The sequence below is a fragment of the Ctenopharyngodon idella genome, chromosome 12, assembly GCF_019924925.1.
Source record: "Ctenopharyngodon idella isolate HZGC_01 chromosome 12, HZGC01, whole genome shotgun sequence".
Taxonomy (NCBI): Eukaryota; Metazoa; Chordata; class Actinopteri; order Cypriniformes; family Xenocyprididae; genus Ctenopharyngodon; species Ctenopharyngodon idella.
In genome coordinates this window covers 27,113,803-27,402,160 of record NC_067231.1, presented here as the reverse complement: position 1 = coordinate 27,402,160, position 288,358 = coordinate 27,113,803, and the positions used below count along the sequence as shown (strand labels likewise).

At 36.3% G+C, this 288,358-nt stretch overlaps 3 protein-coding genes across 4 annotated transcripts in view; 1 reads left to right on the top strand and 2 right to left on the bottom strand.

Annotated features, from left to right (window-relative positions):
- ppp2r2d (protein phosphatase 2, regulatory subunit B, delta) overlaps positions 1 to 22,682 on the bottom strand; it is a 23,055-nt gene extending 373 nt beyond the window's left edge. The window contains exons 1-10 of the mRNA XM_051913818.1: positions 22,465 to 22,682; positions 22,155 to 22,229; positions 10,735 to 10,832; positions 10,462 to 10,627; positions 9,976 to 10,088; positions 6,960 to 7,137; positions 5,543 to 5,707; positions 4,478 to 4,647; positions 4,169 to 4,260; positions 1 to 1,843 (exon numbers count right to left, since the gene is read on the bottom strand). The exon at positions 1 to 1,843 is cut by the window's left edge and continues 373 nt beyond it. Coding sequence (XP_051769778.1) covers positions 1,564 to 1,843; positions 4,169 to 4,260; positions 4,478 to 4,647; positions 5,543 to 5,707; positions 6,960 to 7,137; positions 9,976 to 10,088; positions 10,462 to 10,627; positions 10,735 to 10,832; positions 22,155 to 22,229; positions 22,465 to 22,474 — 1,347 coding nt within the window. The 5' untranslated portion in view covers positions 22,475 to 22,682 and the 3' untranslated portion in view covers positions 1 to 1,563. The remainder of the gene's footprint in view (positions 1,844 to 4,168; positions 4,261 to 4,477; positions 4,648 to 5,542; positions 5,708 to 6,959; positions 7,138 to 9,975; positions 10,089 to 10,461; positions 10,628 to 10,734; positions 10,833 to 22,154; positions 22,230 to 22,464) is intronic.
- A 23,621-nt stretch (positions 22,683 to 46,303) lies between these two features.
- On the bottom strand, positions 46,304 to 115,536 carry LOC127524151 (histone-lysine N-methyltransferase SETDB1-A-like). Of its 2 annotated transcripts, none has more exons than XM_051915552.1 (14): positions 115,345 to 115,536; positions 75,088 to 75,160; positions 74,908 to 74,959; positions 53,684 to 53,900; positions 52,452 to 52,763; positions 52,244 to 52,373; positions 51,181 to 51,536; positions 50,575 to 50,691; positions 49,467 to 49,636; positions 49,173 to 49,385; positions 47,945 to 48,025; positions 47,658 to 47,857; positions 47,450 to 47,538; positions 46,304 to 47,046 (listed from the first exon to the last, which is right to left on the bottom strand). In XM_051915552.1, the coding sequence occupies exons 5-14, from the start codon at positions 52,613 to 52,615 to the stop codon at positions 46,881 to 46,883; spliced, it is 1,686 nt and encodes a 561-aa protein (XP_051771512.1). In that variant the 5' UTR covers positions 52,616 to 52,763; positions 53,684 to 53,900; positions 74,908 to 74,959; positions 75,088 to 75,160; positions 115,345 to 115,536; the 3' UTR covers positions 46,304 to 46,880. The 2 variants fall into 2 exon arrangements, with proteins under 2 accessions (XP_051771512.1, XP_051771513.1); XM_051915553.1 differs by having other exon boundaries at positions 46,865 to 47,008.
- Positions 115,537 to 126,658: 11,122 nt separating this feature from the next.
- On the top strand, positions 126,659 to 221,124 carry tcerg1l (transcription elongation regulator 1 like). The gene is made up of 14 exons (XM_051915416.1): positions 126,659 to 127,179; positions 128,043 to 128,370; positions 132,865 to 133,011; positions 134,713 to 134,893; positions 152,141 to 152,317; positions 195,231 to 195,356; positions 200,411 to 200,493; positions 204,303 to 204,391; positions 211,200 to 211,342; positions 212,759 to 212,834; positions 213,881 to 213,977; positions 214,179 to 214,268; positions 216,116 to 216,234; positions 218,360 to 221,124. The coding sequence occupies exons 2-14, from the start codon at positions 128,107 to 128,109 to the stop codon at positions 218,514 to 218,516; spliced, it is 1,749 nt and encodes a 582-aa protein (XP_051771376.1). The 5' UTR covers positions 126,659 to 127,179; positions 128,043 to 128,106; the 3' UTR covers positions 218,517 to 221,124.
- The last annotated feature ends 67,234 nt before the right edge of the window (positions 221,125 to 288,358 follow it).

The window sequence follows — 288,358 nt, the reverse complement described above, 5'->3', positions numbered from 1 at the left end:
ATCTGTATGTGATCTGTTTAACTTTGATTGACTGGAGGAAAACCAGTTGTCTCCAGAGGCACTCAACACATCGGTTTCAATTTGAGTGTTCTACGCCGGTCACCGACCGTACGATATCTTGTATATTAGTGTCCAAATACTAAGCCGCAAGAACCGTAGCAGCACATGAACGGACAAACGGAGTGCTATAAGGAAAAATAATGCATGTAGGAAGAATTGTGGGTAAGGTATCCGGGCGACTTGGGATGTCGAGATCATCTAATCCTCAAGGTTATCAGGTAAGGATTATTATAGGACAGACTTAAGGCGGTAGAATCCCTTTATAAAAATGAAAAAACAAAAAAAACAAAACTAATATCAAAATAAAAACAGGATCTAAAGCGAATCAGACGGCAATACTGATGCTTATGGCCAATGTCCTCAATCAAACAGTGCAACTGCAAATTCAAGTAGTACAACATGGAGATTTGCTTCCCAACCGGCTCATTATCAGGGAATTCCTTTTGGTTTGCTGTCGTCTTCAGACTCGTCCGACACACAAGCAATTGAAAAAGTAAAATCAAGGCCAAAAGAAATGTTTTTTGTTTGCAACGAAAGTCAAACGAATCATTTCATTTGGAAAAATCCATGGTTTTTGTCGTTGAATTCCCCAATAATGCTGCCGAAACAGGTTCAGCAGGATGATTTCACATTTTAACCACTGGCGCTCCAGATCTACATGCAAATATAGAACATAAAATTCATACATACCTGCTCATAATGTAAAAACGCTTTCTCTTTGTAGTTATGTTACTTTTATTAAGTGGTTTGACACCAGATGGTGTAATATATAGATACAGTCAAGTGAGTAGATATTATGCATAAGAAAACAAGGAGAAAAAAAAAAAAAAAAAGTATAAAAACGGAACAAAAATAAAAACGAAAGAAAACAGAAACAAGAAACTGTCCACTGACCAAATTGGAGACCTGTTTTTAAGTGCTTAAAAAGGTAGAACATCAAGGCCTGAGAGTTGGGCCAGGGGAAGGAATGTTAACAGGCAATAAACAAACGCTCATGAAGGCCTGAATTTCGAAGTCAAACAGCAAGTACATACGATTGACAGCGAGACGTTACTCATCCTGGTGCGTTTCCGTACTTTTGGTCGTCAAATCATAAAAACGTAAGGCTCAGCCGAAAGACGAATACATGTACGACTTTTGCGAAGTTGATCTGGTCTTAATGCTGATTGGTGCCGATTCCGTTGTTGGAGGGATGGTTGAAATTGGCCTTCTCCTGTTTTTTTTTTTTAAATTATTGACACCCTCCCAAAGAGGGTTTTTTCCAAAATATACGATCTGTCTCTCAGCTTCCTTGTCTACATGTGAAAAACAAGTGCTTCACTTCTTTGTCAGGACGACAACGGGGCCATATTTCTCTTACAGATTTAACGACTAGGCTTATCATTGCAAAGTACAAGATTTCTTGAGCGCCCTCCGACCTGGGCCGGAGGAAACGGGGAGGAGGGGATGTTTCTTTTTTTCTTGATTTTTGTTTCTTCTTGGTTTTTAAATCACTCTCTTTTTTTAATTAACTTTGTCCTGGAATATATACAGGTTGTTGGTGGCGGCCACAGCTATGACGTTCTCTTTTGGGTGCCAGGCGGTGTGTAGGATCTTCTTGTTGAAGTCCAGGCTGTCCACGCTGATTTCATCTTTCTTCCGTTTGCCGCCGGTGCAGACCTTGCGGGGTTTGAGCATGGCACGGGGTTTACTGTTCTCCCTCGACGCCTCCAGTGTGATGTCCCTGCGTGTGTTCCTGTCGAACATCCTAAAGAAGTTGTTGTAGGAGCCCGTCATAATGGCACTGAAGAGGAGGGAAGAGCAGGGCCGATGAGAGAGGAGGAAAAGAATAAAGATTAGTCACCATTTACTTACTATGAGTTTTAGGTTACCTAAACGCAGTCTCCACAGGCTTTTGAGTTTGAGAACTTCTGCACCACCAATTGGAAAATAATGACTGTTTTCAATCAGTCTGTTTTCATCTTAAACACGGTTAAGCATTTGTTTTGCTCAAGGACCAAACACCTGATTTGTAGGTGTGAATGGTTTCAACTATTTTGATTCAGTTCAAGTACCACTTCATCAACACCAATCAGAAATAAAAACTTTATCATTAATATTATTAAAGTAAACATTATCACCAGGGCTTGACATTAACTTTTTTGCTCAGCAGCCACTGTGGCTAGTGGTTTTCCAAATTTTCACTGGCCACAATTTTGACATCGATACCATGGGGGAAAACTGCCATAGATATTTTTAACATCTCATAATTTGGCAGCAGGTTTATTAGGCTGCTGTCACATTAAGACCTGACGCACAGATCCATTATACTGTTACACGTGCGTTTTATCTCTCAACTGTTTATGTTCACTTAAAACATAATTGACTGCTTACACGTGAACACTCGCCAAGACCAGCATTTTGACATTATTTTGTGTTTATTTGTCTGTTTAAGCGCAATAATCAGCGAAAAAGAACTAAATTTAGTACTGAGAGGCGACTTTGTGTGCGCACTTTAGGTGCAAACTCAAAATCTGTAAATTTGTGTGCAAACTGCGCAATCCCACGCTGAAATTCAAGCCCTGTAACATCAACAATATTCATCCAGAGCAAATGAAACGAGCGAGTGAGGGGAGGCGGGTTTGTCTCAACTCACTGTCGGAGAGATGAGAGAGAGAGAGAGCGCGAGAGAGCGAGAGAGAGAGAGAGGCTGGTATTGTGAATCTATTCTGTGCAAAATGAGTATTGGAAGCGTTTCAGATATTTCAGTGAAAAAAAGAAAGAAAAAAAAATTGTATTTTTGACAACACTGCATTGCGTTTAGTTTATTATTTTAGATGCCTTTTGAAATCTTTGATTTACAATTGAAAAATGAATTTCATATATAAAATTCAACCCAACAAAATGTCTGGTAGGAGTGACTGCGATACATGCCACCGCTGAAATCCACCCGCATTTAGCGGGTGTTAATGTCAAGTCTTGATTATCAAAATGATTCACTTTTTAACATAGAAACTATGGGTTAAAGACTTACCAAGTAGCTTCCACTCAATTTTTAATGAGTAGTTTCATCCATCAAATATTTCACAAGAAACCTACCATTATCCCGTCTTTACAAATATGCACAAATAATTTGGCATGTGTCATCCACACAAATTGTTGTGATTACTGTAATGATGACAAATAATAATGACAAACCTAAGATAAATAGTATAAAAGAAAAAGTAGACTTGCTTCTTCCACCCTCCAAAGAACAAAGTTCTAAAGGTCTAATATATAAATAAAAATAAAACTAACACTATGTATGTATGTATGTATGTAATATATATATTATATATATATATATATATATATATTTATATATATATATATATATATATATATATATATATATATATATATATATATATGAGAGAGAGAGAGAGAGAGAGATTACAGTCAAACCAAATTAATACATTAATTAATAGTTTATTCACTATAGTTTAAAAAAATGGTAATAAAATATGACAAGATCTCAGAGTTAAACTGTGTCAGAAATATCTTAATTAAATCTTAACACTTAAGCAAAACATGGTCAGGTCAAAGTGTCTGAATAATTTTTGGTTCAATATTTTTAGCAATTTTACTGGTAGTCCACTGTATGAAGAATTTTTAGGTATAATATGTCACAGTTTACTTTATTTTCCTATCCTCACTTACATAAATTAACTATAGTGTCCCACTAGTAAAAATATAAAAAAATGTCTGAATAATTTTTGGTTTGACTGTGTGTGTTTGTATATGTGTGTGTGTGTGTATATATATGTGTGTGTATTATATATATATATATATATATATATATATATATATATATATATATATATATATATATATATATATATATATATATATATATATATATATATATATATATATATATATATAAAAATGTTATACACACACAAAACTCTTTCTACTCCCACACATAAAGCAGAAGGGGAGGAAAAGTGTTGTCACATTATTGGGAAGAATAAACTGCTTTAAGATGTGGAACTGTGGGAATGGGACTTCAAAAGAGCATGTGGGAAGATGTGGAAAATTTTGTGAGAACATAGACCTCTACATTCATCCTCTTAAAATAGTTCCGCACCTGTCTGAACCGTTCCAACAGCACTCAAACTTATCGAAAATGCAGTCGTTCTCGTAGAGCGAGCACAACTTGCTACGTAGGTACTCGTGAACCTGAAACAGAAGCACATGTGAATCAGCAAAAAACAAAGTCATATCAATTGCAAAATAAGACACATTTAAGCACTGTGTGAAACTTTGGGGAGGTGCCGGCACTATTTGAAGAATGTATTAATCGAAGACGTGAAACACCATGTTCTGAAAACAAGCCAAACATGACGGGACACGCTCTGGAATGCCAGCTGTTGCAATAATCAGATCTCTACTGTACCTGGTAGGTTTCTACAGGCCGGTTCTCCATGTTCAGGTCCCAAACCTTAACGGAGAGGTAATCGCGGGTCATCATGTATCTACCACTGTGGCTGAACTTGACATCGGATATGGAGGAGATGATTTCTGAGAAGAACGACCGGCTGCTGGGATCTTCTGGCTCCTCAAAAACTTTGGAGAAACAAAACCACAACATTTTTGATGACATTTCTCACTTGCAGCTCAACTCAAACAGCTTGTTTGAGTAGAAAATGTAAAAACGTGAAGTGCACAATGCACATGTACACTACCATTCAAAAGTTTGGGATCAGCAAGATTTTATTTCTTGAAAGAAATTAATACTTATATTGAATAATTCAATATTAAATGCATTAAATTGATTAAAACAATAAAAAAAAAAAAAAATAAAAAAATAAAAATAAAAAAAAACATTTATAATGTTACAAAAGACTTTTTCAAATAAATGCTGTTCTTTTGAACTTTATATTCAGCAATCTACTGCTGCTAAACTGCAGGATGTGCTTAAACAGTGTTATTAAAAGCACAGTGAGCCACAAAAGAGATGCTGTTCCTTAGGCGGCTTTCTGTGCCAATAATCGTGATCAAAATAACTGTGATAATGATTTTGGCCATAATCGAGCATAATACTGCACAGTATAAAGTATAAGGCAGTAGAAAACCAACAGTGCATTTATTCCATCCAAACACATTCCAATTTCATGCATTTGCAGTCTGTTTTTAAACGAACGGATTCGACAGGAAGTAAAGTGACCAGAGTTTACTGTTTTGCTTTGTTGATCTGGAATGAGGTCTAAGTTGAGAACAGAACGTTCGATTAATTACATAACCCAGTGATTATGTAACATAAGGCCCTGCTGACATTAAACACTGCAAAAACAGACCAAGTGGGAACTTTCCACAGCCTTTTAAAAAGAGAGTCTGATCTTTTTTTGTTCCCTGACATTGCGTCAGGGAACATACGCAGAAAGTTCAGACTCTCTGACCGATATATACAATAAAGGGGAAAAAAAAAAAAAAAGACATTGGACTGACTTAAAATACTCACATTTACTATGTCTATCACAGAGCGCGGCGGCCCTCATGTCACACAGGCGGATGGTTCCTTTACTACTGCTGTATACAAAGACGTTACACTGGTGTGGGTGACACTCGGCTGCTGTTATCACCTCCGTCAGCTCCTCCATATTGGCTGGTTTTATATCTACAATGTCTGAGGGGGGAAACAATAAAGGAAACCAACAGAAAGACGTTCAAACACTTTAAAGCGGCTGAGATGTCACCGCTGCAGGCCTTTACTTGAGGGTTTGGCTTTTGAACAAAAACATGGTTAAAAATGTTGATTGGAGGATGTTTTCTAATTCTTCAGCTGTTGACTGACATTTAAAATATATTCCGATGCCTTCAATATTAAAAAAATGTTGTATGTTTTACACTAAAATACAATTGTTAAAAGGGTTATATTGTTTCACAAACCTGTCACAGTGTAATTCAGGCTTTGAAAAGAGCTCATTATTAAAAGGTGCAGTAAGCGATTTCTGAGAAATGCTTCTGAAAATTTAAATCACAATTTTGTGAATATTTCCTAATGTCCATACTGTGTGAGTGCTGAAAAAAAAAAAAAAAAAAAAAAAAAATTGTGTTTGTACATAGTCCTGGCTGTCTAAATAGGAAAAAAAAAAAAAAAAAACAAACAAAGAGGATCGGACCGATCCATGGAGCACCTAAATACTCCTGTAGCCAATCACCAGGGGCGTATCTGCTCATGAGGGGGGAGGAGAGAGTGTGAGCAAGCGGGACATTTGTAGAAAGACTGTAGAAAGAGAGATAGCCGAGATATTACCAAAGAGGAAAAGATCAGAGGAATATAATTGGAAGAAGGAGGGTTACAATCAGGTACGAGCGTTAATATTGGAAAAGCTTTCCAGCGCTGGAGACGTTAGAGAGCAGGAGGCACTATGAAAACGGACGCTAAGGTTGCTTTGTTTCTGCTTGATACGCAAGTAACATTGCTGTTTCACATGTCGTTGAATCACAGCCGATTCATCCATATTTGCGTGAGTCACCTAATGCGGCAGCTGTTAGTGATTGCCTGCGTTCCATTTGTTTTTTGTGGGTGGAGCAATGAAGGGAGGGGTGTGTTTGTTTGGGTGTTGATTTCAAATATCAACAGTGTTTCTCAGAAATCACTTAGCACACCTTTAAAAGGTGGGCAAGTGCACAAACCCAAGCACTTTACCGTATTTCACATGCATTGAGAATGTTTACATAAGGTATAAAACAGCCAGTTTAGTTCTAAAGGTGGAGAGTGGTCATGAAAACTAAATTATGACTACTGCTTAAGCACAATTAGAAATATATAAATAAACACCTTTAGAGCAAAAAAAATTCAGGGAGGACATATTTCAATAAAAAAAAAAAAAAAAAAAAAAAAAAAAAATTGTCACGGACCACGTAAAGGATACTAAAACTTCTATCTGTGATTTCTAAATGCCAGAGGTTTATTCTGAGGTCGTCTGCAGAAAGGTATGTTTCATAATCACTATTTACTGAAATGGAATTGATGTGATATGTATGTGCGTTTGCAAATATTCTGCGTGGGCTGGCTTCCACCATCAAGTCCATTGGCATCAGCACAGGAACCTGCAAGACAACCAGAGTTACTTAATGAAATATTAAACCACCACCAACAAAAAACATTTAAATGTATTAACATTTTAAATTTCTTTTTCATCTTGTCTCTCCCATCCTACATTAATTTCTAAGGCTGATTTTGGAACGTTAAGTTGGATAAAGTAATCTTTTCTCAACCATATTGTGATGCACTAAAAATAAGCAAACATACGATTATAACTGGTTCCAAAGAGAGTTTTGAACACTTTACATTTAAGGTTCTATGATTTTAAAATAAGTTTGGGTTAGGGCTGCATGATTTATCGCACAATACGAAAAATAACATTGAACTTAAATGCGATTATCGCTTAACCGTGATTCTTAATGTGTTAATGAAATCGCCAAGGCTGCGATTATTATTATTTTTTTTTTATGTGCAGCTTGTCAATGAAGTACGGCTCTAAATGCTAATCCATCTGAAAGCACAGAGTTTGAATTGCTTATAATGTACATTTGAAAAAGCAACACGCATCAAACATCTTTCCAGACATGAGAAGCATTTATTAACATCTTGTCCAACAAAAGAACATTTAATAACATGCTTTTACTCCAAACTCACTTCATAACGACAGTTGAGCATCCTTCTGTGACATGATGTGGCATCTTACACAGAACAAGGCAGTCGTGTGTTTATTAGTCATGATTAACCAATCAAAGCGTTTAAATCTTCTGTTTATTCAGCTACAGCGATATTAAGCATGTTATCTTCTTCTGCAGCAGGGCATATTTAGAGTTTCTGCACAAGAGCGCCCTCTGGCTTTCAGATGGAGAAGCATTTACTACTGATCACAGAGCCGTACAGCTCTGACAAGCTGCGCATAAAATAATCGCAGCCTTTACCAAATCGTGTGCGGTTTAACCACGAAAAATTGTGCAGCCCTAATTTGGGTTTTCGAAACTTTTGTCAGCCGAACCCCTTTGACCCAAAACATTTTCTTGAAGTTTAAGTTAATGTATCCATAATTTAACAACACATTTGGTTCTCTGATGTCAGTTAATGGTTACCAGTGTTGGGGGTAACACATTACAATTAACTTGAGTTATGTAATCAGAACTTTTTTCAAGTAACTAGTCAAGTAACAGCCCAGGTGAGGAAAAAGTAAAGCAAAAGTAATGTAACCTTACTTTACATAAAAAGTAACTACGTAACAATTATTTACTTTTTTTTAACGCGACATTGTAATGCATTACTTTTAAAAGTAACTTTTAAAGTTACTTTTTTTTTTTAGTTTTTTAGTTTAGTTTTTTTTTTTTTTTAATTTGTTGATTAGAGCGTACAGCTAATGAAAGTCCAAAATCCAGTATCTCAAAATATTAGAATATTTACATTTGAGTTTCATTAAATGACCATCCCTACAGTATAAATTTCGGGTATCTCTTGTTCTTTGAAACCACACTAATGGGGAAGACTGCTGACTTGGCAATGGTCCAGGAGACAATCATTGACACCCTCCACAAAGAGAGTAAGTCACAGAAGGTCATTACTGAATGGGGTGGCTGTTTACAGAGTGATGTATCAAAGCATATTAAATGCAAAGTTGACTGGAAGGAAGAAATTGGGTAGGCAAAGGTGCACAAGCAACAGGGATGACCGCAAGCTTGAGAATACTTTAAAGTAAAGCCGATTCAAACACTTGGGAGAGCTTCACAATGAGTAGAATGAAGCTGGAGTCAGCGCATCAAGAGTCACCACACTCAGACATCTTCAGGAAAAGGACTACCAAGCCACTTCTGAACCAGAGACAACGTCAGAAGCATCTTACCTGAGCTAAGGAGAAAAAGAACTGGACAGTGAACAGTGGTCGAAAGTCCTCTTTTCAGATAAAAGTAAATTTTGCATTTCATGTTGAAATCATGGTCCCAGAGTCTGAAGGAAGACTGGAGAGGCACAGAATCCAAGCTGCTTGAAGTCTAGTGTGAAGTTTCTGAAGTCAGTAATGATTTGGGGGGGCCGTGACGTCTGCTGGTGTTGGTCCATTGTGTTTTATCAAGTGCAAAGTCAATGCAGCCATCTTCCAGGAGATTTTGGAGCACTTTATGCTTCCATCTGCTGACAAGCTTTATGGAGATGCTGATTTCCTTTTCCAGCAGGACTTTAGCATCTGCCCACAGTGCAAAAAACACTTCCAAGTGGTTTGCTGACCATGATATTACTGTGCTTTATTGGCCAGCCAATATGCCTGACCTGAATCTATGGGATATTTTCAAGAGAAAGATGAGAAACAGTCGATCCAACAATATACAGATGATCTGAAGGCTCAATAGTGCCTCAGCAGTGCCACAGGCTGATCACTTCCATGCCACACTTCACTGATGCTGTAATTTGTGCTAGGAGCAAGTCATTTGCTGTAATATGTCCTGCCGATCAAGTATTGAGTGCACAAAAGAACATACTTTAAAGAACTTGAACTTTTCTGTTTTGCAAATCCATTTTTTGATTGATCTTAGGAAATATTCTAATATTTTGAAATACTGGATTTTGGACTTTCATGAGCTGTACGCTCTAATCATCAAAATTTAAAAAAAAAAACTTTTGAAATGTTTTACTTTACATGTGGGGAATCTAGAATATATGAAAGTTTCATTTTTAAAAATAATTTATAATAAAAAAAATGAACTTTTTGATGATATTCTAATTATATGACCAGCACCTGTATTTATGAATTAACTTTAACCATTATTAAAGGTTCACAGTTGTGCAGATGTTTTTTTTTTTAAATTTATTAACTAAAAACCAGTGCTTCACCACACAGCTACTGGCTGCACTTGCAACTCAGAATGTCATGGGAACAAGAGAGACAGACTAACCCGTAGTGATGTGATTCGAAACGGATCTCGCAGTCTTCCGTCTTCGTCTTTAAGGTTGTATCCTTCCGCTCGTTTGTCCCTTTCACTAATCTTCCATAGTTTGATGGTTTTGTCTTTTCGATAAGAGAAAAATATACAAATCAGTAACAGACAAACTGCATAAAATACAAGTTTTCCTTTAATCAGCACAAAATATGTCACCATCTTTTTGTCAGGATGATCACAATACTGTCAAGGTAGGCAGCTCAAATATTTTTGGATCAGCCACAGGTAAACTACCGTTCAAAAGTTTGGGGTACGTAAGATTTTTTCATTTGAAACAAAAGTATATTATGTTCACTAAGGCTGCACTTCCATTTAATGCATACTTGCTGAATAAAAGTATGAATTACTTTAGAATAAATAAATCTTACCGACCCCAAACTTTTGAATAGTAGTGTAACAAAAGACAAAAACAGAAGCAAAAGATCAATTTCCTCTTCATACCATTTGTAGACAGGAGAAAGTGTGCAGCGTTCTGTTGCGGGAGCCATCTGATTTTATTGATCTTCTCCTCTATTTCTAAACTTTTCAAGTAATCAAACTCAGGCTCGTGACTCTGAAAAGTGCTGTACACGTTGTATTCCCCTCTTGAGAGTGGGCGGTTTTTACTCTGTGAAGAGAAACATTGAACACACTAGTTAACACACTTATTGCGTCACTTTCTAAAAAAAAAAAAGAAAAAAGAAAGAAACCACAAAAATCTTTGGGTTGCATTACCTCCTGTTCTCTCTGAAATATGACGACTCTTCCCCCTTTGTCTCCTGTGGCTAGTAATTCCCCAGAATAGTTAAATTCAACGGTTGAGATAATGTCCGCTGTATGTCCGAAAGGAAGAAAGAAAGATGAGACAATCATTTATTTCATACATTCAACATGCACAGCTTTAAGAAAGTAGAAAGGTTTGACACCAACAATTGAGCCAAGTTACTTCCTAAATACATGTTCTTGGTCTTAAGGCTGATTTATACTTCTGCGTCAGACCTACGCCGGAGCCTCTGCGCCGTAGGCTATGCGTCTGTTTTCATTTATACTTCTGCGTCGTTGTCCACATCGACATGCATGCAGACCACTAGTAGGCAGTGTCCACGGTCATGTTGAGTATCAAGGCAAAAGCCGAAGAAGCAGCAGCTCGTCATGTACGTTGTCAGAGAAGCGGCAGAGAAGCGACAAATAGGTAACGACTTGTTGCAGTATGACTGCATGTTTCATTCCTATGGAAGTTGAAAACGCTCGCTCTTCTCTTATTGCTCCGTGCCAGTTTTTTGACCCGAGGGAGGGGTTCTAGCAGACCAATCACAGCGCTTGCGGTCCGCGTAGAATTGATGCGTTGTTACATTTTTGAAGAGGTGCACGTCAGGCTACATCGTAGGCTACGCGTGGTACAAACAGCCTATGGCGTACACTCGACGCAGAAGTATAAATCAGCCTTTACTGTGCAAGACTGATCATCGAATGTTGTGCCAAAGACAAACAATGCTTGCCTTTCTTAAAGGGTTAGTTCACCCAAAAATTACGCTCATGTTGTTCTAAACCTGTTAGACCTTCGTTTGTCTTTGGAACACAAATTAAGAAATTTGATGAAATCCAAGAGGTTTTTTTATCCTCAATAAAAAGCAACAAAATTACCACATTCAAGGTCCAGAAAAGCAGTAAAAAACATCGTTAAAATAGTCCATGTGACTGCAGTGGTTCAACTTTAATGCTATGAAGCAATGAGAATACTTTTTGTGTGCAAAAACAAAACAGAAATAATGACTTTAATTCAACAAATTCGTCTCTCCCCTTTCATTCTCATCGCTTCATAATATTAAGGTTGAACCACTGTAGTCACGTTGACTTTTAACAATGTTTTTAACTACCTTTTTGGACCTTGAATGTGGTAATTTCATTGCTTTCTATTAGTGTTGTCAAAAGTACCGGTACTTCGGTACCAAGTACCGGTAGTACCGAGAATCTGGGTATATTCGGTACCCACTGATAGCGCTGTGCCAGTATTTACTTGAATATGACACGAGTGAAGCACAAAGCTTTGTTTACAAAAGAAATAATAGGTTAGCAATTAAATGTGACATCGCAGCCATTGAAAACATTTTGGTTCATGCCGAATGAGAGAGGTGCGCGAGTCCATAAATTTAAGCTTTGTATTCTGTTTTGCGAATCACGATCTGGTCACCCGATTAGCAGAGAATTTAACACTATTCCATTAGTTATTCCACTGAACATGAAATCTCTGTTTCTTTTCCCAAATCTTCACTCACGCAGGAGACTATAACGTTTCTTCCTTTCGTTCGCTTTTAGGCCTATTATAGGCTATTCGCATTCTTTACTGTGGTAAAGTAGAAAAAACACCGTAGGACAGGAACCTTTTTGCTTGCACGTCAGTTTCTATTTAACACAGTTTGCGCTTGTTATTAGACTTGATAAGGCACGTCAAGTTTATTTATATAGCACGTTTCACACACGCTGGTAATTTTTACTTTCGCTTTCCCTGGCAGCACTAAATCAAATATAGCCTGAATGTGTGAAGATAAAACTTGCTCTTCAGACCTTTTACAACAAGTGTCAGTTGCTTGTAACATCAGGAGATAACATGAAGATGTTATTAAAGCGAAACGGTCTCTTTCCTGCTTGTGTCCCACATCCCTCTTAAAGAGCAGAGCAGTAGGCTATATGACGCATCTTTGTGTAGAAATAAAAAACGAATGTTTTTTAAATAATATTTAACTTTCTTATTATTTAGGTTACCATTATTTACCGATATTTATTTCATAGTTTTACAGGCTGTAGTGTGTCATTTCATTCAAGGAATAGCTCAAATAAACACGCACGTCTGTTACAAAATGGATGTTTGAGCATTTATTTATTTTTTTTTTATATTTCAAAATTTATTTCATTGAGGTATATATACACACACAAACATACACACACGCTCCAAATATTTATATGTATGATTACCATATTTAATGTTTTTAAAATAGGCTATATAAAATAGTAAAATAGTTCCAACAGATTTTGCTGTGGTACCGAAATCCGTAAAATTTTTATGGTATTGGTACCGACTACTGGAATTTTTGTACCGTGACAACACTACTTTCTATTGAGGATAAAAATAAAAAAAACCTCTTGGATTTCATCAAAAATATCTTAATTTGTGTTCTGAAGATAAACGTAGGTCTCATGGGTGTAGAACGACATGAGAGTGAGTAATTAATGACAGAAATTTCATTTTTGGGTGAAATAACCCTTTAAAGTGTTCCTAATACACTCTTTTAAATTCTCCTAATTTTGTTTTGGAGGTCTCCTACAATAGGTTTACATGCATCCAATATATAAAAAAAAAAAAAAAACACTTTAATTTTCAAGTAATATACACTGCACTTCACATCTTTTCTCACAGTGACTAAATGATTCTGTCTCTCTATACCCCTCCTTTCCGAGAGCCTGCTGACTGGTCAGACGACCCAGTCTGTTGTGATTGGTCTACCTCTTACAGCATGTTTTGGAAACGAAACGGCAATTACTATATCTGAATTTCAGCTCTGCTGACTTCCTCAGCACTTGTATACACCGAGATACAAACAGTAACAATGGCATTGGTTTTCCCATATCAATTTGAGCCCAAATCCTCATTCTTTGAAAGTGGATTTGCTTTTGCAGCAACATATCGACAACACGAAGCAAACTCTTCCAGGCTTCTGCAACAACTACAGTGTTTGATCAAAGTAGACGTTGTTCGCTAGCAGCCAATGAAATGACAACTCGTTTGGGAGACAACAACTTAATTTATCAGCACTTTGATTTATGAAACTTTGCAGACCTTTTATATTCACAAACAGCTATATTACACACTAATAGGGGCACTTTAAAATATTCATTATTCAAGTCTCGTCTTCATACACGCAAGTTCCCCCAAAAATGAAAAATCCGTCAGCATTTACTCACCCTCAAGATGTTCCAAACCTGTATGAGTTTCTTTCTTCTGTTGAACACAAATGTTGGTAATGTTGGTAACCAGACAGTTGCCAGTAGCCATTGACTGTTACCATACCATCTTGTTACCAACATTCTTCAAAATATCTTCTTTTGTGAGAAGAAAGAAATTCATACAGGTTTGGAACAACTTGAGGGTGAGTAATTGATGACAATTTTCATTTTTGGGTGAACTATCCCAACTATATTGAGATGTTTTAACCTGAAAAACAAAATCTTATGTTCAGTGTGGATCATTTCCTCTCGCCACCCCTGCCGCTTCACCTCTCTGATCTCTCTCGCTCGGAGGGAAGGACACGGGGACACAAACAGAGGCATGATTCAGTGTTCCTGAAACAGAACAATTAGCTCAACGCACACAAACCTGGGCTTCGTTTAGCCGACGGTTCACATGCCAAAAACACAGTATGAGATATAATCAAATGTCTCTTGTTCATTTATAGAACTGAAACAAAGCTAATGGTCATTTGGTTTCTTTACTGTGGTGGATTTGATGAGGAAACTCTACATCAGGTGAGAAACGCTGATGAGCAACAAAATCAAAATGGAGAAATCCGAGTAATGAAAAACTAATCAGTAGGGCCTTTTGTCTTAGTGCACAGCTGGTTTTAGCTACAGGTTTTGTTACATGGTGTCTGATTAAAAATGGTAACAGTTTACTAGTGTCTGATAAAAAATATATATAAAAAAAAAAGGTTATGATATGATAACACTTTGTTTCTGTGTTTTCAGTTTACACAGAAAGAGAACGGTTCACAGAGTACCACCCAAGCCAATGTGAGAATGCAATTTACTCACCCTTATGATTTCATGTGGAAAATAATAATACATATACTAACATGGGGGGCATTAACGCGTATATACTCTTAGAGACGATGAGAGATAAACCTAATTTTTCTTAATATTTCTCGTGGCCCATAGTGAAAAAAATTAATATTTTCATGAATTGAGAAGTACTTGAAATGAGGAGTAAGCTATCTAATCTTTTATTATCCTCACAGAGTGTCGGTTATGCGGCGATGCACTATGAAATTATTGTGGGGCAAATGAACTGTAATATTTATTTAGTAATAAAAGTAGCCTAATAATAATAAAAATAATTTAATATGCCCTGCGTGCCCATCTGCTATGCCATTGTGAAGGGCTAAACGGCGTCCACGCCATCAAAGCGAACGCGATTAACAGTTTTATCCAAATTTACATTCAATGTCCAGTACTGCAATGTCCGAGAGTCTTTCCTGTCTCATGGTGTTTCTCATGAATGTTTTATATACAATGCGGTGTTCGTCGACACAGTCAAAAATAACGTAAAGAGGCTGCCAACGTTTACTAGGCTGTGGACTAACTTTGACTCTCTAAACATTGAGTTTTTCTTGCTTGTGCCCTGAACGGGCCATTCATGTGGATTTGGATCTCGCTCATGAAACGTGCTGTCTGTGGAGGCCTGGCTCAAGTCCATAGTATAGTATACTACGGCCGTCCGCGTTCTACGACGGTCCGCACAACATAATTTTCACCATCAGGAAGGTCCAGCGCATGTGCTAGTGACTTGAGCGCTTGAAAAAGTCCACTAGAATGTGTCTTTCTGCGCTCACGGCCAAAGGAGTATACTTTGAAAGGCTTGCGAACTCAACTGTGTGGAAAATGAAGTATACCCGGGTCTTAACAGCTCCAAACTGTAGGGGAGCTGATGGCTCACATGGGAAAACTCCATGACTACAATAAAAATGGGGGGGATTGGCCCCCGTTGCCCACCCCAATGTCGTTCATGTATACCAACTATATATGCTATGCTACGACTTAATCTGCCCACAAATGAACGTGCCACATGAAGTCTTGAGTTGGAGAACATACTTTAACATCCAAACTAATCTGACTAATCTTTATTCCATTTCAAGCTGACTTTTATATAACTTATATTATATGATTTAAATATATAATTAATAAAAACGTATATCAATTCACAAAACGAAATGTGCAAAATTTTATTTTAGAAGGACAAGGGGAAATAAAGTGTCTGGTGTAGCTCAAGAGGCTGAACTGTTGGAAAAGGGGCTCCAATTAAAGTTAATAGTTTTCCATATTTCTCCTTTTGTAAAAACAAATCGAAACACAACATGAGGGTGAGCAAATGATTATTTTGATTTATGGAAGCCAGAAAGTCATTATTTTAAAGTCACAAATAATCATGATTACAATATTGACCAAAATAATCGTGATTATGATTTTGCCATAATCCAGCAGGCCTATCCAATAGAAATCCTCGGTTGAAGGATCAGCTAATGAGCAACAAACACACAAAGGCCTCAGTCTCTGTCCGTGTGTGTTCTGAACCGTCTGATTAATCAATCTCTAGTCACACCAGTGACAGAATCTGATGACTCAGAAACATCAGCGGGTGAACCTCACGAAACATAGCAAGAGCACGCCTGCTCATATTTCACTCCAAGATCAACAAAAATAGATACCATTATTTTAGCATACAGAAAATGAAGACTATTTTGGGGACCATTACAGTTGTTTGTTTTTTTTTTTGCATTGTGACAGTACTACAGCACACAATTAAGCACATTTTTTCCACTTTTATTCCAGTTACAATAATGTTTAAGATATTAAGCAAATAAGATGTGCACAAAAAGTTAAGTCACATATTTAATACATTTAATATTTAAAATAAATATTAAATACTACCGTTTATCTGATTATATTTGCATATTAAATAAAAGTAGGCTAATAATAGCATTTTGTTATCAATATATTTTTAATATAATATTTAACAATAAATTACAATTTAATAATAAAAGATTAGAAAGATTTAAAAAGATTAAAGCAACACTTATTTACATATTTAATAAATTCAATATTTTAAATATTACATGTCTTTTTATACATCTACATATACTATGTCATAAATTTTATTTTATTGTAATTATTATTATTTAATATAATGTACAATATAATATATTACATTAAATGAGTAATGTTACAATTTAATGATAGCAAATCACAAATTAACACCAATTCAATATTTGAAATAAATATTAAATACATTCTTGTGTATTCATAAATAATAATAATAACAATAATAATAACAACAACCAGTTTATCTATATTAATACAATAAAAAACAGTTAGTGCTGATACAGAAAATCTAAATATGGTAAAACATATGACTCATATACTGGTTTATTAAATTCTCACAGTAATGACATATCTTGCTTAAAGTTTAATTGCCATAAAAATATATAAATGCAAAACATCTTACAATAAAACAATTTTATTTCTGCAAAATATACACATTTTTTTAGTCTTGATTTTGGGGTGTTGTGTGACCTGGATGTGTTTTTGTGAGATTCACTTTAGCGAGGAGAGCTGTGATGGTCATTAATTAACCCGATTTTCATCCTGTGCATCTGAACAAGACGCGAGTACAGATCCAGAGGAAACACCACTGTACTGTATCACAACACAAACAAACAGCCGCAGAAGCAGCGGGGGAAGCGTAGGCAGGTACATGACCACCTCGTAAAAAAACATCCGAGCAAACGTTAACGATTCGTCCTAAAGCTGCTAACGTCCACCTCGGACATCCCCCACAACATTACATCAGCACCTCCCGAAACGAGATCAAATTACAGCATCATACAGTAACCCAAACAACACGTTAGATCACAGAGGAGTCCGTTAACGCTAGGAAAAGCAGACCAAGCCTGACCTCGTAAGCTCAAAAACAAGCGGAGCACCCGGCGTGAGAGGCAGACGGAGATAAACGAACACATACCCATCCTGAAAGGTAGGGAGAGGCCATTATAGCACAGTTCCAGGCTGTGGCTGTCAGCAGCACACAGAAGACAGCAGAGGAAGATTTAAGAGCCCTGGAGAAGCTGCGGTACGGACGGCGTTGGCTCGCCTGCAGGGAGGGTGAGCGAGGGGTGCCGTGTGGCCATGTCGGACAGGTAAGATCATGAGGGTAACCCCCGCACCCCACACAAGCACACTTAACCGGGACTCTCCATGTGACATCCCAACTGAATTATGGCCTCATAAAAACGAGCAAATAACTTTTAAGGGAGTTTGCAGTGCAGTTCTTCCCACAAATTACTCACTTCCTGTTTGAAAGTCATTCAAGGCTGAAGAAAAAGCACACAACCAACTTAAGCTGGACAAGATGAAAAAATTCACAATATATTCACCATGATTTAAATACAAATAGAAATTTACATAATATCCAAGTTATTTTAACACAAACATGATGAAATCCGAAGATATTTTTGATGAAATCCGCCATTAACAGCAAGATAATTAACACTTTCAAATGCCCAAAAAGGTATTAAAGACATATTTTAAACAGTTCATGTGAGTACAGTGGTTATGAAGCGACGAGAATACTTTGTGCGCGCCAAAAAATAAAATAAAATAAATAAATAACGACTTTTCAACAATATCTAGTGATGGCCGATTTCAAAACACTGCTTCATGAAGCTTCGAAGCTGTATGAATCTTTTCTTTCGAATCACTGATTCGAAACAAAAGATTCATACAGCTTCGAAGCAGTGTTTTGAAATCGGCCATCACTAGATATTGTTGAAAAGTCGTTATTTTGTTTTTTTGGCGCACAAAAAGTATTCTCATCGCTTTATAATATTAAGGTTGAACCACTGTACTCACATAAACTGTTTTAAATATGTCTTTAGTACCTTTCTGGATCTTGAGAGGTTCAGCGACATTGCTGGCAATGGAGGCCTCACTGAGCCATCGGATTTCATCAAAAATATCTTAAATTGTGTTCTGAAGATGAACGACGGTCTTACGGGTGTAGAACGACATGAGGGTGAGTAATAAATGACAGAATTTTCATTTTTGGGTGAACTAACCCTTTAACTGATGAGTCAAACAATCAGTATATGACATGAAATAGCCAATATGATTATGAACCCTATTTTGCACATTCAGTCCAGTAAAACATATGCAACAAGTTATTATAAGAACCTCTTATGACTAATCCTTGGGTCCCTGCTCTAAAATCAAAAGCTCCACAAGTAAATTTAAATGAAACCGGATGTCTTCACACTTAGGAATTACTTAGATGGAAAACACATTGGCTGTGAGCCTGCGACTATCTCAGAGCTGTGTACTATGTTGAATGTAAAAAAGTCAGTCCGCATTTATTTCTATCTTTGCATTCTGTAAGCCTGAAAGTCTGCTAAAAATATACACAATTCAGACAATACTGTAATTGTATTTTGAATCCAAATTAGCATGCATCATCACTACGGCCTACAAATTCCCATATTCACAGAATTCAGTGGAAAGGAAGAAGCAGTCACACTTCACAGTCTAGCTAGAGATACAGTGATCCCTAAATAACCTTCTCTTCCACATAAGGCCCAGTCTGCTCAGATGATATTACACAAGTCAACATGTGTTGGTTTCCTAGAAATCCGTTTTATTTTTCACAGAGGGCAAAGTGGAGACCTGGAAGAGGCAAAAACATCAACAACCAACCACCACCATACAAACAACATTCAACAAAGTCACTGTATTTCCTTAAAGACATAGTTCACCCAAAAATGAAACTTCTGCCATCAATTACTCACAAACGTGCCGTTTCAAACCCGTAAGACTTTTGTTCATCTTTAGAGCACACATTAAGATATTTTTAATGAAATCTGAGAGATTTCTGACTGTCCCGTCATTGAAAGTCTATTCACCCAAAACTCAGATGCTTCAAAAAGTTCATAAAGAGATCTTAAAAGAAATCCATATGAATCAAGCAGTTTAATCCAAGTCTTCTGAAGAGACATGAGCGCTTTGTATGATGAACAGATTGTATTTAGACTTTTATTCAAGTAAAAACATTGATCAGAGAGCGTACACAGAGAACTATAATTTGGTAAATGAAAGCTCAAAGATGCTTGCTTGATGTGCGACAACCAATGATGATCGTTTGAGCTTCCGCAAAAACCAATGAGGTTTGTTCTCGAGCATCAAGCAATTACGGTTGAGCTTCCGTTTATGTTCACGGATCAATGTTTATGCGTTAATAAAAGCCTTAATTCAATCTGTTCACCATATAAAATAGAGAATACTTGGATTAAACCAGTCCTTTCATATGGATTTATTTTACGACCTCTTTATGAAAGTTCGAACAAACTTTCAATGAAGAGACAGAAATCTCTCAGATTTCATTAAAAAATATCTTCATTTGTGTTTCAAAGATGAATGAAAGTCTCAAGGGTTTAGAATGACTTTGAGAATGTGTAAGTGATGACAGATTTCCCTTTAAGAATCTCTCTGAACTGAATACAACAGTGTCAAATAAAAAGCTATTGCATTTTGTTTCATACAAAGCGACAAGCCACACACAAACCGGATTCAGCAAAAATATTTAATGAAGAAGCTACAAAAAAAAAAAGCCTCCCAAAAGCCTACTTGGCCGAAAGTGCTCAACAACAGGAGATAAGCATGGATGGTCTTTATAACTACATTTATATACGTATATAAAAGAGACTATATAAAAGCAGAGAAAAACTGGCAACAAAATCTCAACACCACAACGAATGTCAATTTGCTTTCTGAGATTCATAAGCACAACCGTATTCCCATGCCTCACTCACTGATCTCTGGATGGAGCGCACCCTCGGACACGACACATGGATAATGTGAGCTGGTCGGACCAGTTGGACGTGCTTTCCGCCGTTTCAAAGACAGGATGTGCTTCCCTACTGGAGCCCCAGAATGCAACACACATGCTCACTGACGCCCTTACCAGCAGACACATCTATCAATCTATAAAGTGTCTTCATGTCATATTAATACATTTTTTGGATTTATTACTACTGTACTATGCCAACTGCTCATTTGCAAACACTTGCCTTCATGATATTAAAAACTCACAAAATAGTATGCCGAACAACTGTGTTCTTTCCCACGGTGACATACTTCCTACTAAAACTGACATATTGTTCTCCTTAAAAAATAGTCAATCAACTGCTACTCGTCATTGCTAGTCAGAGTTAAGGCAAGACACTACAGGCAAAACCATTGTTTTTCTTTTTTCTTGAGATTACAGGCTATTTTGTTTCCATAACATCATCTTTCAGGCTAGTGGAAAGATAACATCCAAATTACACATTTACATGTTCATTTTATTACACATCTTTTTGCATCTGTGGATTTCAAATACAAAACATGTATTTAAACACCATTTCTGGAGTCAGAAATTTCCAAATCAGTAGCACTTACATACACCAAACTTTACCGTTTTATTCCAAACTTATTCTGGGAGGTTTTTTTTTTTTTTTTTTTAAACAGAGGGGTTTGTTCATATCATGTGCCTGATTTATAGAACATTTTTTTCTTTAAACATGGTGAAATGCATTAATACATCATACATATATAAATGCATCTGATTTATGTAGTGATGTACAAAATCCCCTCTGTAAAAACCTCTAGTCAACAAAAAAAAACATTTGAACCTGCTTTATCCAATGTTCAGATTTCTGTTCTGGAAATATATTTAGTGCATATTAATTAGATCATGGCTAATTTGCATATTTAAACATAACATTTTGGAAAACTCGTTATACAAAAGATTTGTCTTAATGTAATGACTCAACCGGGAAAATATGGTTAGTTAAAATTTTTAGCATGTTCTCCTGTAGCATCTTGCCTTAAGTAGTATATGGGGTGTGCATTTGATTGGACAACAATATGGATTTTATATATACATACACATATATATATATATATATATATATATATATATATATATGACACACACACATATAAAATGAGCAGCAAACTGAGCATTATTCCTGACATCTATTAGCAGGTGGTTTTACCTTACAGACGAACAGCACAAGCAATCTGTCATACAAGACCCAACAATATTTACAGTACTGCAATACAAAATTAAGTACAAGACCTGTCTATCGCCTTCACTCCATATATTTGAAAAAGTGTGGGAATACTTTTTTGGACAGGAATGTGTATCTTTGAGATGAATGTATACATTTTCATGGATTTACAACACTCCATCTCTTCCTATCACACCTCACTATGCATGCTTTTCCATACAAAACTGTCCTCATCACTCATGCATACTCACCCAAGGGTGTTTAAGACCAATGCAACCCATTATTTACCTTCTGCAACATCTTCATCTGTGGCTCCTTTGACCTGGGAGAAGCACCACTGGAAATCATTGCCTCCACCAACCCCTGCAACAACAACAACAACATAACTGCATTTAAATGCATGCACAGATCAACCTCCCAGAAGCATTTAATCACGCTGAACTCGGAGCCTTGCCCCGCACGAGCATGCATACTGAGATAAAGCAGTGGATGTGGGTTTGATTTAGTGTCAGTTAAGGGGGCTGGTTTGATGTTTAGGCCGCACTGCTGCCGCTCGCGCCCCCGCCTACCAACACAACCCCCAGCGCGGCGCGTTTACCTGCCATCATCGCCGGTGCCTGTGCCTCGAGCCTTCAGTGCGGCTTATCCTCGAGCTCAGCCGGGCGGACGGTGTGAACGAGCGCGGAATGAGAGCGAGCGGAGGCGCGCGGGATCAGCGAGAGCGGGATCTGCCCGTGATTTGCTTTCGCTTCAAGATGGCGCACACTGCCCGTCGACATGACACAGTGACGTCATTTAATCAAGCGCGCCTTGCGCCCGGCACGTCCTCGCTGCGCTAAGGTTTGCGCAGAGACAGGAGGAGTTACGCAAATACCAAACGCCCTTGTTTGTTTGTTTATTGGGTGGATGGGGTGGATGAATGTGTTATACACACAAAGTATCTCCAATCGCAGACTTTCAATCTCAATACAATAGTGAATAGAATATTTTATTGCTTGTCATTTCAAGCTGCGGTTATTTGTCAAATGTATGCAAAAAGTGTGAAATATTATTTAATAGGCCTGTGTGTGTGTTTAGGATACATGAAATGCTAACTCTAACTGGTCCATTCCAACAATAAACAGTAGGCTAGGCCTATTGAAATGTGGTGGAAATTACATTTGTTCATGAACGTTCAGAGATTAAAAAAAAAAAGGAAGAAAAGGGAAATGTACATCCAGCATTGGACATCAGAAGAAAAAAAGTATGAAAAGTTTGTTCAAACAGAGTTAGAGTCAAAAATAGCATGATTGTTAATATTTACAATATTTGTACGTTGTAAGTAACCTACATAAAATGACAACATATACAGTGGCAAGAAAAAGTATGTGAACCACTTGCAGAATCTGTGAAAATGTTAATAATTTTAACAAAATAAGGGAGATAATACAAAATGCATGTTATTTTTTATTTAGTACTGTCCTGAGTAAGATATTTTACATAAAATATGTTTACATATAATCCATAAGACAAAAAAAATAGCTGAATTTATTAAAACGACCTAGTTCAAAAGTTTGTGAACCATTGATTCTTAACACTGTGTGTGGTTACCTGGATGATCTACGACTGTTTTTTTGTTTTGTGATGGTTGTTCATGAGTCTCTTGTTTGTTCTGAGCAGTTAAACTGAGCTCTGTTCTTCAGAAAAAATCTCCAGGTCCTGCTGATTCTTCAGTTTTCAAGGATTTTTTTGCATATTTGAACCCTTTACAGCAGTGACTGAATTATTTTGAGATCCATCTTTTCACACTGAGGACAATTGAGGGACTGAAACACAACTATTAAAAAAGGTTCAAACATTCACTGATGCTCCAGAAAAAAACATGATGCATTAATAGATGGGGGGGTGAAAACATTTGGAATTTGAAGATCAAGGTAAATTGTATTTAATTTGTCTTCCGGGAAACATGTAAGTATCTTCTGTTGCTTCTGAAGGGCAGTACTAAATGAAAAAAAAAAAAAAATGTTATTCAAGCGAAATAAGAAAAATTTGGACCTCTTCATCCTGTTCAAAAGTTTTCACCCCCTGACTCTTAATGCATCGTATTTCCTTCTGAAGCATCAGTGAATGTTTGAAACTTTTTTAAAAGTTGTGTTTGAGTCCCTCAGTTGTCCTCAGTGTGAAAAGATGGATCTCAAAATCATTCAGTCACTGCTGTAAAGGGTTCAAATATGCAAAAGATGGTGGAAAACTGAAGAATCTGCAGGACATGGAGGATTTTTCTGAAGAACAGAGCTCAGTTTAACTGCTCAGGACAAACAAGGGACTCATGAACAACCATCACAAAAAACAGTCGTAGATCATCCAGGTAACCACACACAGTATTAAGAATCAATGGTTCACAGACTTTTGAACTGGGTCATTTTAATAAATTCAGCTATTTTTTTGTCTTATGGATTATATGTAAACATCTTTTATGTAAAATATCTTACTCAGGACAGTACTAAATAAAAAATAACATGCATTTTGTATGATCTCTCTTATTTTGTTAAAATTTTGCACATTTTCACAGATTCTGCAAGTGGTTCACATACTTTTTCTTGCCACTGTATATATATATATATATATATATATTGTGCTGTCAAACGATTAATCACATCCAAAATAAGTTTGTGTACATGCATGTATATATTTAAGAAAAAAATGTTATATTTATATAAAATATAATTATATTATATATTATATATAATATAAATTATATAAATATATATACAGTATAAACATGCAAATATTTCTTAAATATATACATGTAAGTGTGGGTATTTAAATATATAAAATAATTATACACAGTACACACATATTATGTAAACACAAACTTTTATTTTGGATGAGATTAATTGCGATTAGCCCTATACTGTATATATATGTTACACTTTTGACATATTTTAAATATTACATATATGTAATTAAAATAAATAAATATAATTATATATAATTTATATATATATTGTAAATTAAAACTAAAGACCAGAAGGAATAACGCTAAGTAAAAAAAAAAAAAAAAAAATACAATAGGAATATCAATGTGTTTTTAATCATTTTTACTGTAAGTTTACCTTTCTGCTATTTTGAAATTTACTTGACGGGAAAATTTACTTTGACTTGAATGTATTGATTGGCTAGCAATTCAAATTAAAAGCCCTCCAAATTGTCAAAACAATCTGTGTCTGTGTAGTATTTTTGTTTTTGAGAGATCTATTTCTCTGTAAAGCTGTTAATGTAGTCCTATTAAATGTTTGAAATCCATTTTAATTTCTAAATAAATCCTCAATAAATACACATCCTTTTTAATGTTAGGATGATGTGTCATTCTCTGATGAAGGTTGTTGACAGTATAGTTCATTACAATGTTATGGCTATTTCATAAGTTCGCCACATGGAGGAGCCAAAATATCTGTGTGAGTATGTGCTGTATGTTTGAAAACACTTGATTTAGTGTCCTTTTCAATGCTATCAAATTAATTAGTTAATATGATCAGTCTGTTCATTCATACATTTGTGCATTTACTTGTGTTATCATGTGATTAAAACTTTATAATAATCAACAAATAACTGTAAAGCCAATTTGGCATTCATACCATATATATATATATATAATGTAGTTTCTTTGAGGAAATCACTTTGGGTGCTTCATAGAAGAACATAAATAAAGCATACAGAATAATATCAAAATGAATAATTCATCTGTTTGCAAGACCCATGTGGATATGGCAGATGTCTTTAAATCAATGTTTTACAGAGAGCAGCGCAGGACAAAATTAGAGTGTATATCAACAGAGACATCCTGCAAACGGGAGTCATTACCATGAGCCATTATCACGGCTCCAAAACACATCGTACCGCACTACTAATGGGAAATAGAATAAGTGAGCAGTGATTTGAAATACAAACGAGTGCTTCTCTACCACCTAATTAATGCATAATATATGTAATTAATTCACTCATGATTTATTAATTAGCTACTGGCCAGCAGTAATCTGCTCTGGTATTCCTGTGTGTAATTCAGAAGATTAGGTTTTGTTTATATTTACATTAACTTTAAACAAATCTGAGGGATTATCATGAATATTCATATCGAAATGGTTTTGCTGAATTATTCTGCCACCCATTTCAGAAACACTGGGAATACGAATTCAGATGTTTCATTTCTCTGAAAGCAACAGAACATTTGCACATGCATTATTTTATTAGACCTTTATTAGTCACATTATAGATGAAAATTTGTTTTCAGGTCTGACCAGGTCCTATGATGTTGACTGCCACATAAACTATTCACAAATTTTAAGTGGGGATTGGTTGCACCCTAATTTAGTAGGCCTACATTATTTACTGTAATACATAATGCTTTAATGACCAGCAGATGGCAGTCTTTAAATATAAATGGGCTTTTTTTCTTTCTTGACTACAGCCAACAGAATTTAAATGCAGCTGCACTGTTTATCACATCCAGCACTGTGTAAACGGTAATGATATAATGTGTCTGCCTCAGCGGCTGTATAGGCATCAACAGTAATTTAAAGGTCTGAGTTGGTTTTCAGCAGCCCGAGTCAGAGTTGGATTACAGTGTCTAACACATGCAGTGCTGCTTGTCTGCAGATAAGAGGCAGGCAGAGCATTCTGTTGTGGTTATTTAACATAGCTTATTGTTTAAGTCATCTACGCTGCATTCAGTGCATAGGCAGAAATCTATGACTTACAGAGTGATAAATGATACAAAACTGACGTTTATTTCTGAAGACTGTTCATGACACTTCATAACATCATTTTTTTGTCCAAAGGCCTTAATAATAATAATAATAAAAAGTTATGATATCCAAAGTATGCAAGGTAGTACAACTAGATCTCTTTTATTGAATCCAAAAGGTTTTAATTATATTTTGCTACATATAAAGGTATTTTAAAGATTTTGAAGTGTCAAAAGGTCATTCGGTTTAACCGTCCAAAGGCCAGCACAGTCATTTCATTTGTGATTAAAATATATTCAAATGTACAAACCCGATTCCAAAAAAGTTGGGACACTGTACAAATTGTGAATAAAAAAGGAATGCAATGATGTGGAAGTTTCAAATTTCAATATTTTATTCAGAATACATCAAATGTTTCAACTGAGAAAATGTGTCATTTTAAGGGAATAATAAGTTGATTTTAAAATTTCATGGCATCAACACATCTCAAAAAAGTTGGGACAAGGCCATATTTACCACTGTGTGGCATCCCCTCTTTTTAATAACAGTCTGCAAACGTCTGGGGACTGAGGAGACAAGTTGCTCAAGTTTAGGAATAGGAATGTTGTCCCATTCTTGTCTAATACAGGCTTCTAGTTGCTCAACTGTCTTAGGTCTTCTTTGTCGCATCTTCCTCTTTATGATGCGCCAAATGTTTTCTATGGGTGAAAGATCTGGACTGCAGGCTGGCCATTTCAGTACCCGGATCCTTCTTCTACGCAGCCATGATGTTGTAATTGATACAGTATGTGGTCTGGCATTGTCATGTTGGAAAATACAAGGTCTTCCCTGAAAGAGACGACGTCTGGATGGGAGCATATGTTGTTCTAGAACTTGGATATACCTTTCAGCATTGATGGTGCCTTTCCAGATGTGTAAGCTGCCCATGCCACACGCACGCATGCAACCCCATACCATCAAAGATGCAGGCTTCTGAACTGAGCGCTGATAACAACTTGGGTTGTCCTTGTCCTCTTTAGTCCGGATGACATGGCGTCCCAGTTTTCCAAAAAGAACTTCAAATTTTGATTCGTCTGACCACAGAACACTTTTCTACTTTGCCACAGTCCATTTGAAATGAGCCTTGGCCCAGAGAAAACGCCTGCGCTTCTGGATCATGTTTAGATATGGCTTCTTTTTTGACCTATAGAGTTTTAGCCGGCAACGGTGGATTGTGTTCACCGACAATGTTTTCTGGAAGTATTCCTGAGCCCATGTTGTGATTTCCATTACAGTAGCATTCCTGTATGTGATGCAGTGCCGTCTAAGGGCCCGAAGATCACGGGCATCCAGTATGGTTTTCCGGCCTTGACCCTTACGCACAGAGATTGTTCCAGATTCTCTGAATCTTTGGATGACATTATGCACTGTAGATGATGATAACTTCAAACTCTTTGCAATTTTTCTCTGAGAAACTCCTTTCTGATATTGCTCCACTATTTTTCGCCGCAGCATTGGGGGAATTGGTAATCCTCTGCCCATCTTGACTTCTGAGAGACACTGCCACTCTGAGAGGCTCTTTTTATACCCAATCATGTTGCCAATTGACCTAATAAGTTGCAAATTGGTCCTCCAGCTGTTGCTTATATGTACATTTCACTTTTCCGGCCTCTTATTGCTACCTGTCCTAACTTTTTTGGAATGTGCAGCTCTCATGAAATCCAAAATGAGCCAATATTTGGCATGACATTTCAAAATGTCTCACTTTCAACATTTGATATGTTATCTATATTCTATTGTGAATAAAATATTTATGAGATTTGTAAATTATTGCATTCCTTTTTATTCACAATTTGTACAGTGTCCCAACTTTTTTGGAATCGGGTTTGTAATAAATGTATACATCTTTTTATCCTGGCATGATTTTATAACATCATATATCAACATAGTGCAACATGGCATTAAAATTATGTGTAGAAGTCGTTGCTTTGTTATGAGAAAGAATGTCCAGAAAAATAAATTTTATTGATGTCATTCAGAGTAACCAATATAAAGGGACCATTTTGGATCAAGTCATGCGTTTAATATCATGTGACAGGATGGGACATCAATCAGACACTTGCAAAGGACCACATGGTTGTGAAGCAAAGTAACGAACTCTTTTTTAACCATTTGAAAAATTCACGTTTTCACTCGCTCATACGCATGTCCCGAAACATCAGGTCATTCGGTACAACCGCTATAAAACATGGAAAATGTTGTAATATTTCAAAAACTTGTACTAAATATAAAATGTTTGTTTGTCCTTTCGGTATAACCAAAAGTGTCATTTGGTAAAACCGAAATTTTGCTTAAACCGAATGACTTTTTAGGTGACAAATTTTGTCCATCTTGTAAAAAATGACAAAAGCAGTGTTAATTGATTATAAAAACCACATAATCTCATTGTTAACACTTAATAAAACTTCAAAATTAATTATATCTCCATTATGTTTTTTACACTTTTACAAACCTTATTCATCAGTTTGTGGTCCGTAAGATTCTTTTTTTTTTTTTAAAGGAATTAATACCTATTTAAAACTGCATTAAATTGATTTAATATAAAATTCATATATGAATTTATATATATATATATATATATATATATATGTATATTCACATTAATCATTTTGCATATTGTTTGGGCTATGCAGTTCATATAGGCCTAAAATAATACTAATTATTTTCACTTGATTTTAAGCACATTTTTAGATCTATTTGTACGCTAAACAACATTAGAGCTATGTTGGGCAGTAGGGCCTATAGATACCAGAAAATGGGAAATGCATTCATCTCATATAAGGGAGTGTTTCTATGTCCTTTAATGAAACAGACACTCTGAAAATAAAAGCCTTTGCCAGCGATGTGGGAAGCAGCACAAGCTTTTAAGTGTAATAAAACAAATTAAATTAGCTTGGAAATCACACAGAATATACCCACTGCTTAGGAAGAGGAAGAAAAACAGGCCTTCATCTCACTCACCTTAATTATTAGGCCTTTATTAGTTCACCACAGACTAAATGTAAATTATAGGCGTACCACTTACAGCATGAGAGCAATTTCTCATAATTCTGAATACACATTAGCTGGGAGGTTTCTTTCAAGCGCTCTTTCAAGTCTAGTTACTGCTGTCATTGGATCAGTGTCCTTTGAAAATGAGTTCTGTTTATTTTATTCTTAAATTCAGATGCTCAATCACAAGCTTTTATTCTGTAAGTACCTCAAAGAAGAAGATGCAAATGATGAATTGAATCGTTGGTAATCATTTGCTGACTTGTTTTTATAGACCACTATTCCAGACTAACTTACTGGGGAAAAGCAAATCCAACTCAGTATGTATGAAATCATGGAGGTTTGGATTGATGTGACGGTGAGTAAATGATGACAGAAAGTTCGTTTTTGGGCAAACTAACACTATAGCCTGTTAACTGCAGGACACATGACACGCTTTTTTCCCTATAACATATTTTAATAATCATCATAAATTAGGTGTCATTCGAAAGCTTAAACACTCAAAATTCATCCTGTGAAAACGGTAAAATTGGACATTGCATTACCATGAAAATAGTACTTTAAAACCTTTTAGCGAGCTCAATTTTTGTGATATTAACCTCAATTTATGGAACACAATTTGATAAGACATAAGGCTTACATTTTCTAGCAATTTTAGAGTCGAAATTATTTTGTAAAAAAGTTTAGTTTAGTACATATAACTTATACACTTTCATTTTTTGAAGGGGCTTTCACTTTTGCAATAATCTGTTTTAAGGGGACCTATAATGCCCCTTTCACAAGATGTAATATAAGTCTCTGGTGTCCCCAGAATGTGTCTGTGAAGTTTTAGCTCAAAATACCTCACAGATCATTTATTATAGCTTGTCAAATTTGCCCCTATTTGGGTGTGAGCAAACACATGCCATTTTTGTGTGTGTCCCTTTAAATGCAAATGAGCTGCTGCTCCCGGCAGCTTTCCAGAAGAGGGCGGAGCTTTAACAGCTCACGCTTCAGTTGCTCAACAACAACAAAGCTGGAGAATGAGGATTGTCAGTAACAGTGTTCAGCCTTACATTGTTCAAACCGGAGTTGGACACTGATAGAGAGACTCAGGAAGAAGTTACAACTTTTAGAATGAAACTGGACGTTTCTATATGGTTAGAGGATAAATTTATGTAGTTGCTGTGGAGTTGATTCAACTCATCGACTAGCATGTGTCGTCATGTTAATCTTTTGTGCAAATCCAGCGTTGAATTGACCCTTCGTTTGTGAAGCAGTCCGGCGTAAAATGACGACATGACAACAACACTCTACTACAACAACTCTTCCTCTTCTCTAAAGCAGCCCAACATGGCCTCACCCCCTTTGTTGCGTGTTCTCGGGGGCGGGGTTTATGTAAATTTTGGGTTTTGTGGACCCCATTAATGTCTTGTTTAAAAAGAAAGTTAAAGATGTTTTATAACTCAAAAGTATCATCTCAATATACTTTGTCCAACAGAAGTCAAGTATCACAATGATATGCATGCTGCAATGATATATGTTGCTCCTCCATTTTCTTCTCTCTCCAGTGACCGCTGCTTCTTTTATCTTCTACCCCTTTACTCTGATTTCATTAGTTCCATTGATATTCAGCCCTACTTTTCCATGTTCATGAAAAATTGATAACACTTTTTTTTTTCACTGAACTACTTATACGCAGATCAAACTGAGTCATGGGAGTAATGAGAACAGGCCTTTTAAACCTTAGAATCTCAGCTGAATAAACAATTGAAAAGCAGATGCTCTGGATAAGAACCCGAGCTATAATCTCTGCAGGACACCAGAAAGAATCGAAATACAACTTTATCCAGTCAATGAATAAATGTGTTGTTCTGTGCTGTGTGAGTTGCTGTTATTGGCTAAATAGAAAGCTTCCAAGACAGCATCTGAGCCATCAGCAACTCTGCGCACTGGCCTCCGATTTGGAACATAAAATGCTGTCTGCTGGCAGCTCTCTATGTTTTGGAACAATGCTTTTGTATTATGTTTGGTCGAGACATCTCACTAGTGTTCAGGAGGAGCTGGAAGAGATTGATGTTTGTGATTACATTGTGTTGTTTTGATGTGATGGCTCTTTACACGGCGGGGGAGAGAGAACGTGATGATTCGTCACAGCAAGAACAACAATAACAGGCACATGACATCACCTTCAAATTAAAGCATAAGGCAGCACATAATTGAGCTGGGATGATCAGACACTTAGATGTCATAACACAGTGGTTTACAGTGAGGATATACAGCATGCTCGATTCAAGAAGTGTTTCTGGCTTTAAAAATATAAATGCTTATTTTTTCTAGCTATAGTGGCTATATATATATATATATATATATTTTACCTTGCTCCAAGTATGTTGGTTTACATTGAGTTTCATGCCTGACATACTTTGTGGCTAGTAAGGGCTTGTGTCCCAGTGCAGTTTTAATTGAGAAGGTATGTGCATGTTTTGTCTTGCACAATTTTACATTGCATAATATTATATTGACCATTTCCTCATTCTCCAAAAATATACTAAAAGTTGTAATTAAAATATATTTAATTTATTATTATTATTAATATTATTAATGGAAGTTTAATTTATATAGATAGATTTAGAATAATAATAATAGTAATAATTATTGTTATTTTAATATTAATAATAATTATTATTGTTGTTATAGATACATGTATTTTATATAAATTAAACATTCATTAATAATAATTTCAATAACAAAGCATGTTATAATAATAATAATAATTATTATTATTAAAATATTAATTATTATTAATACTGTTATTATTATTAAAGTTTAATTTATATAAAATATATAGATTTAGAATAATAATACATAATAATTGTTATTTTATTAATAATAATAATAATAATAATAATAATAATAATTATTATTATTATTAAAATAAAATATTATTATTATTATTATTATAAATGTATACATTTTATATAAATTAAACTTTAATTAATAATAATTTCAATAACAAAGCATGTTTTAATAATGATGATAATAATAATAACAATAATAATTATGATTATTATTAAAATAATAATTATTACTGTTATTATTATTAAAGTTTAATTTATATAAAATATATAGATTTAGAATAATAATACATAATTATTTTAATTATAAATGTATATATTTTACATAAATTAAACTTTTATTAATAATAATAATTTCAATTACAAAATATGTTCTAATAATAATAATAATAATAATTATACATGTATATATTTTATATAAATGTATCTTTCTTTAATAATATTAATTTCAATAATAAAGCATGTTTTAATAATAATAACAATAATTATAATTATTATTATTAATAAATGTATATATTTTATATAAATTAAACTTTCATTAATAATATTGATTTTAATAACAACACATGTTTTAATAATAATAATAATAATAATAACAACAACTATTATTATTATTATTGGAAATGTTTGATATATATATATATATATATATATATATATATATACACAGTTCTGTGCAAAAGCCTTAGGCCACCACCAACTTTGTTGTTTTAGCAGTGTTTTAATGACCATCCATATTTAGTTTTCAGTTCCTAACGCAGGAAATATGTACACAAAATGTAAAAAAACAAAAAAAACAAAATCAGAACAAAATAGCTTCTTTAAGCAAAAATCAGTGTTTAGTGTGACCTCCTGGACTTCTGCCAGTTTCTCAAAGAAGTTTTCGTGGCCTTCCAGTGCTTTCCAGTTTCACTTAAGAGAGCTGGATCCTGCTATTGCTCAAGTATAAATGGAGGTCACTAAATACTTGCCACTTTAGCATCTTGAAGCCTTTTTTTCTTTTTCTTTTTTTTCTGTTTTTTAATACTGCATACAAATTTACTGCATTTTCTGGTTATATTCTAATAAAGAGACTGAGAAATAATTATATATGGTCATTATATCATTGCTCAAACAACATCTAATGGTGGCCTAAGACTTTTCCACAGTACTGTATATAACTTTACACTTTACAGTCAGCTTACAGTTATACATGATAATTCCATTCATTCATTCCATTCCAATAAATAAATTCAATTAATAAAAAAGTGAAAGATCAAGGCAGCCTGGTTCTGTTCTCTATAATGATGCATGTAACATGTATACAAAAAGTGTTCTGTCACAACAGACTGCATTAGAAATTACTGCTGACAAAAAGCCTTGGAATAGGGTTGTTGAATTATTTAAGGCATAACAAATGCCGATGCTCCGCGCTCATCCCCCCAGTGCCCTTTCCAGGGCTGTAAACCAGCCGACTCAACACAAACCTGACTGGAGCTCTTTCCGTATGCACCGAGGCTTGGGATGTAAATTGAACAACAACTGATTGCTGACCTCCCAAAACAGTTAATTAGGAACTTGTTTGAGTTTTGCAGACAGTTTAGGTTGAGCACATTTTATCAGCTTAATTGTTTGTATTTCCAGCCAAGCGTGTCGGAAATACATGGAAAAATCAAAGCTGATAGGTCTGAATGACCTCCCATCTGCCCTAGTGAAGGGTGTTGTTATCCTCATGCAAACACTGCAAACTTCAGCACTGAAAGATCTTTGTTTTAAAGACTACAGGAACAGAATATAGCTGGAGAGCTGGAATATATTTTGTCATATATGGTTCGTCCCTAGGGCTTTCCCTGTATAGAGTCAAAGAAACTATGAAATGCTTTGAACTAGCCTATATGAGACAATATTACACGACTGCCATGCTAGTTTAATTATAAGGGAATAATTCACTCAGTGATTATTTACTCACCCTCCCTCACCCTTTTTTCCTGTATAGCTTTCTGTCTTTTTGAACTACTTTTATGGAGCTAGATATTTTGGAATAACAAGTTGAGTATATAAACTCCAAACTGAGTATATATATACTCAGGTTGAGTATATAAACTCCTCCTTAACATTTATTAGGTAAAACATTCAAAAACCATAATAATACATTCAATTTAAGTGCTATATTGAGGACAACATTTCTGACATTCTGATTTTCGGATGACCGAGTTTTCTCAATGGATGGTTATGGCTGGCCTCAGGCATTCTGGAGTCTGAGAACTTTATTTGAACATGATTTAGGACACCGTCACTTTTTAAAATTGAGTTGAACCCTTTCCAAACATATGAATGCAATTTCCTTTATTATGACAATCTAGTTTTTATAAGCATAGGTTCCATACAATGCCTGAAGCCAGAGAACATGTTATGACTTTTGTATACCTGAGGCTGTTGGAGACATTTTAGGGCACCTGGCAATTCAACAGTGTCCTCTGGCTTATCATAAACTACTCTGGAGCTACAGGTAAAACAAACTAACTAATATGTTATAAGAAGAACACCGTAAGAAGAATAGCAAAATTGTTCAATGACGAAGTGATTTGTTGAGTTTAAATATCAATGAGATATCAACACCAGGGGCAGTAAGCGGGGCAGTTGTACCCATGCATGTCAATTTCTGCATATTTAAATGTTGCATGACAACAAAACGCGCAAAATTTAAATTTCTTATTTGTAACAGAAAGAAAACATTTTTTATTCAGAATATTTGTAATTCAGAACAGGAAGCCTATACGACTTTTAATAGTACTTACTACTTTTTTACAGCATTGCCAACTTTTGAGTATTGTGATTGTCAAAACATTTGGTAACTAAACAGAATTTTATTAAGTTTAGTGACAACACGTCACAACGTTTTCATATCACAATAACTGATAGCCTACTGTTTTTATTAGTGCTTGACACAAATTTCACAATTTCAATTCATAAGCTTGCAATACTATTCTATGGAAGCTTGTTTCCGCTACTGAATAAAAAATAAAAAAGGTATAATTGCAACTTTTTATCTTGTAATTCTGACCTTTTTCTCAGAATCGCGAGATATGAAGTCACAATTGCGAGTTATAAAGTCAGAATTGTGAGTTATAAAGTCAGCATTGTGAGATATCAATTCGCAATTCTGAGAAAAAGTCTTTTTTCACAATTTATAACACGCAATTGTGTTTATAACAGCCAATTGTAAGTTTATAACTCGCAATTGTTAGTTTATAACTCACAATTCTGACTATTTCTCCCAATTGTGAGTTTATATCTTACATTTGTGAGTTTATAACGTGCAATTGTTAGTTTATAACGCACAATTGTTAGTTTATAACTCGCAATTCTGACTATTTCTCGCAATTGTGAGTTTATAGCACAATTGTTAGTTTATAACTCGCAATTGTTAGTTTATAACTCGCAATTCTGACTTTATTTCTCACAATTGTGAATTTATAACATGCAACTGTTAGTTTATAACGCACAATTGTTAGTCTATAACTCGCAATTCGGACTATTTCTCGCAATAATGTTCATATCTTGCAATTGTGAGTTTATAACGTGCAATTGTGAGTTTATAGCGCGCAATTGTTAGTTTATAACTCGCAATTCTGACTTTATTTCTCGCAATTGCGAGTTTATATCTCTCAATTCTGACATTATAACTCACAATTATGACTTCATTTCTCGCAAATGCGAGTTTATAGATGTAAACTTGCAATTGCGAGAAATAAAGTCAGAATTGTGAGATAAAAAGTTGTAATTACCTTTTTTATTTAGTGGCGGATTCAAAATTGATTGATTTGGATAAATATCAGGTACAGTAGCTACATGTTAATTTTTCTCAAGGAAAAGATCTCTCAACTAATGCTGTAAACAGGAAGCCCTCTCAGCTGGAATTATTATGTTAAAATTAGCAATTAACAACTGGAATTAATAATAGTTATCGCTAAGCTGACTGAGTCTTTAGAGCGTGGAAATTAATTTTTGCTCTTTATTTCCTTTTCTGTTATACATCCTGTTGTCACTGTGTAAATAATTAAATTCTAATGGATAAAGATGTACTCAAGTTAATCAGAGCTAAAAAAACAACAACAATCTACTATATAAAAAGAATAACCTCTGCCCCTTCACTAAAGTCTTGATTAATAGACTCATTTAAACATTTTTGTGAGGCTATCAAGTTAACTTGTTGAATATTCCGAGTCTGTTCCCCTTGCGTTATTAAAATTACAGCAGGAAAATATTCTGACACAGCAGTTTATTACTCTTTGATATTGCTATTCATTTTCAGAAGAAATGAACCAGAGAGATCTATTTGGATCGTAGCGCTTTGCTGACTTCCATTCATTTAGCGTTATCATTTGTTCTCCGGGGCTTGTTGATTAAACATGTTAATGCCAAACGATAAGAAAAACCCAGAAAAATCCTTGCAGGAAAACAGTGAAAACACAAGCTAAAAACTGTAGTAATAACGAGGCCTACATCAGCTTACATTTCCGCTGCGGTGCTGCTGACAAACTTTAACCCCTGCAATTAATTGCTCGTTCCAGCCGTATTTGGATTGCACCGGGTGTCTGAACCCCTATCTGGAGCCTGCAGACCCCAGTGCGAAAGCGAAGAGTGATTTTATCAGCGGGCTTACTCTGTCAGGACTCAGCTAGCTTTCGCCCCGTAATACCGTGCGACAGAGTGATTTAACGCAGTATGGCTGTTGTCACTGGCTCCTAAATGAAAGCTGACAGGATCATGGGGTCTTCCTTTGCCTCCACAAACTGCCTGAAAGAGGAAATCAAACACCCAAAGAGATAGAAAAGCTAATAACATTAAATACTCGCCATGAGGTTGCCTAGTTGAAATAGTCTATTCTTGAATTACTGGCATTAATGCCATGCTAACAGCATGTCTGATTGGTAGTTAAACCGCAAGACCATTTCCCCAGCCTGGCTGCTGTAATTCCAAGGTGATTGTGTTTTTTTGGGTTTGTTTGGCTCAATCAAAAATTGTTAATATATCAATTTGTTACAGCGATGTTTAAGTCGCTTGAAATGTCAGATTCGCCACTCTTAACACTAATCTAATAAGCGGCTTGTAATTAATCATCCGGGTAGTTAATTAATTTAAAGTTCCCTGTGATTTAGAGGCGGAGTGAGAAACCTCACTGCTTTTATCTGTGTTCTGCTCAAACTAAGATAGAAAGGTAACACTTTATAATACTAGTAAAGACTCATCCTAGTGGAGTTTAGGGTTATCTACTGTAGCTTAAAGTTGACATACTGTAAGATGACCTTTGCAACCCATTTCCCTATGTAATGATTTATTTCTGAAGAACACAGGATATTCAATTTGATTTTATCCATCAAGAGTTCACTGGATTGTGAATAGTCAACCTGATCTCACGGGAAAACGTAACTATGTTATGATCTGGAAATTTTGTTGTGAATTCGTACAATGTGAATCATACAAAAATGGAAGACGAAGGTCCACCCCTAACCTAAACATACTCGTCACTGTGGTGAAAGCAGATAGTATGAAAATGTACGCATGAGACTGTATTTTTACAACCATTTGTGTTTATGAGAAAAAATCATTAGGGATGCACGATATATCGGCCACCATATCGGTATCGGCCAATATACAGTATGTTCGTTTTTAATGTTATCGTTATCGGCCAGATAAGAACATTTAACCGATATATTAAATCTGATAAATAATGGATTATTTCCTTCAGCTGAGACACTTCAGATGCGCACCGTTCACCATGATGGTTTTGAATTGCTTGAAATATGATTGAAATCATGTCATGAAATCTCACATCATGAAATCTCATGTCATTCTACACTCGTAAGACCTTCGCTCATCTTCGGAACACAAATTAAGATATTTTTGATGAAATCCGATGGCTCAGTGAGTCCTCTATTGCCAGCAAGATAATTGACATTTTCAGTGCCCAGAAAGATACAAAAAACATATTTAAAACAGTTCATGTGACTACAATGGTTCAACCTTAATGTTATGAAGTGACGAGAATACTTTTTGTGCACCAAAAAAACAAAATAACGACTTTATTCAACAATATTTAGTGATGGGCGATTTCAAAACACTGCTTAATGAAGCTTCGAAGCTTTACGAATCTTCTGTTTCGAATCAGTGGTTAATTATCTTGCTGTCAATGCAGGCCTCACTGAGCCATCAGATTTTATCAAAAATGTCTTAATTTATGTTCTGAAAATGAACGACATGAGGGTGAGTAATAAATGACATAATTTTCATTTTTGGTTGAACTAACCCTTTAAAAAAGGAAAATACTGCAACATGCAGCGCAAGTCTGTCATATAGGCTACATAAAATTATAATGAGTACATTATAATTGTGTGTTTGGGGGATGACTTTTAATGGTGAGACTTTTGTTTTTGTAATCAGGCTCTCAAAAATTATATAAAAATTTTGATTTAGATTTTTCGGCCAATATATCAGTTATTGGCTTCCAAATACAAAGAATTATCGGTTATCGGTATCGGCCAAAATTTTCATATCGTACTATCTCAAAAGTGTTTTAACTTTTGTAAAAAATTTAATTATCCCCTATTAAACTTTTAGCTTTCAAAACTTCATACTTTGTACCTATGCATCACCCCAGCATATCCCAGAGCAACATCTCTATTTGGAGAAGATTAGCAAGTCATTTCCCAGCGAGATCCAGCCTGTGGCATACTGCCGTGCTTGATCCAGTGCAGTCGTTTTTTGTGTTCAGTTTAGTATGCATCTCCTGTTGTGACGGAGCGAGCTTCAATATGGTGGCAGAGCAGAGGCACCAAGGGCCAAGAGCTCATTGGCACCAAACAATCATCTCTCAAAACTCAACAGACTGTTTCTCAGGCAGTGCTGTTTAATTGGCGCATTGTCGACCCTGTGAGCGCAAAGGTTCTGCTAACAGAAACCGCATGTTTATTAAACTGAGATAGGTAGTGTCCAATTCTGCGTTCATCTGCCTCACCTTTATTTACAGGTAGGCAAGTGCTCCATCATGTTCACTGAATGGTATAGCGGTAGAGCTCTAATGATTCCCAGCGCCTATTAAATCAATGGAGATTCACTCCTGGGAGTGATACTGGAAAGAGAATAGCAAATGGTGCTCACATACTGTGAGTCTATTAAAACCCAGTGACAGAACACAATGAATAAGAATTATGGTGAGCGCCAAGCTAGCAATTATGAGCAATTCTGTGGCCTTCAGATTTTGCATATTCTAGAGATGCTTGCAAATGAGCAGGACCATTGCTATTGCTATTTCTTGTGAAACATGACATTAAAACTGACCACAGTACGAAGACCTAAAATGTAAACTTCTGTATTAGCAAATGTTTTTTGTCAGCTGAACCCCATGATCTCAGTTATTAGCCCCTGATTTTTAAAAACTATTTACCTTTAAAAATATGGCGTTTACACCTTTGCATGCTCACTGCAATGTTTCTGTTAATTCAGCGCTACCCTCACAGTGCATTATGGGTATTCTCTAGCCGATCGGTTGTATACTCATTATTGCGGTGCATTATGGGATTGAATAAGTGCACTCGATAACGTCCACTATGGTTTCGGACACCACTACAAATGGCTTTTCCCTTAAATAGTGGCCTATTTTAAGACCAAAGTTTACTTCACTTTTTACGCGTACGCGAGGGTTAGCGTACAGTGTGCGTGACGCAGATTTCGTCATCAGAATAGTACACATGTACTGTAGGTGCACCACTGGATCTATGCACGCATGCATTTTTTTTTTGCAGTAATTAGTTTATCCACAAGGTGGCAACCGTGCCCTGGGGGCATCAATTCACAAGGTACAGTAGTTGAAGAAAAACTGTATAAACAGAACAGACCGGAATGGTAGTGATAAATTGGGTCCCCCCTCCCCCGGATCTCCTTTAGGACCCCATGCGATCCCATTGGTTCAAATTGCTTTTAATAGGTACTCTCTTTAGCACCTGTTTACAATTCCTACAAAAATATGTTATGATAAATGCTGTTTCAACTACTTTATAATGACCATTTATGTTTGTATTAGTTGGCTTATATAATTGGCTTAGTTTATATAATAAGCTATATGGGTATTTTAAATTAATATAATTCGTATATACTTAGGATAATCATTAACTGACAGTTTGAGGAGACCTGATTTTGAGGGAGGACCTGATTTGTCATGACACCGGAACGCATGCAAGCTACAGCGACAATGGAGGCCTACTTAGATGAGAGATTGTGCGAAGAGGTTAGAAAGTACCCTCATTTGTACAACTCTAGCATGAAAGAATACAAAGATGTTTACATTGGTTGTAACTCGTGGCGTGTGCATGCGTCAAACGCCTGTGTACGTGTACGAGTCAAATGAAGTGTACACTGCAAGGCTGGGCGTTCGACTGTGCTCATACGCTAGAAAAAAACGAAGAATACTTTCTGCTTAAGGGTATAGGAAGCGATTTCGAACACAACCCTTCATTTCATAGAAAGAGATTTACTTGGAGCTGTGAGTCTGACAATGGGCCCTATCATACATCCGGCGCAATGCGGTGCCAGACGTGACGCAAGTGTTTTCTGCTAGTTTCAGCCCGACGCAGTTATCATTTTCATGTCCTGTGCCACGTCGTTTAAATAGCAAATGCATTTGCGCCCATTTGTGCGCCCATGAGCATGCTGGTCTGAAAACGAGGTTATTGTGTGCATAAAGATAAAAATGCTTTGGTGGAATCCGGCTTGTCCCGTAGATGGTCTGCTCACACGCTTTAACCTCGCGCACGAGCAGATCCGTTTCCTCGTTAGAGAAGTATTTAGTTTTCCTGCGTGCAAATTTCGCCATGTAAATAGCGAATCCGCCATGGCGCGAGCGCAACTGGCTTTTAAAGGGAATGGGAGATCAGACTCTGATTGGTTTATTGCATGTTACGCCCAAAACACACCCATGACTCATTAAGAGACTAGGTATAACCCTTTTTCCCGTCGTTAAACTAGCAAAAGTGGATTCGGACTTTAACTTCAAAGCCGTGCGCTTTAGACCATGTGCTTAGATCGTTAAAACAGGGCCCAATGTGTCAAAATGAACTGAAATGGCCTGCACATTAATTATAATGCAATCTGGAAAATGCTGTTTACTACTGACCTCAGTAACAGTTGGTTGTGGTTGCCAAACACTGCAGCAACTTGGCACTTTACTCTGAATGCATGTCCTGTCTTCCAAAAAGGTGACTTTGTCTAATAACATAACAGGTGAGAGATGAAAACAACATAGTAAATTATAGGCAGCATGTTTTGAGATACTGTGATATAATGCAGTGAAGTCATGGAGGCAGGAAAAAACTATTTGGTGTCATAATACAATTTTCAATTTTAAATCTATGCCCATAGTTCTCTCTGGCTGAGAAAAAACACTCAACAAAACACAAAAACATTTTTTTTGGACAGCCAATATTTTTCTTCTGTTGTCTAAAGTTACCATGCCTATCTATTCTAACTCTAGGTTGTTGATTTAGAGTTTACATGAATAACAAATGCTTACACTGTGGCTGTGAGATTAAGGGCAATTGTAACAATAGTTAGGAAAAATACTATAGTATGACTGAAAGCAATTAAAAGATCTTAAACATTAGCGACACATTTAGAAACTTGGTGAAATACACATTGATAAAGTTATTCCTGTTGAAAAAAAAAAGCTGGTTCCTGGTTTTAGGAAGAGCTTATGCTTTTTTTTTTCTTAGAATTTACAATGTAGGTACTACTTAAGACTCATATTCATATATTCATACTTGATAACAAAGAGAATAACTACAAATGTGAATAGAAAAACTAGTATATTACTTACTAAAGCAATGATGTTACTTTAATTTGTGGTTTTATTTGAGATATATTATACTGTAAGTCTATTACTGGAACAGTTTTGACACATTTAAATGTTTCTTAAACCAAAAGATGGCCGGTTATAGTAGTCTGATGGGAGAGTTATGAAGGTAAATGTAAAAAAAAAAAAAAAAAAAAATTGTTAAAATCGCTCCTGGTCATAGTATGAGGTGCGACAAGAAAAGGTGTCCCTCTAGTCTATCAGTCAGTTCTTTTACTAATGACTGTCCTGAGGGGGGCAGCTCACATACATTGGTGTCCTACATTCAGATACGAGCAAGGGCGAAATCAATAGCCCTTACCAGAGGTAATATCTCTCACAAACAAGACTTGATTTAAGATTGGAATAAATTCTCTGACATTACAACATCAAAGGACCTAAAATTGTCTTTATAAAATATTACGTTCTTAAAATAAATAAGTATTCTCATTTTTTTAAAAAAAGATTAAGATTGATTACAGTGAAATCTTGGCACAGTCTGCATGTAAACAGCTTCTTATTTTAACTCCTATATGGACTCGCAGTGTTGTTGAGCACAGAATTAATTGGTTTCCATTGACTCAGTCATTTATAGTAAACATTTAATTAAACAAATCTTTGGGGGTACGTTGATAGCCAGGGGAATTAAGCCTGAATGCTCTGTGCCAGTACAAAAATCCATTATAAATGAAGCATCGAGGGTAAAGAACTACTAATTGCATCATAAAACTGGGCAGTGGTGATATGCTGCTAATTGCAATAGATTTGTCATAAAGAGAACCAACATAATAAAGCTCTTAGTTCCGATATGAACGTCAGCGTCCCAGAGCTTCTTTCTAGAGGAATAAATAATATAAATCATAATTTGATAATAAATATAGTTTTTCATTTACCAGTTTACTGACAAAAACCAATACAGATTGTCAGTAAATAAATTAGCATTAAAACAATAAAAACAATATGCATTATGAATATTTTGAATAATAATTATTATTTCTCTCTAAAAACTGCTGGGTTAAAAACAACCCAAGTTGGGTTGAAAATGGACAAACCCAGCAGTTGGGTTAAATGTTTGCCCAATGTGCTGGGTAGTTTTATTTAACTCAACTATTGTTTAAAAATTACTATATGGCTGGCTTAAAATGAACCCAAAATAGGTTGGAAATTAAAAATCTACTAGAGGCAACAATAATAATCAAAAGAGGAACATTTATTAATAAGCAATTTAATAAATGTTTATTGTTGAATTATTATTCATTAAACTTATTAATGTTCATTTATTTATTTTCTAACATACTTTGGGTTCATTTTAAGCAAACAATAAAGTAATTTTTACAACAATAGTTTAGTTAAATAAAACTACCCAGCACATTGGGCAAACATTTAACCCAACCCAACATTTTTTTTAGAGTGTATACTATCATCATTGATTTTATTATCAGTCTGTGGCATTGCTAGTGCCATGCTTTAATGTAAATATAAATATTAAAAATACCTCTCAGTTATCAGAAGACTTGCAATAGCACAGAAGTCCTAATGAACTACTTACAGTAATGAAAAAATGATTCACAATTTATTTTTGTGTTTTTGGGCCCCATAGCACAATAAAGTATGACAGACCACAAACAGCAGTTTTCAGAAATCCCCATATACTGCTGGAGCCACTTTCGCAGATCTTGGTGTCGCTCATTTAGGCTTATTTTGTCAGGCAAGGTTTCTTGTTTTTCTAACGAGATTTGGCATCCCTGACATGGTTGTTTACTTGTTCTTTTACACAATTGTGATGCAGGACTGAATTATCCGCAAGAAGCACTCACATCACCACACATGAATCAGTAAATACACCTTAATGGATTTGTTTGAACTACTATGGATGCACAGAAAACTAAACCAATCTCTCCAACCTCAGAGGCGAGATTTGATTCTCAACCAGCTTTCAGGACTCCTGCCCATTAGTGTTGTTTACCTTAATACCACCAGACACATACCTGACATCTTCCTGACATCAACTTCATTCTTTTCACGTCTCCAGACATAAATGGGCTTTCAAACCTGCCCAATTATCATGTCCTGCACGTGGTGTCAAGGGATACAACATTTTTACTCCACATTGTAACCCATATTGCATCAGCTCTCGAATAGCTGCTAGATTTCATTACAGGCGTTAAACGGGCCTATTAATTAAATGATAAACTCTGGACACGACCGTTGTCGCTCGCGTCCACACGGGGCACGACAAAGCGACCATTGCAAAGCATTTGTCTTTCATGTCAGTACCTCATAAATTGAACGAGGCATCAGTTTACTGTCGGAAATTTGTCGTTCGCGTCGCACCGCATCCATTGTAGACAACATCACTGATTATAACTGGTTATTGTCTTTTGTCGTTTGGTGTAGACACGGTCTAACCAGAAATTCCAATAGACCTTATGTCAGGACAGGTATGAAGTGAGGCTTGTGAGGGATAGATTTGTTGTTTTCAATGGCATCCACTTTAAAAAGCTGTAAACCTCCTAAATCACATATAATTTTCCACAGCTCATTTTTGTCTATATTGAAATTACCTGGAAAGATATTTTTTTTTGCAGTGTTTCATAAGTAGAACAATCCAAAAACGTTAAACAACTGTACAACCCACTGAAGAGATGTCGATCCCTCACAGCCTCGCTTTCATTCCCGTTAAAAATCAAAGATGGCGCTGATGTAAATAAGGTCTATATTAATGTATTTTTCAACATAATTTGCTGAAGGTTAAAAGTTTACACAAAAATGTAAACCACAATAATTATTGCTGTTATTTCTCTTTCACAAACAACAGTTCATTGGGATCCTTGTTACCAAAAACAATATAAGCCCACATGAAAAAATACTGTAGTAATTTATAGTAAATACTATAGTGTTTTTGAACCATACTATGGTATATTGTAGTATACTGTATATATTATAGTATTTACAACACTCTGTTAATGAATGCTACAGCATACTGTAGTATTAACTATAGTGAACTAATAAACTGTAATACTGTAATGTACTTTAGTTTGTAATACACTAAACTGTAGTGTATTGTAGTATAATATACCCTATAATTGTAGAAAACCTAGTACAGTATTGGGTAAAGTAATTTGTTAAATAAATGTAGTCCAAATGACTGTACGCTATATTGTGAATTTATAAGATAAATTTGTAAATGACAACTTTTCCCTCACACAAATGACTTCAGAAGACTCGAAATAGGAGTAGTGTTTTATTTGATAAGTTTTATTTGTGAGTAAACTATTGCTTTAAGAAAATTTATAGCAGTTGATGTTTCAGAAAAGCATTTTCTACATGTTCAAACTCCTTCCTGCTGAATTTATCTTTGAATGTGCACATGTATTGTTCCAGTGCATTATGTTATGATGTGCATGTTTATTTTTAATGAACAGTTTGTATTGTAAATATGATGAAGACCAGTTCAGTGAGTGCGCTGGGAACATGTACGAATCTCTAAAAGAGGCAATTCTCAGTGGAAATGATGAAATGCTGAAAGACACTTAAAATCAGTCTTTCATTCTAAAGTATGATTTATTTTAGAGTCAACTTCCGACCTTGCCAATGTCCTTTATTAGAGGAAGAAAGGGTTGATTATATTTCTACATGAAACCGATTAGAAGATTATTTTTAGCGTTATTATTCATTTATGTCAGGAGGACACTTTATCCGGCAACTAGACCATTGCATTATTATTATTATTATTGAAATGAAACATTACCGTCTCAAATGTCTAGAAATAGAGCTTCAGTTAGTTACATTTTTTTAAGTGTTTGCAGATAAACCTATATCATGTGACCGTGAAGGGCACAGGAGAAATATTGGACTATTTATGCTCTATTGAAAGTCCAGATTGTTGCACATCATTGCAAATGTAATTATTTGTTTGTTAGCAGAAATCTTATATTAATAACTAGACATCTTACAAACAGAAAATCACTGCACCTTCAAAACATTCTGAAACTTTATATAACGATCCTTAGATGGTACAACTTGCAATATGATAAAAAAACTTTTTCCATGCCAAGCTTCTGTTTCTGTAAAGATAAGAGCAAAGCTGACAGGTCATTGAAACACAGAAAGCTTTGAAAACAAACCAGGGTATTGAACATCGTTTTCACTAGAAAACCATTATGCTTTAAAGGTTTATCATGCCATAATGACAAACATATAGAGACACAAATTCCCTTTTAAATGTGTGGCTGCTTTTGTGACCAAATTGGAATGCAGTCTTGCTGTTTCTTGGGTTTTTACTCAAAGAAATCTGTCAGAAGAAGAGAATAAAGCTCGTACACAACTTCAACAATAAGTTGGGAAACTGAGGCAAGGCAAGAACTTCTTGACATATGTGGCTCCCAGCCACATCCAGACCAGCCATTTCAAATGCTTCTCTGAAGCCATGATTTCAGGGTTGTCTTTGCTCAGATATGTTTTTCTCTTGAAATGTGCAGTGTCCCCACAAACCCTGGTGTAGCTTTTGAAAGGATGCATGCTGGGTATGAGAGCTGACCATCCTCAAAGACCTTCGTTAAGAGCATCCCAGGATGCAGCAGTGCTGGGAAACATCAGGATAACAACCAGTTGTTCCTGAAAGCTCGAAATGCTCATTCAGCAATAAAGGATTGGCTGGTGAGACTGTGGGATTCGTCTCACTGTCTGTGTCAGGGGAAACGAAAAGCATCCTAAAGGGATCCCTTACAAAAAAATAAGTATACTTAAGTAAAGTTCAAGTATATTTTTAAGTATACTTTATGTAGTAAGTATACAGTAACATATACTAGTATACTTATATAATATCAATATACTAGTTTACTTGTACACTCTAAAAAATGCTGGTTTTTTTATAGGTTTTATTTTCACCCTATAATTGCTTATTGACTGAAAAAAAAGTTATTTGTCTAGGGTTACATAGAAAAACAAGGAAAAATTTGTGCAGTGGAATAGAAAAACACATTCTATGTGAACGGCCCCTAAGAATTTAGTTAATTAATGATTATGAATCATGTCAGGGATTTCCACTCAGTAAACATCACTCATTTTTAAGTATATCAACACAATTCAAAAGATAACCAAGCTGTTACAAATCAAGGAACTGACTTGCTGGCAAAGAACGCCACCCATGGGAACCGGAGATCATGAGTGTCCACAAAGACGTTCTGGACAAACAAATTTGGATTGCAGCTATGCTGTTGAGAGAGGCAGAATTAATGGTAAAACAAAAAAATTTGAAAACTCTAAAATTATCTAAAATTTTTACAAACTCATATTATTGTGGGCACTTCATGAAAGGCTGGGTTTAGCTTACATTGATGTAGCGGCCGAGGTTGCCTTCTTGTCTCGCATCAATGATGTAACAGGTCTCCTCGCCATCAAACAGTCTGCGGGTGTTGGCAGGCAGAGCTGTCCTCATTTTCTTATTTTGTGCTTCAGTGGTTTCTGGTGGTTTTACTCTTCTCTGGCAGGACTTTATGGCAAAGTGACGCTTTGGACCTGAGTTCTCTTGACCTAGAGACAAATTATAGACTCAGCAAATTCAATGGAATGCTAAAAGCATAAAATGAATAAAGATTCTTCAAGAGAATTAAAACTGACCGTCCTCTCTCATTTGTTTGGTTACTTTCTTCTGAGCATCTTTAGATGCTTTATGTGGCTTATGGGATAGTATTGTCTTGCCTAAGGACTCATCACAGACAAAACAGGTAAAGAGGACAGACCAAGAAAAACATCAGGCAAGATTGCTACATAATAGAGCAATAGGAATGATGCAAAAAAGTTGCTAGATTTCAACCTACTGTAGTTACCTTATTGTCCATGGCTGTAACCCAATTTGCATGCTATGCATCCTAAATTGGATTTAGGATTAGTTTGTCTTGTATCAAAGACAAAGCTAAAGCCACTACATGAGCATTTAAATGTTGTCGGACATGAAGTAATAATAAAATTATAAGCTACATGTGGCTCATGTGTAGATCATGGTGCTAACAATGCCAAGGACATGGGTTCGATTCCAAGGGAATGAATGCATCAACTTAAAAAATGTAAAACTTGAATGGAACATGAATTAGTTAAAAGTGTCTGTCAAATGCATAAATGAAAATTATATGTCAATTTTAAGGTCATGTCAACACTTACATCAAACAGTTTGGAACAATGCGGCCTGTTTCAACACTTTATGACCTAAGATTTTATGATGCACACCTATAGTATGCACTAAAATTTCATAATCTTTCATTAGTTACTAATATGTATGTGGCAATCAGGACGAAGCTGAGGGCCAGGAGAACAGCGCAAGGCCGGTGGGGTGATTGATAATGGGGGTGATTGATAACGAGCGCAACCCATGCATCACACCGGTCTCGTATCTCAAGGAGGATTTTTAATTTATTGAAACAAAGCTGAAATATAATAAAACATAAGGTTTAGTTTTTCATCTAATATTTAACAAAAATTTGAAATGTTGCATTGGTAACTGGAAGCACTAAAATTACTAACTGGAAATAAATAAAAACTAAAATTAAACTAAAACTTAAATTATAAATCAAACCTAAATAGAAAAAAAGAACTAATAAAATTACTGAATAAAAACTGAACCTATAAAAATAAAGACTAATTTAAAATATTAGTAAAAACAATAACAGTATATAAATGACACTAACATCACAACACTGCATCTTATCACTCTTTCTATGAAAATAGAATAAAAATAAATAAATAAATAAAAACAGAAAAAATTCAGATACACAAACAACTGAAAAGACACACAATTGCTTGGTTATATGTTCAGTAATCGTAAGGCTGGATAGTTACACACACAACACACCTTCACCATTGCTAGAGTCTTCTTGGTAGAGAGTATTTACCGTTTTCACGGTTATGGTCTTGTTGCTTTCGACCTCTGTGTCCGAGCAGTACACCTCGCTCTCATAACCCTCTTTCAGGTTCTCCACCCCCTCAATAAAGTCAAGGTTGGCCAAATACTCATTGCCGGACATTGTGTCATCTTCATTCACTTCGTCTTCATTTACTATTTTACCTGTGAGGTGATGAATGTAGGTGATAAGTAAGTCAATGTTTTGGTCTAAAAAATTTTTGGTTCAAATGCATGATTGCTTACCAGTGATAATGCACACGAATGTGCCCTTGGCCACATCATCTCTGCAGCGGGTGCCCCACCCCTTTTGCCGTGTCATGAAGAGCTCCAGCCACAGCTGCAGACCGTGCTGAACCAACCTGTTGCTGCACATTCTCGGGTCACAGCGGCACAGACGGTTACACTCGTACACCCTACAGGGATGGAAAGAGAGAAGAGCGAGGGTGTTTGAAAACGTGTAATGTCATTTTTTTAGTGTTGGGGGTAATGCATTACATATAAACACAAGTTAAGCAATCAAATTATTTTTTTCAGGTAATGAGTAAAGTAACCCATTACTTTTAAATTTAATATCTTTTTCAAAAAAGTAATGCAAGTTACTTCGTTTTCCCATATATTGACTGACACCTCTCCTGTCCCCATGTTGACAGAAATCGGGAGTAAGTGCAGAGGTCTTGTGTGCGTTGTGTGAACATGATAATTATTTTAGTTATAGGCTAAATCTGAGCAAACAAGCAAGCCCAGCCCAGGTGAGAAAAAGTAATGCAAAAATAATGTAACGCATTACTTTCCATTAAAAGTAACTAAGTAACACAAATAATTATTTTTTAGGGAGTATCGCAATATTGTGATGCATTACTTTTAAAAGTAACTTTCCCTCAACACTTATTTCTGAGGTGAGAAAATGATACACTACCATTCAAAATTTGAGGTAAGATTTTTTTTTTCCCACAAGGTCAGTAAACATTTATAATGTAACAAAACATTTATATTTCAAATAAATACTGTTCTTTTGAACTTTCTATTTATCAAAGAATCATTAAGATAGAAAACCATTACTTTAAATTGTAATAATATTTCATAATACTACTGAATTTTTGATCAAATTAATGCAGCCTTGGTGAGCATAAGAAGCTTCTTTCGAAAACATTTAAAATTATATTGATCACAAACTTTTGAATAAAAGTGTATCCAGTTATGCACTGACCTGGACCAGATCATGATTATAATATTTTTTTTTAAATAAAATGAACACTGTAACAATGCAGTACATCTGATTTTGGTGAGGCAATTCTGTTGTAATCAAACAAGAATTAGACAGACAGAAAAACAGACAGAGGTTGTTTCTAACCCTGTTGGCAAGCTTGCTGGCAACCTCTTATGTGTGTATCCAGCACTAACATCAACTGGACCGCCACTGCATAAGGACGTGGCCTCAATGGTCAGTTGGTGGCATGCGCACTTTGACCTGTCACACATACAAATACAACGTTTATTAATGATATCCATAATTTAAAATTCAATCCAATTTATTTTGTCAAATAATTATGACTTGTTGGTAACCTGAAATAAAACTTTCCAGGTAAAAACAACAACAACAAAAACATTTTATCTGTAAAGCCATATTTAGTGTATGACATTTCAAGAATTATGATTGCTGGTTAGGAATCGGTAAACACATAGACAAACTTCTGTGTCTAAATCAGGGATGGGCAACTTCGGTCCTGGAGGGCCACTGTCCTGCAGAGTTTAGCTCCAATCCTGATGAAAACTCACCTGCCTGCAGCTTTCTAATAATCCTGAAGACATTGATTAGCCTGTTTAGGTGTGTTTGATTAAGATTTGGAGCTAAACTCTACAGGAAAGTGGCCCTCCAAGGCCAAAGTTAAACATTTCTTTTTTTTTTTTGCAAATTTGCACACAGAAATAAAGACTAAAAAAAAAAAAAAAAAAGCACCTGTCCCAACAGCCATCTGTGCAGTCACAGCCGATCAAGAAGTCTAAGCTTGTATTGATGGAAGCTGGAAATCTGTCTTTGGTGTAAGAGACGTTAGGAGTAGGCTTATTGTCCACTTCATTAACACAAGGCAACGACAATGCCTCCCTACCCTCTGAGATGTCCTGCAGGTAGAGGTGAGGCCGGTCGGATGATGTGGAAGGGGGTCGGGTGCAATTCACAAGGACAAACGGGACCATACAGAGCATATCCAAGAAGAGGAAGTCACAACGTGTTTCAAACAAGTATTCTTGCACTTCCTGCATGTCACACAGACTCCGCCCACACGGAGAGAAATCGAAAATGTGGGAAAACACCTAAAGAGAGTGAATAGGAGACATTATTTCTCTGCCATACAGAGAAGCCCCTCGACTCAAAAGTTTGGAGTCAGTTTGGAAATTAATACTTTTATTAAGCAAGGATGCATTAAATTGATCAAAAGTGACAGTAAAGACATTCATAATGTAACAAACTATTTCAATTTCAAATAAACGCTGTTGTTTCTTTCTTTTAATCAAAGAATCCAGGAAAAAACCATCACGGTTTCCACAAAATATTAAGCAGCAAAACTGTTTTTAACATTGATAATAATAAGAAATGTTTCTTGAGCAGCAAATCAGCATATTAGAATGATTTCTGAAGGATCATCTGACACTGAAGACTGGAGTAATGATGCTGAAAATTCAGCTTTGCGTCACAGGAATACATTACATTTTAAAATATATTAAAATAGAAAACAGTTATTTTGAATTGAAATAATATTTCACAATATTCCTGTATTTTTGATTAAAAAAAAAGCAGCCTTGCTCAACACAAGAGACTTCTTTCAAAAGCATTAAAAAAAATCTTACTGACCTAAACTTTTGAATGGTAGCATACATGCAGTGCAGTTGAATGCCAAATGGATCAACTTCCTCACCTTTCCTTTTATGCGCCTCCGAGCAGTCATTTGTCGAAACTTAAAAAGCAATGGGATAAGAAGTGGATTTTGACCATGATGCATATTGACCTGAGACAGTCTTACCCTATCCAAACATGCTGAACAACAGCGATGATACAAGTTTATGGACTTGTACTGGTCTTGCTCTGAAATGTGCTCTTCTTCCTCAGAGACATACACCTCTTCCTCATCAGGGGCAGGTCGTTTTGCATTTCTGGAATGTAGTGTGAGATGGTTGGTGGTTAGTATTCCATCCCATCCCATATTTAACCAGTACAAGCCCATTACTCACCTTAAATTTGAGGTACTGATAGTTGTAGCAGATTTTACAGTTTGAATACAACCCTTCGACACACCAACAGCTGGTAAGACGGGTGCGAGCATAGACAACTTCTGGAGGATGACCTCCATAGACAACTTCTGGAGGATGACCTTTGGCTGGAAAGCTGCCAACATGATATTTTGAGGAGAGATAGATGGTGTTTTGGTGACTGTGGTATCAGACTGTCGGGTGAGTCAGGAGAGGTGAGAGTTGTTGAAGCAACAGACGCTGAGGCAACTTTGGTCGAGGAGGAAGTTGTGTTGTGCTGAGGCACAGCATTTTCTGATAAACAAGAAGCAGAATTGGTGATAAATACTAATACAAAAAAATGATACACAATAAAAATGTATAAAGTTAACCAATTTTGCAAAAGTGCAAAAGAATACAACTATAAAGAATCAGAACATTTTCAAGCAATATGCAGATTTCCCTAAGTCTCTAAGTATTTATGTATTTGATATCATTTGATAAACAGTGAGTACAAAAAACTAAAAGGCTCTTTGAAAATAGTTAAAAAGTTCTGACTTTCTTCTCTGAGACAAGTGGGTGTCAGAAACAGAAAATTGTGCAGCGCTGCTTTGTGTACAGGGGTAACCACTGTATTTATTCTTCTCAATAAGCTTCACCTACTGAACTAATGAAAGACAGTGAATATGTATTTTCATTCAGCCTGTCTGTCATTCTTATTCTGACCGAAGCGAAAACTGGACCAAGTTTTTATAGACCATTATAATATACGCAGAATTAAGGCATGTTCACACCAAGGACGATAACTATAAAGATAATGATAAAGATATAGTTCTAAAAATCGTTCTCAATATTAAAGAATAGCAGACCACAGCTACACAGAGAAACTATATCATTGGAATCACTTTCAGAATGATTTTATCCAGCTGATGAATGATAAAAACATTGACAGCCAATCAGGATCCATCCTGCTGTAACAAGTGATAGAAAAGCATGCGCTTAGAATAAACAGAATGACATAATCCGCTGGTGTGGACGCTAATATTATCTTTATAGTTATCGTTCTTGGTGTGAACGGGCCTTAAGTCACTGTTTTTCAAGTGCCCAAGATAACTATAACGTGCACGATAAATATTGCAATATACCATATTACTGAACACGGACACATGTCTAGTTGGGAATGTGCATACAAGAGGCAGGAAAAGTGAATGAATCACAAACAAAAAAAAAGGTACCAGTTTTATCAGGTTGTTGAGTTTTCTGTGGAGGTGCTTGTTGCGATTTCTGTTGAATGGATTGTTGCGTTTTCTGTTGAGGTGACTGTTGCGCTTTCTGCTGTGTTTTCTGTAGAGCAGCTTGTTGCGGTTTCTCTTTAGAAAGACGTTTCTTGATATTTGCAATGTGTTCCAACAGGTCTGAGCCTTTATAATCCCACTCTTTTTGCTTGTCTTTCTGAAACAACAACAACACATTTATCAGCATGATGTCTAAAAATCAATGTGATACAGCCTTTAAAATTCACCAACAAATGTATCTCCAAGATCAGAATTTCCTAAAATCTGTCACTGGGGCTTGTCAAGTGAGTTGACTGTGCTACTGGGAGAACATTTATGAAATGCTCTTTAGAATATGAAATATGCTGCGACATTCTCAATAAGTACCCACTGACTTTCATGTCCCTTTGCATAAGGCACTAAATTGCTATAAAATTACACTACACTAAATTTTTCAACAGGTAGAGATTTTGGACTATTGTCCAAAATCTCTACCTGTTGTAAAAGTAAAAGTACTGTTTTTTGTTTTATTAATGGACACTCATGGACATTTTACCCAAGTGCCACGGATTGGATTTATCTCGCGATCGCTATTTCATTATAAAGGTATGAAGCCCCGTTTGATTTTTCATGTTGTTATTTGCACACCCGACACAAATTACAATTACTGGTGTTGGAGCATCTATATTGTAAAAAAGACACTGTATATTGACAGTAAACCTTTAGAACTTTCAAATGATATAACTTGTTATCTTTATTAATATTTCAGGAATCAGGAATATGTTTTAGGTTGAGGGTGCTGTCTTATTTGCTCACCACATTTGGAAACAATATCGAGTCTATAAAACACGAAAAAACTCCATGAAGATGTACAACAAGCGTATCGGTGAGAACAGTCGTTTAAACAGCAAACACACAGGACATTTCACTGCACATTTGACATTATTGATACTACTTGCAATTGCAATGCAACGGACGGTCTACGGGACATAAATTAAGCCTTAAATAAAAGGGTTATCGAGCGGTTTACACTGTTATATACAACAAAAGAGCTTTCAAAGCGACAGGAAATAAAAAATGAACACAGAAAACCCAACTTATAATTGTTTATTACAAATAAATGACTTAATGCTAAAAATTATAAATTTAAATTAGCTAAATTTTGTTCACAACACTAGTGTGATTTACTGTGCGTCGCCTCAGCATCTCATTTTGACTTCCCATATCGCTCAGAACTATAAAAAATTAGGACTAACGTTACGTGAAAGGATTACTATGAAAATCAATCTGCCATTAAAGATGCAAGACGTTCCAACATTTCTAAAATTATTATATAATAAATGAAAACAGATTCCTTAATGTTTTGTCTCGTCACATTGAATTACATTAGGCTATGTAGGCTAAATTATAGGCTAATTCTAAAGGGTGAAATCAGACAAAAGTTTATTAGTTTGCATACCTGGGTATTTCTGGATATTCAATGTCCAGAAAAGTAGTTAAAAACATAGTTAGAATAGTCTACGTGAGGTGGTTCAACCTTAATCTTATGAAGTGATGAGAATACTTTTTATGCTCAAAAACAAAACAAAAATAACGACTTTATTCAACAAATTCGTCTATCCTCTGCTACGCAATTTTCGTTGCAGCTTCCAGGTTCTACGTTTGAACGGCGGCTCAGTATTGGCCGACGCATGTTTGCATGAGCAGTGTTATGCTGACGCAGGAGCTGGCCAATAATGAGCCGCCATTCGGACGTAAACAGGGAAACACAGCACTGCACCAACTGCTTAATAGACTGACAGGGAAGAGTAAAACTCATTGAATAAAGTCATTATTTTTGCCTTGTTTTTGTGCACAAAAAGTCTCGCCTCGTCGCTTCATAACATTAAGTCACATCGACCATTTTAACGATGTCTTTAGTAGGGTTGCACGATTTATCAGATCGATTTGTCAGAGCTGTACGGTTCTGTGATCAGTAGTAAATGTTTCTCCATCTAAAAGCCAGAGGGCGCTCTTGCGCAGAAACTCTAAATATGCCCTGCCGCAGAAGAAGATAACATGCATCATATCGCTGTAGCTGAATAAACAGAAGAATGAAACGTTTTGATTAAACGTGACTAACGAACACACAACACCTTATTCTGTGTAAGAAGCCACATCATGTCACAGAAGGATGCTCAACTGTCGTTATAAAGTGAGTTTGGAGTAAAACATCATTAAATGTTGTCTTTTGTTGGACAAGATGTTAATAAATGCTTCTCATGTGTGGAAAGATGTTTGATGAGTGTTGCTTTTTTAAATGTACATTATAAGTGATTCAAACTCTCAGTGCTTTCAGATGGATTAGCATTTGGAGCCATACTTCATTGACAAGCTGTGCATAAAAAAAAAAAAAAAAAAAAAATAAAAAAAATCGCAGCCTTTGCGATTTCATAATTGCACCAAGAATCGCGTTTAAGTGATAATCACGTTCAAGTTCAATGTTATTTGTCGTATTGTGCAGCCCTAGTCTTTAGTACATTTCTGTACATTGAATGTACTAATTTTGTTGTTTTCAATGGAAGAGAAAAAAACTTCTCAGATTTAAAATATCTTAATTTGTGTTCCGAAGATGAACAAAGGTCTTACAGGAGTGGAACAACATGAGGGTGAGTACTGAATGACAGAAATTAAATTTTTTGGTGAACTAACCCTTTAAAGGATTAGTTCATTTTAAAATGAAAATTACCCTAAGCTTTATTCAACCTAAAGCCATCCTAGGTGTAAATGACTTTCTTCTTTCTGATGAACACAATAGGAGTTATATTAATTAATATCCTGATGCATCCAACAAAGTTTGTTCTCGTCCATCAAGCAAGCACAGTCCTCATAAGTCCACCCTAGAAAAGATAGAAGATATTAACTCTCATCATACCGGTGAAGGCAGATGATGGCAGAAGCATTCAGATGCATCTTTGACTGATATCTGTCTTCTCCCTGTGTCTTCTTTAGCGGGAGAGTCACATTAGGAGATGAAATCTCTCTGTTGATGGGACAGAAGAAGAGAGGGATGACCCAGTAATAATATCTTGACTTAAGTGTGAGCGATCGCTCACTCTGGTCCACGTGCATTGCTGAGAACAGCGAGATTACTCCTCATGATCTTCCAGAGCCAGATTCATGGCAAACATTTGTCTTTATTCTCCGTCTTTAATCCTGCAGAGTTCATGGAGAGGAAGGTCTCAGTATGTGAAATGTTAATGTTTACACTGCACTTAAAAAGAGAGCAGATGTGCTTTATGCTATGCAAACATGACCTTATTAACAGCCAATTTCCAAGATAACCTCTGAAATATCAAGACTTTTTGAGGTGCACAGTACAAGGCCAACTAACAAGTGAAGAAGTCACTTCCCATTGGTTTTGATCATGTATAATGTTAGGGAGTAACGAACTAAAGAAGTTAACTACATTTTTCAGAGGCTTAGATGTTTTCAAAACAGTGGAGCTTCTCCAGTAACAAGCTGCTTTTTCCAATGAATAGCAGTACGTTGTTTTTTGTATCACGTTGTTGGTACAAGTGTTTTTATGTCACTGTTAAAATGGAAAAAGAAAAGCCGTAGACGGAAAGTCAGATTCATCTGTTAGTAATTCGGTTCATTCAGACTGTTCACTGTTTGATATGAATACTTGAATACTCAATCAAACAGTTCATTTTGTGCTTCTGTGTATTCATATACACAGCCAGAAGACTATAAGGCAAATGTATTTCGCCTTCTTTTACAACTTTTTCATAACTTTTGTGATTCGTTTTTCATTGTTCACATTGTTATTCTACATGAACATGAACTATCTCACAAAAAATTCACAAAAATTGAAAGATTCATTTGAGACCCTGAGACATTTTACATCTTTTTCTTTTTAATCGCCGTTTTCTATGGAAGTTTGTTTCCGCCACTGAATAAAAAATAAATTTTGCGACTATTTTTATCTCACAATTTCTCAGAATTGCGTGATATATACTTACAATTGCGAGTTATAAAGTCAGAATTGTGTGATATACAGTAAAGTCGCAATTGCGTGTTATAAAGTCTTAACTGATATAAACTTGCAATTTTGACTATTTTCTCAGAATTGTGAGTTTATATCTCACAATTCTGACTCTATAACACGCAATTGCGAGTTATAAAGTCAGAAATGTTAGATATAAACTCACAATAAAAACAAAAAAGTATTTTTTTACTCAGAATTGGACTTTAAAACTTGCAATTGCGAGTTTATATCTCAATTCTAAAAAAAAAAAAATGTCAGAATTGCAAGATATACACTCGCAATTGCAAGAAAAAAGGTCAGAATTGCAAGAAAAAAGGTCAGAATTGCGATTTTATATCTCGTAATTCTGACATTACTTCTCGCAATTGTGAGTTTATATCCTGCAACTGTTTATAACTCGCAATTCTGACGTTATTTCTTGCAATTGTGAGTATATATCTCGCAATTCTGACATTATAACTCGCAATCACAAGTTTATATCTCGCAATTTTGAGAAAAAAAATTCAGAATTCTGAGATAAAAAGTCGCAATTACCTTTTTTATTTTTTATTCAGTGGCGGAAACAAGCTTGCATAGTTTTCTGTTCAAATTTAATAATTTTAAAAATTAACTGACTGTTATATTTAACAAGATATTGCCTCCCTAAAAGAAAATGACAATCCTATCATTATTTACTCATCCATTTACTCATGTTGTTCCAAACCTAGGCTATGACTTGATTTATTCTGTGAAACAAGAAAAATCAAAGTCAGTGTGGTCCAATGTTGATTTGGACCCATTTGACTTTCACTGTATGGACAAAAACAGCTGACACATTCTTCAGATTATCTTCTTTTGTTTTCCGCAGAAGAAGAAAAGGTCATAAATGTTTAGAACTAAATGAATGCAAGTTGACAAATGATTTTAGGTGAACTATCCCTCTTTTAAATAAATGTAACATAATTAGCTACTTTTCTGTAGAAGCTAAAATCACTGCAGCTTGACCTTAATTCAACTACTTTAAATTACGAGTCGATTGTAGCTGCCACTGATGGTGTAACAAACCTGATTGTCCAAACCTCAAGAGAATCATAGTTTAATATTTGCAGAGCTGAATCCTCTTGACTGTCCTGTTCACAGATGCGTAAAAGAAGGCTCTTAAATAGCTCTTGACCTTGACAGCATAATCTACGTGTGTTGGCCTGTCATAAGAGTTGTGTATAAGAGTTTACGTCATTGCCTTCTATAGCACGGACCGCAGATAATCAGGTTCTTTTTTCACAAGAGGTGTGTGACTGTCCCGATGGAAAGGAAAAATGACCTTCCTTTCCTTTTCATATGGAAATGTTTTACAGCTACCATCATGCGGGCTTAATGGAGCGTGACTATTTGATCTAAAGCTTAGTTCAACACAATCACTCACACCGGCAGTGAATAATCTCCACTATTTTCCTTTCTCTCATATTTCTCCTGTTTATAGTTCACTATTGTGGCCCAGAATGCCTCTTCACGCCGGAAGCTCATATTAAGGGTTAGTGATCTGAACAAACTGCTTATCTGAAGTATTAAACTTCAGTGCATAACATTTGCGCTACAGACATGAATAACACCTCAAATATGTTTCTTGAGGAGAAGTGTATGATTACTTTTCCTATATATTATAGGTGGGGGGATAATGGTTACATTTCCAACACAGTAAAGCAACAATCAGTAAAAAATACTGTATCTCTTCCATGTTGCAGTACATTTCAGTGTTTGACCTAATTAGCTGTGACCATGACATACAATTGCTTAGTTTCTGTTTGTGTTGTCACACTGAGTTTGCTTTCAGTGTGGACAGATTTAATTTAGGCCGACACTGTCTTAATTATCGCACCCTAGCAACCACCCAGAACACCCGCACTGTATAAAAATATTTTCATGATTTGTTATCACATTTTTTTCTCTTGTGTCAAATCAACTTAGATAATTAATGTGGTTCAGATAACATACTCTTTTGAGTTTCTGTTGATTAAACCAATCACCTTCATTGTATTAAATTCAATGAACTCACATAACTTACTTTAAGTTAAACCAACAATTCTTTTTTACAGTGTAGCAACAAATGAAAGGACAGGCAAAACACCTTAACAAACTGCACAGCATCATGGCAGCGAGTTTTGTCTGTGCAAAAAATCAGCATAATATTATCTACTTCACAACATTCATATCATACTTATACATCCAGTTTAGATTAATGTCCAGCTAAATGAAATGATAATACCAGTAAATGACGCACAGTAAGATGTCATATAGCCTCATTTAGAAATGTCAAGACTGGAGGAGAATTTGATTACAGGACCATAAAGCTGTAATTTATGGGATAATAATATAGCTCTTTGGATTTCTGTCCTTGGTCTTCAATGCATCTTCCACTTATGCTGTCACCTGGAGCGGTGATGACAAGAAAAAGCAAAACAAATGATTACAATTTTGATCGCAAACTACCACACTTCTTGTTTGATCTGTCCTACGGTCAGTTTGGGATGTAAATGTACTCATTGTGTTGCTTGTCAAGGTACTATTAGATTAGCACACAGCTCCTATCTGTTCCCAAGCACTAATGATTTTACAACAAACAGCTCCATAAAATATCCCCAAATCTGTGTTTATGCTACAGACAAATTATGCATACAATTCCCCCATATATAATGTGTTGGTTAAGCAAGCCAAGTTTGTTTATCAAGCACATTTCATACACAATGGTACATTGAGGAGCTTTACATATATGCTAAAGGAAATAAGACAAGGACACGTTTTAAATCCTTCATTATGGTCATGAGGTAAATAAAAATGCACTTAAAATGCTATTATTACCTAATGACTTTTGTTGATGTAATTTAATGTAGTCAGGTTAATTAATCATATTAAATGACATTTTGACTTGAATAAAACCAATTAATTTAGTTACCGCATAAAGTACATTTTTAGGTTATGTAACAGGACATTTTTTACAGTGTGAATGAAAACTGAATAAGAAAAGGTAAAGAAAAAGGTTAATATAAAAATGGATTAAAATGCGTAATAAGCAAAGAAAAATACATTGAAATAAAGCATACGCTGATCATCTGAGCTCGAGTCACAGTGTGGTTCAATGTTATAAGCATTCCCGCAGGATTGCCTTAAGCAAGCATCATTTGTGTCAGTGTGAGATTTACAGGGTGGGAGGAATATCATTTACATATAAATGTGCAAAATCATACACTTCCACTTCCGGAAATCACACAAAATCTGCACGCAAGTAGTGTGATTGAAAATGAAGCGAATGAAGCAATTGAAATTGAATATCCACTTTTGCATATTTTTTCTAGTGTCTCATTTTCTCTCAGTGTTTTAGCTCAAAACATTAACCCCAAAATGCATACATCCAATTTTTGGCTGTATTTTTTATATGAAAAAAAAAAAAAAAATCAATTTAAAACCCAAAAACATGAATTAGTTACCAATGAAAAAGTTGATTTTTGGAACTGACACAACGTATATAATCAGTTTCCAATAATCTCAAAATCTTGATAACAGTGTAGAGTGACACTTCATGTTAAAAAAACCCTGATCTAGCAAATACTAAAACTGTGGCCAGTTGCATAAACCGCTTAGACTAGTCTTAAAAGTTAGTCATCTAAATTTTTTCTTCAAGTCCTAACTTTTTAAAGTCAGTTACATAAAAGGGTAGATCGGTCTAATTTGAATTGGAAAAGACTAATTACCCCTTGGTTAAAGGTGCAGTGTATAAATTTTAGCGGCATCTTGCAGTGAGGTTACTTGACTTACACATTGCACCATTTTTAACGGCTAGTTAGTCAAACTAGTTCTTAAGACACAGTCTTAACATAGTGGCTAAGTTTATGCAACTGGCCCCTGCTGGTCTGATTCAAGCCTTTACAACAAGTCATTGGTTGTTCAGGTCACTGATTGGACGCACACATCTCAGCAAACATACTCACAGTAAACCCAGCAAAGAACTGAAATGAGTTCAATCTGTTCCAGTCTATAGTAAATGAAAAACTGGAAAGACTGCCTGAATACAGGCAAAACAGAGAGAATCTACTCCATAATCTTCAGAGAAAGTTTCAATGAAGTCCTCTGCCACTCTTCGCTTTTCTCACCCCAGCCAAGGCCGACTGGAGAACCCAGGGAACCAGAGCTGCGGTGCAGAGATATGTTTGTTTGCTGAAACACATTAACATCTTCACAATCGTTTTTCGTCATTGTCTTTGACGTTTTCACTGTCACACATCTCTGCCTCTCTCCCTCTTTCCTCTGATTCAATTCACTCCTGTCACAAACAGCGGGTGTCTGGAATTAGCACGTCGCACCGAGGTTGTAGGCCAGGATTACTTTTGCAGTCACACATCTGCGCTTTTCTCCAAAGAGGAACCATAATCCAAATGCTTCTGTCAGGACTGTTATTACTGGGGCTGTCAATTGATTAAAATGTTTAACCCAATTATTCAACCTTTTTTCAAAATCTGCTGACCAAAGCCTTCATAGAGTGGCAGGTCTTTATGGCAGATGAGTAAAGCATTGAATAGACATTATGAAAAGTGGCTTTAGAATCAATATTTTGTTTATTTCCACACACTTTGTCTTGTGTTCCAAATACCATTTATTTTATTTGACACACACATAATAAAAGCAAATTAAAATATAAAATAAAACATCAAATATTAAAAGGTTAGTTCACCCAAAAATGAAAATTCTGTCATTTATTACTCATCCTCATGTCGTTCCACACCCGTAAGACCTTCGTTCATCTTTGGAACACAAATTAAGATATTTTTGATGAAATCCAATGGCTCAGTGAGGTCTCCATTGACAGCAAGATAATTAACACTTTCAATGCCCAGAAAGCTACTAAAAGCATATTTAAAACAGTTCATGTGACTACAGTGGTTCAACGTTAACGTTATGAAATGACGAGAATACTTTTTGTGTGCCAAAAAAACTAAATAACAACTTTATTCAACAATATCTAGTGATGGGCGATTTCAAAACACTGCTTCATGAAGCTTCGAAGCTTTACAAATCTTTTGTTTTGAATCAGTGGTTCGGAGCATGTATCAAACTGCCAGTCACGTGATTTCAGTAAACGAGGCTTCATTACGTCATAAGTGTTTCGAAACGTTTCGAAATTTCAATGGTTCACGTGACTTTGGCAGTTTGATACATGCTCCGAATCACTGATTCGAAACAAAAGATTCGTAAAGCTTCGAAGCTTCATGAAGCAGTGTTTTGAAATCGCCTCATGCACCATGGCAGATTCGCTATTTACATGGTGGAATTTGCAAGCGGAAAGACTGAATGCTTTTCCAGAGAGGTGTGTAAGTCCCTGTGTGTGTAACAAGCAGAGTGTATGCACGTTGTGCATATTACTAATGCGCCCTTTAAAAAAAAAAAAAAAAATTCTGTGCCATTGACTTAGACCAGGTTTTTGTTGGTCAATGGCGCAGTCGTTTTCAGATGCCTCAAAAAAGCAACACGCCAACAATGCGCCTGAACACACCTCGTTTTTCAGACCAGCACGCCCATGAGTGAACAGATTGCCCTAAGTGCATTTGCAACCTGGGTGCTGGACGTGAAACTAGCTGCTTCCATCCACCTATTTTTCTGCACATTTTGGGATATCACATAAAAAAAAAAACACTGGATGGAAACTCCAATATGCGCATAGATTCTAAAAATACGCATAAAAAACGTATGCGCTCAAGTGAGTAGGATACATTTTTTAATGCGATACGAAAACATGCGCATAAACTATGATGGAAACACTTTTATCGAATAAATTGCGGGATGCGCATCAAAAAAGACATGTGACTGTGCGATGGGACGGCATAACTGGACCAACCAGCAGAACAATCTAGTTGCACAGCATCTGAAATGCTGTTTTGGTCATTCTGTGATGCCTGAGCAAAGTGTCGTTAAAGTCTGTATAATTCCCTCCCAGAAGTGCCTCACACGATCGCGTTTTTACAAACACCAGACATCTGAATGCAAGATAACATGACAACGTTTATTGCGTTTCATCTGCGAGCTCTGAGGCGCTAGTAATTTATTATATACGAATATATTATCTACTGCAGCAACTTCCATTTTTCTTAGTGATATTTAGCGCCAGTTTATCAGGAAGTGACGATTTTGACTCACTGGATGGAAACAGCGCTTTATTCACAGATGTTTTATGCGATATTCTATATTGGCGCACAAGTTAAATTCGAAACATAGCTAATGATAACTGTGTCGGGCTGAAACTAGCAAAAGACACTTGTGTTGCGCCTGGCGTTGCATTGCGCCGGGTGTATGTTAGGGCCCATAGAACTCTAACACATAGTTTGTTGGGAGTGTGAGTTTGCTTGATTGCTCATTAAATGTAATGAATAATTTGTGGGTCTGATGGGTCCAGCCGTAAGATTTATGCTTAAAACAAGAAAAAAACACAATTTGCCAAGGGAGAAGAAAAATAAACTTAATTTTTTAGATACGTTCTTGTGTCAGTGTCTCATGGGCAATTATTTATCACATTATTTTCCTTCTAATTAATCGCACTAAGTAAACATATTAAGCTGACAGCTCTAGTTATTAGTGCCGTTGCAGAGGCCTGTGTGAGTCTGCCTGATAAACCGCATAAAAACAGTTCCCTCTGACAGCAGATGATTGTTTATTGGTTACCGTGGCCTCAGCTGGAGAAGTGGAGGCTCTGTAAATTTGCTCATTCTTTTCGCTTTCCTCCATTATCCAGGTGTCTCAATATTTTCTCCTCCTCCTCTGTGGATATTGTTCCCTTTGCGCAACACACATCTACTACACGTCCTCTGCAGCCAACTGATAGCACACCATCTTCCTGAGATGGATGCCATTCTGTCCTGAATTCACGAACAAGAGCAGATGCCCTTGGAACACTAAATAAGTTACTGAAGAAGAAGAAACATGGTTCTCTGTATCAAAAACGACAACTCGAGGTGCCACGGGTCACTCCTGTTACATAAGAAACATATACTTTTCATTAATTCATTAAATCTCATGTTTCAGCTCTCTTAATACACTCCGACGGCACTGCAGCTAATCACCATAATGATATTTCAAACACTCAATCCCTGTGGCCCTCCACCTGCGGCTCAAGACGTGGAACAACTTTGCTAATTAAAATGCTGCCTGAAGTTAAGCCAATACACTCCACCCTACTTTAGTTCAGATAGTGCTTCAATTATGGTCATTAGCATGTTTTAGCTCGCCTTGATCCATGGCATCTTGGATCTGAATGTCTGGTCAACCGAGTAAGCTTATATGAGACAAGTCCTGAACCATTAGACTCCGTGAGTGCATTAGCATTTAGCTACAGTAATTAGATCAAACTCCCAGGGTTTTCCACCTCCCTTCCTGGAATCTGAGAAGGTCTCAAGGTCATTTCTTCGAACGGCAATGATAAAAATCATAGTTGCAGTCGAAAAGTACCTTTTTAATGAATAATGACAAACTTGGAAACATACAGAGAAAAAAACCCCTAAAAAACTACACTAAAATGCTGGATTAAAAACAACCCAAGTTGGGTTTAAAACGGACAAACTCGGACAAACTCAAACTTGTTTTAACCCAGTGGTTGGGGTAAATGTTTGATTTACAGTTCATTTAACCCAACTATTGTTTAAAAATTACTGCACTGCTTGCTTAAAATGAAAACAAAAAAATAATTTTGTAATTTGGAAATTAAAAAAATTGGAAATTTAGAAATTAAAAATCAGCACACATAATTACTAGAGTCAATAATAATAATCAAAAGATGAACATTTATTAATAAAGCAATTTAATAAATGTTTAATTATTATTAATTAAACATATTAAGAAATGTTCATTTCCAACACACTTTGGGTTCATTTTAAGCGAACAATACAGTAATTTTTAAACAATAGTTGAGTTAGGTAAAATATTTAGTTAAAACTACTCAGCAGGTTGGGCAAACATTTAACCCAACCCGCTGGGTTAATTCACTTGGGTTGTTTTTAACCCAGCATGTTTTAGAGTACTTTCACATTTAACACACTGAATTAAACTGAATTACATTTCTTGTAAAACATTCCAATAATCCTTGAAACTTGGAAATCAGAAATTGCTATTATATTTCACCATCAACTAAAGAAAACCGCAAGTAACACATTGAATTAAATGTGAAATTTTGAAGTAGAAAGACTGAAATAGTATTTTCTTGTAAAACAAACTCCGATGATCTTTGTTTTATTTACAATTTTCACACCTCAGGCTAAAAGTGAACTTCAAGTGAACAGAAATACTTTATTTGGCCTGAAAGGGAATTTGTCTTCAACATTTTTCTTATTTGTATCAAACCAAGCACTACATTGCATTAAAAAGCTTAAACCCATCAGATACCTAAAATAAAACACTGGCATTTATCTGCACCATGTTATTTAGCATGCTCTCCTTCACACTTTTTCACATGAATATTTCAAAATGCATCTCCTACAAGTGGACAACCCTCAACCCTCCTGACTGTTTGAATGCATTTCCCCACTGAGCCATGGCGTTCCCCCTTTCTACCTTGACTTTACAGTGTCTTTATGCTTTTCTAAAGAAGTCCAGGCCCAAGAGCCAGTGGGATATCAGCCAGCTCATTCCCTTTCAGCTGGCTTTTCAGAAGAAAGAAACAGCTGTGCTTTCCCTACATGTGATAGCAATGCTTCATCTTTCTGGGTCAGGTGGAAGGATGGATGGATGACTGAATGAAAATAAGGAGGCAGCAGGTAGATGCTATGATGCCTGGATTCCAATTTCCCTTAGTATCCGAAGTCTTAATTTTCCACAGTCTGGCATACGGCCCAACTGATTTCAACACATAATTGGCAGGTGCTTTATAAAAAAAAAACATATTTGTATCACTTAATAGTTCTGCACATTGCTGGACAAGTGTTGGGCAGTGACTAGCAAACTTAACTACATTTTTCAGCAACATGATGGAAACTCAACTGCTTTCAAAATAGAGCAAATCTTTCTGGTTTCCAGCTCGTTCAATTTTTTTTTCCGAAAGAATCCAATAGTGCCAGTAAAGACATCCAAAAGTGACAGTAAAGACATTTATAATGTCACAAATTAGTTCTATTTAAAATAAACGCTGTTCTTTTGAACTTTCTATTCACCAAATAAAAAGTATAAATAAAAAATATCATGGTTTCCAAAAATATTTAAGCAGCACAACTGTATTTAACATTAATAATAATAAGAAATGCTTCTTGAGCAGCAAATCAGCATATTGGAATGATTTCTGAAAGATCATGTGACACTGAAGACTGTTGTAATGGATGCTGATAATCCATCAAAGGAATATTTTACATTTTAAAATGCATCCAAATAGGAAAAAAATATTTTAAACTGTAATACTATTACTGTTTTTACTGTATTTTGATCAAATGAGCAAAAATCTTACCGACTCCAAAGTTTTGAACGATAGTGTACACTAGTCAAAACTAACAAAATGGTTATCAGGAGTTGGCATTTAATAATTATTACAAGCTTGATCGCATGAGGTGGATCACAAACCCAAAAGTTACATTATTGGGATTCATGAGTTACTGAATAGTTACCCTGCCACTTCCAACATCTGACCAATAAAAATACTGTATATATACTGTAACCTGTTAATATTTGTGTTTGGTTAGGAAACAGAGTTTAGACTATTAATAGCTGATGACCCATTGAGAAGGACAGTGCATCATTGGACATTGTTGGCTGTACACGGAAAGTTCTGCTGAAGTCAGAGGGTCTAGCTATATTATCCACAACAGATGAACATTGGCCGAGGATCACTACCTTAACAACAGACTATGACTCATTCTTCTGAGTTTTATTGTTGTTTTTCTCTTTCCGGATCTCTCTCTTCTCTCTGTCTGTCCATTTCACCACCTCTCTACTTCCCATCTCTGTTGTTTTTCAGTAGTCTATTTATGTCGCCTTAACACACATACAACATGTACATCACTAATGGATAGCTATAGGTCAAGATTCTCCACAAAAACATTCTGTAATTATGCTTTTTTTTTCAGAAGACAATGTTAATAGTTAGAACTGCAAAACCTATTATCAGAAATGTAGCCTATGCTACTAACCTTCTTTCTTGGAAAGTGGTTACAAGGATTTTGCCAGTGAAAAATATCTATAAATGAGGTTGCATGTTCTATGAAACTACAGACTAAAACCAAAAATATGTTTTTGAAGATTATTTCACTCTTGCATTAGAGACTAGCACTTAACAATTAGATAATGTAATGCTCATAACCAGGGCTTGACATTAACACCCGCCAACCTGCTAAATGCGAGCGGATTTCAGCAGTGGCGTGTAATGTAGTCACTCCTACTAGCCACTTTGGTGGGATACATTTTATATAAATTTTTTCAATTGTAGTCTTTTAAAAAGACATCTGAAATAATAAACTAAGTGCAATGTAGTGTTGTCAAAAATAATGATTTTTCTATACATATCGATACTGAAATATCTGAAACACTTCCGATACTCATTTTCCGCAGAATAGATATACGGTACCAGCTGCGTTTTCTCGCTCTCATTTCATTTGATCCGGATGAATATTATTGGTGTTACAGGGCTTGAATTTCAGCGTGGGTTTGCGCATAATTTTCTCATTCCCCTGCAGATTTTGTACTCACACCCAAAGTGTGCACATAAAGCCACCTCTCAATACTATATTGAGCTTTTTTCCCTGCTTATTGCACTTAAACAGTCAAATACACACAAAATAATGTCACAATGCCTTGCTTGGCGAGCATTTACGTAAACACAGTCAGTTATGTTTTAAGTGAATGTAAACAGTTGAGAAAGAAAACGCATGTGTAACAGTATAATGTATCCCTGCGTCAGGCCTTAAAGGATTAGTTCACTTTCAAATGAAAATTTCCTGATAATTTGCTCACACCCATGTCATCCAAGATGTTTATGTCTTTCTTTCTTCAGTCAAAAAGAAATTAAGGTTTTCGATGAAAACATTCCAGGATTATTCTCCTTATAGTGGACTTCAATGGACTCCAAATGGTTGAAGGTCAAAATTACAGTTTCAGTGCAGCTTCAAAGCGTTCTATACGATCCCAGACAAGGAATAAGGGTCTTATCTAGTGAAACTATCTGTCATTTTCTAAAAAAAAATAAAAATTATATACGTTTTAACCATAAACACTTGTCTTGTTTCTTCTTCTCTATTAGAATTCCGGCAGTGTAGACGCTGCTAAGTGTATTACTGCCCTCCACAGGTCAAAGTTTGAACTAATTGTTATTTACTTGCACTAGCATATTGTATATGACACCTTAATTTCTTTTGAAGAAAGTCATAAACATCTTGGATGACATGGGGGTGTGTAAATTATCAGGAAATTTTAATTTGAAAGTGAACTAATCCTTTAAATTGACGGCAGCCTAATATACCTGCTGCCAAATTATAAGATAATATTAAAAATATCTATATGTCAGTTTTCCCCCATGGTATCTTTGTCAAAATTGTGGCCAGTGAAAATGCTGAGTGGCTAGTAACTTTGGAAAACCACTAGAGACAGTGGCTGGTGAGCAAAAAAGTTAATGTCAAGCCCTGCTCATAACCTAGATCCATATAACACCTATATTTCACAACATATCTTCAGACATAACACCTTAGACATCAAAAAGACATGGATGATGCATCGATTCTCTGTCATGTATTGCAATGCCTCATTACAATACTATAATACAATACAAAACCATTCTAATGCATCTACTTTGTGCTGTAAGACATTTCAGATTAAGTAAACTGACTCCCCTTTATCAAACTGAAAAATATCCCTAAAGGCAAAAATAAATAAATAAATACATAAATAATAAAATAAAAATATAGAGACCAGCATATGTCTGCCTTGGATAATATAGAGTGGCATTGTTTATTTTCATTATTTTCTGTCTGCCCATGCTGTGACCTTTCATACTGTCGCACAATGTCACCAAATGAGCTCAGACTCCTGCAGTGGCTGTTCTGACATCACCGTCAATAAACACCTCAGGTGTGTTAAAGCTTCATATTAATGCCAAATAACTCGCATCAGTGTATCTCTATATAACACCTGTGCTTCACAACTTATCTTCACATTTAACACCTTAGACATAATAAAGACATTAATGTATGCATGCAATACACATTGTTTACAAACTCAAACTCAAACACCTGCCTATTAATATTAATTAATTAGGTTCAGATAATCAGCTGACAGCAGTGAGGGTGTCAAGTTGCTTTTGGTGTCAGTATTTTTTCTCTAGGCCAATCTGTAAAAAATAACTTTTAGTTAAACTTTCATGAAACACAGTATCTTAAAACCAGGGTATTTGTGCATCGTTGTGGTACTGTGTGGGCCTTCCTTGTTCCACATCGTTGCTCAGCCGTAAGATAACATTCATATTTGACAGCGGTATATCCGCTACACTGAGAGCAAACAGAGCACAAACCTCACAAATCTCAAGAGCATGCGATAGAGCAGTCGCTGGAATTAGAGCCGCTACACTAAAGATTTACCCTCTTGTCAAGATCAATTCAAGGTATTCGGACTGTTTTATTGAATTAGTAATGCTCTGTTCTTCTGCAGGTGGAACAACAAAGTCAGTAGCCACAGAACAATAATGGGAACTGATGGATTTTCGTTTGGATGCGTTTTATTCTGTTCTCTAGATTTGTCAGGCTACACAAACTGATCCTCAGATTTAAAGTTAGACTATTTATTTATCTTTCGGTCTTACAACAGTGTCCAATATTATATCCACATAATAAATACTGCAACACCGGTTGCACTTTATTTTACAGTATGTGCACTTATGTGTACTTACAGTGTACTTACCTAAGAAAGTACTGTGTAATATAAGGTTACTACATGGGTTAAGGTTAGGTTTAGAGGTAGGTTCAGGGTTAGTACTGTACCCAGTTATTATAATATGTCTACTATAATAAGTACATAGTATGTACATGGGGAATAGGACTGTAAAAGACAGTGCTATACCACAACATCATTAAAAAAAAATTCTGACAGGATTGTAATGATTCATCAAATTCCTCACAATGCTTAAATTAAAAATCCTGCTCATGCAACTGCATCAATTGCAAAATATGAGTTTAACATAATTGTCAATAATCACTTTAAAATTATACAATTATATGAATGAATAATGACTAATAGCTTACAATGAGAAAAAAAAAATACATTTACACAGTTACAATTTACACAGCAAAATATATTCAAATTATACATATACCAAAAATACCAAAAATATATATCAGGGTTCAAGCGTTTTAAGGCCTTTACGTACATGCGTAAAAAGGTATGTTTTAATTAGCTGTAACCATCTCGATCATAGATGGAAAAGACCACTTACGGCAAATACAGGCAATTTACCATAGAAAATATATAGTTTTTAAAGCTTTTTAACAGTTATCAATGCTGAGCCAAAAACTGAGGAAATTATGTCTGATAAACCGATTGAAATTATGTCCAATATTTAAAGAACGTTTCAGTGGACAGCGGCAGTCCTAGAGGCAAAGTTGCTCAGAATGAGGAGTTCTACCTATGTGATACGAATGTCGTGGGCGTGCGCAAAAAATTGTGCGATACACAAATCCTTTACATGCATGAAAAACGTGATGGCGCACCCCGGTGGCTGATTTCTTTCGAATTTCTTACAGGCCTCTAGGGCCGTGAGTCAAACAGGCAGAGCAAGTGATAGCTGCTCAAAATTCATTGGCCGATGGCGGACATGTTTTTTGAGTTATGTCAATGTCCTCATAGAAAATCATGGCATCTCAGAAGAAGACACTGCATGCCAATTTTCAAGTCAATTGGACTAACGGTGAAGTAGTTATAGCTGTTTTTATGATTTTTTCATGTTATGGCATCACCAAGTGGCCAGTCACTGTGTCTTTTTATAAAACTACCACAGAATGAGCTCTTACATAGGTGTGCTGAGTTTGGTGAAAATATCTCATTCCGTTCACAAGTTATAGCCATTTTAGTAAAAATGGCTCCATCCACTACTACTTTGAACGTTTTGGCGGCCCTTAGGGACCGTGAATCAAAATTTAAACTTTTCTTTGATAATTATTGACAATCGAACTCCGGAGAATCTTGCTGAACTGGTTTGGTTCTAATCGGGCCAAAAACCTAGGACTAGTTTGCAAAAGTAGATTTTTCAAAAAAATCCAAAATACCCAAAAATTTCCGAGGCATGCATTTTGACATAAGAAATTTGAGCCTACGCCTAAGTGTCTACGACTTACGGTCTGGTCTGCCCGATCACTTTTAGGGTAGAATGCTGATCCTTGGAAAATTACATGCTTGAACCCCTAAATATATTATTATATCCGTGAAAAAGCTATTATTATAATTTTAGTAATTAATCATTTCTACTTGAATGCATTTTAAAATAACCGTCCAATCTTTCCTTTCTAATTTACCTTTGGTGCATTAAATGGTTTGAAGTAGATTGTTGTTGTTTTTTTCTTGTCTAAGACTAATACAAGTTTTATGAATCGTTTCATAGCATTTTAAAACTTTACTGAATCAAATCTCTTTTTAGCGTTGTCAAATAAAAAAATCGAATCATTCTGAATGTACAAAAATTGGTTTTAAATTGAATCCCTGTCAACTCAAAGAATCACACCCCTAATTTCAGAGTATACACATTTGTAGAAATATATGTTTTGGCTTTTAGATACCATAAGGGAAAACATTTCCCAGACACAACATTCAACGTGACAGGTTGTTAAAAGGCTGACAAAGGCTCAAGGTTCAGTAATGCAAGAATCTCCTCCAGGTCATATCTGCGCGTCTTTCACTCAGTCTTGAGAACCAAACATTACCCTTTTATTTTAAAGCAGAAAACATTTGTAATTGTTGCATTGTTAAATGCTTGTAAGAGTCAATATTTTTTAAGTTCTGTTTGGTGCTGCAGCAATCGCACACTTCACTTTTACAGAACTGCTATGGGCTGCTGATATTTATTCTGAATGTACGTATCTACAGAAATACTGGAACGTTACTGTTGTTTGCAGACTGTCAAATCGCACAAAGCCACTTAGTGTGGTCCTCCCTACCAAACAATGTGGCACTGAAAATCCTCACAGACTGGCACTGTGAAAGCCTGCAGCCAAAGCTGCTGGCCGAGTGATTAATGACACTATCAAGACCCAAATTTACTTGCAGGCAGATGCATCTATTGTGCCTGGGTCGCGAAAAGGGCCAATTAGGTGAGGTGAGACTCTGAATATCGCTCTATATAATCTGTTAGTGTCAAAGGGATTTATTTATTGTAAATGTATATGGTTATAAATGACCATACTGTATGGTCTGATATATTTTAAGATGCACCAGGACACAAGATTTATAGTCTGTTTGCACTGATACTTTTTGTTACTTGCTATGCAACTAATTACTGCATTTTCGTGGATGCGTTTCCCAAAGTTGGTAGTGTATTTTTGGCTCTGCAGAACATTAAAGCAATGAAAGAAACCATTTCTCATTACTGTGCACATTCGGAATGACTTCAGATGTAAGGAGAAAGATAATCCAAATACATGCATATCAAAGAAATGTGTTTGAAACGCAGCAGTGCAATCCTCACATATGCAAACTCGTAATTCTTAAATCCCCCGTTTCTGAGGAGCCTCCAAAAGAGAGCCTGTCACCTTCGGGTTGATTTTCAACATGAATCTGTAATATTATAGAGACGGTGTTTTAAATCTGTGCCAGTGGGCTAGTGTTATCCACAAATGAATGGTTATTCTGCCAGATATCATTGGGTTTTGATATGAAAGGCTTCAGTGTGATCTCAGACAGAGCCCTGAAATAATAGAGTAGAATTCACTCAGTCTCTGTCTCTTGACAAACTCAAATCCTGCTTTTAATTAGAAAGATCTCATTTAAATCTGTGGGACAGCTGTGAGTGGTGTTTCAGTTGACACTTGTACGTAGCTTTAGGAAAACAAGTGACAGAAGATAAACAAGTGATTTCTGGGTAATACATTGAGAATTGTCTTTGATAACAGCCACAAATTATAAAATAATGAGGTAATGCTAACAACAAACACAATCATTATGGAATACAATTAACATCAGTATGGAAATTCATTTACACAGAACAGAAACCAAATCCCAAACTGTATATGGGTCACTGACAAATAAGGTTTTTAAAAGTATAAAAAAACATAATGGAGATATAATTAATTTTGAAGTTTTATTAAGTGTTAACAATGAGATTATGTGGTTTTTATAATCAATTAACACTGCTTTTGTCATTTTTTACAAGATGGACAAAATTTGTCACCAAAAAAGTCATTCGGTTTAACCAAAATTTCGGTGTTACCGAATGACACTTTTGGTTATACCGAATGACGATATTTTTTACAAGTTTTTAAAATATTACAACATTTTCCATGTTTTCCATGTTTTATAGCGTCTGAACCGAATGACCTGATGTTTCGGGACATGTGTATGAGCGAGTGAAAACGTGAATTTTTCAAAGAGAGTTAGTTATTTTGCTTCACAACCATGTGGTCCTTTGCAGGTGTCTGAATGATGTCACATCCTGTCACATGATATTAAACGCATGACTTGATCCAAAATGGTCCCTTTATATTGGTTACTCCGAATGACATCCATGAAATTCATTTTTCCGGACATTCTTTCTCATAACAAAGCAAAGACTTCTACACATAATTTTAATGCCATTTTGCACTTTGTTGATATATGATGTTATAAAATCATGCCAGAATAAAAAAAAATATATATACATTTATTACATTTTAAGACATTTTAATCACAAATGAAATGGCTGTATTGGCCTTTGGACGGTTAAACCGAATGACCTTTTGACACTTCAAAATCTTTAAAATACCTTTATATGTGCAAAATATAATTAAAACATTTTGGATTCAATAAAAGAGATCTAGTTGTACTACCTTACATACTTTGGATGTCATATCTTGTTTTTTTGGACAAAAAAATTGACCCGTCATGTCATTGACCCATATATAAACTACTTAAATCTGAATTCATGTTTGATAAATAAAAAGAAAGTGTTAGTGAGGCTCAGTGTTAATAGGCTCAGAGATATTGTACTCACAGTGACGCTTCTGGGACGCAGCACCATGCTGCTCATGTGGACAGTGTGAATGCTGTAAAATGTAAATATAGAGACCAAAATAAATATGCGCCACTCACACGTAGCAGATGCAGAGTGTGTGAAACAGGCCTTAGAGTTTGGCAGCCAATTAAACAAGTAGAAAAAAAACTATAGACTTACATTGGAAGAGGCCCTTGAGCCAGCAACTGCATAGCAACGCCCTGGCAACCACCTTGAACACTGTAGCAACATGCTAAAAAAACACAGTAAACACAATGGTAATGGCATAGCAATGACCTGGCAACCATCCTGAACAATCTAGTAACATGCTAAAATGACTGAACACATTTGTAACTGAATAGCAATGCCCTGGCAACCACCTTGTACATATAAAAACACACTAAAAACCATAGTGTACACAATAGCAACTGCATAGCAATGCCCTGGCAACCATGATCCTGAACAATCTAGTAGTAACATGCTAAAATGACTGAACACTGAATAGCAACACCCTGGCAACCACCTTGTACATATAAAAACACACTAAAACCATTGTGAATACAATGGTAACTGCATAGCAACGCCATGGCAACCATCCTGAACATTCTAGTAACATGCTAAAATGACTGAAAACATTTGTAACTGAATAGCAACACCCAGGTAACCACCTTGTACATATAAAAACACACTAAAAACCATCGTGAACACAATAGTAACTGCATAGCAACGCCCTGGCAACCACCTTGTACATATAAAAACACTAAAACCATTGTGAACACAATGGTAACTGCATAGCAATGCCCTGGCAACCATCTTAAACAATCTAGTGACATGCTAAAATGACTGTGAACACATTTGTAACTGCATAGCAATGCCCTGGCAACCATCCTGAACAATCTAGAAACATGCTAAAATGACTGTTAACACATTTGTAACTGCATAGCAACGCCATGGCAACCACCCTGAATGATCTAGTAACATGCTAAAATGACTGAACACTGAATAGCAACGCCCTGGCAACTACCTTGTACATATAAAAAAATAAAAAAAACACTGGTAACTGCAACACGTGAACACCCTAGCAACAAGCTAAAAACTACTTTGAATATATTGGTAACTATGAAGTTACCAATGCCCTGGCAACCACCCTGAACATATAGAAACAAACTAAATTGTGAACATTGTTAACTGCATAGCAATGTCTGTCAACCATCCTCAACACCCTAGCAACATACTAAAATGACTGTGAACACATTAGTAACTGCATAGCAACACCCTGGCAACCACCCTGAACACCATAGCAACATGCTAAAATGACTGTGAACACATTAGTAACTGCATAGCAACGCCCTGGCAACCACCGTGAACATGTTAAAAACCACTGTGAAGACATTGGCAACCAAATGAAAACCTAGTTTTTCAAAGTTTTGTTTATATAGCGCCTTTCCAGGGCTCAAGGACGCTTTACAATGTACATTTAACAAGGAAGACATAATACAAGTAGAGTAGACAGTGATGACAAACAATAGTTAGAAGACACAGTAAAGGAACATTATATGGACAGGGCAGCATACAGAAGAATAGTAAACAAAATACAAAACATACCTTAAGAGACATAACATAACATTCAGAGTATTATTAGTTAAATAATCAATAAATCAATCCATCAAGTCAGAGACATAACATTCAGAAAATAAGTGAGTTTTGAGTAATGATTTAAATTCATAAATATTATTAGCACAACAGAGTGAGCAGGAGAGAGAATTCCAGAGTTTTGTAAGCGTAAAATGAATCTGAAATCAACAAACCAATACACAATATATCATTTGAAATCAATAACAAAAGGCTGTACACTATAATGGCTGTTTAGCCTGGAGAGTATTGGTGGAGTTCACCTGACATGACCTTGTCAATAGCATTATTTGTGTGGATGTATAGATACTGGGTTATGTTATTAGTTATCTGCCGCTGTGTTTCTCTTCTCTTCATATCTTGTCTTTCCTTGTTCATTCTGTCCTTCACTCTCACTCTCTCGTGCCTCACCGACTGTCTGCAGACATTTGAAACTAATCAGCAAGGCCAGAAATGTATTGAATATCCAATAGAATACACTCAATCGAAGCTCAGAAATGGTATGTGTTATTGGACAGCTTTGGGGAATGTAACTTTGCTTTACAAATTATAAAAATAAGCAGGTGAAAATGACATTTTCATAAATGACTAGTCAGTAATCTGAACAGTTAGCTGACTATTCAATCATCCTATATAATTATTAGGGCTGATTTAGGATGTGTTCACACTTGGCAGATTTGGTTCGATTAAGACAAACTCTGGTGCAATTGCTCTTTTAGTGTAGTTCATTTGAATTAATAAGTGTGAACGCTGCCATCCGAACCCTGATGCACACCAAACAAGTGGGCTGAGATCACTGAAAAGGTGGGTCTCGGTCCGCTTTCAAACCAACTCTGGTGTGCTTCGACTGAAATATGAACGCAACACAGACCAAAGACATGTAAACAAACCAAAAACAGGACATCATGTCACAAGATGCGACCCTAAAAAAGGATAAAATGCTCAAACATACCTGTTTTTTTCATCATAGTCGTAATGTTGCCATCACAGTTCGCTACAGGTGTCAGAACTGTGTCTCCTTGTAGCAGATCTTCATTTGTTTGTGTGATATAGGGATTCCTGCTGCTGTTTTGACTCCTTTACACTTTTTATAAGCTCTTCACGAGTTGTCAGCTCCATCATATATACGCACATACAGCAAGCACATTTAGACCAGCACATAGCATTGTTTTGGATGTTCGACAAATAATATCGCAATATCGATGTCATAAAAGCCATTTTTTTGTTTGATTTTGTATATTTAGGTTCGGTGTTAAAAATGACAGTGCGAATACTAAGTAAACCAGGACTAAATGTATCATTTACGTTTTTGGTCTAGACCAAAAGAACCAAGACCACTGAACTGCAAGTGTGAACACGCCAGCCAGAAAAAACACCCAGCCAGAAAGCAACAGAATGAAAAAGAGTGCAGATAGTTGACCTTAACTCATTTCTAGTCAAATTAATTGACCATAGCCGTGTTTCCACCGCAGGAACTTTCCCCAGGAACTAGGGACTTTGGGGTGGTACTCTGTGTGTTTCGACCGCAGGGACCAGGGTCTTAATCAGGGGTGGGGAACGTTGATCCTGGAGGGCCACTGTCCTGCAGAGTTTAGCTCCAACCCTCAAAAAAAAAAACTCATCTGCCTGTAACTTTAGTAATCCTGAAGACCTTGATTAGCTTCAGGTGTGTTTAATTAGGGTTGGAGCTAAACTCAACAAGGACAAAGGCCCTCCAGGATCAACGTTCCCCACCCCTGGTCTAAATGAAGTTCCGGGTAAAAATTTCCCCATCAGGAAGTCCCTGCTCACGAGGTAGTACTTTTTCAAAGTTCAAAAACTGAACGTGAAACTTGGGCGCTGAACATGATAATTGGTTGAGTTCACACAACATTTTGATTGGTTGACACAGAATTTTATTTCAACCACCATTTTTAAAAGTCTTCTGCGGTGCATGCAGTAAGAGTTGTTTGCTATTCGAATCGAGTTTAAAAATATGACAGATGTACCGTTGACGAGGTTTAGGGTTTATTAAGCTTATATGCGGAGGACGAAATCCAGCGGGAACTGGAAAGTCGCACACAGTCCTACGTCAAGGGACTAATTTGCCTAATCTTCAGGGTACTTTAGACCGTGATGGAAGCGCAGACAGCAACAGGTCTGGAGGGAAACTTTTATTAAATTGTCTTCATGTTTCCCCAACAAACAGAAAACAAAATGTACAAACTCTATGACTCTTAATTATAATGAGTTTATGGTCATTTTGATGAACAACGCTTTATGCACAAATAATTAGCAAATTTACCAAAGCTTGTTACCCGTAGTTGCTTCCAGTGGCAGTGACTTGTCACAATGAGAAAAAATGAGAAGGAATTATGTGCCAATATGTGGCATGAGGAGAGACCCTCCATCCCTGATCAGTACAGCTCCACCTGTGGGCTGCCTTTTATATATCTATACATGAATTATGCATAGAATATTTAAGTTTCATAGCCTTCTGGTATCTCTGAAATTTGTTGCCTGAAGACAGCGCAATACTCTTCAGGGCAAATGTTCAGAGCTCAAACACACCCCAGGTGTAGCCATTACAAAACCGCCCAGCAAAAACTGGCTCTACGTGAAGACAATACATCATGTTTGAGATTTATCATGGCAAGCTTTGAATCTAATAAAGCAAAGACAGATGCTTCCATTAAGGGAAGCACAGATGTTTAGAAAATGGTATAAATAGGATGAACGTACTCATTCAATCCACATGTTTACAAAAAACAAACAAGCTCTTTGTGACGGCCATTAAAATGTACCGTATCTGAAGACCATCAAAATGACATCAAAAGCAGTAATTAAATCTGTCCTATAGAAGCCAACACAGTGCACAGGCGTACTTATGCATTCAGATACTCAGTGCATAATTAATAACAATTAGAGAAGCCAATGATGTTCTCAGCAGGGGACTAACATGGCCCAGGCATAAATGTCAAGAGAAAGAATAATAATAAAAAAAACGGGCCAATTTTTTTCCTTAGAAAAGGCAATTGATCCACTAGTCTATGAAAACAAAACTTAAAGATTAATTAGTCCTTCCAAACAAGCTTTATCTTACTTTTCAAATTGCAGAATTAATGGAGGTAAGCAGAACAGCATGTTTATTATGCAAATTTGAAGGCTTTGTGTGTAATTTAAACGTGCTAAGGCAAACATCACTATTACTATTGCTCATGTAGGGATTTAATTATAAAAATATGATTGATTCCTCAAATCATCTGTCTTGTTTAGGAGAGGTGTCCTATTTTACAACTTTCACCTGGCGGATATTAAAAAAGTAAAAAATCCTGTACTTAGATTGAGGATTGGAACCAAGCCACAAACTGACCAGAATAGACTTTAGAGTGGACTCTTTTGATGAAGTAAGAAACCACCTAGAAACCATCCAGTAGCAAGCATAGCAACGCCCTGGCAAGGAGGCAAATCTTTGCGAAACATCTCTGTTCAAAGGAACATCAATTCAGACCAATAAAACCACAAATTTAAACTTACAATATTTGGCAGACTTTTTACCACCCAAAGAGAACCATTATCAGAATTTATGTCTAGCTCTCCATCTTCACCTGTTAAAATACTGTATGATTTAAAGCAAAGGTGATTTTATGCATGCTTCCACTGAAGGATATTTTTTACGTTTTTACAGTGATGATCTTTCTTCTGTCATGTATATTTAATCGGGTTTACGTTCAGGCCAACAACGATATGGTTTCATTTCATTGCGATTTTTCCCTGGATACCAATGCTCCAGAAAACTGATTATCTCTCTATATCAGGACACCGACACTGGTTTTATGCTCATAAGTTTTTGATGATGCTTCTTTATGCATCGGATCCCCCACAAATGCTGTTGAGATTCATTTGTCTCTGAGTGAATCCAGAGAATCTGAGATCAGCCTGAACATATGCAGTACTGGCTCTATTCACACAGGGCCTCCCTCCTTCTTTGAAATGTATGGGGACATGTATTTAAAATAGTCTTACGTAATGCAAATCATAGATTTTTGAGGGAACAGCAAGAAAACTACAGTAGATATCCACTTGCAAAACAGTACATTCTGCTCTAAAATGCTCTCTAAAATGATCATTAATTATTACTTTCGGTGGGCAGAAATTCTTTTTACAGTCTATACACAATTTCACAATTTATATATATATATATATATATATATATATATAGAGAGAGAGAGAGAGAGAGAGAGAGAGAGGGAGAGAGAGAGAGAGAATCACTTTGTTATTCAGAGAGTTTCTTTCTGTATTAAAGCGGTGAATCGCTGTTTTCCACCCAATTTTACTTCAATAATGTGATATTCTTCTTAATTAAACAGTATGTTCGTTGTGAAATTACTTATTAAACTGACAAACAATAATCTGATTAAAATTTCCTGTAAACTAGTCCCATCATTCTAAGCTGAAGTTAAATATAGGAGCTGTCTGGTGTAAACATCAATTTTACCAGATTTCATATCTCACAGCTGAAATGTGTACTAGCGGGAGGACTCTGATATATCTTACCCAGCAGTCTTTCCCTTCGGGAAGGCTCAACATCTGACACTTTCTAGCTCTAAAGAGACTTCACAGGAAGAGACTGGTGTCTTCTGTTTCTCAACCGGCCACTTCTCGGTGAATGCTGCTTAATTGTAATCAATGAGTTTAAACAGGGTTAGTAGCTCTGGGAATTGAAAACCGCTGCTTAAGGTATGAGAATAAAAAGAGAGAGATAAAGATAGGGAGGCCAATTTGCAGCATTTCCTAGTTTTAACACTGAATTTTATGTAAAATATAAACCCCCACAGGCGCAAGGCTGCATCTGCAGCTCCAGGACATGGTGACACACTTGCAGAAGCAGAGGCTCGGTGCTGCTGCTTCTTTTCATTCAAAAGTCAGAAGCCCTGACTGTCGCTCTCTCAAACTCTTACTGTGCAACTCACCAAGAGAGCTGTCTCATCACTGGAGCTCTGTTCCCAACAGAAAGTTAAACAAACCATAATGGGAGAATGAGGGTTGTTAAGCAAACAAACAGTGTCCAGGATATTAATTAAGTTTAGACACTGGTTGTGTGAATCTGCATTAGAAGCCTTGAGTTTGGATGATGTTTTTTGTGAGCTGTGCATGACAATCAACACCATGTGTCCACCAAAGTGTTTTTTCCAGTGGTTAGCGTATTTTCCAATTGTTTTCAATGGGAGCGCTGTGTTTTTTAAACGCCAGGAGCATTCAGTGTTGCCAATTTAGGGATTTTGTCATTAGATTTAGTGACTTCCCCGCCTCTTTTGAGACTTTTTTCAAACGTTTAGGGACAAATCTAGCAACCTTATCTAGATTCTTATTTTGCCCACTGATCTCTATTCATATTTATATAAATCAATGAATTTGCCATTATGATGTCATCTAGTGACATTTAGCTACCAGTTTTAGCTACTTTCAATTGAAACCAGTTGGCAACACTGGCGTCTTTTTCGTGCTCATGCACTGAGTGAGCGCTCAGCGTTCTTTACCGGTCGCCGAGAGTTGAAAGAATGTTCAACTTTGGATAAAATGCTGCGCTCATCACTGTCACTCTTTACCCAGCCGTCCAATCACAATGGAGGAGGGGCGGGACAAATACAACACTGACCAACCGCCACTTTCTGCTTGTACAACGTCAACAGATGACAAAAACAAGCATAATAACGGAACAAAATAATTTAAAACAAGAATCAGAGCAAATACTTTACATTGTATTGACATTTTTATATAGAAACAATACAGAAACAAACTATCTGTGAAATGAGATACTAGTAACACTTCTGCGGATATTCTGTATCATAGCAAGCAAAGCGTCTCAACTGAAAAAAAAATGCTGCGCTTCCAAAACGCTCTCGAGTGCCCACAGCTAGGCCTTTTAAGCTGGCTGAAAACGCTTTGGTGGACATGCGGCCTTATGCTCATTATCATCTGCCAGTCAAAAAATGTGATTCTAATCACTAATAGTACTTCTGCTCAAAAAGCCGTATGATTTGAGGTATGGTGGACCAGTTACGTGACCAAGTTTAGGGTTTTTGTGTCCTAACCAGACGCGATGCGATAAGATTCCAGTGGCAAGCAATTAATTTGTCCACACCAGACGCAACAAGACTACGAGACGTGACAAAATCAATCAAAAATCACAGACAATCAGAAGAGCATATGGGCGGAGTGTCTCTGGAAGTGAACTGCATTCACAACGAAATGTTGTGAGTGCAGTGCAATTCATAAATATTAAAAAATGTTAACATTAATGATCACTCGAGATCAACATTCATCATGATTCTGCGCTCACAGGAGTCTATTCAAAGATTTTACATACCCAACGTTATCAAGACAGTTGCAAAAGGTAGTCAGTAGAAGGGCAGTAATGTGTCAGAGTATTACAGAAACAGCCTGCGCATAATTTCACTGGCTTTCGCTTACTTTAATGCCCTCAGTGTTTACTTCCGTATGACAGCGCTCTGTGTGTGTTGCGAAGTCTGCGATTTTCCTGCAGATTGGGTTACTTTTTCACTGTTGCCGTGGGTTGTTTTCCAGCTCTGTGGGTTGACGTGATATTTAACCCCCCGAACGCGATTTTTACCTAGATACCCCATGGAACGCAATTGGGCTAGTTTTGGACTAGTTTTGAGAAGCAATTGAGTGGATTTTGTGGTAAAAACCTGGCAACCCCATGATCTGTTCACATTGGAAATCTCATATTGACCCCATTTAAAACAACAATGTGAACAGCTATACAAAAAAATTAGATCTGAGCAAAAATTGAGCATTAAGCCTCGCAGTGTGAACGTAGCCCAAAAGTGCATATGAAGCGTGCCATTTGGGACAGGGCCTAATTAACATGGAAAATATGCCTTTTATTGAGTGTTGCGGCGTCACGTCACATCTGGTTAGTACACGGTGTTGGTAACGCTCAGCTGTGCTGATCGAGATCCTGTGCATTATATGCTAATTAAAGGAGAATGTCCTTGTGAGATCTGACGAGGGACAGGCAGGGAGCAGGCTTTATGCTCAGAGGAAGGCCGTGTGCTACAGGCGGGCAGCTCATTAAGTTCCGGCTAAGTGTTCGCTCCTAATTTACATAGATTAATTAGTGATGCGTGGACGCAAGGTTTGAAACACTGCAGCCGTTGAGTGCGTCCTCAGTGCACCGTCATGCAAGCTTTTCTCTCTCTTGCTGCTTCTCTCTCCATTGCTCACCAACTCTCTCGCTCTCCAACAGCCTGTTTATATATTTCTCTCACACATGCCTGTCAGATCAATCCATCCATCCACCTCCCCACACTCACAGTCTTCCATGAGAATGCACATTAAAAGGTGACAGGCAGAGTTACCCTTCCTGACATGTGTCACATCTGTTTCTGCCCCCTCCCGGTGAATAAAGTAACTTTCTGTTGCAGGATTTATTGGAGGGTGTGTTTGTCAGGGCACAGTATAGACCGTTTATTTTGCATTATTCGTATTCCAGTGAATTCTGAGGAATAGTTCACCAAAAAATGAGTCATCTTTTTCAAACTTTTTATTTGGTTTATTTCTTCTGTAAAACATAAAATGAGATGTTAGGCAGTATTTATACAGCAAATGTGCTGTTTTTTTTGTTTTGTTTTACATCTTTTGCACTTAAAGAAGAAAGAAAATAATATAGGCCTATAGTTATAATGAAAACAAATTACATTTTTGGGTGAACTTTTTTTAATTTTAATGATAAAACAAGATGACATTCATAGTCATGCGGATAGGCTGCATGGTTATTTTATTTTGTGTTTATATGCCAGCCTGTGGTTGCTTATTTTGTGGCAAAAGACATAGTTATTTTTCTACAGACTTCATCTCATTATCTGATTTCAATTCCATCTCTCTCAATATTATGTACATGGGTTCTAAAAAATTCAATATTTTATTGATTTCTTCACGCCGCCTGGCAGGAAGTGCCATGCGTGAGCTTTCAGATGTTCTGCGGCTGATGTTTGAAGAGCAACCTTGAGATATTTCATTTCTCTTGCACTGGTTTGTTCTGGACTGTTCTGCTTTCATGCCCTTATCGATCTGTTGACCTATACAGTATTCTAACTCATTCTGGGAAATACTTACTAAATTGAATGTGCTTCTATTAAAAACCAATCACAGGAATTCACGTCCCTTCCAATTATATACGCACAATCACTTGGAGAAGGTACCTTTAAAAGCACTGAGAGATTTTAAAAGCATGAGTGAAGTTAAACGTTGGGAGTGCTAGTGAATTTGTGCTGTTTGTTGGCACAGTGAGCGGTATAGGATAATGTTAGCAATTTCCTCCAGAAGCACAACAGCTCTTCCATCATGTGATGTCTATAATTTCAGCTCACATAATAGATGTACGGCAGGTTCCATGAAGGTTTCCGGAAATGTGTGTGGAGAGCAACAATGCACAGAGGTCATCAAACTAACGCTTACAAGATGAGAGGTGTGACATTCCTCCTTTCACAACTCATATATATTCCGTAAATAGCACTGTTGACAAGTGCATCGATTTTAACATCGTTCAAAATCTGAATAGATAATAGTTCTGTTTCCATAAAGATAAAATTATGACTTGAGAGACACAAAGAGAAAGATAGCTAGAGAGAAAGACATCTTCAAATGATAGTCATAACATAACCTCAGTATGCATGCACAAACAATTACTGCTGTACAATAGAAAGAAAAATGAATATGGTTTACAATAAAAACAGGCACATTCAAAACATTTGCAAAATTTAACTAGTTCCTCCCAAAAAATCATACTTTTTCTTCACAACTCTAAAAGTGTTTACAACATTTATGTGTATAAGGCATGGAAATTGAAAGGACCCATTTCTTCTTCTAAAAATAATAATAATTGCTACTGAATCTACAACGAGCAATGAATATACAGCACAACCAGTGTTGTCCAATTCCCAAACAAATGACTCTTATGAGCCAGTAATTTATACTCAGAGGTGTAAAGAGTACCTGAAAACCATACTTGAGTAAAAGTACTGATACCTTACATTGATAATGACTCCACTACAAGTTACAAGTAACCAATTCCAATACGACTTGAGTAAAAGTCTTAAAGTATCTGATTTTAACAGTACTTGAGTATTTTACTCATGCTGAATGTAGGCTCAGAGATGCACTAGTCCTGAGAGACATGCCAGTGAAAATAAGAAACAATTGATTTGTAAGATGAGAAAAGTTTATTTTCTAAAATCAAAATAAAATTGAACACCTCAATGTTGCATTAAATCAAGGTCGACACAACAACCTTTTAAACGTCTACAGACTACAAGTCTCAGTTGAGCTCAAGTGCACAGAAAGGCCATAAGTAAACCAATATCCTTCAAAACGGTCTTGTCAATATAGCGGATAAATAAAACAATGTTAAGTCAAATTAAATAGTCAAAGTCTACTGTATGTGCTGGTTTGAACCTCATCACCAGCTGCAGTCATTTCCTCATCTAATAAATCAAACACCTGCGATCAGAAACTACCTGCTAATGCACTCACATTCACATAAAGTATCCTTGTTGACAAGTTTTGGGGGAGTGAAGGCAAAATGCACAAGATATAGTACCTTCAATGCCCTTAGATGGCGATATCGCTTCTTTATAGCAGAAATAAACTGCTGCAGAAAAAGTTAGCTACCATGAAAAATGTAATTTGTAACTGCATTACTCATCACAAATGTAGTGGAGTAAAAAGTACATTTACTTGGTGGAGTAAAAAGTACATTTACTTGCTCAAAAATGTAGTCAAGTAGAGAGTAAAAGTTGCTAATATCTTTGATACTCAGTACAACTACAAAGTAGCCAAAAAGATACTTAAGTACAGTAGCTAATTACATTTACTCAAGTACTTTACACCTCTGAATCAAATCCACACTGAGTGACCGTTGTAGTCCGATTGCTGAACAAATTACTGAGATGTTATTGTTAATATATCTAAAACATGTTGTCTGATTCATAAACGAATGATTCTTCTGAGCCAGTTTTTCACAGTGAATCAAAAACATACACAGTGACCGGTGTATTCTGATTCCTAAACAAATTACTCTTATGAGCCATTTCTTCACAGTGAATCAAAAATATACAAAATGAACGGTGTATTCTGATTCCTAAAAAAATAACTTGGTCCTACTGTATATTAAATGTCTTTAAGTACTATGTACTAACATTTAATTGAATCATTTGATACAATGCTCTTATTGTGAACATGTTTTTACACTGTACTTAATATCTGCATGTAATTACAGCTGTAATTAATTTCTGTGATTACATCTATAGTAATTACACTATTGACCCTTCCCTTACACCTTAACCCATCCTTAAACCTTAGGGCTCCACAATAAATCGCAATTAACATGAAATCACGTTTAAACCATTTTGGCTTAGTGCAGTTATGAAATCGCAAAGGCTGTGATTATTTTTTATGCGCAGCTTGCCAGTGAAGCACGGCTCTGTGATCAGAAGTAAATGCTGCTCCATCTGAAAGCACTGCGAGTTTGAGTCGCTTATAACTTCCATTTGAAAAATCAAACGCGTCTTTCCAAACATGAGAAGCATTTATGAACCTCTTGTCCAACAAATGACAACATTTAATAACACGTTTTTACTTCATAACATCAGTTGAGTGTTTGAAAACATCCTTCTGTGAGATGATATGGCTTCTTACACAGAATAACACCGTGTCCTAACCAGACGCGATGCGATAAGATTCCAGCGACAAGCAATTTGACTGTCCACACTAGACGCGACACGACAGTGAGAAGCAATAAAATCAATCAAAAACCACAGCCAATCAGAAAGGAGTGTGGGCGGGCTCTCTCGGCAAGAGCACAGCGGACACAATGAAATAAGTGCAATGCAATGCAAGTACATAGTAAAATTCATAAATATTACACCATTTAAACATTATTTAAAGTACATACGGAGTGACTGAACCAATCTTTGTCACAGAATACACTGAGTTGCATTGAGTTGACAGTTTGAACGTTCTTGTGCCCATTTATTTGTTTTCAAGATCTGAGGTGAATTAGCCAGTGTTGTTTTCATTACAGCTAAAAAGCTGGAAACACAGAATGACGCTTTTAACATTAAATAAAGCACATAAACAGTACCTGATATTATCATTGCCATACTTTGTGTTGCTGTTTCAGCTGCGACGTCGCAGGGAAATAAAAAACGTTTCTTAGGACAAAAGAAACGCTTAGGTTAGGACAAAAACTCAGATTAACATGGAAAAAATCCCTTTTATGTCGTGGCGTCGCGTCGCGTCTGGTTAGGACACGGTGTAAGACACACAACCTATTATTTCATAGTAGGATAAAGGATATGTCAATTAGCACTGAAGTATAGATATACTTTATTATCATGAAAATAACCAAGAAGGTTTGAAGAACTCAGATAAAAAATATATATTTTCATAGTTGTGTGTTTTTTAGTCATGTTTAATCAATCAAAGTGTTTCAGTCTTATGTTTATTCAGCTACTGCGATAGTATGATGGCCATAGGGATTTCCTGGTTTTACATGCGTTATATCATACTTCTGCGGGGCATATTTGGAGTTTCTGTGTGAGAGCGCCCTCTGGCTTTCAGATGGAGCAGCATTTACTACTGATCACAGAGCCGTGCTTCACTGAGGAGCTGCGCATAAAAAATTGCAGCCTTTGCTAAATCGCATGCGGTTTAATTTCGATGAATCGTGCAGCTCTAAACCTACTTATACCACCAAACCCGTCTCTAACCTTACCCGTATCCCTCCTCAATAGCAGCACAAGTGTTTTGCAATACAGTATGAACATTGTATCTAAAAATTAATTTTTTTTTTTTTGATGTAAGTACATAGTTAAAGACACCTAATATTAAGTGACCAATGACTCTTATGAGCCAGTTTTGTACAGAAATCAAAAACATACAATGCGACCAGTGTATTCTGATACCAAAATGAATTATTCTTACTGTATGAGACAGTTTTTCAGTGAATCAAAAACATACAACATGACCTCTTCATATTCCCACTTCTGTCACTTCTTTGAGGCAGTTCTTTGGCTCAACACACCAACGCCCACAATTAAAACTGAGTTTAAAGTTAAAGTTGCACTCACTCAGCTTTGTTGTATGTACACAGTCAGTCATGATTAATTCAGTCTGCAACTAAAAGTGTCTGGTAACAGGAGTTTACTGAGATAAAGTGAGTAGTGTTCAAATGGTCTCAGTCGGCTCCCATGGGGCCACCTACTGCATGTAAAAAAAAAATGCTTTTTTAGACTACTAATGTGACTGGAGTGTTCATCTCATGTGAGTGTACAAGATTTTAAACATACTTCCCCACAAGTAATATTCATTTATTTAGGTGTAAAATGTTTTAAATAAGTAAAAATTACAGAATGCATTTTTAAGCTATCAGCTGTGAAAGAGAAACCTCTGAGAAAAACTATTCGTTTGAGCAGACATTTAAGAACAGACATTATGTCCCTGTTTCTCCACCTTTTTTTATTTTGCAGATATAAATAGCAAATTTATCCTGCTCTACAACAACACGTAAAAGCTGAATTTTCATTCTTTATTCATGGTTGTACTTTACTTCTAAAATGAAGCACTGGGGAGAGAAAACCGCTTTCATTCTCACAAAAACGTCACTGGGGACCTTATATAAGTGTTGTCCTACGGAGAAAAAGAAAGGGCGAAAAAAAATCTGTTCAAAATCTTGGGATTTGTGCACATGTGCACACTTGCCTTGTTCAAAGCCAACACAGTTGCCATCTTGGAAGAAATGTACTTTAAGATGAGGACAAGGACAAAATTTACTCCCTAACATCACATTAGAAACTTCACTAAGGTTGATGTTTCTTCAGCAACTTCTACCCTGACTTTCTGAGCATCTGCATTACCTGAAGGTCACCGTCCTTCGCACTCATGCCTTTTTTCACAGTTAGTTTAGTAACATTGACATGGCAAGCCAAAAGATTTCCTGCTCAAAACACTTTTTAAACAGGTGTTTTGAGTGGTTTAAACAGGCAACACTTCTGACTGACCCACATGAATAAAACATCTTACCTCGGCATGCTCATCAGAAATATATTTAAACAGTATTTCTGTTGCTCAAACAGCAGCGTATGGTGCTAGCAGAGCCAAGGTCATGGGTTTGATTCACATGAACTGCTAAAAGAAATTCCTTCAATCCACTGTAAGCGTATGACAATATGTGCATTAAATAAATAAAAAAATATAGCAATGCTAAAGAAGCTGATGTGCTTTCAAGATCAACTTGTTGGCAAGTTTGACAGACAGATAGATAGATAGATGGTTAGCCTGGTTACAGGGCTACAACTCTGTTAGTTGGAGTGACTTTTTTTTTTGAGTAATCAACTTAAAAATTTGTGTTTATACTACAAATTATTAAGTTCCTCTAACTAAATGTAGCTTTAAAAGTCATAACTCAAAAAAACTGATGCAAACTGATTTTTTTTTTTTTTTTTTTTTTTTTTGCGGCCAGCACATTATTTTTTAAAAGTGCAGGGTGGAACAACACTCCATTTCCCAGAGTACATTGCTTGTGCAAATCGCACAAATATTTCTTTTAATTTTTTTATTACAATTATGTTTTTACAATTCAATGATCAACTTGGGCTAATTAAACTCTAAATTTTGCAATTTTGCAGATTTTCAAAATGCGAGAGACCACAAACATGAAGACAAAAAAAAAATCCTAGATTTAAACATTTTGCTCCTATAGTGTGTGGTGTGCCGTGATGTGACAAAGACAGCACACCACACACCAACAGATTTTCAACCAATGTCCCGTCAATTCTCTCAAGACTTCAGAATAAACAAGTAGACGATAGGCATGAAGAAACTGCGATGATGATGGATTTTGACAAAAAATTCACAGAAAAAAAAGAAAAGGGTTTGGGTGAATACGTGGAGATGGCGGGAACATGGTCTTTACTTTGTGCTGCGTCATGACTGTGTTTGTTATGCTTTCGTCTTCTGTCAGCTCGCTTTCTGATTGGATATTGTTTTGTTTCACGTGATAATCTCCACGGTGTGCGCGTGTTTTTCCTTGGGGTTCCTCCGACACATCAGGATTTCTGATCGTAAATATTCAATGTTTCACGACCGGGGTGGCTCCGACGTTATTCCGGGCAGATTCAGTAACTCTTAACACACCTCACACCACAGGAAAATCTGATAATACAATCTGTAGAACCATCAAGATAATCGGGACATTACCTAGGATTGTCGGAAGGGGAGAAATCGGCTCAAAATCAGCCCAAATATCTTGTGGAATGTACCCAGTTCACACAGTCATCCAAAAACATATCTGTGCCATGTGTGAGGTAAAAATATCAAAATTTAGTTATAGATTGCAATCTCCTAAAACATGCAGCTCTGACTCTTTTACATGATTCAGTGTAATCACAAATTCTGCTTTTCAGGGACACCTTCAGATGTGAGATGTCTCCAAAGGCGTATAGTGAAATTGTCACAGCTCATAGTCTGTTTGCACAGCAAACCACTAAACTCAGAGATCTTGCCAGCTTGTGCCTTTCATTGAATTGAGCTTCAGTACTCTATATAAAAAGTGTCATTTTGTTGGTTGTTTACATGCTTCTTGCTGGACATAAGGGCTTTAACCATTGCAAAACAGCTTTAGAGAAGTGGAAGACATAAACACAGCCTGAGGAATAAACAGCTTCAGGGCATGATATCTCCTGGTTCACACAGCCAACTTTTATCTGTATGCCCCAAAATGTCACTCTAAACCTGTTTGGAAAGTGTCAATTTATCAACATGTTATCAAGTCAATTTCAGAGGACACGTGAGAACATCTTACGTCATTGACATCAAATCTGGCATGACATGTCTTGAAGCTGCTAGTTTAAATGTGCATTTCGCAAATGAGATTTGAGAGCTCTGCCTCGCTATCTACAGCCTACATACAGTAGGCAGCTGCCTTCTAAGACTGAAACTAAACCTCGAAAGTGACCAATTAGGAACGCTCTATTTAGGCAGGAACTTCAAGCATCATAAAAATACTGTAGCACTTTTCACACAAAATTCAACAGTCAATTTTAAAATGTTATTGAAAGAAGTCTCTTATGCTCATCAATGCTTCATTTATATGTTCAAAAATACAGTAATATTATGAAATATTATTGCAATTTAAAATGAACGTTTTCTGTTTGAATATATTTTAAAATGTAATTTATTCCTGTGATCAAAGCTGAATTTTCAGCATCATTACTCCAGTCTTCACATGATCCTTCAGAAGTCATTCTAATATGCTGAATTTTATTCTCAATAAACATTTTTTTATCAAAGTTTGAAACAGACTTTACTGTTAAGGTACCTTAGTACCTTACCTTTTCACAAATTTAATGCAGCCTTACTGAATAAAGGTATTATTTCCCAGGTAAAAACAAACAAACAAACAAACAAAAAATATGTACTTAATGTGCTCTATTTTCGTGCACATATTTGTACTTAATATACTAAAAATTCTTCTTTAGTACTTCTTAAGAACATCTAAGTGTACTCAACTGTGCTATTTTGAGACACCATGAAATATGATCTAAAATGTGCTTTTAATATACTTTGTATTAAAAAAATGTATTTAGTTACCACTTGTAGTACACTATGGGTTCAAGTATACTACAAGTGGTAACTAAATACATTTTTTAAATACAGAGATGTTAAAAGCACATTTTAGTTCATATTCATGGTGTCTCAAAATAGCACAGTTGAGTACACTTAGATGTTCTTAAGATTATCTTAAGAAGTACTAAAGAAGAATCTTAGTATATTAAGTACAAAATTAGTACGCGAAAATAGAGCACTTTAAGTACATTATAGAAATGTACTTTTTTTTCACCTGGGTTCTCAAACCAGACTTACTGAAAAAACATTCCTGTGACATTTCTGCAAAATAGTATTACGTTGTTTGTTGCACATTTTGTGACACTTTCAAAGTGAAATGTGGTGCTAAAAATGTGAATCTTGCAAGTTTTATTATATTGGTTATTGTACATCGCCGCAGTTCGGAAATGAAATGTCTGGTGAGTGCCGCCTAAAGGTTAATGCTTTTGAAATCAAGGTAATCGAGTTTGAAAATAATGTAGCACCTACAATAAACCCTACTCTAATCCTAACCAATAGCAAATGTTAGATAAAACTGCATTTGCTGAAGCAACCATGCCATTTTAGCTAGCTTCTTTGTTTTTAAACTATTTTTTTGGTGACTTGTATTTCACCTGAGTGCTTTGCATTGGAAGTGCAATGCTGTACCAGGTTCACAACACTAGAAAAGCCATATGGACCTGATTGGATGATGTAAACATTAAAATGTATTAGTTTATAAATCACACTCTTTTTGAAAAACTGTGTTTTGAGGTCTTTTTGAGTATTTTGCAAGGAACCACACAAAAATAAGTCTTTATAAATTGATAATCTGCCCATATAATATTAATTTGTGTGAAAAGGAATAAAATGTTGTTGGTGTTCATTTCAGCTGGAAACTGCAGTGAATTGTAGGTAGAAGCACATTTTTCCAATGATCCTGGTTGCAATTCCTTTATAAAAAAAATAAATAAAAAAAAATTACTAACCCAAAACTTTTAAATTGCAGTATTTATTGTAAAATACACCGTAATTATGGAGCTGCTTTCACAATAGGAACATGCCTACTGTTTCTTAAAATGCTGCCTATGTAGGCTGCTCACTATATTGTGGAACAAACCCCGAGTCATTCATGCAGATGGAGAAACAGGTTTGAAAAAGAATTGTTTGGCTATGTGAATCACAGCAGATGTGACATTAGGACCACAGGTCCCCTGCGGTTGACTCCAAAACTGCTGGATTGAAATTCTGCCGCCGTAGCATTTAACTGCTGTTGTGTTTGCCACTAAACACACACTAAACTCAAATCCTACACCTATGCATGTAGATCTTTGGTTGTTGAAATAGGTGACAACAAACAGCATAATTATTAAATAACTTGCCACGTAGCAACATGTACAGCTGAAGCACGGTATTCTGATGCATTGACAATGAAATCCATGAACACAAGCTCTCTAGGTCTCCATGCTGGGCAGATGAGATGGAGGAACAGAGGAATATGCTTCTGTTTGTGTTGACAGATCGAGTCATAGGTAGAATAAACCTGAGAGAGAGGTGGAACACATATGTGAGGCAGATGGCAATTGTTGTGTTTCTATTTATGAGTTCCCAGCATTCACAGCTGCTCCTGTGTAAAACACTGCCCAAACACTGACTCTTTCTCTCTTTTTGCATACGCGTATACAAACCCGCATTAATAAAATATGCAGCCTTTCTATTTAAGGGATATCTCACCAAATACACTTACACTAGTCATTCTCATGCAGTTTTCCAGATCTGTATTATGGCTTTTTTTTGTTGTTGTTTTTTTTAAAGATATAATTGCTTGACAAATAAAATTGATAAAAAGTCTTTGAAGACATACAATAATTTTGTGTAATGAACAATTTAAAGATGCATTCTGCAATATGTTCATTAAAGACATTTTACACATAAATAAAGTGTTTACACATTCACTGCCATGTACGATTTTTTGTTTTTGAAAAAGTCTCTAATGCTCACCATTTATTTGATCAAAAATACATTTAAAAAATATTGTGAAATATTAAAAAAAATTAAATAATAATAATTCTTATTATCAATGTCGAAAACAGTTGTACTGCTTAATATTTTTGTGGAAACCTTGATACGTTTTTTTTTTTTTTTTTTTTAAGGATTCTTTGATGAATAGAAATGAAAAAGAACAGCATTTATTTGAAATATAAATCTTTTAGAAAATAATCTTTTAGCCAATATTGATTCTTCTTAAAATTCTACTTTTGTGTTCTACAGAAAAGAAAAAAAAACAGCATACAGATTTTGATCAACAATGATTGATCAATTGATCAAAATGACAGATATTACCGTTTTAGGTATATTATTGCTTTAAATTTTAGAAATTAGTTTCACCTCTCTCTCTCTCTTTCTTTGTGGTTTACTTCCCACACAACATTTCAACAGCAACATAAACCTCTCGCTCTCTACTCTCTTTATGCCTGTTTAATTGCTGAAAGGGTTTTTTAATAAAAACTTGTGACTTTCCCATGAGTCTAGGGTGACACTTTATCAGCTAAACTCAGTGTGCGAGTCTTTGGGACACTCTGACAGCCTGACACCCCTGACAGTGGTGTGTATGTGTTTGTGAGAAATGCCTTCGGTTCATTGCATAACCAGACACGGCGCAACCGTGTTGCTGACATGACGCTGTATGAATTAATTTAACTTTTCTTATGTGTGAAGTAAAAACTAATGCTGAAGAAAAAGTTCACAGAAGAGCAATACACTTTAGATGTGAAAGTCTTTGCACTAGACTAGACTTTGCAGATATTTTCAAGCATTTTTGATATTGCCACTAGGGCATGGCTGGACTCTTTGCAGTACAAGTTCTTTACATACAGTAAAGATTTGATATCAAGGCTTCCACTATGTAAGATAAGGTTACTTTTGAAATTTCCATAGCAGTACACCAAGGTCACTGTTTGATAAAATGTAGAATCTCAACTTGTGAAATCATGTGTAGTTTCTCAAGAACATGCCAATAGCAGAAAGCTCTCCTGGTGGACCATGACCCTGGACACCAATACAATTATTATGATCTATGGTGACAATAAAGCTACAGTTTTAAATTAAACACATGACATAAATGCTATGAAGTGGCTAAAATGGTACTTTTCGGACACTCACTTTGTCACTGGATGAATCATTATAACAGCTTGGGGAAACACATTCCATCCAAATTATGTCGAAATTAAGGGGCCGTTTACACAACACCATTTTCAACTAAAAATGGAAAACTTTTTATGCATGTTGGCTGTTCATTTACATGACAATGACATTTTGGCGGTCTGAAAAAATCTGGTTTCAAAGTGCAATTTTATGAAAACGATACTGTTATCGTCTCCATGTAAACAACAAAAACGCAAATTTGTGAAAATGGTGACATCATGCCTATTACATGTTCAGTCTATAGTTACGAAAAGTTTCTATACAAAGTGACATCGCCAGCTACTAACTTGGCAGCATAATACAGCGTTTTTAATTGTTTTTGCGGATCTGTGTGATTGTTTTGGCAGCGTGGTTGTCTGTTGGCACAAAAAGCAAAGGAAAAGCTTTTCGATTTTTTTTTTTTTTATTACACGGTTGTTGTGTAAACATACCCTAAGACTCCATCCTAATTAAGAAAAGATTTAAGAACTCCATCATCAAATGTTCTGTAACCAGTTCAGATTCCACACTGACATTGTGCAAAGGAACTTTCACACAACCGAGCTCAACAACTGACAATTTCTCAGTCAATAAAAGGCTGAGATTTTCCTGATCGCAACATAATGTTGTTGTGTAAGTAATGCTATGGCAGCCACCAGATAATATATATATATTAATAAAAAGAGAACAAAAGGCAGAAATGAGGAAGCAGATATTAAATACCTGTCAGATTAGTCCAGATTGTTTCTGACAAGAGTGTTGATGAATGTGGAGCCAATATTTGATTCAAAATAAATAAACTGTAAAGTAAAAAAAAATACAGTATAATCAAAAATCCACATTACCATTATCAAAAAATATGCTCCTATAAAACTAAAAATATCACTGAAAATAAACTAGCCCATTTTATGTATAAATAAAAAGCCCATTTCCGACCCTGACAGCTGCTCACTTCTGGCAAAGACCCATAAACAAAACTGTTTCTTGTGTCTGTTTAGGTGAGAAAATGGTTTATGATTATTGGAGGAAAGTCTTGGCTCAAAGTATACTGAGAAAAAAAAAAAAAAAGAATGAATGAATGAAAAAGACATTCTATGCTAACTGTTAACGAGAAAGCAAACTGGTGAAAATTGTCATTAAAAATGTAACATTAGTTTAAAAAGCATTTATTTGATCAAAAATACAGTAAAAACAGTAATATTGTGAAAGTTACCATTTAAAAGAACTGTTTTAATGTTAATATATTTTAAAATGTAATTCATTTTTCCATGATTTTTGATTAATAGAATGTTCAGAGAACAGCATTTATTTGATGTTTTATTAATGTTTTATAACATTATAAATGTCTTTACTGTCCTAGCTCAATAAAAGTATTTATTTTTTACTAACCCCAACATTTTGAACAAGAGTGTAAATGAACCACAGGCAAAAAAATATATAAAAATCATAAGTATATGATGCCATTAAAACATTACAAAAAAAAAACAAAAACAAAACAAAAAAAAAAAAAACAACAACAACAAAAAAACAACGTGATGAATTGCAATACAGCTGTAAGAAAATCCCATCTTTACATTAAAATACCCAGTCTAGATCAACCTGACAAAAATCTATAACTCTATTACTGTCAGATTTCATTGCTGATTTGACATTTGTTATTAAAACTAACAATCTTTGAGATAAATAGGAGCTGTGCTTACCGGACTAGAAAATGGCTGCCAGGTGGCTTTGCCAAGATGGCCATCAGTTGCACTGACTTGCCTTGCAGAGACTTTGTTCACAAACTTCAAAGACACACTTACAAGACTGGAAAACACTGGAAAGCACATCCAAAATGGCCGCCATGTGAACTGGCTGGCTTAAAGGTGCTGTTTGAAACTCAAACTGAAGGCAAGCCCAATGAGGATACTTTGTACCAGCCAAAGAATCAACAAGGATTCTTTGAGATTTGGCTTCTAACAAGCTGTTTTGTCAGATAAACAGACTGTGTTGATAATTATGATGTCTTATTTAATTAGCCACACTACATAGTTTAAAACAACAACATAAACACATTATTCACTTAGAATGGCGTAGCAATAAGACACACCTCAACATCTGCTGAAATAGCTACAGCACATAGATTTATTAAACAGGATTATATTAAAAGTGACATATTGAACACTTTGCAGCATTTTCCCCCAAATTCCTCTTTTTATATTAGTCAAGGCTTCTTGTACTAAAACAGTAATCATTTAGTCTTACATGACCATTTCTGCCCTCTTGTCCCTTAGAACTGAACAGGCTGGTTTTGATCCTGTAGTAGTTTTAAGATTTCTATGTAAATGACTGATCTTATGTTGTATGCCAAAACTGAAAAGATCTGGTGATGATATGTTGATGTGCTCATGGCTGATGTCAATATTATGCTGATTTTTGAATAACCTGTTTTGACAGTTCAGGTGGACTATGGGGGTTTTGCATTGAGAATTTTAAAGTTTTGCTGGATTTTTAGAGTTTGTACTGTATTCAGTGAAGAATTCTTGACTTTTGAAGTGTGTTCTTTAGGTTTGCAGTCGTGTAGCAGAAATAACTTTCAGGACATCTGTCATCTTGGTATTGTCATTTGACTAGGGATATAGTTAGCCATATATTATACTGTGTATTAAACAAACAAAAATGGGAAACACAGACTACTTTTGATAAAATGCATAATGTCTAGGCTATCTTTAAAGGGTTAGTTCACCCAAAAATGAAAATTCTGTCATTAATTACTCACCCTCATGTCGTTCAACACCCGTAAGACCTTCGTTCATCTTTGGAACACAAATTAAGATGTTTTTCATAAAATCCGATGGCTCAGTGAGGCCTGCACTGCCAGAAAGACAATTAACACTTTCAGATGCCCAGAAAGCTATGACATATTTGAAACAGTTCATGTGACTACAGTGGTTCAACCTTAATGTTATGAAGCGACGAGAAAACTTTTTGTGTGCCAAAAAAACAAAATAATGAAGACGATTTCAAAACACTGCCAGTTTGATACACGCTCCGAACCACTGATTCGAAACAAAAGATTCGTAAAGCTTCAAAGCTTCATGAAGCAGTGTTTTGAAATCGCCCATCACTAGATATTGTTGAATAAAGTCGTTATTTTGTTTTTTTGGTGAACAAAAAGTATTCTCGTCGCTTCATAACATTAAGGTTGAACCACTGTAGTCACATGAACTGTTTTAAATATGTCTTTAGTAGCTTTATAGGCATTGAAAGTGTTAATTGTCTTGCTGGCAACGCAGGCCTCACTGAGCCATCTGAAGATGGACGAAGGTCTTATGGGTGTGGAACGACACGAGGGTAAATAATTAATGACAGAATTTTCATTTTTGGGTGAACTAACCCTTTAACTACATGTTGTCATATGAACAGCCAGTCAGTATACTGATTTAAGTCTCAGAGTTGTTAGCTGCGTGTGTTTGATTCACTAAGAAGAACTGACTCAATATAGAGTGGTTGTGCTGTAGGTTTCTGATTCACTTTAAAGAATCAACTCACTAGTCATTTGGTCAGGAATTGGTCTAAACTTGTTGCGCTGTATGGTTTTGATTCAGTAAAAAGAAGAGCGGCTCCTATCCACTTTATTTTTCATGTTACGTAAAAGTGGGTGCAACCATGTGGCATGTGGTGTCATCCAGTTATTTTTAGCTGTAAAAAACAGCTCGTTATGCCGCTTGATATTGCAAATTGGTATTTCTTAGCATATTATTGTAATGTATTGTCCCAAGTCCTGAGTCTTTCATTCATTTGTCATTTGATAAACGCTAAGAAATGAATTGTTCATGAATGACGATCCAATTGACGATCACTAGGAGGGCGATTGCTAGAAGTCATTCTTTCGGGAATCGGACTGATCGTGCTGTAGATTCTTTAGTGCTATTGAGGTGCCAGTGAAAGTGGTATTTTAGTTCAATGTTCTTCTGACCACGCGCATGTGTGCAAACCATTAACATCATTCCTCTAATTCCTCTAAACATCAATGTCCTCCAATTTTCCGCATCAGAATCTTAGCAGATGCATTAGGTTGTCTAGGTATTGTTCATCTGCTTCGTACCGAGCATTTGGACTCATTTGACACTGCTTTTTGCATATCATATAACCCAATTAGGTGATTAAAGCTGAATGAAGAATGTTAGATGCTGTGTTGGGGTCCCTATGAGCAGGATTTAAAAATACAGATCAATATGAATTGCACTTGAGCACTGAGAATTGTGGGAGAACAGAAGAGTGTGTGGTAATGATAGGGGTGTATTTTGCCCATGGATGTGGGCAGACCAGAGATATCATTAGGATTATTAGCTCTCTAGACACAAAAACACAAACATTTCCCAAGTGTCATCTATAAAGACAATGTTCAAATGCTGTATTCCACTGTGCAGCACTCCTTTTCCTAATTTCACTGACACGATAATGTGAAACGGAAAGAAAAAAAAAAAACATTAGCAAAGTTAATTACATGGTGTCGGAAAAATTGTGAAACGTAATAATTATATATGCACATCCATCTGGACAGGTGCTTGAAGCAGATTTTCAGCTTATAGGAAGATTTGAAACCTGCCTACTGACAATCTGCATCTCAAAGTCTCAGAGGGACTGAAATATTGTTTGTTCACATCAACAGGATATTTGAGCACGTTTGTATTCTTTGTTTGATTCAATATGTCTTAGCTAAAGAAGGACATATGCATATGCAGTCTTAGACAGAAAGATAACAGGTGAACTTGTGGATTAGAATGCAGAAGATGCATAGAGACCTTCTCAACCTCTCTTTTTCTCTAATTCAGTCTTGCTGCTGCCCTCCAGCAATGCTCACAGCCACCCAACTTGAGGTGAACCACATCTGCACACCATCTGACTTTCTGTTGGAACATGAATATATATTGAGTAGGACTGTCAATTAATGTTTTTTTTTTTGTTTTTTTTTTTGCAGTAATTAAATGATTAATTAATTTAATTTGTCACATACAATCACTTTATTAGGTACACCTGTTTGCATGTTAGCACAAATATCTAATCAGCCAATCACACGGCAGCAATGTAGACATGTAGGCATGTAGACATCTGCTGAAGTTCAAACTGAGCATCAGAATGGGGAGGAAAGGTGATTTAAGTGACTTTGAACATGGCATGGTTATTAGTGCCAGACGGGCTTATCTGAGTATTTCAGAAACTGCTGATCGACTGGGATTTTCACGCACAACCATAGGGTTTACTGGTTCAAGCTGATAGAAGGGCTACAGTAACTCGTTGCAACCGAGGTCTGCAGAAGAGCACTCTGAACGCACAAGAAGTCAAACCTTGAAGCAGATGAGCTACAGCAGCAGAAGACACACCGGTGCCACTCTGTCAGCTTAGAACAGGAATCTGAGGCTAAAATTGGTCAAGAGAAGATTGTAAAAATGTTCCCTGGTCTGATGAGTCTCAATTTCTGCTGCGACATTGAGATGGAAGGGGCAGAATTTGGCGTAAACAACATGAAAGCATGGATCCATCCTGCCTTTTATCAATGGTTCAGGCTCCTGCTGGTGGTATAATAGTGTGGGGGATATTTTCTTGGCTGCTATGATTAAGTGTTTTGACTTTTAGTTTAAATGGAGAACTTTATGAATTAAAGTTCTATGAATTAAAAATGAAATTGTTAAAATCATTTGCTATTTTTTTTTGAAGAATAACTGCTTTGATGATCAGTATATTTGCCAATTCCTTCTTTTTTTTTTTTTTTTTCACTTTTTTGGATAAAAATGAGTAGCCAAAATTTTAATAAAAACATGTCATCAGATAGTACATCAACTGTCCCAACAAATAAAAATGATTTACAGTTTTGCACAATTGATTATAATTTATTTTTGGAAATGGCACTCCAAGTCTACCACAACCTTGCTAAAGACAAAAACGCAAAGACAGAAATCATGTAATTTGAATAAGGACTGTTGACAGGGATTTCTGCAGGATGAGCTTTTGAAATATATTGTTAAAATATTTAACAACGGAATGTGTTTGAAGATATTACACATGTCAGAGGCCCTAAAAGACAGTTAGGGGGTTTTTCGATGTGTTTGTCTCTAAAAATAAAAGGATTGCTGGGGTATTTGCACATCGTTTAAATAAACGAGTACACATCTACACAGTTGAGGTTAGTCAACTGCTTAAAACCATGAAATAGCAGAAGTTGATTAGTGAGTGAAGACCGTCCTTTTAAACTGCAAATGACCTCCTGAGATTCCCTGCAGATGAAGGAAAGGTCCATTCCCTCTGAAAGCTGCACTCTGGATGTTAACAGGAGTGGGCACTTCAGGCACTGACCAAAGATGTGGTCTCGCCTGGCACAGACTGACCGTAAATGTGATTTCACAGCAGGTTTAAGCTCCACTCCAGAACAGAACCAGTAATATTATCTTTCCTCAGGCACCTTCTTTTTGCCTTTGAGAACCCTAGTAAAAAAATCTATACCAAAATCTATTTAAAATACATTTATATCATACTACTTAAAATCCATTAACATATTTATTGACATATCACTTAAGACTTACTAATATAAACTTTTATAATTAAACTTTATTTGGAGTATTTCTTTATTGCACAATGCACATTTCTTAATATTACACCTAAAAAGTGTTTTAATATCACTATTAATAAGGACTGTATGATCTTTCTGTATTATGAGTTCTTTAATGCAAGATATTTAAAGTGTACTTGTAATAGTTCCACTTTAGCACAATCAAATATACTTCAGTATATGTTTAGTTGAATCTCAGCACTACTTACGCACAATTAAAGTGCATTAACTACAAAATTAGCTGTTCCAATTTAGCAGACTTTAAGTATACCAGTTTAACATATCAAAAGTACAATTACAGGGTATTTTTTAGCACATAAATGTATTTGTAGTATACTTAGCACAAAATAAATGTATTTCAAATACATTTTAGCATATTTTTTTTCCGAACTGGACTGCAGCTTCTGTTAATTCATGCTTTGTAAGATTTATTTTTGTCCAGGAATTAGTGAGGCAGCAGAAAGCTATAATTATAGTGCCACAAGGCAGGGATTTATTCCTCAAACATTCTTCTGAACTTCCACAATTAATTCAGCTGCTTAACGTAAACGTAAAGACTTCATGTAGGTCAATTTAGTCTTTCACAAGCTTTGTAATCATAAGAAATGTAAAGTTATACCCTTGAATTGCATTGATAGATTGTTCAACCCATTCAAATCAAACCAGCATTGATGATGTCATCATAATATTTGCATACTGAATCGTGATTGGTCTTCTTGCATACATCTATTTGCATAATAAATTGTGATTGTTGTTTTCATTCCTACATCTGCCTTTACTGCATAGTTGTGATGATGTTGGCTTTTCACAAGAATCAACATATAAGACACAAATGCCATGTCAAATTGCGTTTCATTTAAGCAGAACCAAAACCTAAATTTATCTAACACTTTAACACTATTCTTTTCTTCTGGAAGTTCTGGCAATGTAAATTGAGTTAATTTGTGTTTAAAAAAATGCCTAGACTATTAAACATGGTGGGATGCAACACAAAGGTTGTTTTTGATGAAAAGCAAAGAAAAAAATAGTAGCAAGATCGTTTACTTGCGACATGAACGTCTCACAATGCTTTTACACAGGTAAATAATTGAGAATGCCAGAGGCAAATCATTCCAATCAAGGTGCACTCAGCTATAAAATACAATATTAGTTATTCTTATATTGTTTGTTGATTCCTACTTCAAAGTTTTAATCACACAATAGCATGGAACTCTCATATTTCATTGCAGATCATCTTGCATGAAATATTTAAATTTTACGTTGATTATTTTGAACAGCACACTAATTCTTTTTCACAGTTGTGTCCCTACTTTTGTCAAGACCATCAGATATTTCTGGAAACATTTTTAAAATCAGGCAGTATGACAGTCAGCCTTGAGTGTGAAGGCCTTTTTTGCATATTTCACCTGCTGTGAGTTCAAGAACATTACAAAGGCTAAGGTGATATTTATAGTTTTTATTATATTACTCTGTCACCTAAATTGTGAATATATTTTGTGAGATCTTTAGATAATTTCTCTCATTCTGAAGTATTTTTTTATTCAAATTTGGTTACACTTTATTAGTCCACTTTAGACATTCTACTAACTAGCAACTACATGTCAACTAACTGTCATTCATTTGCAAATACATGTGAACTAACTCTCAGTGTACTGGGACACGGTTAGGCTTAGTAGGATAAGTTGACATGTACTCGCAAAGTTACTTATAGTCAGAAGAATGTCTATTGGGGAGCATCAAAATAAAGTGTTAACCAAATTCTGTCATTAATTACTCACCCTCATGTCGTTCTACACCCATAAGACCTTCGTTCATCTTCAGAACACAAATTAAGATATTTGTGATAAAATCCGATGGCTCAGTGAGGCCTCCATTGACAGCAAGATAATCAACACTTTCAGATGCCCAGAAAGCTACTAAAGACATATTTAAAACAGTTCACATGGTTCAACCTTAATGTTATGAAGTGTCGACAATACTTTTTGTGCACCAAAAAAACAAAATAATGACTTCATTCAACAGTATCTAGTGATGGGCGATTTCAAAACACTGCTTCATGAAGCTTTGAAGCTTTACGAATCTTTTGTTTCGAATCAGTGGTTCAGAGCGCGTATCAAACTGCCAAAGTCACGCCCCCCAGTGGTGAACCATTGAAATTTCGAAACTTTTCGAAACACTTATGATGTAACAAAGCCTCGTTTACTGAAATCACGAGACTTTGGTAGTTTGATACACGCTCCAAACCACTGATTCGAAACAAAAGATTCGTAAAGCTTCGAAGCTTCATGAAGCAGTGTTTTGAAATCGCCCATCACTAGATATTGTTGAATGAAGTCATTATTTGGATTTTTTTTTTTGGAGCACAAAAAGTATTCTCGTCGCTTCATAACATTAAGGTTGAACCACTGTAGTCACATGAACTGTTTTAAATATATCTTTAGTACCTTTTTGTGCATTTGAAAGTGTTAATTATCTTGCTGTCAATGGAGGCCTCACTGAGCCATCGGATTTTATTTGTGTTCCGAAGATGAACAAAGGTCTTACGGGTGTGGAACGACATGAGGGTGAGCAATTAATGACAGAATTTTTATTTTTGGGTGAACTAACCCTTTAAGAATAACACGCTCTAAAAAATGCTGGGTTAAAAACAACACAAGTTGGGTTGAAAATTAACAAACCCAGCGGTTGGGTTAAATGTTTGCCCAACGTGCTGAGCAGTTTTATTTAACCCAACTATTGTTTAAAAATTAATATATGACTGGCTTAAAATGAACCCAAAATAGGTTGGAAAATAAAAATCAGAAACATAATTACTAGAGGCAACAATAATAATCAAAAGGTGAACATTTATTAATAAGCAACTTAATAAATGTTTATTGTTTAATTATTATTCATTAAACTTATTAATAAATATTCATTTTCATTTTAAGCAAGAAATTTTTAAACAATAGTTTACCCAGCAGGTTGGGCAAACATTTAACCCAACCGCTGGGTTTGTCCTTTTTCAATCCAACTTGGGTTGTTTTTAGCATTTTTAAACAACCCAACCCAGCATTTTTTAGAGTATAAATTGAATAGCCAATAGCGTGGTCAATATAATGCTGTTATATTATAAATAATATAATTTAATGTTGGAAAGGATACATCAAGTGTATGTATATTGTTCTTTTACTAATAAATGACAAGTAAATATAGACATTTTATGAAAAAAATCATAGGTGAATGTTTAGAGATTAATCCAAAGTAATTGCTTGTACATAAACATTTCTCTTTTTGAAGACATGTAGCCTTTCTTCCAAGTACTGAAGAATCAGCAAGCACAGTTTCTAAACTTCTTTATTATTGCCTCCAAACCTGCACATACTGTATTCTGCAGCGTCAGGCCCATTTTGCTTAGATATATTATTTTGCTCACGGAAACTGCCAAGAGCCAATGTCTATAAGCATTTTCAGCTGTTGTTATGTGAAGCTTTCTCCTCAAAATTGACCGCACGGATTTGCCAGTAACACCGCTACGAGTCATCTCAAACATTCTTTTGATGTAAGTCTCATCCGAAACATCAGCTCTCAGAGTTAATTCCGATCTTTGAAGGTGGCATGCACTTCAAAGAGAAGGAAATGAAACAGGAAGTGTGAGGGAAGTCTTTCTTTATGGGCAGAAAAAAAATGAAAAGGTAATGGAGACAGACGGTGTCAAAAACATGTCTACTGTTCTACACTTCAGCGTCTGTCACAAATATGGTTTTGGCATTGGGAATTTTTGTCGATGTAAATAAATTAAGTGGTGCTTTTAAAAACCTATTTCCATGCATGATCATAGACTAGTCTTGTGACAGGAAGGTGGCCGGTCAAAATACAAACTATCACAGCTGGTTAAGGTAAAGCAGACAGGCTCTGTTGCCTTCTGTAGCTCTTGACTCTGATCAGGATCAACAAGGCTGATTCATGATTCACAGGAGTGAGTTTAGCTCGGTCCGGTGGGAGGAAGCTATGAATTTTGATTTGGCAGGTTATTTTGATGTTTTTTGGCCATAGACATGTTGAACACAAAGAGCTTTTGGAAGTGAGAGAGAGCCGTGACGGGGACAGGGAGGCTTTCGCTGTTGTAAGATGTAATAGGACATGACAGAAGTTCAAAATGTGATTTCTTCTTTCTTCACCTGCCTGTGGTCTTCTTTCCAATTAAAAGATGAGGAACGTGAAGTAGCAGCTATACAAACTACAATGCATTCCCATTTTTGTTCATGTATCCATTCAACCTTCCATCTGTCCTTTAACCACTCTAATTTGTCAGTAACATTTACAGGCAGTCAGCAAACTCTGCCCCACAGCTGATTTGAAAGATTTCATTGGTCATGTCAATCACAATGCTGATTGCTTACACAATGCTACAACAAATACTAACCCTTAACCCTACCCTACACCCTAACCTTACTGCAGAGCGGGATTTGCCCTGAACTGGTTTTGGGGAGAATGCTTCCCACTAGGCTTGCCGGTGTCACTTGCACACTTCGCCCATTTCGCCTCACTCTTGACTAACAAGACGATGGAGGAATGTTTGGTTTCAAAGCGAAATGTAAAAGCGCCTATTTAAGCGAGTTTGTCATTGTACTGTTTTGTTGTTTTAGTTTTTCATTAAGAATAATAATGAACCCCCCATTCAAGCAATTGTCGCCTGCCTAATTATCGCTAATTTGAAAGCGAAAGTAAAATGCGCACGGGCATTCATAACAGTGCGTGTCCACTGGCGCGGAGCAGAGCGTTTCTATGGAAGCTCGACTTGATGAGCTGCTGGGTTCATGAATATTAATCACGTTGTCAGCGTTCGCTTGAACTGATTTGCTGAAATCAAAGCAGGGATAGTAATAGATGAGCGCCAGCCAATGAGATTGCCATTTGCGCATTAGTCCCGCCCACTACAGGAGAAACTAGCATCTCTTCTGCTTGTTCTTAAAAGCTGAATAATTCCAAATGAACTGATTGAAATCCTATTAATCCTACTGCAAACGAACTCTGGAGTAGTTCGCTTGTGGTATGAAAGAAATCTGACCCAACGGATCAACGACCCAAACGATATCATATTTCATAGTGGGAAATGTGTTATATAAATATAAATGCAGCAGTGTTCGATTCTGTGAGTGAGCACATTAGTTACTGCAATTAAAAAACCAAAGAGCACCTTATCATCTTAAAATGTTGTATCCGTGCAAGAACGCTGTCCTGGCGAAGCCTTGATTCTCGATCTTGCTGCATTATGAAATTCATACAGTGTTTCCACACTGTCTCGACACTGTTAGCCTAGACAGCGATGGGAGATACAAAGAGAGCGCGCTTGAATTAATATGAATATAATTTAACAGAAGGAATGACGGCTACATTCGTATAGTGTTTGCGTGTCTCTCGACAGTAAAAAAAAAAAAAAAAAAAGCCAATATGCTCATGAAGCGAACTTGTCAATCATTTTAATGAATGATGCTGAGAAAACTCTGACCAATAAGGGGACAGTTGTACACGCATGTGACTTGCATAAACACATGTGACATTTTTTTTTTTTTTTTTTACAATGTAATAATTATTTATGTTGAGCACTGTTTCCACTGATGGCAACTGAATTGAACAGATGCCAAGTCACTGTCTTCACTCCCGCTGGTAATGGCTGCATCATATTGCTTTCTATTTGCATAAAGTTGCATCACAGCTGGTGTCACTCATGTCACAGGTCTGAAAATCACCAGCTCTAACGGAAATGGAATGATTTTTGGTCGCTTTTCATTTAGCATGCAGGAGGACCTGGGTTCATGTATTATGACCGTGACTGTTGGTGATCACCGTGCATTTTCATTGCATAGAAAAGAACAACTTAGACATTTTGATTATTTTCTGTGTTCCATCAGAAAAAAACAATTGCAGAGTTTGTCACCTGAAGGTTTATAGAGTTCATTTTAAAGAGAATGATTTGCACATGGTGCAACTTGAACGGACCAAATGTAGACATTTTAATGTGACTTTTTATTCTTTAAGATGCAATTGTTTTTGGAAGTTGCATTCAAAATCCATTGTCCATGATGGTCTTGAACAGTTTAACATAGTTAAATTGTCTACATATGTTTGAGTTATCTGGCATAAAGTTAACATTAACATTGAAAAAAGTCAGGTTTAGAATAACATAAACGCAGTATTATTTTTAGTATTATTTATATAGTATTTATTAATCATTTGAATTAGCCTTTTTTTTTTTATTTTAAGTTTAGTTTAAGTTTTAGTCAATTTATGTGCTTTTGTCACTTTTTTTTTCAGTAACACTTCAATATGGGGAACACATATTCACTAACTATGACTTTTGCCTCAATAAACTCTTAATTTGCTGCTTATTAATAGTTAGTAAGGTAGTTGTTGTAGCATTTAAGTTTAGGTATTGGGTAGGATTATGGGATGTAGAATATGGTCATGCAGAATAAGGCATCAATATGTGCTTTATAAGTACTAATAAGCTGCCAATATGCAAGCTAATAAGCAACTAGTTAAAAGTGAGAATTGTTCCCCATACTAAAGTGTTATAAATGTTTTTTTGTATTTAGCATTTTAGTACTTGAACTTATTTTATTTTAGTTAGGGCACTATTTCTAATTTTCATTTAAGTTTTGTAAGTTTAAGTTTTTCATCTAATATTTATATTTGATCATATTTCATCTTTATTTCAATTAACAAAACTGATTTATTAGTTTTAGTTAATAATAACAACAACTGTCATAAATGTGAGTAAAACTGTCCCTTTAAATCAAATCCCCTGCATATATAAATATTCCAATCTGGGTTGTCTGCTTTCTGTCTGCAATCAAATGCAAATTTACTTAAAATCATGGAGTGATAGCAGCTCCTTGTATTTGCTTCTGCCTGTAATAATATCCCATGCTCTCTGCACTCGTCTGAGCTCTTGATGAGGACTGATTTAGCATAAAGTTATTTAACTGCACATCTTTCCATTGATCGACTGTCATTATGTGCTAAATTGTGAACCAGTTACCTGAAAAGTAGAGCATCCCTCATTTTTTTGGGCGAGATGAGGTAAAATTGCTTTTAAATCACACACACAAACTAGTAGTAACTAATGAAATAGTAAACTGAATGAAAAAGTTTTTGATAAACATACACAAACCTACACTATTCAAGTTGACATTTGAAGTGACATATAGCGTTTCTGACAGAGTTGCTGTTTTCCTATGACACGAGTGATAACATCCATTACCGTAAATGTTCAGCAAAGTGACAGAAAAGTGCAACTCAATGCAATGCATCTATTTTGTGGTCATATTTTCTAAACCTTTAGTAGTTGTACAGCCAAAAATACTCATCAAGCAGTAGCAACGCACACTATAGTCAACAATACAGCATAAATGTAGTGTTGTTTGTGTTCACAAGGCTTAAGAAGGTAGTCTACATAATCGGATATTATTCTCTCCCTCCTCTAAGTTGGTTGCGAAGAAAGTCTGCTCTACCCTGAACTCCAGATACTGTTTGAATCATAAATGGTTGGTTCTGACAATGCACATGGCCCAACTCTCCAACCCCTGGGCAATTTAACTAGCACAAATGGTTCAGTGGGCAAGACTTCAGGAGCAAGTTTTCTGATCCCTTCTGCCCTCGCTCTCCGGCTTCCTTCGACTTTAACAGCTGTAGCTGCATCTTTTAAACACACAGTGGGGATTTAGATCAAAGTCCATGTTATCGCTGTCAAGCAGAGCCGTGTGCTGTCGGTGTGCTGTGTGGCCAGTGGACAGGGCGCAGCTTTGAGTTTCACTCCTCTGCGGTCAGTCAAACATGTCACTTTGACTGGGGCTGCCTGGGGAAGGGTGCTGATATTCCTGCTATCTGAGAGACTGGCGAGACTTTCAGCTCAGCACCACCTGAACAGCTATTTAAAGACGAAAATCCTCCGATTCTTCTTGGCTGCACGCAAAAATTTCAGAGGAGGCCTTTGAACTGCATTTAATTCTTTTTTCTGTCTTCTTGCTTCGCATCTGGGACTGGCAAGAACTTTAATTTGTGAGGAATTTCAGATAACTATGCCTTAATGAAAGCTTGCTAATGATATGTAAATGAGCCATCCAATTATCAACTGTTTTTCATTTCAATTCTGTAAGTGCCCTTGATTGAATTTCTTCCTAACCTAAAAAACAACTCACCATGATTTTGCCACTTTACTAATAAACAAAATTTTAATTTACTTTCACTAGTGTGTTTAGAATGATAATAAACAAAGGAGGAATGATTCAGATATAGTTCCCTTCCTATACATAAAGAATTTAATGGTTCTGATTCCACTGAACAGTTCCGTTAATAATTCTTTTTAGAACTCTTGAGGAAACACTAATTAATTAACAATAATTAATCTCTTCTATTATATCCATCCTATAATATTCTATTGTATATGGTTTTGTTTATATATTTATAAACAAAAATACAATCTTGTGTTATTTTTTTCTACCCAAGTAGAACTAGGTTGAGCCTTTTGGGTCATATTTTGGGGTTATTTTTCCAGTGTTTGGGTAGTTTTTGTGTTACCCAGATCCTGGTCAGACATAACAACCCAGGTGTTGAGTTATTTATCGCAGGCTTTTTGAAACCTCTTCAGGAGAAACAGTGCAGCTCCATCAACTTGGTGCATGTCTTCGGTAAAATACAGGTTTGTGTAAGTTTTTTTTAATCTAAAAATTCGTTATTGTTCTGTATATTGTTTAATTTTATGCAGTGCAGAATAGAGGGGCGCGATTTGAGTCACCTAAACAAGTCTTTTCGCGTGATGGAAACGCCTGATACCTTGCATAAAATTTTCTGTATTTATTTAAAAATACAGAATATAAATACTTAAGATGTTAAAATATGTTTTCAAAATTGTACACTGATTATTTATGGACAGGTCATGGAGTCAGTTTTTTTGACTACGAGTGAAACGCAGGGTGGCAGTTCCCACCATCTTCGAGCCATCTCCGGCACGAGATCCAGCGCCGTTACAGTCAAAACAGGACAACAGAGACAGGTCGATTACACTTGAATTACTTCTAAATTTACTTCTAATATTCGTTATACAAGCTTAAATGCAGGCAATATGTATTAAAAATGATATAAAATATGCTATACTATAAAATATGATCGAAAATAAAGGAATTATCGTGCAAACCAGTGGTTGTGTGGAGTATTTAAAAAAAGTTGAGAGGATTTAAAGGGATAGTTCACCCAAAAATGAAAATTCTGTCATAATTTCCTCACCCTCAGGTTGTTCCAAACCTGTATAAATTTCTTTGTTCCGTTGAACATAAAAGAAGATATTTTGAAGAATGTGGGAAACTGAACAGTTCTGGGACACCATTGACTTCCATAGTATTTTTTTTTCCTACTATGGAAGTCAATGGTGTCCCAAAACGGCCTACAAACTTTCTTCAAAATATCTCCATACAAATTTGGAACAACTTTAGGGTGAGTAAATGATGACAGAATTTTCATTTTTGGGTGAACTATCCCTTTAAGTTAATCCGTAAACATTAATTCATGAATGAAGCCAAAAAAAAAAAAAAGTTAATTAGTTAATATTAGTTAATATATTAGTTAATATAATAGTATAGAGTTAATATTATAGTAAAAATGAATCGACCCATTATGCAGGGGTTAAATAAAGATCCCAATTTGCTGGGTAAAATTAACCCAACATGTTTTCTGTCCAATGAAAACAACCCAAATTGGGTTGTTTTTAACCCAGTGTTTTTTAGAGTGTATTACAATCATTTGTGAGTCATTTTGACTGATTCATTAAAAAGATTCAGGGTCATTTGTCCATGGATTGCCGTGTGTTTGCTGCTGTGTGCAGCATTAACTGCTTATTTTTAGGTTTGTTTACCTAATGTGTATGTGTGTTCTAGAGCAAACAGTCCAGGTGATACATTTATCAATAAGTCGACTGGCTTTTTTTTAACTGAAAGCCAAGAGCGTCCACTTTTAATTACAAGTCTGTGGCATTCATTTGTCTAGTAATCTAGTCAATATAATCATTCCGACATGGCTTTAGGAAAGCATGAGTGTGTCAGTTCAAGAATTTTCACAAAAGCTAACTGAATTATTACAAGAATATTTGTTAATGATGACAGTTTGTATGCATTTTGTACAAATAAAGAGTAACAATGAAGCTAGCAACTAATTTAGCTCATTTTATGAGCTGACAGGCTTGATTAAAAACTACATTTCCCATTAATTTCTGTGCCAACCAACACACAGATAAAGCATCAGTTACACATGCACATTCTTTTTTCAGATTATCACGCTAGCTTTTTGTGTAAAAGGTAAGTTTACTTGGGTCTACGTGATCTCAACAAGTACAACCTGTTCCTGGATCAACATCTTTGTTGATTCTGGAACAACATTCCAATCAACCAATCAGATTTGAGGGACAAGTTTACAGTTTATGTCAAGTTTAGGCTTACAACCAGGGTTAGGTGATTCTACATCAGCGTTATTCACCTATCATTTCCCTCTGATTTTATGTTATACTAAATATGTTGATCCAGGAGCATGTCTTGCTTGGCAAAATCACTATGACCTCCTAGACATAGTGATAACTAAACATACAAACCACTGATGTCTCTTGCTAGTAATTGGAAATACATTGACACAGTGCAGTGAAAATATCCAAGATATGTCACATTTCAAAATGAAGTCAAGAATCTGGAGCATCTATGAGATGTTAATTGCCTGTAAGGAGAAAATACATCAACCACACATAACAAGCTAACACGGCAGGAGGAGCTAATATTTTACCACAGAAGCTTGAAAATACACTCTATCTGTCCAAGGTGACTTTATCTTCAAAGTGAGATGCTTTGTTCATAACATTTATCAAATTCTTCATGTCAGTAGCAAAGCATAAATGATTACAATTAAACCAAGGTACTCGTCTGCTTTTTAAAACCATCCTTGAAAGAATAAAAGCACCATTATTTGCCGTCTTGAATATTTTGAAAGAGCTGGCTAAGTGGAGCAGCCTGTGATATACTCACTAAACATTAAGGAAGTGTGTTCGAGACTCGCTTTAGAGCGCTACCGAGGGATTGTGGCAATGAAAACAAAATAAGGTGGGCAATTATATACTCTCAGAACAAAAAGACTGCACTGACTTGAACAAAAAACAACAGCAGTGGCATATTGTTGTTCTCGCTTCAGCTCTGTTGAGTTTTATTTTATCTGAGTGAAGTATAAACGGCTCTCAGCTGTTCTGATTATAGAGATGTTGAAGAATCTGTCTGTGACACGTCTCGCATTGCCTTTCAAAAACACTCGAGGGGGTTCACTGCCACAACAGTGCAATGTTGCTATTGAAAGTAAATAAAGATCCTTTATTTGCTCAGAGATTTACTGAGTCAAATACTCAGTCTAATCTAAAACAGCAAGGACTCTTGAGAAGAAAGAGTTCATTCGTAACTGTTATTTTTCTGCAGACCACACATTGTCCAGTGGGTTCGCATATAAAGTCTACCCTGAGTGTTAGTTGACATCTAGTTGCAAAGTTATGTATAGTTAGTATAATGTCTAAAGTGGATTATCGAATAGGGTAACCCAAAATAATGGTGTCTTTGTATAGGTTTATAGATCTCCTGTGGTTTATCAGGATGCAGTGCAGTATAATTCGTCATGAATATCTCTACAAATATTGGTTTCTATGAACCTTTGAGAATCTCAATATAATAAAACCAGTAAATTATGCTCTACATTCAGTGCCTTTATACGTGTAGTATACATTACAGTATGTGAATATACTCTGTGTTATAATGTAAGACTGAATCCTACTCTTCTGACATGATTATCTCTCATTATGAGGAGAGGTAAAGATTTCTCTGTTTTTCTCTGATACTTACAGCATACAATGGTATCCGATTTTATTCAATTTTACTGCAGAGCTCTGAGTACAAGGCCAATAAAATAGCCTACAGTTAGCACTTAAATGCAAGTAGCAATATATTATTTAAATAATATTGTCTAAAAATGCTGTTTTGAAAAGAACTGCATCCCCTAAAGACTTTAAGTTAAGCAATATCACACTATCAAGAGTGCTGTTGTTTTTAAATATCATCCGTGTTTGCGATTGTAACATTGATTTTTTATTTTTTTATTACAGCTCTCTCTGGAATACTTTATGCCGATTGTTCAACCGCAGCATTCAGAGATCAGATAATTCCTAATTTTCACCATTGTGTGTACAATGCTATCTATCAGACCACACCGGTGCTCACGCTCTCTTGTTTCACACAAATGCAACCATCAAGTTACTGATTGCAGAGACAATCACCTCTGATGAAGTAATAATATAATAATTTTAAATAATAATAATTTTCTATACCGATTGTTTTGTAAATTGTACTGGGCTTTTTTTCTAAGTGGAAGTTAAGATAATATACAAGTAAAAATATGAAATCATTTAAACAAAATATTAAGTCCACGTATTGCCAATTATATTTGAGGACTGAGCAAAACAGTTTTATAAACTGAAATGCAAACTGTCAATGTGTAATTTTCAAGTATTTCAATATTTTGTACATAGTACACTTCAAAAAAAATGCTGGGTTAAAAACAACCTAAGTTGGGTTGAAAATGGACAAAGCCAGCAATTGGGTTGTTTTAACCCAGCGGTTGTGTTAAATGTTTGCCCAACCTCCTGGGTAGTTTTATTTAACTCAACTATTGTTTAAAAATTACTGTATTGCTCACTTAAAATGAACCCAAAATATGTTGGAAATTTACATTTATTAATATGTTTAATAAATTAACATTTATTAAAAAGTTTAATGAATAATAATTAAACAATAAACATTTAATTGCTTATTAATAAATGTTCACCTTTTGATTGTTGCCTCCAGTAATTATGTGTCTGATTTTTAATTTCCAACCTATTTTGGGTTCATTTTAAGCCAGCCATATAGTCATTTTTAAACAATAGAGTGGTGCAGGTATGACGTCACTTTGTAGGCCAGTCGGCAGTTAGCATCACACTGGTTCCCTCGACAAAAACCCAATGGGATTTTCCATAGGCTTTTGGATTATGGCAAAAAAACAAGCTCTGTGATAAATAAAGGTTTATGGTACTTACACGTTTTGTCCATCAAGATAATTTTCACAGATGAACATAACTTTTATGAAGTTTGAAGACTAAATGCAGTCGCGAGAAATAAAAAGTTAAAGGTAGGCTATAAACGAACTACACCACGGTCGCTCGACTTCAACGTCACCATCACTTCGCTTCCGACAACTATTTCGGTTTTTATCTAAAAATCTTTTTGAGTTAGAATAGTTTATAAGAGTACAATTATGAGCATAATGAGGCTGTAAAAGCAGACTGAGTTTACCTTTTCGGCGTGATGACGTTTAATATCCCAGACAGTCTCTGTAGTCCCATTTAGTCACTTGTTAGCAACCGCCTTTTTCAAGACACATAACAGCTTTGAAAGGTAATACTGATGTATTTTATGTCGTAGAATAAAACGTGAAACTGTCTTGAGCTTGCGTTCACCACAGACCTTCTTTCAGCCATTTAACCAAAATCCCATTCAAAAAATGGGATGGAACCGGAAGTGCTAAAATGCTAACTCACTTCCACTACAAAGTGATGTCATACCTGCACCACTCTATAGTTGGGTTCAGTAAAACTGCCCAGCACATTGGCCAAACATTTAAAGTTGGCCTGAAATCAAAATTGACAACTCTTATTTTTTTATGGAATATTGTAGTATTTATTATCAATAATTTATCCATGCACTTCATTATTTTTTTTAAAAATTCATGTGCCCTCGTAATCTTTAATCAAAAACATAAACCTGCCCTCCCACTCAAAACGACTCATCGTCTCTTCCTGTCACATGCTATGGCGCGAGGGCGGAGCTATCTGGAACTGCCAGCAGATCCAGTGACGTAAGGAGAAAATGCTGTTGCTGGGGCTGATGCCAGTCATTGGGGTGCAATGACTTAGCGACTTTTCAGACCCCTTTAGCGACATTTTTTCAAAAAAGCGCCTAGCGACAAATCTAGCAACTTTTTGGACAAACCTCAGTAACTTTCCAAATCGCCAGTACTGTCCCGCGAGCGCGAGGTCTTGCTTTCCCGCTGCAGTCACACCTCTCTCTGCGGCTGCTCTGTTCAGTGAGTGGCTGAGAGGAGCAGCACCACATTCTGTAGTGCACACAGCATCTGTTATGTGAATGAATGAGCTACACATGAGCACACAGTGTTTCCACAAACCAATCACTTATCTGCTTCTCCTTTGTTTTATATTTAAAGAATTTAGTTTGATCATTTTGATTTCCATTCTTCTTGTGTGCTTATCACTTATATTACTCTATCACAGAGCTTAAATATATAGGAAATGAGAACAGCTTTATTGGACGTTCGGCTATATTATATTATAATAATGAGGCAAAAGTTGTAGTTAATAGTGAATGTGTGTTCCCATATGCTGAAGTGTTACCGGCAGGCAAAATGCAAGTACGACGTGATGACGATAGATAGATAGATAGATAGATAGATAGATAGACTGATTGATTGATTGATTGATTGATTGTCCCACCCACAGGCTTTAATACAATGATAAAGACTCCAGCTTACAGATCCCAATCGGCTTACATTAACCCCCTTTTGGAGTTTATTTCCTTCATTTTTTTCCTCTCTAAGCAGTCTCATTACCTCTTTAAGGTGTGTACATTATTACAGAGTTGAGCTCGAAGCATAATAAATGGTCTTGACGTGGTAGGTCAAAATTCATAGTAAATATAGTGAGCAGTCTTGCTATTGTATCGCTGACAGCTTTAAAAGTAATAGTTTTGTTTGTTTACATTATCATTTTTCTTTCCACGTGTGTTTATCTGTTTATTTTAAATTCTTTCCATCATAATTTCTTTTGCTCTTGTCAGCTAGAACATAAAGCACTTTGAGTTGCTTCTGGATATATGAAGAACGTCACAGAAATTGAAAGTAATGTGCAGAATTTGTTGGAAAGCCGTTCATCGATGCGCAGATTCATCATTCGAATGCTGAATACTAATATAAGAGGCAGGACAAACGCATTATCGTTTTCCTAGAAGATTAAAGCAGTGTCTCTTCAGAAAGTGGGCCACGGGCTCTTCCAGAGAGCATTATCGATCTCCAGAGTTGAGCTCCGCTGGTTCCTCCGTTCAGCTGAGGAGACTCATCACAGGCTCATTCTTACCGGGTCTTCTGTCGCCTTGATGCTGGGTGCACAGGGATAGAGGGGCGGTAAAAAGCCCGCCATTTAGTATGCAGCATCAGCAGCGTTTGCCTGAAAGAGCAGGCAGCGAAGAGATGAGCCGGAATGGGATTGGATTATTTCAGAAGCATTTTTATGGCAAAGAAATTGAATTTGCCTTGCCCAAGAGCTCATGAGACATTAGATGCAGGCAGTCATCAGCTGAATATTATTATGCGTTTAGAACAGAGACGGCTAATGGGAAGCTAGTGGCTGCCAAAGGAAGAGCGGAAAGCTGCACATAGCCAATTATCTCATTAAACTAGCCTGCTTATTAAAGCAGTATACAGGCGAAACCATGTGTGCCAGTGTCGTCTGCATTACACCTTATCACCTCTGTGCTTTCTGTATTTAGATTTGGGACTGACTCCAAAGCTTCTTGTTTGTTCCTGCAAGTATGTAAGGCAGGATGTCTTGTTCCAGATGGATTTTCTCTGGTATAACAAGCCCTGATTCCATTCAATTACACAGACAAAAGATAGGTCTGCTACATGACTGAGAGCAAGTCTAAGCTTATGCAGATCAGGGGGTCAAGATTCAGCTGGTTAGATTGTGTTTGCCCCTGCTGGTAGATGCTGGAACTACATAATTATGCAGGCAAAACAACTTCCTCCATTGATGATGACATGTAAAGCAACTTATACACTACCGTTCAAGGGACAGAAGTTTTTTTGTTTTGTTTTGTTTTGTTTGTTTTTAAAGAAATTAATATTGATCAAAAATTGACATTTTATAATATACAAAAGATTTATATTTCACATAAACACTGTTCTGAGAAAAACAATCACAGTTGTCACAAAAATATTAAGCAGTTATTAAACTGTTTTCAACACTGATAATAATCAGAAATATATCTTCAGCAGCAAATCAGCATTTAGAATGATTTCTGAAGGATCATGTGACACTGAAGACTGGAGTAATGATGCTGAAAATTACCAAGCCCAAATGTTTGAACTGTAATGTATACATTTAAAAGATTTCGGTGTTGGAAGTGCATATATATATTAACCTGCCAATATGCTTCAACTTCTAATACATCTAATATTTATATTTTATTTTATTTAAAGGTGCAATGTGTAAATTTTAGGAGGATCTATTGACAGAAATGCAATATAATATGTTTTCAGTGGTGTATAAAGACCTTACATAATTGAACCGTTATGCTTTTATTACCTTAGAATGAGCCATTTCTATCTACATACACCACGGGTCCCCTTACATGTTAAGTCACCATTTTGCGCTGGCTTGTTTCTACAGTAGCCCTAAATGGACAAACTGCTTTACAGAGCGCGTTTGATTGACTAGCTACTCTCTGCTGTCTCAAAAGATGACATATTTGTCCTGTGTTGGCCACTGTAGCTTCTCTATATTGCAATTCACAACCTCACCACTAGATGCCACTAAAATTTACACACTGCACCTTTAAATTAACAAAAATGTTTTTAATGGTTTTAATTATAGTTAATGATCAATAACCCTGAACCCCACAAGCAAAAAGTCCTATGCTATGCTAACCAGCCAGACCTTGACCTTTTGGGCAGCATAAAGGTTGCACAATTTTAGGGCTGCATCTGCCGGCCGAGCAACTGCTATTGAGATAAAAAGTAATGCTAACAGACCGCTTTATGCAGATATATACATACATTTATGCATTTGGCAGACACTTTTATCCACAGTGACTTATATTGCATTCAAGGTATAGGAGCCTACATTACTTTAGACATCCTTTCTATAGGCAACTGAATCTTGAATATACAACATTACATAAAAATGTGTTCGTTCTGAGAATAGCTTTTGCATCATTTGTTGCAGAGGCCACTTGCTTTGATATTCAGACATTTTAAATGTGACTTAAGTGTCCAAATACTTCGGGCCACTGAACGCAATTTACAATGTGTAACATTTATGTATATCTTTAATTTCATAGCCCTGGCAGCATCAGCAATGAAGCATCAAAGTGTCTTTTGATTATGGTGAAGATCAGAAAGGAAATCTAGGTCATTTATAATAACTGCAAACCCATAGTTTTGCTTTTGGGTCTTTTTTTTTTTTTTTTTTTTTAATTTTGTCTAAATGGAGCATTACTAGACGCTCTTTGGCTGGTTGTGCAGACGCCTGCTTCTTTAGATGAAGTGTGACAGAACCTGAGTGAAAGGTAGAAGTTGATTTGATCTGAGGCTTTATGAGACTCTTGGGGGCTGAATCTACTCTGCCAATTCCAGTAACAGAACTCCCGTATGACCACTATCACAGATGTGCCAGGGTCTACAGGGTATCATGGGTAATTGTAAGTGAAATAGACCAAGCTGGCTTCATGATGGAGTAGCCCTTGACTCCACCGGTGCGAGATAGAGTTTAGAGATGGAGCGCTGAAGGAAGAAAGGAACAATTCTCTTGATTTAGTTATCAAACCTGATGGGTAAGTGGGACAGCAGTCCAAAAAATGTATGGTAATTTGTGGCCTGTCTTGAATTTATATTGCACAAGTCAATGAACTACTGTGAGAAATGGGTAACTCAAATTTTCAAATCTTTGTCACACACCATGCAACATGGATTGTATTCAGATTTAAAGGAATAGTTCACTTAAAGGGGCTAGAAGTAAGAATTTCCATGTATTACTAGCTTTTTTTTTTTATAGCCAATTCCTAGGCTGTATATGAAAGCATGTAGACTGATTTTTATGTGAAGGACTCGGGACGTTTTTGCCGCGAAAATCAAAAGGATGTGATGCGTATGCGCGCTTCCGTAAACCTCTCTTCCGTTTTAGGACACATGAAAGGAATGCTTATATTCTGTAATGTCAATGTGTCATGCAAAGAATAGGGATTAATTAAAACTATATTCTCACATAGCCAGATCGTATGAAATATAGCCTACTACTTTAATCAAACTATCATAACAATGTAATTTTAATTAGGCCTACCTCATGTCGACATGATGCCGGTGAATTGCAGAGCTGATGCAAATATATCCTCATTTATTATGCTGTCATTTTTTGTTGTTGTTTTTATTTTGTTATGGAGATGAAAGCGTGCAGATATTCATGCTAAAGTCCCTCACAGCAGCGTGGACGGCGTCTGGATGTTCGTTAAGCCTATCGCCGCAGAGGTATTTCCAATTTCTTTTTACTTCTAAGCAAAAAACGAAAAAGAACTTCGCCGTGAGTATATCGGGGAACTGAATTACGTTCAGTCTCTCTCTTGTATGTTATGTGTGTGAGCACGAGCAGTACGTCGCTGGATGCAGTTCACTTAATGGCCACTGGTGTCGCTAATAACAAGGGTTTCTGAATTCTACATAGGCCTACAGTAGCACCTTTAAAAATGTAAATTGTGTTGTTTAGTCACCCTTCCATACCACGCTGTGCCATTTTGAATGCAGAATGGAGAAGTAGATTAGAGAGCAGCAGTGGAATGAAATCAAAGCAAACGTCTAAATAAATGTGAAGTATTTATGTATTTGTTTATTTAAAAGTTAAAAAGTTTGGGGTCAGTAAGTTTTTTTTTTTTTTTTTTTTTTTTTTTTTTTTTTAATAATTTCATTCAGCAAAAATACATTAAATTGATTGAAAGTGACAGTGAAGACAACTTTCTATTCATGAAAGAATCCTGACCCAAAAGTTTTCAGAAACGTATTAAGCAACTGTTTTCAATGTTGATAATAATAATACATTTTTTTGAGCACCGAATCAGGATATTAGAATGATTTCTGAAGGATCATGAGACATTGAAGACTGTAGTAATGATGCTGAAAATTCAGCTTTACCGTTACATTTTAAAACGCATTAACATTTAAAACAGTTGTTTTAAATTGTAATAATATTCCACAATATTACTGTTTCTACTGTATTTTTGATCAAATAAATGTTGGTGAGCAGAAGAGACAGAAAATTCTTACAGAAAATTCTTACAGACAACGTTTGAATGATAGAATACTTAGATAAATGCAAAAATTAACATTTTTTTTCTATGACAAAATTAAGGAGATAGCAGTAACAGGTCATACATTTAAACATGACAGTTTTACATTAGTAATCTTTTGAAATGTTGAAACTTTTCTGTTAAATTTAAATTGATTTTGACCATTAATCCATCAAACAGCATCTTCAAACAGCAGAAAATTAGATTTTCTTTAGATGTTTTTTTTTCTTTCTTTTTTTTCTTTCTCCCCTGTGTGCAAAATACAGGTGGTCGAACAGCAGTTTGGTGTGACATGCAGACAGGATGTGATTCCTTTAGGGAGATGACAATGTGTCTGACACCTTAAAACACCACAGCCAAACAGAACACAAATCCAAAGTGTTTGTGTGTGCGTTTCACAGGTAGTTCATTTATCTCCATTTCTTGCTTAAATAAAGCTTGTTTAGAGACAACATTCTAATGCAGTTCATGTTTGTAACTCTGTTTTTTAAATGTGTCAACCTTGTAAGAAAACATTTTACTTTTTTATTATACTTTCATTATCACATCTCAAAGTTTTGGTGATGTTCAAGACAAATTCCTACCTGCATACCTGTACCAGTTTGCCATTTTCAGGCAATTATACATAAAAAAAGAGGACAGTTTGGAGGAAATGTGTTTTGTGCAGATAACTGCTTTAGTGCTTTTCCATATCCCTTGCCAATTTGAACAAATTGCAGCCCGACTCTGTTTGGGGAAGGTAGGTGGCATTGCCCGTACACCTGCCCGTAACTACATTACCTATTGTGTTTAGGGCCGCAGTCGATCTCTGAGTGGTCCTTGACTCCGAAATCTAGGTGACACCTTTGCCATGTGGAAAGACAGGTTTGATAAATGCATCCATTAGGAGTGGGAAACAAAAGGGGAATTTTATCCCATGCAGTGATGAAAGTGAGGAAATTATGATTCAGTATAATTATTAAAGTCATAAGGGTAACGATGCACATATTTGTTTTTGTGTATTCCCCATTGAAAAGATCTGCTGGTTAGTTCGGATAGTTCTGATAAAAAAATACAGTAAAAACAGTAATATTGTGAAATGTTATTACGATTTAAAACATTTCACATGATTACATATACATAGATACTGTATATACATACATATATGGTATATAAGTATTAATTTCTTTCAATTTTATTTTGCAGAATGTTTTATCCAAATCCGCTTGAACATAATCGCAGGGAGCAACATAAGGGTGAGTAAATTATAGTATTTTTTTTTTTTTTTTAATTTTTGGGTAAACTATTCTTTTAACTGCGACAACACAACACCAATCCCTCCAGTCATTGTTTTCATCCTAGAAGTCACAGGATCCTGCCTGCACAATCAACACTTTCCTGAACAGGAGAAGCGCTACATCAATTTTCTAGAGCCTGCGGCAGCTGTGGTATGAACAAGCACTTTTGTAATACAGCACAAGTGATGGGAATATTCTTGTCCCAGAATGGCATGACAACAAACAAGCAGAACACAGGGAAAACCTCTGACTATTTCCCAAGTGAGGTCTAACAGAGGTTTGTGGATAATCAGAGCACACATGTAAATGACCAGATTCAGGAACAGTGGTATCCCGAGGCTATGACTCCATCAGGGATTGTGAACCGCAAAATGAGTGACAGATAAACCCATTATACACATTTGCTTGTTTTTCAGCTGTTATTCAACTTTTTTTTCATGTTAATAGATTTAAATAATTAATTGTGATTCATTTGTGATATTCAGAAAATAATTTTAGCATTTTGTTTTAGCATTTTAAATTATTTTAGTATAATTTACAGTATATTAAATAATTTGGGCCCCCTAGGAGGCCCCCTGCTTTAGATAATTTTAATAATTGTAACTTTAAATTACTGCTGATATGTTGGCCTGTTTTCTTAAAATGACAAATATTACCCTGAATGCATTGTTTTATGGTATATTACTATTTCAATGGAAAACGGTATTTTGCTGTGTAAATTTGTTTCGTTTTTTAGTTATATTTTAGAGTGTACTTGAATATTTATTTATTTAAGCTTTTATAACTTGAAGCTTTAATCCTTTGTTGTATCACAAAATAGACATGCACTTTTTAGTTGATTTGCATCAAATGCTTGACAGAAAACCTAAAAAACTGACCCATAATGCTTTGGATGAATAAATGTAACAACTTTAAATGGTTTTCCTTGAATGTCATGAAGCTCTTTTACTTTTAACCCCTTCTCTTCCACTCTATTCTGGTCTGTAACATCCTACTTTTTTTCCTCATTGAATGTTTAACTCAACCAATAGCGTTTCAGTCAAGACGCTTTATTTGTCTGACCAAATAAAGATGAGAAAAGTGTTGGGAAACCTGTTTGAAAATAGTCATTTTTTTCCAATTCCAGTTGGTGATGCTGGTGGTGCAGAAATCACACACTTTAGCTTTTCATACAGATTATTGTTTATATATTATTGGTTATAATAATAATGATAAAATTTTTTATTTTGTATAGCGCCTTTAAAAGTGCTTTCTCAAAACGCTTCACAACATAAGCAAACACAACAAAATAAATTAAAATGCATTAAGTACAGAGCAAACACACAGAGAAAAATAAAAACATGGAATAACACTGAATAATTAAACAACAAAATAATAACAAAATTAATCAGTTAAAAATCCTGAAATAAAAAGTTTTAAGACGAGATTTAAAAATACCTAATGAATTTGCTTTCCTGATGTCAACCGGGAGAGAATTCTACAATTTTGACAAGCTGGCATCAAAAATTTATTTACTTTTGTAACTCCAAGACAACACCATCAACAGACAAAGCCAAAGAACCAGCGTTACGCAATTGATAGGGAGAGTCACGAAGCATAACTTCAACTTTGGAGCTATTCAAGCAGAGGAAATTGTTAGACGTCCATATCTTAATCTCCGAAATACAGTTGGAAAGATGGGAAATGTCCACACCTTGACCAGGTTTTGAGTGAATGTAAATCTTGGTATCATCAGCATAAATGGTAGTTAAGGTCAAGAGATCTTAATAGTTTACAGAGTGGAAAAACAAAAAATGGTAAAAAGCAAAGGACCGAGAATTGAGCCCTGGGGGACACCAGTACTAACCGGACCAACCTCTGATCTGTGCCCATCCATAAAAACAAATTGACTGCGATCAGCAAAATAAAATCTGAACCAGTCCAGAGTAGTCTCTGTTACACCAAAGACAGATTCAAGTCGACTATGTAATAGCATGTGATCTAAGTAATAGCTTGCACTTACGTCCAAGAGAATACCAAAGTATTCCTACTCATTCATATGAATGAGTTCTGCTGTGCATTAAAGAATCTTAAATCACCCAACAGTAGTAATTGTGTCCAGGCCAGGCCATAAATACACCAGCTTGACCCTGTAATTAACCTCACCATGTGTTCTGTCTCAGCATAATCATGCATCCAGCTGTGAGGGGCGTTAAAATACATGTTTTCTCTGAAACAAATAGTCCAAAGCCTTTCGATGTCAAGGCAGTATGTTTCAATAGTATTGTGGGCTAAGCCGGTTACTCTGGGTAAGACACCATTTACAATGGATTGTCTCTCTTTTTAATACTATTAAGATATAAATTAACGTCCATGGTGCCAAATTTTGCTATAGCCTTTGCTGTTGCACAGGTAACCAATGTGATGATTGTGGCACCTGTTTTCTGAATATTCTTGTAATGCTCAAAATATTCTGACATGCTTTCCTCATGCTCACAGAATCTAAAGTAAGACCGGCCTCAGGCGTTAGACACGCTGTGTGATTGAGGGTAAGGTTTTAACCAATCAGAAATGGCTGGAAAATTTCATTTCTGCATCCAGATATTCCCTTCAGAGAAATAGCGGTGGATGATCCAAACAACTCCTACGGCAGACCCCAAAACTGAAATATCACAACAGAACAGCCCCAGTCAAATAATCTCTATCGCTTCGGCACTGGCAGGGCCATATTCTGTGCCACGGACAGCCTTGGGTATCCAGCCTTTCTCTCCGACCAAACTAGGAGGACGAATGAAAGGGGCAACAGTCACTAATTATAAGCACAGATACATTTTTAAAAGGACATGAAACAGAGCCTAGGGTGAGAGACTGCACAGCTCTGTAAATCAAGATTTTTGTTGGAGAAAATTAAGAAGTCATGGCCTAGGGGTTCCCTCAATTTCAAGTCAAATTGTTGAGTTCTCTTTCACTCCAAAGAACTCATGAACCTACCCTAGTTAGAAATTGATTTGGACCGCTTACCATCACCATAAATGATAAATAATTTCTAAAAGTCACATGAAGAACTGGACTTTTGGCTTAGGACACATGTTGCGTTGAATGATTTTTAAAACATTTAAAAGTTCACACAAAAAGTCTTTGTCTACTGCTATACAGATAACACTTTAGTATGGGGAACAATTCAAACTTTTAACTAGTCCCGAAAGCATCGCCAACTATGATCACAAGTTCTGTCGTTACCAATAGAGTTCAATGGAACTTGCGACCATGGTTGGCTAACGATGCTTTCCCCAGATCCTCTTCGTCATTTCACACTTCCAAGGCTCTTCAACCAGATTCCAAACCCTAGTCTTTAGGAACTCAGACTGGGGTGTCAAATCCACTTTTGGTATCATTTTTTTGTTTGCACCCAGGGTTTTGTGACATTCACAAGAGTCATGGCTGATCCACTCACAACAAGACACCCCATTGTGGGCAAAAGAAGAAGAAAAAAAGAAACTTTGGATAACCTCAATTTCCCTCTATATGGTTGTTCAAACATACCCCCTGGCGGTATAAGAAAAATATGATGACTTGTGCTTCAAAGTCACCACAGAGGATTGATTGATAAGGAAAAAAGAAAAGAAAAGCTTTTTGACTCCGAGGCCCCCCACTGACCGAGGCAATATTCGAAGGCTCCCCATGTAGACTAAGATATTTCCTCTGAAATGCTGACAGATCTGCTTGTTTCATACTTTTTATGAACAGAAACTGACAACAGATTACAATAACCAATATTTCAGACAATTTTTTAGCAGTTTTTTTAAAAAACAAAACAAACAAACAAACAAAAAAACATTTTTTAATTAAGTTGATTTAAATGTTAATAATTATAATATAATAGGCCTATATTAAAAAAGCCTAATATATTGATATTTTCCCTTGACATTTGCCCTGACGGAATCAAAAACTGAAAGATTATTTATTTAATCTTTTATAACTGATTGAAGCTTCAACCTTCAAATGTGTCATGCACTTTTCAGATTTGATCTGTCATCCATTCTAATTAGGTTTTGAAAAGCCCCTGGGGTCCCTAAACAGAACATGAGGGTCAAATAAACTCCCACATAGGTTTTAAACAAGGTAAATCATGTCACTGTTAATGGATCAAAACAGTTGTCACATTATTCTAATCATCCCAGATCATCTGAGGGCGAGTTGTGCGTCTTTGCGCGTCCTGACGCACTGTGCTGCGCACGGCGCCATCAGATCCACTCAGAAAGCAAATGCACCCGGTCTGGACTGCCAGGACTTTGAGCTGAGCAGAAGCACAGTCGTATCTCTTCATCAACGAGGATTTTCTACACAAGTTCTACAAGCATGCATAAGAAACAGAGGATTATATCGTGATGAGGAATGATTTCGAGATTCTTTAGGAGGCACCATTGCGGGTGGCTGGAGAATCATCGGCTTGACAGTAAACAGATTTCCACGAGATTCCCACGGAGCTCTTGTGAGCGAAATGAACAACCCGCCGCTGTGATCGTGCACATGGAGAGTGCGATCCAAGGCGCGTGAACGCACACACGTATTCTCTGCGCTTTGGACACTTTGGACACCTTTCTTACTGGATATTTTTATAAACCTTCGTCTGCAGCTACAGTTTCATATTTAATCTGTTTATAGTTTGCATTATTTGTTTATTCCCAGCGAAACACTAACAGACTCATAAATTATGTTGAACTAAACGGTTTTTGAACCCTCATAGGTGAGTTCGCATGCATTGTTTGGTTAAAAAAAACCCGTCAGAATAACTTTTCCGTTTAAGTTACACAGAAAAGCTTTCTTGATATTGTCTTGCATCCACCTGTTTAAGTCCATGCATGTGCTGCAGAATTTTGGGAGGGGAGCCTATTTATTATGTTTCAATGGGCTTTTTCTTTTTTTATCAGATTCTAATAGTAAGCTATTCATGAACGTAACTTAATGAAATGTATATGTTTAGGATTATCAATTTGAAAATAGGCTCATGTAACAGAAGTGTTGTGGTGATATTTGAGTCCTGGTAATAATTTACGCATGTGTAATTAGCCTTTTATTGTTTTTGTAATTTGTGCTAAAATGTGCATGAGCAACTTTCAGGGACTTTTGGACAGTGCAGTATAACAAAACATAATTTTTGGCAAGTTCATCTAGGCGCTGTCTTGTTATGGTTTATATTAGTGAAAGAGAATAACTTTTCCATTCAAGTTGCACAGAAAAGCTCTCTTGATAATGTCTTGCATCCACCTGTGCATGCGGATGCATGTGCTGCAGAATTTGGGAGGGGATCCTGTTTATTGTATTCAGTGAGCTTAAACATGTAGGAATATTTTTTTATTCTGATTCTGATTCTTTTATTACCTGAACTAAATGAGATCTGCATGTTTACAGCAAGATTCGCTAACACAGACTCCCTCAGCCATGCAGTTAAAAAATAAGCATGCATAATTATGGAATGTGTGGTGAAATATGGATATAACTTTGACATACTTTTGACGAAACATTATTGTTGACATCTAGCTATTTTTTTATCAGTCGGAGACGCGGGTAAATGTGCGATATCTATCTGTTTTTTGTTTTTTTTTCCAGTGTCCACTGCACGGGCAGCTTCCTCAGTCTCCATCCTTCTTTCGAGTTATAGGATGCAGCAGGAATGATCCCGGTCCAGCGCGTTAAAGCTCAGCCTCAGCTGTGGCACGTGAGCGCGGAAGCTCCTCCGTGGCTCTGGATGGTCCCGACCACCTCCGGACTGTGTAGGGTGGGTTCTGCTCCTCCGGTGCTCATCTCCTCTCGTCCTCCTCCGGTGATTCAGGCGGTCTCGGGATGGCAGATGTCCTGCGATCCGTTTGTGCCCGTGATGCGCGCTGCCGCCGCGGAACCCGCGACCATCAGTCAGTTCAGTCTGCCCAGTGTTCAGGTAACAGGCTTTTATATGCAAATAACAAAGCCCCACTTACTCTACAGAAAGATGTATAGAGTTTAAAATAGCTATTTAATGAATGAATGAATGAATAAATGAATTTGTTTATGATCCGGTAGTTTTAAAATACAGAAGGGCCTCTTCAGCTGAATATTGGTTCATCTGAGGGTTTCTTTTTACCCATTTTAGGGAGATTTCAGAGATGCAGAGCAACCATAGAAAAGTCTATGTTCAGTCCCCCATGGTTTTGAGAGAGATTTGTTACTTTTCCAAGACCCATGCCTTTTGTTATATGGAATTTTTATACATATATTTGATATGATATGCATTGCAATATGTTAAAAAAAAATCCAGTGCATCTTGCGTTCAGTTTGTCAAATCAAGTGGCTTTTCTTAGTAAGGTCTTTTCACTATGACTAGTTGAAAAGTTGTGTTGCACACAAACATTTTTTTTTTTTACCTCTGTTGCTGCTGGGTTAAGATGATTATAATATAGTTTATGCCATTAATTCATGTTCTGGCTGCAAATGTCCTGAAAAGTATGAATTCTTAATGGAGATTTTAACATTTGAACTTGTTTAGATACATTACTGTTGAACTTATTACTCAATACCCTGTTGAATATTTGTATGAGTGAATAACGTGTGTATAATGTATGAATGTTGATGTTATTGAAATTGCAATAAAGCAAATATTGATCTCTCATAAAATGCATTAAGACATCACCTTGATGCATTAAAGACCTCATGGCTTGACAAGTACCCAAAACTGAAGGGCTCATGCTTTTTAAATAGCCTGAAGCCTTTGCATTACACATAATATTTTACTACTTGCTTTTGTGATGTTAGTTAGAGGAACATTCTCATTCTAGGGAGAATTAAACTGTATAGCCTATAGCCCTGTGCAAAACATGAATCATAACTATTTTTAAATATTACATGAGTATATTTTGTGAGCTTGTAGGAGAACACTATCATTCAGATGATCTCAAAGGACAGACTAAAATCCACAAAACTCCAATTTTTGTTATGTTTGTTTATTTTTCTAATGGTTCTCATTTTGGCCAGAGGTCAGAGGTCATACACCACATACAAATTATAGTGTGCATGTGGTGGAATAATGCATTGCATACTTAATCTATTTACTTTTCTATTATTTTTTGTCAAAACATGAGATTTATGTGGTATTAGACAATGATCTTATGGTCATTTGTGTATTGAGATATGCAGCCACCATATGCTGACTGTGCATAGATGTAAAAATATATATTGTAAATCACAAAACTAATTGAGTTTTAAATGCTTAGTACAAAAAGAAAAGGTAAATATGCTGTACATTTTATACACATGCATACTTATAAAGCTAAAGCTATGTGGTTTTTATTATTTATTATTATTATTTTTTTTTTTTTTTTTGCCTAATTACGAGTGAGTGTCTTGTTTTTGTTAATGCTTTTATTGCAGTTTTGTTTCTTGGGCTGTTTACTCTTGAGCTGAGCATTTTGACTTGCTGTAATATTGAATTAATCAAATCAAGATGCCTTTCCAATGAAGTTCTTGAATAAATCTTGAAACAGATTTGTTGAAAGGTTATAGTCGACTGGTGGCTGCTAGAATATGCCTAATAATTTGGACAGGAAGGATTGAAATGTGCAGGACAGGATTTGATGTTGATAACATTTTATCAGCATCACTTTTGGTGAACAGTTAAAGCTGGAAATCAAAATTCTGTGCATCATCTCCCTTCAGTTCCTCTGTATCACCACTAGAGGCGCTGTGCTCAGGATGACCCTCACATCCGCGGCTGCATCCTCCTCACGACTCAAACTCGGCGTGACATTTAATCTGTGTGCCGGGCAGAGGCATGATCACCACTGCTCCACATCCCCAGCGTTGAGAACTTTGTGCTTTCACTTCATTAAAGTGCCGTTCAGAGGAGGCGGCAAGCATGAACTCAATAGCACTGTACTGGAACCAGAGAGGGAGAGAGACAGAGACAGTGGGTGGAACGGGTATATTATTTAAACAGAGACTTTGAGTTGCAGACAGCCTTCAGAAGCCTTTGATTGACTGCTACTGCAGAGAGGCATTGACGCAGAGCCGAGCATGATTGAACAGGATGTTATCCTGAACACAAAAGAAACAGATACACTATAATCTGCAGAAAACTCCGCTTTAAAGTCAACATGTAATGATGTCCACAACCAAGTTTCCTTTCGTAATATGATGTGTTTTGAAGAAAAATGTACATGTACATACAAAACAGCTCATTATGCTGCTTGATATTGCAAACTGGTATTTCTTACCACATTATTTTAAAGGGGTCCCATTATGCCCCTTTACAAAGTCTTGATTTTGTTTTTAAGGCGTACTAGAATAGGTTTTCATGCTTAATTGTTCAAAAAATGCATTATTTTTCATATATTTTATATTATTATTACAGCACCTCTCTTCACAGTCTGGCTTGAACTTGTCGTTTAGTTCCTGCTTCGATGAGGGCCCTCCTTCCGAAATACGAAATGTGCTCTGATTGGTTAACTGGCCCCTGTGTGTTGTGATTGGCGAACCACTTAGAGCGTTTTCCGGAAATGTCACACCCCTTGCCATAACAGCGAGTTTCATCTGCTCAGGTATAAATCAAATGGTAACCTCCCGGTCTCTCTCTTGAATCTAACACGGAAGTGACTTAAACTGCAATTCATCGACTGACCACTAGAGACAGGATCCAAAAGGGAGGCAATCCCATAGACCCCCCCATGTTAAAATGCCCAACTTCACAGCAGAAAAAAAAATGTTTACAGCCTGGTACAAAAAGTGGTTTTGGTCCATATAGCTAATTTTGCCCTTCATGCCAACTGTGAGGGGGTTGATTTTTATTTTTTTTTATAACTCATCCATTTAAATTATATTAATTATGCACACTGTCATTCATCTTGAAATCATATGATTCGATTTGATATGCGTCTTCTGATTGGTTCTTCTGTGGACTTTTGCCGACAATGGGAAATGGTGTTTAGCAGTTTTTGCCAACAAATCGGTATTTCTGAATGGGCTGACGTTGACATTTAGGGGATTTGAAGAGAAAGTGTTTGATGAACGTATACTATGTGCGGAGAGCATTCGCTCAATATCAATATATTAATTTTATCAATATATTTTCTCATTTTTGACGGAGGTGCGTTTAGCGGCTTTTGCATCTGAACTCTTCATATGTATAAATCTATATATAGACTAGCAACCTCTATGCTACCAGTAGCATATAGCATTAGCTCCTTAGCTTGAGCTAGCTTGATCACGTCGAGCTAGGCGGGTGTGGTTTCAGCAACCAGGCACCTCAGCTCCACCCACATCCCGCCTCTTTGCCCGTTTTTGGTTATTCGGGAGTGACGTGCAGTGACGCGTTGCCAAGATGCCGACGGCCAGCTCCGCCCACTTTGGACTTCAAAAATGCTCTTCAGAAATATGGTGTAAATCTATTCAGATCTATGGTGTAAATATTAACGATGGCATCAATTTCAAACCAATTCAAGCCCAGTTTAGACCCTGAGAATATTAACAATCAAGGGGATTGTGCAGAAATTTGTTGGAAAACTATGGTAAAACAGACAGTAATCGATCACAAAACCATGGTTAATTTTCCAAAGGGGCAATGAACAGCTTACAAAAGCTACAGTAACCACTACATGAAATGTAAGCTAGCAGGTTAGCGGAGCCAAACAGCTTTTCCATTTGTTTACATCATAGCAACAACGTAAGGTTGGAACGCTTAATAAAAAACACAACAGCAAATAATAAAACATACTTACAAGATGTGATCCATAAATAACTGATTGTCCCGACAAAGTAGGAATGGCTCCATCTTTCAAGAGAAGCTGGCATTGTACTCTCTTAGGTTCTTGAATCTGTCCTCTGTAAAATGTGCAGCACAAAAAAATAAAATTAACCACTCAAGTTTGTCCACCTTAGAAAGGCCAAACAAATGAGTTTTGCAAAAAACAACAACAACAGCAACAACAACAACAACAAAAAAAACAGCATCTCTCTGACATAGCAATAACACTCTCAACTGTTTTTAAGATTTAGCCAAGATGAAATAAAAGCTTTTTAAAAATAGTTTCTCTACATGATTCGAGTGCCTTGGATCATCCTTAAGTTTACAAGTTGAATTATCCCTTGCATCCAAAGAGCACCGAGACGGAACTCACACCCCATGCAGCACTTCTTTTGCATTTCTTTTGCTTTTAACCTTGTAGATCTTTTTTATGCTCAAACAGCAACATTACACACTAATGTTGCAACAGTGAAAAAGCATAATAGGACCCTTTAATGTATTGTCGTTATTATAAACACACTGGTCTGTAGAGCAAATTGTTTATAGATCCATACATCCCAGCCAAGTGTCTTATGATTCAGTTCTTAACTTCTTTTCAATAAGATGGATCTGAAAAGATCTCAGTTGTAATTTGACTTCTCTTCTGCTTGTCTATCCCAGTGGGAGATGCCATCCAGGCCTCATGTGTTGGGTTTCCAGCCTTCTGCGAGTGTGGATCTACTTCCAGTGTTTCCTCATGTATACCGGACGGTCCTGCCTCCACACTATGGCAAGGGCTGGGTGGAGAAACGTGTACCTGACTACAAGGTGAAGGATGCATTCACAGTAATTGATTAAACTCTATCTATCTATCTATATGTAATGGAGGACAGCTAGTAGTCGCTGTGCGAGTAAGCCGCACTCCTCTGATCTCAAGAGATGCTCTAGCGACTTACACTAGAGGTTGCAGCCTTTAGCCTCCTTGTTAGTGCGTCCGACTCCCACGCCGGAGACCCAGGTTCGAGGCCTGCACATCTTAAATGAAAATGTCACAATGCAAAAAGTGTGAATGTCTAATGATTCTAAAGTGGTCCTATTAGAAATATAATTTTTTATTTAATCTTTTCATGAGATGTGTTTGACCAAAGAACTGATGTATGTTTGCAAAAAACGTCATTGCTACTTATCAGCCCCCCCATACATTGTAAATGCAGTTCTGGTGTACACCGATCAGGCATAACATTATGACCACCTTCCTAATATTGTGTTGGTCCTTCTTTTGCTGCCCTGACCCATCGAGGCATGGACTCCACTAGACCCCTGAAGGTGTGCTGTGGTATCTGCCACCAAGATGTTAGCAGCAGATCCTTTAAGTCCTGTTGCTAGGTAGAGCCTCCAATGGATCGGAGTTGTTTGTTCAGCACATACCACAGATACTCGATTGAATTGAGATCTGGGGAATTTGGAGGCCAAGTCAACATGTTGTTGTGCTCCTCAAATCATTCCTGAATAATTTTTGCTTTGTGGCAGGGCACATTATCCTGCTGAAAGAGGCCACAGTCACCACGGAATACCGTTTCCATTAAAGGGTGTACATGGTCTGCAACAATGCTTTGGTAAGTGGTACGTGTCAAAGTAACATCCACATGGATGGCAGGATATTACCCTAAGCATCACACTGCTTCCGCCGGCTTGCCTTCTTCCCATAGTGCATCTTGGTGCCATGTGTTCCCCAGGTAGCGACGCACATGCACGCGGCCATCCACGTGATGTAAAAGAAAACGTGATTCATCAGACCAGGCCACCTTCTTCCATTGCTCCGTGGTCCAGTTCTGATGCTCACATGCCCACTGTTGGTGCTTTCGGCGGTGGACAGGGGTCAGCACAGGCACCCTGACTGGTCTGCGGCTATGCAGCTCCATACGCAACAAACTGCGATGCACTGTGTATTCTGACACCTTTCTATCAGAACCAGCATTAACTTCTTGAGCAATCTGAGCTACAGTAGTTCGTCTGTTGGATCGGACCACACAGGCCAGTCTTCGATCCCCACGTGCATCAATAAGCCTTGGCCGCCCATGACCCTGCTGCCGGTTCAACACTGTTCCTTCCTTGGACCACTTTTGATAGATACTGACCACTGCAGACCGGGAACACCCCACAAGAGCTGCAGTTTTGGAGATGCTCTGACCTAGTCATCTAGCCATCACAATTTGGCCCTTGTCAAATTCACTCAAATCCTTATCCTTGCCCTTTTTTCCTGCTTCTAACACATCAACTTTGAGGACAAAATGTTCACTTGCTGCCTAATATATCCCACCCACTAACAGGTGCCGTGATGAAGAGACAATCAGTGTTATTCACTTCACCTGTCAGTGGTCATAATGTTATGCCCGATCGGTGTATATTTCATGTGATGTGAAGCACAAAACCTCATATCCATTCGTGGGCAAGAACAACTGTTTTGGGGAAACTTTCAGTTTTTTGCCATTCGGTAACTTCACAGAATTTCTGTTTTCTCATTTGCAGTTTTATCTAAACAACACTTTGGCTCTTGAGACCACCTGGATCAGTCCAGAGGAAATGGGAATTTTCCAGCGTCAGGAAAAGCCACTGCTGAGGACGAATCAAACGGCGTTGAGCATATGTAGGCCAGCTGCAGCCTCCAGGAATATCCACACTCTACTTTTGACACCTAGGCGCATTTCAGGTAGGAGGGAGAATTTACGTTCCCAGCACCCATTTTCCTACCTTTGTGATTCTGGCTCGCTGTTTGGCTAACATTCATCAGAGGGCTGTTTTTTTTTTTTTTTTTTTAAATAAAGCTTTCTATTTTCTATTTACTCCCTAGACTATTTCAGTTTCTGCTTCTAGTTTCTTTTTAAACAGCTTATCCTTTGTAACTTTAATCTTCTTATTTAACTTGATGTAACAATATCAAGTTTGTCAACTGAGATTTTACGGAGCAAAAACCGAAGCGAGGCTGTCACTCTGTTTTAGTGTTTGTGTGTGGGAAGAGAGGCGGGTTGATTTGTGCTTATGAAATGAAACTGAAATTACTTCAAACTTTAGCTCATTTTCAATCATAGTGTGGTTTAATCAACTAGAGCGTGCAGTGAAGACTGCTTAAGAGTGTGTAATGAAGACCCATAATGAGTATGCAGTAAAAACAAATTATGTCATTTGATTCTGGTAACCTGACAAATGTATATGACACACTTTGTATGCATCTTAGGGTCATTCCTGTTTTGCAGTATCTTTTGAACTCTGTACCTTTTGAAAAGTTAATGCATGTGTTTAAACTGAAGTGTTTCAAAGAAGTATAGAGGACCTTTTTTTATCCCTCTCAGGCTTTTATTATGCATTATAAATAAGTTTTTTTTTTTTTTTTTTTTTTAAATATTTCCAGAGTGCAGATTTTTTTGTGCATAGCAGAATTTTGTGAAAAATTATTTTGTGTGTAAAAATTACACATTATTTAAAACATCTATTTACACAAGGGCAAGAAAATGAACAGAATGGAAATAAAGAGCCTTGGACTGACAGTGAGTTTACATGAGGACAGCAACTTGAAGTTCATCTAGCATTTTTTAACAATGTTTTAAAACTTTAAGTATTATCATACAGATTTCTGCATTTTTACCAAACAGTTTGTAGCATCTATGCATTTAAGTTGTGTAACTTTTCAGCAAAGCTATTCATTAATGCTACATTCCAGACAGCTCAGAAGAATGCCCTTGAAAATAATGACTGAAACGATGCTTGAAGTCAGACATTCGACTTGTTTTTGCCATAACTGGCATAAAAACACAAGATGTTCTTGTTAAGTCATGGTGCTATCTTTTGGTGTTGGGCAGGGGTTTTCAGCCTTTTAGGACATCCGTCCCCCTACGTTTATCTAATGTTCACACTGCAGGCAATAGTGGCCCAAATCCAATTTTGTTGTTGTTGTTGTTGCTCATATGTGACTCAGATCTGATTATTTTATAACGGTGTGAACAGCACAAATCACATTGAATCTGATCTTTTCGATTCTGATTTAGGACACTTCCATATGTGGTCCTAGATGCGATCCAAGTAAGATATTTTGCAATGCGACCTCAGTCTGAAGAGACATTGGAATTCCTGTGACTTTCACGTCACTCTAGATCGACATTTGTTACAATTCTGCACTGATGGACATCATTCCAAAGATTTCACATGCCGGCAGTTCTTTGAATATGGAAGATGGCAGTGAAGTTCGTTAGTGGACAGGTACTCGCGCCCCCTTAATGGGTTGAAAACCCCCTACATGTGACAGTATTGTGTGATTCACTTGAATGTGTTAAAGGGGACCTATAATGCCCCTTTTACAAGATGTAATATAAGTCTCTAGTGTCCCCAGAATGTGTCTGTGAAGTTTCAGCTCAAAATACCCCACAGATCATTTATTATAGCTTGTCAAATTTCCCCCTTTTTGGGTTTGAGCAAACACATGCCATTTTTGTGTTTGTCCCTTTAAATGCAAATGAGCTGCTGCTCCCGGCCCCCTTTCCAGAAGAGGGCGGAGCTTTAACAGCTCACGCTTCGGTTGCTCAACAAAAACAAAGCTGGAGAATCTCACGCAGCCAAAATGAGGATTGTCAGTAACGGTGTTCAGCCTTACATTGTTTAAACCGGAGTCGGACACTGATGGAAAGACTCAGGAAGAAGTTACAACTTCTAAAACGCATCTGGACGTTTCTGAATGGTTAGTGGATAAATTTATGTAGTTGCTGTGGAGTTGATTCAACTCATTGACTAGCATGTGCCATCATGTTAATCTTTTGTGCAAATCCAACGTTGAATTGATCCGTTTGTGAAGCAGTAAAATGACGGCATGGCAACAACACTCTACTACAACAACTCTTCCTCTTCTCTAAAGCAGCCCAGCATGGCCTCACCCCCTTTGTTGCATGTTCTCGGGGGCAGGGTTTATGTAAATTTTAGGGTTTGTGATGTCACTAACCCAGGAAGAAGCTCGTTGTAGTCCCTACCAGCCGTTTGTTGCTGTCCTTAAAAAGCTATTTCTGTAAAGCAAAATATCTCCCTTTGGATTGTAAACCAGATTGTTATAGCTTACAGGACGTTTACGCCACGTAGGCTACATAAACTTTGCTCCTTGCCAAAAAACATCAGCATACAGAATTTTTCATAGCGCCGCGATCCAAACATGAGCTAGCAATAGCGTGGGAATAGTAGATCAGATACATTTTGTGGAGACACATACAGTATATGTGGCAAAATGTGAAATCTGCACACCCAGCAATCCAATTGATCAAAACGCATGAAGTGACCCCATAAAATATTCTCCAAAGTTAAATTTACCCACAGTGAACAAGTTAAATTGAAAACAGGCCAGGGTACCTCTCAGATACAGCTGAGAGGTGTATCATATAAAGTTCTGCATTTAATTCCAAACGCTCTTGCCCTCCAGCAGAGAGTCAGTGTGCTACACCTGTGCTCTTCCCTGATCATAAGTCTTTAGCTGCAGATGCTTTCAGGTAAGTAGTGATGAATTAGATTGCAGATGCACTCATGTGCCGTTCAAAGATTAGTCCTTGAGAGATGAAAAGTTCACTCCTGTTAAGGGTTTTCTGTCTTTCAGACCGCAAAGTCTGTAATGAGTGGAAGTGAATGGAATATTTTAGCAGCACAGATCCTGCACAAGCTCTCCGAGTCTGAACTGATGGTAAAAAAATGACCTTTTCTGCTACTCTTTTACATGTTTAACACTTCAAGTGTGCTTTAGAATAGAGTGAAGGTTTGAAAAGCGTTAATAAAGCTAATAGACATTCTGAACATATTGTAAATGTGAATGTAAAACTCCCTGGTATCCTTCAGTTCATCTTGTTGCAGCTTATGTTTGTCTTGCCATTTGGACTGTAATTAAATTAACAGTAAGTTTTCTTAGTGGTTAAAAAGTTGTACATCAATTTTACCTTAGTGCTGTGGGAGTGACTTTAATGCCTTAAACTGCAGTCGGTAGGGAGTTTATTTAGGGAACAGAACTACTGAGTAGTATGTATGTGTTCAGTCCACCCAACTATGTCCAATATCCCTTATTCTGTAGATTGTTCTATTTCTAGTTCAAAGGCAAGCAGAGGCTATTCGAGCGTTTATTCTGACAGTATGAGAGAGACTCTGTATATACAGTATATGTTGCCTAGAAGGAAGTGAGTCATGGACGCTATACATTCTTTCAAATTGTAAAGTCTCCTATTGTGTTTCCACAGAAAAGTATAACAGTATATTTTAATTTTGGCTGAACTGTTGCTTTAAGTGCGCACCATATCGGCAACAACATGGCAGACAAAAAATTACGAATCTCTACACGTGAGCAGGTTGTCAAGCTTCAGCCTTGCAGACTGTGCTTTTGCTAACCCATTGAGGTTTTTGTGGAATTGAGGTGACAAATATTGTGATGAAAATAACAGATGTGGGTGTGGAAGTGAAGTCTGCTGCCATCTGTCAAACACTTCTACGGTTCGTGGTTGCCTCTGTACGCTTCATAACCCCAAAATCATATCTCTACACCCCATAACCAAAAAAAAAACAAAGCAGTCTGTTTCTGTGGCTGAAAAATGTTGAGATGGGAGAAAATTACTTGTTTCTCATGCATGTATAGATGCAAAACCATTTGTTTTGACTGATGTTTTTGTGATGTATCCTGAGCATCTTATTTAGCTCCGTGCCTACTGGGTTAAAAATTGGTGTATATATATATATATATAGTGATATTTATGATTAATATTACGTTCTTGCATGCAGCTGTGAAGGTCATGAATGAGGAAACAACTTAAATATTTTATGGAATGGAAAGTTCTCTGGTACATTCAGGAATAGGCCATCTACATGGAGTTTAAAAGGAGCATCAGAAGTGATGTTGGCAACTCAAAACTGTTCTTTAAACATGCAAAACTTTCCTTTTACAACTCTTTTGGGGCATAAAATAAGCATTCACCCCGTCTGTTGCCTGTCTGTTTCTCTAGGCCACAGGCAAATTGCCTGAGAATTAGAAAGTTGATCTTTGATCTGGAGAATTACAAAATCTACTTGATCTTTGTCTTCACCTTTGATGAGCCTAGCTCGACATAAAGGTGAAAGGATCAAACCATTTTTTTGAACACACCTCTGCGTCAGTTACAAAGCGATAGTTATTCACTCTCAGCACAACAAAGCTTTGGGGAAAAATTGAACTTCAGAAGTCTGTGTCCGGGAATCAGCTCTGGAGTGGTATTGAGAGTTGTTCTTACAAAGTCATCCTCACAGGCTCGAGCCGTTGATGAGCGTTAGCCTAGGCAGTAATTGGTGCCAGAGGGTGTGCGGCGTTCTCAAAATCGAACACTGTGAGGAAGTCCAATTTGTGTCCTCGCAGTCACACTTCCTTACCGCAGGGAAAAGGAAGTTCTCGACGTCTGCAAACACATCCACACAGGTCAGCACCAGTTTAAGAGCTTTTCCCTCAGGTAACAGCGTATTTTATTAGGGCTGTTTTCGTGATAAATTGATGTGGTGCGCCCAGCATTTGCCTTTTGTGTTGTAAGACTGTTTTTTTCTCTCATAGTGCTGATGTCTGTCATACTATGGTGTTTTCCTCAACTTTCTCGATTTTAATAAGCCTGCAACTACAGTCTTAGCCTCACATGTCACTCCCACAGTTCTTTAACTGACTTTCTTATGCACATTGCACACAAAACTGGCAGCTACAATCCAAAAGTTCCAATCTGCTGTCTGGTACTAGGTTGACATTAACGTTTTTGAAGAACTAATCACAAGTTTTAAAGGTTAGTGGGATCAAATCTTGCAAAGATATTCAGTAGCCCCTCACTGCAGAACACACGAGATCCAGGGGGCGGAGACGGGTAGGTTAAGGGAGACGTAAAGTGGGAGGAGTTGGATCCAGATCCAGGGGGCGGAGACGAGTAGGTTTAGGGATATGTAAAATGGGAGGAGTTGGATCTAGATCCGCCCCCTGGATCTTGTGTTGAGAATATGTTGAGGACTATCTCAACATATTCTGATATAGCTGAAATAGATATCCACAAGCAGAACTGTATATTCTGGTATTATTCAGCTATAAACATGAAAACTAAAATTGCTTTTCTGCTGAAAGAGACAATTGGCAGATTTTTCACCTGAAAGAGAATTGGCAAATTCTTCACTGGACAGTTTACCTGAAAGAGACAAATGGCACATTTTCACCTGAAAAATCAAACAAAAGAGACAATTGGTGGATTTTTCACCTGAAAATGTACCTGAAAGAGACAGTTGGCACATTTTTCACCTGAAAATTCAACTGAAAGAGATAATTGGTGGATTTTTCACTTGAAAATGTACCTGAAAGAGATAATTATAACATTTTTTTCACTTGAAAATTTACCTGAAAGAGACAATTGGCCCATTTTCACCTGAAAAATCAACCAAAAGAGACAATTGGCACATTTTTCATCTGAAAATGTACCTAAAAAAAATTGGCACATTTTTCACCTGAAAATTCAACTGAAAGAGACAATTGGTGGATTTTTCACCTGAAAATGTACCTGAAAGAGATAATTATCAAAATTTTTCACCTGAAAATTCACCTGAAAGAGACAAATTGCAGATTTTTCATCTCACAATTTATTTGTTTGGCTGTAGAGTATTGTACATTCCAGTAGCTCAAACTGTATAACATGGTGCTAGCAACACCAAGGTCATGGGTTCAATTCCCAATTCAATGTAAGTTAAAATAAAAGAATCTGCCGAATGCATAAATGTAAATGTAATGTACAAATGTAGAAGAGAAAAATGTGCTCTTTAGCTCCTCTTATGGCAACAGTTAAAATGATACAGTTACTTATGTTTTATGAACTTCAGTTTGACATTTTGAAATGATGCACAAAATCAATTTGGGTGGCTAGAAACATAATTTAATACAAATTATTTTTTCCATAATGCAAGACCAAAAAAAAAAAAAAAGCATTGAAAAGAGGGTATGTTTGGAAAATTATTGTTGAAGGTACAAGCCTGGAAATGTGAACATACAGTTGTGGCATAATGAAAACAGAGCAAATCAATATCTGAAGCAAATAATTTCCTGGGTATTTGGGCATTCCTCATCTACCCAGCACAGAATCTGCCGCTAGCCATGCGTTCCAGGTCCATCGTTAATAATCTGTGCTCTACAGTGTTTACATCTAACCAAAGGAAATAAGAAATATGTTCAGTACAAAGTAAAAAGGCGTAATAGCTCAGACATACGTTTCCATCTTCAGTGCAGTTTCATCCTTCAGGGCCATTAAACTCCACCTTTTGAAGGTTCCCATATCTGTTCTGAGGTAAGATAGGTATTGATCCATAACACTACTCCTGCTGGATGTCATATACCGATAAACCAATATTTTATGCTGATTTATTTGTCATGTTTTCATCCTTTTTGATTCGCATCAGTGTGAAAATCAATAAGTGCAGTTATATGGTTTATGGAATACAACAGTGTGCTGTCTCTGAGGGATATTTTAGCCTCTATGTCGATGGAAAGAGTTAATAAAATTGTTAGAGCTCAGTGGAAACAATGAAATTTAATATATGAGCATAAATAAAAGAAATCAACAGTAAATGATCTATCATGAATTTTCATTTTTTATGAGCAGCATATACTGTATACACTACTATTCAAAAGTCAGTAGATACTACTTTTATTCAGCAAGGATGCATTAAATCAATCCAAAGTGACAGTAAATACATTTATAATGTTATAAAAGAGTTTTATTTCAAATAAATGCTGTTATATAGCAATGCTGCAGCATATACAGGGCTTGACATTAACTTTTTTGCTCACCAGCCACTGTCACTAGTGGTTTTCCAAAGTTACTAACCATTTAGTTACTAAGCATTTTCACTGGCCATGATTTGACACTGATACCATGGGGAAAAACTGCCATATAGATATTTTTAATATTATCTCATAATTTGGCAGCAGGTTTATTAGGCTGCTGTCACTTTAAGACCAGAAACACGGACCCATTATACTGTTACACATGCGTTTTCTTTCTCAAATGTTTATGTTCACTTAAAACATAACTGACTGTGTTTACGTGAATACTGTACAAGACCGGCATTTTGACATTATTTTATGCGTATTTGACTGTTTAAGTGCAATAAGCAGCGAAAAAGAAATCAATTTAGTACTGAGAGGTGACTTTATGTGCACGCACTTTGGATGTAAGCACAAAATCTGCGGGAATGAGCACAATTATGCATAATACGTGCAATTATATATTATATACGTGCAATAATATTATATATTAAAATTCAGCCCGCCAAAGTGGCTTGTAGGAGTGACTGCGTTACACGCCACTGCTGAAATCTATGTGTGTTGATGTCAAGCCCTGTATGTGTGTGTATGTATATATATATATTTATATGCTTACATTTATTTTTATTTTTTTTATTAAAACTAAGCAATCAGTCCAAATGTGACGTTAGTTTTGTAGCAATTTATGAATATATATATATATAGTTGGAGAAGGAAAAATGCCTCCAAAATAAATGTTTTAGGCAACCAAACTAGTTCAGGCTTTATTTGAGCTCGCTCAGGGTCATTCATTTATCATCTAATAGGTGGAAGCATTGAAATGCTTCCTGAGGGCTTTCCTGAGAAGGGCTCATTCTGTTGTGTGCATTTTCAGGTTCTACAGTGTGGTTTCTAGGCCAAAAAGTCATTTTTACTTTAACCCACCATTCCTCTGCTTCACAGACCCACTCTGAAATCTCATTTTTCATCTTCATGAATTTTAGCCTGGTCTTATTGACAGGACCTAATGGAACGTGAAAAGTCACTCTGGTTGCCTTGTCAAGAAATACGCAGCTTCTGGAAAATAGAGTTTAAAAGTTGAGCAGGCGATTTAGAAGTGCGCACTGAAGCGTTTTGGCCCACCTTGAATGGATCATGCCAAAGCTCTCATGGGAACTTTAATGAGGCTTTAAACACCTCCACATGGAACTTGTCATGCTTTTATTTTGTGCCACCATGAGATTCATAACCAAGACCGAACATTTGAGAAATGGTTTGATCTCATTAGAGATAAAGGCTGAAATCAATAACATGGCATCCACGCTAGCACATCAAAATGTGTAAAGAACAGAAAGAAACTCTGTTTACTTTAGCTGTGCTAGAAGAATCCACTGCGGTGCAACAGTCACACGCTCCTTCGCATATGACTTGAGCTAGTTCAAACAGAATTCTTGCCACATTTGAAATAAGAAACATTGATTTGTCTGACACACTCTCACTGCAGACTGTGTGTGAATACTAATTATACACTGTGGAACTTCACATTTTTATTTGTGTATTCCAGGGTGTGAATTAAACAATGACTTTCAGGGGGTTAATGTCTATAAAAGAGTTTTTCGGTCATTTTCAAGGGCACAATCTGTTGAGCAGTGTCTCAAGCAATCCCTATTTGGGCAAATCGTACTTCACATCAGCCAAACCCACAGGAATTATATTGGTCATAGATTGCTCTTTTAATAGCTCAAGAGAAATAATGGAGCTCTTAATGTTTATTTGAAGTATATCAGCAGATGTTTCCCTTAAAAATGACTTGGAAGTAAAAACAGACAAAGATGGGACAATTGTTGATGTATATTTGATGTGTTTGAGTTTTGACTTTTGATTGCATACTTGTTGCAGAATCTGATTTCACAGAGTGCAACCTGTTCATAGATCAACATCTTTGTTGATCCTGGAGCAACATTCTAATCAACTAATGAGATTTGAGGGACAACTTTACAGTTTAGGTCAAGTTTAGGCTTACAACCAGGGTTAGGTGCTTCTACATCAGTGTTATTCACCATTCGTTTCCCTCTGATTTTTTTGGGTAGGGTTAGGTTTAGGGGTAGAGATAGGACAACATTTTCGGACAGAAACGTTGTTCCAGGATCAACAAAATATGTTGACCCAGGAATGCTTCTAACTCAGAAAAATGAAATACATATTAACAATAATTAGGATATATAGAAATTTGCGAATGTGCGTGTTGATCCTTGCGGGAGTTGGCGCTGTCTCTTCAAAAGTGTTGGTCATCTGAGGTCTTCTTAAGAGGCTGGATCCTAATTTGCAAGACATTATTGAGATGGCATCTGCAAGATGCATATGAGTTTATTTTGGTCTTTCTCTTAAGGCTGGTACACACCAAACTGACGTCAAAGGTCTAGCGGCCAACAGAAGTCCGACTAAAGCCGATGTGCAGAACACACTGCAGAAACTTGCTTGACCAACGCTTACCAACTGCCCGATTATGGCCAAAAGTGACATTTCTGTCATTAAGTACTCACCCTCATGTTGTTCCAAACCGGTTAAGACCTTTGTTCATCTTCGGAACACAAATTAAGATGTTTTTGATGAAATTGAGTTTTTTTTTTTTTAATCTCCCACAGAAAGCAACAAAATTACCACATTCAAGGTCCAGAAAAGAGGTAAAGACATCGTTAAATAGTCAACGTGACTACAGTGGTTCAACTTTAAAGGGGACCTATTATGTCCCATTTCACAAGATGTAATAGTAATAGTCTCTGATGTCCCCAGAATGTGTATGTGAAATTTTAGCTCAATATACCCCACAGATTTTATAGCATGTTAAAACTATCACTTTTGGGGGGTTATTTTTGTCACTTTTGAGTCGTTATTTTTGTTTTGTTTTTGCACACAAAAAGTATTCTCGTCGCTTCATAACATTAAATTTGAACCACTGTAGTCATGTGGACTATTTTAGCGATGTCTTTACTACTTTTCTGGACCTTGAATGTGGTAATTAAGTTGCTTTCTATGGGAGATTAAAAAAAAAAAAAAAACCTCAGATTTCATCAAAAATATCTTAATTTGTGTTCTAGAGATGAATGAAGGTCTTGCGGGTTTGGAACGACATGAGGGTGAGTAATTAATGACAGAAACTTCATTTATGAGAGAACTAACCATTTAAGGGAACATTCCATTTGATCATTTTGCAGACATTATGAACATTATTTTGAATGTTTTCTGAATTTTCTGTAGTAGTAACATTAAAAAAAAAAAAAAAAAAAAAAAAAAAAAAATGTTAAGAGTAACATCCAACTAAAACGTCTCCAAAAAACGCTCCATGAATGATGTATAAATAACATTTTGAGAACATTAATAAAGAGCAGACAACTTTGAACAAACGTTATATTAATGTTACTAGAAGAACGTTTGTTCATATCTTTGAGTTTGTTCATAGCTTTGACCCTGTGTTATGATACATTTTTATCATAACACAGGGTCAATTGGTATTTACATTCGATAAGTCACTTTTTTTGTTATTCATAAAATCCATGCAATAACTTTCATTGATTAAAAATGTGAATGCAGAGCATGCTACAATACTTTTGCCCCCAATTAAGACATCAACCAACCAACACAATTTCAAATCAATATATATTGGCAACTGTTCATATCCCAGCAATGCATTTTACCTCAGCCAAAACCCCTAAACCTACCTGGATTTCAAATTTAAATATCTAGAAAGCAAACTCAGTGCCAAAAATCACTGAATTTGTGCTATAGATAGGCTACAGTATGCATGAGCTAGAGACTGGGTTGGAAAAATATGAAAGTGATTTAAGGTAAGATCCAAAACATTCTCCTGCCTTTTGTCGTGCACTGATAAACTAATATTTATGCTGATTTATTTGTCATGTGGTGTTCTTGATTCACATTAGTGTGAAAATCAAAAATCGGAGGGATTTTTAAGCTTCTGTGTCGATGGAAATGTTAAAACACACAGAAAGAGTTGATGAAATGGTCAGAGCTCAGAGAAAACAGTGCTTTACTTATGAGCATAGATAAATGATGGTTATTAGATTTCCTGTTATTAGAAATGTAGTTAATGGTACAGTAAATGGGAGATAAATTAACACAGATTTTATTTTTTTGAGAAAAATGCTCATTTAAAGTAATGTCAGAGGCAGAGAATGCTATTAGATTTAAAGGCAAACATTTTTTTTTCTAACGTGGGCGGATGAATTGTGCAAATTGCGATCATGAACACCCATTAAAGGGATTAGTTCACCCAAAAATGAACATAAGGTCATTATTTTCTCACCCTTGTGTATTTTGAACCCTGTACAACTTTCTTTTTTTCATGGATCACAAAAGTTGAAAAGATTTCATTGTTCTTTTTCCATGTATTTACAATGAATAAGGGTTAGTTTTAAAGGATGCCAAATCAAAAGTATGAGCCACTTTTATAGTGCTTTTGAGAAACCCATGAGTAAAGGAGTGAATGTAATGAGTGAATAGATTTTGATGTTTGGTTGAACTATTCCTTTAAGAAAGTCATGTTGACTTCAAAACCATGTTTACTAAAATTGTTGTGCTTCTGCCAAACTTTCTTACTCAACTCAACTCAACAACTTCATAAATTACTGTTGAAAGCCTCTTCTTCAGGCAGTTACTTTCAATCCATGTTTACCCTGAAAAAAGGTGCTTAGTGTTATTATCTGGCCTTTGTTACAGGAGGAGTCTGGGGAGGCTGATGACATAATTCAACAAAATAAGCTGTTTTCAAGGAGACGGTATGAAGTAGGTGGTTTGTTAACCAGGTAAATGAGGTAACAGTGGGAGGACAGCATAGTGAGAGAGACAGAGACTCTGACACAGAGCCTCTTTTTGGATCAAGATGATGGCAGTGTAGTCTGAAGCACACATAAGTGGTCGAAAGTTTCATAAGTGCAATCACTCGCCTTTTCAGCGCCGCAGCAGGATGGACAGCTCCACAGCGCTGAAGGCTCCCGCTACATTTACCCTTGTCTTGGCCTGAATCTTTCTGCTCAATTTCTCTGAAACAAGACCCCCAGAGAGAGATGGGAGAGATTGCTAGAAACATGTCACACTCAGATGTGAACACACACATATATAGGGGTGTTTCTGCAACTATTGGCACTTTTGACCCTGTGGACTTTTAGAAAATAAAAGTTTTAAAGGTTTTCTTAAAACACTTTTTACACTCTCAATATTTTATTTATATATATATTCTGTCTACTGCAGTGTCATTTCCACCCAGTGTTATTTCGGAGAATGTATATACTTACATATAGTACATATTCATATTTTCAGTATTTTTTATTTTTCAATTAGTTTTCTTTTTAATTTTAGTTTATGTGCCTTTGTCATTTTTATTATTTTTAGGTATATATCTGTTTAGCTTTAATTTATTTTAGTTTTAGTATTTTATTTTAGTACTTCAGCTTCAAATTATTTATTTTAGTTAGCTGCCAATGTAACATTTATAATCTTTTTTTTTTTTTTTTTTTAAAATGAGCTTTTTTGTAAACTCTAGAAGTTTTTTTAAACTTCTGAGAAATAATGTCTTTTGTGAGATATGTATAAACTTGTATGTAAATACAAATATGTATCTGCCATTTTTGTCTCGCAATTGCAAATTTATATCTCACAATTCTGACGTTTTTTCTCATAATTGCAAAATATAAATGTGCAATTGTGAGAAAAAAGTCAGAATTGTGAGATAAAAAGTTTCAATTAGCTACCTTTTGTAATTTTTTTTTTTTTTTTTTTAAGTTTGTGGTGGAAACAAGCCTCTATTTGCATAATTTGACCTTTAATGTTTTTCTTGTCTTATATTAAAGCAATAAGCCCCAAGAAGCCGTGGTTTACAGTAAATTCAGCTAAGGGGTGTTGTTAGGCACGACGCGGAGCGGAGGCTTATCACACAATACAAATATTAAAGCCAAAAATATATATCAGTGCAACTTTCATGAAGTAAAATCATTAAAAGGCTTCCCTCCGCTGGAAAAAAATAGTCCCTGACCGTGAACAGCAACAGAAGTTACATTTGTTACGCCATTAGATGGCGGTAAAGATTGTCTTTATGAGCAAGTCAGTCAGTCGCAAAGACTTTTATATTGAAACTTGTGAACACAGAACAAGACGCAAATGACGAATGCTTTGACTAGCGCTGTCAGTGTCAGCAAGGCACGGGAAAACCCATTAACGTTAAATGTTAAAATCGCAGCGGACATTCAAACGGATTTTTTATTACGATCATAGGACTGACCTGAAGGAAAATGCTAAATCTGAATGCAGGTAATACACTCAGTCACTCGATCTCTCTCACACAATACTCTTCTACATAATGCAGTAAACTTCAGTGAACAAAAACAATTGAGAACAAACATAGGCCTGTTTACATTGCTGAGTGGTTGCTAAGACAGATGCAGCAAAATACACACTCAGTGGCGCATCGATACTTACGTAATGCGGTATGTTTTCGGGAATTTTACAACAGCTTCGAACGCGGCTCAACCAATCAGAATCAAGGGCCGGAACTATCCGTTTTATAATTGTAATTTTATAACTTTTGATAAAATGTTATTAGCGCCCAAATTGTTGCTTGTGACTAAAGAAAAGATGTAATTTATGTAAAAATGCCTATAAATATTTATTCACAAAAAAATGAAATAAAAAATACTTTTTGTTTTGATGATCATTTTTTAATAATTAATATTTTTATGATATACAGTATATAAAATATTTATTATTTAAATATTATAGTATATTACTTCTGTTGAAGCATCTGGGACAAAGGAAACAATCAAATCAAAAAAGATAAATGCTCATAAAACAAATTAGTAAAAAGTTTCCATTTTAGATTTAATGCAGCATTCTGTAACAAAAAGAAACATTTCTGGGACAGTTCATACTGTATAACTCGAAGAATCACTGAGATATACTGTATACTATCATGGGGGACATGGCTGAGGTGTCAAAACCAACATTGGCTGTGGTTCAAACGTAACTTGAGAAAGCATAAACTGTAAGGACTTGTTTTGAGGACTCTTCTTAGGAGCACAGCAATAATTGCTCCCCTGGAGACCAGGAAAATGGCCTCATTCCTGCAGCCTTTGGCCACCGTAGTATTTATCGTGTTTCTCCTTCTTTGTTAAACCTGTCAAGAGGCAACATCCAGTGACCAAATAAAGAAAGATGATTTTTTTTTATATTATATCAAGAGTGCTTTTTTCTGAGTGCGTCGCTTTTGAGGATTTACCTCTGTCAAAGTCACATGGTGTGCTGGGCTGGCTCTCAAGAGAAGCCCCCAGTGGATGTATAATTCACAGTTTCTATTTCACATCATGTCCACGGAGAGCGCTTCCTGATGAACGATGCATTGTTTATGTGATCTGTGCACCTGTCACTTCATCTCCAGCGGTTAGGTATTTAAGTCAAGCAGTTAGAGACACATTTATCATTACCATCAAGCTAAAAGGTTAGTAGAGTTTAATCCACAGTCCCCATACCCTTTGCTTCAGCTGTCAGATGACAGAGTATTCCTTCCCCACCAACCCTCTGTTTTCCCGCCTTCTAAAACGTTCTCGCAGTATGGGAGAGTGGATGTGCTGGAACGGCTCCATATGATATATTCCCCGGTGGCCTGATTTCCAGTGCGGTACATGTGCATGCTAACTGCTCTGGTTGGCTCTGATCCGCCCACTCAGTACCATTAGATAAAGTGTTTCAGCTGCTCAGCGTGGAAGAAACACCCCGCCTGCTCACTCCAAAGACCTCTTCAAGGTTTCGTTAAAAAGCATTTCTCTCGCTCAGTGGAGGCAGGCGATGAAAACGGTGGAGATGAGACGAGCATGTGTGTGTTAGCTCATCCAGGTGACTAATAATGGATCTTCATCATGGTTTGGTGTGTTGTAGAGCACAACAATGACTGTCCACTTTGGCTAGGCATTTCAAAAAGATCTGCAGTAAAGCATTATAAACCATGAACAAAAGCAAATCACCCTGAAAACTTAATGTGAGCCAAAAATATTGTAGAAATCATGAAAAACAACAAGGCGTATACACCGTAAAAATGATTAACCCTTAAATGCATGAATGTTTTGCCAATCATTATTACATATTTGGGTCTTTAGTTTTAGCCATCTATATCTAACACTGATGGATCTCTACCTGTCGCGATAATATAAAACTCTTCTGATATTAGAGTAACAATTACAGAAGAACAAGATACCTTATTATTATTGTTACCTTTTGGAGCTTAGAAGGGTTCAGATTGAGCAGATGTTTTATACTATCATCACTGTCCTCATCAGAGCTCATTTCCCAGTACATTCAGCATCTGGCTCATATTCGCGATCTCAAACATATTCTCAGAACTATCATTTTCAACATCTTCAAAATCAACATTTTGATCGCTGACAGCAGATCCATTTTTACGAAAAAATAACGGGAAAACAGGCATTGCTTAATAATTTTATTCTTTTTTTCTTATTATATTGTTTATAATGAATTGATTGAGGGATCCCGGGTCACTAAAGATCCGCGATAAGGGTTAATGAAGTACATTTCACAAGAAAATACTATTTCAGTCTTTCTACTTCAAAATTTTACATTTTAATTCAGTGTGTTACTTGCTGTTTCTTTTGAATTATTTGTGAACTTTGCTAGCAGTTTGAATATTCAATATAAAATCCAAAACTATTGACTTTTAGTCATTGATTATAATGTAAAATACAATATAATTGTGTAGAAACAGTTTTTGCTCAGAAATTGCTAGTAGATTTCTCAAGTAATTACAAACAGCAAGGATCACATTGTATTAAACGTGAAATTTTGAAGTAGAAGTAGAAGACTGAAATAGGATTTTCTTGCAAAACATACTCTAATAATCTTTGTTTTATTTACTTTGAAAAATATATATTTTTTGCAGTATAGTTCTTTAAAAAAATCACACTGTACAGAAGTATGTACTAAAGTAGTAGAAAATAATTTTGAATGAAATGTTATGGAAATTAGGATATATGGAGTTGGTAGAGCTACACCAGGCATGGGTTTGATTCCCAGCGAGCGCACATACTGATACAACGGCTGTGGATTCCCTGTAACTTTATCCACATTACATTTTTTCATTTGCTGCAAAAAGCATTTGCCAAAAGCATAAATGTAATGTGGATGAAGTTGACTTTGCTTGTATGGTTGTCATAACTCCACATAATTCACTTACAAACCACATTACTTCTTCTGTGTCTAATGTGCAGTTATAGAGTTTGGCTTGTTCACTCACTCGCATTTAGTAGATATTTGTGTGTCAGGGTCGGTATTGTGTTCAGATTTGATAAGGTTTTCAACACTTTGATGAAACTCAAAGGCAAAAGCCCATGAAGCGTTTGGCAGCCAGAACAAAGACAGGCCGTCACACGACATCTAGTGGGAAGAAAACACATATTGTATGTTAAAACCTCCATTGATGCACATGATGAAATTAGGAGAATCTGTATTTATTTGAGTGTTTACTGTCATTCTTATATTACATATGCAGTGGATTCTGAAGTCAAAAATTGACCCTATTTACTTTCTTATAGTAACATGTAATTCTTTTGTTCATGATTCAATCAAAAGAAACAAACTTAAAATGTATTGCAAATGTGTTTTCATGTTGACTACTACTATGTTGTTGGTATGAAATTATATGCAGGCAGATTACACATATAAATGATTAAAGCCATATAATACATAAAAATAACATCTCTAAAACATCATGCATTTAAAATCAGCATTAAATGGAAGTTGCAATCGTCTTTTTTCCTCTATTGTGACTTATATCCAAGTGAAACTCAAACAAATGCTTCGAAAACTCAAACGGGTATACTCAAACAAAATAAGAATTGTAATTTTAGTTTCATGATGACTTTAAATAGACAGTTTGATGAAATAAATAAATAAATCCGTATCCATTACTGAATTACTGGGACCATTTTCCCATCCCGGTTCAAGTGCAACCATTAAAATAAACATTTATGAGCACATTTTGTTAGAAAATGGCCAGCAAAAAAATACAGTGTTATATCCCAGGTGTTATGCTGCAAACCACAGTAATGCACTTCTTTTATCAATCTTTGTTTTTCTTTTCAGGTTGTCCCGTGGCTATTAAGCGAGTAGGAAGTTCTAAACGGATCGCTCTGGCAGCAGCAGCCATGATGGCGATGGATTCTGACGTGACACAGGGACCATCTGTCTCTTCCGCTCACCCTCTCCACCTGCTCTCGCTCTCACCCATCAAGCTTCCGTTTCTGATGACACCTCATGCAGGTAGGAGAACAACAGAAAATGCTTTTATTAGTGTCCTTGTGCTCATGATAAAAAATCCCCAGCGGTCGCCTATCAAACGTCCCTGTCCCAAAGGATCCTATCCTAGCAGCAGTTTTGGGAATTAACTAACTAAAAGTAACAACTTTTTAATTTCACAAGTTCGCCTGCCCATTCAGTCTGAATGGTTAATGGTAAATACAAACTTGGCTTGCTGTCCTCAAAGGAGGCTCGAACCCGAGGCTCGGCTTGAGCTCCAAGTTAAACCCCCCTATAACTGCTGGAAGAATTGTCGCTGGGATGACGCAGTGACTGCTGCTTATATACGCTCGTAATGATGATTGACAGGACTGAATGTTTAGGCTCCTCCCGAACCTGCGTTTGGAACTACATTTAATTACATTTTGCAGTGATAGCAGCTCAGCTGTTTCCAAAAAAGTGAAGTTTTTCCAGTAACGTGGCGTGATATAAATGTCACAACGGTTTGTGAATCATTCAAGATCATTAAAGATGTAGTAATATGTCCCAAAACAGTCAAAAGTATGTACTTTTTCTTCACAGAAAGAGTACATACTTTGGTAACACTTTAGAATCCTTCATTAATGAATAACTACACAGGAACAAATGAGTAATGCATTATTAACACTCTAGTAACTACTATTAACTAACAAGAAACTCTGATTAATGAATTAGTAAGTAATAGTGCTCAGTTGAAGGTGGTAGTTCACTATTAGCTAATCAGTAACTACCTTTTCTTTCATACCTCCTAACTACTAAGAACTACTATATACAGGTTCATAATTAATGTGAATAATGCATAATGTATAATTAATTCTAAACTGAAGATCATGGTAACCAACTAGTAATGACTGAAGTATTACCCAATCCTTCAGAAGGAATTCCTAAAAATTTGGATCAGTATTCTAAAGTGAGAAACATGATAACTCTCTAGTAAATACTGAAGTCATTGTAAACTTTTGAGGTTTTTGTAAAGTATTGAATAGTAATAACTCAAGAGTTACTACATAATTCTAAAGGAACTACTACTTATTTGGATCAGTGTTCTAAAGTGAAGGTCATGGTAACCCACTAGTAATTTCTTAAGTGTTACCAAATACATCAGAAGGAATTACTCTACAAAACTGTACAAAAACCTCAAAAGTTTACAATAGTAGTTACTGATTAGCTAATAGTGAACTACCACATTCAACTGAGCACTATTACTTATTAATTCATTAATCAGAGTTTCTCGTTAGTTAATAATAGTTACTAGAGTGTTAATAATGCATTACTCATTTGTTCCTGTGTAGTTATTCATGAATGAAGGATCAGTATTCTAAAGTGTTACCAAAGTATGTACTCTTTTTGTGAAGAAAAAGTACATACTTTTGACTGTTTTGGGACATATTACTACATCTTTAATGATCTTGAATGATTCACAAACCGTTGTGACAGTTATATCACACTGTGTTTGAACGATTCAGTGACTCATTCATAAAGATAGTCAGTTGTTTAGTTCCTAAAGGAATCAGTGTTGTTGACTGAATCGGATGAGCGAATGATTCAATGACTCACTTGTAAGGGCAGTAACTTGTTTTGTTTCTGAAAATTTAAATGATGCTTTTTGTTAGTAGCTTGACTGTTGATTTATTTTTCTTTATTAATATTTTTTGTTGATTAATATACTAAATATTTAGTGCAAACCAAACTCGGTTCCTGTTTGGTGTGCACTAAACTGTCTTTATCAAACTATTCAGCTTTCTCTTCTGGCTCAGGTTTAAAACAACCTGCTTTGTGTTGTTTTGTCTGACCCACTTGGTATGATTCTTGGGTTCATAATGAGGGCCTGCTTTATCTCAAAGCTTCTGATGTCCTAATTGGTGAATTGTAATTGCAAATGCCTTCGGTTATGCAAATGTCATAGTTTTTTAGTCCTGGGTTGTCAGAAATAGTCTGCAAGTCTGCTTATTCCTTCACTTTCAACTCAGCACGCATGAAAAGAAAGGTTTTACGGTGCATTCTGGTGAAAATAATTTAGTGTGTTTGCGTATGGTGCTTTGATGCAGACTTATTCGATTTGAGAGGAAATGTGAGGGTTTTATGGTTGTTGGTTTGGACATCCCCAAGCAATTACAAGAAATGTTGCTGCTTGAGCACCTGTCTTCTTGCTGAGTTTGTTTAGGTGTTGTTCTTACAGTGACGTTCCCATTTCTCTTCAAAAAGTAAGAGTTTCACTTTGCTGAAGTGGACGGGTTTAAATCAAGGGTCAGTGCATAATTACTGAACTGAAAGGAGAAGTACGGCCGTTCATTTGGGGAAATAGACAGAGCATATCCTTTTTATTTTCCAGTCTGTCTTTTTCTCTTTTTCTCTCTGTCTATTTCTTTTCCTTCATGCATATTGATTAACTGTTTCCTTCCTCTGTTGTTCAGTGAACTTGTTCAGTCCCGACTGCTTGTGGATTGCCTGAGGTGAAAAACCATGCGTGCGTGTCAATAAGAGTGTGTACATGAGTCTGAGTGCAGATCTATATATTTTATGAGCAAATGTATGTATTTTTCACCTCCAGTTTTGTATGTGGGTGTGAGGGATGAATTCTCTGCCATGAATCAATAGGAAATTCGGCTGCGGTTGTCAGCATGCCCCATATGGATGACAGGAATCCTCCCCTGGAATTACTTCCTTTTAGCCAGGCCTCAAAAGCAACATTAAAGCAAGCAGGCCAGCAAACACCAAAGGGCTTTTAATTTAGCTCTAACGATGTATATGCATGTTTGTCTGATGCCATGGTAACTGGATCACTCTTCATGTCTGGTCTACGGAGCATCAGCCCCACTGCATTTGAGTAGTAATTGACATTGTAATTCTTTCTGATTGCAATCTAATTCTTAAGGTAGGAATTATTGTTGTACAGTTTGTGTAAGGGAAGATAATGGAGGTGTATAGCTCTCTCTGGATGCTGTGTTTAAAGGATTGTAACTAACTAATGTAAAACAGAATAGAGCGAGTTCAGTTGACAGTCTTATTAATTAACCCACAATCTAGTTTAACAGCTAAATGATTGGAAATACTGTTGCACAGTGAGATTTTATCACTCCTTTCTATATAAATTAGGCTAATCACAGATTGCACCTTCTCAACACTGTATTTAAGTGCCACAATTATCAGAATAAATGATCCTGTTTTAATTAACATGTAAGTTTTTTTTATATACTTTTTGTGTGAATGATTAAATATTTAAAATGTTGATATTTTTGAATGTCTATATGGCTATATGTACATGTAAAAAAAAAAAAAAAAAAAAAAATATATATATATATATATAAAATATTTATAAAATAGAATATTTTATGTTACACATTTTTAATTTTTTAGTTTATCATGCATTTTGAATCCATATATTTAAGCTTGCAAAACGTGTATTGCAGATGTTTGTGTTTAGTGCACTTTATTAGATGCTACAGACACAAATAGTGCTCTTTTCTTGCAATGGCTGATATCTTGCTGTGGCCAGCTGACTTTTAAGTCAGCATCTTAACTGAAACGGAACCTCATAAGTGACATATTTTTCATATAGGCAGCAAGTTTGTGCAACATAAATATATCTAGTTCAGTCATGAAACTCTAGAAGGCACAGGCTGATAGGTCTTTTACATGCAGTCTGCAAGCAATCATATCATTACTGCCTGGCACAAGCTGATTGCTGTAACATTAAGCTAGTCCTGCAGCACGCTAGCAGAGTTCCTCTGAACCCCTCCACCTCCGCCAGCTCCACCTGCCTAGATCTGCTACGGGATTTATGTATGTCCATTTATGTATGTTAGTGAAGCTGCTTTGACTTATTTGTATTGTATAAAGTGCTATAAATATGTGAAAAAAGAGAGATTTCAACAGTATTTTTTAAATGTATTTTTATGATAAATAAAAATACATAGCACATTTCAATATAGGGTAAAATAGTCCTTTTTAAATTATATTTAGCTGAATTTAATTAACACATTTTGGTATTGAATAAATTATATGTATATATACTGTACATCAAACCAATTTTCTTGCTTTGTCTGCCAACTGAAATGCATTTTCCCCCATCTTAGATGACATGCTTTTCATGTGATGCTACCTTTGAATTAAGCCAAACAGAAGGTATTTTAGAATAATTATGCTGCCTACCATTTGGATCAAACTTCATGACGGGATCATGCATATGATGCTTCCTACGTAGAGCCAAATAGAGCCAGTGAGGAGTCTGTGGATGCTGATGGCAGTTGCAATGGATGCATGTTTTTCAAAGCAGATGTTGCCATTAAATGAATGTGCATGAGTTGAGTTTAGCTTCTTATTTGGACTTATCATGCTCTCTGTTAGTGCCAGTGCTGCGGGGGGAGCCCTTTAATGCCAATGGAGGCGGCTTTGAGCAATCTTCAAATGCCTGAATTACAGGAGTCCTACACATCTGTGCTGAGAGATTAGACTTTCAACTGATGCCCTGAATGTGACTCCATTGTTGCCAAACCAATTTTTCCCCTAAAATAAATGATAGAGGAATAGTATTGTATGACAAAAATCGTATATTAAAGTATGAAAAGTTTTATATTACAATATCAAAATGAAGGTGACTTTTCTATGTGTGTGTGTTTGTGTCAGAGGTGTTTATGTCGAGATGTTGCACAGTAAGTTGAACTTATGTGTTGTCTGCCAAATTCCCAAAGCTTATGGTGTCTATAGATGCCTTTTTACTGATGTGGGTGAAGTTGTTTTTTTGGCTCACATCTAAAGATGTGTTTTTCTACTCTTTACCTAAAAATCGACATGCTTAGTACACTTGTAAAAGAGGATACCGATCAGTGATGGGGGTTCATAACTTTGTTGTTCTGCAGTGATAAAAATGAAAAGAAACAAAACTGGAAATATCAAATCTGAAAACGTACAAGATTGAGACAAATTTGCAGCATCATTATATAGAATACAATACATATGAAAACAATAGAATATAACTATTTACATTGTTGCTCGAAAGTTTGGGGTCAGTAGATGTTTTAACGAAATTAAAAGGCTAGTTCACCCAAAAATGAAAATTCAGTAATCATTTACTCACCCCCATGTCGTTCCAAACCCATAAGACTTTCGTTCATCTTCGGAACACAAATGAAGATCTTTTTGATGAAATCTAAAAGCGTCCATAAAGAGAGTGTAAAACTAATCCATATAAATTGAGTGGTTTAGTCAAAATTTTCTGATGAGACTTGATCACTTTATATAATAAACAGATTTGATTTAGGCTTTTATTCACATATAAACATTCATCAGCTCTTAGTGACCAAACTTTTGATTGGAAGTTTAAGTCTGTCTCTGACTTAGATACGTGGATGGAGTTTCGAGTTTGTGTTATGCAAATGCCACTCATGGAGTTTTCATGACTTATACAAGGTGTGACCACCAAAAGCCAAAGGTCAACATTTAAACAAGCCGGGCTGCTGAATGAGGGGACAATTATGCAAATTACATTATGTCTGATAACAGCAGCATTAGTAGGTCATGATTTACATAAGAAGTGTCTTCACTGCTTGGGCAAAGAGATAACACTTTGGAGATTAATTTGGAGTTTTCTGAGAACTCTGATAAACACCTTCACTGATAAATCTTCACATTTCTCTCTCTCCCTGTGTCTCTCTTGAGAAATCCTGCTAATTTTCCTAATTACAAACTTATCTCAGAGCAGTAGTGGGCCGATCCAGGGGGTCAAACTGGTTAGATGCCGTTCTGCAGACAAAATGTGTGTCGACATTAACATTTTTAACAAGCAAGATATTTTATTATATTAGTAGATGTTTAACCAGCTCCCACTTGCTCTTTAAAACATGACATGGGTTTATATTTTTCATTATCTTTTGCTTTTATCAGCTCAAAATAGAATCAATCAAATGGTCCCTCCTAAATATTTAAAGGAGTCCTTGATTATGATTTCACTTTTTTAACTTTAGTTAGTGTGTAATGTTACTGTTTGATCATAAACAACATCTGCAAAGTTACGATGCTCAAAAGTTCAATGCAAAAGGAGATATTTTCTTTTACAGAAATAGCTTTTTAAGGACTACAACAAACGGCTGGTAGGGACTACAACGAGCTTCTTCCTGGGTTAGTGACATCACAAACCCTAAAATTTACATAAACCCTGCACTCGAGAACACGCAACAAAGGGGGTGAGGCCATGTTGGGCTGCTTTAGAGAAGAGGAAGAGTTGTTGTAGTTGAGTGTTGTTGTCATGCCGTCATTTTACGCCGGACTGCTTCACAAACGATTTACATGATGGCACATGCTAGTCGATGAGTTGAATCAACTCCACAGCAACTACATAAATTTATCCACTAACCATTCAGAAACATCCAGTTTCATTCTAAAAGTTGTAACTTCTTCCTGAGTCTCTCCATCAGTGTCCGACTCCGGTTTGAACAATGTAAGGCTGAACACTGTTACTGACAATCGTCATTTTGGCTGCGTGAGATTCTCCAGCTTTGTTGTTGTTGAGCAACCGAAGCGCGAGCTGTTAAAGCTCCGCCCTCTTCTGGAAAGGGGGCTGGGAGCAGCAGCTCATTTGCATTTAAAGGGACACACACAAAAACAGCGTGTTTTTGCTCACACCCAAATTTGAGCAAGCTATAATAAATGATCTGTGGGGTATTTTGAGCTGAAACTTCACAGACACATTCTGGGGACACCAGAGACTTATATTACATCTTGTGAAAGGTCCTCTTTAACACTCAGATTTTTTTTGAAAGACATTGATGTTTAGTAAAGATGGATTAAATTGAATTGTCAAAAGTGACATTTATAATGTTATAAAAGATTTCTATTTAAAATAATGCTGCTCCTATGAACTTTCTATTCATTTAAAGAATCCACATTGATAATAATAAGAAATATTTCTTGACCAGCAAATCAGCATAGAACGTTTTCTGAAGGATCATGACACTGAAGATTAAAGACAATATCAGTTTTGATTACAGGAATAAGTTAGACTTTTTAAAATATATTCAAATATAAAACAGTTATTCTAAACTGTAATAATATTTCACAATATTACTGTTTTTACTTTTTTTGATAAAAAAAAAAAATGCAGCCTTGGTGAGCATTTGAGACTTCTTTCAAAAAAAAAAAAAAAATCGCACAAATCTCAAACTTATATATATATATATATATATAGAGAGAGAGAGAGAGAGAGAGCTTCCTCTCAGGTGGTGATTGCACCGGCTGCAGCTGTGAGCTCTCAGCTCTCCCACCTCATGGACTCGTGGACAGCTTGTTCTACTCTTGTTCACACTGATCAGGTCAGCCTTAAAGCTTTAATTGATTGAAAAGGTCACCGGAGAGTGATAAAGAGCGAGAGAGATGAGGATGATTAAAGTGGAGAGGTCTCTAGCACAGCTTTCATTAATATTACGCACTCTGACTGGACTAAGAGAGATTCACTAATGACTCTGAGGATGCTCGCTATGAATTTGGTACCACATTTAGATGAGCAGTTTGCCCCCTGGAAACTCCCTGCATGGAGTCCTGATTTAGCAAATTTATCAGGGTTGTCATGATACCTTTCTGCTGTTCCAGTTTCATATAGATAGACTATAAATAAGACATTCATGTGTTGATTCCAGACAAGTTTGGGGTGGTATATCAGGTATGTATAAGTACAATAAGATGTTTCATATAGATAGTGTGTGTGTGTATGTTTATATATATGATATAATAAGTATTCATTATTTGTTATAAATATTATTATTAATTATTAATAAAATATTATTACTAATTATTTTAGTTATTATTATTATTATTATTATTATTATGGAGGAAAGTGTAGACAAAATATCACTATTGTGTTATAAATTAGAAGACCATTATTTGTCATGAATAGTAAAGCGTGGGGAAATGCTTCAGTTATTCAAATTTTTGATTTAAGTATTTATATATATATATATATATATATATATATATATATATATATTATTTACAACACTACTTTTTGTAGAATAACAAGGCATCACCATTTTGATGCTTGGATACAGCGGCACTGTATGGTTATATAAAACCCTATGATATTTTTATCACTGTAACAACCAGTCTGACTATAACACATTTGAAATGGTAAGGGTGCAAACGTGTGTCTGCATTTCATTGTTTTTTTTTTTTTGTTTTTTTTGTCAGATTATTGACAGCATGAGCATCACTCATCACCAGACTGAAATGCGATGAGGTGCGAATGGCACATTTGAATGTGCTTCAGTCAGCGTCTCACTGTGAATAACAGATCTGTCACTCTGTCTTAATTTCGATGTTTTGGCATCACACACACGCACAGCAACATTACCTGTAATTTGTTTCTGAGCAACTGCACATTTGTGTCAGTGGTGGCCAAACTTACCACAGTGGCACTCTTCTTTCAAAACGTTTCGTATTTTATTAATAATTGAAGATAGGATTGCATCGCTAATTTTGCTGGTAACGTGATTTACTTGAAAAGAATGAACACAGACAGATAAAGTATTGAATCCTCGACATAAATTCATAATGTTCTTTTTTTTTTAACAATCATGTCTAGAAAAGAAATGGTACAGTAATTATCCAAGTCCTGGTTTGCCTTCTATTAAAAGCCAGTCTCTGATGTGTTTGCAGACTCTTTTCACAAGTAAGAACAGATTTATGCCACTGATCCTTTGATATATGAAATCTCTATCTTTATAGCTCCATTTGGCTTGCCAAGCAGGATCTTGTATGGAAGCATTCTTATTTCAGGGCAAAAAGACTAGTTAGTATAACTATCAGTACTTTAATGGTGTGAGAATGCGATAGTCTGTTCATATGAAGTCTATTTAGCAGTTTTGCCATGAATATGAATCATCTTATCCTTAAGTTTGCATCCAAAATAATCAAATGTGATGAAATACCTTCCATTTGTGAAGTTTTCATTTATTAGATTACTCAAAAATGGCATTCCCACTTGGTTATTTAAAGGGATAGTTCACCCAAAAATGCGAATTCTGTCATTAATTACTTACCCTTATCCTTATGTTGTTCCTAAATACGTAAGACTTTAGTTCATCTTCGGAAAACAAATGAAGATATTTTAATGAAATCTGAGCGATTTCTGTCGCTCCATTGACAGTTTACGCAACTACCATTTTTGACGCTTTAAAAGGTTCATAAAGAGATCGTAAAACTAATCCATATGAATTGAGCGGTTTAGTACAAAGAGACACGATCGCTTTATACGCTGAACAGATTCAATTTAGGCTTTTATTCACATATAAACATTCATTAACTCACACATCAGATATGGTAAACGGAAGCTCAAGCATGTTCGCTTGATGTGCAAGAACCAATGAGGTTCATTCTTGTGTTCATTCGTAGAGGTTCTTGTGCGTCAAGCAGGTTCGGTTGAGCTACTGTTTATGTTCGCTGATCAGTGTTTATATGTAAATAAAAAAAACAAAATTAAATCTGTTCATCATCGTGTCACTTCAGAAAATTTGGACTTAACCACTCAATTTATATGGATTAGTTTTATGATCTCTTTATGAACTTTTTGAAGCGTCAAAGTGCTAGTTACGTAGACTGTCAATGGAGGGGCAGAAATCGCTCAGATTTCGTAAAAAATATCTTCATTTGTGTTCTGAAGATGAACGAAAGTCTTACGGGTTTGGAACAACATGAGGGTGAGTAATCGATGACAGAATTTTCATTTTTGGGTGAACTATCCCTTTAATATATAAACCATTTTCGAAATCTAATTTCCAGCAGAAATAAGTATATTGTCATACAATTACTCATTCCATGGTGTTTGTATCTTCTAAATGACTGGTCATCACAGAGGATGATGTTATTTTCTAAACAGCACCAGATTGTCTTCCAACAGAGCCGATAATTACCATTTTCCCCTGTAGGAATATTTTATTGCTTAATTGACAATTCGAGAAAGCCCTCCTGTAGATTACTGGGACATTGATTCTCACATTGTTATGCTGAACAGTTGGAGACTTTACAGATTTACTGTCTGCAAACCAGTTTCCCATAGCACTGAGAATTACTCACCAACACCAAAATCAATTTAGCCTGTCAAGTTCCCTGCTTCTCCGAACCACCGAATAAAACTCTTATCACTTCTCCGTTCCTACTGTCTCTCCTTTTTTAATGTGAGGTCATATCTTATCTGGAAAGATGCCCTCACAATTTCTAAAATAAGTGAACTCCACCAGTATCTTATCATTTGGACGGAGAAAAGAAAGCTATTAGCAGTGCCTCCTGGTCTGCAGAAAGAGTTCTGTGAACTCTTCTTAAGACTTTTGAAGAGGGTCACTCCTTTCCTCTGTATCTGTCCCTTTGTAAGCCTCCACATTAAAATTCCCTTTCAAATTTTTATCATCAAAAGGTGGGGAAAAACCTTGCAAATCTTCAAGCTGTGCTTCTGATTGGTTGTCAAAGTAGATGAGGGTCTAATCTCTGTGGGTGATGTCCTAATCTCTGCCCTCTGTTTAGCTCTTCACTCAGGTTCCTCAGCGGAATATACTCAAGTCTGCTTCAAGGAGAGTCTTGAACACACCACGTCACAGCCCGTTTGAAAGTAAAATCGTGAATGAGATCTCACTAATACCTCAGTTGTTTCTCCTAAACAGCTCAGATTTTGAGTCCAACAGTTTGAGACCACATTGATGATTAGATTTTTTTCAGTTCAACCTTGTAAATAACAACATTTTAAGTTTTAAAGAACTTCAAATCAAAGACAGGTTACAAGATTAAGTTAAAAAGAAAATTTCAATATTTGAGCTATGTTGACCAATTAAATTAGTGATTAAATTAGAGATAGTGGTCATGCATTTGACTCCTTAAAGGGTTAGTTCACCCAAAAATGAAAATTCTGTCATTAATTACTCACCATCATGTCGTTCCAAATTTCTAAGACCTTTGTTCATCTTCAGAACACAAGTTAAGATATTTTTGATAAAATCCGATGGCTCAGTGAGGCCTGAATTGCCTGCAAGATAATTAACACTTTCACATGCCCAGAAAGCTACTAAAGACATATTTGAAACAGTTCATGTGACTACAGTGGTTCAACCTTAATGTTATGAAGTGACGAGAATACTTTTTGTGCGCCAAAAAAACAAAATAACGACTTTATTCAACAATATCTAGTGATGGGTGATTTCAAAACACTGCTTCATGAAGCTTCGAAGCTTTACGAATCTTTTGTTTCGAATCAGTGGTTCGGAACGTGTATCAAACTGCCAAAGTCACCCCCCCCAGTGGTGAACCACTGAAATTTCAAAACACATGATGTAACGAAACCTCGTTTACTGAAATCCTGTGACTTTGGCAGTTTGATACACGCTCCAAACCACTGATTTGACACAAAAGATTCATAAAGCTTCGAAGCTTCATGAAACAGTGTTTTGAAATCGCCCCTCACTATATATTTTTGAATAAAATCGTTATTTGTTTTTTTGGTGCACAAAAAGTATTCTCGTCACTTCATAACATTAAGGTTGAACCACTGTAGTCACATGAACTGTTTTAAATACTGTATGTCTTTAGTAGCTTTCTGGGCATGGAAGTGTAAATTGTCTTGCTGGCAATGCAGGCCTCACTGAGCCATCGGATTTTATCAAAAATATCTTAATTTGTGTTCCGAAGATGAATGAAGGTCTTATGGGTCTGGAACGACATGAGGGTGAGTAATTAATGACAGAATTTTCATTTTTGGGTGAACTAACACTTTAAGGTTTTCTTGCTGCCATCGAGGCACACAAGACTAACCAAAGACTAAAACATTTTCAAAAGCTACTTACTTTTGTTAAAGTGCTAACATAATTTATAAAAAACAGGGAAAAATTGCAAAACAGCAGCATGTCTCAGACTTTTTGGATCTCACTGTATATATGTGTTTATATCAGGCTATTGTCTGTGCTCATATACATTCTAAAGGCAGCATCATGAATAGAAGCAAGAGGTGGAGTTAATAGCAGGTTATATGCAGGAATAGACCTTTATCTTTACATAACGTGTATGTCGTAGTCTAGATTTGTGCAGCAGTGTATCATTTTATTCAAATAAAGCACCATAAAACACTACTGTGATCAAGTAGAAGGATGCTGAAGTGTTGAATAATGTATTAAATGACTGCCCTACTCTACACTGAACTGACATTTGTGGCTTTGGAGGCTTGTGTTCTCACCAGGAATCTGTTTTCACTGTGTGCTGATGGTGAATATGAAATCTCATGCAACCAGTGTGTCAATAGTAAAAAAAAAACTCATCTGTAATCAGATTACTGTCATTTAAATCAGGCTGGTTTTTCCTCACATCATTAGCTTCAACCCTCACCCTAGTTCTGTGCAATTAAGTGGGGAGCTGAAGGCAGACTAATTATATTAATTTTAATTATGTAATATGTCATCATTATTATATTTTAATATTTGTTTCAGTGTACTTGATAAGTAGCTTGGGTGCTCTGATTATGATAGACAGGACTCTTGGCGTGGAGATGCTTTCCTTGCTGAAAAGGCTATGTTGAATTTCCATGCTGGTTTGCTGAACCAGAATCAAACTTTGACTAGTTAAAGCTGCTTTAAGCAAGGGTTATATTGGGATTTTTGAAATCCATTGGTGATTCTGGTGTCCTCAGCTGAATGACTGAACAATTCAGATTGGCATTCGTGTTATGAGTGTCGTTCCAGGTCATTCTTACCTCTGGCTGTAAGAGACTTTTTTGCAATACTACACATAAAATGTCCTTATAGCTGACAGATATCACCGAAATAGGTGTCCCGAGAAATCACATCTGTCTCTGTGACAGAACTAGACTTTGTTAACAGCAAAACGAAGAGTCAGGGGAGCAGCCCACGCTTTTTAGCCAATCAGAAACTCCCACTGCCTGTTGAATCATTTTGTGCATCTGAGCCGCTGACATCTGACATGTCAGTTATCAAGGTGGAAGTTAGTAAAGTGGCAGAAATTGCTTACAGCACAGTAGCCTGGCCCCGCTGGTCTCTTTAGATATTGTATTATTTGGAACAAACCATGGTACTTTTGTGTCTTCAACACGAGTACCATCGTGAGAACTAGAGTAAAGCTGTTTACCTCTGTAGGTAATGGAGGGAAAAGCCACCATTTTCATTATGCTTTTGAAGAATTTGTCTTAGACATCAAAACTTTACACCCACAGAACAGTGCTTAGTCTTAGATGCCGCAGGATGTGATGAATGAGAATAAAACAAATCATTTGGAGACAAATGCGTGCAATCGTGAGCGTGCAAAGATGCGAATTATACACTACCATTGAAAACTTTGGGGTCAGTAATATATATTTAGATGTAAACACCATATCATGGCCCATAGGAAAGTAAAATCAAGAATCTCTTTTGGGGTGGTTTAAGTCTTGTGCTTCACAGATTTTTCTCCTGAAGTTTTAGAAGAAATATCAACAATGTCTCAAACTGTGTTCAGATATATGAAGTTATCGTAATCCATAGTAATCAGAATACCAGGTTTATAACTGAAAAACAATCTCAATTGCGAGCAACAAAGTCAAAATTGTGTGTTTATATCTCGCAATTCTGTTTTCACATCCCAAAGGTGCTCTATTGGATTGAGATCTGGTGACGGTGGAGGCCATTTGAGTATAGTGAACTCATTATCCTGTTCAAGGAACCAGTTTGAGATGATTTTGTGACATGGTGCGTTATCCTACTGGAAGTAGCCATCTGAAGATGGGTGCACTGTGGTCATAAGGGGATGGGTATGGTCAGCAGCAATACTCAGGTAGGTTGTGGCATTTAAACGATGCTCAATTTGTGGCCCAAAGTGTGCCAAGAAAATACCCTCCACACATTTACACCACCACCAGCCTGAACCGCTGATACAAGGCAGGATGGATCCATGCTTTTATGTTGTTTACACAAAATTCTTACCCTTATCTGAATGTTGCAGCAGAAATCAACACTCATCAGGCATTTTTCCAATCTTCTACTGTCCAATTTTGATGAGCATGTCTGAATTGTAGCCTCAGTTTCCTGTTCTCAGCTGACAGAAGTGGCACTGGTATGTCTTCTGCTGCTGTAACCCATCTACTTCAAGGTTTGACATGTTGTGCGTTCAGAGATGCTCTTAAGCATAACTTTTGTAATGAGTGGTTATTTGAGTCACTGTTGCCTTTCTATCAGCTCGCACCAGTCTGGCCATTCTCTGACCTCTGACATCAACAAGTCATTTTCTCCCACAGAACTGCCACTCAATGGATATTTTCTCTTTTTCAGACCATTCTCTTTAAACTCTAGAGATGGTAGTGTGTGAAAATCCCTGTAGATCAGCAGTTTCTGAAACACCCGGCTCAGCCCGTCTGGCACCAACAATCATGCCATGTTCAAAGTCACTTAAATCAACTTTCCTCCCCATTCTCATGCTCAGTTTGAACTTCAGCATATCGTCTTGACCATGCACTCTAAAAAATCCTCGGTTATTTTTCTACCCAAGACCTGGGTTAAGCCTTTTGGGTCATTTTTTTTTTTTTTTGGGTTATATCTCGCAAATCAGTGGTTGTGTGAAGTATTTAAAAAAGTTTAAAGGATTTAAGTTAATCCATAAACATTAATTAATGTATGAAGTAAAAAGATAGTAAGAAAAGATAGTATTATAGTAAAAATGAATCAACCCATTTTGCTGGGTTAAATAACCCAATTTGCTGTGTTCTGTCCTATATTTACCCAGCCCTTGGGTTGAAAACAACCCAAATTGGGATGTTTTTAGAATGTGTCTACATGCCTAAATGCATCGAGTTGCTCCCATGTGATTGGTTGATTAGATATTTGCCCTACCAAGCAGTTGTACCTAATAAAGTGGCTGATGAGTGTAAACTCACAATTCTGAGGGGAAAAAAGTCTGAATTGTGAGATATAAACTCTCAACTGCAAGAAAAAAGTTAGAATTGTGAGATAAAAAGTTGCAATGACCTTTTTTGTGTGGTGGAAACAAGCTTCCATTCTTTACTGTCACTAATGATCAATTGAATCAATTGCATCCTTGCTGAATGAAAGAATTAATTTCTTTAAAAAAAAAAAAGAAAGAAAAAAGAAAAGAACAGACACTCACTTTAATACAATATGTAACGGCTTTGTGCTATCCATCAAGGTCCTTCTCCTGACAGAGGTTGAAGATCCCTGCTCTAAAGCAAGCAGTGTCCATTAAATCCTTTTATACTCTTTTTTTTTTTCTTCTTTTTGTTTTCATTTTTTCTGCAGTTTCTTTAAGAATAGCAATGCTTATTCATGTGTAGTTTCGTCTCAAGAGTCAGTTTGCCATTTTTATTTATTCTGATTTTAGAAGCTATTTCAACTCACTCTTGTGAATGGAGCAGCCAGCGGTGACGCGCCAATATCCCTATGATGTTTAATTCACAGGGCAGTCAAATACAAAGTGCTGAGATAGTGCCTGCACTGAATTCTGTTTTGATACCAAATTTATCACAGTATTTCTGGCAGGTCTATTGTAAGTCTCTGAAGTGCTGGTGAAGTCCTGCTGCCCTCATAAACCAATATTGAGCGTATTTCTTTGTGTGTTATGCATCAGATTGATCTGTCCTACAAAGGTCTATATGCAGCGCCAGAGCAGTCTGGTGTTGTTCTGAAGTGATAGGCTTTTGTGGGCTCTGACAAACAGCACTATGTCTATCTGCTTCTGAACCCACGCCAGCCCCAGCACTCAGGTATCAGACAGGATGTCCTGATTTGTATCTGCTCACTGTGAGTGCTCCTTTAGTCGGCCAGGTGAATGACAGCTCTGCTATTCTCTGAAGCAACGGCTGTTTTTAGACCTATGCTGGGAAGAGCTTGATTTTTCCACAGTTAAGTGTGAATGGAAGAAAGATAGAGAGACATGAGGAGAATCACAGCTAAACAAAGAGCCTTTCCACTGATAAGTCGTGCATGACACACGCTTGAGTGCGTGAAAAGAGCGTGTTGGGTCACGGTGCAGAAACGCTCTCCCAGGTGCATTATGAAAAGGTCATCTGCAAATCTGCGTTCGTGTTGTGGGAAACAACCTCAAATGACCTTTTGCTTTGGAAGGAGCTGAGGTTAGTTTGCCGACTCATTGCTACAATATGTCTGTGCTGTCTTGAATACCTTGTGGATTCTGTGATTGATTCATGTTCGGCTAGCGCACTTTTTTGAAAATACCTGTTCTACATTTGAGGTGATTTTTTAAATAAATGTATTTGATCAAAAAACAAAAAACAAACAAAAAAAAAAAAACAGTAAAATATTATAGTATAGTGCAGTATACAAAACAGTAATATTGTGAAATGTTATTACAATTTAAAATAAGTACACTCAAAAAAATTAAGCCTTTTTTAAGATTTACGAATTTCAATTGCATAGTAAAATTCCATCAAATTGAATTTTTATTAATAAATGTAAACACATTTTTTTACATTTATGAATACAAATCACATAAACTGAACTAGTCACTTTGCTTGTTCCATTTAGATTTATACAAAATGTTTTATTAAAGGGTTAGTTCACCCAAAAATGAAATGAAAAATGAAATTCTGTCATTAATTACTCACCCTCATGTTGTTAGACCCGTAAGACCTTCGTTCATCTTCGGAACACAAATTAAGATATTTTTGATAAAATCCGATGGCTCAGTAGGGCCTATATATATATATAGAAGAATCTCCGCACGGCTCTTTTCACAGCGGCCGCAGCTGTCAAGCTCCAAAAAGGACCAACTCCCTAAAAGCTTCATAAAAGTAGCCCGATGACTCATGCTGTCTATTCCAAGTCTTCTGAAGTTATTCAATAGCTTTGTTTGAGGAACAGACCAAAATGTGGGTCATCAGACCAAAATCTTTCCAAAGACATTTTTTTTGGAGTGAACTATTTCTTTAATGTTTCAGCTCACAGTGTGTCTGTCTATAGAAAGATGGTGAAAAAAATGCCAGCTTAGACCAGTTTGAATTTACATGTTACACTCTAAAAAACCCAAGTTGGGTTGAAAATAGACAAACCCAGCGAATGGGTTGTTTTAACCCAGCAGTTGGGTTAAATGTTTGCCCAACCTGCTGGGTAGTTTTATTTAACTCAACTATTGTTTAAAAATTACTATATTGCTTGCTTAAAATGAACCCAAAGTATGTTGGAAATTAACATGTATTAAATTGCTTATTAATAAATGTTCACCTTTTGATTATTATTGTTGCCTCTAGTAATTATGTGTCTGATTTTAAATTTCCAACCCATTTTGTGCTTATTTTAAGCCAGCCATATAGTAATATTTAAACAATAGTTGGTTTAAATAAAACTGCCCAGCACGTTGGGCAAGCATTTAACCCAACTGCTGAGTAAAAAAAATAACCCAATCGATAGGTTTGTCCATTTTCAACCCAACTTGGGTTGTTTTTATCCAAGCATTTTTAGAGTGTAGTTTAATCTGGTTTATTCTGGGTACTACAGTAGTAGCATGGCCATAACATTTAGAAGCCTGTTGTCTACCTGACCACAACAAATGATGTTGACTGGATTGATATGTTTCACTGTCATTACAGATCAACTTGGACAGTGTCTGCAAAAAAATTATACTGCACTACTTCATAAAATATGCCTCACAGTGGTCTCAAACCACTGTGCGGCCTTCAGCAAAACCCACCAGCTCGTTTCATCCATTTTTCTAGGGCGAGATCATTCCCTCTGCCACATGAGCACAGTCCTGAATTTCTCAATCAAACCTGGGTCTGATAGTCCCTCCGTTAGTCCGACCACAGATGGATAACTATGTCACGAGAGCCAGCGATCGGGCCATGATGGAGTTTGAATAATTTAATGGTTGGTTTAAGGTCAGGCTGGACTGGGCTTTTGGGCTTACTGTTGCATATAATAGGGCCACTGTTGCATTATATTGTTGAATATTGCAGAATCTTCCTTTTGAACCACTGCCAGCGCTGGGTTGATTTAGCACAGATGCTATAATTCAGACAAAATGCTCAGGACTTTAGGGGGGGTTAGTGTTAGCATTAGGCTGTGGAACTGTGCCATGAAATGAAAGCTTAGGCGGCTCATGTGGCACAGCAGATGTGCTTGGTTAAAGAAACCAGTGAAAGTTCAAAATCCTGAAGGTTGCTGCACAATGAGACTTTTGAAGGATGAATGAGGTTACCACAAGATTTTTAGTGTTATGTTGTAAAGACATGGAATTTTTTTAGAATGGCATGCTTTTATAGAAATGCAGTACGCACCTTTTCTTTGCCAAAATATGCAGTAAACAACCAGAGTACACTCTCCATGATGCAATGCACTTGACTTGACCTATATATGTATATATATACACCGATCAGGCATAACATTGACCACCTTCCTATTGTGTTGGTCCCCCTTTTGCTGCCAAAACAGCCCTGACTCGTCGAGGCATGGAATCCACTAGACTCCTGAAGGTGTGCTGTGGTATCTGACACCAAGATGTTAGCAGCAGATCCTTTAAGTCCTGTAAGTTTTGAGGTGGAGCCTCCATGGATCGGACTTGTTTGTTCAGCACATCCCACAGATGCTCGATTGGATTGAGATCTGGGGAATTTGGAGGCCAAGTCAACACCTCAAACTCGTTGTTGTGCTCCTCAAACCTTTCCTGAACCATTTTTGCTTTGTAGCAGGGCGCATTATCCTGCTGAAAGAGGCCACAGCCACCAGGGAATACCATTTCCATGTTATATGGTCTGCAACAATGCTTAGGTAGGTGGTATGTGTCAAAGCAACATCCACATGGATGGCAGGACCCAAGGTTTCCCAGCAGAACATTGCCCAAAGCATCACACTATCTCCGCCCATAGTGCATCCTGGTGCCATGTGTTCCCCAGGTAAGCGACGCACACGAACCCGGCCATCCACGTGATGTAAAAGAAAATGCGATTCATCAGACCAGGCCACCTTCTTCCATTGCTCTGTGGTCCAGTTCACCACATTGCAGTCATGTAAATCTGTGACTTCTTTAAAAATGACCACTCTACTGTATATATTTATAATTGGCATACAGTCTTCCATAAACTAAAGTAAATAAATTTTTTATCAAGTGTTGCTGCATTATGTAAGATGAAGAGTGAGAACTCTTGTAAGAGTACGCAGTACATTCTCAGAGATGGATGCCGTGTGATTGAGCCCTGTCTTAAAGGGATAGTTCACCTAAAAATGACCTGTCATGATTTAATCAAACCATTTAATGTATATATTTCATTCCTCTGTAGAACACAAAGGTACATTTGGTCTTTTCCTCAGATAAAGCTATCATATGGCTTCAGAAGACTTGTTGTATATTGCATTTTGGACAATATTCCCCACAAAACAATTTTCAGGTCATATTTTACTTATTACATAATAAAAACAAAACAACAATAAAATCAAATAGGGAAAGTTCAAATAAATAAGATAAGATATGACAGAAATCATATTTGGCTTAAAGAAAATGAAGTATATTTTTACAATTATTTATATTTTTGGGCATTGTGATATTATTTTTATGACAATTAACATATGGATGAACTTTTCCTTTAAGAAAAGCATTGTGTTTGTGAATGCCGAATCAATCCTTCTTTCCTATACATCCTCCTGTTTATAAGAAATCACATTGTTCAAATGTAGTAGTCTTCCATTAAGTGAGTTTCTCACCAAAATGGCCTTGTTCCTGCAATGTTATAGCACTCTTCTGTAGACCTCTGGTAAATAATTAAACATATTGTACTTTTTTTTTGGATGCAGTCGACAGAAATGCAGCCCTTTAATGGCAATTCCGTCGCCACATGTGGGAACAAACCTCCTGTGCTCTTAAATCTGATTGGTTATAAAATTTTAATTGCACTGAACCAAACATCTTTATCACGCCATTGTTTGTTTAGATGGGAAACTGATTACTAGCTGATGTGTGAGTGTGGGGAAATTAGCAGGCACTAGGGGCTCCGTGCACAGATTGCACTCCATATATTGAAGATGTGCTGGGAGCTTTCATTGCAGAGAGTTCAGGCATCTCCGGCTCATTTTTCATGTCATTATTTTCATACAATGGAGTGTCTTTTCCTAGAGAGCAGAACTTATTCCGTGTCATAGCATTCTCTAAATAACACTAAAGTATCACTAGAGGAAGAAAAGCAGGAGGCCTTGAAGGACAGTGTGGGATGGATGGACTTTATTAAGCAGGGTGCAGAGCTTTGGAATGAACGAATCAAAGTTAGGATGAGCTATCATGCTTCACTACGCAATCTCTCTTGTAATTTATTCCTATGATCAAAGCTGAATTTTCAGCATCAATACTCCAGTCTTCAGTGTCACATGATCCTTCTAAATATGCTGATTTGCTGCTTTAAAAACAAAAAACAAAAAAACATTTCTTATTATTATCAGTGTTGAAAACAGTTGTGCTGCTTAATATTTTTTATTAAACTGTGAAACTATTATTTTTTTTCCAGGATTCGATGAGCAGAAAGTTTTTGCATCAATATAAAGATCTTTAGTGTCACTTTTGGTCAATTTAATGCATCCTGTCTGAATAAAAGTATTAAAGGATTAGTTCACTTTCAAATAAACATTAGCCCAAGCTTTACTCACCCTCAAGCCATCCTAGGTGTATATCACTTTCTTCTTTCTGATGAACACAATCTGAGTTATATTAATAAATATCCTATCGCATCCAAGCTTTATAATGGCAGTGAACGATACCTAAAAATAGGTATCGTTCCGTATTCAACGTACGAAGAAAGTGTAAAACTCTCGCAGTTCAAAAAGCTTACGCTACGTCCAACGCCGTCCGTATTCAACTTACAGAAAAAGCTTAACTGACGCGACGGCATCACTTTCTTCATAAGTTGAAGATGGAAGGCGGTCTGGTGGGAAGCTAGATATTTTACTTCATAACTTGTTAAATATGGATATTTGTTTAATTTTCATTTGAAAGTGAACTAATCCTTTAATATCTAAAAATAATAATAATAAAAAAAAAAAAAAAAACATGCCCCAGTCTTTAGATTGAAAGTATATGTTGCTTTTTAAAAAAAATGGGCTGTGAATGAATTCAGAAACACTGAATCCCCAAATTAATGATAAATCAACATAAAGAAGAATATATTTAAATATGTAACCAATATCTGTTTATTAGCATCTGTTTGCCAAGTACCATCAAGGCAGAATTGAAAATGTTACCTTGTGTTCTAGATTTTTTTTTGCTTCACTTTTTGTTTAGAATTCATTAAGAACATAAATGGGGTCAATTTTAATTTAATGTCGACCCCAATAATCACAGCATGTTATAATCGCAGGGTGTTTGCAGCTAACTGCTAAAAAACTAAAAATATTCCCAGTGAAACTATATGGCTGCCTGTCAGCCTGCCTGTAAATGACAGGTAATTAAGACCGAGGAAGTCATATGTCCCTATCTCAGTTCCTTCTCTTCCCCTTCAGATCTAGATTATGGAATGACTGCACTTGATGGACAGTCCCACACTCACAGAAGTCTAGATGAGAACTGCAGGCGTGTGTTTTTTTCCCCTCTGATTTGAGATATATTGCATTTCTGGAATGGATAAGGATCCTTTCTGAGTGAAAAGCCATTCGACAGACTGACACTTGCTTGAAGCTGATCTGTTTTCTACTCAGGACTGATGCCAGCATCACATGAAATCCTATAAGAGAAAGAGAGAGGAATCGAGAGACGGTGATAGCAGGAGGTTGAAAGAGGACAGATTTGAATAATTTGTTATTGTGAAGGAGATTCTGAAATTTGCTCCGAAGCGAAGGCAACGTGACATTGAATTGCAAAGCCTGCCAAAGCCTTTTCCTTGTTTTTGGAGGTAAATTTCGGTGAGCTTTGACCTGGTGCAGACTTTTCAGGGTAGGACAATAGGCAGGACTGTATCACAGCTGAGCTCTCTAATATGTGAAATGGAGACGTGCTAAAAAATCTCCTTGATACAGCGGCTCTCTTAAGAAGACAAATGAGAGGAGATTAATGAAATGTCGCTGCATAATATCCTGAATTGATGCAACTATTTAACACTAGTGTCGTGTTTTTATTCAGACCCTCTCAGGGCTCTTTTCAAATGGAAATGCATATGCATCTGTTTTGCCTCTTCTCCAATGACTATAACAATGGCTGCGTCTCTGCATAACAGCAACAAAAGCTTCTTATATCGCGCATTAATATGAAACTCTAACTCCAGTAAACACACATCCCCAAAACTTGACCCGTGATGCTTTCCAGGAGGCAGCCACTAGCAAATGTGTGCTGAGAAACCCTAATGCATATAAGCCTAACGCCCCTGACAAAGTGCTTTTGTTGTCCACCCCAAATTAACATACCTTAGGCACTTATTTCGGTAATTAGATGAAGCTAGAATGATTGAATACAGTTTGGTAGGCCAGGACCAAAATAAAAACATTTAGTCAAAAGGATTCTCTGGAAATAGAGTTGGGAAACAACTTTTCTCATGAGCAGATAGCCCTGAAGAAGCTACTTTAAAAGTGTCTTTGTAAGGTTGCATATAATACATAATTTGAAGTAATTAAATGGTTAGTTCATATTATATATACACACATACATATATACATATACTACGTGTTGGAAGCTCGTTATTTAACTTCATAAAGTTTTAAATAAGGATTCACTTCAGAAGGCCTTTATTAACCCCCTGGAGTCGTATGGATTGATTTTTTTATGGGTGGATGCATTTTTTTTTTTTTTTGGCTTGAGAATTTGGGCAGCCATTCACAACCATTATAAACCTTGGAGGACTAAGGATATTTTTAAATATATCTCCGATTGTGTTCGTCTGAAAGAAGATAGTCATTTACACCTCGGATGGCTTGAGGGTGAGTAAATTATGGAATAATTTTCATTTTTGGGTGAACTATCCCTTTAAACGCTCCCCTCTAGAGTTAATTTCTCTAGTGAACTAACATGCTGTGGACACTAAATCACTTGCCTGAGGTAAATGTTATGCTACATGAGATATTATTCTTAAGCCATTTTATTGATGTCTTTCTGTGGTTGAAACACTGGTTGAAAGTTTACATGTAAACATATCTATATCGTCTGTTCTTCTTCTTCTGTGCTTTTTCCTGTTATGGCGGTTAGCAAACAGCGTTGCATTACCACGCACGCCCCCTTCTGGATTGGAGTGTAGATCACCTGTGACTCTGACTGTATTCATCGTCTGACTGTATACAACGAACTATGATGTTCATACCGTGACTGTTCGGGACAAATACATGCACCGTTACACCCCTAGAATATATATATATATATATATATATATATATGTGTTGTGTGTGTTCTGCATTCTGGAAATGTTGATGCTGTCTTGGAATATGTCCAAACAGGCTTATAGTGCCTTAAAATATACTGTCTAGGTAAACAGCTGACTAGGTTTTGGAACAGAGCCATTGTCTTACTTCTCTCATACCCTTGATTCCACTGCTACCTCTCTTAGATTCCACAGAGACCCGCAGCAGAAAGTTCCTGCTTCATTTTTAATGAATCCTGACTCAAAGTTGCACATACTCTCACCATGTAGTCTGTTTCTCTTGTAGCTCTTGAACACTCCCACATTTACCTCAGTGCTACACAAACTGTCTCTCACTGTATCTTGACCTCTCTCCATCCTGACTCCTCATACATATTATTAGCCCTAATTTTCCAACAGTCTCTCTCTGCCGATCTGTCACTGTACTGTAAATTATCACACTCTCTCTTCTCAAGCTGCTCAGCTCTCTTCTCTTCCTCACTCCACTACTTCTGTACTTCACATCAGAAGCATCTCTGGTTAAAAATGTGTGAGATTATTCCCCATAGAGGGCTTCTAAAACATAATTCATTTTTTAAATCCAGTTTAGTTTACAATTGTCACAAAAAGTATAGTAGTTGAGCAGTGTGTTTTAATCAGTGTTGGGAAAAGTTACTTTTAAAAGTAATGCATTACAATATTGCGTTACTCCCAAAAAAAGTAAATAATTGCATTACTTAGTTACTTTTTATGAAAAGTAATGTGTTACATTACTTTAAAATTTATAATTTTCAACATTGATAATAATAAGAAATGTTCATTGAGCAGCAAATGAGCATATTAGAATGATTTCTGAAGGATCATGTGACACTGAAGACTGGAGTAATGATGCTGAAAATTCTGCTTTGATATCACAGGAATATATTACATTTTTAAAAATATTAAAATAGAAAACATTAATAATATTTCACAGTACTGCATTCATTGAAATAATCTTACCAAACCCAAACTTTTTGACGGTACATAATGTAAATATTTTAGAGTGTATTTTATTCCATATATTCCATCTTTTCAAGTCAACTCCAAACACTGACTGTTATGAAACAGTTTTGCCACGTTGAAAAGTCTGTAAATAGTAAACATGTAAGAGGTGGAAACACAGTTCTCACAGGCGTTGTGTATAATTGAATAAGTGTATAAGTCAGAAAGTCAAAATACACCCACGATATTTGGGCGAAAATGACTATGTGTACAATGTGCTTGACATTTATGTAAATGATTCTATATCATAGCCAGTGTCTAAATAGCACCTGTCACCGCAAACATCAAACACCCACATAAAGATGTTTTATGTGCATTAGAGGCTGTATTTATAGGCTTCCTTCATCCTGACTCTGAAAGAACTAGTACTCTTGCCACATTACATCTTATTTCAGCCAAGAAACATCCACAGGAAGAGGCTGTCTGGTGACATGTAAAATGACCAACCACTGTTCATTTAAAGTGTTATTTAGAGCCGGGTTCTGTTTTTTTGGTGTTGTAGTTTCCGTAGAGTGAAAAACAGTGGATTTTGTTATTTACATAGTCCTCCTAAGTGTGTTTTTCTGTCTGTTCTGCATGTAAACTCTCTCTAAAACATGCACTTTGTGAGTTAATGAGTTAGTGTCAAGCATGTTAATGTAAGACTCAAGGCAGGTTGAACGCTGAGGCTGATGCAAAGTAATTAGGCCTTCAGAGATGTCAATTAGGCCTTTAGAGAAATCAAGACTTCCGTCTGAGGCATTCACCTGGTCACTGGTTGAAAGAGGTTTTGTGTAAATCAGCTCAAGAAATCTTTTCCAGCATGTGTGTCAGGTAGACTCAAAGAGGCATTAATGTGTCGATCTAAATATATTTGCTAATGGTCACTGGGATGTCCGAACACATCACAAAGGCTTTACCTCACAACCAAACGTGATGTGCATGTTCAGAATGAGAATTGAGAGCTGCAATGGGGGGAAGATTTTCAGTGAATAACCTACATAAATTGTGCCTTTTCCTTGGACAAATCTATTATATGGCTTCATAAGGCTTTGAATGCAGTGCATGCATCATATGAACTACTTTTCTGCTGTTTTTATGGTGTCTTTTTGGTTCTTTTAGGAGCTTATTGTTCAGCTGAGGTCTCTATGAACTCTCATATGAAAAAAAAAGTTTCTTCTTTTAGAGAGTTTGGAAGAGTAAATGTCTGAATTTTAATTTTTTTTCCATTAAAATGTTTTAATGGAAACCTCTTTTGTAAGCCACTTTGGATAAAAGCATCTGCTAAATGCATAAATATATTTTTAATATTTGCCATTATGTAAAGTGATCTCTTTAAAATTAAAGGGCACCTATTATGCCCATTTTCACAAGATGTAATATAAGTCTCTGGTGTCCCCAGAATGTGTTTGTGAAGTTTCAGCAAAAAATACCCCACAGATTATTTATTATAGCTTGTCAAATTTGCCTCTATTTGGGTGTGAGCAAAAACGCTCTTTTTGTGTGTGTCCCTTTAAATGCAAATGAGCTGCTGCTCCCAGCCCCCTTTCCAGAGGAGGGCGGAGCTTTAACAGCTAGCGCTTCAGTTCGAATACTCAACAACAACAAAGCTGGGGAATCTCACGCCGCCAAAATGACTATTGTCAGTAACGGTGTTCAGCCTTACATTGTTCAAACCGGAGTCGGACACTGATAGAGAGACTCAGGAAGAAGTTACAACTTCTAGAATGCAACTGGACGTTTCTGAATGGTTAGTAGATAAACGTGCTGGCCTTTGCAAATAAACATAGTGTTTCTAATGTCTTTACAGAAAACGTACACGGTTTTTCAAGACAATCACATTTTACACTGTTCTTTACAAACGTGTGGTTATACAATATATAAACAAGGTTTAAAATAGATGACAGACATATGGTCTCAAAGACAACAATAGCTTTAGCCGCATTTGTTGTGAAACTGGCTAACAGGCACATCGACTGAAATGCCGATTTGCTCAAAAATCATAAAAAATAAACCATGTGGCACTTACTTCTTCTGGAGGTGAAGCTGGATCATGAACACTCCATCCTTGAGTACCAACTTTTTAGCAAAGCCTGCCTTGTATTGCCCCTTTCACAAAGCAGTCTGGAGTGAAATGATTTGCGCAGACATAAACGAATTTAGGTCCATTTTGGGACGCATTACCTTAAAAAATAAAACTAATCCACTGTGTCCTCAGTGGCTTAGATGTTGGGAGAAAATGAAGACATCATATGTTCGTATTACATTCAAAAACAACACCATTGCTTAAGAGACATTGTTGACGCTACAGCTGCTTGAGCGCGGAGAAAATGGTGGACAGAGTACAACTCGCTGAGGGCGGATACCATGGTAATACAGGACTGTCAGTCAGCGGCCGTGGGCGGGGCCTAAGCAGTGTGACGTCAGAGAATCAAAACGGCATGTCTAATGAGACTGCATTGGTTTGGAGTTGGTGGATTTTTAATCATTGTAGGGTTGTTGTGTTCACACACTGCCTACACACATTTATGTCCAAACACCATGTAAAAGTGGATTTTGCATAATAGGTTGCCCTTTAAGTTGGTGTTGTTGTTAAATTATACTACACCAGATACTTCAGTTAATTAAGTTAAAATAATTATTGTTTGTTTCTTAGGGTCAATAATTTTTTTAATGACTAAAAAACTGTAAATTAAGAATTTCTTCTCTGTGGGAGTTCAGTTTAAATGGTTATTTTTCTTCAAATTAAAAGTTTTAGGGCCTGTGTCAGCATGAAACCTCCATTAAACTGCCTACAGGAGGAAATTAATGAACATATCAAAACGAGCTTTGGCATATTTATGGATCTCACAATCCTGACAGATGGAGAGAAGTTTGGAGAGTCCGAGAAGCTAATATTGGACGGATTTTGCTTATCCTGCCTGCAAACAAAAGACAACAGGATCTGGATGGATCAAATGCACTGGTACTGTTATTAGAGATGACAGTGAGTTTGGTGTGAAATGTGCAAATATTTTGTGTGGAGGAAATAGAAAAATCTGTCAAACATGGTGTGTTTTGAATTCTTTGAATTCTCACTCCAGTTTCATGTCAAATGAGTGTCTCGGTTCTAATTGTGTTTTAGAAATTAATTTTTAATGCCTCATTTTTATCTATGTCAGTTTCATCTAGATCGGTTTACATTCATTTCTAACATACTGAGCATTATTACCCAGCCAAGGATGTGTCGCTGAGAATCTTTTAATACAGCGAACACTTAGAGCTTAAAGGTTGCTTTTTGAGAAGTTTTTGCAGTGCAGTGTGTTCAAGGACTATTGATTATAAAGGTACAGCATCTGCCTGCCAATAATGCAAGTCCTTCTCCACTGAAAAGGCATTGCTATAATCTTAAAGAGAAATGATATTGCTTTATCAGAGGGAATACTGTTCCACTGAAAGCATTGAAGACTTAAGTATTATAAAACAGCACATTGTGCTTTGTATACTAGACTTATAACAATCTCAAAGACCCAGTGAATTCAAAATCTGTGTATTTTTGTTAATGTCAATTAGCTTCGAGTTTGTCTGTACGCTAGTGTGCTGCTAAAAGTTGACAAAAATTGCAGATATATACACTATTAAAATGCACAGGAAAAGAGTCCAAAAATATTGCTGTTGTGGGGGTATCTAAATCTGAGAACAAATTTGAGAAATTTGAAAATGAAAACCTAATATCACTTTCATCTGACTAGTATTCCCTTGTGAAAATGAAGTGCACTTTAGCATACTTTTAAAGAGTATTTATTACAGAAATTATATTTGAAAATAATATACTGAAAACTGAATGTAATGTTTTCAGACACTTAACTGCATGTTAATTGCTACCAAATGAATATGCATTGACCTATTTCTTTTTTATGTAATTTCCTAAATACTTCTATTGTCTTTGCTGAATTTATTGATGAGTATTTATGCTAAACTAAAATATACTAATGTAATTTCTATCGAAGCTTGTATGTCATGAATTTGAATATATTTACACATTTGTAATGAATAATTTTGCAATTTAGTGTAAAGTACTTTACATGTGCTTTAGTGCACACCAGAATAAGTGTACTTGGTTAAAACACGAAAAATTATTATAAAGAAAGTAAAGCTTTAAAGTTCTTTAAAGTAAAACTTTTAATTTTGCATAACAAAGTGTACTTGTTAAGTGTGTTAAAACAGTCATGAAAGTAAGTGGTCTTTTATTTCGATAATATTGTTATCTGCAGGTACAGTTGTTATTTTTTTAATATACTATTAAGATTTAAAGTACACTTCAAGTTCAAATACAATTACACTGAAAAAAAAAAAGGTTGTTGGATTTACATGATTTAATTTTGTACATCGGTTCCACATGAATCAATTAAGTTAAACAAACATAATTTGTTCATATAACTTCATCATCATGGAATTAAGTCATTTTAAGTGACCCAATTAAGTAGACTCAAAGTGAATTTTATATGGCTCCCTAACATGATTCAGGCATTCAGTTTCACATATTCATTCATCCAATTAAATTTCATATATTTTATTGTCACGCTAAATTATAAGATTATAACACTTAATTTCAACATTTACTCTCTCTTGATTGAGCCATATGCAAAGCATGCTGAACGCCCAGTTTCAGTTAATGCAACACAAATCATTCATGTAATCCCAACACAAACGGAATAAGTAAACTTCAATTTTATATATATTTAAGTGGATTGAACACAATCAAATTAAGTTAGGGCAAAATGTATAGCAATTGTGTTGCTTTAGCTCATTTTAATTAAGCAATTTGAACAAGCAGCAAAAATAATTTTTTTCAGTGTAAGCACAAGTCTTTTTCACAATGGTTAACAAGTAGCAAATCAGCTGTAATGTAAACTAAAGGCTATTGGCTATTTTAAAACAATGGAGCCGCCCCAACTTCCTGTTTGAATAGAAAATACACCACAGGAAAGCAAACTGTTCTCATCAAGTCATTTCAAGGAGTTTTGAAGTTCTCTGTTAGAAGTATGCATGTGTTTGTTATGATCTGAAAGAATACGTCAGTATTGCCAGTATCTTGCACGCTGACACTACACAACACTTGTACACATAAATGGGGATGTTTGTTTTCTCAACATGTCAACCTTACAAAGTGTTACATCATGATAGTGTCCTGATCACAGTCTCTTTGATTTAATTTTCCACTCACCTCTGAGAACAGTACTTCAGACGCTCTTCAGGATCTCTCTCTCGTTCAGTCTTTGTTCCCACTTAATTTAAGTGGAATATGTGTTTAGAATCAAGGCCAGCGTTTTAGGCAACATCAGCACCCACTCTGTATGTGTTCATTTAATCTCTGTGTCCATCGCTAAATGAAAAACACTTGTGAAATTTTCTGCAAAGTACTTTTGAATCCTTGAGTGCTCAGAAACCCAACAAAGAAAAAAGTGTCAGTTCCTGCTAAAAAGGCCAACTTAGACTGACATAAACTTCCACACACTTCGAGGCTGGTTTATGTTGTCTGTAATGCTGTTCACCACTAAAACCTTTGCTGCCTCACTGACCAGAAAATCAGTGACTTAACAGGCAGCATTTTTGGGCACCTTGAAAAATGCTGATCTCATAAAGCTTGCCAAGCACCTTAACAGCATGTCAATTGAACTTTCTTTCTCAAATGAGTTTGTCTTTAAAACAATGTTTTTAAAATTGAACATTGGATTTTTTAAAATATGATTTATATTACACATACATGAGCCAAGAATTCACTGTACAAAACTCATTATGGGTGGCCCATATGTTTTTCTTTGTTGCACAAGATGTGTGATTTGTCTAGTTTTAAACAAGTGACAAATGCATTTTGTATCATAATACTAGGTTGGTTGGACACAAATCTTTAAAAAATCAACAATAGAAGGTATGGTAAGCATTTTCTCATCCCCTTTAAAAGTTGGAAGGTCTGTTTATTTAGCTATTTTAAAGGGATAGTTCACCCAAAAATGAAAGTGATTTACTCACCCTCAAACCAGTGTATATGATTGATACATATATGATATAGTGTATATATGACTATCGTCCTTCAGACGAACACAGTCGGAGTTATATTAAAATATATCCTGGCTCTTCCAAGCTTTATAATGGTAGTGAATGGGGCTCGAGATTTTGAAGCCCAAAAAAGTGCATCCATTCATCATAAAAATAATCCATATTTTTTACGGTAACACTTTATTTTAGGGTCTTTTAACTAGTTGCTTATTAGCATGCATATTACTGGAATATCGGCTGTTTATTAGTACATATTAAGCACATATTAATGCCTTATTATCAATCTTACCCAATACCTAAACTTAACAACTATCTTAACTATTAAAATTAAGATTTTATTGAGGGAAAAGTCGCAGTTAATAGTGAATATGTGTTCCCTATACTAAAGTGTTACCAAAATATCCATATTTAAAACTTTATAAACTATAATAACTAGCTATCTGCAGACACCCATACTCCAAAAGAGTAACCTCTCCTACGTTAGGAGTAGCGTAAGCCCCATGCCGATCAAAAAAATAGGGTTGGGCAAAAAATTCAAGCTCCTCGTCTCTTATATCGAAATCCTCCAACATTTCTCTTTAAAAATTCTCATTTTAGACTTCTAACTCGGGACCGGGTTTTGTTTTGGCTTATCCTCTGCGCTTCTGTGACATCATGCCTCAGGTCAAAGGTTACTCTTTCACTATAAATCGATGCGTACGGCTGTCTGGGTTTATAAAGTTTTAAATGAAAACCACTGATTTAGATCTTTAGAAACTGAATTAAATTCAGACATGTCCTTTATGCATACACTTTATGCCTGTTTACTGCCCGTGAAGGCAACATTTTTCAGACACAGCTCAGTTCATTTTTGTTTAGACTTTTAGGTGTGCCTTCTGTTACTTATAACCTCTGCAGAAATGTACGTAGATGTCCAGGAGCAAGATTGAACACCTGTCTAATATTCCTAAGTGACCTTTAAAACAGGAGATGTTCTTCACAGATGGAAAATGCCATTTAGTATAATTGACTTACTTCCCTCTTGTAATCTCTATTGACCCAGCACTTCCAAGGGACAGGAGTACATCCATGTCCTGTTATCTAGATCTCAAATTAAATCCAAATTCATTAGTAAGACAAACAGAACAGGGCACATAATGAAGAGCAAGCAAATAGCCATATCACAGAAAGGACATTGCATGAAAGTCTTTGCTGCCTTATTCAAAACAAAGTGTGCTGTAATAATGAAATATTTTAATTTATATAAAGAAGAGTAGTCGTGAAAGCCCTACCATGTAGTGAGAACACTCGCTTAGCTTTAATATGCTCCATGTTTCACTTGTACTTCTTTGCCTCTTTCGATACAACAATTTAGGAAACAATCAGGGACTGCCTCTGCTCAGATGTCTGGCTGAACACTAATTGTTCCAGAAGTTAAACCTCTTTACAGTCACAAAGACTGGGGATCGTCGTGGGAGTTGCGAGCCTCAGTGTTTGAATTGTGTCTGAGCTTCTGGGGTTTCCTCGGCGCACCATTGTTATTGTCAGTCCACACAAATGAAGTGTGTTTCAATGTAGCGCATCAAGTAAAAAACAAAAAATTAAAACTTGATTTCAATTTTAAGAAAAGCTCATGTTATTATGCACCATTAGATTTATGCAGAAGTGAGTGCTTTCTATGTAGAGCAGCCTGGGTTCAATTCCCATGCTGGAATAAATATTTTTCCCTCGTTTTTAATAAATCAGGTAATCAAGTAAAATTGCAAATATATGCCAGTGAATGTATAAACAGGAGCAGGATCTCCTTTGGTTTAATTTTAGTTAGTGACTTGATTAACAACCTGAAAGCAGTGATGAACTCATTTTCAGTGGCAGCTGCACTTATTTGCTTATTCAAAGACAGTTATAAGATTATTTAAAACATCTATTTTATGATTGTTCGTACACTTACATCAGTGGCGAGCAACATTTTTACATCTCTTCCAAAACAAGAGGCGGGATTTATCGCACCAACAAGTCATATCCAATCATAACCCATCCTTTCCAATCATAGCGTGGTGGAGGCATTGCCTCCCCTCACATGACTTTCCCTCATTTATTCAATTGCCCCCACCAAACCCACCGCATGCTTTAGGGGATCTGTTAAAACTCAATGGGCTCAGGGGAGGCTAGAGAGTTTACCTGTGGGTGTCGCTGTTGGACAGTACTGTTTTAGAAAAACGAGTGATTTATACACTTTTTAATGTCACATCTTGTAATATTTGCATTGTTTTATTTTTGTAATATGGATTTTTTTTTTTTTTTTTTTTTTTTTTTTTTGAAGAGGAGGCACTGCCTCCCTTGCCTCCTTGGAGGAAACGCCCCTTTATATTACTATAAATGTTTCTTTGTTTTTACAGTACCTTTTGTGCTGTATAGTCACCTTTATACCATACATTACTCATACCATACAAATTTTGAAGTAGAAAAACTGAAATAGTATTTTCTTGTAAAATGTACTCCATAATCATTGTTTTATTTACAACTATGAAATATATATTTGTTTTTACATTTTACATTGTAGTAAAAGTCACTATATGATAGGGCTTTACTTGTTTTTACTAATAGAATAGTTGTCGACATATATTCCTAAATATTCTTTGTCATTGTATCCCTACATTTTCGCTCATCTATGTTGGACAGTGTTCTTACAAATTGGTTGTTTTGATATATAATCTGCACATCCTTTGTTCCATTGAACTGCATTTATTATATTATCTCACCTGTATTTTGTGTTTGGGTAAATGCGTATGCATTTACCCAAAATGCATTTGGTTGAGTAAAATTCTGGAACTTGAACCAAAAATGAGATAAAAACATGTTGTTCCCCTGTTCTTACTGTTGTTTTGATGCATTTACTATTGGTTCTTTAGCCAATGCTCACTTCTGTCTTTTGAAGCATTGAGCTTCCTTATTTCAAAAGTCTGAGCTGGTTTGCCCATTATTTGCCCCAGAAGTGAAGTCTTGTAATGACCCTGAACTTTTGTTCTAGTGGGTTATCAGAATCAAACAGCTGGTATTGATTTGTGTTTCTTGTAGACTTTGATTTCCAGTATGCTTCCCTTCTTTTATTTAAACTGCTGAGTCCAAAAAGGCCCATTTGCACGTCCTCCCATATGCACTTAATGTATCTGTCCATTTAGTTGATGCTTTCTGTATTTGTACTCCTTTGTTTGATCTCAACCCAAGTATCGTCCATCTATCTGAACAAACACATTGACGATGCCATGGTTAGAGGGATTGTTCAGCCAAAACAGATTAAAAAAAGACCCTACTAACTTTTATTATATGGACAAAAACAAAATTTTTCCAAATAACTTCTTTTATGTTCCACAAAATAAAGAGTCGTGCAGGTTTGGATCGACATGAGGGTGAATAAATGATGAATTTTTATTTCTAGGTGAACTATCCCAAATAGGTGAAAGATCCAAAAAAGGAGGCCCAATGCAACAACAGATTTTGAATTTAAGTTTTTGGAATTCAGACGTAGATATTCAAACTGCCTGCATTTTGAGTTCCTCACTTACCCTGTCTCCTTGGGTTTTTGTGGTCCTGCTGATCCGTGTAATTCCCAAATTAATGTCACGCATCTGAGGCCTTTTGTTTACCTGATCTTTAGATGGATCTGTTTGGGGAGATTAGTAAGGCCAAGGGTGGCAACCTTGGCGCGACAGGTCTGATTGGCCTCCCACAATGCACTGCTGAAGCGTGACATCCTTCAAAAAGAGAATGGTAGATCAGTATCGGAAAGCGTAGGTCGACAACGTTTGCCAGTGTGTGTACGTGTGCGCCATGTATTTATGTGCAATTTCGTGATTGTATAAAACAGTATTTCAATCAGTTTTCCCAAATATAGAAATAAGACTGATTAAAGTGCCACTTGATGGGAAAATTACAGGGAGAGATATCGAACGCAGGCCAATGCCGAAGTGCTGCAACGACGAGAGCTTGTGAAATTGTGTTGTCATTTTTATATGACAGGGCAATATTACAAACAGAAATTCATCCTCAAAGTTTTGGAAAGAACCGTCGTCGCATGACAGCCTAAAAGGGGTAAGAGCCTCACTTTGGCTGCCGTGACAAACCAGATATTTGGGTCCAATAAAAGACTGACAGAATAGGTTGCAACTCCACAACTTCAGAAAGTGAAATCTTAGAAGCCTTCAGAAGCTGCATCTGATAGCGTATATCAATTTCATGGCTATTATAACTGGGATTACTTTTGGCTACAATAATGAATGCAATAATTGTTAAAATTGAAACCCATTATCCAATCAAAGGATCATAGGCTGATGATGTAAAATATAAAATTCATTTTGTTTTTAGCTGGCCCACACCCAGATAACCTAAATCTCTCAGGCACTAAACTCCAACCCACACTGGGCTTTTCATAATTATTCCCAGAATTAATTAAAGGAAGAGTTTAAGCACAGCTTTTAACATTCAACTCATCTCTCCCAAAACACTCTCGCCCTTGGGCCACTCGGTTGAGCTCACAAGAGGGAGTTCTTGATGCCTCCAAAAAAAAAAAAAAAGAAAGAAAGCCTTCGGTTCTGTTGCGTCTTAAGGCCAACAGGAGTCTCCGGAGTTAAAATGCTCGCGATTCTTGGCAGATGCGCCGCACGTCTTCGCTCATTGATTCTGATGTGCGTTTGATGTGCCGTGGGACTCAACTAGGTCACATTTTATTCTTTTGTTTCTTTGATACGAGATGTTTTGGCAGGGCGAGGTTTGAAATGGAAGGGAGAGGCATCCAGTGCTCGGAGACTCTGAGTTTGTCGTAAATAACATGACTCACAAAAATGGATTATGAAGCATGGAGTTTTGAAGCCGTAGGTTTAATTATCTCACAGCATGTGATATTATTGCACATTATACGTAAATAAAAGCAGCATCATTGTTCCCTAGAGTTTGATAAAGTGAGAGGCAGAAATGTGATTTATATGGTGAGCACATCAATAGTTATTAAAACCTGAACTGCATTGATATAAGAGCTGGATGTTCTGTTCAAATGACCCAAAAGGTGTTTTGGGAACAGAAAACTTTAAACTCAAGTAACTTGAGATGTCTTTTCATGTACTGTTGAGAAAAACAACCGGACCTTTGAGAGATTTGGTTCATTCAAAATAGTTTTTATTGATTCAGATTGAATTCTCTTTTGGCAAATCCTTACTGATCAACTTTTAATAGAAAACTTTGCCACATGTACACTACCATTCAAAAGTTTGGGGTAGTTCAGTTTTTATTTAATTATTTTTAAGAAATTAATACTTATATATATGGGTCATTGATGAATAAGGTTTTTAAAAGTGTAAAAAACATAATGGAGATATAAATAATTTTAAAAATAAAGTTTTATTAAGTGCTAACAATCAGATTATGTGGTTTTTATAATCAATTAACACTGCTTTTGTCATTTTTTACAAGATGGACAAAATTTGTCACTAAAAAAGTCATTTGGTTTAAGCAAAATTTTGGTTTTACAGAATGACACTTTTGGTTATACCGAATATTCAAACAATGCTAACAGGCTGATATCTAGCTAGCTGGCAAAAGGACAATCAAACATTTTATATTTAGTACAAGTTTTTAAAATATTCCAACATTTTCCATGTTTTACAGCGGTTGTACAGAATGACCTGATGTTTCGGGACATGCGTATGAGCGAGTGAAAACGTGAATTTTTCAAATAGTTAAGAGAGAGTTAGTTACAACCATGTGATCCTTTGCAGTTGTCTAAATGATGTCACATCCTGTCACATGACATTGACCGCATGACTTGGTCCCTTTATATTGGTTACTTTCCCCCGAATGACATCAGTGAAATTCATTTTTCCGGGCATTCTTTTTCATAACAAAGCAACTGCTTCTACACATAATTTTAATACCATTTTGCACTTTGTTGATATATGACGTTATAAATATATACACATTTATTACAGATATTTTAAACACAAATGAAATGGCTGTATTGGCCTTTGGACGGTTAAACCGAATGACCTTTTGACACTTCAAAATCTTTAAAATACCTTTATATGTAGCAAAATATAATGAAAACCTTTTGGATTCGGTAAAAGAGATCTAGTTGTACTACCTTACATACTTTGGATGTCATATCTTTGTTTTTTTATTTTTATTAAGGCCTTTGGACAAAAAAAAAAATAAAAAATTAAAGTATATTGAAACAGAAAATAGTCATTTTAAAGGTTACACTTTATTTTTATGGTCATTCTACTATAAATAACTTTGCAACTGCATGTCAACTAACTCTTATTACAGTATAAGTACTGTAGTAGACTGCTAGGTGTTAGGGTTTGCAAGTACGTTAACTTATTCTACTGACCTGTCCGTAGAACGTCTGTTGTGGGAGTATCGAAATAAAGTGTTAGCAGATATTAGACAGTCTATAACACTCTAATGAGAGTTATTTGACATGTAGTTGCAAAGTTACTCATAGTTAGTAGAACGTCTAAAGTGGACCATCAAAATTAGGCGTTACTGTACCTTACACCGTGTCCTAACTAGACACGACGCGACGCCGCGACACGCGATAAAAGTTATCTTTTCCATGTTAATCAGAGTTTTTGTCCTAACCAGCCGCAACGGCGGCATGCGACGATTCTGTTTTAGAAATGGCCTCTCTTTTTCTGCGATGATCAACAATCTTGACTTACAGTAATGTGATGCATGTTTTTTCCCTAATAACTACTGACTTAAATTCACTTTGAGGATGATTGCATAGCACCTTCATGGTGGTGATCTTGTTTAAATGGGCTGGTGATGAAAGGTCCATAAAAATTGACCAGCTACCGGCTCTGAGTGAATATAATCAGAAGTTACAGAAGCGTGTCTGATGGTGAGGCCAGCGAATCGTTTTGGTGGGCAGATACAATCAGGTAAGGGGCTTCAGTCAAGGTTCAGTGTCAGCAGTAGCAATACATTCTCATTCATAATGAAGAGGCTGTTCTGCTTCCCAAATAAATAAACATTTATTATTCTCGTGGTTGCATGAGCATGACAGGAATTGTAAATTGATACAAATTAGTGGGATACACAATGGGTGCATTGCAGCCTCTTTCTTTATGACAAATGCATCTAATAAAAGATGTGGTCCGTTCGGAACTAGATTATGCTAATATTTGGAAATAGATATACAAACCTGTGCGTAACTCAGGTCGGCACGTCTGGAGGCTGTATAATTTCAAAATACAATTTGAAGAAAAAGCTAAAGTTAGGCTGTCAGCAAACTAAAATAGGGTTTACTGATATATTTTATGTCCTTAAAGGGATAGTTCACCCAAAAATTAAAATTCTGTCATCATTTACTAACCCTCATGTTGTTCCAAACCTGTATACATTTCTTTGTTCTGTTGAACACAAAGGAATATATTTTGAAGAATATGGGAAACTGAACAATTCTGTGGCACCATTGACTTCCATAATTTTTTTTTTTTCCTACTATGGAAGTCAGTGGTGCCGAAAAGCGGCCTGGTTACAAACTTCCTTCAAAATATCTTCCTTTGTGTTCAGCAGAACAAAGAAATGTATACAGGTACAACAATTTAAGGGCGAGTGAATGATGACATAATTTTCATTTTTGGGTGAACTATCCCTTTAAACTTGTGTTAATCACTATGGAAGCTTGTTTCTGCCATGAAATAAAAAATATAAAAGGTAATTGCGACTTTTTATCTCAGAATTCTGACTTTTTCTCTCGCAATTGCGAGTTATATCAGTTATAAAGTCAGAATTGTGTGATATAAAGTCAGAATTGCAAGTTATAAAGTCAGAATTGTGAGATATAAACTTGCAATTGCGTGATATAATGTCCAGTTGTGAGGGAAAAAAAGACTGACTTTTTTTCTCAGAATTGCGAGTTTATATCTCACATTTCTGACTTTATAACTCGCAATTTTATGTTATAAAGTCAGAATTGTGAGATATAAACTCGTAATTCTGAGAAAAAAAGAGTTTATATCTCGCAATCCTGACTTTATAAGACGCGATTGTAAGTTCATATCTCGCAATTCCGCAAAAAAAAGTTGGAATTGTGAGATATAAAGTCAGAATTTCTTGATATAAACAACTGCGAGGAAAAAAAGTCAGAATTGTGATCACAGTTCTGACAATAACATGCAAATCTGACTTTATATCTCACTATTCTGACTTTATATTGTGCAATTCTGACTTTATATCATGCAATTCTGACTTTATAACTCACAATTGTGAGTTTAAATCTCACAAAAGTCAGAATTGTGAGATGCAAACTCATAGTTGCAAGAAAAAAATTAGAATTGGGAGATAAAAAGTCACATCCTTTTTTTATTTTTTTATTTAGTGGCGGAAACATGCTTCCATAAATCTCAGACCTTTAAACCCATTCAAAAATCCCAATGACTTCGGGACGATGGAACTCGATTCCAGGTTTTAGAACGCATTCCTGCACCACAAATGTTTATAAATATATCTATAAGTCATGCGATGCTATTTTGCCCACTATTCGTGTGTGCTGTGTATTTTTATGCATCATTAGACTAACAACATGCTAATGCCAAACTCTATTGGAATCAATTATGAGGCAAGTCCCCCGTGCACAGCTAGAATGGTCAAAATCAGTATCCTGTATGAGGTTTCATTTCTTTTCAGATGTTGCCTATATAGGCTGTAAACAGCAAGGAAGCTCACTTGGTTTTGGAACAGAGCCTTAGATTAGCCTGAAAACATTAGACTACAACTTCAAACCAAATAATGGACAGCTACACACTTCAACATAAACATAAAAGTTTCAAAAGGGTGTTTTCACATGCAGTGATGCAATAGAAGAACCATTTTTGTTACCACCCCCATCACCCCAAACAAAAGAAAAAAAAAAATTCATTAAGCAGTTCTTAAATGAACAATTATTATATTACAGTTAAGAACATTTAAATATTCTAAAGAACTTTTTTCCACTATTGTGGAATGGAAAGGTTCTATGGATGTTAAAGTTTCTTCATAGAACCACCGATGCCAAAGAACCTTTATGTTTAAAAGTGTAGCAGCAGAATGCACAGTTTTAGACCTTGCATTTTAACCTTAAACATTCACCTCACATCATGTCGGCTGTAAAGGTCTCTGTCTCTCACCCCTAGCAACCATTTTTCATATACAGGTCATTCCCAAAGCTTTCACTTGCTCTGTCTGATGCCTTCATAACAACAGATTACAGATAATGTCCTCTTGTCACCCTCTATCCCATCAGTTCTGACATCAAAACGCATCAAAGTCTCTTAACCTTCCCAAGAGTAATATACCGATCGACCCTGTTTCGCTCACTTCAGGGTGAGGACGGGTTTATACAGGACGGCTCTGTATCTTTATGAGCAAATTCGTCCTTTTTTATCCTCAAAGCATTACTGTGTGAGAAGGAAAAAAAAGTGTTTAAAGGGACAGTTCACTCAAAATTGAGATCGTTTACTTGACCTCATGTCATAATTTAGCACTGGAAAAGCAGTACTAGGGCAGAGACAGTGAACGCTACGCTCTCGCTGTTGATTTTGGTAGCTTTAATCAGTTTTCAGGTTTTTGATCATGCGCTTTTAATTATTTAATGACAAAGCTGGAAGACATCTTTTAACCGAGGCCTTGCGTGCCTGTTCTCATTAAACGATCTCATCTTTTTATACACAAGACAAGCAGCTAATTCAAGATTGATGAGATATGTGTGAGACGCGTCCTCAAGAGTAGCGAAACAGCGCAAGCCTCACAACATATGCAACTTTGAGTGAAATAAATGAAAGCTAATGCCCAGTAACCTAGAGACAAGCCAGACATCATGAAGTGTAGTAATGATCTATAGCTGCCCAAGGTTATCAATCCAGCATTTTTGTGTGTGTCTGTTGGTGAGTCTCCTGGATATGAAAGCAATGGCAAGATCAGCCGTATTGTTTCAGTGAACAGATGCAAATCATGAGTTCATGCATCATTAAATGTTTTAATGAGCAGATCTCATCATCTCCCTCTTCATTTAACTCCCATAATGCACTATACATCTTTTCAAAAAAGTAACTGACAGGACACAACAGAGACTGATGCTGCATCCCAATTCACATACTATCCATCCTAAAGAAAAATAACGTGCGAGTATTTGAAATTAGAATTAGTGTGTTCCAAATCGTAGTATGTTGAAATGAGTATTCCAAAGATACCCAGATGATCTACTATTTCTGGTTAGAATTCGAAGTGCAGATCCACACTCTAACAGTTAATATTTCCCACAACTCATTGCGCATGGACGAGGATTCAATTAGAACTACAAATGTGGTAGAAAAACTACAAAGATGGAGGATGCGCGAGACAGACAAAACCAGTACATACTTTTAGAGCATAGTATAAGTAGGTGAACTGGGACGCAGCAGCATATTCTTTCATAATGAAGTGAGGTTCCAGTGTCAGAAATATTAACAAATGTAATGATTTATTCTAGACTGCTACATTTAAAGGGTTAGTTCACCCAAAAATGACCACACCCGTAAGACCTTCGTTCATCTTTAGAACACAAATTAAGATATTTGTGATAAAATCTGATGACTCAGTGAGTCCTCCATTGACAGCAAGATAATTAACACTTTCAATGCCCAGAAAGCTACTAAAGACATATTTAAAACAGTTCATGTGACTACAGTGGTTCAACCTTAATGTTTTGAAGTGACGAGAATACTTTTTGTGTGCCAAAAAAAAATAAAAAAAATAACGACTTTCATATTTAACAGTATCTAGTGATGGGAGATTTCAAAACACTGCTTCATGAAGCTTCGGTGCTTTACGAATCTTTTGTTTCAAATCAGTGGTTCGGAGCACACATCAAACTCCCGAAGTCACGTGATTTCAGTAAATGAGGCTTCGTTACACCATAAGTGTTTCGAAATTTCAGTGGTTCACCACTGGGGGGGGCGTGACTTTGGCAGTTTGATACGCGCTCCGAACCACTGATTCGAAACAAAAGATTCGTAAAGCTTCAAAGCTTCATGAAGCAGTGTTTTGAAATCGCCCATCACTAAATATTGTTGAATAAAGTCTTTATTTTTCTTTTTTGGGTGAACTAACCCTTCAATTTTACAACATGCATCATTTCATATGGAGGATTTATATATATATATATATATATATATATATATATATATATATATATACATAAGAGGTAACTGCAACTTTTTATCTCACAATTCTGACTTTATAACACGCAGCTGAGAGTTATAAAGTCAGAATTGTGAAATATAAACTCGCAATTCTGAGTGGACTTTATAACTCGCAATTGTGAGTTTATACTGTATCTCGCATATCTGTTTATACTGTATATCGTGAGATATAAACTCGCAATTGTGAGAAAAGGTCAGAATTGCGAGTTTATATCATTATACGGGTTGGTCAGCACTTGCATACAATGTACTTTTGTCTAGGTGAAAGTAATGCATTTGGAAATGTTTATAATTATTTTGTTTATTTGCAATTTATTGTTTTATATATTTATTTTATTTTAATATTTTGATTTATTTTTAGTATAATTTCTTTCAATTTACATTATTTAACTGGTTCATTCTTAATTTGTGGCTTAAAAAGGCAACTACAGAAGGAGAAAGGGCAACGCCATTTACAATCCCGAAATCTTGATAACTTCAACCGATTTTGTGAAGCAGAACATCACAAATGCTTTAAAAATGCATCTGCTTTCTGTGCTCTTGGAAATGGCACATACATATTCAACCTGACAATCTGTCAACCCCTCTGGATTTCAGCAATGCCCAGCCCAGAGCTGAAGCCAAATGTAATTAACCTTTATGAAGAAGCAGAGTCTGTTGAGCAGAATTCGGACAGACACTAGAAAATTAAAGGTTAAATATGGCCCGGTTGATGAGAAAGAGCCTCGAGGCTCTTCCAACATTTTCAGTGTTTAATCAGTCAGAGCAACTTTTGATTGAAGCTTTGATGAATTTAATAAGTTAGAATGTAAAATTAAACACTCTTTTGATTCCCAATGATGAAGGCAATGCTGATGTCAATCTAAGGAGTGATTAGTCCTCCTGTAGGTTTATTTATGACAGGTTTGAGATTTGGGAATAGAATCCATAGCCTTATTAGCTTGTGGAAAATGGATAGCCAGACTGAATTGTACTGCATAATGTTTGTGTATTTTGCAGTGTCCTTGGCATCATCTCTCTAATAGTATTACTTTTCACAGTTGGTCACGTTTAAAAAGAAATAACATGGCTTAAAGCAATCCCTGCTGTAAAAACAGCTTATTTCAGCTTAAGCTGGTTAAGTTGGTTTTTAAACCATTGATTTTTTTTCTTTACCAAGATAATAGAAAGCAGCGCCACCATCTGGTAATCTAGTTTATCAACACTGGACCAGCTGAAAAGCACATAAAATCACCTTATGTTGGTTTTAGTTGAATTGAATTTAGGGCTTGCCCGTCAGTTTTATCTGTAATTCTCTCTCTCTTAATATGTCTCTGTGGTTCATGCGTAGTAAAATCTACTTCCATGTTGTCTTTGTGGCATACAGGAACACGTAGCAGCTGGGAAGGCTTGCTGGGACCCGTCCTTCCCTCTCAGATCACCGCAGTAACATCACTCTCTGCTCCTGGAGTGACCTTACTCACTGGAAACTGGAAGAAGCAAAGGGCAACAGGTGAGACAACACACATACTTTCTTAAAGGGATAGTTCACCTAAAAATTAAAATTATGTCATCATTTACTCGCCCAAACCTGTATGAGTTTCTTTCTTCTGTTGAACACAAAATAGGATATTTTGAAGAATGTTGATAACCAGACAGTTGACGTTAACCATTGATTTCCATAGCAGGAAAAAATTAAATATTATGGAAGTAAATCGGGTTTGGAACAACTGAAGGGTGAGTAAATGATGACAGAATGTTCATTTTTGGGTGAACTATCCCTAGCATTCCCACAGCTGAATTTCCATTGTGTATGCCAAATAGGGTTGCCAGATCTGCGTAACAAGACTAGCGCAATGGCCAATCAAAAATAGCCCAAAAGTAGCCTAATGACTATATCCCAAATATCAAAACTCAAAATATGCCATTCCATACCTAAAATACATATTTTACAGTTATGCAAATTGAAAACCTCTATGTTATAGTGATCATAAACACAGTCCAAAGGCTTCACTAGTGGCTTTGGTCACACTTTAGATTAGGGTCCATTTCTCACTATTAACTAACTATTAACTACGACTTTTGCCTCAATAAACTCCTAATCACTGCTTATTAATAGTTAGTAAGGTAGTTTTTAAGTTTTGGTATTGGGTAGGATTAAGGGATGTAGAATGGAGAATAAGGCATTAATATCTGCTTTATAAGTACTAATAAACAGCCAATATCCTAGTAATATGCATGCTAAGAAACAACTAGTTAATAGTGAGAATTGGACCATAAACTAAAGTGTTACCATGGCTATCCTTCACAAAACTTAACATCTAGCGCAGTTTTATCATTGGTATAATTTATGCAATATTAAAATGAGAAAATTAAAATTATGTTTGCTGAGAATTCTGGGCCAAGAACAGTTTGTAATGGTGCCGTGCCGAAACAAGCTCAAGTGGAAATAACTGGATCCGTACTATAACGTTCTTAGAACCGTTCGGCATGACGGTGCATGGAAAAGAGGCTATTGTATTTTAAACCAGATAGATCTGACTCTGAACACTTTAGCTAACAAAACTGATCATATTTGATATGTCCAGCAATGTTCAACCAACAACTTCTTCCACTGTGAGTCTGTGCAGTTCTGCATTCTGTGTGCCGCATGTTTTAGACAGCAGCCTTATGCTTACCGCAGCATAAGCAGCTTGTGATTCAACTAGTCGCCACACAGATATTCTTCTCCATTGTCTTCCATCTACGTAAGACCTCAGAGTGGAAGCGTGCCATGGAAGAAACAGATGAATGGTTTGTGTAGGCGTGGATGAGAGGTTTCCCGTCAACGCTTCGAGCGTAACGATGATGACTGATATAAATCAAACAGAATCTTTATTCAGCCTTTATTGCAAAGCAGTTGCTTGTTGTAATACAAAGAGTTGCTATGGGGCCAGAACAGTTTCATCCAAGTTTAATCGGAATTTGTCAGTGCTAGTTGTTTTGTAGGAAATCCATTACTAGCCGTGTTCCCCTTATGCCACTTTTAACTGTATACACACACTACTGCTCAAAAGTAAAAGAGTGTTTTTTGAAAGAAAAGCAAGGATAAATTAAAGGATTAGTTCACTTCAGAATTCAAATTTCCTGATAATTTACTCACCCTCATGTCATCCAAGATGTTCATGTCTTTCTTCAGTCGAAAAGAAATGAAGGTTTTTGAGGAAAACATTCCAGGATTTTTCTCCATATAGTGGACTTCAACAGGGTTCAACGGGTTGAAGGTCCAAATTGCAGTTTCAGTGCAGCTTCAAAGGGCTCTGCACGAGGAATAAGGGTCTTATCTAGCGATCAATCTGTCATTTAAAAATATAAAAGAAATAAAAATGGATATACTTTATAACCACAAATGCACTGTTCTGCTATCCGCCACGCATTACTTTAGAACTGCACTGAAACTGACATTTGGACCTTTAACCCATTGGTCCCCAGTGAAGTCCACTATATGGAGAAAAATCCTGGAATGTTTTTCTCAAAAACCTTAATTTCATTTCGACTGAAGAAAGAAAGACATAAACATCTTAGATGACATGGGGGTGAGTAAATTATCAGGAAGTTTTCATTCAGTTTCCACAAAATTATTTAGCAGCACTACTATTTTTAACATTGATAGTGATAATGTAATTTATTCACATGAATAAATTACATTTTACAATATATTAAATTTGAAAACAGTTATTTTAAATTGTAAGAATATTTCAAAATATCACTGTATTTCTGTACTTCAAATAAATGCAGCCTTGGTGAGCATTCTTTAAAACATTAAAACATTCATTCAAAAATTTGAACTGTATTTTGTGCTAAATGTATGCTGTTTATATGTCTAATATGTAATACAGATCCTTCTAAAAACAATACATGTTTTAAAGGAATATTTCACCCATATATTAACATTTCATCATTTACTCACCCAAGATTTTTCTGTGAAATGTTAGGATGAATGTCCAAGCTGCTCTTTTAAATAAAATGAAAGTAGATGGTTTAAACTGTCAAGATCTTAGAAAGTACAAAAGGCAAGTCCATATAACTGGTGCACTTTATTCAATTCTTCAAAGTCATTTGATGCCTTTGTGTGAGGAAAATATTGAAATTAAAGTCATTATTCTCTTTCTCAAATCTCATTTGTCATTGCATTTTTCAAATATAATTTTTTTTGTAATATATACTGATAAGCCATCAGAATTAATTGTTTGCATGCTTTTAACATGACTTTATAATATATGTAGAATGAAGACAACCTTTAGCAATCCCCATTTACACCTCTGCGCAGGATCTATTTCTCCCTGACGTTTCTTTGTTGTTTTATCCTAAGCTTCTGAATTCAGTATGCAGCCTGTTTGAGTTTAATTTCATGCAGGACAAAAGATCAAGCAGCGCATTTGATTTCCACTCTACCTTATGCTTGCCACATCTAATTTCATTCCTTTCCATGGAGATAAAGTGAAAATCATTTTGGGGGCAGACTTAGTTTGAGTGTATTCAAACTATCTAAGAGACTGAAGTTGTAGAGTATAATGATTCTACCATTACTGACAGTCTCAGTGTGTTGTTTTCTTATTGATTTGCCTGCCAGCTGTTATGTGGTTGTTGTAATAAGATTTACGCTTATCAATTGCTCTTCAGAATGTTGCAATGTCTTTTGATAACTTTTTGATGTTGCTTGTAATTTTTTTTAATACATTATTGATTTTCTGAATGTTCTGTCAATATTCATCAAGAGCAAACAGCATTTAATTGCTTGGACTGTATACTGCATATGAAAGTGAAAGTGAAAGTGACGTGATGTGTAGCCAAGTATGGTGTCCCATACTCAGAATTTGTGCTCTCCCCCATTCAAGTATGCACACACACGGCAGTAAGTATCGAACACACGCGCACACACACACACACACACACACACACCGTGATAATTTGATCAAAACCAGCTGCATTTGATCAAAAATACAGTAAAAACAGTAGTAATAATAAAAAATAATTAAAAAAAAACTTTTAAAATTCTTGTGATTGCAAAGCTGAATATATATATATATATATATATATATATATATGCCTTTACGTGCACATGAACTTTAATGACATCCCATTCTTAATCCGTAGGGTTTAATATGGAGTTGGCCCACACCTTTTGCAGCTATAACAGCTTCAACTCTTCTGGGATGGCTTTCCACAAGGTTTAGGAGTGTGTTTATGGGAATTTTTGACCATTCTTCTAGAAGCGCATTTGTGAGGTCAGGCAGTGATGTTGGACGAGAAGGCCTGGCTCACAGTCTCCGCTCTAATTCATCCCAAAGGTGTTCTATGGGGTTGAGGTCAGGACTCTGTGCAGGCCAGTCAAGTTCCTCCACACCAAACTCGCTCATCCATGTCTTTATGGACCTTGCTTTGTGCACTGGTGTGCAGTCATGTTGGAACAGGAAGGGGCCATCCCCAAACTGTTCCCACAAAGTTGGGAGCATGAAATTGTCCAAAATGTCTTGATATGCTGAAGCATTAAGTGTTCCTTTCACTGGAACTAAGGGGCCAAGCCCAACCCCTGAAAAACAACCCCTCATCATAATCCCCCCTCCACCTAACTTTACACTTGGCGCAATGCAGTCAGGCAAGTACCGTTCTCCTGGCAACCGCCAAACCCAGACTTGTCCATTGGATAGAAGCAGTCTGCATGCCTAGGTGCTTAACTTTATACACCTGTGGCCATGGAAGTGATTGGAACACCTGAATTCAATTATTTTGAGGGGTGTCCCAATACTTTTGGCAATATAGTGTATATATACAGTATACACACACACACACACACACACACGTTTGTTTTACTGTATTAGTGAGGACATTACATATACATCCATTGATTTTATATGATTTTAATGATATTTTCGATGTCAGAAACATGTGCAAAACACTAGATTTAAATAAAAACCTGTTTTGGACAATTTATAAGCCTTTTTAGTCGGTTGTCATAATATTTCACTATATAAGTGAGAATATTTGGCCCTCACAAGTATAGCCAAATCTCTCTAATCAATAATTTATAGGTCACTAATCAATTTTCATAATTAAATGCTTAATATTAAATTAGAAAAATACAAAAAAACAAACAAAAGCATTTTCACTAGTGGTGGAATTGCATGAGGAATAGCAATCAAGCAGAGAAAAATACTGTCATTTACACATATGAACATAACTATAATTAAACGCATATATTCATGTATGCAAATGAAAGCACCCCTCTTTCGTTGATGATTGCTCAGCTTAAAATAGAAGACACAATGAAATACAGCTCTCAATATAAACTGATTTGCAATAATGAGATTTCATTGATGAATTTGGATGCTTCACCATTTGATTAGTAGATGAAGTGATTATTTGAGGGCTTAATTAGAATGTCTGTCATCCATTTAGAGGGAATTGTCTTTTACTCTTTTGTATTTGAACTATATTTACCATTGATGAGGTGCTGATTGTCTGAAGAAACAATGTGGATTTGAAAAGGGGCAACAGGGGATATTGAGCATTTATCTCTGTCCTCAGATAAGATACTGGAATTAAAGAAGCCATCCTGCACAGACGCCTTAGTGCTCCGCCGCGGTCCAAACCCAGAGGCTAAAGCTGAGGTTTGTAATCTTTGACTTTCTCTCATTAGCTATTTGATTTTTAAAATAACATTATAGGCAACATCAACATAATTGCCATTGCCATTCGGTTCATTTGTTGCCAGACCTTGATCCTCATGAAAATTGTTTTGGATTGTCTTAGAGGAAGAAAGAATATCGAACTGATTTGTGGAAAAGGTCACACTGTGGGCAGAATCAGATTTGGAGTCCAATTAAGATTGAGTTAATAATCGCTTTTGTTGAAGTGCGCTGTACCACAGTGTCCCCATAGGTGACGGCTTTTAAAATCTTCTCAGCCAGATTAATTAGTGAAATTCCCCCAGAACGGTAATTCATTTGACCATAAAGAGTGTGCAAGACTGGAGACTATGTGGAGAATCGGTAATCTGCATGATTCGGTCGTGCGGGGACTGGGTAATTGGTTGTTTTCTGAGTGTATGTTCAAGGCTGAACGCATCTAGACCATTTATCAGGCTGATAATCAGCACTATATTTTATTATTAACCTTGTAACCCATGTTTGGGGTGAGATAATTGTGATTCCCTTTGCTTGCATGATTACATATCAGAAAAAAAACACATGCGCTCTGTTCCAAAATGCTGCTGCAAATGAACTGAAATGAGAGACTTGATTTCATAAGTGACTTTGAAAAAGCTGCATATACAGTGATGTTACTAAAAGAAAAAAAATATTATACTCTTATAAGCATAACAATACATCAGTCACATAAATATTGGGTAAAATAATTGACTTTTGATTATTGTATTGATAACTTTCAGTACTGAATCAAGTAAGTATATTAAATGACATTACGCTTGCATGTTTTCACTGAGCTCTACATGATGCATTCGGGGATTGCAAATGTATGCTTGCAAAATTGTGGTTGCTGGATTAAGAACTGATTACTTTTTTATTTTAGATGGAATTGATTCCTCCATGATGACATAAATCACAGCTGAAAACCTTTATTAAAAAATATATTAATTAATAAAACAGAATTCATATGTTGATCCAGAATGCTATACACTGCAAAAAATGACTTTCTTACTCAGTATTTTTGTGTTGTTTTCCAGTACAAATATCTATTACTTACGTAATATCTATTAATATCTATTAAATTATGTGAGTTTGTACTTAAAGGGTTAGTTCACCCAAAAATTCTGTCATTATTTACTCACCCTCGTTCTACACCCCTAAGACCTTCGTTCATCTTCGGAACACAAATTAAGATATTTTTGATGAAATCCGATGGCTCAGCGAGGCCTGCATAGACAGCAATGGTACTTCCTCTCTCAAGATCCATAAAGGTACTAAAAACATATTTAAATCAGTTCATGTGAGTACATTGGTTCTACCTTAATATTATAAAGCAATGAGAATATTTTTTGTGCGTCAAAAAAAACAAAATAACGACTTTTTAACAATATCTAGTGATGGCCGATTTCATAACACTGGTTCTTCTCCAGTGCTTCGGAGCTTTACGAATCAAATCAGTGGATCGGAGCACCAAAGTCACGTGATTTCAGCAGTTTGGCAGTTTGATACGCGATCCGAATCACTGATTCGACTCAAAAGATTCATAACGCTCTGAAGCAGTGTTTTGAAATCGGCCATCACTAGATATTGTTAAAAAGTCATTTTGAGGTTTATTCTGGCGCACAAAAAATATTCTCGTCGCTTTATAATATTAAGATAGAACCACTGAACTCACATGAACTGATTTAAATATGTTTTAAGTACCTTTATGGATCTTGAAAGAGGAAGTACCATTGCTGTCTATGCAGGCCTCGCTGAGCCATCGGATTTCATCAGAAATATCCTAATTTGTGTTCCGAAGATGAACGGGTCTTACAGGTGTAGAACGACATGAGGGTGAGTAATAAATTACATTATTTTCATTTTTGGGTGAACTAACCCTTTAAAACAAGAACAAATATCTGCCAATGGGGTGAGAAAAATCAACTTAAAGTTTTTGACTGTAGTAAAGCATAAAAATACTATAATATGTTTGCAGATGTCTAGGAAACATGCTAAATTCACATTCTTATATCTCCGAAAAACAAAGCTACAGCCAGTTGTTCTACTTTGAAATGTGCGTTCCGTGTCGGAATGTCTGTTTTTGTTTTAGTCTGTGTGCCCACTACCAATTTAACCAATAGTATTTCGGCACCCCAGATTGCCAAAACATTGCAGCCATGGAAGCCTGCAAACAAACTGGGTCAGAGATTGCAGATTCTAGCTGACCTAAAAAGCCTCGGCATCCAGCTAAAAATCTCTATGAACAGGAGCATATTAAAATGCGGATAAATCAACTCATCAGCTTACAGTGTGTATTAAGTCTTCTCGCCTTCCATTGTCAATTGCGCTCGCTCCTGTTGTGTGTACTCAATCTGGCAACCCGAGTGAGTGTTGAGTCTGAGGAGGAGGGGGCGGGGCAAACAACTCTCTCCAATATTTTGAATTTGGACTGCAGTACCCATTTCAACCAGCTGTCAATATTACATAGGCCTTCTGCAGATATTTTTTCGTGTTTTAAGCATGAATTTGCTTAACTTTGACAATTTCTTCAGAAAACAAGACTTGTTATCTAATGCCATTGTGCTTCTCCAGTAAATGTATCTTGATTTAAGAATGTTTAGATATTTGTACTGGAAAACAAGACAAAAATACTGAGGAAGAACATCATTTCTTTGCAGTGTATAGATTCAGAATGTGACCTCTGATAAAATTTACAAAATTGATGGACTTCTTAAAGTCAGTGTCATCATGAATTTTACTTTCTTCATACACATTAATTGATTTTCTGTGCGTGATTGATTGGTGCAATTGTAAATAATCTTTAATTTTTTTCATTCTGTTTTACTCAAATGTCACATTACGCAGTAAAATAACTTGTGAATGCTGTTTGCTGTTGACTTAAATGGTTAGTTCACCCAGAAATGAAAATAATGTCATTAATTACTCACCCTCATGTTGTTATTTTTGATGAAATGCGATGGCTCAGTGAGGCCTGCATTGAGAGCAAAGCCACCGAACCTCTCAAGATCCATAAAGGAACTAAAACATATTTAAAACAGTTAATGTGAGTTCAGTGGTTCTACCTTAATATTATAAAGCGACAAGAATACTTTTTGTGCGCCAAAAAAACAAAATAACGACTTCAACAATATCTCGTGATGGCCGATTTCAAAATACTGCTTCTGAGCTTTACAAATCTTTTGTTTCGAATCAGTGATTCTGATCTCCTATCAAACGGCTAAACTGCTGAAATCACGTGACTTTGGCGATCTGAACCAGTGATTCGATTCGTAAAGCTCTGAAGCAGTGTTTTGAAATCGGCCATCACTAGATATTGTTGAAAAGTCATTATTTTGTTTTTTTTGGTGCACAAAAAGTATTCTCGTCGCTTCATAATATTAAGGTAGAGCCACTGTACTCACATGAACTGTTTTAAAAATGTTTTTTTTAGTACCTTTATGGATCTTGAGAGGTTCGGTGGCTTTGCTCTCAATGCAGGCCTCACTGAGCCATCGCATTTCATCAAAAATATCTTAATTTGTGTTCCGAAGATGAACGAAGGTATTAGGGGTGTAGAACGACATGATGGTGAGTAATAAATGACATTATTTTCATTTTTGGGTGAACTATCCCTTTAAGCATGCCTCTTTCTCAGACTTTGGCCCTAATCATATCCTGAATCCTGTAAAAAGACTCACATGGCAATTTTGGCCACTCAGACAACATCATATGCCCTTATGTCATGCTAGTATATCCTTTCTGTTTGTTTGTGTGTGTGTGTTTGTGTCCAGGATGAGCCTTTTAAAGTCAGTATGGATGAGGACAGCTTGCCCAAAGACAAGCGGCCAGTTGCATCCACGCCTATACCTGGATCACCATGGTAACTATCCGTTTTGTCTGCACAAATATGATTCACCATCAATCTGATGCATTTTTATTGATAATAAATGACTCTCTGCATGCAAGATAATGACCGATCGATTGTTCTCTTGCAATTGTCTCTGTGTCAACCTGCACTTTAAAATGCCACTATTGTAAGTGCAGTGTTTTTCTCCTGTGTTTTGGAATGCTTTAATAGCCATTTTGTTCTTATTTAGTGATATAAAGATGTTTGTTTTATCTCCTCTCATTCTGTCATAAATGTCAGCAGCTTTAGCACCATTTAAATGATGCATGCTGCTGTATAACTGTTTGATGACAGTAATACATGCTTGAATAAAATACAGCAGTGCACATGGCAAACTTCCAGCACTAAACAGATGCTGTGACATCCAATCGAAAACCTGCATTAGGACAATGTGTTATGCAAGACTTCCATTTTTCTCTGCCAAAGCAGTGTGGGCTTTCCTTCCCTGCAAACAAACACACAAACATACACACAGAGACATTTTTGAAACCCAGCAGGCGTCATGGCTTATCGCATTCAGCTTTTGTTGACATAGACGAACTGGCTTCACTGGTAAATCTTTGCTTTTAACATGTGGTTGACGAGACCAGCTTTGCAGAATTGGAGCTGTTGTGTGATTATCCAGATATAGATGTGGATTAGATTCCTATGGTACATAAAAGCCTATTGAGTCTAGACTCAAAGGAAAGATCAAATGAGATCTTTTTTGTGTCTCAAATGTCTCTGCTTGACAGAAATTAAATGTGCAAACTGAGATTATTGTTTAAGTCTCCAGCTTCTCTGGCTTTTTGCTAGAGTTCTAGAAAAGACCTGTTAATGTTTTAAACTATATCAATATAGAGTTTCTGGTCTAATTTGATTCTGATTCACAAGTTCTCAATTCAATTTCGATTTGATTCAATTCTGATTCATTTCGGCAATGATCATTTTGATTACATTTGAAAGAAATCTTAGCTAATTCTGTAAATTAAAGACCACTCTGGTAACACTTTTTTATAACTCACGCTATGAAGCATTAGTTAAGCATTAGTAAATAGTCAATTCATCGTTTATAAAACATTAATAGACATTAGTAAGCCATTTATAAATACATATAAATGCTTTGTTCTTGATTTATAAGCATATCTATAATGAGTTTAATAATTGTATTTTCATACCTTAATTAATGATCAATTTATTGTATTACATGTATTACATTATTCACAAACCAGTTATTTAGGAGTTGTCAGTGGTTCATAAGATCATTTAGGAAGTGTAAGTAAATGATTAATAAAATATTTAAATGTACATTTATGCATCTTATTATTTAGACATATAGTAATAGTTTTCTTAGTGTGTTAATAAATGCTTTATTAACACATATTCCTAGTGTCAAAACTACCGCAGTACTAACTTTAAAACATTAGAGGACAGCAGTGCAGAAGATCACTGAACCTTTAAATCTCATTTATAAAAGCTTTACAAAGCATAAGATGATCACTTTAGATGAGCTCACAAAAATAGTTAATTGACCACTTCTAAATGTTTTATAACTACCTGAATTAATCATGAATTGCAGTAGGAATATGTGTTAATAAAACATTTATTAACACACTAAGTAACTATTACTACATGTCTAAATAATAAGATGTATAAATGAATGTTTAAATAGTTTATTAATCATTTACTTACACTTCCTAAATGATCTTATAATTATTATATTATTATATATATTATAAATATATAATTATATAATTATTACTAAATAATTGGATTGTAATTAATGTAATACTTAATTTAGAAATGATAAATTGATTATTAATAAAGTATGAAAATACAATTATTAAACACATTATAGATATGCTTATAAATCAAGAATAAAGCATTTATATCTGTATTTATAAACTGCTTACTAATGTCTATTAATGCTTTATAAGTGATGAATTGACTATTTACTAATGCTTAACTAATGCTTCATAGCGTGCAGTTATTATGAAGTGTTACCAAAACTCTTAAAAATAATGAGCGTGTCAGTCCTAATTTCAGGACTCCTAAATTTTTGCTCTAAGAGTATTTCACAAAGCATTTTAGCGCTAAAACTAGCTCCTAAATCTGTGAAACATTAGGAGTAGTCAAGAGGACTCCTAAGTCACTAAGACCAAACCACAAACAATCCTAATGGCCGTTGCTGCCAATCTGCTTCACCCAAAGACACTGTACACCACTGAGGCAATAGTGATATAGCCTTGGGTGATAAGCTTTTTCTTCATAAATGCAAAAAAAATATTTTGATTTATAGATTTGAATCTATGATAAAACACCCAAAATAAATCTTAAATAAATAAATAATGTCCGAATACCTGTGGCAGTTGCTTTTACAAGTTCACACTACAAAATAAATAAATAATAATAAGCATATTTGGCATGCTGTCCAAGGGGATCCAGGGCTCCGAGCTTGGAATTTAGCCCAGCAGAGAGCGAGAGGAACGGGATGCAGAAAACTATTCGGCTTTCGTCTATACTTCCTATCGAACTGAAGATAGACCGTTTGAACGCACTCCTTGCAAACTTGGTTCATAAAACATCATTTGTCGCCTGAATTCCTCTCGAGACGCAGACATGTAAGAAGCTGACAATTAGCTGAACATACTAGTTAATTTAGTGACACTTAGCCTACATTTTAAAACCTTTATTTGAATATGACAACATTTTTATTTTAAAATCTTTACTTGAATATGGCAACATGATAGCTCATTCTACAATATTTCTATGATCAAATCACTGACAGAGACTCCTCCCCATCAGCCAATCACTGTGGTCAAAGTTAGTAAGCGTGTTGACATCATCCATAGCAACGAGGTCAACCCCACCCTTACTCTTAGCTTTAGACTTCTCTCTATTCCTTAGTAAAAGTTTGTCTCAGCAGCTTTGTGAATAGGTTTTAAGAGAAAACTCTTAACTAAAAACTTTTACGGCCATTTAGGAGAACTCTTAGTGGTAAGATAAAATGTTTTGTAAATACAGCCCCTGGTTCTTAAGTGTTTGGTTCACAAATGTTGTAGCCTACTGGTTGCTGTATGGCTGCTATATACTATATACCTACTATAAAAAAAATAGACCTACTGTCCGAATTTACAGTACTCATAAAAGAGCAAGCAAGTACCCGGATGACATACTATTTCTGGCAGGATTCTGAAGCATACAATGGACACTTTACTGGTAGGTCACATGATAATGACAACATGGCGAATCTAGTACATCTGGGGCTGTATTCACAAAACATCTTAAGGCTCTTAAAAGTAGCTCCTAACTTGCTGATTTAGGAGAAAATAATGGCCATGTCCGTCCTAAGTCTATAAGAATTTCACAAAGCATTTTAGAGTTAAAACTAGCTCCTAAATCTGTGAAATGTTAGGTGTAGTCAAGAGGACTCTTAAGTCACTAAGACCAAATCACAAACAATCCTAAAATGGCTGTTTCTGGTGATCCGCCTCAGCAGTCCGCCCAAGGACACTGTACACCATTGAGACACCATTGAGATTTTAATCTGTGATGACATAACATAAAGGTTAATTTATGTACAGGCAAAATGCATTGAATAATGGAGAATAAAACATTGCGGTCAAGTTGTAAATAATGTCCTATCATCTGCGCCGGGCAGCTTGTGTGATCCGAGTTCCGGCTTGTGGCCTTTCCCGATCCCGCCCCCACTTTCTCTCTCCCACTTCACTTCCTGTCTACTCACTGTCCTAATCATAATAAAAAGGCAAAAACGCCCCAAAAAATCTTTGAAAATAAATAAATAATTAAATAAATAAAAAAAGAAAATAATGTCCGATTTCCTGTGGCAGTTGTTTTCACGAGTTCGCACTTACAAATGATCAAATCGAGTAAAAGAGTAAAATAAGCATATTTGGCATGCTGACTGAGGGGATTGAGGGCTCCGAGCTCAGAATTTAGCCCCAAGAGTACTCCCGCATATCCCTGACTGGGAATAGGAACCAGCCAAGAGTGAGAGTCTGGGTGGTGGAGGGATGCAGAAAACTGTCGAGGTAACAGGTGAGTCGGCTGTGTATATGCCTCCTCTGCAGCTGATTGGATAGACCGTTTGAATGTGCTCCTCCTGAACTTTGTTTATAAAACATCATTTGTCGCTTGAATTCTGAATTCTCTCAAGATGCAGACATGTAAGAGGCTGACAATTAGCTGAACATATATTGGTTTAATTAGTGACACTTGGTCTACATTTTAAAATCTTTATTTGAATATGGCAACATTTTTATTTTAAAATCATTATTTGTCCCACAATATTTCTATGATTAAATCACCGACAGAGACCCCACCCCATCAGCCAATCACTGTGTGCATAGTTAGTAAGTGTGTTGACATCGTCCATAGCAATGAAATCAACCCCGCCCTTACTCTTAACTTAAGGTTTCTCTCTGTTTCTTAGTAAAAGTTGGTCTCAGCAGCTTTATGAATAGGTTTTAAGAGGAAACTCTTTGCTAAGAACTTTTGCTGCAATTTACGAGAACTCTTAATGGTAAGATCAAATGTTTTGTGAATACGGCCCATGGATTACATTCATACTATATAGAACATACTTTTTTAGCGGTCGCAAAGTAGGTACTTATTCCAAATAAATGGCACTACTTATGGTGCTTATTCTAAAAAAGTACCAACTCAAGAGAGTTTGCAATTTCGGATGCAGTCTGTGTTTTTGAACTCAGAAGTACTGGTTCATAAGCGTCATTTGTTTGCAAATCAGACTGTTCCTGCTGTTTGTTGTTGTTCTGCGTGGCACATGAGGACAACTCAGTAAAAATGTGTCTTTTTATATGACATCTTTTGCTTTGAGACTGTAAATTCATCAGCGGGGTCTGTCACCAATGATAAGCTATGCAGGAAACATTGGTAGAATAAATGATTATTCAGGTTAGTTCACCCAAAAATGAAAATTCTGTCATTAATTACTCACGCTCATGTCGTTCCACACCCTTCGTTCACCTTCGGAACACAAATTAAGATATATTTGATGAAATCCGAGAGGTATATGACTCATCCGTAGACAGCAATATAATCGACACTTTCAAGGTCAAGAAAGGAACTAAAGACATCTTTAAAACAGTCGACATGACTACAGTGGTTCAACCTTAATGTTATGAAGCGACGAGAATACTTTTTGTGCACAAAAACAAAACAAAAATAATGACTTTATTTAACTATCTCTTCTCTTCCCTGTCATTATCCTTACATAGTTACCGCAGTAAGCATAGTGAAGGCTTCCGTGTTTACGTCCGAATGCCGGCTCAGTATTGGCCAAAGCTGATCACGTGAGCAGCACGACGCCGGAGTCGGCCAATAATGAGTCGGCGTTGTGATGCAGAACCTGGAAGTGCTGGACATAAACAGCGTATGAGAATGACACAGAAGAGAAGACATTGTTGAATAAAGTCATTATTTTTGTTTTGTTTTTGCACACAAAAAGTATTCTCGTCACTTCTTAAAATTAAGATTGAACCACTGCAGTCACGTCGACTATTTTAACAATTTCTTTAGTACCTTTCTGGACCTTGAAAGTGGTGGTTATATTGCTGTCTACGGATGAGTCACATACCTCTAGGTTTTCATCAAAATTATCTTACTTTGTGTTCCGAAGAGGAACGAAGGTCTTACGGGTGTAGAAGGACATGAGGATGAGTATTAATGACAGAATTTCAAGGAACTAGCCCTTTAAGAATCAAATGAAGAGCATTAATCAATGTATCATTTGTGTCTTTTTCAGTTTAGGATAAACTTTGAGATTTATTGCTCCAATAAAGTTGGATAGTGGCACAGAGTCACAGTGTTTTGCTTTTTTAAGAATTGACCTAGAAATAGATTATAGTTGTTCTGCATAGTAAGCTGGGACAGAAGTATTTTAGCATGGGAAAAATATTACACACATCAACCTCTGAGCAATAAAATGGTCTTTTGGGTAGAATAAAATTGGTCTCTAAATTTAATTTTGTAGTTATTGTTTTATATGGAGGTTGCATGGACATGGTTTCAAAATTCAAGAATCCTTGCAAGGAAGGACAAATGAAGCACGTGACTAGCGCCAACCATATGTTTGCACTATGAATAACTGCATATGAGCAGAGCGGATGCTCCATTTCAAAGATTTTTTAATATCATTGGGTCAGTTTTATGGTACAGGAAGGCACTGCTGATCTCCCTGATGCGATGGGGTAGCAAAATGAAATGTCAGGATTGGTTTGTCATGGTTGGCATGAGGTTGTATCAAATTACCTCACAGACTACTGCAGAATCCATGAATACTTTATCCGACATGCCCTGAATGAGGCCTGAAATGGGTCTAAAATTATCACTATAAGGTATGAATATCTAGTGCGGAACGCCCGAAAAATTGGTCACTTTTGGATTTATGACTGTAATCTAAAACGTATAATAGGCTTGTAGATACTTGATTCTGGACATATTGTGGATTTTTAGCCATGTAAAAAAAATCTTGTGAAACTGATAAAGGATGATTGTGGAAAAAAAAAAAAAAAGTTGGTAAAGACAAAAATACATCCGAAATCTGAATCAAAGGATGAAATTCATCACATCTGGTTTTAGTCATTCTCAGCTGTCATGTGTGACCCCGAATCCTCTCTCTCTCTCTGGGTCGCTTTGGTCTTGATGGGGGTGTTTTTCTTCATTGGTATTTCTTAGTAAAAATGGCAACAAAAAAAATGGCTGTTGGGTTGTGTTTCTGTGTGTGTGTATGAGTACATGACAGCATCTCTCTTTTCTCTAGGTGTGTGGTTTGGACAGGCGATGACAGGGTGTTCTTCTTCAATCCCACCATGCATTTGTCAGTATGGGAGAAACCAGTGGATTTGAAAGACCGTGGAGACCTCAATCGAATCATCGAGGATCCGCCACATAAACGCAAGAAAGGTGAGACTCAATGATTCTGGACAGAAATAGCAAGACTATTCAGACATATCTAACGTGATTTGGGACACATTAAGTCCAATTTTAGATACAATTTAGGATAGATAGTGTACAAATTAGTATGCTGGCAGTGTGTTTTCTGACCTATTTAATGGTAAATTTATTTATAATTGAAATCCAGATGGCAGAAACAAAGATATCTCATTTGAACTCCTTATATAACTGAATATAATTATCAGCAAGCATGAAATATAATTGAAACATCATCATCTTTAGAAACAACACATACAGAAACTGTTATGGAATATACTGTGTTAAAAACGTGATGCCGTGAAATATATTTAATCTGATTTCTAATTCAATCTCATCTAAATCAACCTTTGATTTCCATGAACCTGTTATAAGGTAAAAATGTTTACAATTTAGATGCTGTCAAGATGTTGATATTGTATGTTTCAGTGTGTATCCAAATGGTCCAAAGGTTGGTAAGCATAAAAATGTGAAATATTATTACAATTTAAAATAACTGTTTTCTAACTGAATATGTTAAAAAATAATTTATTCCTGTGATCAAAGCTGAATTTTCAGCATCATTACTTGTCTTCAGTGTCACATGATCCTTCAAAAATCATTCTAATACACTGACTTGCTGCTCAATTGCTGCCTCCCCCCAAATAAATAAATATATAAATCTTACTGACCCCAAACTTTTGAATGGTCGAGTACAGCACTTACAAATACTAATGAGATCATGTTGGCAAGTCCTACTGTAGCCTCAAGGTAAGACTCATTTGAGTTGAAATTAAGTTGCTGAATCAGTAAAGTGTAACTCATGACTTTATGATGTGAAATACAGGAACACAGTCTGTGTAAAGGGATGAACTTGACTGAAAGTTTAATCCTCAGTGGGATAATGATGCTCAAGCAAAAGTTTAATACACACCAAACTGCAGAACTGGTGTTCTCATGGATTACCTAAAAGCAGTAATCCAATGAAGCGGCTCTGCAAATATTGAATTAGTCTGGATCTTGTCTGGAAGTTATTATACGGTTGGCTTGATTTCCCAGAAGCCTTTTCATCTTTATTGATTTAGTTTTATTGGCGTTTCATGGCGATTATCTATATTGATGACCTTAATCTATTTGGCGTCTACAATTTAAACATGTTCGTTCGAGTAAATTAGTTCTCATTGTACTTTTCAGATCAACAACCTGGCATGATCCAGGTAAATCAGTACAGAATCTCAAACAGCTGGTTTTGTGTCCATAAATAAAACTATATCAACTTATTTTTTTACTAATTTGTCGCTGTTTCTTTCGATAATCTGTTTACAGTTATGTTAAATCCAAATTATATACTTCTAAAGCTTGTATACTTCTAATTATATACTTCTAAAGCTTGATTTGTTCAATCAACAGACGACGGCTCAAATTCTGCTGACGATGATGATGACGACGATGAAGAGGAACGTAGTTCAAAGACCAAGCGCTACAAGTAAGTTGGGTCGAGCCATGTAAAATATGACAAGAGATCTATCCTGAGTTTGCCTTAATTGACGAGGACGATCTCGTGTCAGATGTGTTGTATGTCACTCACCTTAATAATCGCAGCTCAACAGGAAGTCTTTGATTTTTTCTGGGCAACATCTGCACTCACAGCTTGATGCGAATTTCTCAATCTGTCTCTCTTGGTAATGATTTAAATTGAACAGTTGGGTGTTTGAAGTGTGCCCAAATGTCTGCGTAGAGACAAGAACACAAACTTACAGTTTACATTTCAAGAAAAATTCTGAGAGATTTTGTTTACGCTGAGTATTTAATTTATGACAACCCTTTGAACTTGTTTTTGGAGAGGTTCCCTGTTATTTGTAAAAAATTATATGAACAATAAATCATGACCACATATGTTTTTCCATTACTTAAACTCATCAAAATAATTTAACCAATTTCAAAACTGAAGTCATACAAGATTCATCTAGGCAAGATTTTTAAAAAATGAGTTGAAATGACTTTTACAGCCAATTTGATTACTTAAAAATTTAAGGCAGCAACTCAACATAAGTTTTTAAGCTGAATTACATTTTTTTTTTTTTTTGTACAGTATATTGGTTGACTGATAGGGATTTTTTAATGTCCAATGAAAAAAGTTACATTTAGTTTCGAAAAACCATAAGAAAAAAAATCGCACGTAGGCACAATCTATGTTTGTCTAAACAAAACTTCAAACATTTAATCGTAAGCGTTTCAGATCAAAAGATGTTCAAACTTTGCAGTGTATGATCAAATTTAATAATAGCAAAAGAAGCAGAAATGCTGAATTGACATGAATATTTAATTTACACAATATTTACTCCAAAAATATTAGAAGATATTTGAGTGAGTTATCCATTGACAAGTCTTTGGTAAACATTTTTTCTTTTAATCAGCCATTTTATATCATTTCGTAATAGTTTAGGCAGAATCAATGCAGTCTATTGGACATTATCTCCTGAGATATTAACAGCATTAAAGCTATTGTATTTTGTCTCCATCACTTTAAAGACTGGACCATCCTGTTGAGTGTGATGAAGAAAAAAATGAATCATTACCACTGGAGCTGCGGATCAGCCATTTCAGAGACATGCTTCTGGAAAGAGGGGTGAGAAATTCAGTAATTCTGGGACAGTAATGAAACTTCAGCCTTAAAGGAATAAAATAGATAAGGTTAATCCAATAGTTCACCCAAAAGTGAAAATTCAGCGGGCCATGAAAATCTTACAGATGGAGCAGTTTGTAATGAAGTGGGTAATTGACGTGTTTGTTCTGTGTGAGCGTCATTCATCCTGCGTATCTTGAACAGGTGTCTGCATTCTCCACCTGGGAGAAAGAACTGCACAAAATTGTATTTGATCCACGGTACCTGTTGCTGAGTCCAGAGGAACGTAAACAGGTATGACACAAAGATTTCACATCAGCCTCAATCAACCTCATACATTAATAAAACTTCAAACTTCATTACCTCTACACTTCCACAGGCGTACAGTACCTAAGGTGGTAATGCCTAAGGTTTTGCATCAACTGTATAAACTCTATTACATTTTTGAGGATTATGACCACCTTGCTAATATTGTGTTGGTCCCCGTTTTGCTGCCAAAACAGCCCTGACTCGTCGAGACATGGACTCCACTAGACCCCTGAAGGTGTGCTATGGTATCTGACACCAAGATGTTAGCAGCAGATCCTTTAAGTCCTGTAAGTTGTGAGGTGGAGCCTCCATGGATCGGACTTGTTTGTTCAGCACATCCCACAGATGCTCAATTGGATTGAGATCTGGGGAATTTGGAGGCCAAGTCAACACCTCAAACTCATTGTTGTGCTCCTCAAACCATTTCTGAACCATTTTTGCTTTGTGGCATTATCCTGCTGAAAGAGGCCACAGCCACCAGAGAATACCATTTCCATGAAAGGGTGTACATGGTCTGCAACAATGCTTAGGTAGGTGGTATGTGTCAAAGTAACATCCACATGGATGGCAGGACCCAAGGTTTCCCAGCAGAACATTGCCTAAAGCATCACTCCATGGTACAGTTCTGATGCTCACGTGCCCAGTGTTGGCGCCTGCGGCAGTGGACAGGGGTCAGCATCGGCACCCTGACTGGTCTCCGGCTATGCAGCCCCATACACAACAAACTGTGATGCACTGTGTATTCTGACACCTTTCTGTCAGAACCAGCATTAATTTCTTGAGCAATTTGAGCTACAGTAGCTCGTCTGTTGGATCGGACCACATGGGCCAGCCTTCGCTCCCCACGTGCATCAATGAGCCTTGGCCGCCCATGACCCTGTCGCCGGTTCACCACTGTACCTTCCTTGGACCACTTTTGATAGATACTGACCACTGCAGACCGGGAACACCCCACAAGAGCTGCAGTTTTGGAGATGCTCTGACCCAGTCATCTAGCCATCGCAATTTGGCCCTTGTCAAACTCGCTCAAATCCTTACGCTTGCCCATTTTTCCTGCTTCTAACACATCAGCTTTAGTGCATGTGCATTATTTTCTAATAATTCAACCACCCGGACTCAATTATTCCACTTATACTATGATTACCACACTTCAAGACATTGTTCAGATGTTGTATTTTAAGACATTAATAGGTTTTTGTCCCTAAAAACCTCTTGTGCGTAGAAATAATTTCTTATGCATCTCATCCCAAGCCTGCGTTGCTAATTCCAAAACGTAATTTTAGAGATAGTAATGGAGGCTTGACCCAGTTGATAGCAGACTAATGTAGTTTTTAAGCATATGTGAATTACTTGAGTGTGTAATTAATATTAATTATGCTGTGCGTCACTCAACAGTGTTCGGCAGCAGGGTTTATACTAATAGCGAAACTGTAAGTTTATCTGCTTCGAGAACAGTGCTGTTATTACCTCGCTAGTGAGAAATGTCATGTAGCTTTTAAGATGCTAAACTATTTTACTGATAAAATTGTCAGAGCAGTGCCGACAACACGTTTCTGTGTGAATGTGTGTCCGTATTGTATGTGTGTGTGCTTGAGTGGGAGAAAAAATAGTGCGTTTTCTGGAAACATGCGTTTCCCAGAAAATAATTGCACAACTTAGAGCGTTTGCCATCCAATCAGATTCATGCATGCAACAGCCCTGTAGTATAAATAAACATTAAATTTATCTTTACATTATATATATATATAGATATATATATATATATTTTTTTTTTTTTTTTTTTTTTTTTTTTTACTATACATATTTTTACTTCTTTTTTTTTTTGCCCACAGATTTATGATCAGTTTGTCAAAGCAAGAATGAAAGAGGAGCACAAAGAGAAAAAATGCAAACTCCAGCAAGCGAAAGAAGAATACAGAAAACTGCTGGAGGAGTCAAAAATCACAACCAGGTGGGCTTATACAGTATATGAGATGAAAAAGGTGTGACTGCTTTTGCTGATGCATTAATAAAAACCATCTCTAGAGCGGATTATTCATTCTGCAAAGGTGTTAATAACTGATGGTCTTTGCAGTTTGAGTCCTCATTTTTTTGAGTTTGTGTATTTGATTATAACCTTGTTTCTTGTTAAAGGTCTCTGACAGAAGTGAATTCAAACACGCCACAGGGATTAGCTCTCGGCTTGAAGTCTGCCTCTTTGCAGGTTGAACAGAGAATGGCTTTCGCTTTTACTCTATTCTTTGCCTGATTCATTTATAGTGAAAGGAATGGAAGAGACATGAATCGAAGCACTAATATTAACACTGACAGTTCCTGTCCTTGAAGCAAAACAATGTGTTTTTAAGAAGAGATCCTCTTAAATAATTAAAGGGTTAGTTCATCCAAAAATGAAATTTCTGTCATTAAGTAATCACCCTCATGTCATTCCACACCTGTAAGACCTTCGTTTATCTTCAGAACACGAATTAAGATGAAATCCCAGAGGTATCTGACTTGTCCATAGACAGCAATTTAATTACTTTTGTATTGTTTTTGCACACAAAAAAGTATTTTCGTCGCTTCAGAAAATTAAGGTTGAACCAGTGCAGTCACGTGGGATGTTTTAACAATGTCTTTAGTACCTTCCTGGACCTTGAAAGTGTTTGTTAAATTGCTGTCTATGGACGAGTCACACAAGTTCATCAAAAATATCTTAATTTGTGTTCTGAAGATGAATGAAGGTCTTCCGGGCGTGGAATGACATGAGGGTGAGTAATTAATGACAGAATTTTTATTTTTTGGGTGAACTAACCCTTTAACCCTCTGGGGTCTGAGGCTGATTTGGGGTCCTGTAGTAGTTTTGATATGCCCTGACATTTTTGCTTTTTTTCAGTTGCTTATAAACATATTAATGACAAAAGTCTCATTACGCTGTATTCAGCAGAAACTAGGCTGCAATAATATGTGAGCAACAAGTATGTACATGTTTGTATTTTTGAGAGAATTACATATATGCATGGTTTTTGAAAAAAAAAAAAAAAGTCACTGAAATAAGGCCTCAAAACACATACTAAACATTTTTTCACAAGACTGTATATTTTAGTCTAGAGTTTTTGTTTCAGAATGATGTAAAAATCATCCTGCTTACTCAGTCATATAAAACAATGCATTGATTTTAAATTTCTAGGACACTTTTTGTTTAGGAAGGCCATATGTGAGGAGGCGTGAATCTTCATGAATAATGCTGTGATTCACACCTGAGGAGATTAAAACCCTGCCCCTAATGAGCCACATAATGAGCCATTCAGTGAGGAATATGACTGAGTCAACTAAGAAAAAATGCAATGTCAAAAGACATATATCATTTTTTGGTTGTAGTTTATTTAGAATATAGTTAACTATATAAATGAGAGTCAAAGACACATGTTGAGTACACAGTTATACCTGGAAATAAATCATGTTCAAAGATATATGTGAACATCACATACCTGGCATTTGGTGTTTCTGCGCTGGAGAAGAAAAAGAAAAAGAAAAAAAAATAGATCTACGTATATGTTTGCATTAAACATTTCCTCAGCATGCTTTCATTGCAAGTTCTCACACAGTTCTCAGTGATATCTAACCAATGACCCAGAACACCCTAGCATAGGGTGCAACTGCAACTGCATAGTTGTGTGCTTAGAAAACAATAGCAATACCATAGCAATTATCTAGAAATCATCTAGTTATTATCCAGAACACACTGGCAACTGCATAGCTACAGTATGTGCTTAGAAAACCCTAGCAAAATCATAGAAACACCCTAGCAATCGACTAGAAATGCTCTAGTAACACACTGACAACCACTAGATCTCTAGCACAAATTATTCAATTAAAGATTTCAGAAGATAGCAAATGCATCAAAATGAGTGGTTTCCTTGTGATATTGTGCAGGTTCATGTGTTTTCAGCTCTTCTCCAGACTTGAGACTCACGGCTGCACAATCTCCTCAATGAGAAGGCTTTTAAAGTCAAGCCATGAAAACCACATCAATCAGACCTCTTACATAAAACATCTGACGACTGTCAAGGATCTCATTTTGATGTTCTCTTTTGTAGGTCAACATTTAAAGAGTTTTCGGACAAGTACGGAAAAGATCCTCGATTCAAACAAGTTCTGAAGAGGAAAGACCAGGAACTGTTTTTCAGCCAGTTCATCAGCACATTGAAGAAGCGGGACAAGGAGAACAGAATGCGTCTGAGGAAGATGAGATGAGTGTTTGCAGACAAGGACGTGAAGTCTCCAAACTACTGTGAACTGATTTCCTGTGACTGTTTATCGCAGCGTATACGGAGTGATACCATCTGCCCATATGTCTGACCAAATGCCAAGGGCAGTGTCGCTGTTTGCTTCTCAATACTGACTTTCAAACAAAGGAACAAATACAGAACCAGCTGGGTCTGGGCAGCGGTTTGGTAATTAACTGTGTGTGTTTCATATTGAAGCTCTTAATCTCCGGTTTGAGTATAACAAGGTTCCGAAATGACAAAACAGAGTTTGACTTGATAAAAGCATCTAAAGCCATTGACCTGTGCACACAGGTGGAAAATGATTTTTATAATAATTGTAAATAGATGTTGATTTGCCTGGCGCTGTGTTGAAAGTGACCGTAGAAGTGAAATCATTTTGCCAGAGTAAGGGAATGTTTACACGACACCGTTTTTAACTAAAAACGGAAAACTATTTATGCGTTTTGGCCGCTTATTTACACTTGAAAACAGGTTTCAAAGTGTACGTTTTTGAAAACGATACCGTTATCGTCTCAATGTAAACTACAGAAATGCAAATTTGTGAAAACGGTGACATCATGTGCATGTGTATTACATGTTCAGTCTATAGGCGCATAGTGTTTCTTTACAAAGTGACATCGCCAACTACTGGCCTGGCATGAATAATTTAGTCATTTTCGAAGGGATCATTTTGACAATGTTGTCGCGTGTACATGAAAACACATACACCGTTTTTAGTGTATTGTTGTCGTGTAAACGTACCCTAAGACAGATTCTCCACAGCATCTGTGAGAATCAGTAAGTGGTGTTGTGTGTCGATAGAATTTTTCAAATGTTGTCTAACGGTTTGTTGTAATTAAATTTGTCATGATATCGTAAAATGAAAGTGATGCTTTTTACAGGAAATTCATGTACAGCTCTGCGAAGCGTTGTAAATCTCAACTAAGAGCAAGTAGATTCTGTTTACAGAGACATTTAAATGAAAGGACTGTTTAGATGTTTTTGGCTACATTCAATTCATGTAGCTATTTCCAAGTATGATTAAATAAATTATTTTATTTTATTTATTCTGGTTGAAATGCAATTTTACATTTTCTGTCAGCTTATATACACACTAAAAATCATATTCAGGGCTCAAAAATATCTTTTTTTTCTGTTGACAATGTCAGTGGGACCAGCTATTTCACTGCATTTACTTTGTGTCAAAAACAAACAAACATTGTTTTACTTGCAAAATATGTTATATAAGATTATAATGTATTAAGACGTTAATATATATGCCATTAATTCCAACATTTAATGGAAAGTAAAATGCAAAATACTACAGATTTGGATATAATTTTCAACACATTTGAAAAACCCACCATTGCAAAGTCATTCTCACGATTTCAATAATTTATTTTAGCCAGCTAGCGTTACCTTGGTGACATTGAAATCAGCAGAATGAACAACAATGTTCAAAACTTCCTAGGAATTCAAATGTTTGTTTTCAAGACATTAATACATAATCTTTGGATGTAAGAAATGGCGACAAAAAAGGGAAAGCAATCTTTCCAATGCCATCCTTATTGCTGAGACATGAGTATGTATGTTATTATGTTGACATTTTTCACCATTTCATTATAAATGTTAATTTTCTTAATTTTTACCTCAGATCTTTCAATCTACAAACATTTGATTTTACTGCTAATTGTTTTTGTTGATATTGAAATAAAAGACATTATTGTGGAAAGGTTAATAAAAATCAATTTCCAATGAAACATTTCTGAATATAATAAACATGACCTCTAGCAAATTGTCACATACAATCTTCTTGGCCACAGAAAACAAGTTATTCATATCCAGTTACCTCATTAATTTTGACATGCCAGATGAAATGTCAGCTGAACATGTCCGGTTTCATTTGTGTTCCTAGATGTTAGAATTCAATGTGACTAATTAAATGTTGATGGAAAATTTTCATTTGTTACTGTTGTCAGCATTAACACTACAAGACACATACAAACAATTAACATTTCTTATGCACAAACATAATTAAAGCTGGGTGAACACTGTATGATTTTGGCCATGATTTGACATATTTTGTGAATCCTAAAAGATTCCTCTGATCCTAAGCCAAAGACTTTGATCGCTAGTTTGACATGTTTGATTAATGACCATTGCGTTCAAATTTTACCTCAGATGAAATCCTGGCAGTGTCAGAAGTTTTGAGACACAGTCAGTGTGACTTCTACAACAACTGCCAAATCAAGAACCAATAGGACCGCAGAAGGACTATTATAAATCTTACAGTGTGCACCCAGCTTTACATAATCGCACTTTTGTATATAAACTTTGGGTGATGTTTCTTAAAATCATGTTGTTCAGATTGGCATTTTGGACATGTTCTGTGGGCATCGCTGAAGCTCTTTGGTTTACTGTTGTGGCCTGTTTTCAGCTGCATTGCCTGCAAAGCTCAAATAACCAACAACAAAGACTGTATTCCATCACCAGCACCCTCATTATTTTAACCAGAGACAATGAGACAAGAAAACCCTGAATATTTCATGAATGTGATACTATGGCTGGAAATAAACCTGAATTTTTTACCCATACCCCAATGATTATTTGAAACCCTTTTCACACAGTCATGCACTGATGCTGGAGAAATATCTTTCAGATATACTCAATCATTATTCAGCCTGTCTTGAAATAGATGGGGTCAAGGGAACCATGTTCTATAGTGAATTGACCAATGACGTCTGCAGCTGTCCAGATAATACAACAAAAATAGCCAGCATGGTACAAGTCATGACATTTTAACAATGAAACAGAGTGAGCACTTATATATGTTTGAAAAACAGTGATCAGTTATACTGATATTTCACCCACAAATGAATTTCTGTCAAACCTGTCTGACTTCAGAAGACTGGGAATGAATTTGGAGTTGTGTGGACTACTTTTATGGTACATGATGCAGCTTCACAGCTGAGGTCACTATAAAAAAGAGCTTTTTGGTGATTCTTAAGAAATTCAATTTTGGGATCAACTGTTAATATAGGCTCATTAATAACCTGGAAGAAAACCACAATGACTTGAACTTTGTTTTAGCTTGAAGCAAAGTTTGAAGGAATAAGTGACACTTTTCAAGAACACTCACAGTGGAAATTGAAACAAATAGATTCAGTTATCTTGTCCGGTTTTGAGTTCCTATAATACAACACCAATACCATGATAACTATTAAAACACAACACTTAGTGTAGCACTTTAACAGTAGAAGGACACCTTTTTCAATCCCTACAGAAATAACAATGAGTCACAGCTATTTTAACGCCGTTAACACAGTTGTCTTAGTCTAATTAACACTAGTATATTATATTAGAATGATTTCTGAAGAATCATGTGACACTGAAGACTGGAGTAATGATGCTGAAAATTCCAACGCTATCCCACGACCAATTCGTACGTATTTTACGAGGTGGCTAATTCGTATGAATTCATACGATTTATCTAAACCCCAGTGACGGGTAGGTTTAGGGGCGGGGTTAGTGGTAGGTCATTCGTACAAATTCATACGAATTTGGAAACTCGTAAAATAAATACGATTTAGCAAAAAACGTATGAAATCGAGTGAGGTCTTACAAATTCATACAAATTAGCCTACTCGTAAAATACGTATGATTTGCCATGAGATCGGATTGGAAAATTCAGCTTTGGTAATTCAGCAATGGTAATTCAAAGTGCTTTACATAGACAAGGAGTTAAAATAATCATAAAATAATCACAACATATACATAAGAAATAAAAATAACACTAAGTTCGGTTCGGGGCGCCCCTGTCTGAACTGGAAGAGTCAGAGAGCTTCGGTTATAAATGTCCCAGTGTCAAAACTAATAATGGCCTTTAATGTAGGCTTCATTTTCTTTCTGCAAAATATTTTGTCCCATTAAAATATTACCAATCATCAACACTTGAAGTCAGAAAATTATTTCCTCTCTCAAATTGTGTTAAACCAAAAAATGTCTACCCCATCAGAAAATTCCCCTTCTTTCACCATATAAACATATTTCTCTCTGACTTATCTCCTTTCACAGTACGTACAGCAGTGGACCCATCCAAACATCAGGAATGATGGAGAATTTGGCAGCTGGCATTGAGGCCCAGCGCTCGTTTACTGGGTGACGGAGCCGGAGTGTGTTCAGGCCGTCAGTAGTGCTGCATTCCCTCTGTGCCTCACACAGGCTGATTGAACCGACTCACTGGTGAGGAAAAGTCAACAGCCCTTCTCCATCAGTGTCACCTCAATGAAACACAGCTATAAATAAGCACAGGGACAGCAGACAGTGCGCTGGCAAACTGTTTTATGGGGGAGTAAACTCCATTATGGCTCCACGGGACATCCATAGTCTCTGGCTTCATTCCAAGTGTGCGTCTACTCCTATCCATTATTGAAACCGCAGGTGACTGTTGTGCAGGATCAGGGAGGAAAGCTCGGGGTGAGGGGGAGAGATCACTATATAGTACCTGACCTGACTGGAAGGGCATGGCTGTAGATGGTTGAGACATGCACAAGTTTACCATATGACTCCATGTTCCATGAAAAGACTAAGGTTACGTTTACACGATAACAATGTACCAAAAACTGAAAAGTTTTTCCTTTGTGTTTTTTACGTACAGATGACAACATTGTCAAAATGATCCCCGTTTACATGGATCCACGAAAACAAGTTGGCGATGTCACTTTGTAAAGAAACACTACGCATCTATAGACTGAACATGTAATATGTATGCGCATGATTTCACCGTTTTCACAAATTTTTGTGTTTTTGTAGTTTACACTGAGATGATAACAGTATCGTTTTCAAAAACTTGCACTTTGAAACCTGTTTTCAAAAGTTTGCATTTTAGGCCCCTAAAATGCCATTGTCGTGTAAATTAATGGCCAAAATGGATAAAAAGTTTTCCGTTTTTAGTTGAAAACAATGTTGTGTAAACGTTCCCTCAAATTTAAATCATTGTTCATTCCAGTGTGCTGTTAACTTAAAGGGTTGGTTCACCCAAAAATGAAAATTCTGTCATTAATTACTCACCCTCATGGCGTTCCACACCCGTAAGTCCTTCGTTAATCTTCGGAACACAAATTAAGATTTTTTTGTTGAAATCCGATTGCTCAGTGAGGCAATGACATTTCCTCTCTCTCTCTCTGATGGCCGATTTCAAAATACTGCTTCAGGAAGCTTCTGAGCGTTATGAATCAGCGTATTGAATCTTGATTCGGATCACGTGTCAAACCGCCAAACTGCTGAAATCATGTGACTTTGGCGCTCCGAACCACTGATTCGACACGCTGATTCAAAATGCTCCGAAGCTTCCTGAAGCAGTATTTTGAAATCGGCCATCACTATATAAGTCGTTATTTTGTTTTTTTTTGGCGCACCAAAAATATTCTTGTCGCTTTATAATATTAATATCGAACCACTGTACTCACATGAACTGATTTAAATATGTTTTTAGTACATTAATGGATCTTGAGAGAGAAAATGTTATTGCTGGCTATGGACGCCTCACTGAGCCATCGGATTTCAACAAAAATATCTTAATTTGTGTTCCAAAGATTAATGAAGGTCTTACGGGTGTGGAAAAGCATGAGGGTGAGTAATAAATGACAATATTTTCATTTTTGGGTGAACTAACCCTTTAAGATTTAAAAAAAAAAAAAAAAAAAAAAGGAAAAAATAATCAAAATCAAGTGAGTTTATGCTTAAAAAAGAACAAATATCTGCCAATGGGGTCAAAAAAATAAAATTAATTCAAAGGGAAAACCAGATTATTTGTCTGACCATATTTCTTCTTGTCTTCTTGTTTTGAAAACCAATTTGGTTCACTCCAATAATCTTTGTTTTATTTACTATATATAGTAGAGCTACACAGAAATTAAACGGAAAATGATTCTGCCACTTTATTAGGCATAATATTTAGACTTAATATTGAGTAACAAACTGATGATCTAATCTTAATGAGGACATCATGCAAAACATAATTTTCCATGCTCTTTTGAATGAAAAGCGTTTGATTTACAGCAGATGACTTTTAAACATTTAAAACGCCAATGATGGAAAATCAGATTTTTCTGAATGCGCCATTTTTTATGTCACAATCATAAGCACATTAACATTTACAGATCCATTCAGTATTTGCTGAAAAAGCAAAATCCAAAGTTAGCCAGTTATAACAGAGTTCATTTGTATAATAAAGTCTTGGTATAGTGGCAAAAACGGTCAGAAAAATGGAGAAACATACTGTAATTTTCAAAAAGTGAATATTATCACCCCTTGAAGTCACTTAATGTTCAGCACAAATCATTAAACTCATATCATGAGGAATCAAAGCTCCCTTGATCTTTAGAGTTAAAAGATTTCATTGTACCATGAAGACATACTGTAACTTTCAAAATTCTAACCTTTCTCCCAAGTGAAATAGACTAAAAGTAAGTTGTAAAAATGCCTCACTCAATCAATATATATTTCAACATATGAAGTCATGGTTCTAATGAAGAGGCTTCTTACAAAGAGGCTGCCGTTGGATGGAACAGTAAAAAAATACTTTATATAACATTAAACAGCAAAACTACAGCTTGTAAAATCTAATTTCACATGCGAAGAGTGTATAGCATAAGCAAAAATTGCAGATTTAATTCTAAGAGTCAGAAAGAAGGCGGGAAATGGTCATACAAATCTAAATAATGACTGTTTGTGGCACAAAATGTCTGACTAACTGTGAACTATGTGGAAAAAATAATATATTAAAAAATGAATTATATGATTCGTCCTTTCTATAATACAAAACATCATTTGAGGTCAAACTAACACTGACTAAACAATCCTGCTATGCAATTGCAACATACAGAGGTCTAACTCACACAGTTTAGAATAAATCAAACATGTGGCTCAATGGAGAAAACATAGAGTCGGGAGGTAAAAATTAGACGTGGCATCATCTGTGACCGGTCTGGAGTGCTGACGCAAGTATATATCTCTTGATAATTGAGAAAAATGAGTGCTTTACAATCAAACCTGTCTCAAGAGGTACAGAAAGGGAGGAAAGGACAGAAAAAAGAGGTTAAAATGAGAGCATGCCGGCTTGAGGGAGCGCAGGTGCAGCTCTGTTGTGGTAATGCATCACAATCAATACTGATCAAACTGCAGACATCAAAACTAACGAACAACAGGAATTCTGGAAATGCAGACGTTATTTATACATTACAGTGGAAATGACACCAAAAACACAATTTTTCACCTGGTTTAAAGTAAATCCTATAAACAAAACAACACTTCCTCTTCAAAAAGCCGATTTGAGATATTAAAGTCCATTGCACATGTGCAACTTTGATAATTAGTAAGCACTAACAATAGGGAAGAGTGGTGATGAAATGCTTTTAGAGCAATAATAATGATGCTTTCAGCAAGGAGCACTAAAAATAAACATCTTGCAATCAAAAGATAGTTGTTGGATAAAATTATGAAAATAAGAATGATATTTAAAAAAGAAAAAAAAGAACAAAATTGAACCAAAATCTAAAACTAACCCATCTTTTGTTCCACAAAACCTACATTTCCATCCAAAATTGTGAATTTAACATATACGCAACATTTGGAATATTGCATAAAACATTTGCGAATCAAGCACTGTTTCTGTTCAAGATCGAATTCAACACTTTCTAGAAATTGGTGCAAAATATCTAAATATAAAAATGGAAGTTGCTACAATCTGAGAAGAGCATATACAGACAAAACACAATAGATACTGTAATGTTATCTTGTTTTCAGATACCTGGTGTTCTGGAAGGGATTTGCACTCAACCATTCTGATGACAGACTTTGGCTCAGGCATTTCAGAATGACCAAACCAACATTTGAGATGCTGTGCAATGAAACTGTCCACTGGTTAGTCCAGTTATCCAATCACATCCACTGTTCACACCAAGAAACTATAAAGATAACGATATTGATTTTAAAATCTTGCTAATTACTTACAAAGCACTAAATGGTTTAGCTCCCCAGTACCTGAGCGAGCTCTTAACGCACCATAGTCCTTCACGTCTATTGCAATCTCAAAATTCAGGCCAGTTGATAATACCTAGAATATCAAAATCAACCGCAGGTGGTAGATCCTTCTCCTATTTGGCACCTAAACTCTGGAACAATCTTCCTAGCATTGTTCGGGAAGCAGACACACTCTGTCAGTTTAAATCTAGACTAAAAACGCATCTCTTTAACCTGGCATACACGTAACACATTATCAATTTATGTTTTCAAATCCGTTAAAGGATTGTTAGGCTGCATAAATTAGGTCAGCCGGAACCTGGAACACTTCCTATAACACCAGATGTACTCGTTACATCAGAAGAAGAATGGCATCTACGCTAATATTAATCTCTCTGTTTATTCCGAGGTTTACCATAGTCAGCCGGATCCGGACCGTATCCAGGTGAGATCGAGGACCTGCGCCTTGACACGACCACAACGCAGCCCTGAAGTGTCAGCAGAGATTGAGTCAACTAGATCATCCACTGTGAAGGCCTCATCAACACGACAGCCAGTTCCTCAACAAACCGTCCATACCGTCATGATGAATATGATCCTCAACTGGATGGAACTGGAATAAATACTTTGACTGTTGCGATCCCAATTGGACTTATGATAGCTGCCTGAATCATAATAAAGCACTGTTCGCTGTTGGCCAGAGGAGAACTGGCCCCCCGACTGAGCCTGGTTTCTCCCAAGGTTTTTATCTCCATTTTAACACCTGTTTGCCACCTGATGTCACCTGTTGGAGTTTGGGTTCCTTGCCGCTGTCGCCTTTGGCTTGCTTAGTTGGGGACACTTGACATTTGATATTTAACAGTGTTTTGATCTGCCTGCATTGACACCATTGTATGCGAACTGAACTGAGCTGGATGATGACATCTCTGTTCACTCCAGTGCTGATATAGATAAATTAACTAAATTAATAACTATTGATTCTTACAACCGAATGAATCAATACTGAATTTACTTAAGATGGACAATGCCACTATTTTCTTTAGAGCTGCTGTGCAGCCAAAATTATATACCAGTTATCACTGTAAAGCTGCTTTGACACAATCTGCATTGTAAAAAGCGCTATATAAATAAAGGTGACTTGACTTGACTTTACTTGATATAGTTCTAAAAACCATTCTAAATATAATAGCACTGTCCATACCCCAGCTACAACGATAACCATTTAGAAAAGCGATACTGTTGGGATCCCTTTCAGAAAGATTTTTTTTCCAGCTGTTGAACGATAAAACACTGACAGCCAATCAGAATCTGTTCTAATTTAAGGGCTCGCGCATTTAAAATGGCAGACAACATTGCGGAGAAGAAATCGCCAAGGTCCAAAGCCACCACTTTTGACAAGTCAACCACCCTTTTCAAGGATACTTTAAAGAATTGGATATATGGAAAACAATTGGTCATACCATCAGAATAAATGGTAAGAAGTATTCGGTTGTTAAGTCTGACGTCACGTGGCAGCACTTCTGGGTCCAAACGCTCTATCTCATACCACAAGAAACAACAAACGGTGCTAATATACACACACAATGTGCTGTAATACTACCAAAAAATTATAATCATAACCTTTATCTCCATACCAAAATCCCAGATGGCCAGACAGTGATTAATCTTTTATAAATCGTTAAAACATTAATATCTGTGACGGAGAATGTTGTGTAGACTGTATTTTTAATGTTTAACTTTTTAAAATGTTAAATGTTTAATAGGAATAAATAGCGCTCATAAATGGCTGTCGAGATGGCATTCTCAAGTGAAACGACTCGAGGCTTGGAATCAGAAACGGCGTTTCTTACGTCACAACTTAACAAGCGGATTAAGGATGAGATCATTATGCCTGGTTAGCAAACAGTGTAACGTAAAAATTATCCCCGGGTATCCATTGTCAAGCTTCCTTTGAAGTTGCAGTGAAAAAGACTAGGTGTTGTTTTTATTCCACTATATTGACTTTGTAAGCTAAATTCACTGTTAGATTAGATCGATTACACTAGCTATTCACTCGAAACATAGCATGCTGAGGACATCTGCTGGTTAAAGCTGTGTAAATGTAACAAGAACAGCAAAAACATGTTGTACACACTTTAAAACCGCAGCGTGTGAGCTTAGAATAAACAGACCGTTATCGTTCGGTGGTGTGGACGCAAATATAGTTATCTTTATAGTTATTGTTCTTGGTGTGAACAGGCCTTTAACCTAATAATGTAGTTGCAAAGTTACTTATAGTTAGTAGAATGTCTGAAGTGGATCATCGAAATAAAGTGTAAACCAAAATTCACATAAAAATATTTGGCTGGAAATGGCTAATAAAAACTTGAATATAAATGCATTAATTAGCGGAAAATTCACACATTCAGAAAAATGTAAAAAGTTGGAACTGTATACATATGGCAACCTGAAAATCATTACCCATGTAATATTCATGAGAGTGCAGTATCACTCACTTGCTGTGGGAGAATCATCCCGGTTTGGCCAGCAGATGTGTTTAGGTTGTAGACCCCCTGGTACTGCTCCATCCACTAATAAACTATTTGCTGTTGTTTCCGACAACCACAGTCACATCCACACAACATAAGGTGCTAGCTGATGTGCTCTTGCTGCCAAGGGGGTTTCTATTTCAACACATTTTGTGCTAGTGCATGATAATACCTTATATTTTTCTTGCATCTTGTATTGCATGTATAGAACTGAATTCATCCATACCTCAGTGGCATTTCCACCCCCTTTTTTAGTTTAATAATTCATGGTTTTCAACTCTGAACCACATCAGCCACCATAAGATTATCAGTAAAGTTATCACACAAATTAGCTAAACAAAACATTTTCCAAAAATGTACACAAAATAATACTGTCCTGAATTACTCAAACAAACAAAAAAATAAAATGATAATAATACATAAAAAGAGAACAAATGGTGCAAGAATAAATCCATAAACAATAAAGAAACAGTGAAATGAACTTACGTATATGATACACTAACAAAAACTGATTGTACTCAAATGGCTGTATAGCTTAAAGTCAACATGAAATCAAAATGGAGTCTGTTTGCTTTCTTAATGCATGTTCCTAATCTAATTGTGAATTTTCCATTAGTTCATGTTATTCTTAATAAAAGAAATTGTTATGTGAAACAACTTTCCTTTTTGGCCTGTTCGGCTAATGCCTTTTTACTTTTCAACCCTTCCCATTCCCACTCTTCTTTATCACTCTTAAATTAAAGCATGTGCCATACAATGCTATATTGTTTTCAATATTAAAAGGTAAAGAAAAAATGTGCATGGGTGTTTCATGTTGACTTTAAGACCAGGGACATTTTAAAGAAAGTAAATGGGTCCATTTTGCAATGACCAGATCAATCCATCGTCATATGCTGAGATTCATCTTGGGACACTTTAACCGTTTAAGGGCTCTGTGTGGGTGGTGTATCGACCAAACTGATCTGAGAAACACCGAAAAATCCTTAAAAGGGGAAATATGAAGTTTTAGAGAGGGAGTAAAACTATATAGAGCTTTTATGTTTGTTTTTCCTGCTGTTTCAGGAAGAAAAAAATGTATTCAGGCTACCAGACAGTATAAATTTCTCACAAGAATAGCACCGTCCCTTTGAAAGCCATAAAAAGATTTTTTTTTTTATCAGATCTCGCCCTATGCAGTTGTATAAACAGATACAGTCACACAGATTTCCATAGTAGCTCGGTGACTGACCTGTGAGCCGGAACGAAGAGGAAACTGAGCTCTTGTTTTCATCTCTACTTTGCATCAGGGATTCTATCCCTCTATCCACACATCCATTCCTGCATCCAAACCTGATCTTGCGAGAAAATCATCAAGTAAAATGAATCCTCCAGCTTGCAGAGGTGTACACCTCTGTGTTAAAGTTCATGCAAGTTTACTCAAAGTTTAAATGTGCGGACGAGTGACTTGGTACATGATGTTTCTTTCTATGTGCTGTGAATGTTCCAGCATGATAGAGAATGATCAAATAGGTCTTTTTGTCCTGGCAACCTGTGTTTAAGAGGGACGCTATTGGCTATTTGGCTGCAGGAAACAAATGGTAAGAACACTGTCATTTTTACCTCTTTAGTCATCAGCATCTCTGAGCATTGTACATGTACTAATCCTTCAAAAACACACTGATAACCAAGACAGCTTGGCATTCGTTGTACGGTTTGTGTAACAATTTGGTCATTTACCATATTGTTTGATTTAAAAGAATGATACAAAATAAAGTACATTGGTTAACATTTGCACCTAAAACTTTCTTTTTATTGCCAGGTTTAAATTCCAGATTGATCTATTCTGATATGTTATTTTTTGTTTTATTTTAAAGGAACACTCCACTTTTTTTGAAAATAGGCTCATTTTCCAACTCCCCTAGAGTTAAACAGTTGAGTTTTACCGTTTTCTAATCCATTCAGCCGATCTCCGGGTCTGGCGGTACCACTTTTAACATAGCTTAGCAGAGTTCATTGAATCTGATTAGACCGTTAGCATCTCGCTCAAAAATGACCAAAGAGTTTCGATATTTAAAACTTGACTTTTCTGTAGTTACATCGTGTACTAAGACCAACGGAAAATGAAAAATTGCGATTTTCTAGGCCGATATGGCTAGGAACTATACTCTCATTCCGGCGTAATAATCAAGGAACTTTGCTGTCGTACCATGGGTGCAGCAGGCGCAATGATATTACGCAGCGTCTCTCACAAATGTCTCCATGGTTGCAAGGCACACTCTCTGTGCAAGCAGGGGGTCACAGGCGCTGCGTAATATCATTGCACCTGCTGCACCCATGGTACGGCAGCAAAGTTCCTTGATTATTACGCCGGAATGAGAGTATAGTTCATAGCCATATCGGCCTAGAAAATCGCAATTTTTCATTTTCCGTCGGTTTTAGTACACAAAGTAACTACAGAAGAGTCAAGTTTTAAATAGGAAAAATATCGAAACTCTTTGGTCATTTTTGAACGAGATGCTAACGGTCTAATCAGATTCAATGAACTATGCTAAGCTATGCTAAAAGTGGTACTGCCAGACCCGGAGATCGGCTGAATGGATTCGAAAACTGTAAAACTCAACTGTTTAACTCTAGGGGAGATGGAAAATGAGCCTATTTTCAAAAAAAAGTGGAGTGTTCCTTTAAGTGTTCTGACCCTATGTACACAGTTTTTGCTGCTGATTAATATTTTAGTGGAAACCTTGATTCATTTTATTTCAGGTTTCTTTGATAAATAGAACACCATTCATTTGAAAAAGAATCTTTTCTCACATTATAAATGTCTTTACTGTCACTTTTGATCAATTTAATGCATCCTTGCTGCATAAAAGTATTAATTTCTTTTATTTTCTTATTCCAAACTTTTGACCGCCAGTGTAAATGTGTCATTGTGTTCACTAAGATTAAAGGACGTGTTTGTGATCCAATACTAATTTGGCTTTGACGACACTGAGGCTGCATGTGTGTTTTACATCACATCAGACTGACCACAAGCATCAGTAGGTAAAAAGGGGTCTTTACGTCTCTCTATGTATGCTTTATATAGCATGATTGACCTATGTTTGAATTTTCTGCTCAGGTGAACTGAACACAAGGACCCTCGGGTGGACATCAAGAGTCATGGGTCAGAGCCCAAATGTTTTTCAGTGTGACATTTGCAAAACAAAGCATCAAAAACAAAGCCTCATGCACACCACTGGAAACACCTCAGGCCTAGTTTTCCCTCAGATGGTGTAGTTACAGCATCTACCAGCTGGGGCGAATGTTACCCTAGTCTCAGCCTCAGATGTCACGCTTACAGACCGTTGGCTGAACGTCTGATGCATACGACACACAAAACACTTCAGGAGTTTCAAAGTCATCATTTGATTTGTTGAATTCTACAGGATTTCCAGGAGACGTGTGTCTCACAGTTTTTTTTACGGTCCGCCTGGAAACAAAGCCGTCATGGAGCGAAACCCCCTCATGGAACAAGAAAGCCATCATGTTTATATCTGTGACAATGAGCGCTTATCAGGATCAACTAAATGCTGGAATTTTTACAGGAACGTGAAAATACCATAATTTGAAAGAAAATATCCTAAGCTAAAAGATGATATAGAGTTTGTAGCTGTTTGTGGCTGATTGAAGCAGTCATCGGAGTTGGAATGTGACATTTGTAGGCTAACACCAAACGTTATCATATTTATTTTCTCCTTGTCACTAAAAGATGTCTGAAATAAACATTTTAAAAATTAAAGGGGTCACTTTTACAAGATGTAAAATAAGTCTCTGATGTCCCCAGAGTGTGTATGTGAAGTTTTAGCTCAAAATACCCCACAGATATTTTTTTATAGCAAGTTAAATAGCATGTTAAACACCCAAAAATGAAAATTCTCTCATTAATTACCCGTAAGAGTAAGGCCTAGGTACTAAAAACATATTTAAAACAGTTCATGTGACTACAGTGGCTCTACCTTAATGTTATGAAGCGACGAGAATACTTTTTGTGCGCCAAAACACCAACAAAATGATGACTTTATTCAATAATTTCTAGTGATGTGCAATTTCAAAACACTGCTTCATGAAGCTTCGATGCTTTACGAATCTTTTGTTTCAAATCAGTGGTTCGGATCGCGTATCAAACTGCCAAAGTCATGCACCCCAGTGGTGAACCATTGAAATTTTGAAACACTTATGACGTTACGAAGCCTCGTTTACTGAAATCACGTGACTTTGGCAGTTTGATACACGTTCCGAACTACTGATTCGAAACAAATGATTCGTAAAGCTTCGAAGCTTCATGAATCAGTGTTTTGAAATCGCCCCTCACTATATATTTTTGAATAAAGTCCTTTTTGTTTTGGTTTTCGCACAAAAAGTATTCTCGTCGCTGTATAACATTAAGGCTGAACCACTGTAGTCACATGAACTGTTTTGAATATGTTTTTAGCACCTTTCTGAGCATCTGAAAGTGTTGATTATCTTGCTGGCAATGGAGGCCTCACTGAGCCAATGGACTTTATCACAAATATCTTAATTTGTGTTCCGAAGATGAACGAAGGTCTTACGGGTAATTAATGACAGAATTTTTGGGTGAACTAACCCTTTAATTTCACACCCATCCTGTTTGATAGGACTGTAATATTATAAAAATCAGCATGATAATAATAATTTTTAAATCAACATTGCATTTCTGAACAGACCTCTCGCTTTTTGTCTTTGCCTACTCATCATTCCCCTTCTTTTTCTCTCTACTCCAGTCCATAACACTCTCTCTCCAGGGCTTTGTATGTTGTCAAGCAATCAAGCGTTTATTTGGGCCACTCAATCTGCAGGTAAGACTTTTCATTGCGTGTCTGTAGCCTTTGTTTTATTCATCTGGGCACATTTCACAGAGAACAGCTGGTTAAAAATTCATCCTGTCTCATGCACCTTGATTCCTAGTGTAGGAATGTGAATGTCAGAATGAAAGAAAGTGACAATAAAGCCATGGTGTTCCCCGCTGAGAGTTGTGTGCTTCCGAGGCTTCGACTGATAAAGCTCAATCATTCGTGCAATCCATGGACCAAAATACAGCAGGCTCTCCAAAACAACAACATCACTTATTCAACGGCTTCCATCGCTGGGTTAGATATCAAAATTCTGACAACACAGAAGATCACTTTTCAAAGCTAGCAGCTTCTGTGTTAGATCAGCCTAGCTGTCATTTTACCTGCTGCTTTTGGGTCTGCATGAATCCGTCGACACCGCTTGTTTTCAGTTTGTTACCCGCTTGCCTTTTCAGACAGAGCGGAAAATAAATTTGACCTACACAGACGAATGGACAAACGGTTATTGTGCACCAGCAAAGAGAGACGAATAAAGCAAGCATAGATGACAAATTCTGTAAATCAGAGAATGATGGCCAATCATTTGCTCAAAGCTCTTCTCAATGGAATGGCAATAGAGCTTTTGGCGTGCCGTTATGGTCAGTTAGTTGTTTTCTATTTGGAAAAGGCATTAACACTTTTCACTGTCACAAGATAAGCTATGAGACGAGAAGTAAAAGATATCGAGAACTCTCTATATGAAAGTTTACTGCAGTGAAGAGTTTTGATTCTCTCCCTGAAGAGGATGGTGTGCTTCTAATCGTTTGATACAGTGCAGGTTGGAGTGTGTAGAGAGAAAAACCTTACGAGGTGATTTATCTGTATGGATCGGCTGTCAAAGAGATAAATCGAGGGAGGCATTAGGTGGAAACATCACATATAGTGCATTGTATGTAGCAGGTTTGGCTCTGGCATCTGGAAATATTACACCGTAACTTTTACAACCAATACATCGGCCTTGGCTTTTGTAAACTGTGAGAGATCCAAGTAAAAATAAATAATAATAAAGGTTCATCCATTTTTTTTATTATTAGATCATGCTTAACGTCATTTATTCATTTATTTTAAAAAAGGCAATTATGTACTCTAAGTCATATTGTTTCAAACCTTATTTATTTTGTATTATTAACAAAATAAATAAGGTTAATAATTATTATTGAGTGCTTTTATTACAACCTGTAAATTTTTTAACTGATTTTTTTTTTTTTTTTTTTGTATATGTATTGTAATGTATAACTGTATGTCTTTCAGGAGACCTTTACTCTCCTGCCAGGCTGTTACTGAAAATAAGAACTTGTTCTTAATGACTTGCCTGGTTAAATAATGGTTAAATAAATAAAATAAATCAAAATTTATTTTGTATTACCAAATCATTTTATCCATAAATTAGGGGAATCATTTCTGTAAAATAAATAAATTACGTGATTCCTGATTGTACTCTACTCTAACAGGAAATAAACTGTTTTCATTTCAGAATGAATGATGAGAGACATCGAGCGCTGTTGACTTTTTAAAGTGCTGGACATGAATGATTTGGTAGTCAAACTTCTGACCAGGGCAAATGAACCAGCCACTATATAGCGAAGTCAAATACAGCAGGCTGTCATAATGATGGATATCTGCTCTTATAAACAGGAATGATGAAGCACAGAACAATCCGTTTATGCTGTTTTCATTAGCAAGTTCAATGGCAGCGAAATTTATTATACCTTGTCCACATCTTCACCTGTGTAAGGCGTCTCAGAGGGAGGAAACCTTTTCTTGAAATTAGTTTGGTTAACTATAATGCACTTTCTAAGATAATATAAAGTCATACAGTATACATTTCTACTATATCTTTTCATGAATAAATGTAATCACAGTTGCAGCACCCAATTCACATTTTCCATCTTAAACAGCTTTCAAGATTAGTATTAGTGTGTATGCATGATGAAAATAGTAGCCTATGCCAAATGTGTGCAGATGGCATAGTTTATCCAGTGAGTCGCAGTGTGCATCCATGCATGTTTTTACAGCTATGCAAAAGTCATACAGGTTAAATGAATGTGAGTAAATGATGACAGAGTTTTAATTTTTTGTGTTACCTAAAGGGATACTTTAACACTGGCAAAATGGGCTTTCAATAAACATGGCTGCCTATACAGTAAAAAGGCAAAACAATGTTTGAAACCTGAATAGAGAAATTAGACAAAAAAGGCTGTTGTCTTCCCCTTTGCTAAATAGGTAGGAAAACTTCAACACCCACAATGCACTGGGCATGTTGTCATCCACTCCCACCAGTCTGCGATACGCAAACTACCACCTAGTTTTAGTAGCAAATACTTTTTAGTAAACTTTTAGTCATAATGGTATTGCTTGTCGGATTGTACAAACATGATCCTTGTGTCACACCGTGGGATCTCAGCTGTCATTTATGTCAGACTGTATGAATGTCCAGAGTTTTACATCATCAACCTATACACATTTGGTGACTGTGAGCTGCATCATGCACAGGACTGAAATGGTGGCTAACAAAGACATTTCTAGCGTTAATTTTGATCATGGCTTGTCTTGAAAAACAAGTCAATTTGACTGTCGTCATAGGAGGTCACACTGCAGGACTGTGCGTCAAATCTTTTGACACTGTCAGAATTTCGTCTGAGGTAAAATTTGACCGCAAAGGTCATTAATCGGCTGTCGGTGAACATGTCAAACTAATGACCAAAGACTGCAGATTTTAGCCTAGGATCATAGGAATCTTTTAGGATTTTCAAAATTTGTCTCAGACGACCAAATCATGACCATATTTATCCAGAGTGCACCTGGCTTTACTTTCGGTTTCCTGTGAAGGATCCAGAGCGTTATAGGCAGTGACTAAAGGCTGCAAAGAATCGTAAATACGGAGAAAAGGCTGCAACAAGAAATCTGAAAAACGCTGTGTTTGTAGTCAACATGTCAAATTGGATGACCACGAACACAATATTTTGGGCCAAATGGAGAAAAACTGCAAGACACTGCCATTCTGTCAGTTCCGCCCAACCCCCGTCGCAAAGTGCCTTTCGAGAACAGGTAAGAAAGCTGTAGTGTGTCATTTTTACCATAATGTAGACATAGTACGATACAATTTTCAGTGATAAACCTACCCTCACAATAACTATTCTGTCGATCGAACTGTCCGTGGGTGCTGATACAAATATGTGGAAGTATAACCTGTAGTTTGCGCGAAAGCCCTGGAACTATCAAAAGTTCATTTACGCATACTACCGACATTGCAACAATATAAAGCAGGTTGAAAATCTGCAAAGTTACACTTTAAAGGTATTTCGGAGAGGCAAGCTATCTTTGAAAGCATGAGATCCCACCCTCCCTTCAGAGTGCTCTCCAAAGCCACGCCTCCTTCAAAACACATTGGCAGCATCCGAAAACTTAAAAATGCTGCCTTCGGAGGATGCATTCCAAAGTAGGAAGGCATCAAGACACATCCAAATCCATTTCTAGTGAGAAATTACTATTTCAGTAATTACATATTTGCTTAGTTATCACCAAAGCTTGTTCTATTTTGCTGTAGATCATTAAATCATTACGCTGCCACAGAAGTCAGTCTGAAATCAGTTTTGTGAGGTGCCTTTGTGCGCAAACGCTGCCTACAAAGTTATTGCCTGAAAGTGTTTATTAAAAAAAAAATGCCAACCCTACCTTTAAGTGTATCTCTTTAAACGTATTCACCCCGTGTGAACTGGGATGCAGTCCAGGACTGAGACACAATGGTCTAGTAGGTTTGTGGATCTATTGTATTGGCTGACAGGTCACTTAGTAAATCTTTTGCTCTTCAGGAACATTTAAAGAGACAGATATCTTTGCCCCCAGAATATCCTCAAATTGATTATTAGTAATGCGATTAGCTAACTGAAATGCCATCCTGTGTTGGTTTTAATTACATTGGTATGAATTATAATCAAATTACAGTAATATGGAAGCAAAAAGCTTTAATAGAGTATGAGACATTATGAAATAATCAAAGATGAAATGAAGCAAGCTTGAGTCTCTCTCTTGTAGCCTCTATTTTGTTCTCGCAGCTCTTTAGGGACACTTTTGAATGCCAAGTACATGCTGAAACAGGCAGCACTATGAGGCTCAGTCTCCTTCTGCTACTTCTCACAGCATGTAATTTCACTAAAGACATGCTGGCAGTTTCCTGGGAACACAAACCTACCTTAATAATAATAATACACTCAATCAAATATGTACTATATGCCTATTGTTTTGCCTCTCAGGAGCTGAGACATATTAGAGAGTCAGTGCTGCTTTAGTTAAGTCTATCTTTATTGCTCTTGTGTTATTCATGTAATTTACTTCTTAAAAATTATTTTTTATATCTTGTCTTTCAGTTTAGGTATTAACCTTTAGCGTTCAAATGATCTTAAACCATTATATGTCATTATAAGTAGATTTTATGGGAGGTACTCTAGGGAGAGGCGTTGAACAACAAAGAACAAAGATTTTGTCCATAAATAAGTATAAAATTGTTCATTTTTATAGCACCTTAATAATGTTTAAAAGTCTAAACAGTTTTGTGACCAATTATTGGGGTTGGTAGGATTTTTAATGTTTTTGAAAGAAGTCTCTTATGCTCACCAATGCTGATTTTTTATTTTTTTTTAATCAGAAATATAGTAATATATAAAATATTATTAGAAATCAAAATAATTGTTTTCTATTTTTATATATTTTAAAATGTAATTTATTCCTGTGATGGCAAAGCTGAATTTTCAGCATCATTACTCCAGTCTTCAGTGTCAAAAGAAGACTATAAACTATAAACTATAGAATAACACAAGACGCATCACTCGTATTGTTTTGAATATGAGAAAGTGCAACACGCAATATGGCGGAATAAGCCCCGCCTTCTAAATAAGAGCCAATCGCTGATCGGTAAAGTAATCGCGTCACTGCAGCGGCCGTTAGAAGCTCCGGTTCCTATAGAAACAGTCAGACACGCGCCTCCAAAATGAGACACAAGAGACGCATTTAGGACTGCGCATGCCCATTAGCTTGATCCAGCCTGAAAAATACAGTTTTTTTGTCATGATTTGAGCGTTTAGAAACAAAATTTATGAGACAGTTGTTGTCAGATTTCATTTAATCGAAAGCTTGACAAACAGCTTTGGAGAATTTGATGTTTCCCCATTCAAAGAGATAGGAGCTGCACTTGCATGCCTGAGAAGGTTCAAAGATGGCCGCCAAGTGAAATGACTTGTCTTAAAGGGGTTTTGATGGAATATTCATACTCATAATTTAAAGAGAAATAACCATTTTATTGTCTTTATGTTAGTTTTTCAGCTTATATTTATAATGACTGTGAGAGACAGGAGAGAAAATTACGTGCAGAAGTGGGTAGAATGGGGTTGTGAACCAGATTTGAACTTGTGCCACCCACACAAGCTCTATGATTTATTATATTGTAGCACTCTAACCGCTAGGCCACGCTTTTATGCACCTTCACTTTTATCTATTTGTAAAGTTTGTATGTGGAGCACTGTACCTTCTTCTTGCTATTCTTCCATTAATTGAAGTATCACGTCTGGTATTTTACAGTAATATCAGCGGACCGAACGATTGTCAGACGTGAAGGGTGACTGTGCACTAGAGCTCTGCATTGAGTAATCACATGAGCGGGAGCTGGCGAGACGAGATAAAACCACCAACAATGAGCACAGACGCTCGTCTCTCTCTCTCTCCATTCTCATCTTTCTTGCAGTTTGACAGCTAATCACGGCCTATCGGAGAGCAATTCCTAATGTGCGCTTCCCCTTTAGCCAACAGGGCTGTGCAGTTCCTTTCACAACACACAAATGTCAAATACTCTGATGGTGAAGTGTGTAAGTGCATTGGGTGTCAGTGTGTTTTTTATAGGTTATGTAACGTTTTATGTGTGCTTTAATGGCATGTGATCACAGTGTCTGTTCTGTTTACCCTGTCATATCAAAACACATATGTCTAAACTGTTTTCTCTCTATGTATGCAATTCTACATGTTAAAACACTGAAAAATTTAGTTCAATATTTATTAAAATATGTTTTTAAATATTTTTATTTTAAATAAATGCTGTTCTTTTTTTAAAAAAAAACTTTTTATTCATCAAAGAATCCTGAAAAAAAGTATCACAGGTTATAAAAAAAATATTAAGCAGCATATTAACTGTTTCCAACAATGATAATAAATCAGCATATTAGAATGATTTCTGAAGGATCATGTGACACTGAAGACTGAAGTCATGGCTAATGAAAATTCAGCTTTGCATCACAGAAATAAATTATATTTTAAAGCTGCAGTCCGTAAGTTTTACCTCTTTGTCACCATCTCTGTTTGAAATCTGCAATTGCAGTTATTTGCGGAATTATCATCTTTATGTGGGTTGTGCATCGGCACGGCTCCTCAGCGCGGATGAATCTAATGTTTGCTGTCAGTCACTGTACTTCAGAATCATAGATTCTACATGTACGTCTTGGAAGTATGACCAAAATAAGAATTTTCACTGGAAAATGTCATCTGATCAAGTAAGTAACATGTCTGCCACTTTTGTTCTGACCAACTGAGAAAAAAAATATGAATGTTGAATATGAATGAATGTTAGTGGTGGAGGTGTATAAGATTAAGAAAAATATAATGCATGTACCTAATATAAATATATAATGTATGTGTCATTATGTCTTCCAAAATCATTCTAATATGCTGATTTACTGCTCAAGAAACATTTATTATTATCATTGTTGAAGACACTTGTGCTACTTAAAGGGGACCTATAATGCCACTTTTACAAGATGTAAAATAAGTCTCTGATGTCCCCAGAGTGTGTAAGTGAAGTTTTAGCTCAAAATACCCTACAGATCATTTATTATAGCATGTTAAATTTGTCACTTTTTGAGGGTAAGCAAAAATGCTCAGTTTTTGTGTGTCTCTTTAAATGCAAATGAGCTACTGCTCCTACGAAGAGGGCGGAGTTTCAAGGTGTTAGCAGCGCCTATTACCTCAGAGGCTCAAACTCACTAAAAATGTCAGAAACTGTTCAGACTTTTATGTTCAAACCGGAGTCGGACAATAAGGGAGAGACTCAAGAAGAAGTGACAACTTGTAGAATGCAACAGGACATTTCTGAATTATTAGTTGATTAATTTATGTAGCTGATGTGGAGTTAACTATCTTAAAGTTATTGATTAGCATTTTTTGTCACGATAATCTATAAATCGCTAGTGTGGGAACTGTTGTAAGATGCCTACAGAGACAGAGAATATATGCTGCATGAAGATAGAACAGGTATAGTTTAGGTTAATTACGGTTATAATTTGTCATATTGTCATCTTGCTTTTATGACATGCTATTGCATTTGTGTTATGTACTGTATTGAAATAACATGGCCTCACCCCCTTTGTTGCGTGTACTCGAGGGCAGGGTTTATGTAAATTTTAGGGTTAGTGATGTCACCAACCCGGGAAGAAGCTTGTTGTAGTCCAGCTGTTTGTTGTAGTCCTTAAACAGAGAATTCTTTAAAAGAAAATCTCTCGCTTTGCATTGAACTTTGAGCGTTGTAACTTTGCAGATGTTGTTTATGCTCAAACAGTAACATTACACACTAATTAAAGTTAAAAAAGTGAAATTGCAATGAACCACCCCTTTAAACCATGATACTTTTTTTCAGGATTCTTTAATGAATAGATTTATTTTAAATAGTTTTTTGTGCAAAAATGTAAAATTACTGTCACTTCTGATCAAATTAATGCATCCTTGCTGAGTAAAAGTATTAATATCTGAATTAGATTAGCTATATTAATCCAGTTTATATGAAATTAATACTGTATGTGCCTTAGCGACAAACCTGATTGCATATTTAAAAGAAGCTAAGCAAGTAAACAAGGTGCAAGTGTCAAAGCAGTTGCTTTTTTGTCTTTCATGGGAAGCTGCTGTATATTTTTTTATCTACTTCCTTGTTATTCTTTCAGATCTAATTGTAGTGCAGTGACTTATACACCTGGGTACCAGTGTTTTTTTAAATAACAAATGTGTGCGGTAATTCATATGGCTTTGATACAGTGTGTAGAACTAAACTAGTTTTTTCTTAAGAGAAGTGTCAATGTTTAGAAGCAAAGCAAGACAGGAAAAATGTGAGCATGTGATGCTTTTTGGATAGGTAACCAGCTAGCCTTCGACCTACTGTTGTGCATATGTTTGTACACATGGGAGATTTCCGCCCTGAATGAAATCCTCTCCAGTTTCTCTGGTGCGGCAGATGGAGGCTGTAGGTATTCTGACATCTCAATGTGAAATGAGTCAATAGGAAGAGGAAGCCCCTGTACTGGCATGAGAGTTTAATGCCGTGTGTGTGAGAGAGAGGTGTCGACATGCTTGATGATAATCACATGGTCATTGACTGGAGCTGGCTGTGGGATCAATAGAGCTGACACATGGCTGCCTCCAGGCCAGATCATAATCCTTCATCTGTCACTCATTTCTTCATACCTCACCATGGAACCGGTGCCGAAAGAGCGGCCAGGATCGAGCTGCTTGAGCCTCCTGTCGTGACGCACGTTCAGGCTCTCTGAATTCATCGCTGCTATATTGGCATCTTACGGAGGAGGATGAGGGATTAGATCAAATTTAATTACTTTCTCCCACAAAGCCCCATATGTTGATGCCTTTCAAAACATACACCATCACACATGGGTGCGATAAACACGGTACTCTGCAGTGATCAAATTTACGAGTGTTTCTATTCCATCAGAGTGTTTCAGAAATAACCAAAGAATGTGATAATTAGTTCAGTAGTATTACTCTCTTTCGGGTTAATGATGTGGTGATTTGTTTGCTCGGATATATTAACACATACATACATATGAATAGTGACCATTTTTGAACATAATTTCAATATTATTATCCCCAAAAATTAATATAAAGTAAAAACGTCTAAAAATAATTTAAAGAAATATTTCAAACATTTTTAAGGCAACACACACACACATATATATAATATATTTATATATAAAGTAGGTTATATAATATAATGTAATTTGTCATTGACCCATACTGGAGCAAAAAATTTGTCAAAAAAAAAAAAAAAAAACCCATCAAGAATAAGAATGTATGAAATATTTATGATGAAAAAAAAAATCCCTTAAAAAATCTATGTGGTTGAAAATGCCTTCAGCATCACAGAAGTAGCACATGACTGAGCACAGAGCAGAAAAAGGCTCTTCACCTCTTAACATTGAGCTATTGTCACGTCAAAATCCACCATAAAACCTACATTAACCCACACATCTCACACCTCCAGTCACAAGAAGTCAGAAAAAGCAAAAGATATGATTAGATGAGAGATGACGAGACAGGAAAAAAAAACAAAAAAAATGGTGCTACTGTAGGGCTGATGCTCAAAACGACACATTTCATGCAGAAATCAAGCCTATTCCCATTTTTGTCTTTTCCATCATTCAGCTCAGATAAAGCACAGTGTCTCCTGCAGTCCTGCGCTGCCAGTAGACATAACCAGTACGTGGGAGATGACGACACGTTTGCGGATTGCTTTTGATTAAACTAATCTCGCCTGAAGCTCCGTTTGTGTTTCCACTGTCAGGCAATGTAACGTTTTGCTCAATACACCAAAACACACTGAAAACATAAACACTTGTCATTTTACAACTGATAAGGAAGCTTTCTAGAGATTGGGTGCCATATTTATGTAGGAGCGCAGGAAACAATGTCAGTCAGGTAAGATTTATGTCCCCTTCGCTGGCAAAGATTGTCATACACTGATGTATGTGAAATTAAACGAGTGCATCTAGTTTTACGTTACAGTACATGTCTGGTCCAGTGATTCTTACACTGATTTCATAGTATTTATGCAAATTAGTATAAGTAAAAAGCAATGTTCGCATTAAATTAAGATTTACTGGCAATTAAATGTGGCCTTTGAGTTGCTTTGGCATAATAAGCAGTGTTATATATTCGAGATTACTTGAATCATTTTTGTTGCATTAACTGAAAATAAGCAGGTTTCTAGTTCCCAGCATGCTTTGCTTGGGATTGGAATGGAGAGCTAATGTGTTATTTGTGTTATTTTATGTGTTTTTGAGAAAATGGGAATACATGTTAGAGTTTAATAGTGTTGTATTTGGGGATTTCTGTTATGTCTGTTTAGGGGAGTTTTAAGGGGTTGCTATTATGTTTGAAGAGTGGTGCTTAGGTTGAGAATGGGTACATACTGTTGTAATGACCAGTTAGCCTACCAAGCAAAACAAAGTTCATTAACTTTGCTTTTCTCATATATTGCATATAGAAACAAACAAAAAAAAGATATAATTTGCATGCTAATGTCTGCCATTATATTGCAAGCTAGGTGTTAACATGAAAAAGGTTTGAGTTACTTTGACATGCTTTGACAAAAGTGACAGTAAAGACATTTACATTGGTACAATCTTACTGACTTCAAACTGTTGAACAGTAGGATGGATGGATGGATGGATGGATAGATGGATAGATAGATAGATAGATAGATAGATAGATAGATAGATAGATAGATGGATAGATGGATGGATAGATAGATAGATAGATAGATAGATAGATAGATAGATAGATAGATAGATAGATAGATAGATAGATAGATAGATTGATTGATTGATTCTTTTGGCATTAAAAAACTACTGTCAGGATTTACTAAAGACACCCAGTGCAAAATTAGTGCTGAAAAGGCGTGGACTGAGTTGTTTTTGTTGCTGACCTTATTGCATATGCATTTGTAGGAGTTTCCCTTTAAGATGCAAAATTTATGGGAGGAGAGTATTTAAATGAATCACGCAACATGATTTACTAATGTTTGGTGCTAGTCAACTTACTAGTATTTGCGCAATTATTTAATGCCCAAAAAGCATGTCTTAAACCATTTTGTGACATGGCAGCAGTTGTTGCTGCTAGGAGGAGACACCACAGAGAACAGAGAGCACGTGGTATAAGGGAGAGTATTAATTTCTGTGGAATGCCAGAGAAAGACGTTATCCGATATCGTTGTCCAAGCCATGTTGACCTACATTTATATGTGTACATGTTTGTAACAAGTTGCGCCTGTGTCGACCCACACCTGATGAGCATCAGCTCTGCTTATTTGCGACCCAGCGCTAATTTGCGCTGCTTTTGGTAGATTGCGTTGGTCGTTATGTAAATGATTTGACTGCGTCTGTGTTCTTTAATTTGCGCATCACGCAAAACTTGCCACTCCCATCGGCGCATTTGTGGAATTACGTTCTCACGCTAATTTGCCCCGTTTAGTAAATCTGGCCCATAAACTGAAAGTTGATGACAGGCTCATTAAGTTTATGGCATGTGTCACAGTTTGAGTGTCTGTGAATGTCTTTACAAGCATATTTTCCTCTTATTGGCCCCTAGAGCTGTACCTGAGATCTATAGCTATTAGGAGGAGAAAATGGATCAATGCAGGAACGCCATTCAGAGGGAGACAAAATCAGTTCCTGGAAAGAAGCTTTCAGAGGGGTGTGGAAGGGCAGCCGGGCTTTCTGCCAGAGCAGTATGCCTTTGTGACCTCCATCTTAAACAGCCGTAGCGTGATGCTAATCCCGCGGGTGACAGGTGTTCTGCCAGGCCTAGAGGAAACCGACAGGTGGATGAGCGCTGGTCACTGACGTGTGTAATATACAGCCTGTTAACTGAATGCAGGTGGAGAGAGAGTGTGGCGAGGTGAGCACACACTGACTCCAATGATTGGCACTGATTGGTTCTTTAAATTTATGAAAAGCAACCTTGACAACAATGTGGTCATTTAAAGTAAGGAAATAGAAAGGTTGTCAATCATGAGCAGATTAAAATAATGCTGGTTAAGCTCCATCCACACACAATATAGAATCAGCATCTTTTAAGGCACTACATCAACATCTCTCATCATGGGGGTGGGGGAACGGATTCCGATAGCTGGATTGTTTGCTGTCGGATTCTGTTCCCCTCATATTTCTTACACAATAGCCGCTTTTCCACTGTCGGGCCAGTGCGAGACAGGGCTAACAATGTGCCCTGCTGGGCTAATAGCCTCGGACCTCAAGCACCGAGGCCAAAATCAAGTTGCATTTCCACTGTTGGGCTAGTAGCCCACAGCACTTCCCTAAAACCCATCCTTAACACACCACCACAGAACAACATCACAAGGCCTGATCAAGCCCCAGAAGTGACAGTGGAAATGCAACTGGCTCTGGCACGCACTAGCACGCTTGCCTTTGGCTCGACATGGAAATGCGGCTAATGAGGTTCTAATATTTATCAGACTAAGGCTGTTTAGGTGGTACCTATAGGCTTGTGATCAGTACGCCGACATATAGTGTGTTTGTGTATTGGGTGACCTAAGTTCAAGTCCCAACTCGCTGACTTTAACTGATCCCATCCCCCCCTCTCTCTCTGCCACTTTGCTTTCTGTTTACATACTGTCCTATCATAATAAAAGGCAAAAACGCCAAAAAAAAATCTTTTAACTGATGCTGGTTCAGCTCCATCCACACACATAATAGAATTAGCATCTTTTAAGCCACTACATCAATCTCTCATCATGGGTGTGGGGGAATGGATTCCGACAGCTGGATTTTTTGCCGTCAGATTCTGTTCCCCCCATGTTTCTTACACAGTGAGGTTCTAATATTTATCAAACGGATGCTTGTTAAACTCCATCCACACACAGAATAGAATAAACATCTTTGAACCCACTGCATCAGCATCTCTCATCATGGGGTGGGGGAACAGATTCCGACAGCTGGATTGTTTGCCATCATATTCTGTTCACCCCAACTTTCTTACACAATGATGTTGTAATATTTTTTTAAAGTAAGGCTGGTTGGTTGGTGGCGATAGCCTTGGGGGCAGTGTGCTGACCTATAGTGCTTTAGGTGACCTGAGTTCAAGTCCCGGCTTGCTGACTTTTCCTGAATGTATGTATATATATGGTAAATTCTTATCTATCCATCAGACATGTACTACCCATTAAAAGTGACTGGAGTTTTATCTGACTCTCTATTTCCATCCTATTTCAGAAATACATTATGTCAAATTGTCAATGCAACCATTAAGACAAATTGCTAAATTTAATATTTATAGTTCAGACGTTAAAAAATTGAGCATAAGTATACTTTGCTCCATATTTCATACGGCTGTCTACAGAGCATCCTTTTAGCCAAGGACATCCAGCCGCTGTGACCATGTGGCCGTGTTGTTAATGTAAACTTTGTAGAGTTGCTAATCTAAACCATCGGCCCCATTCACGGTCTTTAATGGCCTGTAATGAGGGTCCATCTGAACTCGGAATGAGGGAAGGGCTTGACAGTCTAATTAGCTAATCATCTTCACACACCAATGCACAAATAACCCAGCACTGCCCTGCATTCGTTATTTACGGTCCCAGACAGAAGCAGCGTAAGGCCGGATCAATCTCTCACTGAGGCCGGTGGGAATAAAACATGAGGTGAGAGCCAAACTGACCTGTTATTTCCTCATCTGCTCATTTTGAGTGGGAATTAGCTGCTGTTCAATCTACACCAGGGGCGCAAATGACTCTGCGACCCACATTATTAAAAAGACATGCATATGATTGCCTTAATTGCGAAAAAATGCGGTCTCGTGGGGTGTGCCTTAGCGTGATATAACCTGTAGTGTCACATGGTTAATGGATGCTATAATTAAATTAAAGTGATGGATGGCAAGGAACAGCGAGGAATGGCTGCAGATATCCTGCTGAATACATTCCGTCAGTCAAGTTTGGGAATATAAAGGGTTGTTTTTCTCAAGCTGATCCTTCCCGCTAGCTCACTGTGACTGCTGCTGTTTCAGTATGAGCCTTTTGTTTTGTTTTAAAACTCATTCAAGGTGCACTTGCAACTCTTTGAGGAATACTACACCGCATTATTAGCCATTTTAGCTTCTAAATGAGAATGGAATAGGCTGGTTGTTAAAAGGAGCAAAGAAGAAATTGATTGGTGGATTAATTAAGGCAGTTCTGAAGGCAAAAATGGGGTCCAACACAGCACTAGCAAAGTGGCTGGTGAGATTTTTTTTTTTTTTATTAAATATCATTTATTAATAAAATAATTTTGTCAAGTACATAAAAATAATGATTAAAAAGTTCTTGTTTCAAGCCAGATATAAGTGTAGTTTTTGCTGACTTGAGGTTCAGTATGTGAAAATTCAGTGAATGACTGGTTAGAAGGACACAAATTCATAACTCTTGAGTCTTTGAGTCTTTTGGATCAATTCAATTCTAAACTGACTTATAAGAATTATTTGTTTGTGAATCACTCTGGTAACACTGTATTTTTTATTTATTTATTTATTTTTCACTTGCAGCAAACAAAGACAGCAGTAGAAAGACTGTTTCTTTGTTTCTTTGAACTTACACGGCAAACTTGGGTAAAATATTAAAAGCTTAAAAATGCTGCCTTCAGAGGATGCATTCCAAAGTTAGAAGGCATCAAGACACATCCAAATCCAATAGTTAGCTTCACTTCCTGTCTCCTGAGATACCATCTGATCGAAGACAGCATAGATGTGTCCTTCACTAAACCGTAACACTGCCTCAGAACAAAAGTCTGTCCGAAATCTGTTGCCTGAGGTACCTTTGTGTGAAAATCTACACCAGTTAAAGGGTTAGTTCACCCAAAAATGAAAATTCTGTTAAGTACTCACCCTCATGTCCTTCCACACCCGTAAGACCTTCGTTCATCTTCAGAACACAAATTCAGATATTTTTGATGAAATCCGAGGGTATCTGATACACACATAGGCAGCAACGTCACTGCACCTTTTGACGTCCAGAAAGGTAGTTAAAAACATAGTTAAAATAGTCACTATTTTAACCATGTTTTCAACTGCCTTTCTGGACATCAAAAATTTCATTTTTGGGTGAACTAACCCTTTAATCTGCATATAATACATTTGTCAGCCTCTTAGCCTGTTGAAAAAACCAGCATGTTGAAGCATGGCAGCTGGTTTATGCTGGTCCTTAGTTGGTCCTGAGCTGGTTTAAGCTGGTCCTGAGCTGGTTATAAGCTGGTCCTGAGCTGGAACTAGTTGCTTAGGACCAGCACTTGACCATCTTAAACCAGCAAAGGACCAACTAAGAAACAGCTTAAACCAGCTCAAACCATCTGCCATGCTTCAAAACATACCTAATCAGCATATGCTGTTTTTTTTGTTTGTTTTTTTTTCAAAAGGGTAGCCCTAAACTACAATTCAGTTAAGGTTTTCTAGATGCTGGTTTGTCTACATATATAAATATGATTAGCCTTAAAGCTGTCTGACATTATAACACATCCAAAGTAGCTATGTTTCCTGCTAGTATGTTTCTGAGCTTTACCTGAGAGGATAAAATTCCTCTAGAGATATTTAAGTGATGTTTAGGTGACACAAGTAGTATTTCCCCCATCTATCTTTTCATAATAAAAGTGCCGCAGTGCGTTAGTGTTGTCTTCTTGGGTTAGCCCTGCCGGAGACCCGGAGGGAGCAGCCTGAGGGAGGCCTTGGCAGGACACCACGACTGGAAAATGTCCATGGCAGGAGTTTTGGTAGGCTGCGCACACAACACTGCCGTATTGAAACAACAATGACTGACGGGAGAGCCAATGGGATTGTTAATGTGGCATATGAGATTGCTAAGAGGAAGCCGTGGGGAGGTATTACGCAAATCCAACAGTTCTCCAGCCATCTTAGCAAGGCTTCTGAGAGCATGGGAGCAGGAGCTCACATCAGTATGAATACAAATCATCTCAACTATTTCTGTGCAAGGATAGTCAAATGAGTAGGAGATAAAGAGATAGAAGAGAAAAGACAAGAGAAGACGTCTGTAGGGGGGTTGGGGACATGAAGAGGAAAGTAGGAATTAGGTGAGTGTTTGTTGAACAGTGTGTAGTCAGGATGGAACATGTGCTACAGCCGGGGCTCAGCTCCCCTGAAGTGCCATTCAAAACCGGCATGCTGCCCGGAATATATAGAGAACTGCAGGATAGAGGTTCAGAAACTGAGATGTAGAGCAAACTGACTCCCTTTGGTTTATAAAACAGAAAGATCAGACTCTGAACTCTGATTGGAGGAGCCACGTCTGAAACTCGCCAACCTGACCACACGTTATATGTTTTTTATATCTTCTTATAATGTAAAACTAATCCATATGAATTGAGTGGTTAAGTAAAAATTTTCCCAAGAGACTGGATCACTTCATATGATGGACAGATTGAATTTAGGGTTTTATTCACATATAAACATTGATCAGCCAACATAAACAGAAGCTCAACCATACTTGCTTGACGCGTGAGAACAAACCTCATTGGTTCTTGCGGAAGCTGAAACGTGCTGCATAATACATGAGAATGAACCTCATTGGTTCTTGCACATCAAGCAAGCATTCTTGAGCTTCTGTTTACCATATCTGATATATATCTGAATAAAAGCCTAAATTCAATCTGTTCATCATATAAAGCGAATCCAGTCTCTTGGGAAAATTTTTACTTAACCACTCAATTCATATGGATTAGTTTTAATCTCTTTAGGAACTTTTTGAAGTTTCAAAGTGGTAGTTGCGAAGCTGTCAATGGAGGGACAGAAATCTTTCATATTTCATTAAAATATCTTCATTTGTGTTTCGAAGCTGTGTTTGGAACTACATGAGGGTGAGTAATGACAGAATTTTTATTATTATTATATATATTTATTTATATATTAGTAGTTGGCCTATACTGAAGTGAATTACTTCAGAGGTTTTTAGGATATTGCATTATGCATGTTGTGATGGCAATGGCCTTTTCACAATGGGAATTACGCATTCAGACTAGCATGTAAATTAGTTCAAGTTCACCCGTGCATAATTGTCTGAACAAATGAAAGTCAGTGTATTGTTAATATCTTGCTGAATATTGCTAACTAAATCGCAAAAAGCTTTTTTGAACACAAATGGGACTTGTTAATGTTTCATTTTAAACTGAAGATGTCAACTGAAACTGTGATCATTCACAATGGCATGCTACCTTTCACCATGACCTAGCATAGTTATATGGACTGATGAAAACTGCACCACTGCTCAGCTATTCACCTGGTTTTAGCAGAGAACATGGAAGAATGTGAAAGATTAAATATGAAAACATGCTCGAATCATCAATAAAGCCACCAGTGTTTTCCAGTTTCCAATTTCTTTTCCAATGTCTTTAAAATATCTTCATACCATGATTTTATTTTAATTTTTTTATAAATTAGTTATTTTTTATTAGTTATTTTTGACCAATGTGTTTATCTCTCAGGCAATCTTACAATCTTATTAGTGATTATACTGTAGTCGCAGCCAAACCTTTGACTAAACTTGGCTTATTTGTGTTGCTGTGTTGTCTGAGCCCGAGTCTATAAGAATTTTAACATAAAGGGGCTTTTTTTTTTTTTTTTTTTTTTTTTTTAAATGTTTTTAAATGTTTTAAAAAGTTTTGCTGCTCATCCGGACAATTTCAGCAGTTCCCTGATGGTGGGTTTAGCTGGCATCTAAATCTCTTCACACGCCACTACACACAACCGAGATGAGACTGTCAGTGGAAAGATGTTAGAACTGTGTTAAACGCAGCTGACAAAGTGTGTTGTCTGTGTCAGATGATGTGCATTGATCTGAAACTCTAATTTCATCTCAATGCAGGACTTTTTAGGCCATGTATAGCAGCATAGTACAGTTTAAAATATGCTGTATATGCTATGTAGATGGCATGAAGTAAGAGTGGTTATAAACCCAGCCACTCTTAAAATTCAGTTTCTCCCTATTTTATTCAATAATGGAGTCCATCATTATTGGATGCAACACAATCACGTGGCAATTCATAACTATTGTACATTTAGCGAATTGGTGGCTGATTCTAATGTATTTATACAATCTTATTCATATATATGTGTTTGTCTGATCTGCTTACGCACCAGTGGTGGTTAGGTTTAGGGGTGAAGTTCATTCTTTTTTCTAAAAATCATATATTCTCACATGATTCACATCGTACAAATTCATACAAAATCACCAGCTTGTAAAATAATTATATTTTCCCATTAAATTCGGTTGGATGGGTTTATATGTGCTTACCGGATCCAATGAATTTAAATTGAATAAAGATTTTTCCATGATTTTAGCTGAAGTATCAACATCAAAAACACTTGCTAAAGGAACAGCTTTACCAAAAATTTAAATTCTGTCATTATTTACTCATCTTTGTCTGTTCCACAGCATAGAGGTTTTTAATGACATGAGTGTGAGTTAATAATGACAGAATCTTCATTTAATATTTTCCAGAAGGTTCTCTTAGCATGCGTCTGTTGGGATTCAACCACTTAATATGTAAACTCACACACATAAACACTCTAGAAATGCATACTCTTGAAAACCAGTTTCTCATAAATTGGAAAGGCAAACACCTTTCCAAAACTGTTGCATTATGGGAAGGCCATTAAGAGCTCCACAGAGCAAGCAATGGCAGGAGTCCACCTGTTGTAATTGCCACAACATTTGTCAGCTGTAATGATTTCAACAGGATTTAATTTGCTTCTCCAAAGAATTTTCCATTACATCCAATGAGCTAGATTATTGAGCCACTTTAGCTGTTTTATATTTGTTTTGTGAAAATGAATATGCTGCAAAACAACAGCATGGGAGACATATCTGCAAGCAATATTTGGCATGCTTTATGATGTATGTGCATAATATAAGATAATACAAACCACAAATCTTAAAAAAAAAAAAAAATGCAATATCCTCCATCAAAGGACAAGAAATAAACATTTTTTTAACGATTGGGTTTTTGGACAACTTCCATCTCAGAATAACTAGTAGTGCTAGCCTCGGTTACACTGATGATACGGTTGTCATATCATTTTGAAAATATTAAAATAAATTGGTCAGTTATTTAGGCTTATATAATGCTAATAAAAATGTAGCTAGGAATAAAATTTAAACCAACCAGATTAGTATAAACAACATGTAAGCTTTTATGCTTTTAAAAGTGTACTTATAGACTTCTAATTTGTGCAATATTCCCATGTGTTGCTTTAATGGATAATGGTGTAAAATCAAAGCATCTTGATGAGACCTCTATACCCCTCTGAGTTCATGAATAATTCAGTTTACAACCTTGAATGCAAATGAAGGTGAATGATACCATGAGTTTCCATTTCATTTAATGTTCCATCTGGATGGGTTTTTGTTATATTGCAGCTTTTACATGTCATTACCAATAACCTTCCATGCTGTTATTGAAAATGTAATATGAATTCCCTGCAAAATATTTGTCTAATTTTATCTCGCAATAACTGTTGATATTGTGATTCTTTGAGTGCAAGTGCATGCAGACGATCAGACACAAATCTTCATCTCCTGTTGATCTAATGGTCAATTACTGAGTCAGAATCTCCTCTTGGACTGTTTAAACCCGCCAGGCTGAGGTCCAATTATTCTGTCTGTCAGAAAACCACTGTGAGGGGTCCCTATTTTATTTAGAGTGGCTTTGAAGGTTCTTTTGATTATCCCATCATATTTTAGCATTGATTAAAATCATTCTGCAAGAATTCAGTTCTTTCTTACTGTGAGCCAAAAAAAAAAAAAAAAAAATCATATGCTGTGTCCGAAATCAAATGCCAAAAAAGTAGTATGTACGAATACTATTCAAAAGCCAGTAGGTGAAAATTTATGAATGGCAGTGAAGCGATGCAGCTGATGCTGGTAAGTCCCGTAACAGTAACATGATGGATGTCGCACGTCCGAATTTCATTCATGCCACCCATATTCATATATATAGAACATACTTTTTTAACAGAAGCAAAGTACTTTCAAATTCAAGCACCTACTCAGACAGTATAGGATTTTTTGATGCATTGATAGTGTTATTTTTCTTCAATGTCTTTCACTCAAAATTTGAGACAAGTTCCTCGAAGCATCATGAAAGAGTATTTGAGGAGTTGACTTTAACTTTAATTTCTAATGTGTGAAAAATAAGGAATAAAAATGTCCATGGAGCATTGGGAAAACCTTTGTTGTAACCACCTGCAAAAAACATTCCACATGAAATGTCATGTCAGTGTTTTCATAAGACACTTTGAAAGTATTAACAGAGAGGAAATGTATAATATGTAGCTTTCAGTGCAGTGATAAAGCCATGTAACTCATAATTCTACTTCAGCTAGGCATATTCAATGGGGAATCCATTAGGAGTACAGTGACATATGACTAGGTAATTATTTCTAGTTAAGCCAATATATAGTCATTTGCTTTTTCATTGAGTTTTTATTGTCTTTAACAGAAACCCATTTGTCAATCTTGAGCTAATATACTCTGATTTATTTAAATAACCTGCTTTATATCAGCATAAAGTGATTATCACTTTTTCACTAATTGGAAGCATTAAAAATGTGATGTCTATTGTTAATATATATATTAAAGGGGACCTTTAATGCCCCTTTTACAAGATGTAATATAAGTCTCTGGTGTCTCCAGAATGTGTCTGTGAAGTTTCAGCTCAAAATACCCCACAGATCATTTATTATAGCTTGTCAAATTTGCCCCTATTTGGGTGTGAGCAAAGACACACTGTTTTTGTGTGTCCCTTTAAATGCAAATGAGCTGCTGCTCCCAGCCGCTTTCCAGAAGAGGGCGGAGCTTTAACAGATCACGCTTCAGTTGCTCAACAACAACAAAGCTGGAGAATCTCACACAGCCAAAATGAGGATTGTCAGTAACAGTGTTCAGCCTTACATTGTTCAAACCGGAGTCAGACACTGATGGAGAGACTCAGAAAGAAGTTACAACTTTTAGAATGAAACTGGACGTTTCTGAATGGTTAGTGGATTAAATTTATTTAGTTGCACTCTACTACAACAACTCTTCCTCTTCTCTAAAGCAGCCCAACATGGCCTCACCCCTTTGTTGCGTGCTCCTGGGGGCAGGGTTTATGTAAATTTTAGGGTTAGGGATGTCACTGACCCGGGAAGAAGCTCATTGTAGTCCCTACCTGCCATTTGTCGTAGTCCTTAAACAGCAAGTTCTTTAAAAGAAAATATCTCCTTTTGCATTGAACTTTGAGTATCATAACTTTGCAGATGTTGTTTATGCTCAAACAGCAACATTACACACTAACTAAAGTTAAAAAAGTAATCAAATGTACCTGAATCTGTGTTTTTGAACAAATCATTTGAGTGAATGATTCAATGATGTTTGGGCATTTCATTTCGCACTCTTTGGTAAACCACTTGTTCCAGTCTTTGGGTGTTGTTGGTGATCCAGGTTAAAAATTCATTATATTAGATTTCTATCTGGTATCTCCAGAGACCTGACATATCACCTGACCTTTTGTCCCCTACTGACCAAACTCCCAGTTTGTGACATAACACACTACAGCTGGAGAGTGTGAGCAGCATATTAATCAAGAAACTCAGACTAGCAGCCCATCCATCACAGTATGACAAATAACAGAGGAGGGAAGTACACAGGATCACAGCGAGACACACTCAGATGCTCTGCAGTACATTGCAGTATGATATTTCATAAATGTGAACAGCTTTCTGTTTACTTTTCTTAATCATTTTAACTAACAGTGCCTGTTAATATTTAGGTGGTTGTCCAATAAAAAAAGACCTGTAGTGCTTAATCACAACAATTTATAAACAAATTATTAAAATGAGATTTTTAAGGAAATAAAGCTTTTTGCAGGTAGGGTTTTAGGGACGCACTAAAATCTACTTGCTTTTCGAATTAGCCTGTAAATAATGATTATTGTAATCCACAATCATTTATACAGCAGGCATTTGTTTATATTTGTAACACAATTACAAATTATCCAAAACAATGAATAAGTCAAGCACAACCTGCAGCTCATGCTGGTGAAACTAGCTGCCCACTAGATGCATGATTTAAAAGGCACTTTACTGGAGACAGCAGAAATGGAGCTGAGAGATGCTAAAGAGATGGAAATATGCTATTAATGCATTGCTTCTTGTCTGTTTTCCTCCATTGTTTATCCTCTTATTTTCAAAAAAGTTATTACATTGGTGACAGGCTGATGGGATAACATGACTTTGGAGAGTCAACATGCTGGACCGGGGCCAGAAAATTGTAATACTATTGATATGCAAAAAACACAGCTGGGACATGCAGTTGAAGATCTGCAGATGTGATACTTCTCCCTGGCAGATAATAATAATAATAATAATAATAATAATAATAATAATAAAATTAACAAATAATCAGCTAGCAAAATTTATTTATTCATTTACACACAGAGGCAAATGTTTTTTTTCAATTTCCTATAGGCAAAAAAAAAAAAAAGGTGTTTTGAATAATGTTTGAATACCATTGCTTTGGCGGTATTTCCTTTTATATATATATTTTTATTTTTTTATTTTATTTAAAAATAAAGTTCTGCAGTCAGTGAACATTTGGTGTCTCTGAGAAGCCACATATATTCCTTTTAAAGGGGACTTATTTTTATAAGGTGTTTGAACACAGATATGTATCCACAGCCTATTGTGGTAAAAATCTACCCATTTTTAATAATCCCCATAAATCATAAACAGTTTCTCCAAATGAGCAGTTCCAGATTTTCCCCTAGTCTTAGGTATGAGTAGGGTGAAGCCTCGGCCATGATTGGCGAGGGAGTTATTAGCTAAGCTCCTCCCCTGAGTGAGCTGTACACAGTCCGCCATGTTTATCTCCTCACCAGAGCATTTAACAGCAGAATTCAAGTAAGAAATTCATTCTTATTAAAGCTACTAAAGTTATTTAATCAAGAGCAGTGAGTGATTTTCTCTTTTTCTTTGATTGTAATTCATATTAACAGCATATACAGCAATAGGTGCTGTATATTACGCTGCTGTCACTTTAATATACAGATCTAATATACACATGCGATTTCTTTCACTGCTGTTTACGTTCACAGACATAACCGACTGTGAACTTTGTGTGATTTTACATAACCTTGTGTGTATTTGACAGTTTAAGTGCAATAAGACGCGATAGAGAATTTAGTTTAATACTCACAGGATGCGCCATCTGACCGGCAGCATTCTATGCGCGTGCTTCAGATGAGTGCGCTGATATCAGAAGTTTAAACTGTTATGGCTTTAAAACAAATGCCAATAATAACTTTCATAATGATAACTGCTATGTCACATGAGCGTGGTCTCGACAGAGATGATAATAAGAACCAAACAGATGTTTTGTTAGTTTTTGGCTGAGTCTTCGAGCCACAAGCTGTACAGGCTCCACCCTCTTCTGGAAAGCTGGGTGGGGAGCAGCAGCTCATTTGCATTTAAAGATACACTCACGAAAACAGCATGTTTTTCCTTCCACTCAAAATAGGCATTTAAAACATGGCATAATAAATGATCTGTGGAATATTTTGAGCTGAAACTTCACAGACACATTCTGGAGACACCAGAGACTTATATTACATCTTGTAAAAAGAGGCATAACAGGTCCTTTTTAATATCCAGGACTGTGGCATGTGGCAGAAAATTTCCCTAAAAATAAATGTCCTCTAGAGTGGACAAAAATTAATTGCTGTTCCCAAGTGAATCAATTAAAGTTCAGTCAAGAGACTGAATCGATATGTATTTATGATACTAATATAAGGAGCTTCAGTGTAAAGCAGTGACTCAGACTGTTTACCAACAGCTCATGAACAGCCTATTTTTCTCCACCTCAGAGATCTGACTGAGGATGGTGGGAATAAACAGTGCCAGACACTGTTTTGGCTGCTTGTACGGTGTAAATTCATATTCAAGTGCTTCTGTTCATTTGGATATATGAAGGTTTCTACAGGAGCGCATGAGTCTGAGGCGGTATTCAACTAACCAGTCCACTGGTTTTATGAACCTCATTATACAGTGCTGTTAAGGTCCCAATGAATAGAAATATTGTTAATGTGAAAATGCGCAAATCTGTGCCAGTGTAAATGCTTTCAATGAGATTTTCTCCTTAGAGTGGCTGCTATCAGTTTTATCTTCTCCAAGAATACACTTTGAGATAATAATAGTTTCTTCACTTCAAGGCAATAATAGTGTTTTCCGAGGTGCTGTCCATGGATTTATTGACAGAGGGACACGAGCTGGTTCAATATGCCTGCTCTTGTGTGCTAAGCATCATGGGAAATAAGCTGCACAAACCAATGACTTCAACGCTGCAGATCTTTTTCTGTGAAGCATTTTTTGAGGATTAGCACTGCCATTTATTTTGCATGTAACTATCTGAAGTGTATTTATATATTGTATATTTGGGAGCAACAATGTGCCGAGTTGTGGGTTTATTTAAATTAAATTTTAGGCCAAACATTGCCATCATTTTTCCACTAAATAACTGCCCAGAGATACAGAAAAAAATTAGTAGTCTAAAACAGCCTTTTTTAAAACTAAAGTCCACTTGTTAACCACACGGGAAGAGTGCAACAGCTGGGCTGAGACAAGCACTGAAAAAACCTTTCAAGGCCAAACAGATTGCCTGCAGATCAATAATTACATCTTGTACAAACAAAGAGACCAGTAATCTGAGAAGCCGAGCTGCATCAATAACAAAGAGGAGAAATTAAAAAGCAGAGACACTGTTGTGTCGCTGCCGCCCCAGTAGACAGGGAACATTCAAAACCAGTAAGCAAAACACACTGTGTGACATTTCAGAAAATTGCATGTAAACAGTTTGTGGAAAGTACACTTTGGGTGCCAAAAGAGTGGCGCAAAATACCCCTGAGTAAAAACATGTAACAACTGGACAACAGTTCAACCCACTGGTAATTAGCGCAAATATGATTAATGTCCTTTTGTAAAGCTCAGGTAGACATCATGTTGCAGCTTTTGAAAGTAGCTATGATAATAACAACATTAACTGTATGTGTTATATAGTATAGTATAGCATAAGTTGAGCTCTACCGACAGCATTTGTGACATAATACATAAAACAAAACAAAACAAAACAAAATAAAATGCACACTATTTAAATATAGCCACAAGACTAAGGTACTTTGAGCAACACACAGTGGTGGTGGTACTGAATGAAGACCCAAGTTTGGTTTGAAGACAAAAGGGCGTGTTAGTAATATGCACTATAGGTGCATATAACTAACACGCCCTTTCGTCTTCAAACGCACAAAGTGCGTACACACTACTTGTTACATGAGCAATAGCATGCTAAGGAAAGCCATCTTTGTCTTTTTCCTTTAAACATCAGGCTGTCATCACTCCCATGACAGCGCTAGTCAATGCATTGGTCAGTTGCATCTCGTAGGATGTTGTAAAAGACAACTTTCAGCCCATTTCGATATAAAAGTCTTTGCGACTGACTGACTCACTCATAGAGACAATCTTTGCTGCCATCTTGTGGCGTATTAATGTAACTTTCACTGAAGTTGAAATCACTAACGGACTCTTTCTCAATACCAAAAATACGGCAAATATAAAAAAATATAAAATAAAAATATAAAATTTTATTTATTGAACAATAATATTTAAATTAACAACAACAGCCATTATAACAGTATAAGAAGTAAAATAGGAAATAAACACAATCAAACAGTTAAGTCAAAAGTACAAAAAGCAGCGCTCTAGTTAGTTAGTTAGTTAGTACAGGATTTAATTTCAATGTAAATATAAAGTTACAAAACTTAATATAGCCCTTAAGCCAAATCTATTAGCTCTGGAACAAGTAATATATTAATAAAACCAAAGATTGCCCGTTTGATATACCCAAAATGAATTACCTCATGTTAAACACTATCTACACAAGAACCAGCTGGCCGAGATGAAGCTGTTCTCTGCGGGTACATGAGCGCTGAATGGTCGCTGACGGCCTGGAGCTCGCAGCTCCGAAAGCATCTTAGCAAATTTTCAAATAGGCGCTATGTTTACTTATAAATCGCATATCTGAGGTCTAAACAACTATATTCTCGCCTAAAAAACTCTTAAAACAACATTCTGTAACAAAATAACTATAAAAAATAGGGTGGATTTGCTCATCCACCATGACACTCGCTGTGAGAATGCTGACAGCGGAGTGATTCAAACGGTGAAACTGTGCGATACTAGAACAATATCGCATGGCTGGAAAGACCTCTCAGCCAATCAGACTCGAGAACCAGAAAGAACTGTTGTATAAACACAAATATTTTTAAATATTAAAAATAAAAGGATTCCTCTCTGGAGAAGCGTTTAGATTTTCCGCTTGCAAATTCCGCCATGGTGCAAGCGCACCTGGCTTTTAAAGGGAATGGGAGATCTGACTCTGACTGGTTTAGAGCACGTTACGCCCAAAACACACCCATGACTCATGAAGAGACTAGATGCAACCCTTTTGGACTAGCAAACCTAGCAAAATAGGATTCAGACATAGGGTTTACTGATGTCTTTTATGTCATTGAATAAAACGTGAAAATATCTTGAACTTCTCAGCATTCCCTTCTATAAATATGTGACTTTTTCACTGAGGTACAAGAAACATTATCATGATTTTTGCAGAGTAACAGTTACATCTTTGCCTCATGTTCTCTGTATATTATGATCCTGGTTTGTCTTGCAGCCAATGTCACCACAACATCCTGAGCAATAGTAATATCTATTAAAGAGAGATGAGTTTATTACAACCTGAATGGAGATATTCTGCTGGAGGGTTGTGTCTTTTGGCTTATTTATCTGGGCATCTGCACAGATCAGATTAGTTTAAATAACATTTGCCGCAGGCGGTGTGAGAGTGCAAATATGCTAATGCACTAGCAAGAGCAAATTGTCCTTCTAACGCTAACCAGAGATAGAATTACAATTCGACTCGACAGATTGGATTGGAGGGCCATATCATGCACTATGGTTTCATCGGTTATTGAACCTTTAGCGATGAGATGTAATCCAAACTGATATTTCAATTAAATACTTGATTCTGGCCAATTGTCCACAGCATGATTGCCGCACAGAAAACATAAACTGTTCGTAACATTTTCAAAGACATGCAAGTAAACAGAGCAATTTCCTAACAGGGTCGTTGCTAATATGCACAGGACACAAATATAATGTGTGGGCTCCCTCTGCACCACACACACACACACACACACACACACACACAGCCCCGGTCTGGAAGTCGAGTCCAGCGCAGGACCGGGAATTTCAGGCCATCGGGGTACTGGGGAGAACGAGCTCCCACGGACTTTGCCAAAAAACGGGCCTCCTCCACTAGAGACGGGGGGTGCGCGCACCCGCCCGGAGGAGGTACTAGAGACGCAAAAAGCAGCAAAAAGCATTCTTTGGTTTACATGATGACTATGATGTCTGTTGCTTCACTCAGTGAGCAAAAACTGTGCTAATTGCCAGTACTGAGACCAGTCTCTTCTTACTTGCTCATTCTGTACATTGTATATGCGTAGCATATACTAACATCTGTCTGTGCTCAAGGACAATGAAAGACGTTTCCATTAACACAGATCTGAGGGAAGGGTCAGTACGCAGATGGCTAAGAGCTCTATCAGAGATTCCCAGCTGGATCACATGTTTAAATTTCCCTCTAATCTAGAGAAACAAAGCAAATATATGATTGATTGAAACCATCAGTCCAGTAGTGATAAATCAATCTCCATATTGAATAGGATGATAGAACAATGCACTTTAGGTTATTGTTATCATGCAATCTCAACAATTACTTTATGACAAAATGAAAGTGAAGACATGAGTCCTATAAGATCTGCCCTGACACTACACTTCTTGTTAGACACAGCGAAAGACTGATCGTGTTGTTATGCTTTTTGAAATCTTCAGAAAGTTTACTGTAGGGTTCCTTTTATTAAAAACCTGCTTCTTTTATTAAATAGTGCTTTTTATGGAACACACAACTTCTGTGTATTGCAAAGCGGTTTAGCTGAGTTGACCTTTTAAAAAAGTGGACACCTGAGGGTTTATTTAGTATGTGTTGGAGGTTTGGTATTCAGTGCACACACTCTTTCAAACACTGTAAATATCTACATGCAAACTGCTCTAAAGTGGTTTTAGCATGTTGTGTGCGTGCATGTGGTCCTTATAAACCCTACATTAAGGGGACAAAATGTCCTCACAAAGATGGCAATATCCAAATCCTTGTCCTTGTGGGGACATTTTTGTTTCCCATGAAGAAAAACAGCTTATAAATCATACTAAGTGATGTTTTTTGAAAATGTAAAAATGCAGAAAGTTTTCTGTGATGGGTAGGTTTAGGAGGTAGAATATACAGTTTGTACAGTATAAAAATCATTATGGCTATACAATGTCCCCAAAACCCAGCGTGTGTGTGTGCGTTCTGTCTCGTTTTCTTACTGTGCACTTTAGGGCTAAACTTTTAAAATACAAATGTGATACACCAAGGAAATGCATCCATGTCTTTTCATCACACAAAACTATCACTTCAGAAGAATAATGCACAAGTCTTTTTGGAGCTCGATACCATGGATCCCAATTAACTTTCATTATATTTACTTTCTCTTTTGTGTGTTTGTTCTGCAGAAGAAAGCAAGACATGCACAGGGAAGGAACATAATGAGGTGAGTAAATTATGACAATTTGTGGGTGAACTACTCCTTAAAAAAAGCAGAGGGATTTAGAGCTCTTGGGACCTAGTTTATTTTTAGGTTCTTGCCAAAGCAATACAAGACCACTGTAAGTCCAAAGTGGGTTTATAGTGGTGACATAAACACCATGAAAACATATGTTGTTTGTTAAAAATGTATGACTTATATAGTGCAACATAGATACAAATTGCTCAGAAACATATTTCTTCACAGTCGACAAAGCAAGTTTCTCTTCTCTCTCTTTACCCTCTTCCTTTGGCTGAAGGTCATCTTACATTGCACCTGGAAGACTGTGCTTGTTTGTTTTTTTACTGTGACAGGGAACATCTGTAAGATTCAAGACTGTCCCTATAGAAGCTTGTGGGTTGTCTTTGCTAACTGCATGCCTGTGGCAATCAAGTAGTAAATAGTTTATTTTGTTGCTGGTGAAGGTTTATGCTGCAGGCAATTTGTAATTAAAGTGAAGAGCTCAGAATGAATCATCTAGATCTGAAGCCGAGACTGACACGAAGCAGGAAAACACGCCACGTCGTCGCCAAACATCTTATCTGCATGCTCCGTCTCTCTGTTCACACGCTGAAAGCATCAAAGAGAATGTGTGTATTATCATATTGGCTTGTGTGGGTGAGAGTAATTATGTTCTACTGGACAGAATGGTGCTTTGTACAGGAGATCTGGCAGCTGTGGTCTTTCAAAACCTGATTTGAAAGATGCCCGCGTTGTTTGTTCTCAGAATCTGGAGTCAGAAATGTTTGCCTCCCAGAATTGCTTAAAGCTGAAGTGTGTCTGTAGCACCAGTAAAAGAATTACAAAATAATGAGTGTTTTCAAAAAGTTTTCCCAAACTCTCTGCCATTGTTTAGCCGAACAGATCTCATCCCAATGCCAATGTATAGTTGTGATGTTCTGGTTGTGCAACTAATAGCTTATTTATAGTTCACAATAGGGCTTTTCACACTTGAAATATTTAACCCTGGGTCATTCTTAACCCTGGGTAAATGGAATCCAGGGTTATCTTGCTTCATGTTCCACACTGCTAATAATTTACCTGCACTCTAAAAAAAAATGCTGGGTTGTTTCAACCCCAATTTGGGTCAAGTATGGACAAACCCATCCATTGGGGAAACATTTAAAAATTAATTAAAAAATGTAACCCAATGGTTGGGTTTCTCCATATTTGACTCAAATTTGGGTTGAAACAACCCAGCATTTTTTAGAGTATGTGGTTTACTATTAATACTGAGTATTCATGCACTGACATTTCACACAACATTCCAACAGCCAAAGTCCCTTTAAGACAAGTAATTTCAAATTCTCCAAAACTGTTCGCCAAGCTTACGATTAAATTTCATATTTGATATCACCAATGAAATCTGACAACAACTGTCTCATAAATTTAGTTTTAGCAGCAAAAGTGGTGCTAACCCTGATCCGGAGCAGGGTTTCATAACCCCAGGTAAAAAGCTGTGTCGACCCCGCTTCTAAATTACAATGTTCCGTTATCTGGCATTATAGTGGGATTTAGAATGACGATAACCTGGGGTTACGTGCATTGTGAAAGGCCCTTTTGCATATTAAACTGGTATAAAATAAAGTTTTTTAACATAAAAAAAATCACACACTTCAGCTTTAAAACATGTAGAGTGAAACCACTTAAAGGTTCATCAAAGTGCAAAATCAACATATGAGTAAAGGCTAATAGTGGGACAAACGAACTTCACAGAATATTGTGTAAGATGATTGCTTCATCTCTGATTACATTTCCAATGTTCCCAATGTAATATTAAACGGCAGTCTCCTCACAAACAAGCTGTCTACACTACAAACGATCAAACTTCACAAGTGTCTTGTTTTTGATCCTCTCTGTTTAAAAATTAGTTCCAAATTAAAACTCTTTTGTACTGAACACTATAGTAAACATTGCCACCCATGAAATAATAAGGTTGAGTATGGTTGGCAATGTTTCCTTTAATTTTTGTTGTTGCAATGTAGAATTGCTAATTTTTTTTTATATGTTTGAGCCTTTACTTCATTTACATAAATCCTTTAGTGAATTGGGTGCTAAAATAAATGGGCACAATCCAATCTTGGTGAATTCCCCTCTTTGTAAAAAGCACATTTAGCAGAAATTCAACGTCAGTAACCCCAGGAAATATAATTCGGTGAGTATCTCTGTGTAGGTCACACCATTTCTGTTATCTGTCATTCTGTCCTGTTTATAATGATTTGGGCAAGCCAATGTAACACCGGTGCCAACGATCTGCCTTTTCTTGAGCATGTAATTAGGAAGTACTATTTAGTTCTCCTCTCCAAGTAATCAGTCTAGCTGGGCTGACTGCCATTAGTCCAAACCTGGTCCTGTTTTAGAGTTAAAGATGAGAGAACAGCAACATTAATCGCCTAGACTGAAGCATCATGCATCGTCCAGGGGACATACCTGAAGACTGAGGAGAAAAATTAACCTTGTTTGGGAGTTTTAATCTCAAAACTTTGCATTGTGAACTTTCTAAAACATCTTATGAGCAGTGTTTTAGTGTTCAGGTATTTAGCAATATTTTTTTCTGTTTTGGAAAAAGGCTTATAATTCTGATTCTATATTTAAGAACATTGCAAATCAGATTGCTTTCGAATTTGAATGGTGGGAACTGAAATTTACTAAATTGAAATTCGAAAAAAATCAGTCATTCCACAGGAACCAAAGTCCCTTTAAGACAAGTCATTTCACTCGGCGGCCATCTTTGAAATGCCTCTCAGTGCAGCTCCTATCTCTTTGAATGGGCAAACATCAAATTGTCCAAAAAATTAAAAACTATAAAAAAAAATATATAAGAATAATAAACTAAAAAATCTGCTTGTTTGCTATTTAAATTCAAATATAGGAATTTAAAAGACAATTTGAATTTAATTTTGAATAGTGCACAACCCTACTTTTATATCAGTGGCATAAATCAGACTGTCTTTTTTTTATATCTTAGAATCACACTTTAAAGTCCTTCAAACTTTATAGCTTCGTCATAATAACCTCCTGTCCCCAAAGTGCCATCTCTATTCTTGCAGTGACCTTTTGCTCTCAGACACAGAGCAAGTGATGGAACATTTCCCATAATGCCCCCACAGCTGCCGAACTGGATTTGACAAGATCTGTTACAAATGACAGTGGCCAGTGAACCCAAAAGCACTGAGCTGAACAAGGTTACGACGCTGATGAGACAGAGAACAAACATTTTATTATCTTGTGTCAACCACAGAGGTGTTATTTATGTAATATAATCACACGAGTAGGAGTGCTGTTTGTTTACTGAATGTCAGCACAGCAGTGATTCAGCCATAAGCACAATGTCGCTGTTAACAGTTCAATAAACAATAAGTTAACATTGAGTAACACTAAATTTGTCCAGTTATTTCAAGTTTTTTTCACCACCAACCAAATAGTTCCAAAGAAGCCAAAGCCTAGCGCTTTGTGTGTTGATAAGCAACATAAAAAAAGATTTTCCCCTTCCTACTCAAAGCATTCCTGAATGAATCAGTGTATTTGAACAAATAGGATGAGTGAATTATTCAACGACTCACTCACATAGACAGCCATTTATATCATTTCTGAATGAATCTGTGTGTTTGAACGAATCGGTTAAATGAATAAAAGACCTACTAGTGTAACTATGTAACTTGCAGTCAATGGAAAAACCCCCACCATGAATGTATAGTAGTGATGAGAAGTCTGATTAATTTCCACGAACCAGTTCTTTCAGATGGTTCGTTTCAATGAACTGGTTAAAAAATCCAATTCGTTGGTTGCTTTATATCATTGCGTAAACTGACAGGCACTTACAGTCTTGTGGACTTAAAATGGCCGCTGGGGGCGTGTGACCGTGAAGTTCACGAGACTGTAGGTGTCATTTTAGGTTTCAGAAGCAAGCAAGCAGTAAAATACACACAGAATATCAAATATCAAAATGCCGGTCTTGGCGAGTATTCACGTAAACACAGTCAGTTATGTTTTAAGTGAACATAAACAGTTGAGAAAAAAAAAAAAATCATGTCTTAACAGTATAATGGATCCGTGAGTCAGGTCTTAAAGTGACAGCAGCTTAATATACCTGCTGCAAAATTATGAGGTAATATTATCTATATGGCAGTTTTTCCCCATTGTATCAATGTCAAAATTGTGGCCAGTGAAAATGCTGAGTGGCTAGTAACTTTGGAAAACCACTAGCCACAGTGGCTGGTAGAGCAAAAAAGTTCATGTCAAGCCTTGGTGATAATTAATAATGACAGAATTTTCACTGCTTGGTGAAGTATTCCTTTAAACACCATCTGAGTTTCTTGATCTGGTGGATGAGAGTATGAGGTAGGTTTTTCTGCCATGTTTGAAATGACAAGGGACAAAGCAATGAGGACAGAAAGCCCTCAAAGCATCAGTTTGATATCTCAATATACTGTACTCTGAATGTACTGAGTGTTTCTGTCAAGTTTCTGTCTGAGAGCAAGCTGACATTCAGATTTAACGGCATACTGCTTGGTATAATATTACAACAGCACATTATGCACTGATGTATTTTTAACAACATTGCAATGTGTTACTAGTAACTACCCTGCAATCAACATCATATATGAAGCTCTGATGAGGATATTTTTCTAATTTTATCCCTGACCACATACAGTTTTGCATGCATGCATGACCTTCTTGTGTCTTATGTAGTTGAACAAAGTAACATTTTATCTTCCAGGCTGTCTAGCTGTAGATTTTTATAAATCAATACTAATGATGAAATCCCTTGGTGGTGCCAAAATATTTTTTCCAATTGTGAATAATCACTTGTCATCTAGTAGGTGCTTTGAAAGATATGAGAACATAATAACACTGAGCATAAGCGGTTATAAGGTTATTTTTCTTTCATGCATGTAAATCAAGTATAGGCAGCATTAGATGTTAGACATTGATTCTGCCATTAGTAAATTCAAAACATCAATTCAGCCTGATAGAACATGCTGCAGTGCAAGAAAACAAGGCAAGAAAGCAATAAGTCGGCATTGCATATGCAGAATGTGGGGAAATGTTATTCACTGTGTACAGGGCTGGTCATAAATATGTTGTTGAAGGACTGTGCCGTTACTCCGATTGTAAACAAGCTTTTTTTGAGCTATATTGTGGAAAACATGATTTTTCTTGCCCTTTTAAAATGTGCTTTAAAAAACAAACAAAAAAGTAAATAAGCTTGAGCTGTCAATCAAATAATTTTTTTCTTTTCTTTATAATATCTGCTACCAATGGAATCTTGTTGCACCATGAAATAAAAACTTACAACCATGTGATTGCAAGAAATAAACTCAGAATTGCAAGATACTCACAATTTTCACTTTTTTCCTCAGAGTTGCGAGATACAAACCCACAATTGTGAGTTCTAAAGTCTGAATTGTGAGATAAAAATGTCACTTACCTTTTTTTAAAATTTTATTTATTTTTTTTATTCCGTGATGGAAACGAGCTTCCGTAGTTACCTACCTTGACTAGTAGGCCTACTAAATGTGGACTTTAGGGAAGAAAATACTACAAAAGTGCAGGAAGTACATGTTCTGATAATTGTGTCTTACTGAAAGTTACTAAATTTATGAATATTTATGTATTCAGTGTTGTGTCTAAATATGTAGCAATCCCATGATTCTCTTTGGACAGCTAATCTCTTTAGTGTGTATTAGTCAAAGCCTTTTAGTAATTAGTAATGCCCCCTCATAAGAGCTATCTTCTCTGCTCGAGGCTGAGATGTTGGTGCTGTGAGTTTGATGCCAAGAAACTGTCTGTCTGTCAGAACTGCCTCAGCATGGAGAAATGACACAAACTCATTGAAGAATGAAATGAGGAGATCTGTCAAGTGTCAAACCTGTTTGATGTTGTACATTTCCCATCCAGAGTCGGAGAATCACAACATGGGGTGAAAGAAACATCAAGGGCAAAAGAGGAGAAACATGGAGAAGACCGAGGATCATGGCGGTCAGATTTCATGAAAGCACATAAATAAATATTTCACCCAAAAATGAACATTGCGCAATTTTCTAACCCATATGGCTTTCTCTTTTTCTCAGTTGAAAACAAAAGGAGAATTTTTTAATTCACTGATCATTTATTTTACCTGCAATTACAATTAATAGTGACCAGAGCTTTTAAACTTCAAAAAATGCACAAATAAGCACCATAAAACTATTATTGAAGTGCTCCATATAAGTTTTCTGAAGTCATTTGATTGCTTTTTGTCAAAAGAAAGATAAAATTCGACCTAGCTCTCCTTGGTGTATTGCAATGCCCGATATGTAAATGAATTGTTCTTATGAGTCATTTCTTTTAAATGAACCTGTTGATTCTGTTCACAAAACTAATCTGAATGATTCATTCACAAAAATGGACTCATCTGGATCTTGTGATCTGGTCATTGTGGTTAACAGCGAAGACTTCAATTTCTATCATATGGTAGAAGAGTTGAAATATAGCACACGGGTCTTGTGGACGACTTTTTTTTATGACGGTTTCACATCCTTTCTGAAGGATTTTGTGTTTGGAATGACATGCAGGTGAATGAACAATGACAGTATTTTAATTTTTCTCAGAACTATTCCTTTAATGTTGTACCATTTGTCACCTAAAGAAAAAAAGTATGGATGTTTTTTTTGTTTTGTTTTTTTTTTGTGAAGTGATGTGAATAATTTCCATCTCACTGAGGTTTGACAGTCTGGGTTTTGTGATGAAAAAAGGCTCTTGGCATGTATTGTGTGAGACATCATTTCTTGGTCGTAGCATGTTTTCTTCCCTCAATGATGTATGTATCCCAGATCATTGCAGGCTGATTTAAATTCCCAGCTTCCTTCCTCTTTGGATTCATTTCCATATTTCTCCTGCAGGGCCCCATATTGAAATCTGCCAAGCATTCTCTGAAGCAGTCTAGCTGAAAAAGGCTTAATTATTTTCTGCACCATTCTGTCCAGAACCTTGCAGCCAGAATCTAGCAGTCATATTTTCAACCATCTCCTAGCTTCTTCATCTGTGTTCAAAAACAACCTCGTATAAATTCGTACCTGATTAGAAATGTATAAAGCACGGATGAAACATTCTCAGCTTCACAGTATGAAAACTCATATTTAATAGCAGAATTTGCTTTTGATATAGCTTTGATATAGTAAATGGAAGTTGTTTTATATGCTGCAATCACAGGTTTTGGTAACAATTTTTGCTTAGTATATTGTTATTTCTGCAATTTATCATTTAGTTACTCATTTTGGTTTTAGTCAGTCTTCACAAATAATAATAAAAAAACACACACATATGTCTCATACATTTCTATCACTATTGAACGGCTTTAATTCTTTCACACTGGCTTTATGAAAAGCTTTTTATTGTCTGCTGATGACTGCTGTGCTGTGACCGCATTTGGCGGTGAGCTTCCAAAAGCTCTACAATAAATGTAACTGCATTTTTCTCTTCTGACTGACCATGCTTTCCTTCACTTCAAACAATAAGCGATGCATTTTTACCCCCGTGTTTCTGCGCTGGTAATTATTATTGAATCTCTCTGCCACAAAGGAAATGCATTTTGCTTTATGCTTCTGACATGAATTGCTACAACATGGCAATTTTGCTGAGATGAAAAACATTCCGCTGGTTCTTCAAACTATCAATCTTAGAATGTTAAATCTAAACAAGACTAATGCAGCTCTGTTTAGTTCTCTAAACTTTGTGAGCGAGTTTAATAAGGTCAGAAAGATTACTTGCCAATGAGATGTGTGAATGTTATTCACTTTGAATGCTTTTACTTTTAGCCAAAGCAATGTATTTCACCCAAAAATGAAATTATGCCACTATTATTTTTCCCTGTATGGAAAAGAGATTTATGAAAATTTCCACAAAAATAAGAACTTTATTTTTGGGTGAACTGCTCCTTAAATGCTGAGTTGGTAAGTTCAGAACTATAGTTTTAAACTCTCTCTGCTGCACTGCCAGTCATTTAGTCAGCTGCGGGCAAAATCTGCAGCATAAACAGGGCATATAGTGCTCATTATACTCTTAATTGACTATTTTCTAATGCATTTTCTCAGCAATAAATCTGACTCACTGCTTTCGCTAATGTGGCAGTGAAAGGAAAGAGGTGCAGACAGACACATGGCTAAAGTATAAAAAGCATTATAAAATAATTGTTTTACATTTTAAATGAGCAGTTAATTGATCTGTTTGTTTTACTGCTTGCTATTTTGTTTTAAAGTCCTACAGTTGTAAATATCACATCATATAGCATGAATACTGGTTGCATTACGCTTATAAAGTTCTTGCATTTTAACATTTAAAAAGTTGAAGGACTTCAGATGCCATGTTGCTTAAAGGGATAGTTCACCCAAAAATGAAAATTCTGTCATCATTTACTCACCCTCATATCGTTCCAAACCCGTAAGACTTTCATTCATCTTCAGAACACAAATGAAAATCTTTTTGATGCACTCTGAGAGACTTCTGTCCTTCCATTGACAGCTACGCAACTGACACTTTGACGCTTCAAAAAGTTCATAAAGAGATCGTAAAACTAATCCATATGAATTGAGCGGTTTAGTCCAAATTTTCTAAAGAGACTCGATCGCTTTATATGATGAACAGATTGAATTTAGGCTTTTATTCACATATAAACACTGATCAGCGAACATAAATAGATGCTCAACCAAACCTGAATGACACACAAGAACAAACCTCATTGGTTCTTGCAGAAGCTCAAACATCCCACGTAACATGAGAATGAACCTCATTGGTTCTTGCACATCAAGTAAACATGCTTGAGCTTCTGTTTGTGTGAATTGATGAATGTTTGTATGTGAATAAAAGCCTAAATTAAATCTGTTCGAGTCTCTTCAGAAAATTTGGATTAAACCACTCAAATCATATGGATTAGTTTTACCATCTCTTTATGAACTTTTTGAAGCATCAAAGTGGTAGTTGCGTAGCTGTCAATGGAGGGACAGAAATCGCTCAGATTTCATAAAAAATATCTTCATTTGTGTTCTGAAGATGAACGAAAGTCTTATGGGTTTGAAACGACATGAGAGTGAGTAATTAATGACAGAATTTTCATTTTCGATGCAATAATTCTGTGACATCTGATTTGAGTCCCAGGTGTCTCATTCAATATTCACAATCCCAGCACCTTGTCATGATCAAAGAGCCCTATAAATAATAACCTGCAGCACTGGGATATATGCTTTTCCAATTTGCTCAGTTTGTCTACTAGGTGGAACTTGCACAAGTCAATGTAGGACATGTCATGGTTGAAGTAAATATTTGATAGAGCGTCACAGAGGAAACTTCCACACAATTTCAGAATGCTTGTGAAGTTCTGAACTGAACCTGTTAAAAATGCTGTACCTCTACAAGTGCTAGAAAATGAGCTTGACATACCAGTATTACAGTGTTTACATTGAAAATGTTCTGTATGAATAGTTTAACACATCTATCTATCTATACAAAAAGAAAGTATTTTCACTAGTGGTCTCAGACTTTATATACTAATTCAGAGAATAATTTAGAATGTGTGCTAAAAAATATGCTTCTTTGGAACATTTCTAGCATAGCATGCTCTAGTATTGCTGATAAATATAAAATAAATAAATGAATAAATATATGAAGCAACTTCTTTGTTTTGGTCCTTAATGGGCCCCCTGAGAAAGCAGCGTATGGTCAGCCTCATCCTTGTGTGAATCACCTGTAAATGATAGATTAAACTAGCGTATGGAATAAACATTGTACACGCATTCCCTATAGACAGAAGATTACTTTTCCTCTCCGCCTGAAAAAGTGCCAAGATTTGATTAATTAGTCATCGAAAGTGGCACATCTCCTGCTAGAGAGAGCGAAACCCCAGCCAAATGAGGCACTGACAAATGGGAGAGGTGACACAAAGCTCTAATTGGGGATTTGGTGAATATTTCAAGAGTCAGGGAGCCATTTGCCACCCTGCCAGACTGGCCATTACAGACCACAGCTAAGACACCCAGAGAAGCCAGAGACTTTTTTACCTCACACAGGCATACAGAAGGGGAAGAGTGAGGATAACCCGTTACAGGCAACAACAAGGTTTTGTTTTTAAATCAATGCTCTTGTTCTTTGTTTAGATTACCAGACAGCACACGTTTAGGCGGCTTAAAGGAGTGGAACCTTTATTTAACCCCACTCATTTCTCAAAACTCAGTATGTGATTTGTTGAAGCATCAACACAAATTGTTGCAGACAAATATTTTAGTGCCTTGCAGGGAAATAACAGTACAATTTTCTCCACAGAAAGCAAGATTTCAGCATGTGGGATTTCAGATGAGAAATGAATTTAGACATGATTCATAAATCACACACAAAACAATTGATCAAAAGAGCTGCTGTATGTATTCACTTGTGGTACTGAAAATGTGTATCAGTTTAAGAAATGTATGGTATAAAAATCAGATTGGATGAGCTTTCCACTCAGATTTTACTTACGGTAACTCATAGACCAGGGGTGTCCATACTCGGTCCTGGAGGGCCACTGTCCTGCAGAGTTCAGCTCCAACTTTCCTCAACACACCTGCCTGAAAGTTTCTAGTATGCCTAATTAGACCTTGATTAGCTGGTTCAGGTGTGTTTAATTGGGGTTGGAGCTAAACTCTGCACGACAGTGGCCCGCCAGGACCGAGTTTGGACACCCCTGTCATAGACTCAAGTTTATTGCTTTAATAACAGATGATTATAGATGCTTTTATTTCTAAATTCTGATTGTGTAAGCTACAATCAAAGCCATTGTGAAATGTTGGTAATTTTGTATTAAAGAGTATATTTTAAACTTTCTTTAGTGTGTAATGAAAAAGGTCTGCAAAGTTACAAAGCACTGTTTCTGAACTCCCTGAAACGCCTCGATTGTAGTCTTGAGTTCTTCCGTCACAAAATTCCTCATTTAAATGATTCCCGACATAAAGCAAAAAAAAAAGGGGTGCGAGACCTGGTTGAGTTGTGATAGCAGTGTGTTGAAACTCGCGGTTATGGTCAGGGACGTGACATTTCTGAAACATACGGAGCCCCGGACATGACATGCAGGACAAAAATAGTAGGCTAAATCGTGCGCACGATTTACTAATTCGTTCCCTCGATTTACTAAAACGTGCGCACAATTTACTATTTCGTTCCCTCAATTTATAAATCATGCGCATGATTTATAAATCGAGGGAACGAATTAGTAAATCGTGCGCACGATTTAATTTTTTTCTTGCATGTCATGTGCGGGGCTCCATAGAAACACGCTCAAAGTGGTTGACAAATCACAACACACTGATCCAGCTTGACCAATCAGAGCATATTGCACTTTTCAGTAGGAGGGGTTTCATAGAGACAGGAACTAAACAGGGGCGCGTTTCCCGAACAACGATGTAACTCGCTGCTGAACTACCATAGTACGATGCATCGTTGAACAAATCAATTAGCTAGTCACGACTGTTTCCCAAAACCGTATTGTCGCAAACCTGTCGTTCAACCACGTTGGTGAATGACGTCACGCAGGTGGTGAGTAATAACTTCTTTAAATTAATCCATTTGAGATTGAATTAATGCTAGATTTTCTGCTATAAATTACGGACATGGCATTAGAGAACTAATTCTCATTTTCCTCAGTTATTTTGCTTTATTTCCAGATTAAATCAAATGCTTGTTCTGACGTACTAGAGCACGTACGCACATGCGCACTCTTCAAAAACGGTGCTTTAAATCTCTTGACAAACTAAAATATATAAATGACATTTGTATATATTCGAAATAAAAGATATACATTGTACTTAATGTCAGCTTGCTTATTTTGCTCAGGATAACGATTTATTAAGTCCACATGTCATAAAAACAAGAAACTATGCTTCTAACCACAGCGAGAGCTGTCGTTCCAACCACACAAGTTTGCAATGCAGTTTGCAATTGTTCGTTTGAACTATGGTTTCGGGAAACACCAAATCGTTGAACTATGTTAGTAATGATGGAACTTGCGATGTTAGTTGGCTAACAATGCTTTTGGGAAACGCACTGACAGACTGGAAGAGAGGTGCTGCAACAATGCCAAATATGTGAAAAATAATGTTTTTTGAACATTTAAGTATAAAAACCTACTCTAGTAGACACCAAAAACAACGTGAAGACTTTGTAAAAAGGCATAATTCATCTTTAAAGTGCCAATGAAATATTTAATTGGTGGAAGAATATTTTACTCAGAATATTATGTACTTTTTTACTAACATTTTTGTATCATATTTCTGTTGCCACATTTCCTATAAAAATAAGATGTGTAGAAAAGCATAAAAATGTGGTAAAAAAAAAAAAAAAAATTAAATTAATTTATATTTACAACTTAGTTTAGCTTTTTTTTATGATTTCCATGTATACAGTAAATAAAATAAAAAAAAATCCAAAATGTGTTCTCAGACGTTTGGCTCACACTGTATATGTTGTTTTGTTCTGACCAGCACATATATAACCATGTAGTTATAAAACTCCAGTAAGTGGCACACTGCTTGTCGGGATTCTTTCTCACTCTATTTCCAGTGATTTTCCAGCTGTCTAACAGCTTCCTGAATGTCCATTTGTCAGCAAAGAGGGGTTGCTGTCCATTGATCCATTGTGTATCTCTCTATCCATTGTGTGTCATTTATGTATCCAGGGTGATTGCTGCTTGGAAATGTTCTTTGGTGAATTGGGATGTTTGATGGACCATTACAGAGTGTAGATAAACGTCACAGACAGTAGACAGAAAAATGGTGGTTGATTCGTCCATGGACTGGAATACGGGTCCATTAAGGTGAGCAGCAATAGAAAAGCCTACATACTATGGGTCCTTTACAGAGAAAATGAAAGTGCATTCACTTGAGCTTCAAATAGCACACACTCACACACACACACTGGGCCAGAACATAAACGATTATATAAATGTCTAACTTTGCTGAACTCTGCATGAAAAAATAATGCTTCTAGACTGAAAGGTTCAATCAATGTGCCAAATTTTAGACTTCACTAATCACGCCGTATGACCGTACAATCTATGTTCTACCATAGACTCGCACTGGGTTTCCCAGGCAGAAGAAAATGAAAAACTGGTTTAAAGCAATTGGGACTAGGCAACGTCACTGTTTAGCCTCTAATGACAGAAATTTATTAGACATAAGAGGGGTATGCGCTGACCACTGCCTCATGACGCCACAAAGTACAAAAAGTGCACTTGTCTTGATTTCTTTCTTAAGCTATTAAAATTAGACTGAATGGTGTTTCATTAGCGGGTGCATTTCACCATTAATGTTACAACTATAAAATGGTCTGGGACAGATTGTCTTGCTTGCTTGCTCTGCATATGCAAATATTCGGCTGATGAATTGGCAACTGGCAAGAGCTGCACACAGACGTGAAACGGCAAAAGCGCAGTCTGTTAAATGACCAATGCACTGTCAGCTAGAATAATACCAGCAGTCAGCCCCACAAAGCGTCTTCATTTTAAGGGACATTAAGTTGCAGGTCTTTAATTTATCACAGTATAACGAGGCTCATAAAAGGCCAGGAGTTTGGCTTCTCTTCTTGACTGTTGTAAATATTCAGAGACGTATGAATGCAACATATTAATCAGTGATGGAAATGATTCAAATTTAAAATGTTCTCCGGATTCTAATGGTTAAACAACGTCCAGTTAAACTCGCCAGCTAAACTGAGTGAAATACATTTGCCCTTATGAATGCACAGCATGGATGCATATGAACATCATTAATGAATGAGGGATGTACTGCCTCAAGTTATTTCAACGGCAATTATATTCGTGGTATACTAAAACCTGTAAAATGGTACAGAGAAGAAAAAAAAATGTATGTTGGAACGATATGGGAGTGAGTAAATTATGACAAATTCATCACACTGGTGATGTCAACCACTTCTAAACCATGATTATCTATGAAAGCTTGGTCATTTTTTCACTGTTAACATTAAAATGTATGTATAGTGCATATTGCTGTGTGCCCTGCCTATTTTTAAGATATAGTCAGAGTCATCTTTAGTAGCCTATATTGACATTGCAGTTTGTTCAATACCGTCTGTATTCACTCTGGTATCGATTAAAGTACTGAATGTCCACTAATTAGCATTGAGCAAACTGGAATTAGCCCTAATAGAGTATCAAACAGCAGCTCGCTAAAGATTTATCAGAATTTGGGAACACAGAATGAGCAGTTTGAATTTTTTGATTTGAAGTTGAAATATTTATAGTACATGATGATGAACTGACTTATTTGAGATCCAGAAATTCATTTGTGTTGGCACACATATCTGATTTGTTTTGCAGCTCTGAATGGAAGCTTTAAAAAGGTAATTGCAACTTTTTATCTCAAAATTCTGACTTTTGTCTTGCAATTGCGAGTTTACATCTCACAATTCTGAGGGGAAAAAAGTAAATTTGCGAGATTTAAACTCACAATTGTGAGAAAAAAGTCAGAATTGCGAGTTTATATCTTGCAATTCTGACTTTATTTCTTGCAATTGCGAGTTTATATCGCCCAACTGTGACTTTATAACTCACAATTATGAGTTTATATCCTGCAATTGTGAGAAAAAAGTCAGAATAGTGAGGTGAAAAGTCGCAGTTATCTTTTACATTTTTTTTTATTCCGTGGCAGAAACAAGCTTCTATAGAATTGAGCTTTAATAATGTCTGTTTATTTTTTGATGGATGGATAGATAGATACATACATAGATTTGTATGAAAAAATATTAGTACTAATTTAGTAATACTAGTAATAATTTATTCATAAAAAAAATTGATTAAAACTATAAAAATACATTAATATAGATAGATATATAGATAGATAGATAGATAGATAGATAGATAGATTTTAAAGCCTTTGTGGCATGGCAGAGCATCTGGAGAGAGCGATGCTGTATTTGCGTGTTAGAATTAATGGATTCATGTTGCCACAGGGCTAAACTTTTTTTTTTTTTTTTTTGTGACAGGGATTGGTATAAATGCGAGAGATATCAGACTTTAGATGCTTCATACAAATGGCCACAGGTGCAGATGTATTTGCCCACAATCAAGCGGCCACTTCTAGAAGTAAAAGCAAATGTTTGGCTTGGGAGGAATAACACTCTGAAATCCACTCTTTTTTGCCCAGCAGCTTTGCATATATCACTCTGTGTGGTAGTTTTTTTTTTAATTATTATTATTATTTTTTATCTTTCCTATGTCTCTCTGCCTGCTGTTGATTATTATTTTTGTGTTTAACAAAATCTTGTATGTAAAATGTATTTGTTACTTCAGTATACAGACTCTGTATAATCATACTCTGAGATTCACCAGAGTAAAAAGTGTGACAGCAGTCTCACCTGTAAATACATTCATGATGCCCTCCGTTCTCCAAATGTTCACAGTCATAGTGAATCAAAATAAACAAAACAAAATAGTGATCCTTTTAAATCAAAGCAAATGCATCCTCTCAGCATGTGATATCACCCTAATATATTCATTTTCATATATTACAGGCAAGCCTGGAAAGATATTAAACAGAAACTACCATCGGGAAAAAACACTGTTTAGACTTTAAAATCATGTCTGGTGCAAAGAGAAAGAAACAAAGAGGGAGGGAGAGACAGATGGAAGAAAGAGAAAAAGTAAAAGATTCTTTTGCATAACCTGAAGATTCAGAAATGCTATCTGCCTCTCCTGTCTGAAATGAAACTCGTCTGAAAGGCAGTGACACACAAAAAGAGTCTGTGAATTCATCTGTGCTGTATGAGTAACAGCAGATGTCCCACAGGTTCCCATGGCCGGGTTTCCTTTCAAAGGGTCATATCACACACACACACACACACACACACACACACACACACACACACACACACACACACACACACCCCCAAGGTCCACATATAATAATGTAATGTAGTCCTACACGACCATTTCTACCTTTTCTCTGACTCTTAGAATTAAACAGCAATGAAATGACAGTGCTATTTCTGCAGCTCTGTTAAAAGAAGACAAAAAGTCTTAAAAAAAGCGTAAAATGAGCGTAATAAGTTTGATGTCATTGCAAATGTTCATACACTGCTGTTTGAGGACAGTATTTTTTTTTTATAAAAATACTATATATATATATACACACACACAGTATCTCACAGAAGTGAGTACACAACACTGAAGAAATGACACTTTGCTACAATGTAAAGTAGTGAGTGTACAGCTTGTATAACAGTGTAAATTTGCTGTCCCCTCAAAATAACTCAACACACAGCCATTAATGTCTAAACCGCTGGCCCCAAAAGTGAGTACACTCCTAAGTGAAAAATGTCCAAATTGGGCCCAATTAGCCATTTTCTCTCCCCGGTGTCATGTGACTCGTTAGTGTTACAAGGTCTCAGGTGTGAATGGGGAGCAGGTCTGTTAAATTTGGTGTTATCGCTCTCACGCTCTCATACTGGTCACTGTTCAATATGGCACCTCATGGCAAAGAAGAGGCTACCTAAACCCTATTGAGCATCTGTGGGGCATCCTCAAACGGAAAGTGGAGGAGCGCAAGGTCTCTAACATCCACCAGCTCCGTGATGTCATCATGGAGGAGTGGAAGAGGACTCTAGTGGCAACCTGTGAAGCTCTGGTGAACTCCATGCCGAAGAGGGTTAAGGCAGTGCTGGAAAATAATGGTGGCCACACAAAATATTAACACTTTGGGCCCAATTTGGACATTTTCACTTAGGGGTATACTCACTTCTGTGGCCAGCAGTTTAGACATTAATGGCTGTGTGTTGAGTTATTTTGAGGGGACAGCAAATTTACACTGTTATACAAGCTGCACACTCACTACTTTACATTGTAGCAAAGTGTCATTTCTTCAGTGTTGTCATTTATTTTTTATGCTAATGGTGCACACACAATTAGGTTACATGTTCACAAGAGTGTTTGGTGTCTGGCAACTATCTATCTTAAATCTACTGCAGTTATACACAATCTATTAGTGGTTATTTCAGTAATAAAATACTGTGCCTTTAAAGTTATTCTTCAATGTTTTTCATTTCTCCGCTCATTAGTTGCTCTTTGTGTGTAAAATATCATTCTCCGAATTACATCAGGCACAAACTATATAGGCCTACTCTATGAAATATATATCTCTGGAGATAGACTAAGTACATTAATAGGTTTTGTGAGTGCTCTTTTCCACACATAACTGAGCAGCTAAATTAGGATGATTATAAAACTCCCTCTCACTCCCTCTTTCACACACACATGCATCTGAATAACTAACAACTGGAAAAAGGGCAAAATAGAAATATATTACAAGTAAACATACAACTATCTTGTCAAACAGGTGCTCAAGGAATCTAAACTCTTGCTAACATTATGACTTAATGCAGACTTTCATTACCATTCAGATATACTTCCATCTGTAGTAGAAAAAAAAAAAAATATTCACACAAACTGTGAAAATTCTAACTCAAATTAATATTAGATCTTACGCCTTGTTCCAAAACCTAGTAACCTGCCTAGATAGGCTGCATTTTAAGGAATCATACAGAAGGTGTGCTCACAATGTGAAGGCCAAAAGGGACAATATGCTGCCTATGAAGATGGCATTGCATATCCTTCACAGAGAAGGTAATCTTAAAAAAAGGTCATTAAAATACATTTTACCAAATGCTTTTTAGCTTAGAAACATGCTATCAGCAAAAGCTTTTGAAACCATTTTCAAGTAAGTCCATAAAAATAGTGCACAATGTCACTGTGTCAGTATGAAGGAATTACACTTTATTTCAATTGTCCACTTTAGACATTCTACTAATTATGAATAACTTTGCAACTACATATCAACCACCTGTCATTAATTTGCAACTACATGTCAACTAACTCTCATTAGAGTATTAGTAGACAGTTAGGATAGAGTTACAGTTAGGATAGAGAGCTGACATATAGTTGCAAAATCACTCATATTCAGTAGAATGTCTGTTGGGGAGCATCAAAATAAAGTGTTAGCAGATATTATGCAGACAGTCTACTAATACCAAAGCCCCTTTAAGACAAGTCATTTCACTCGGCGGCCATCTTTGAAACGCCTCTCGGGCATGCAAGTCCAGCTCCTATCTCTTTGAATGGGGAAACATTAAATTCTCCAAAGCTGTTTGCCAAGCTTTTGATGAAATTTCATATTTAAAAATCACCAATGAAATCTGACATCAACTGTCTCATAAATTTTGTTTCTAAATGCTCGAATCATGACAAAAATAGCCATTTTTCAGGCTGGATCAAGCTAATGCGCATTCCTAAATGCATGCCTCTGACTGTTTTTATAGGAACCAGAGCTTCTAATGGCCACTGCAGCGACGCGATGACTTTACCAATCACCGATTGGCTCTTATTTAGAAGGCATATTGTGCGTTGCACTTTCCCCCATTCATAATAATACAAGTGCACCGTCTTTCTATATATAAAGTCTTTGCAAATATTCTATCCTTAAAGGTACACATTAGGACTTTAAAAGTGCATATTAGTACCTTAAAGGTACATATTAGTACTTTAAGGTACTAATATGTACCATTTAGGGGTAAGTAAGGTACAAAGATGTACCTTTTCACTTTTGTACATTAGGGTACTGCCCCAGTGACAGCGGCGTACCTTTTTTTCTGCCTATGTAACCCCTCCTGTTTGAACCGCCCGCTCTAAGCGGGACTCGAACCCGGGTCCGCGGACAAGGGAGTCGGGCGCTCTAACAAGGACACTAAAGACTGCAGTCTTGCTAGAGCGGCAAGTGAGGGGAGTGAGGTTTTACACACACAGCTCTTACCAGCCTACATCCATTACACTTATGTAGAACGTTCCAAATCTGTAATGCAAGGCAGCTCACTTCAGAGGCAGCTCAGAACAAAGCCCAAGTGTTCATTACCCCAGCTTTACATCCTTCTCAAACGTCACTTTAGTCCTACCTCACAGAAAGACGACAACAAAGCATTGTCATGATATCCGGTTGGTCTGACTCTTTCGATCCCGTAATTAGCCTCCCTGGAGAGCGATGTTGGCAGGCCGGTCTCAGCCCAGTCTCTTCCAGCATTATGAAGAGGTAAAACATCACTTGTGAGGTAAGTGTGGTTGGCCAAGTTTCATCTTCTGTAACAGTGGTCTTTGGGCAGGGGAACTATCAGGAAAACAGAATCTCTGGAAGAAAGATTAGCAGAATGGAACAAGAGTGAGGGTTGTAGAAACAGCTCCACCGGGAAATACACGTCTCAGTGCTTCAAAGCTTCATTTTGTCCAATGCTCGTGTAATCATTTCAGCTTTATGTTGGCTACAAATCTGTAGTGAAATGTTGTCACATTGCAATATACAACCCAGTAAATATGGTAAAAAGAATAGTTTAAAATTCTGACATCATTTACTGATCTTTGTATCAGACCAAACCCATACAAACTTTTTCTTTTATTTCCCCAGTTTTTGAAAGGCAATAATTACTTAAGTGTTCAAGGACAACAGTTAATCATGAAGTCTAAAAGTGCGATATAAAGTCAACTTTGTGTGTACGCAAAATGAACGATTTTATCATTGCTTTTCATATCCAAAAGCAAATATATTATAATTAAAACGGGTTTTAACAGAATATGCATTTGCGTTTCTTTTAGGAAAAACAAGCCAAAAAGACTCTATAGGCCTACATGCAAAACTGGATGTGCATTTAAATATTAAATAAATACATTTCAATTAATAATAAATGAGAGATTTAGCAGATGTTAGTCAAGTCTCAAAATCTGGCCCCTGTAAATGCAGTAGGTTTGAGCCAAGAATGTAAATGCTGGTGGATTTAAATATGCATGAAACTTTAATGAACTTACCACAGAAAAAAATAAATAAAATAATAATAATAAAAACATCAAACATTCTCTCAAACCCTATGAGAAGTTTTCAAGTCCAGTGTTTATTTTTCAGGCCAGGATTCACCTTTAAACTGCTGTGAACTGCAAGTTTTACTTCGAGTTTAAAGGGAAAGTTCACCCAAAAATTAAAATTCATTTACTAACCCTCAAGCTGTTCCAAACCTGTATGAATTTCTTTCTTCTTTCTTTCACAAAAGAAGATATTTTGAAGAATGTCGGTAACCAAACAGCCCCATTGACTTCCATAGTATGGGGGGTGGGGGGGATACTATGGAAGTCAGTGGGGCTGTTTGGTTACCGACATTCTTCAAAATATCTTTTCTTTGTGTGTTCAGCAGAAGAATGAAATTCACACAGGTTTAGAACAACTTGAGGCTAAGTAAATGATGACAACATTTTCATTTTTGGGTGAACTACCCCTTTAATGAAGAAAGACATCACTGTATGCTAGTCAACATTGCCCTATTTACTTTATTAATACATATTCCTGGTCTTATTGTGCACGATTCATCAGAGCATATTATTACAAAGAAAAAAATCTGTCTTCATAATATTTTATTCAAATGTAATTACTTTCACTTTAAAATTACTTTATTTTTTGTTTCACGTCACCTATCCCCTACTCTCCGACTAAAACTGGAATTTTGCATAAAACGGATGTCCAATTCTGTTCCTGAGATCTACCTACCTGCAGAGTTCAGATCCAACCCTGACCCTGACTGAATAAAATATTATGAAGACAGATTTTTTTTCTTTGTAATAATATGCTCTGATGAATTGTGCACAATAAGACCAGGAATATGTATTAATGAAGTAAACAGGGCAATGTTGACTAGCATACAGTGATGTATTTCTTTATTAAAGGGGTAGTTCACCCAAAAATGAAAATGTTGTCATCATTTACTTAGCCTCAAGTTGTTCCAAACCTGTGTGAATTTCATTCTTCTGCTGTGTTGGATCAGGGTTGGAGCTGAACTTTGCAGGAAGATAGATCTCCAGGAACAGGATTTGGCACCTCTGGCATAAAACATTTGCAAATAAAGCAGCATTCCCATCCCATGTGTTTAAGAGAACAAAATCGCCACTTTCTGTGAAATTTGTGCAAAATGTTAAAATGGAAGTTGCTGCAATCAGTGGAAGCCACTGTGGCTCTTTTTTCATAAATCATAAATGACTTGCGTCTCAGAGTGTGCAGACGAAACGCAATAAACGCTGTCATGTTATCTTGCGTTCAGATACTGGTGTTTGGGAACGCAATCATGTGAGACACTTCCGGGAGGGAATTATATTCAACCGTTTTAATGACAGATTTTGGCTCATGCATTTCAGAACCAACATTTAAGATGATGTACAATGAAACTGTCCACTGGTTAGTCCAGTTATCACATCCACTGTTGAGGCAAATTCACATGAGTCACACGAGGGATTTATTTAGTAAATGCGTTCCCATCGTAGTTTATGCACGTCTTCTTATCGGATGCGATATCCCAGAATGCACATAGGTAGATAGAAACAGCTATATAGACACTTTTCATAGTCCAATCAATTCCTGCTGAGTAAAATAATGTCCACTTTTAATGGCCAGTTTCATTTAGAAATACAGAACTGAAATGGGTTAGTTCACCCAAAAATGAAATCTCTGTCATTAATTACTCACCCTCATGTCGTTCCAAACCTGTAAGATCTTCGTTCATCTTCAGAACACAAATTAAGATATTTTTGATAGTTTTTTTTTTTTTATCTCCCATAGAAAGCAACTAAATTACCACATTCAAGGTCCAGAAAGGTAGTTAGGATATCGTTATAATAGTCGACGTGACTACAGTGGTTCAACCTTAATGTTATGAAGCGACGAGAATACTTTTTGTGCGCAAAAACAAAACAAAAATAATGACTTTATTCAACATTTTTGTTTCTCTACCCTGTCAGTCTCTTATGCAGTTTACTCTTAAGACACATTGCAGAGCTTCCAGGTTCTACGTCAGAACGCAGACTCTTGGCCGGGTCCTGCATCAGCATCACACGCATGTGTCGTGTTGCTCACGTGAACGGCTTCGGCCAATAATGAGCCGACGTTCTGACGTAGAACCTGGAAGCTCTGCAATGTGTCTTCAATGTAAACTGCGTAAGGATAACGTCATTATCCTTAAGGATAATGTTGAATAAAGTCATTATTTTCATTTTGTTTTTGCATACAAAAAGTATTCTTGTTGCTTCATCATTGACTATTTTAACAATGTCTTTAGTACTTCTCTGGACCTTGAATGTGGTAATTTCGTTGCTTTCTATGGGAGATAAAAAATAAAAAAAACCCTCTCGGATTTCATCAAAAATATCTTAATTTGTGTTCCAAAGATGAGCGAAGGTCTTGCGGGTTTGGAACGACATGAGGGTGAGTAAATAATGACAGAAATTTCATTTTTGGGTGAACCAACCCTTTTAATCCCTGTTGAAAAAAACAGCATATGCTGGTTAGGTATGTTTTGAAGCATGGCAGCTGGTTTGAGCTGATTTATGCTGGTCCTTATTTGATCATGAGCTGGTCCTGAGCTGGAGCTAGTTGCTTAGGACCAGCTTAGGACCATCACTTGACCAGCTTAAACCAGCTCATGACCAACTAAGGACCAGCATAAACCAGCTCAAACCAGCCGCCATGCTTCAAAACATACCTAATTAGCATATGCTGTTTTGTTTCAATAGGGATGCCATGTCATGTTGACTTCATATTTTGAATTTGATAATAAATAATGTATTCGATAAAATACAACCACTGATGCAACAAGTAGCCTCTATGTGGGAATGTGTTGGTGTACCAGAGAACTGCATACTGCAGCATTCTGTACTTAAAACATTACAGTGTGAACTGAGGTCAATCAAACTAAATAATTGATTTTTTTTTTTCTTTTTAAATCTTATTTTTTGATATACTGTTCAAGAACACAACTCTCTTTACCTAAAAAATTGAATTAATAATTCTATTGATTTTTTTTCTTCCTTGAGTTCACAAAGTTTCCAGTGTTTCTTTTGCCACCTCTTCCCTTGACATAAAAATCTAATACGATGAATCATTAGTTGGATAATATTATGAATTATTTGCGCTATGGGTTAAGACATAAGATACAAGTTTTAGACTAAAAACTTTGGCTAATCCCCCTCAAAAACTTTGATAAAGTTTTGGAGTACTTTATAAATATTTAAGCTTTTTTTTCCGCCCAATTGCTTCCTTCCTGCTCTGCAAAAACCTCTCTGCTATCAATTTATATGTAGAGTTTTGGGACAAAATGCAATTAGAAGGCAAGATTACAAAACTGTTGACGTTTGGCTTTAACAAAAGTTCCTGCATTAGTGCTGATTTGGTTGAAAAGTACAAATATATTTAGGATCATGGAGAAACAATTTGTTCTCACTTGTTTTTTTCTTGTAGTCATAGTCGGAAAAGAAAAACCTCAAGTGTCTAGAAAGCACTGTTGTACCACCTATCCTAGTGTATTAGTCAAACTAAATTTAGACCTATCTGACTTTTGAATTAGAAGTGCTTTTATTTTGACTTGCTTGGTGTAGAAATAAAACAAAGAACCACTTGATGCTCTTCGCATCTGACAACACTTGCCATATTTTTACACATCTATGGACAGAGAGCATACCTTACCAGTGCCTTTGTATGGAAGCTTGTTCTGCCACAGAATATAAAATAAAAAGGGCAATTGCTTAAACTTTATATTAATAAACTATGGTTTGGGTTACTATAAATTTGTTTGGAGACTTGATGCTTTTTACAGATAAATCAATTTCCATTGTCAGTTGGTTTATTGAACAATTGCTGAATGTTTTTATTCCTCTGTCTTCTTCTTTACAATGTGTGTATTATGTTTTATGTGTTATAAAATAGTAAGTGTATATTATTCCAACTGTGGGGGTCCAAAGACAAATTTCCAAGAGAATGGATAATAAAAAAATCAATTTAAATGAATGACAGTGATTTAGTCAGTCTTTCTGCCTCAGTGCTTTATTAAACTGACCTCTCGCGAGTCTGTTCCTCGTACGTTTGTTTTTCAGGCTTCATGCGGGGAATATTCCACATGTGTGTTTTCACATTGGGTTCTGCAGAGACAAAAAGTAATATTAGTCATCCTAGATAAACTAATTGTACATTTTCATGTAAATGTTCATGAGTAATTTTATTTACTCACATTGGTCACATTTCTGCCTTTAAACTCTCTGGAAAGTCTTGCTCCATATACAGTTCGACACTTAAATAAATGTCAAGTTATCTCATCCACTTAATTGTGAACATAAGTGTGAACATGCTGATCATATTCCTTTTCTTGACCATATGACATCGATTTAATGGTCTATAAGAGAATAATAAGATTAAATCTAATGAACAGTGCCAAACAGCTATCCTAGTTTTCCAATTATTAAATCCCCCATTGATAACCATGTGGACAGAATCCCTATTACTGTGATGATAAGCTTAGTTAAAAACTATAATGAAAAATGTAATAAGGGAAATGGCCTTTGGATTTAAGAGCTGCAACTGAGTACTTTGACTTAAAGACTTCATCTCATTGTACCAGCGGTTAACCACGCTTGATCCCTCTTGACATGCAAAGCCATTCCTCAAAAACTACAAGCACATTTATGTCCCAAAAGTTAATTTTTATAAAAACTAACAGATTTTAGCGTTCTTGTTAGATCACATTAATACTATCTTGGAATGTTTTTAAACGCCTGCATTTATTTTTGATACTTTCAGACTTGTCCCTGACTTTAAATTTTTAAATATGAAAAATTGAATTATTTTCAAAAAAAAAAAAAAAAAAAAAAAAAAAAAAAATATATATATATATGAATTACATTTTAAAATTATGATTGTCTATGTCAACATCAAAAAACAATTTCAGTAACACTTTATTTTAGGGTCTTTTAACTAGTTGCTTATTAGCATGCATATTACTAGAATATTGGCTGTTTATTAGTACTTATTAAGCACATAATAATGCCTTATTCTGCATGATCATATTCTACATTCTTAATCCTGCCCAATACTTAAACTAAACAATTACCTTACTAACTATTAATAAGCAGTAAATTAAGAGTTTATTGAGGGAAAAGTCGTAGTTAATAGTTTATATGTGTTCCTTATACTAAAGTGTTACCACAATTTCAATATTTATTGAAAATGTGTGTGTATTATGTATATAATATGTATATATTTCCAATAGAGTTGTAATTTTGTCAAATGTGAAAATATTTGCGTGTATTTAGGATACATAAAATACAAAAGAGTCTGAAAAAATGTGAATAAAAAAAAATAAATAAATTTGAGGCATTTCATACTGAAGCACTCCATTTGCATTTTGGCTAATTTAATTTGAATAACCCGAGGCATTCTATGTCTTTATAACAGTGAAAGACAAGGGACAAACTCCTCTACTATTCTGGAGACAGTCTAGGCTGTATGTGAGTCAATTAGTTGTCCCTAGCATCCAAGAAAGCATTGTGCTCCTGTATTCCCATGTCAAAAGAAAAATCTATGGTCATGTCTTATCTCCATACTGCAGCACTGCTCTCATTTCCTATAAGCGAAACCAGTTTTAAAATGCTATTGTAAGACAGCTTTGAGTCATAAATGAAACCATTACTACACTGAGCCTGTTCAACTCAATGGGATCTATGATGTCATGTGCCTTTCACTGCAGTGGAAATCAAGAGGATACAAATAACATGTATCCCATGTTCACAGCTCTTGAATACAGTAGCTCTTTTTCAAAACCAAGTGAGCTTCCGACCTACACACCACTGAGCGCTCCTGACATGAAGACTGTAAAAATACCTCATGCATGCATCCTTCATAAAGAAGGCATTTTTAGAAATGACTAAATTCTCCCCCCCACACACTTTTTGGAAAATAATCATTATAT

Excerpts from the sequence above, each read along its gene's own strand:
- tcerg1l (XM_051915416.1), top strand. The coding sequence starts at position 128,107 with ATGATCCCGGTCCAGCGCGTTAAAGCTCAGCCTCAGCTGTGGCACGTG. Across the intron at positions 204,392-211,199 it reads CCTATACCTGGATCACCATG|GTGTGTGGTTTGGACAGGCG; the intron begins GTAACTATCCGT and ends TCTTTTCTCTAG. Across the intron at positions 214,269-216,115 it reads GTCCAGAGGAACGTAAACAG|ATTTATGATCAGTTTGTCAA; the intron begins GTATGACACAAA and ends TTTTGCCCACAG.
- LOC127524151 (XM_051915552.1), bottom strand. The coding sequence starts at position 52,615 with ATGTTGGCAGCTTTCCAGCCAAAGGTCATCCTCCAGAAGTTGTCTATG. Across the intron at positions 52,374-52,451 it reads ATCAGTACCTCAAATTTAAG|AAATGCAAAACGACCTGCCC; the intron begins GTGAGTAATGGG and ends ACTACATTCCAG. Across the intron at positions 48,026-49,172 it reads AGACTCTAGCAATGGTGAAG|GCAAGACAATACTATCCCAT; the intron begins GTGTGTTGTGTG and ends ATGAGTCCTTAG.